Source organism: Danio aesculapii, chromosome 21, assembly GCF_903798145.1.
Source record: "Danio aesculapii chromosome 21, fDanAes4.1, whole genome shotgun sequence".
NCBI lineage: Eukaryota > Metazoa > Chordata > Actinopteri > Cypriniformes > Danionidae > Danio > Danio aesculapii.
The window spans coordinates 30,319,079-30,569,078 of NC_079455.1; the positions used below are offsets into that span (position 1 = coordinate 30,319,079).

The 250,000-nt window shown below is 35.2% G+C and overlaps 9 protein-coding genes across 12 annotated transcripts in view; all 9 read left to right on the forward strand.

Annotated features, from left to right (window-relative positions):
* mmp17a (matrix metallopeptidase 17a) overlaps nt 1-69,652 on the forward strand; it is a 166,074-nt gene extending 96,422 nt beyond the window's left edge. The window contains exons 4-10 of the mRNA XM_056446307.1: nt 14,188-14,474; nt 35,734-35,910; nt 45,265-45,367; nt 48,880-48,962; nt 51,404-51,556; nt 58,215-58,472; nt 66,332-69,652. Coding sequence (XP_056302282.1) covers nt 14,188-14,474; nt 35,734-35,910; nt 45,265-45,367; nt 48,880-48,962; nt 51,404-51,556; nt 58,215-58,472; nt 66,332-66,654 — 1,384 coding nt within the window. The 3' untranslated portion in view covers nt 66,655-69,652. The remainder of the gene's footprint in view (nt 1-14,187; nt 14,475-35,733; nt 35,911-45,264; nt 45,368-48,879; nt 48,963-51,403; nt 51,557-58,214; nt 58,473-66,331) is intronic.
* Nucleotides 69,653-82,310: 12,658 nt separating this feature from the next.
* On the forward strand, nt 82,311-124,478 carry ulk1b (unc-51 like autophagy activating kinase 1). Of its 2 annotated transcripts, none has more exons than XM_056445932.1 (28): nt 82,311-82,923; nt 83,346-83,438; nt 83,539-83,580; nt 89,969-90,001; nt 90,444-90,480; nt 97,047-97,220; nt 97,562-97,635; nt 99,048-99,149; nt 100,103-100,161; nt 100,261-100,343; nt 100,592-100,642; nt 101,698-101,786; nt 102,602-102,770; nt 102,901-102,961; nt 104,688-104,777; nt 106,520-106,654; nt 107,983-108,125; nt 108,228-108,305; nt 110,368-110,597; nt 113,184-113,326; nt 113,592-113,707; nt 116,638-116,760; nt 116,849-117,021; nt 117,142-117,320; nt 117,500-117,618; nt 118,325-118,482; nt 118,654-118,789; nt 122,996-124,478. In XM_056445932.1, exons 1-28 carry the CDS (start codon nt 82,834-82,836, stop codon nt 123,049-123,051), a joined length of 3,036 nt encoding a protein of 1,011 aa, XP_056301907.1. In that variant the 5' UTR covers nt 82,311-82,833; the 3' UTR covers nt 123,052-124,478. The 2 variants fall into 2 exon arrangements, with proteins under 2 accessions (XP_056301907.1, XP_056301908.1); XM_056445933.1 differs by having other exon boundaries at nt 106,523-106,654.
* A 6,960-nt stretch (nt 124,479-131,438) lies between these two features.
* Nucleotides 131,439-138,091, forward strand: pus1 (pseudouridine synthase 1). The gene is made up of 6 exons (XM_056446224.1): nt 131,439-131,678; nt 131,765-131,974; nt 133,467-133,604; nt 134,674-134,776; nt 135,492-136,177; nt 137,974-138,091. The coding sequence occupies exons 1-6, from the start codon at nt 131,607-131,609 to the stop codon at nt 138,004-138,006; spliced, it is 1,242 nt and encodes a 413-aa protein (XP_056302199.1). The 5' UTR covers nt 131,439-131,606; the 3' UTR covers nt 138,007-138,091.
* Nucleotides 138,092-138,587: 496 nt separating this feature from the next.
* On the forward strand, nt 138,588-150,382 carry noc4l (nucleolar complex associated 4 homolog). 2 transcript variants are annotated; one of them, XM_056446210.1, is made up of 15 exons: nt 138,588-138,759; nt 138,862-138,982; nt 139,383-139,489; nt 140,990-141,097; nt 141,861-142,010; nt 142,637-142,739; nt 142,825-142,859; nt 142,944-142,994; nt 143,084-143,195; nt 145,688-145,748; nt 145,867-145,977; nt 146,278-146,441; nt 147,607-147,689; nt 147,821-147,934; nt 150,183-150,382. In XM_056446210.1, the coding sequence occupies exons 1-15, from the start codon at nt 138,619-138,621 to the stop codon at nt 150,297-150,299; spliced, it is 1,578 nt and encodes a 525-aa protein (XP_056302185.1). In that variant the 5' UTR covers nt 138,588-138,618; the 3' UTR covers nt 150,300-150,382. The 2 variants fall into 2 exon arrangements, with proteins under 2 accessions (XP_056302185.1, XP_056302187.1); XM_056446212.1 differs by having other exon boundaries at nt 142,658-142,739.
* Nucleotides 150,383-151,754: 1,372 nt separating this feature from the next.
* phpt1 (phosphohistidine phosphatase 1) lies at nt 151,755-154,714 on the forward strand. The gene is made up of 3 exons (XM_056446229.1): nt 151,755-151,969; nt 153,690-153,817; nt 153,898-154,714. Exons 1-3 carry the CDS (start codon nt 151,825-151,827, stop codon nt 153,988-153,990), a joined length of 366 nt encoding a protein of 121 aa, XP_056302204.1. The 5' UTR covers nt 151,755-151,824; the 3' UTR covers nt 153,991-154,714.
* A 1,413-nt stretch (nt 154,715-156,127) lies between these two features.
* Nucleotides 156,128-184,317, forward strand: mamdc4 (MAM domain containing 4). 2 transcript variants are annotated; one of them, XM_056446227.1, is made up of 28 exons: nt 156,128-156,553; nt 160,653-160,751; nt 161,012-161,173; nt 162,388-162,513; nt 162,959-163,192; nt 164,876-165,001; nt 165,154-165,309; nt 165,839-165,939; nt 167,971-168,126; nt 168,218-168,308; nt 168,410-168,526; nt 171,000-171,095; nt 171,192-171,329; nt 171,410-171,549; nt 173,356-173,458; nt 173,569-173,673; nt 173,747-173,878; nt 174,189-174,316; nt 174,578-174,791; nt 175,288-175,425; nt 175,504-175,628; nt 177,967-178,057; nt 178,539-178,685; nt 178,809-178,934; nt 181,122-181,246; nt 181,331-181,430; nt 182,999-183,189; nt 183,658-184,317. In XM_056446227.1, the coding sequence occupies exons 1-28, from the start codon at nt 156,499-156,501 to the stop codon at nt 183,694-183,696; spliced, it is 3,561 nt and encodes a 1,186-aa protein (XP_056302202.1). In that variant the 5' UTR covers nt 156,128-156,498; the 3' UTR covers nt 183,697-184,317. The 2 variants fall into 2 exon arrangements, with proteins under 2 accessions (XP_056302202.1, XP_056302203.1); XM_056446228.1 differs by having other exon boundaries at nt 156,129-156,553; nt 160,656-160,751.
* A 9,927-nt stretch (nt 184,318-194,244) lies between these two features.
* LOC130215047 (glutamine synthetase-like) lies at nt 194,245-200,051 on the forward strand. Its single transcript, XM_056446937.1, has 6 exons — nt 194,245-194,536; nt 194,613-194,774; nt 196,919-197,065; nt 199,046-199,173; nt 199,245-199,444; nt 199,530-200,051. The coding sequence occupies exons 1-6, from the start codon at nt 194,368-194,370 to the stop codon at nt 199,825-199,827; spliced, it is 1,104 nt and encodes a 367-aa protein (XP_056302912.1). The 5' UTR covers nt 194,245-194,367; the 3' UTR covers nt 199,828-200,051.
* A 2,390-nt stretch (nt 200,052-202,441) lies between these two features.
* Nucleotides 202,442-208,764, forward strand: LOC130215049 (glutamine synthetase-like). Its single transcript, XM_056446938.1, has 6 exons — nt 202,442-202,701; nt 202,780-202,929; nt 203,100-203,246; nt 206,451-206,578; nt 206,650-206,849; nt 206,935-208,764. Exons 1-6 carry the CDS (start codon nt 202,533-202,535, stop codon nt 207,233-207,235), a joined length of 1,095 nt encoding a protein of 364 aa, XP_056302913.1. The 5' UTR covers nt 202,442-202,532; the 3' UTR covers nt 207,236-208,764.
* A 2,262-nt stretch (nt 208,765-211,026) lies between these two features.
* Nucleotides 211,027-250,000, forward strand: part of arrdc1b (arrestin domain containing 1b) — a 74,569-nt gene continuing 35,595 nt past the window's right edge. The window contains exon 1 of the mRNA XM_056446299.1: nt 211,027-211,250. Coding sequence (XP_056302274.1) covers nt 211,133-211,250 — 118 coding nt within the window. The 5' untranslated portion in view covers nt 211,027-211,132. The remainder of the gene's footprint in view (nt 211,251-250,000) is intronic.

The window sequence follows — 250,000 nt, forward strand, 5'->3', positions numbered from 1 at the left end:
TCCCATCAGTGACAATATACAGCAATATCGCACTGCTACTTGTGTAATATTCCTCATTTATATTTATATATATGTTTATATTTATATATATATATATATATATTTATATACATGTCACTCCGCTACTCACCCGTTTGCACTGGCTGCCAGTTGCTGCTCGCATCAAATTCAAAGCTCTGATGTTTGCTTACAAAGCGACCTCTGGCTTTGCTCCTTCGTATCTGCTCTCACTTCTGCAGATATATGTGCCCTCCAGAAACTTGCGTTCTGTGAATGAACGTCGCCTCGTTGTTCCATCCCTAAGAGGGGAGAAATCACTTTCCCGAACTCTCACATTCAATCTGCCCAGCTGGTGGAATGAATTCCCTAACTACATCAGAACAGCAGTCATTTGCTGTCTTCAAGAAACGACTAAAAACTCAACTGTTTAGTCTCCACTTTCCTTCCTAATCTTAACTGCCTCTCTGGCTATACCACTAACTGTACTCTCTCTCACAAAAAAAAAAAAAATAATAAAAAAATAAAATTTTTACTACTTTTTAGACTTTACACACCTGAAACTTGTCTAGAGCACTTGTTCACTGCTGCTCTTATAGTTGTGTAAACTGCTTCCTTGTCCTCATTTGTAAGTCACTTTGGATAAAAGCGTCTGCTAAATGACTAAATGTAAATGTAAATATATATATATATATTTAATAAAGAAAATATTGCTAATGCAAACTTAATATAAATAATTTTTTCTTGCTTTAAGAATGTTTGTGTTTATTTATAAATTTTTTTATAATAAAATAATTTTTAAAACAAAACTATTTAAGACTAATTACAGGGTTTATACAGTCATGGAAACCTGGAAATGTCATGGAATTTTGACAAGGCATTTACCAGGCCTGGAAAAGTTTTGGAAAAACAGAGAAACCCACAAAGTTTTGGAAAAGTCATGGAAATTAGTTTAACAAATATCTGAATAGTTGAATTAGGGCTGTGCGATATAGGAAAAATCTGACATCAACACGGCATAGTCTTCATTGTATATTATTTAATCTTTATTAAACTTACAAAAAATGTATTGTGGCCGAATGTTTTAAAATTTGAAAAATTGAAATGTTGAAATGTTTACACAGTCCTAGGCCTCAAAGGGACAGTTTATTCAAAGATTAAAATTTACTCACCATTTACTCACCCTTCACTTGTTTCAATACTATAGGAGTTATTAAATTATATTCTTTAAAAAAAATGAAAACTCATAATTTTTTGAAACAAGTGAAGGTTGTAATGAAAATGGTAAGTAATTTTTGGGTGAACTCTCGCTTTAAAAATGCATGCAGATGATAAACTTTTACTCCATTATGATTAAACTCTATATTAAACTATAATCTCAACATTGCACATCCTGCGATGTGACTATTTTGGATGCACACATTGCGATATCGATGCTGAAACGATATATTGTGCAGCCCTAACTTAAATATAGGTTAGTTGTCTTTACTTTTTTTCTGTCCTTGGCCAAAAACTTACATTGTTAGTGCTGTGTTAGCATTATTAAAATCCATTTTACATAGATGGAAAAACAAATTTAAACAAAATAGATTGTTGTGTGTTCTATGATATGCTGTAATAATATGAACGTCATTGTTTTTCTTATTATTTACCATGTATTTGTAGACATTACATGAAACATTACGTCATGAAAATGTACTTGAAAGTTCTGGAAAAGTCTTGGGGAAAAGTTATGGAATTTTAGTTGTAAAAATTTGTATAAACCCTGTAATTTAAAAAAAAAAAAACTTTGGGGGAGTAAAAAAGTAGTTCTTTCAAGAATATAGATGGAAAAATAGTTGCACACATTCATCTTGCCTATTGACAAACAAACAAATCGAAGACAAACAAGCAGAATCAATCAGAATCTTTCATCTCACTGACTGTGATCTGCTTACATGGTTTGCAGGGACTCAGTTCTGTTCTGTTTCTGGAAGGAACTTTATGATTTTTAGCCAATTTAATTTTGTAAAGAGTTTAATATTCGTTAGAACATCTCATTTTCCTTCTGCAGAAGAAAGCTTAAATGAGGGTGAGAAAAAAGGTTTGATATTTTTGTTATATATATATATATATATAAAAGTTTCTTATCACAAAGTGTTACTCTGTTTCTATTTTTCAGTCAGCTTACTGGTGAAGGCAGTTGGATGGCCTCTCAGTGGACGCTGATGAATAAATGATTGATCAGCCAGTAAGAACACAAGTTCAGAGGTTCAGCTGTATACATATTCCTATTCAGAACACACTGTCACAATGGAGATGATCCTGCATCAGGCCTCCATCACTCCACATTAGACCCACACCATACTCTAAGGGCTACTGCCTGCTCGTTAACACCCTCATTAATTACCCAAATAGATTAGGACTGATTGCTTTGAAGACAATGTGTTTTTCCCCCAGACTAGCATTGTGTGTCTTTGGGGTTGATTTCCCAAGCTGATTAGCAGGGAGCCGAGAGAAATGGCTTTATGATAAGCATCTCTCTCCTCACCACCCTCCATTACTCCCATCACATTTCTGTCTATCAAACCCCTCGACGCTCCTAATCCTTTCCACGCCGGCTGAAAATGGGTACATCTCTCACAATAGCTCAACGTGCTCCGGGCGATACCCAATGAGAAAGCGTAGGAGCTGTTGTGTGAGGTAAAGTTGAAGCTATCGTTGGGCATCTGTGCGCTCGCCCAGATGCTGGCACACAATGAGGATGGAGGATGTAAATCATTATGATGTCGTTTAGCCAGATAATCCCAGCCATGTCCAAATGACGATAATGACGATAATCCGTCAGGGTTGGATTTCTTTTCATCCCTCCTCATGGCTTGTGACTGTTTGATTGGAGACTGTAACTAAAAGAAGTATCACTCAATAGGCTGGTGGGATCGATCCAAAGAAGAAGAAAAAACTGTCATTTATACTAACCTAGGCTCCTTGGTGAATATGGGATTCTAAAGAAAGAAGATTAGAGATGTATTGATACTGGTTTCGGGCCTGTACCCATGAAAACACACCAATATCAAAGACAGATCAATACACACAATACACACAAAGGCTTCAGCAGCAGGAACACAATGTCAGGGTCAGCAGTGCGGAAATACTTCAGAATTAATAACAACAACTAGGAATTGGTGCAAAATTTAAGTGCCACTTAAATGCCTAAACACACATTATCGCTACACTGCAAAAATATCTAAATATGTCTAAATATCTAAAAATTCTTAAATCAAGGAGAATTTTCTTGACAAGTAAAAAATATTTTCTTGTTTTTGGAAATAATATGCTAAAATGTTCGTCTTGTTTCTAGTCAAAAAATCTCAAAAATTTTAACTCAAGAAGCATTTTCTAGACATGCAATGCAAATTGTCTTGTTTTAAGAAAAATAATGCCAAACTTAAGGTAGTTTTTGCTGAAAATAAGCCAATGGGGTAAACAAAATTATCTTTTGTCAGAAGGAACAAGATTATTTTGCTTGCCGCATTGGCAGATGTAGTTGCTGCGTTGATGGGCTGTCAGAATGATCGAGAACATTATTTTCTCACATGAAAGTTTAATTTATTTAAAATAATTTAATCAAAATAATTTATTTAACTGAGTTATTACTTGTAAATAATAACTCAGCTACAGTACTCAGCTTCGAGTGGCTAGTGTTTCTCGCTATGTTTACCAACCTTAAAAGTTTATTTTCTATTAAAAGCCAAAAATACATTTTTAAGGTTAGTAAACGTAATTATTGTGGAAGACTCTTCCCTTTACATGGTTCCTTTAAGTTACCTCTGTCTGGTAGATGGTATAAAGTCCCTTTAGCAAAAAAGGTTAAGTATGAGAAGACATTTATTCCCACTGCCATTGGTTTTTAAAATATGATTTTTTAAAAATAATTGTGTGTGTATTTATGTTTTGTTGTTGTGTGTGAACCTACTGTGTGTCTAAAGACAATTTTCTAACCCCTGTGCGAAAGACAGTAAAGTTTATTGAATTGAATTAAAACTGCCACATCCCCCAAAAAAAGTACTGACATCATATCAATGAGTACAAGAAAAAAAGTATCAGTACTTGTGTTTAGTCTTTAAAAAATAATATTGATTCATCTTCAAAATTAGCAGAAATATTTGCAGTGTTGTTTATAATTCCCTGCATTATTTAAGGCATAGTTTGTTCAAAAACTTATAAATTTACTCATTATTTATACTGACCCTCAATTGAAACTTGTAACCATTCACTTCCGCTGTAGGTAGGTTACAGGTCAATGGTTACAGGTTTCCAACATCATCTTTTGTGTTCAATGGAAGAAAGAGACTTAAACAGATTTTAACAAGTGGAGGGTAAATAAATGATGACACAATTTTCAGTTTTGGGTGAATTATGCATTTAAGTACTTTTACAGTGCAGTAGCTCTTAATCAGTTAGTTGGAAGAGCACTGTGAATGTGCTGACTAAATAAATATGAGACTCTTATACCGAGGTGTTCTCAGGTCCTAAAATCTGTACCTAACCCAAATCACTTCTTAGCTGAACATGACGTCAATAAATTTGTAAAAGAAAAAACAAATCTGTCACAGACTAGATAAAATTAGACCCAGAGTCTGACTCTGCGTTTATTGTCAAACCCTACTAGACCTGAAATTCCTGCTGACTGATTTGGCTACAACTCAATCACTTCCATTAATTAATTTATTAATGATTGTTTTTTATTATTGTCTGCCTAATGGATAGACGTTATATCTGATATGGGCTTTCAATTGTGATAGGTGGAGTTGAAAAATAAGCGTTCATTCACCTAATGAATCGTAGATTTGCTAGAGTTGTCTGCGACATTATTTACCTTATCTCCACCCGCAGGGGTTCCACTAAAAAAAGCTACAGGAACAAACAGCATTATGAAGCAATTTCCTGATGGATCTCATATCTGTATGATTGATTTCTGCATGCGAAATTTGAAACATTTCTTTTTCTGTACCCACATCACTGTAACCTACATCCTATTACTTTAATGCTTCATTTCCACTGAGCGGTACAATTTTACTTTGGTACAGTATGGTTCAGTATGGGTCAGCCGGAACAGGCTTGTGTTTGCACTGGCAGCAGTACTCTTAATGCTAGCCATGGTAGCTAGAAAGTGGCAACCAGCATCACGCTTGCTCAAAGAAGAAATCCAATATGAGTTGTAAACCATTTGAAATCTTCTGAAGTCTTTTAGAAACATGTGTGAGAAGCAAGGTCAAGTGCAAGTAGCTTTTCATTCATAATCTTGTCTTCCATCGAACTTAATTATGATCTATTATAGTAAAACATATTGTTAACATATTGTTCATAGCATTTAATATTTTATGTGGATGTTCCTACAATAAGAGCAAGTAAAATTTTTGGACATATACAAAGAGTTGATTCTGTAAACCCATACTCTCAAACATGGTGTTCATGACGAGAGCTTTCTTCTACAATTGGCATCAGCAATAGTTGACTATCAGATGATGAGCATGGGATGGTAATGTTTTTAGATGTTGTGGGGTCTCATTACAGGCTTTTGTGAATACATAAAAGAAAGATCTCTGTCCATAACAGTTTTTAAAAGCCGGTAATGGCAGACATCCATTTGTTGCAGATCTGGTGGAACGATCAGTCCTTGTGTTAAGTTTTGGTACCAAAGCACAAAGGGCTGGTGAAGTAGCACTATTTAAAGTTTGATAGTAGAGTTTAAGCCCTGTCTTCATAATGTAATTTTGAAATAGTAATTTCAATATTAATAGTTATTTTTCTTTTTCTTTTCATCAAAGGATCCTAAAAGTTTAATGATCACAGTTTACGCAAAAAATATATAGTTGGAGAAAAGTTTTTTTTTAATGTGATTATAATTATTAACGACACTGCAGATCAGCATATTATAATGGTTTCTGAAGGGTAATGTGAAAAGTGGAGTAATGAAACATTTTTATTTCATTATTTCACAATTTTACAGTTATACTCTGTTTAAAATCATATAAATGCAGCCTTGAGTTTCATCTTAAAAAAATCATACTCATTTCAAACTTGGGACCGGTAATGTACTTCTATAAAAAATACAATTATAAATCCTCCAAGGTGGATGTACAGATTTGCAGTGGATAAATGAAATGTCTGATTCAGAATTTGACAGAGACTAATTTGATGATTCATTCCTGTGAAAAGCTTGTCTGGCTGTGTGTCACGTTCAGCTCCTGGATGTGAGAGTGGAGGATTGATTTGATGTGCGATTAACAGCATACAGTAAATGTCCTGTCTGGACCGCTGATCTACAGAGGTCAGGCCCGCTGTGAGCATTACGCCAGAATAGAGGAAATGAGTTCTTTTGAACTTGTTCCCCCTGATTTCTATTTGCCATTTTCTCTCTTTTCATCCCTTCCCCTCTTGTCTGTCTAATCAGTCTTGTATCACATGGAGACAAAGAAGTGGGAATGTGACTGAAAATTAAACTTCAACATTTGAGCGTTTACATGCTGCTGGGATGGCCAATCTTCCCAGAGGCACTTTGTCAGCCTTTCAGGTTAGCTTGCGACTGCTTGTGCCTGTATAATAACCAGATGACATGGAGAAAGAAAAAAAAAAACACCCTTGATTATTCTCCAATTTATGTCGGCCGTCTATCGAAACCCCGCCAAGGGCACATTATGGCAAAAATGGATGGAAAATTGAACTTGAAATTCATACTCCTGTCCTCGGCTTCCGAAATTTTCATGTGACCACATGTTAGGTCATTGTGCTTTGAGTTGAGCAGGCTACACTTATTTCATGTAAGCCTGTTTTCACGAGGACATTTCAATGATAAAGAATGGATTGCATAAGAAAATCAAAGAACTGCGTCAACAGACTAATTGAGGGAAAACTGCAAGTAACCCAAACAAATCTGCTATTTCCTGCACTGTCCTATACTTATTTTACCTGTGAAAAGAATTATTTAAATAACTAAACGTGTGTGTGTGTGCGTGCGTGCGTGCGTGCGTGCGTGCGTGCATGTGTGTGTACATATATAATGTATATATATATATATATATATGTGCCAAAAAAATTTGATTATCGAAGGAAAGTCCATTTATTTCAATAATTTATTTTAAAAAGTGAAACTTGTGTGTTATATTAGTTCACTACACACAAAGTGAAATATTTCAAGGCTTCGTTTGTTTCAATCCTAATGATTATGGATTAAAGAAAAAACAATTAGAATATTTCTTGTGACCAATAAAAAAGGATCTTAAACTTTGGCCTTCTGAAAAGTGTGTTAATGTACTGTGTTATGTCCTCAGTACTTTGTTGGGTTACTTTTTGCTCTAATTACAGCATCAAGACGGTGTGGCATGGAGGCGATCAGCCTTTGACACAGTTGAGGCGTTATGGTAGCCCAAGTTGTTTGATATCAGACTTCAGCTTGTCTGCACTTCGGGGTCTCTGTTCCTTCATCTTCCTCTTGACAATAGCCCATAGATTTTCAATGGGGTCAGATGAGTATCCTGGCCAATTAAGAACCGGGATACCATGGTCCTTAAACCAGGTACTGGTAGCTTTGGCACTGTGTGAAGATCCCAAATGCTGCTGGAAAATAAAATCATCCTCTCCAAAAAGCTTGTCGGCAGCAGGAGGGATGAAATGCTCTAAAATGTCCTGGTAGAGAGCTAGAACTGCACGATTAATTATATTGTGATCACGATATAACATATTTGTGGATATTTTATGGATGGTACTGCATCACAAGCATGACTGCGTCTAGATTACAAGTGTTTTTTTCCTAAGGAATATAGTGTGGATCAGGTAGCCTTTGCCCCTGTTCAGTCTAAACTTCCCAAGGTAACACAACAAACCTCTTTTACCACCTTAAAAGCCATCCCAAAGTGGCTGCCATTAGTGGGTTAATGAGCTCAGGAGAATTCTGCTTTGCGTTTTTCTATGCATTACTAACATCACTAAACCAGATAACATTTGTTTTATAAGTTAACCAAATATTCGCAGAGATTCAGCAGTTTTTTTCTGACGCATTTGCCAGTCATGTAGGCCGAAGACACTGTATCCAATTGTTTCAATGAAAAAAAAGTCATTGTGGCCCTGTTCATGCAGGTATTCAGGTTCGTTTTCATCAAGAAAAGAAAATGTAATTAGGTTTCAGATCAATTAACTCAATTTATAAAAGGCTAGCCTATTTTATGCATTAAATATTGAAATAGATAACTAATTTCCTTTATTTTCGATTAGACCATGCACTTTATTCTGATTTACAGTTTTAATACATGCTTTTTTTTAAATAACATTCGTTTAACAAATATTTTAGCACATTGAATGTAATTAAATTGCCTGTCTTTTGATTAAAAACTTTATGCAAAGGATCAGGAATTGATTGCGCACACAAGAAAAAAACAATCATCCTACACATGCATTGCGCTCATGCCACGTTTTTGAGGATAAATTCGCGTCTGAGTGCTGCTTTGAATGGAATAAAATTATTTTAAAAACTCATTAAAGACTATACACATAAAATAAAGCAGTCACAAAGGTGTATCTTTTGGAAATGCTGCTTTCGGTTTTAAAAGAGTCAAGCAGATGTTAAAAAAATCTAAATTGCAGAAGAGACATGACAGAAATTTTGCAAAAAGAAAAGATTAAACATATTGGTACTGTTAAAAGAACATTCTACTTTAACATATTCTTTCGACTCCAATACAACAGCTAAGATTATGAATGACGGAGTGTAAAGCCGTCTCTCATGCGTGCTTCAGCAGCGCATCCACCTGTTTATGAATGAGGAGGCGGAGAGAATACGCTGTTTAGTTCCACCTCAAGGTATTAAAATAAAAACTAACATCGAACTGCTCATCACGCTCAAAAAGTTAAACTAAAATGCACAACTCTTGTTGGTTGCACCCGGGATGCCCACTGAACCTAACATGCCATTCTATTAATTAGATATCTGTGAAGTAGGCCTATGTGAACCAACCGCAGATGCTTTGTCATTTTGGTTGCGCCACTTTGCTTTACAACTTAATCGTTTATTACAATAATTACTTATTAATAATTACACATAATTAATAATTATACAATAATTAGGTTTGCCATCGTTCTTCACAACATGTAGCCACTCTTTTGAGCACATCTTGCGGTCCATCTCTAAAAATATTTAGATTATTATTGAGAGTGCTCTCCAGTGGCGAAGTTCCGTGGAGAGTAGCGAGTGAAAAAAATGTGCATGCAGAAATTGGATAAGAGGAATCAAAATTTAAACTATATAACAAGTATCGGATTCTTATCTTATTTTTGTGGCTGTGAAGTTTAATAATTTGTATGTTATCGTGCAGCCCTAAATAGAGCTGCGCTGACTGTGGACTTGATAAAAGACAATAGACCTACACCAGCAAATGACATGGCTCCCCAAACCATCACTGATTGTGAAAACTTCACACTGGACTTTAAGCAGCTTGACTTTTATCTCTCCCCCCTCTTCCTCCAGACTCTGGGATCTTGATTTCCAAATGAAATACAAAATTTGCATTCATCTGAAAAGAGGACTTGGGACCACTGAGCAACAGACCAGTACTTTTTTCTTTAGCCCAACACAGACACTTCTAACATTGTTTTTGGTTTAGGAGTGGCTTGACATATGGAATTCTACAGCTGTAGCCCATGTCATGCAGACGTCTATATGTCGTGGTTCTTGATGCTCTGATACCAGCCTCAGTCACCCTTGCTTGACAATCCTCTCAAGGCTTCGGTCATATTTGTGCACCTTTTCCAGCCACATTTTTCCTTTCCTTTTAACACTCTATTAATATACTTCGATATTGCACTCTGTGAGCATCCAGTTTCTTTTGCAATTGCCCTTTAAGGCTTTTTCTCGTTATAGAGTGTTCCAATGATGGTCTTCTGCACAACCGTCAAGTCAGAAGTCTTCCCCATGATTCTGAAGCCTACTAAGCAAGACTGAGACAATTTCAAGACTTTGCATTAATTAGCAGATTAGATTGAGACAGGGAGCCTACAGTGTTGAACTTTGGCATGATAATCAAATTTTGTGAAATACTGGATTGTTTTTTTTTTTCATCTTTATTCATTCAAATTGAATCAAATGAAGGCTTGAAATATTTCACTTTGTGTGTAGTGAACTAATATAACACACAAATTTCACTTATGAAACAACTTATTGAAACAAATGGACTTTGCCTTGATGTTCAAATTTTTTGGCAAATACCTGTATATAGTGGGTATGAAGTATTCAGGCATTTGCTAAAATCATTGAAGTTCTTTATTTTTCCTCAATGTGCACACATATCATCCCATATTGACAGAAAAACACAGTATTTTTGACTTTTTTGCAAATTTATTAAAAAAGAAAAACTGAAATATCACATGGTACTAAGTATTCAGATCATTTTCTCTGCATTTAGTAGAAGCACCCATTTCATCTAATACAGTCATGAGTCTTTTTAGGATAGATGCAGATGCAGAAGTTTTTTACTCCTGGATTTGGGGATCCTCTGCCATTACCCCTTGCAGATCCTCTCCAGTTTTGTCAGGTTGTATGGTTAATGTTGGTGGACAGCCATTTTAGGTTCCTCCAGAGATGCTTCGGGTTTAAGTCAGGACTCTGGCTGGGCCATTCAAGAACAGTCACAGTTGAAGCCACTCCTTTATTATTTTAGCTGTGTGCTTAGTGTTAATATATATATATATATATATATATATATATATATATATATATATATATATATATATATATATATATATATATATATATATATATATATATATATCAGCATATAAATGTATCTCAGCATACAAATAATGATATAATAATCAGTAAAAAAAACTGTGGTGTGTGAAAATGTACATTTTAGTGTCTATTCATCTATTCATCTATCATTTCTAAGAAGTAATATTTACAGAGAGATAGATGCTTACACAAAGTTTTCTACTCATTTTTCACATAAAATGCCTTTAATACACTTATTTCTGTCACTTCCTCCAGACTCCTTTGTGACTTTTGATCTGGACCACAATTATTTTGTGACCATCCTGTACTTTCTTTCTCAGTATTAATAGTGTACACTTGTAACCATTTCAGCTGGACTCCCTCTCAGCCTGCAGATTTATATCCTTCTTCTCTGTGTTAAAAGGCTGTTTACTGGAGAGAGTATATGCCAGAAGTCAAGCAGGAGAGCAATGGGGTGAGATGAATTAATGTACAAACTGTGTAGCACATCGCATAGAGAATGTTAGGTCATTGGCTCATTGTAAATGCAGCATTGGCCAGCGCTGACCTTGGCACGGACCAACAAATCCACTGTAAGCCCAGCATTATCAACAAAACCAACACAATGCAACTTGATTGAGTCTACTTTCTGACCTTCCTTCAGTAACCAGTGTAAATGCAGTACACCACCAGCAGCACCAAAAAATGACCTAATAACTCTACTGAGAGTCAATGTTGTGCAAATGTAATCGAGCGCTTGTGTGTGTTCTGTACAGAGGGCACACTTTTTAGTGGGCACTTACCAAAGCCAGCACTCAGAAATTAATTTCTCATCGATCTGTCTCTGTACTTGGAAAAGAGAGCTTAAATTGCCCTTGGAGGAAGTGATTAGCTTGATCGTGTAGAGTAGTGGACCTCCGAATAAGCGTTGCTTGTTTCGAAATTATCTTGAGTGAAACTGAAAAAGATGCTTTAACTGTTTTGCATCCTAAATGTATAGAGCAGCATTGGGTTTAATCTGTTGCAAAGTAAAGTTACTGTAATTAAATTACTTTTCTATTGAAAAAAAAATCTAAGTAAGGCATTGCTGTTAATTTTTAGGTCATTTAAAGGAGACCTATTATGCAAAAATCAAATCAATGTGTAGCAAGAGTCTGTGAATATAGCTTCTAGTAGTAAAAATGCATTAGTTTTATTTTCTATAATCACACTTTATAAAAACAGTCTGCTGAAACACTAATCTTTTGTATGTGTAATCAGATGGGGAAAGCCTTGCCCATAAGTGCCGATCTCTCCCTCATAAGCATAGGACATTATTCTTGTTTTTGAATCTGCCACTATACTGACACACAGGCATTTCAAGAGTTTGCAGATATTGCTTGACACTATTAGCAGGTTTGGTATGCGGCCCTGGGAAAGTACCCTGAGCTCTGAGATAATTGAGCCCAGGGCTCCCGCCTGGTCAATTAGCATGTAAGGGGGTCCAAGATCAGGTAGGTCTTGAGAGTTCCCCTTGGTAAAAAAATAGGAGGAGATGGGGTGAAAGGGAGGATTCTTCCAAAATGAAGATAATGCAGTATGGTGAAATAGGTCTATTTATTGTCTATTTATACTTGGATGAATCTGATTGGATTATTACTATTTACTAGGGATGTGACGAGATCTCGGGCTACGAGATCTCGCGATACTAAATCGTAACAAGATTTCTCGTCGAGGTGAAAAGTTGTCTGGTGAGTTGTAATGGTATGATGGAGCGTGGGGGTGAATTTAGCACTGAAGATTGGAGGAAGGATTGGATCAGAACCGCACATCAAGTGCTTTGCACACACCTGACAGGCTGGCCTCGGAGTTGCACGTCACTCATTTGGGGTGGGTGAGTGTGACGTAACCGATTTTTTTTTCTTCAAGAGTTGTGTAAGATTGGGTTTTAAAACCACAGCGGTTCGAACTGTAGTTCTGCCGAATGGGCAGTATTAATAGCTATAAATGTGGGAGAGCATTGATATTATGTGATTGTATTGTATTGCGATATGGAACAGTTAAGTGTTGATGTTAAATCAAAAGGAATTAACAAATACTTGAAAATGAGATGATTTAATGACAATAATTCTCTATGGTTACAACTGAATTAGTTACAAAATAACTGTATAAAATTATCAAATATGAAATGATAAAACATATGATATAAATTGTACCCAGCGTAAATGTAAAATTAAAGTGACCAGAGGTAGAAGGAGAGACACAGGTGGAGGGAGAGAGAGACAAAGAGAGCAGGCCCAGAAGTTAGCCTGATTGCAGTAGAGTCAGAGAAGATAGACTCCAGAGAAGGAGAGGAGAAAAGCAGACCAGGAAAAGACAGGTCAGGAAAAGAAAAGAGACAGAGCAGTGTTTTACCACCTATTTTGTATCTTTCTTGACCATGTGACTAAAGCCCAAATGTTGAGACATTCAAACTGACCAATCAACATGTGACCACATCGTAAAACCCCCAAAGTCCACATACCAGGCCCTGATCTTATCAGTATCTGCCTTTGGAGCCAGTATGGACCTTCTTGAGTCAAAAATACATGTTTTGTCATGTAAACAAACGCATATAATAATTTAGCCTCTTAAAGTTGCCACGTCCAAAAGTAGTCCCTTTATTTTTCAACTTAAAAAAAAACGTTTTTTTCAGCTTTTTCGGTTTTGCCTTATAGCAATTTTTATATAAAATTGTAATGTTATGTATATGTATTTATTTGATTTTTATTTTATATTACGCCTCCCTTGGATGGGTGTTGAGAATTTGCAAGCCTGCTAAAACACTTTAAACAAATGCATTTGGTTTGTCCGGTGTAATTGTGATGTCCATGTCATATAAACAATAAATAAAATATTAGTTATAAATAAAGTTTTGTGAAAAGTTTTATTGAGATGTATTGTTGGTGATTAGATGTGTGTTGGATGAATTGGGTAAAGGCAAATGAAGACCTGTTTACAATGATTTAAGACCTACAATACAATATTCAAAATTCTGTGAATTTAAGGCCTAAAATTTTGATTTTGAAATTTAAGACATTTTAAGACTTTTTAAGACCCTGCGGACACCCTGTTAGGAATTGTGTTGTTTCAACTCATTGTAAGTGAGTAGCTTGAACAAGCACCAAAAGTAATTTTTTAGTGTCTGACATGCTCATCTAGGATTATTAGGGCTTAAGTTACTTTTCAGACAAAGTAATTTGAACAGAATTTTAATTATGCGATTAGTAGTTAGTTATTTATTACTTTTTTGAAGTAACTTACCCAACGCTGCCCTAGAGTTATAAAGAGACCGTATTTGACAGCCTGCCGCATGCTTTGTCCTATTTATGTGTTCAAAGTGGTGCCGAATGTAGCTTCTAGCACAGTCGCCGGTCTTACAATGTGATTGATGTCTATTTCAAGCCACATGTTTCTGTTCTCACACACAGGGTGAGGACGTTTCCAAAGGAGTCGACTTCGCTGGGACGAGACACCGTGCGGGCTCTTATGTATTATGCCCTGAAAGTATGGAGTGACATCGCGCCTCTCAACTTTCATGAGGTGGCGGGGAATGAGGCAGACATTCAGATTGACTTCACCAAAGCAGACCATAATGACGGATACCCTTTTGATGGGCCCGGCGGCACAGTGGCACATGCCTTCTTTCCTGGAGAGAGATTCACAGCTGGAGACACACACTTTGATGATGATGAAGCCTGGACATTCAGAGCACCAGGTAAGACGGCAAGAGAATGGATGAATGATTGAGTCGGAGTTTTTTGCTTTTTTATTTTGTTTTCGTTATTTCTTTCTTTGTTTGCTTTATAAAAGTCAGTGGTCTCTTGTGTGTATACACTATGGGTGTGCATCTCAGAATTGAGACCAATGTGATATACATATCTCGATGCAGGGCCAACAATAAAATATATTAAAGATTCATATGCAACTACTTTGTTGAAATGATTCAAACCTATTATAATGTGGTACAATATTATTTAGATTCTGTTGAAACACTAGGGGCGACAAGGTGGCTCAGTGGTTAGCACCAGTTGGCATTTCTGTGTGGAGTATTCTCTCCGTGTTGGCGTGGGTGTCCTTCGGGTGGTCCGGTTTCAAAGACATGCGCTATAGGTGAATTGAATAAGCTAAATTGGTCGTAGTGTATGTGTGTGAATGCAGGAGTGTATGGGTGTTTCCCAGTAGTGGGTTGCAGCTGGAAGGGCATCCGCTGTATAAAACTGCTGGATAAGTTCATTCCACTTTGGCGATCCCTGATTAATAACGGAATAAGCCAAAGGAAAATGAATGAATGAATGAATCACATAGGCTACTATTATAGTCATGCAGATTTTCTGTTTGGTTTTATGACAGATTTACTTATTGTAATTTGCTAATCAAATAGCAGAACATGTAAACATTACAAACTAAAACTGCTCTTTAATACAATAAAAAAAGAAAAGGATTTAAAAAAAAGTGAAATAAAAGAAAAAAGTACAATATTTCAATTAATTTTACTATTTGCTGTTGTGGATCAATTGATTGATGGACTCAGGTCTTCGTAGTGTTGTGTTATGTGGTCACGCAGCATGACAGAACATGCCTGAGCTAACACTGGAGACACTAGAGAAAATAATCTACATACAAAATATTGGTCAGATTATTGGTCACTTCTAAAAAATAAAAGCATGGTGCATGAATCCTTTTTTACAGATGCAGATATGTTAGGCGGTGGCACAGTGGGTAGTAGTGATGGGTCATTTTTGAACGTTTCGTTTATTTTGAAATGAAATCTTTTGTATGGCTCGAGAACGATGAGTCGTCTCGGAGTGATTCACAATTGTGCAGGTGCAGCAGAAGATTAGTTCCTTCTTCGAGTCTTCTATCAGGTTTGAGTCGTTCATTCATCACGTGTAAGACAGAAGCCAGTCATATGCATTTAGAGATTTGATTTGTTCATTTCTCGAGTATTCGGGTTTGAGTCATACTAAAACATTACATACGGACAAAGCTGTAAATGTGCGTACGCAGTAAAAAATTCAGATGTATGAAACACTGCCCCTAATAAATATGGTAATGACTCTACTTTGGCAAAACCAAACGAAAAAGCAAGCAAGAAGAGAAACTTCACATAACCCTAACAAAAGAAAAAAAATAGAGTGGAAGAGCTTAGCTGACACTGTAAATGCAGTGGCGTCTGAACATCGCACTGTGAACAAATAAAAAAAAAGGAAATGGTTCCTTGTAAAGGTGCAGGTTAAGAGGAGAACAGCGGCGCACCGCCAAAGTGTGGACCGAATAGGCGGGGGAACGGGATGCTGAACTAACACCCTTTGAGGAGAGAGTTGCCTCAATTGTGGGCAACACTTTACTGTCTGTAGTAGTATTCGTGTCTGTGGGAGACACAGGTGTATTAGAGGAACATTTTGTTAGAGCAGTATAGCAGCACCCCTCCGCTCTTATCAAGGCAACGCCACCGGCATTTCAGCTGCCCAATCGCCCGCTGACCGAGTGCGAGAATGGGCATCATTGTATCTGTGCTCCTGGTCAGTTTGTGGGTTGTTAAGGGGGTTAATAGCCATGTCTTTAATGGATAACCGCAGTCTCTTGATATGCAGTTAAATAATTACGCTCAATAAAATAATATAAAAAAATAACTTGGCTGGAAAAATATCTTTAAATACATCACTCACCAATAAACCACCCATCGCTAACCCTGCCGCCTTGAGGCCTCCTCGCTGTCTCTCTTTCCAAAATTGTACCCAACTCAGCACAGAGCTGAGGAGTTTGCATATTCTCCCCGTGTTCGCGTAGGTTTCCCCCGAGTGCTCCGGTTTCCCCTACAAGTCCAAAGACATGCGCTATAGATGAATTGGGTAGGCTAAATTGGCCATAGTGTATGTGTGTGAATGAGTGTGCGTAGATGTTTCCCAGTAAAGGGTTGCAGCTGGAAGGGCATCCGCTGCGTAAAACATATGCTGGATAAGTTGTTGGTTCATTCCGCTGTAGCGACCCCTGGTTAATAAAGGAACTAAGCTGAAAAGAAAATGAATGAATGAATATGTTAGGCACGATGAATCATGATTTAAATGTAAACCGATGAAGAGTTTTTAATTTTATGCATTGCATTAACTTTTTTACAGATGCACCAAGCAAATCTGGGAATCTTCCCATCCTTAACATACAACCGCATAAAATATATATTTTTATGCTCATCAAGCCTGCGTTTATTTACAAAAGAATAATAAATGTGTAAATATTAGCAATTAAAATAATATTAGGAATTACACAATAAAAAAAGTTTGAACTATTTCAAAATGCAATTTATTATTTTTTTCCAATGACTCCAGTCATTAGTGGCGCTTTATTTGTTGGAAATCAAAATATTTTCGCCAAACATTGATTTCTTCAACTTAAAGCTCTTTATAAGATAAAAAATTGCCATTGAGTTGACTAAAAATGAACGTAAACGTGTGGAAACTATTTCATTCTAATAAAATTTCAGTATGCTACTGTAGTTATGTATTTGAGTCAAATATCATTTTTGTTTTATTCAGTAAAATACTGATGACTTCCCAATTTTTAAAAATATTATCATTTAAAACTTTTTTTTGTACAAAAAGGTACCATTTTCCATATTTATTATCATACAGCCCAATTCCATAAGCAAAACTACATCAATCTATAGGGATGCCAAATCACTGTAAAAAATCACTGACAGGCAGAGATTGTCTCTGATTGGCCAAGGGTCTGACAGGCTAAAAAGAAGAGCTGCTGTCTAGAACTGTCACAGAGGCAGGTGTGATTTCTCCTGACACTTTTTTTTTCCAATAACGCCTGTCAAGTAATAGAGACATTTTGTGTGCAGTATTCCAAAACAGCACCCGGAGCCCAATAACCAGTGTGAAATCAACAGATGCCGCTTCCTATCTCAGTTCCTCACTCTTCACTCATGGGCCCTAACCTGACTCAACCACCTCCAATGCGCTCCTCCTCAAAAACCAAAGGTGCACATGTTTGCCGAGAGCTACACTACCCACAGTGCTGATAATTAGCATTATCCCAACCTGCGCAGTGAGCGAACCCTGATGGGATTGGTTCAAACGACCCTTTGCATCCCTGTTTGGCCCTCTTGTGGCTGCAGGCCATATGCTCACGGACAGCCGTAGAGTCTGCCCCAATTAAACCCCCCGTCAGACGAGCAGCTGTTTGCTTGGGCCTTTTGGCAGGTGTGGATGTAATATGAAGGATTGAATGCAGAGAAATAGGGAGGGAAAAACCCTGCTCAAAAAATCACCAGCCTTTCAGCACCCACTTACACCGTCTCGCTTGCACACACAGCTGAGCGTCATCCTCCCCTGCTCCGTCTCTTAGCACCACTTCACCTCTTTGTGTGTGTCCAACTGACCCTTCACCGAAACACTGCCGTTTGCATGTTTTCGCTTCATTAGCCGTCCATCTAATGACCACCTGCACCTGGACCTCCCATATGGTCATCAATTATTCCTGACTCGTCATCAGCGGACATTATTCAGCACAGGCTGTTGTAGCAAACCCAAGATTTCTACTTTGGCCAAAAACTAGCTAATTTATAGTGTTATTTTTGGCTTTCCGTCTGGCCTTTGAGACTGAGAAATGAGGCTTTTTTTTTTTTAGAGATGCACCAATCAGCTGGCTAGAAATCAGGAGCCAGACAGTTTCTCCTTTATAGACCATTTCAATGTGACGTCATTGGCCCATGAACATTTCATGCTTGTTATCAAACTATTTCATAACTGTAACAAGAGGCAGTTCAGTCAGCTATAATAACATCCTAACAGCTATCATAACATTATTTATCAACATGTGGCTCTTTTTGGATTTTTGGAAGCTATAGAAATTAAATGTACAACAGGAAATACACTGAGACCGTTGTGTTTGTTTATATCCCTCAAAATGGTCTATAGGTTTTATTTCTACCAGACTATTTACTGGACTTGCACACAGAATCCATTCCAATTGTTTTACATTACAAAGTCTGTAATCACAGCATAGGCATTTCAGGTATGGCCTTACAAATTTAACAAACATTGACCTTCGCTCATTAAATAGTTCCGCAATTCTGAGATGTTTTCAGCGTCATATAAATACTGTACAGATAAGGCGTTTGGACAGTTTTCATAATCATTTGTTTTATAGAAGCAAATTTGATCGCATTAGCATCAGCACACAAACAATTAATGTAAGCCGGATCTTGCCGGATTCTGTTGCAGAAAATGTCAGTTATTCGTGTTTTGCGAAAATAAATAATGGCACAGTGGCCTACCTAAATAATATTTGTATTTTCAAAATGACAGTCAAGCATATTTACATTTTTTTTAAACGAAAAAACGTGTTGGGCAGTAGCGTCGCTACAAGTAGTGATGCTACTAGATTAACTACATTTCTCAATACCATCGCTACTTTCTAAATCAAATAGCTTTTCAGTAGCGAAGCAGTTTTTTTAGTCAAGTAGCACAGTAGTGTCCACACAAGCTACATTTACCGATCGCAAATCAATAAGTGACTGCACCGATATTCACGGAGTTGTGAAGCCGGTGTCTGGCCGAGTGAGGTAAATCCATATGATGGTGAGAATGACGATTTCTTCTTCTTCCTGTATTACTGTGGTCGACAACAAACGTTTTGGTGTTTTACTGCCAGGTTTTGCTTTGGTCGGTGATGTCGCCAACCAATTAGGCTAACATGAGAAATTTGCTTAATGGAAAGATGACTGAGGGAGAGGAGCTTATATATATAAATAGTTCACTGAAGTAAAGGCCAAAATATACTTTGGTAATTACTATTAGTTCACGATAGTTACTAATGTAGCATTATGTAGTGTAATTCATTAATGAAGAATTGTAATATATATACAATATAATGCGTATTCCTAAATATTTTCCTTTACGATAAATTACTATAGTATTTTAAATGTGTAACACCTGTTTTTGTTGGATTTTTTGCTCTTGCTGTTATTTACTATAATTTGTTTCTGTTTAGTACAGCATATTTTTCGCAGTAAATAATTGAACTGAACAATCATGCCTGATATGTTTCATTGACAGTTTTATTGATCCCCAAGAAATGATTGACTTGCATTTAAGTTGCTTTGATTTAAAAATGAAAATGGCAAAAATAGCTTAGATGCATCTAAACTTGCAGCACGGTGGCGCAGTTAGGGAGTGCTGTCGCCTTACAACAAGCAGTGTTGCCAGATTGGGCTGTTTTGAATTTATTTTTGCGGGTAAAAAAATAACATAGGCAGGTAGTGAAAATTTGGGCGGTTTTGCAACGGCGTGCCCGCCAGCCCCGGTCTGCCCTCATACACCTGTTTTGATCTTTAAAGAGATGACATAGCCCCCGTTCTTTGCATACATATGCTTAGAACTGTGTAGAAGCGCTTGTGGTCTCCCTCACCGACACGACACCCCCCCCCCCCCCCCTTATAGTCTATAGATTGTTGGGCATCACTTTTTGATTTACAGCGGATTTTCCAACAGCTTTTGGGCTGGAATCAGTCAGCAACATCTGGCAACACTGACAACAAGAAGGTCGCTGGTTTGAGCCCCGGCTGGGTCAGTTAGCATTTCTGTGTGAAGTTTGCTTGTTCTCCCCGTGTTGGCGTGGGTTTTCCCCGGGTGCTACAGTTTCCCCCACAGTCCAAAGACATGTGGTATAGGTGAATTGAATAAGCTAAATTGGCCATAGTGTATGTATGTGTGGTTGTGAATGCTTGAGTTTATGGGTGTTTCCCAGTGCTGGGTTGTGACTGGAATGGCATTCGCTGCGTAAAACAAATGCTGGATAAGTTGGTGGGTCATTGCGCTGTGGCAACCCCTGGTAAATAAAGGGATTAAGATGAAAAGAAAATGAATGAATGAATGAATATAGCTAAGCTACTTTTGCCAATGAGCTTTTATCTTAGCTTGCAACATTTCCCAGAGGGTAGCTTGTAGTGTAGTTAAGCTACATTTTAAGTAAAGTAGCTAATAGCTTAGCTCACTACATTTTTCAAGTACCTTGCCCAACACTGTTTAAAGCCATAAGTAAACCTGACAATAAGCCTAATCAAAAGAGATCTTGAGAAGATGAAACTGCATCTCTGGATCAGGATAGAGGAGACAAAAGCAAGCAAGACAACCAGAAAACATGACGGAAGAGGGAACTGGGCTCTTCTTGAATATTCGACAGAGTGAGTCATTTATTTATTTATTTTTTCACTTGGAAGTGAACTAAATAGTGATGTTTCATAAGATTTATGTTTGTAGCTACTTGTTTTTATCCATGAATGACCCATAAGGTTATATGGCACAAATTAATTAAAGATTGCATTATATATATTAGTTAAAGTTAGTTAATGCCTTTACTAACATGAACAAACAATGAACTATGCATTCTTACATAGTACACAATAATCCAATGACAGGTAATGAAAATAAAGCTGTTCATTGTTAGTTCGTGTTAACTTACAGTGCATTAACTAATGTTGGCATGCAATAATTTGTATTTTAATAATGTATTACTAAGTGTTGAACTATGATTAATAAATGCTGTAGAAGTATTGTTCATAATTAGTTTCTGTAAGTAAATGCATTAAGTAATGAATCCCTATTGTAAAGTGTGACTATTTTTTGTATTTATTATTACATATTACATTTTAAAAATCTTATTTTAATATAATTTACTTTAAACTGTTTTCTGTGAACACAATCACTCCTTAATATTTTGCTAATTTAACTATTTCTGTATTTTCAATAAGTTTTGAAAGAATTATGGATATGCACAAACCTGCAAAAACAGCTAAATCTTTTAAAATCACAGACTAGAAGACAAACAGTGTGAAGGCTATTTATTCGGTTACATGTATGAATTTGTATGCATTGATAGCTTGAGTAAATCTTTGGATAGAGAAATTGCGTAAGAATTCTTTCTTTTTAATCTTCCAACGGGCAAACTCCTTAGCATCCCTTTGTCCATTCCTGAGGAAAATATTCAGCCCTAAAAAAATGACGAAACATGGAGTAATGCTAAAGTAAAGAACTGGATGTTTTGTTGCTGAGGAAGAAACTGAGTTTAGTAGTTTACAGCAGGGTGCCGCTAAGGAGTGTAAATAATTGATATGATCCCGATAGACTGCGGACGGAACTTCCACGTACATCTGTAGACTGCAGAAGAAAAAAACTTTCAGTTTTCTAGTTAAAATAAAGTGCTATTTGTTAAAAGAATAAACTACCTGTAATTAGACACTTTATTATATTTACAGATTTTTTTTAAACCATATCGCAATATAGATAGACTTACAGTGCATCTGGAAAGTATTGATAGTGCTTCACTTTTTCCACATTTGTTACAGCCTTATTCCAAAATGGATTAAATTAATTTATTTCCTCAAAATTTTTTTAAATTGTTGCAAATTCATTTAAAATAAAAAAAACTGAAAAATCACATGTAAATAAGTATTCACAGCCTTTGTTCAATACTTTGTTGATGGACCTTTGGCAGCACAGCACAACCTTTGGGAATTTTTGCCCATTCCTCTTTGCAGTACCTCTCAAGCTCTATCAGGTTGGATGGGAAGCGACGGTGTACAGCCATTTTCAGATCTCTCCAGAGATGTTCAATAGGATTTCGGTCTGAGCTCTGGCTGGGCCACTCAAGGACATTCACCGAGTTGTTGTGAAGACTTTCCATTGATATTTTGGCGGTGTGCTTTGAGTCATTGTCCTGCTGGAAGATGAACCGTTGCCTCAGTCTGAAGTCAAGAGCACTCTGAAACAGGTTTTCATTCAGGACATCTCTGTACATTGCTGCATTCATCTTTCCCTCTATCCTGACTAGTCTTCCAGTTCCTACTGCTGAAAAACATCCCCACAGCATGATGATGCCACCACCATGCTTCACTGTAGGGATGGTATTAGCCTGGGGATGAGCGGTGCCTGGTTTTCTCCAAACATAACGCCTGGCATTCCCTCCAAAGAGTTTAATTTTAGTCTCATCAGAGCAGAGAATATGATTGAGGGATTGCTGCACAAATGTCCTTCTGTAAGGTTCTCCTCTCTCCACAGAAGAATGCTGTAGCTCAGACAGGGTGATCATCGGGTTATTGATCACCTCCCTGACTAAGGCCCTTCTCCCCCGATCACTCAGCTTAGATGGCCAGCCGAGTCTTGGTGGTTCCAAACATCTTCCGCTTATGGATGATGGAGGCCACTGTGTTCATTGGAACTTTCAGAGCAGCAGAAATTTTTCTGTGACCTTTCCCAACCTCGAGACAATCCTGTCTTGGAGGTCTACAGACAATTCCTTTGTCTTCATGTTTGGTTTATGCTTTGACATGCACTTTCAACCCTGGGACCTTATATAGACAGGTGTATGCCTTTTCAAATCATGTCCAACTAACTGAACTTGCCACAGGTGAACTTCAAATAAGCTGCTGAAACATCTCAAGAATGATCTGTGGAAACAGAATGTACCTTAGCTCAATTTAGAGCTTCACTGTAAAGTGAATACTTATGTGGTGATTTTTTTTTTTTATTTTTTTTTTTTTTTTTAGGTTTTTTATTTTTAATAAATTTGCAACACTTTCAAAAAATCTTTTTTCACATTGTCCTTATGGGGTATTGTGTGTAGAATTTTGAGAAATAAATGAATTTAATCCATTTTGGAATAAGGCTGTAACATAAACAGGAAAAAGTGAAGCGCTATGAATACTTTCCGGATGCACTGTATAAACACACAATATAAAAATATTGCGACAAAGTCAAGACAACGGATATGTTTATGTTGCTTTAACTTCTTTTAATAAGTTAATAAGGTTTCCAATTATTTTCTTAGCTATATAAATTCTTAATATTTTTAGTTGGTTTGATTGATGCAAGTTGAGATGACTGGAAAAGTTGATTCACATTTGTTTCAACTAAAACAGTTGAAGCCAGCAAGAATATAAACAAACAAATGAATATTTTTAATTACAAGCTTTAAAGGGTTCGTTCACTCTATATGCAATCATATAGACAAAAGCTATAGCATGCTTGCTTGATGCGTGAGAACCATCGAGAACCAGCTCATTTTTGTGAGCAAATACAATTGAGCTTCTGATTATCTTTGCTAATCAATGTTTAAATGTGAACAAAAGGCTAAATTAAATATGTTTATCAATTAAAATGATCATGTCTCCGAAGACTTGGATTAAACCACAGTCTAGAGTGAACATCCTTTCAATTGAGGTACAGAAATTTGATTAAAAATACATTAATTTGTGTTCTGAAAATGAACAAAAGTCTCATAGCTTTGCATTAGCGTAAGAGTGAGTCAATGATGACAGAATGTTCGTATTTTAGCCAACTAAGCCTTTAAAGCTCAGCTAATTAAAACAAAAAGAGAGTGAATAAACGCACGTCCCATTTCTGTGTTTCTCTCTCCCTCCAGCGCAGTCTGGAGAACTGTAACCATATTGTTTCTGACAGAACAAGAGCTCTCTCTTTGAGCGAACAGTGGATTGAAAAAGGAAAGAGGAAGTTCTGCTGTGTGTAGCATGTAATTAACTCTTAATGGAGACTAGACAGAATCTGAAATGCTGTTTGAGATTTGGGTTATCCTCCTAGATGCTACACAGCAGCAGGGGCCGTCCCATGTTCATACTAGAATCAGAGGAGCGTCTCTGTTATGACAGCGGGCAGATTGCTTTTATTAATTATGCCTTCATTCATCGCTCACTAATGCAGACTGATTGTTATGGCCAAAACAAAAGGCTCATTAAGCAGGTGCTTTTTTGATCAACTTTTTGCATTTTGGCCCAAGCCGGTGATGCACTATTGTTTTTAAAGTCTGTGTGTGTCCACGATTTTTGTGTGTGGATGACAAAATGAGGCAGAAGACCCTAGTCCATTATCGTCCATTTTACCGAGCCACCAGTCATTAGCAGTGACTATTGTTGATTTATTTTTTGCTAGAGAGAGAGAGCGAGAGAGAGAGAGCACTCTTTACCTTCACGAGCAAGGTTATTTTAAGTAATCCACAACTTTCTGCCTGTGCTTCACTGACTAAAGAGTTAGTTCAACTGAGAATAAAAAACCTGACATTATTTATGCACTTTCATGTCCTTCAAAACCCATTCGAAGCTTTCACAAAAGGAGAATTTTTGATTAATTGTACTGGCAATTATTTGACATGCAGTTGCAATAAATAGAAAAGGTTTCCAATATCTTCTGCCGTATTGAAACTCTTCTGAAACCATATAGACACATTAGTGAGTCAGTCAGTGTGTTTTCTGAACTGGATTAACCAAATTTAATGGAAAGATGTTGAAAAGTGAGGGATAGTTCACACAAAAATAAAAAAGTCACTATTTTCTCTCCCTTCATGTGTTATAAACTAGGGATCCAACAATACAGTTAGCCTACGGTTCAATACATACCTCGGTTTTTAACATGCTTTTTTCTTCTTTTTTTCCATAATATTTTTATTTTCGTTTTCAGTTTGTACACATTGAAATATAACATTTTACAAAAAAAATTTCACAACAATAACCTTGTTGCATTTACAAATTATACAAAATATATATATATTAAAAACAAAACAACAAACAAACAAAACAAAAAAATAAAAGTAAAACTGCTCTTTTTGTCGTTAATTGTAATGTATTTAAACATGATAATTATAATCATACTGTGTACTAGGTACAGTAAGTATATTTTGAAGAATGTATCAATACAGAACTGTAAGACTGGAACTGCATTGTCCACCAAAAATAATTCATCAACTTCTTCAGTTAATTCCACTTCTTTGATATAACTAATCAAAGGACGCCATATGTTTTCAAATACACACTGTTTAGCTTTTAATATATGTTATTTTTTTCTAATGGCAGGCTTGACAACATTTGTCTTATCCATTGGGTAGCGTTTGGTCTTTGCATCTTTTGGCATAAAGCAAGCTGAGGTCTATAAATACTTGTTCACTTCTACTATAATTTGAGTGCCCTGGGTATAAGCCCAGCAAAAAAAGCTTTGGGTCGAGGAGGATTTGTTTTGAAATGATCTTTTCACTTATGACTCTTACCTCTTCCCAAAATAATTTAATCTTTGTGCACTGCCAAATACAGTGAAACAAGGTTCCTCTAGCTTCCAAACATTTTGTACAAATATCTGGTATGTTTTAACTGATGTTACATGTGTCCGCATTATCATTATCCATTTATATTGTATAAGTTTAAGACATGAATTTATAGACATAGTGTGAGCCGTAGAGCAGGCTTCTTCCCAATCTTCATCCAAAACTCCAGACTGTAAATCTTCCTTCCATGCATTACAATATGAATTTTCGGGTGAGTTCATTGTCAGCAAACCATAAAACTCTGATATGATAGCTTTTCTCAGATTATCTTTTATCATCATGTTTTCTAAAAATAAATATGGGGGTCTATTAAGAACATAATCTTGATTTGCTTTAACAAAACTTCTTAATTGAAGATATTTGAAGAAAAATCATGCTAAAACGTTTTTGTTGTTTTTTTTGGTTCAGTTCAGTTCTGATGGCTTGACACATGTGTTTTGTTTTGTTTTTTCTATGCTTAGGCAATAGGAACAGTAATGGCTTAAGGAGAAACATTTTTTTTAAACGATTTATTGCAATACTCCTTTATTTAACACTGAAATCTCACAGCTACTGGTAGCCTATGTACAAACTGGGGAACATAAATTCCTACATTTTGTAAATAAACATACATGTGAAGTTAATAAACATAAATTGACCATTTCAAATAAACAGATTTGTCCTACAGTAAACATAAGTAAACCATTTTAATTATCTCTGTGCTGAAAAAAGTGCGAGACGGTAGTCGATAACACGGATCGAGTGCTTTTATAAGATGACAAAAGCTTGCATCTCCAGTCACTGAAAACAGCTGCAAATCTTTAGCAATGAACACCCTCACTGCCTTTGTTATTTTTATGAGTCTCTCGGAACCAGTTGCATCTGTTTGCTGGAAGGATTCAGCGAGGGATTTTTGTTTTTTGGAGGACTTTACTACCTTCTCTGCTATCCTGCCTTCAGACAGTGATATTGCTGGGTGATGGCACCGCAGATGTTGGAAGTGTTTCCGTTTGAGTAGGCTTTACGTGTAAAACAATGCTTGCACACAGTCATTTTTTGTTTACCGTTTTTTTCTTTCATTGGCATTATACTCCACAGCAAAACCAAAATGTCCTCACACCGCAGATTTGAAAGATGCCGGCGCTTCCTCGTACTGTTGCCTTACTTCACCGCCGCTTGCCATGTTAAAGTGTGGAATGATGGTTAAGCGCCCCCTAACTTTAGAGCATAGTGATTGAATATTTACTCGTGGGGAGGAGTTTCCTCATCTCAGCTCGTAGACTTAAAAGCACACACAAACAGTCAATTCGGAGAGAAATAAAACGCACATACATTATTTAAACGTAAAACCGAAAAAAAAAACACAATTCACAAGTGCATGTTGAACTGGGGATGCAGTACCAAACGGTTCAATAATATATTGAGAATTGTGGCAATCCTATTCCAAACCTTTATGAGTTGAACAGAAAAGAAGATATTTTGAAACAAGCTGATAACCTATAACCATTTACTTCCTCAATAATTGTTTTTCCTATATTGTTGTGTTTTATACATCACCTCTCATCAGGTTAACAACAGGATCAAGTTGGCTTGACTTCAGCATTTAGAATTGACATTGGCCGTCAGCTGGAACTGAAAAGAGTACACTGATTGGTTATTTAGCAACAAATCAGAGTGCTGGAACAAAAACTGAAGTGATGTACCAAAGTAAACAAACATTCTCAAATATTTGCAAACAGTATGAATTATTAGATTATTACATACATTTGCATGAGCGAATCCATCTGTGGTCAGTGACAAGTACAAGTGACAAGTGTGGAATGAGAACACAGACTACTTCCCCCTGCACCCCTCTCACCCATTTGCTGTGTTCACATGCAGCGTTTTAATCCAGACGAGACCAGACGCAATGTGGCAACAGTTGGTTGGGTGTCAGCTTGGTGTGTCCCAGCCTCAAGTAATATACGAATTAAATGTTTTTAAATAAAGTCAGTTTCCCTCAGAGATTCATTCATATAAACTTGCCCCAATTGCATCGCAAATTGTTTGGTATCTTAAACTATTTGAATAATCACGTATTTGGCTGAGTGGATCAGTAGATATAAAGCTGATGTATTATGCACGACAACAAGCCGACTGGCTTCTCTCTTAGACTCGCACAAGAAGGACCTTAAAAATCGCAGACATGTATACAACATAAATACGCATGAGAAAATGGTAACATATTTGAGATTGATCAAAAATGTACATGGCACCCTCTAGTGAATTTGTGAAAACAAAAACTGCAACCAGACATGGTCCAGGGTACATATTTTTAGGTTCTCAAAAATGTAGTCCTGGGCACATATTTCCAATGACCCTGGGTTGATTTTAAACCGACTCACGGTTCACTGTTACCTCCCTTTTTGGGAGTTTTGAAATATTCATATGGGTTATTTGGTAGTGCTTTTAGTGTACTTTTCCATATTTTTTAAGCTTGGATACCACCATAATTCATTGTAATCACATGAAAATGACAAAAACACTAAACTCTAAAAAAGGCAGAAGTGCATGCAGGTTTTGGAGAGTCTGAGGGTGAATAATTGATGACAGATTTTTATCTTCAGTTGAACTGTTCCACTAAAGCCATTCTGATCTGATAATCCAAAACACATGTATTTGTTTACTGAACAGAAGGTACTTTAATACCGTAACCTTCACCAAACAAGCCTTTGCAATCCAGGGCCAAACTGTTAACAAGCATGGGCTAAATCTGGCTTTTGAAATAGTTTACACTCGTTTCTTTGAGTCATCTGTGAGAGACACCTTCGGCTCGCTGCTTTGGGCTGCCATGCAGCAGATGTTTCCAGTGCGCAAGGTCTTAATCACATTGCTTCATATCCATCTGTCATGCTCTACATCTCCTCCTTTGGACCCAGAGTTCATCTGGATGAATCACTAGCTTGTACTAAACTAATCAGCCTCTAGCAATTAGATACAGTGGATGATAACTATGCACCAAGTACTGTAAAACTCGCCAGTCACGAGAGTGTGTTGGTTTAAAGGGACAGTACAGCTAAAATAGGATGTGCGTTTTTTTTTTTCTTCTCACCCTCATTTTGTATGACAACTGAATAACTTTCTACCACATATTTGCATACATATATTGTAGACAGATGTACATTATTTTATTATCTCAACCAAAGCCTTGAAAAATATGCAATTAATGATTTTGTTTTTGATCACATTTGTATTATATTATATTGTATATATTATTTATATATATATATATATATATATATATATATATATATATATATATATATATATATATATATATATATATGTAAAAAAATGTATATGTGTATATATTTATATATATATATATATATATATATATATATATATATATATATATATATATATATATATATATATATATATATCTATATATATATATATATATATATATATATAATATATTTATTTATTTATTTTTATTATTTTTTTATATTATATTATATTATATTATATTATATTATATTATATATTATATTATATTATATATTATATTATATTATATTATATTATATTATATTATATTATATTATATTATATTATATTATATTATATTATATTATATTATATTATATTATATTAAAGCCAGTGTGTGTGTGCAGAGAGAATTAGAGTCCATGAAAAAGAAAGAGTGTTTTTCATAGATAATGAAAGGTATTTTAGTAGGAAATTGTTTGTCATTTTCTTTTTGTCATTTTTCTTTGTTCTTTGTGGGTTTTAGTTCTTTTGCTTTCAGGTTGTAAAGACCTTTGAAAAGAAGTTTAATAATTGGGAGAATTGATATGAGACTATAAAGCAGACCTGGAACTACTGAACTTCACAGACATGCACTTACTGGAAATAACAGCTTCAACCAATCAGAATCAAGCCTTGTTATTTAAATAAAGTACAGTGTGAAAAGTATTTCTCCATTTGAGATGCACAAAAGAAGTCATAAAACAGTATTATTGAGTAAATGATGACAAAATGGTCAAGCCATGTCATGTCACTTTCATTCTTATTGAGCTTTATGCAATGTAGATTGTGTCAAGCATTACAAGGATCAACAGGCAAATAAGAAAAACTAGATAATATAAGTTATTTACTTCAATTCACATTTATGTGTATAGTGCTTTTATAGATACAAATCACTTCAAAGCAGCTAAACAGAAAAAAGCATGATTCTACTTTAGAAATAAAGTGGTTATTATGGGCTCTATTTTAACGATCTAGAGGTAAAGTCTAAAGTGCATGCACAAAAGCATTAAAGGTATGTCCGAATCCATTTTTTGCTATTTTAATGATGGAAAAATGGTGCATGGTCTAACAGGGTTGCGCTTATTCTCTTAATGATTTATAGGTGTGTTTTGAGCATAACATGCATCAAACCAACCAGAGTCTCATCTCCCATTCCCTTTAGGAGTCAATTGTGTCACGCCATGTCGTATTCGCCATTTAAATGGCGGACTTTATAAGTGGAAAAATTGAACGCTACACTAGCAAGAAAACAGTTAAACAGACCATCTGTGATCGAGACTCCTCAATTGGGCCTCTTTACTTTCTCTTTACTTTACTTTTACTCTTTACTTTACTCCTTTACTTTTGTGGAGTAAGGAAATGGTGTTGTACGCTCTCCACTGAAGACATCCATTAGCCTACATATTTAATTTCATTTGTTAAGCGCAAAGATTTGTTTCAAAACTATTTCTAAATTCAGTTCTAATTTCCAGCAAATGAATAAATGAACAAAAATAATGAAGTGTGGTCAAAAAACTCATATCCAAACAGACGTCCTATTCTTATGCTCCATTTGGTGACGTCTCCAAAAACCCAACAGGTGGACAAATCTAAACTTGTTTTTATTAAAACAAATATGAATATGCATTTAATAAATAATACTGCTAATAATATTACACAAATGCAAATTGTCATGAATAAACTGAAAAAGCCCCCCTAGATGAGGCATGGAGGCAGTGTTTTTGATATTTATGTAGAAAATAATAGTTTTTATAACATTTTAATTGTTTATTTTTCTTCATATGTGAAGATATTTGTGTATTGCTGTACATCCTGTGTGTGTTAAACAATGTGTAAGTGTTTGGACCTGCATAGGTGCATAACTAACCGCTCTGCGCTGGACTTTAGACCAGCTTTTAGTTGGTCAGTGGTGCGATCAATTTCAGTTCCTCAAAATAGCAACGCGCCAACAATGTGCCTTAACATACCTCCTTTTCAGACTGGCACACTCATGAGTCCGCAACATGGCACAAATGGATTTGCTATTTCAACAACATGTCACAAAACGTGAAAATTATAGTCTGAAAATAGCAACAAATTGCGCCCAACACATCTTGTACCTTATTTCACCAAGTGTATGATAGGGCCCTAGAAGTTACTATGGCAAATTAATGTCCATATTGCAGAAATTCTGTGATAACACTGTCATGTAATACTGCAGGTAATAATGGCATTCAAACTATCAACATCCAAAAATTTGGATCCAAAACTGGAGCTGGCATGATCTCCAGTTACCCCAGGGTGGGTATCCCAAGGTAGAAGCAGAAAATGTGACTGCTGTTCATAACATTTCAATCAAAGATAAGCTGTTTTTGCTTTGATATGGCTGCAGTTTGAAGTCAACAAATACATGATGTGAACGTTTAAAAAGAAATACGTCTTTATTTTAATTTGGACTGTGTGTTTGAACATTTTAAGAAAGACTTTTCCAGATTATAGTGTGATAAAAGATTAGGTTCACAGAAGCCATCATAAGCCTTTGTAAGTAAGTAGTGGTATTTTAGCATCAATAGGGAACGTAATAGGTAGGCTAGTCAGTATAGAGAAGATTAAATTGAGGTGATACGATCATGTCTCCTTGACCTGGCAACAACTTTTCAGCTGCGTTCTGGATGAACTATAACTTGTTTATTGAAGATGCTGAACAACCAGCTAATAGAGCATTACAATAATTGAGTCATAAGGTCATGAATGCAGGAACTGAGCTATTCAGCATCAGAAACCGACAACATGTTCTGTAGCTTGGAAATGTTTCTAAAGTGGAAGGTGGCTGTTTTTGTAGCATGCAATATGATTTTCAGGAGTCAAGTTGCTGTCAGATAAATCACCCAGGTCTCTAGCTGCGGCCCAAATGGCACACTATACACTATGCACTTATGCACTATGTACTTATGCACTTACACACTCAACAGCATAGTATATGTATGTAGTGTCGTCCCAAATGGAACACTAATGTTTTTTGCTTAGCGGAAATTCCAAACCGTTTCCCTGATGACGTTTGACGGTTGCCAAATTAGTGAAATAAATGACTTAAGTACCAAATAATACCTGCCATGAGTACAACCGCATTTACCATTGGGAGGCGCTATACTCACTTTCGTAGGAGAATACTGCTGTCACAATCCAAAATAAATAACGTTATCCAACATGTGCGCCCGATAGCTCCACCCTTTCCGCTACGTGAGCAAAGCAGCGGTCGTTGAGTGCGTGAAGTGTCCATCACTACACACTTCATTTTACCGGTCGAATGAGTGCATTATCCAGGTAATTAAAGTGCTCTTACTATTTTTAGAGTTTTCAGTGTGAACGCACTACTATTTATACTACAAAATGGCATAGAATAGTGCATAAGTATTCGATTTGGGATGCACCTAAAGAAACAGTATATCTAACTACATACAAATGATATCCCAAAAGCTTTTATTTACAGGTTTTCAGTCCAAAGAGTAATATCGATAACACTTTACATTAACAGTACATGAATAATGATGTGTTCATATGTAAACTAAACATTACTTTATTATGAATTAATGATGGGTTCATGCATGCGCTAATCATGAATTAACTTTAACTACAACATGAGTCACATGTGTTCATCTGTGAATAACGGCTACATTAAATACATGTTAGTACATGCTTGTTTGTTAATTTATGTATTATTAATGATGTATGTTTGTTATTAAAATGTATTATTTGTTAGTTTATGCTTAATTTATTCATCATGAACTCATGTTAATGTATAATTATATCATGACTTTACTTGGAGGGGCACACCATCATTAACCCATTATTAACTACTCATCAACTCTCAATGCCCGTCCGTCTAGTGCGTTTACACTGAATAACAACAGAAAAGTGTTCAGTCAGCATCAACATGTACAGTTTCAACACAGGAGTTCATGAGTAGTTAAGGTTGAGTTCATAGCGATGTGCCCCTCCAAGTAAAGTCTTGACTAGGCCCACACGGAATCTGTGCGTGCAGAATTTCGCAGATTTTCCGCAGAATTCTGCAGATTTTTAGCCCATCATTAATTCTGTTTATTTACTTGAGGAAATATGTGTAAATCTATATTTATTCAGTTTATAAATTAATTACAGTAATATTATTGACTAATATGAAAATGTTTATCTGATTTATGTACAATGCGGTTTGTACAGTAATATTTTCTGTCTTTTAGTAGATATATTATATGAGAGACTTGCTTTGTTTACCAAATAAAGTGAATCTAATTGGATTTGCATTTTAAACATTAAATAAAAGTTAAAAATATATTATTTTTAATTTCACATATTAAGGTTTTAGTTATGATACTCCCAAAATAATTCCGCAGAAATCCACAGATTTTTACCAAAATTCTCAGCAGAAATAGCAAAAAAACATCCGCAGATTCCGTCTGGCCCTAGTCATGACATAATTATACATTAACAGCTCATGAGTTCATGTTGATTAGCTTAAGCTTAAATGTTAATTAACACATTAATTAACAAAATGTACTAACAAGTCATTAAGGTAACAGTTATTCACACATGAACTCATATGACTCACGTTGTAGTTAAAGTTCATGATTAGCGCACAGCTTAACTCAACATTAATTCATAATAAAGTAATATTTAATTTATATATTAAAACTTCATTATTCATGTACTGTTATTTATCTTACAAAATGATATTTAAAAGAAGAAAAAAAAGACTTTTATGGCTGTAACGCACTCTATTAACTTAGATAATTTAGAAATTCTTCCTGGTATATAGCTATTCAAATATATAGCTATTACCAAGGGGCAGCGTTTAAATTGAAAACAGCAGGGGGGCTAAGACAGATCCTTGTGGCACTCCGTACTTTAATGCTGTTAATTTCGAACTCCCCAGTTTAAATAAACATTATTTACTCCTTATTTTTCTCTCAGAGGAGCTTGACTATCTTCGTTCTGCTTATACAGTCCCGCGGCGTGAGGAAACTGTGACACATTTTGGCATTTTCACGGTTTGTAAGCTCACCTTTCTCTCATTGCCTGTCTATCTATAGATCTCCTCCTGTCTATTTGTCTCTCTTTCTCAATTCCAACAAAATCCTGTGCCATATTTCTGGCTCCGGCTGCATTTTTTTGTTGTTGTTGCCATCTCTAGGGGCCATTTAACAGAAAAGTGTGAATGTTTTTATGGCTGGCTGCATCTGTGTACTAAAGCGAGATAATGAAAAAGGTGAGTAGCGTTTAATGGTGCGGTTCTCCCTGTCAATCACCAGCTCATTGTGTTGAAAATGACAATGTGGGTGGACATCCTGAACTATTCCCAATTTAATCACTGTGATTTCCAGGACGTAATTGCTCTGGATGTCTTCATACTCACGGAACAAGGTATTCAATGTTCAGTAGGACAGAAATATCACAAAAGAGATCTGTGTTCGGTTTCAATTCTTTCCCCTACGTTACATGCAGTGCAAATTGATGAAGTTCTACACATTATACATTTCTCAAAAATGCTTTAATCTGTTCTCATATTTGCCAATTCAAAAATCTTAAAGAATTATCTGATTTGTTAATCACATGGGATTATACAGTATATATTTTATAATGTAATGATTGATTACTTGAAAGTACATGGGCTTACATACATTTATATATTACATGTAAATTAATAGATTTATTTGTAGAAATTATCATCCAGAATTATCACTTTTTTAAATTGACAGTCTTTTATTGTACTATTTTTGAGCATTCGGTTTACCACGAGATAATGTATAGAATTATGAATAAAACATATATTTTATGTATAATTTATAATCTAAAAAAATAATGTTTGTTTTTATCGGCACTGTATTTTTTTAACTCGCATGTGTGTTTTGATTGTAATATTTCTGAGTAGACTGTAAACACATGGGTTAGTACATACGTATATTTTTAATGTATACAATTATGAATAAAATATATTTCTATGAATAATTTATTATTTAACATAGGAAAAAAACATTATTTATGAAATTGCCACTGTCTTTTTCATATATGTGAAATAAGTAAATGCGCAAACCTGGAGATAAATATAAAATAATGCCACCAATATATTTTTTTAAAATAATAATTTCTTATTTACTTCATAATTATAGTTATGGTATTATTCTGTTGATTTCTTTTATTTATTTATTTATTGCTTACTTGGATTTCTCCTCCTGAATATACCATTAACCACATGGGTTATACATATTTATACATATATTTATAATGTATGAAATTCTGAATAAAGTATATGTCCATGTATAAATTGTTATCAGAAAACTATGACTTTATTAAATTGGCACTATGTATTAAATATGCACTATTAAATTGGCACAGTGTGGAGTACTTTAAAATGCATGAACCTGAAGAGAAATGTAAAATCTTCGTCAAAAAAAATATTCATATGTCCAATTTAATAAATATGATGATGTCAAAATTATTTTATTTTATTTTATTTTATTTTATTTTATTTTATTTTATTTTATTTTATTTTATTTTATACCCCTAAATATTTCCTTGGTTTGTCATTACTAAGCAAAGTCTGCTCTTCTTATCAGATTCTCATGGGATGGACCTGTTTGCAGTGGCGGTGCATGAGTTTGGCCATGCCATTGGGCTCGCACACACCTCTGCCATTGAGTCCATCATGCGCCCTTATTACCAGGGTCCAGTGGGTGACCCACTCAAGTACAACCTTGCATATGAAGACAAGGTCCGCGTCTGGCAGCTGTACGGTGAGCAAATCTGCCCCATTCCTCCTGTTTCTCACAGTTTGCTGAACTCGAGCTTTGCACAAATGCTCAAATATTTGTTCTGCAAGCACATAAAAAATAAAAACCCTAAAACTAAAATATTCTATACTATACTTTTATGACTAATAAATGCAATTTATATTTTGCTACATCACTTTTGTCCAATAAAATGACATTTCAATTTTGCTACATCTTTTTTTATGTCTGATAAATACAATTTATATTTTGTTACTTCACTTTTATGTCCGATATAATGTCATTTTAATTTTCCTACATCACTTTTATGTCTGATAATTACAATTTATATTTTGCTGTCACTTATGTCTAATAAAATGACATTTTAATTTTGCTACGTCATGTTTTTAGCTAATAAATACAATTCTAAATTTGCTACATTAGTTTTATGTCTGATAAAATGACATTTTAATTTTGCTACATCACTTTTATGTCCAAAAAATACAATTTATATTTTGCTACTGTATGTTACTTTTATGTCCGATAAAATGACATTTTATATTTTGCTACTTCACTTTGATGTCCAATAAATACAATTTATATTTTGCTACGTCACTTTTATGTCCAATACAATGTCATTTTAATTTTCCTACATCCCTTTTATGTCTGATAAATACAATTTATATTTTGCTACATCACCTTTATGTCCAATATAACGTATTTTAATTTTCCTACATCCCTTTTATGTCTGATAATTACCATTTATATTTTGCTACTATACATCATTTATGTCCAATAAAATTACATTTAAATTTTTCTACGTCACTTTTATGTCCAGTAAATACTATTTATATTTTGCTATGTCGCTTTTATGTCTGATAAAATGACATTTTAATTTTACTACGTCACTTTTATGTCCAAGAAATAAAATGTGAATTTTTCTAAGGTGGAAAGTGAGCAGTTAATACGTTTTTAATTGTTATTTATTGTTTATTTACTATCTTTTATTTATTTTAATTGATTGGCACAGTGAAGTCACAGTGATAATTTTACCAAACCTTGTCGGGTTAAAGCAAGTTTACAATAGCACCATCGCAGTAAGGAATTATATCAAATCCAAACATCAAAACATCATTACTGACCAGCTGAATGAAGAAAGAATTTTGAGCATATTCAGAGAAAACTTTACCTTAAATAAACACAAGCAATTGTAGTGTCCATTGTCCAAACTCAAAAACAGATCAGGTGTTTTCTTAAACCGGCCTTTCTGCAAACAGAATAAGGAGACAACTACTATCTCAATTATGTTAATGTTTCTATTTTTTTCATAAAGAGCATCTTAAACAACATAAAAATTGTGCACAAATGCCAACTCGAGTGTATTTATACGATTTGTTTAGTAATTTTTAATAAATTACTTATAAATAAATATAAATATTTTTTTATCAGTTAATTTTTCTCTCTGTATTAATGCTTTGTTATGTACTTCGTCACATTTTTTTATGTTCTTAACTAAACAGGATATAACACATACACTTTGTTGTAAATATAGTTTAATAAACGTATTCTGAAATATTGTCACAAATAACGTTGGTTTAAAAAAATCACACCCTTCTCAATACATGTCGTTTAAATAAACTAATATTTGAATATTCCTTTTGAATTTTCTGAAATATTGGACTGGAATATTTGTGAAAGTGCTGAGCGCAGGGAGTCTGTCTGAGCTTCTGTTCTCTGTTGATTTGGAATTGCCGGAGAAGTGAAAAGTGACAAGTAGAGACAACTTGACGCCACAGTGTTTCTGTAAGACGTACAGACAGAGAGGAGCTGTAATCTGTCAGCAGTAAACACACAAGGATAATATGAAGATTGAGTGGTGTCTGCTTGTAGCACTGCCATGCTATGCTTGTTGTGGTGCCGTTCACTTTTTAAAAACTTGTAAAACCAAAAATATGCTTGCCAATTTTACTTTCATAGAACTTCCTTGCAATTCATAATTTGTGATTTGCTGGCGTGTTCTGAGTGCTCAGATATGAATTATGCAGGCAGGGTTTGTTGTCAATGCAATGCTTTTTAGATTTTATAACATATTCAGTAAATATTTAATCATGTCATATTAATATTTAGAATAGAATTATAATCGAATTTCATTTGGAGGCAAATGTATTATAGTGGATGAAACAATCATTTGCTTTAACTGTTGAATCAAATTAATGTCAAAATCAAGCTAAACACGTTGTCATGACTAGGCCCACACGAAATCTGCACGTGCAAAATTCCGCAGATTTTTAGCCCATCATTGATTCTGTTACTAGGTCGCTAGTGATCGTAACATTACCATTAATACATCCATTATTCATTCATTCATTTTCTTTTCGGCTTAGTCCCTTTATTAACCAAAGGTCGTTACAGCGGAATGAACCGCCAACTTATCCAGCACATGTTCTACACAGCGGATGCCCTTCCAACTGCAACCCATCACTGGGAAAAATCCATATACTCTCATTCACACTACAGACAATTTAGTTTACCCATTCACCTATACCTATACATGTCTTTGGACCTGCGGGGGAAACCGGAGCACCCAGATGAAACCCACGTGAACGCGGAGAGAATATGCAAACTCCACACAGAAATGCCAACTGACCCAGCCGAGGCTCGAACCAGCGACCCTCTTGCTGTGAGGCGAGAGCACTAACCACTGCGCCACCCCTATATTATTATATTATATTATATTATATTATATTATATTATATTATATTATATTCACTATATTTAGTATGAATTATTTAATAATTAAATAATATAATTAATATATAATTATTATATAGTTATATATTATATTTAATATTAATATAACGATAATAATTAATAATTTAGTCTAAATAAATTATTATTATTATTAATGTGTTTTCCTAAACATTATTAATATTGTCATATATTTTAATATATTATCAAAAACAGTAAAAGGATGTAGATCCAGTGGGTGAAAAGTATGTAGGTGCTCCAACAAATTCATAATATATATTTTAATCATAATAAAGACGATATTATACATTCTTATAATATATTCAGCTTTTGATTTCTTTATTTGATTTCATTTATTTATCTGGCTGTATCTATAGTAAAAAGGTTCATTTGCTGCCTTAAACATAGAAATATAATTCAACTGATCGACATGATTCACTGAATGAATCATTTAAATGTTATATTAAACTGACTGCAAAAGTTCAATCTTGACTTCACTTTAAAAATAGACTTGAAATTGTATGAAATATTATGACTTAACTCTACTTAAATCAAGGTGGGAAAAGTGTGATTTTGTCCTGTGTTGTTTCAGAAAGGGCACATGCATTGCTTTAGCATTGTGACTGGCATGTGAAAGTGCTTCAGCAGTTCTCCGCTCATACTAACATTACCTAGTTTTTAGCTGAAGTGCTCATTGTAATTGTCAGTGATTGGCACTGCATGCCCCCTCCGCCGACTGCCCTTTTGTGTGATCCCAGCAGGCAAATAACAGGCCCAAATGAGGGGAGCAGAGAGGAGAAGTGATTGGGTTTGTATAGGGGCACTATTGATTTAATTACATGGCTGTGTTGAGCCAGGCTGGGAGCACCGGGATTAATTGGTCGTCTCCATGATTTGGACCCCCGCTAATCAACATGCAGAATGACGCACGCCGATGCAAACACACATGGTGGGAAGGAAAGAGACTGAGAGATGGTTAGGGGAAGAAGAATCAAAATGTGCTTCAAAACGAGGCATAAATCCAGCAGCTCTGGAGTAGATGAACACTGGAAAGACACAGCAGGGGAATAGGGTAAAAAAAAGGTCTCACTTTATATTACGTGGCTTGGAAGTGAAGCAGTCAGTCATGTTTACATTATTTTGTAAATTGATTTCCACTTTAATGAAAATATATTAAACAGACTCGATTGATGTAACTATTTAAAAGATAAGGGCATGTATTACTATCAATTTTAGAGCTACGGCGCCGCCATCTTGGAATGTCGTTGTGTCTGACATCCCGGGGTTTGTTCCGCTACCACAGCTAAACAGATACAGTGGAAGTAAAGCACTGAACATGGAGACTAAACAGCCTAATTTAACACGATGTGTGGAGCTGGTGCAAATACAAGCTTCAGATGTGTGTCTAATATATACAAATATATTTATTCTATTTTTCCTTTTTTCCCTTTTAATTACGGATTGTACTGTAGCTTATAGTCTAGTTAAAGTTGAATTAATCACTGCGGTACGTCTGTTCAAAACGCAATAAATGTGTTTAGTGTCTAACATGGGTTCATTTCCATTAGTATGAGCAGACATATGGGTGTTGGGGTGTGTGTGTGGTTCTACAAACAAGTAGAAACAAAGAATAAGTAATCAACATTCACTCACATTATACTAATACAATAAACAATAGTTGAAATGAACAGTAACAATAGTTAGAAAGACATTAGATAATATTTAGAAGTACTATTCTTCACTTTATAAAGCTTATTCATCAGTTTCTCAACTTTGGTCTGACCAGGGATCGAACCCGCGGTTTAATAATGACGTCACACTGTATAGCATGTGCGTTAGCATGACTATGCATTTCTAATGTGAATTTTCAAACCAAAAACCTTTTTTTTATATTTTGCTTACTGAAATGCAGTATTACTTTGAAATTAATTCTAACTCTTAAAAAAAGGCTTTAAAAACAACTGAAATTTGTAAATTATATAATCTTTTTCTTTAGTGTTGTATATAGCCCTTCTGTTTGTTTTTGTTTTTTCAAAATGTTTTCTTTTTGTCTTTCCATTTTCTTTATAATGTACTGTAATTGTATATTTTTACTTTCCGCATAATAAAAAAAATGACTATGCATTTCTTAGCCTACACGGCAACCTTGTTCAATAGTTTAATAACATTTATTTAACTTTATGAAAGGCGAATATACTTCCGCTTGATGCAAACAATAAGAATAAACTATATACAGATGTTAATCCTGCAATTAGGTAGTGTAAAACTAGCTGTTAGGATGACTGTACAGCACAAAGTAATTAAATAATTAAACTAAACATCTTATGGTGATAATTCTTAAACAACATGATAAATGCACACACACAACTAAATAACACAACTATAGAGGAGGACGTCTCTCATGTGCTCCATGCGCTACAGACTATCACCAAAGACTATCAACAACTGACAAAATATATGCGAAATATACGGTCTGTCCACAAGAGGGCAGTAACAGTCGACAGTTCTTAAGTAGTGTCTGAATAAAGAGCCCTTTGCAACACTAGCTTTGTTTCCATCCAAAAATGCAAATGAACTTTATGCGCAAAACAGAATTATCGCATTAAAGATGTGCGAATAAAGCAGCGTTTCAATCTAAATGAATGACTTGCACCTCAGAAGGCAATCCTGACCCGCAGTGAACGCACGGTAGCGTTTGAAGGTGTCAGACACGGAGAACAGACGCTCTTGATTCTGGAGGTCATTAATAGTATAATAACACTGATACTTAAATGGTAAGGCGTTTTAGAATGACCAAAACAACAGTTCAGATGGTTTACAGTGTGCTCAGCCTGCTGGTTTCTCCATTTACGCACATTTTCATCATCACATGATCTCTTAAAACAGAATCACATGACCTTTTTTAATGCGCATACTGAAATTTGTGTGGTAAAAGTGTTTCCATCGTAGTTTATGTGCATCTTTTCTTATCGAATAAAAAATTATCCTACTCAGTTATGCGAAGCGTTTTTTTTTAAGCGCATTTTCAAAATTTATGCGCATCATGGCGTTTCCATCAACATTTTGCATATGCGTATAAAAATAGGTGGATGGAAACATAGCTACTGATGCGCTTTGGTCCACTCTCTGTATTACGCTGCCTGACTGCCTGTCTGGGATACAATCATGGTTTCCACAAGGTCCGATGCTACTTTCACTTTCACTACGACAGCTGCTCACCTTTTTTCGGTGCAGTTTTTCACTTGGCAGGTTTTTAAGCCCTTCATGCATGTTGAAAGATTGAGTTTATTGTCTTGAAAAGTGAATATGTCTTGACATAATCCACAAAGACGTGACTTAGTAAAGCATGATGTCATGTGCTTTATTCGTTGCATTAGTCTGAATGTAAATCCCCTCGTCAGGCAGTGGTGGAGCAGCGTGAGAGAGTGGACCAAAGCGCATCAAACGAAAGGTATTAACAAAAGAAAAATAGAAAACGTACAAAATATTTTTGTATATATTGGACACAACTGTGATGCTTGTATTTGCACCAGCTCCACATCCACATCTTCACGCATAAATTGTTAAATTATGCTTCGCAATCTCCGTGTTCAGTCCATTACTTCCACTGTATCTGTTTAGCTGAGGGAATGGATGATGTCAGACACAGCAATATTCCAAGATGGCGGTGCCCTTGCACTAAAAGCTGTAGTAAAACATGTCTTTTTCATCTAAATGGTTAATCAAGTTTGTGTATTATATTTACATAAAAGTGGAAACGAATGTACAAAATAATGTAAACTTGACTGACTGCTTCACCTCCACTTTAACTACTACATTATATGATAGTTCAGAATGACCACTACTGCTGCATGTGCGGTCGTGGCGAGACAAAGGACTTACCAAAATTTGTTTTAGGTGTTACAACCGTTGGCGACACTGCCACCAGAGGGTGCAAAGTGATTGTATGCAAACAGACAGAAATACAGCCCTAAATAGCATGCTACTGGTAAATGAAAATTAAATAATTCTTTCATAAATCATTAGAAGCTTGTTAAGATGATAAAAATAAGAACTAAAATCATGAAAGTACAATCATAAAAAAGCAAGCTTGCAATGTTTTAGCCAAAATGTAGAGAAATGTATACTGTACATTATTTGTTCTTTTAAAGTGATAGGACTAAGACAGGCAATAAATAAGCTTTATTTTCATTTACATTGTCTTTGTTGATTATATGAGCTCACAGAATTGGTAATAGGTGCATTTATTTAGGCCTATTAATGAATGTGAGCTCAACAGAATGGACATGTACATGGACATTCTATTTTTCGAAGGGGATAAGTTTTTACTTTACTAATTTATGATACATAAATAATAAACAAATAATTAAATAGGCCTAAATAATTATTTATTTAAATATAATACTGTGCGAGTTTACCATATAGCCGACATAGAATGACACTTTCGGTTTAGAAAAGAGTTATTGGGGATAAATACTTTTTTGTTTTCTTTTTATGTCTTGATTATTCTACATAAATAATGAATGAATAATTTAATAACCCTAAATAACTTTTTATTTAAAGACTACCAGAGAAACACGTAGAAATGGGGAAAATGACCATAAAAAAAGTTTCATGTATGGCCTAATTTTTAGATATTGTGACAGACAACACACAACAATAATTGTATATTACCATAAAACAACAACAAGGCTCATTCAATTCATGCTGCAATACATTTGTAAGGGCATGTTTTATTGAAATGTACAGATCTCATTATTAGCAAACCATTAACTAAGGTGTTTAGCTCAATAAAGTCTTAAATTGCTGCTTAGTAATAGTTAATAAGGTATTTGGTTTAGATATTGGGTAGGATTAGGGATGTGGAATAAGATCACACTTTAGAAGTACTAATAAACACCCAATATATTAATAATGAGCAGGTAATAAGCTTACTAGTGAATTAGTACTTAAACTAATGTGTTAGCATTTTTTTGATAATTTTATGAACAGTGCACATAACAGGAGCAAACCTGTCAACACTGGGTTGTGAAAATAAGGGATAACCCACCCCAACAAAAAGCAAACAAATTACTAAATATGTTAATCTGGAGCCGTTTCATTGTAAATTAACAGTTGAAACAATCAGTAATATGTTTTATTATTTCATTATCTAGAAAGGATAGAATAAATAGTATACATTAGAAAAAGCTGCAAATAAATTAGCAAACCGTTTAGCCTATTAAAATGATTAGCTATTATAAAGAAATTGAATCAAGTTATTAAATCTCATGAACCTTTTCTTCACTGTATAACTTAAACATTCTGATTATAGAGCAGCAAATTAATCTCTCATTTAGATTTTCCATTTGATCACATTAAATAACAGAGGTGCACTTTAAAAATGCACAGATCTATAATGAAAGCATTCAATTGCTTTCTTACTGTTTATGCTTATTTAAGACAAAATTTGTTGTGTTTAAAAGAAAACCAACCAAGATAGACATATTTAGATTATTATTATTATTATTATTATTATTATTATTATTATTATTATTATTATTATTATTATTATTATTATTATTATTACTATGTGTATATGTCTGTTCAAACACGCACCCAAAACCCAGAGTGTCCTTTTTTGTTTTGCTTCAGATCGCATGTACAGAATCCGTTTGGGAAACAGCGTCTATTTAGCAATAATGAGCACGTCTCACAGTCACACACCGGTACATGAACTGACTGTTTTAAGGGTTGCATAGGAGGGGTAACGGCACCTGTAATGGAAAGGAGGGGAATCCCGGCATTTTTATATCTATTTCAAAGTGTTTTCATGCCTAAATAAAAAGAAAGCACAGAACAGATTCACATTTAACAGCAGAAAGCGTGCCCTGGTGGTTTGGCAGTAGGGTTTGCGTATAGGGAGGATCGATCCTGTTATGTTTATTGCCACCCTTCATAGAAAGATTTAAAGTTTGGAAGAAATACGGGAAAATGCCTTTATGGGATGATACCGGGATAGAATTGTAAAATACAGGAGAATCCCCAGAAAAACGGGAGGGTTAAGTATGAACAGGAGAAATATACGATTATTTTTGTTCAATCAATTGGTTCTCTGATTTGATTGTTAACTGCTTAACCTCTGATAACTGCTTATTTATAGTTAATAAGGTACTAGAGTTTAGTTATTGGGAAAGATTAGGGATGTGGATTAGGATCACATTTTATAAGTACTAATAAACAGCCAATATCTTATTAATAAGCAGGTAATAAGCTAATAGTTACTAGTGAATTAGTACCTAAACTAAGGTGTTAGCATTTTCTTTAGACTTTTATGAACAATGAACATAACAGGGGTTAATACTATTTTTTTGTACAATTAATAGATGCTCTGATTTGTCTTTATTTTTGGTTGTGCTCATGAAAATATGTCCTCATAAAAACACTCTAACATAAAAGAAAAGTCTTTCATATTCTAGAAAATACAATACTCAAAACGTTATGTGGCAAAGCAGAGTTCAGCAAAACTCATTTTCGGAGGCCGTTATCTCTGTGCAATATTTGTCAATAAGTCAAGAATGCACTTAGTGTGCGTTCCTTTCAAATGTGTGTGGTGTGTTATGCATTCCCACAAGTCATGCTGTGTTTTATCAGGTGTTCGGGACTCCGTTTCACACACACTGAAGCCAGATGACCCTTCACAAACAGCCGAGCCACCCGTCCTGCTCGACCTCCCCGAAAACAGATCCACAATACCGTAAGTCAACAAATCTGGCATCCACAAACCTCACATTCCCCTATCAGCACACCTTCAATATTTTAAATCACACCATCATTTTGGAGGAGAGTTTGCACAGACTTCATAATTCACTCCACATTCAGCAAACGCTCGAAAGACACAAATTACAGACTCAATTCCTGACTCCTGGTAAGCAAGCGTTCAGCTGCCCGTACCTCTCTATTTTTCCTCTCTCTCTCTCCATCTTCGAGAGAGACAGGTAGATTTAGTTTGACAAAGGTCAGTAATATATTCCTCGCAGAGAGCTCAGCTAATAAGCTGTGAATGAAGATCTTTGTTAATAAAGTGTCAGGCGAGTTCCAGCTCACAAAAGCAGCTCTGTCACCATAATTGCTCCATCATTAGCATCCCGGCCACGTCAGAGTGCTAAGTCAGTCATTAGGCGAGGGGATAAAACGCTGAACAGATTCTGTTGCAAGCAGGTGATAACATCTCCCTTCATTTGGTCCAACGTAAACCAAGCATGTAATAGGGACATTCAGGACTGGTTGCACGTAGCTATCGGTTGGCAAAATTATTTATATACTGTACAGACTTGTGATAAAACTTGTATGGGGCAGTGGCTATAAAGTAGAGCAGTTGCTTTCTGCTGATGCTAAATTATATATTAAAAAAGTAGCAGATGTTTAGGAAAGCTATTTATTTCTGAGATAAATAAAGGTGTTATTTGTAACTAGGTGCAGTCTAGTCTAGTTTAGTTCAGTTCAGTTCAGTTCAATTCAGTTCAGTTCAGTTCAGTTCAGTCTAGTTCAGTTCAGTTCAGTCTAGTTCAGTTCAGTTCAGTCTAGTTCAGTTCAGTTCAGTCTAGTTCAGTTCCGTTCCGTTCAGTTCAGTTCAGTTCAGTTCAGTTCAGTTCAGTTTAGTTTAGTTTAGTTTAGTCCAGTCCAGTCCAGTCCAGTCCAGTCCAGTTTAGTTCAGATAGTATAGGTAAGAAATCTAATTATGTGACATTAGCTATGTTTTCATCCACCTTTTTTATGCGTGTTTTGGATATGGGCATTACATTTTTTTTGATGGAAATGCCCAGATAAGCATAAATTATGAAAATGCGCATAAAAACATATGCGCATAATGAAGTACTAGGAATAAACCTTTAATTCGCTAAGACAAAATGCATATAAACTACGATGGAAACACTTTTACCAAACAAATTCCAGTATGTGCTTTAAAAAAGTAATTAGAAGAGATTATGTGATGATAAAAATGTGTATGAATGGACACACTAAGCGGCTAAGCACATTGTAGAACATCTGAAGTTTGTTTTGGTCATTCTAAAATGCCTTAACCATTTCAGTATTAGTGTTAAATTTTTTATTTCCTCTAGAATTTGTTTAAGTGTCTGTGCTCTGCATCTCATGCCATTGTCACGTGTTCATTGTGTATCGGCATTGTCTTCTAATGCGCAAGTCTTTTATTAAAAAAAGAAAAGATTGACACAGCTTCTCCGACTGCAGCAAATTTCGTTTTTACTGTTGATATTTGGCGCCAGTTTATCAGGAAGTGTCGATTTTTGACTCATTGGATGAATATGTTGCTTTATTCGCACATATTTCATGCGATGTTCCAGTTTTGTGCATAAATTTAATTAGCATTTTTGGATTTAAACTAATGCTAACTAAAAGGCTTGACGTATGAGGCCAATTCACACTGCATAGACAAATGCCAACCAACAAATCTTTTGGAGTTTGTTGGATCAGTGTGGTTTACTCCTGTCAGCATCTGTTGCCATTGGCCATCCGTTTGTTGGATTGTGAAACGTCTGAGCAGTATGATATGATTTTCCAACAAACAGCAACAAACTCAGACTTAATCTGATCAGGAACCAGATGTAGATTCGATTTTAGCCCTGAGATGGATCATTTAAATAAATATTTAATTAATTATTATTGTTTGTAGCAATTGTTGGAGAATTGTAAACATTTAAGTAATTTATAAATAACATTTTTAAATATAATGACCAACTTGTTTGTTGGTGTTTTCTTGTGTGGTGTGAATTAGCCTTTAGGGTGCATGTCCACTTAAACTTTTTTTACAATAGCTTAGTATTTTTTTCTGTTGTTAATGGAAGTGCCACGTTTTTGTTTTTGTTTTTTGTCACAAGGTGCTGAGAGCTGTTTTTAAAAGCTCCTCTAGAAGCACTCAGAGCATTTTTAAAAGATCACTGTATTTCTAGTTGAACTAAAAAACTCTTTGGTGGACACGCACCGTTTGGTATAAGCTACAATTTGTTCTGTTTTGACATTTCAGGTATAAGCAAAATAACTTGCTGTGTCCCAATTCTCAACTACTTATACTTAGTCCTAAACTTTACTTTTTTCTTCACAAAAAAAGTTCATACTTTTGAGTGTACAACAGTAGAGTATCCAAGCTTTGCGACATACAACTTCCACATTAATGGATCGCTCTGTTGCCTAATTAAGTGCCCTGTCAGTCATCTTGTCATATCTATCCCCATTTCTTTCACATTTAATTTTCTAGCGTAACGGAGGTGTAGCAGCATGTTAATCTGCCATTTGTGTGTGTTTCATGCAGGGAAATCTCCTAAGGTGTTTGCATAATTATGCATTCACAAGTTAATGAACAAACTCAAAAGTTGCAGATGAAATATAATGTGTAAAATGTGAAATAAATGATACATTTCCGTTAGGTTTCCCAGCGATGTGTTACAGCTAGGAAGGGCATCCGCTGTGTAAAACGTATGCTGGATAATTTGGCTGTTCATTCCGCCGTGGCGACCCCAGATTAATAAAGGGACTAAGCCGAAAATGTATGAATAAATGAACGAATTTCCGTTAGGTATAAACTAATCAATCAAACATCATTACCAAAACCTCTCCACTTAACCCCTCTGCCTACTATGTTCGCCATGTTTGTAGTTTGAAACTAATTTTTACCTTCTAATCAAATTCACATGCAACGTGCAATGTATTGTTGGCAATATTAGGATGAGGTGGATAAGTTGGCGGTTTATTCCACTATGGTGACCCCTAATGAATAAAGAGACTAAGCGGAAGGAAAATGAAATGAAATGAATATCGGACAGATAGTATGTGAATCGAGACGCAGAAACTGACTCTGGAACATGTAGTTATTCAAAATTATGCATTCATTCATTTTCTTTTGGCTTAGTCCCTTATTTATCAGGGGTCGCCACAGCGGAATGAACCGCCAACTATTCCGCCATATGTTTTACACAGCGTGTGACCTTCTCACAACCCAGTACTAGGAAATATTCAAAATTATGCAGTTCTGAAATTCTGCATTACGCCGAAGATGTATGACCACCTCAGGGTTTGCATAAATCTTAAATAATTCAATGGTCTGTCATCAAATATTCCTTCCATAATCAATGATTCAGTCATGTAGAAACACAAACACTTCTACTTGTGAAAGGCTTGTCCTCTTCCCTCACATGCCAAATGAAAACATTGATTATTTCTTCTTCTTTTTTTTTCTTTTTTTATACAAAGACCTGCCCGTGATGCCCCTGACCGATGCACAAGCCATTTTGATGCTGTAGCCCAAATTCGAGGAGAGGCCTTCTTTTTTAAAGGTAAGGAAAGTGGATCAAATTGTTTTTCAAAACTGTCCTGAGCTCAGTTTTAGTGATTTATTGATGATCCACTTCAAATGTTGACTACTATATATCTTTTTGTGTGCACTGTCAATATTTTAAAGCAGCTTCAACTAATTTTTAGCAACAACTTTATTACTGAATAGCTAGATTTAAAAAATTATAACTCTTGAATCATTTAGTTGATCTCTATTTTAACAGACTTCTTGTAATTTAATAATAATAGAATATGTTCAACAATTTTAAGATGTTTTTAGTAATTGGCATTAGAGTGTGTACAACCTGCAAAATATCTGTAATAAAACATCTTTTGATTTTTTCAGTTATATTTTATATTAATAGTTTGACTTTTTAGAGCTTTTCATATTTTCATTTTACAGAGGCGCTGTAATGAAAGCTAAAATGCCGTCCAAACTCTGCTATTTCCAAGGAGCTTCTTCTGTTTCTGTATTTAGGCTTCCAAAGCACACAACACAAAGAGAGAAGTGCTTACAATTTAATTTTAATTATGTTCCAGTGAATTATGAAATTAATATAGCTAGCATTTGACAAAGGACAGCTTCCAGAATCTCTGTTCAGTGCTGGATTTGGCTAAAAACTCCTCAGGAGGAGGATCTCCAACAATAATAGACGAAGCTGTGGATTGTGAGCCACAACCTGTATTTTTATTTGTTAAAATTTATCTATTACATGCATAGTGTCTAGCGTTAATGGTATGTTGTAGCGAGGGCGTAAACAAGAATGTAAACAACGGGAAATGCTGTTTGGCACTGCTAACAATTCAGCAACAAATTCATATTTATCAGTCAAACCGCTGTAAACACCCACAAGCTTCACCAGCGCTGCAGTGTCTCTCTTTGCAGCCATTTTCTGTGCTTTCTACATCTCAACTAATGAACTCACAAAAGATATGTGGACGCTTCATATTACTGACACATGCTTATTCCAAATATATGTGAAAGACACTTGTCAGATTTAATTTTATAGTGCAGGCGTGAGGTTCAGCTGTGTCCTTTTCATTTTCTGTCTGATTCAGGCTCAAACTGATACTGCCAACATCTACTCTGACTGACAGTATTCATACAGTGTAAAAGCATGTGCTATTAGAGGCATGATGCTTTTCCTGGTGACGTGGAGCCAATCCACGAATCCCAGCACATTATGTTAGCTGACCAATCAGAGCCTCTTGAGGGCGGGTCTTTCGAAGGAACTGTGTAGCAGTGTAGCTCTGTAGCATCATATGAAGTAAGATATATGAAAAAATAACGTCTTTTTTTTACAAATGAAGCATGAGCACACACTGCTTTGCATCTTATAAACACAGCCAAGCCTTAAAAATACACTCTGGACCACCCCTTTAAATATTCAGTAATGTTATTGTGTCCTGTCATATATATTTTTATAGCATTATACTTGTGCATTGAAGCATTTCACATACACATATATATAAATAAAGGTATTTGTGTATGTGCGTGTATGTAATGTTTTTAAGTATAATGCTACAAATGGACAATTTGAAAAATGAGAAAAAATAGAACTATTGGCAATACATATTTTTATGCTAAAAATAAATTGAACATTAACTCACATGTCTATTGGTATAAGTCTTTTAGATAGTTTTAATTTACAAATCAAAATACTGATGACATTAAAGGTCCTGTAAAGCACTTGGAAATGTGCAATTTTATTAAATGTTTTACGATGCTCAACCAAAACTCAAAGAAAGGATGGGACATAGTGTAGCTCCTCCCCTTTAAAGAAAGAGCCAATAGCATTTTGTTTTATAACCGCTCTGCCAGTGAAAGTGGTTGAACTCCAGTGCATTAAATGTGAAGCATCTTGAAGGGGGTGGGGCATGTCAGATACTAGAGAGCATTTGATTGGTTATAATTTGATGAGAAACTGAAGTGAGGTGACTTGATCCATCCAAAACTGGTGATCCATTTTAGGAGGAAGTGATAAACTATAAGCTTTGCATGTTTATATCAGTTTTATATTTTCTAAACGCGAATTTTGTCACTGTTTTGCAGCACACTAGCTTATAGATATTTTAAAAACTAATACTGATACTAACATCTTAAAAAAACGTAATTTTAATTTCATGGGACTTTAAAAAAACGTATTATTAAAATCAGAATGCAAAGACGCTGAATTCCTCAAACATGGACTGCTGTAAAGTGGTTTAGTCATTAATGCGCTGATGCACACTAGCGCTGTCTGTGTTTTGATATATTATTATTTGTGCACTGTATTTGCATGGCTGGTTCTGGCAGCTGGGCACCTCCTATCCACTGCCTCCGGGGCACACACGCATTCCTCGGTTTATTACCTCTTATACATCATACGATAGCGCATAATTACACCATAAGCTTACATAAACACAAATAATCACACATTGTTACTGTCAAACGTCTCATCAGGGAAGTATTTCTGGCGTCTGACACGTGAGAAGCACCTGGTGTCATTACGGCCTGCGCAGATCCATCGCTTCTGGAGGGGTCTACCTGCCAACCTGGACAGTGTGGATGCTGTATACGAGAGGCCTGGAGACCACAAGATCGTGTTCTTTAAAGGTAAATGCCTTGATATAACACTATTGTATCTATATTTTTTGCCTAATGTGTCTCAAATTAGTTTCAAGTCCATTCAGAAGGAGTAGAACAAATCAATTTTTGACTGACGGTCTGCTAAAATTCTTTAGTTCTTTGCCTCTGTGTCATTTAAAACCCTTTAACGTACAGCAATACGTTAACTATCCTTAATTACATAATATAGCTGCACACTATACAAATAATTCATATCCATACTGATATCATATCTAAAATTGAGTGAAAGGTATGTTTGGATTTGTGTTTTATCTTTACCCACCATGAAAATGACATTACACTTTTATTTTAACATGGCATTAGAATCACAAGCATATGTCACCAAAGCTCTTTTAAGTTCACTGTGTTTTGGTTCTCCAGGTTAATTTCTCTTTGTATTGCCTACAGTATAGAAGTCATCACTATATGTTGCTGTGGAAAAACTGATTTCCGCACTGATTTCAGATTCCCGCAGATTTTTAGCCTATCATTTAGTCTATGTAGTTGCTTGTGTAAAAGTGTGTGAATTTATATTTATTCAGTTTTCAAATTAATTTCACTAATATTATTGTGATGATATAATAGTAATATTAAAATATTCATAGGATTTATTTACAATACAGTTTATAAAGTAATATTAGATTAGATTAGATTAGATTCAACTTTATTGTCATTACACATGTACAAGTACAAGGCAACGAAATGCAGTTTCGGTCTAACCAGCAGTGCAATAGCAGCAAGTGCAAGATACAGGTATAAGTTATAAAGTGCAGTTATAGAAAAACTATGGTGATATTTACAGATGGATGTACTATCAACATTATATACAGGTTGTATTAGCTATGAACAGATATTTTCTGTCTTTAGTAGATATATTATATGAGAGACTTGCTTTGTTTACAAAATATGTGGATCTGATTGGATTTGCATTTTAAACATTAAATAAAAGTTTAAATTTTGGTATTATTTTTTATTTGATATATTAAGTTTTTAGTTATGATACTTCTAAAATTATTCTGCATAAATCCACAGATTTTTTACAATATTCTGTCTGGCCCTACTCATGGTCTGTTAAAAGTAACTTGCTAATTCTAATAAGTAGGAAAGCACCAAATTTTCGGCCACCTAAAATTATTGCCCGAACATGTCATTTTTGGTTTTAGACTGAATGAGAAAAACGACCAAAAACATGAACCAAACAGAAAAGGCACTGCCCAGAACATTAGTTCACTGGTTATTTTATTACTTAGTGTTCTTAACAATTTAAGTTCAATTTAAAAAGTCTTCCAAAATGATTTTGCATTATGTAATAAAATAATAAATAATTATTACAAAGCATTTTCAGTTTCAGTTTTTCGACTGAGTGTATCCAGATGTTTCAGTCCAGAATTTTCATTTCTGTGCATCCCTTCTAATAAGTTGCCTTTTGATATTAAACGGATAAACTGTGGAGAAAAATATCATATTATATCGTATGCAAATAATCAGATGCTGTTTTTTACAGCTTAAATGAAGTTACTACCATAATTCACAGAAAGCATTATGAGACCTAGGGAAAAATGAAGTATTTGAAGGAATAGTTCACCCCCAAAATTTAAATTCTTCATGTTGAACACTTTGTTTCTTTGTTGAACACAAAAGAAGATATTTTGAAGAATGTTGGAAACTGCTACAGACTCCATAATATATATTTTTTAAATCCTACCATGGATGTCAATGGCTACAAGTTTCCAACATTTTTCAAAATGTCTTTTGTCTTCTGTCTTTTCGAACCAGCAACCATCTTGCTGTGAGGAGATCTTGCTAACCGTGATTCCCTATTCCTTTAATTTTAAACTTATCTTTTTTTTATGAACAATTATAATTGTTTTTCCTGAATTTCCTGAATCTCTCTCTCTCTCTCTCTCTCTCTCTCTCTCTCTCTCTCTCTCTCTCTCTCTCTCTCTCTCTCTCTCTCTCTCTCTCTCTCTCTCTCTCTCTATATATATATATATAAATTCAGGAAATATATATTTATAGCTTCAATAAGGTAATAAGGTACTTAAAATTGTTCAGCTTGTATTGAGTGGAAAAATAAATCTTAAATGCTAGAGGTGTGAACCTACACTGGTCTCACGGTTCGGTTCGGTTCGGTTTGCGATTACGATTATCATGCCATTGATTCGGTTCAATTCGATATCTTGGTGCATCACGGTGCATTGATGATGCTTATACACAGTTTTAGATTTTTTCAAAGCACAGCAATATTAATACAATATAATATTAATATAATTATTATAATATAATATTACAATTTTGTCCTTTAATACAAAGTCAAATAAATAAAATGTACCTTTAAACAACACGAGCATTTATAGATATGCAAATAAACAAATATAAATATCCCGCTCGCTTTCTGAGTCTTGTCTAGCAAGTTCTTTCTTACACCCCTTTGATTGGTCACACAGTCAACAGAAAGGGCTGCTATTGGCTCTTACGCGCTGGCGCGCTTCACCGACGTGTGACACTAAAAAACGGCAGCGGCCATCACAGCTGATCCATTTAATACACGGTGGAGAAAACTCTGCAGACACACGCTCGTGTCTGTATCCAGAGAGGAGAGGAAAAGTCACGCCAGCAGGTCAAATGGACCACAGTGAGAGAGAGAGAGAAATGGAGTTTACTTTCATTCTCTCAATTGCAGTGAAATAGGGGCTTCTGCTGTGAGTGAAAGACTGTCCAGCAAACACACATGCAGTGAATTTGTGCACAATTTCTGCATTTTTAAGTAGTTGGAGTGTTGTAAATACTCGCGCTCGCCTCCCTCGCCATAGTAAGCTACGGCTACGTAGCGCATTTGAGATGAAAGACGTCAGTACATAATAACCGGTTATGATTATTACTGAACCGAAACTGACTTGTCCGTGTCTGCATTGCGGTGCACCAAAGAAACAATTAATTTTGACACCCCTATAAAATACACTATCTTCTTATTAAGTCATGACTTATGAATTACTGTTTTCATGCCCAAGCCGCTTCACATTTGAATTGAGAAAATACTTGTTTATGACCACTTTTAGTCATATCACACATTAAATTGAATTTGATATAAAATCTTCGTGTACACAACAGTCTCTGGACTTGCTGCATCACAGACATCAATATTTAAACAATTTCTAAAAAATGAATCACTTTCTGGGCCTCGGATATTAAGCATGGATATATATATTGTGATCGTGATTTTCAAAAGTATTACATGGCTTTGTAAACGTTTATTATTACCATTTGTTGAGTCTCCCCATACAGTTTGATAGAGCGCTTGGACCCTTAAGTTGCTTTGTGTGACGTCACACCTAACAAGCGGATAAAAGAAATTGATGAGACCTGCAGCTATGGAAAAACTCAGAATCTTTGCACTATTCTGTTCACTGTCTGCATTTTCTTGCATCTCTCAGTGTGGTTTGAATTGGGCTTTAGAGTTGGGGTGTTGAGTTTTGCACAACTTATTTGGTGCAGAAAATATCCAGTTTAATACAGTTTTTTTGTTGCTTTTGGCAGTCAGTAATCTAAAAAAAGTTCACAGTTAAAGAAATCAAAACATCTATCAAAAGCTCTTTCAAATGATTTTGCACAAAAAAAGACTTTCTTATTATGTACTTAATTCCAGACATTTTAGATAAAATGCTCCCTGCAGCATAAACACACACACACACGCTCAGCTAAATTCTCTGAGTGACTGAAACGTAACGCTGTTGAGTTATGTAAATGTCATTTGTAATAAGAATTGGACTATAAGCAAACAATGTCCTTTAAATATATAATGCAAGAGTGTTTTAGAGATGTGCCTCAAATCCAAATTCAGCTCAAAAGCACAGAGGTAAAAGGAACATGTGTTATATTCTTAGAGCATTCAAATATATTTCACTGCAGGGGTGTGTGTGTGTGTGTAGTTTATTATGTGGTTTACAAGGACACAATGTAGACAGAAACTTGTGAGACGACATGCATTATAAATAAGCAATTAGTTACTTAAAAAAATAGAGTAAACCTTTTGACTTCAGTTAAAAAAGTGAGTAACCTCATTTTAACTTCGAACTATTAACATCATTTACTTAATTTTGAGGCATTGGGCTCACTTACTTTAAGTAAAGTCAACTAATCAATTTAAAAGCATGTTATTTACTCACTTTTTTCAAGTAGTCAACAAACTACATTTACAGTGTGTGTATGACCTATAGGTGTTACTTTAAGGTAGTTTACCAGGATGTATCTTGTGTCCTCATAATTCGAAATGCTTAAAATCATACTTTTTTATTGTTTTTGGTCTTTTGACATACAAATTTGGCTAATGTTTTCCTGTGAGGGTAGGAGTAGTGTGAGGCCATATAATAAGCGTTTTTAACAGTATGAGCAGGGTGTGGTGGGGTCTTAATATGTCTTAAATTTCAAGAACTTAAATTCACAGAAATTGTGTCTTAAATAATTGTAAATGGGTCCTAATTTTAATATGCCCATGTAAAGATATCAATCAGGCCAACACGCATCCAATCACCAACAATCCATTTCAATAGAACTTTTAACAAACTTTATTTACCATGGTTTAAATATTATTTCTACAATAATATTTGTTTAAAGATTCTATGTGTATTTATAGTCTATATATGGTGAGGACACTGACCTGGACAAACTGCTGTACATACGTTTAGTTTATTATAACTTTTAAAGATTTATTTTTTAAATATGTTGAAAAATGTGTATGCATACAACTAAGGTTTGCTTGTTTTGACAATTTATTTACATTTGTAGCTCAGAAACAACTACTTAAAATATGATATAAAAAAGTCCTGCATAAGTCATCTGAAGTTTTATTCATAATGGTCTTAAAAAGGTCTTTGTGACTTTGTAAAACTTGCAGAAACCCAGTATAAGAGACGGTATGCCTATAGAGAGTCCTCGTAACCCACATAAACAAGTGTGAGTGTGTGTTTGTTTTGGTCATTCATTTACACAACAACAGTCTTTTTTTTGGCATAAAAATGCAGGTTTTTAAAAACAGGTTTCAACATGCAACTCAGCAGGCACAGGATGTGAACATTACGCCAGATTGACGTTTTACCCCAACGTTGTGGGACGTTGCATTTTGACAGGAAACTAAAATTGAGTTGATGTCAGAACCCAATGTCAGGCCGACATCAATGTCCAACATTGGACAGAAATTGCATTTTGGTTACTTTCCAACGCAACCTAAAAACAACAAAATATCAACGTCTAATGATATTAAGGCTTGACGTTGTGTGGACGTTACCAGTATGACGTCTTTCAGACGTTGGATTTTGTTGGACAAATAAATGTCAGTACTGTATTTGACGTCAATATGATGTTGCTTTAGGATGTTGGCTTGACGTTGGATTTTCACAACCTAAAATCAACATTATATTAACGTCATTTCACATCGTTATTGGACGTCAAAATAACATTGTCCTTAGATGCTGATGACCTAAAACTTAATATTAAGATCTTAGGACTTTGTATCTGCTGGAAATTTATGAAAATAAAGTATCTGTGTAAACAGCAAAAACTTAACAAAAGCTATTCAATTTCCATTTTCAAGTATGACCATTGTGCGAAAATATTCTAGAATATGTTCAATTCAAAAGTGTATGTACAGCTGTGAAAAAAAAAACTGAGACCACTTGAAATTTCTCAGCTTTTTTGAATTTGTATTCTAAATGTACAGATTTAAGCAGCATTTCTGAAATTCAATTTCAGCTCAAAAGCACGATTGTAAAAATGTGTAGTATATATGTACAGCATTGAAATATATTTTACTGCAGGGGTGTGTGTGTGTGTGTGTGTGTGTGTGTGTGTGTGTGTGTGTGTGTGTGCGTGTGTGTGTGCGTGCGTGCGTGCATGCGTGTATGCGTGTGTGTGTGTGTGCGTGTGCGCGTGTGTGTGTGTGTGTGTGTTTACTTATGTGGTTTGTGAGGACAAAAAATTGACTAATGACACTGACTTGGTGTTGCATTGTTGTTTACAAGTATCTGCCTTGTGTCCTCATAATTTGAAACACTTAAAATCGCCTTTAGTCAACACTCAAATTTCGTCTTTCATGTGAGGGTTGGGTTAGGAGTAGGGTAAAGCCATATAGTAAGAGTTTTTACAGTAAAAGATACATTATGCCTATGGAGAGTCCTCGTAACCCACATATACATGTGCATGTGTGTGTGTGTGTGTTTTGACAATTCATTTACACAACAACAGTCTTTCTAAAGCCTAAAATGCCTAAAAATGCAGACTTTTTAAAACTTAATTTTAGAAAATAATGTTTCTATATTAACTGCAAAAACTAAACAAAAACCACTTAATTTCCATTTTAAGTATGATTATTGTGCGAAAATATCCTAAAATATGTTCAATTCAAAGTGTATATACAGCTGTGATAATAAAAAAAAAAACCACTTGAAAATTCTCAGCTTTTCTGAATTTGGATTTAAGATTTAAGTGGCACAAATCCAATTTCAGCTCAAAAGCAGCAAGGTTAAAGGAACGTGTGTTATGTATTTACAGCATTTAAATGTATTTCACAGCAGGACTGTTTTCTCTAATCTGCTTTGCTGCTAAAGAAACCTATTTCCCACCTGACAGCAAGTTGTTCTTGCTTCTTCAGGAGGAAAGTATTGGGTGTTCAAGGATAATAATGTAGAAGAGGGCTACCCGCGATCAGTCAGTGACTTCGGCCTGCCGGTGGAGGGAGTGGATGCGGTGTTTGTTTGGCAGCACAATGAGAAGACCTACTTCTTCAAGGACAACCAATACTGGCGCTACGATGACCATCTGCGGCGCATGGACCTCGGATACCCAAAAGACATGGCATTGTGGAAAGGGATCCCGGCTCAACTGGATGATGCCATGCGGTGGTCTGACAGTAAGTATAGCGAGTCATGCTATGCCTCTTGAATTTTAAGCAGCTCTCCTGGATGTTATTTTGTTGAGCCACCAGAAATGAATTGTTTACCTTTCCTGCTGAAAAAAGAGTGACATTGAATTTCTCGACTAGTATATAGTGGTTTAGCTATAGTTAAAGGACAGTGTGGCCATACAGAATGAAGCTGCTGAAAGTGCTTCACCAAGGAAGTTGCTCATTAAAGACACCATTATATCAAATTTGCAGCATGTCTGGTGGCTTTAAGGCTGTTGATATGCTAATGAAATCCTAATACGAGTGTTTATGACATGTAAACATTCAATTAGTCTCTTTTGGGAAATGGACCAAAATTGTTGCTTTTCTTTGCTTGAAAATAAGTTCACGGAATAGTGTTCAAGAATGTTTATTGTGTAAATGTAGCCCAAAACCAGTAAAATGCTAAATAGTTAGATATTTGTCAAGGTAACATTTAAACTTCATTTATGTACTAAAACACGTCCAAAAGAATGAAATACTAAAATGGCAAAATATAAAATAGTCTTCATTTTTTTCTGTGTTCATTTACATTAGGGTTATAGGGTGTGTGTGTGCGTGCGTGCGTGCGTGTGTGTGTATGTATATGTGTATATATATATATATATATATATATATATATATATATATATATATATATATATATATATATATATATATATATATATATATATATATATATATATAATGCCTTGATTTTTAATTATTTAATTAGGACAGTAAGGTCTGACTTTACTTTGACAAAAGTCTTGTCACTTATCAGAAATAATATACAGTACAAGATATAAAGTCATGGTGCAGTGGAACAGAATTAATATTGTGTATGACTTCCATGAGCTTGAAGAACTGCATCCATACATCTCTGCAATGACCCAAATAACTTATTAATAAAGTCATCTGGAATGGCAAAGAAAGCGTTCTTACAGGACTCCCAGAGCTCATCAAGATTCTTTGGATTCATCTTCAGTGCCTCCTCCATCTTAGTCAAGGCATACTCAATAATGTTCATATCTGGTGACTGGGTTGGCCAATCCTGGGGCACCTCGACCATCTTTGCTTTCAGTAATTTTGATGTGAAGGCTGAAGTATGAGAAGAAGCTCTGTAATGGGCAGCTTAAATGTCTTGATACCTCAGGCTGTTGATGTTGCCATCCACTATGGAGAGCTCTCGCACGCCCCCATACTGATTGTAACCCCAAACCATGATTTTTCCTTTACCAAACTTGACTGATTTCTATGGGAATCTTGGGTCCATGTGGGTTCCAATAGGTGCAGTTCAACAGATGATTCATCAGAAAGATCGACCTTCTGCCACTTCTCCAAATGATCAACTAAAAGTCAAGTTATTATTTGTTGCTCTTACAACTGTGATTTACTTGATTTACTTACTGTGATTAAGACAAAAAGTACAAAAGTAGCCACCAAGTAGTTGTTCTAAAAGCATATTAATTAATCTAAAACGTAACTCGGGTTACATTTTTTTAACTCAAACATTATTACAAAATTTTTCTTTACTCGTTACTTAGAAAATAGCATTATTACGTAACTCGCGTTACTTGTAATGCATTACCCCAACACTGTTTATGTGTGAATTATCCCTTTAAAGTATTGGTATGCACTCTTTAGCTACAAACATGTACTAAAGGGTACAGCCCCAGTGACCACTTTTATACATTTATTTCTAAGGGTGTATGCAATACGCATTTACCACCATCTCCATGTTAAAATAACTCCAGCGCTTTATTCCTGGTATAAAGGGATTGTAGGCAGCTGTACGACCCCTGATCCGCTTTGAAGAAATGATTTTATTTGGTTTGGAGAGGATGTTTGGTGTTTTGATTGTGTGGTTGTCATAGCAGCAGTTTTGATGTCTATGTGAGCTGAATGGAGAAACAGACATAATGTTCTGTCATGTCTAATGCACACCATTGTGTCTAGTGCAGGGCGAGCTCCTCATGGTGTCTTCAAAGATGAAAAACCAGCATTTGATATGTGGCTATGGAAAGGAATTGAGCTAAACTTTGATAGCTAAGCACTTTCTTATGAAAACACGCACAGCCTGTTTTATCCTTCTTTCCATGTTTATCTTTCGCAGTGCTCTCAAAATTGAGTGTATGGAATAATTCATGTGTTTAACGCATTTATTCAGTTTGACCAACCCGGAGTCAGCAAATCCAAAAATCCAAAATGATTTAGCTAGAAAGCCTATTTCTGATGGAGAAAAGACTGCAGGCCAAATCATGCAGGTTTGTTTGAAAATCAGGACTGTTAGAGAATATTGTCCTTTTTATGTTTTTGTTTGCCTCAAACTGAAAAGTTTGCTAGCAGGCTTCAACAACACATTCTTAAATGTTTAGGAATTATCTCAGTAGACAGAAGCAGTTAGTCTTTTGTGGGTGTTTGAATGTCCATTCAATGCATTTTCAACTAACTCTGGAAATGGATGGAAGCCCTAAATACTTTTGAATGTTTGTTTACAGCTGTTTTTCAGATTCTGGAGCACATTCAAGTTCTAAAGAAAAATATAAATGATACATTATCTTAAATAAAACAAATACATTTATAGATATGGTGTATAAGTATATAAGAATTTCACTCACCTGGGAAATGGAGGCCACTTGAATGATTTGTGAGCACAATTAAGTGCACACAGCATGCCATATTAACTTTTAATTGTGAGAAAAAATTACAAAAAGCAACTGACTGCATAAGGCCACATAAGTTCAGCGGCTAATAAGCCGGAATCAGCTGAGGTGATGTGACTGCGACCAGCGAGACCTAGCTGTCACTCAAGTGGCCATGTCCTTAATTGTGCAGACTTAATATAACATAATATAAATTAAATGGATGAGTTATTTAAAAAAAAAAATCACCCCCCCTCACAGTTGTCATGAAGGGTAATATTAGCTATATGAACCAAAATTGTTCTTTGTACCAGCCTGTAAACAGTTGTAAAACGGGGCATTTAAACATTGGGCTCAACAGAAATAAAAGTGCGTGAGCCACTGGGGTGGTACCTTTAGGTACACATTTGTACCTAAAAGGTCCATATTAATACCTCACGGGTACATATTAGTACCTTAAAAGGACAAAAGTGTTCCTCTTAAAATTTTTAGGGTACTAATATATACTTTCAAGATACCAATATGGACCCTTTAAGTACAAATGTGTACCTTTTGAAAAGGTACCACACCTGTGACAGCTCACGTACCTTTATTTCTGAGAGTGTATTTGGAGACTCAACAAATGGTAATAAACATTTACAAAGCAAAAATCTTTCGAAACTTTTCGAAAATATTGCTCGTAATATTTATTATATATACTAATATTTTAACAATTTATAAAAATTACATTTTGGCCATCTGACATTAGGCATGGATATATATATTTCAAAAGTTCACACTTAGCTCATGATTTATACATAGCTTGTTTGGCGTGCTGTCCTGGGAGAGAGCCCTGGGCTCAAGGGATCCTCGAGCCCAGGGCTCCCTCCTTTCACAGAGCGAGGGGAGATTGAGCTCAGGTCGATCTCAAACTCCCAAGGCCAAGGTGAACTTCCTGAGAGTAAGACATTAGAAAAAAGATTTTGGCTTATTTTATCTATAATATAGAGCACATTTGGATGGTGGGAGGAAACCGGGGAACCCGGGGGAAACCCACGCGGACACGGGGAAAACATACAAACTTCGCACAGAAATACCAGATGACCCAGTGAAGACCCAATGCCATTGGTATTCTTGCTGTGAGGCAACAGTGCTAGTCACTAGGCCACCGTGCCGCCCATTCTGGATAAAGGTGGAATAAGGGGAGGAGGGGGGTTTCTTCCAGACGAAGATAGTTGTAGAGAGGAAATGAGGATATATATAGTGACTTGGGATCCTTTGATTGGAGGATCATGATTAGCTAATGTGGACCAGCTGGGTCAATCATGAGCACATGCTCCTCTCGAAATTAGTTTAAAATTAAACTTCACATATCCATGCCTAATGTCAGATGGCCAGAAAGTAATTTTTATAAATTGTTAAAATATTAGTGTTTGTGATGCAGCAAGTCTAGAGACTGTTGTGTACACAATGATTTTATATCAAATTCACTTTAATGTGTGATATGACTAAAAGTGGTCATAAATTAATATTTTCTCAATTCAAATGAGTAGCGGCTTGGACCCAGAAACAGTATTTCATACGTCACGACTTAACAAGTAGATACAATTTATAATGATACATATTTCAGAGTCCTTTAAGGACATTTTCATATGCACTATTATAAAAAATTGCCTTTGACACCTATAAATTTGTCACATGCAGATTTTTTAAATGTCACTTTAGAGTAGAGGCCATTTGATAAACTGTAATGCCATTTAATTCAGCATCCAGTTTTACACATTGCCGATTCCCTCACAAGCATAGTTTTAGGATCGAGTTGCCTCACCAGATGATCTCCCCCACAGTGGCAGCTCTGTAGGCAGAATGAAGGCCAGAGAAGTCGTCTCATCAGGTGTTTTCCTCTGAGGCTCTGCCAACCCCACAGGACGAGCGCTGAGAACAGGCCACACTCTAAAGTGTCAGTCCCCATGCTCCACAGGAGCCGACAGTCTCCTGTTCAGATAGACCGCAATGAAGGCCAATTTCACCTGCAGAGAGAGATGGAGAGAGAGATACTAAAGCTCTCGTTCATGTGCTACAAATGCAAGTCTCAGGCTGAAGGAGAGGAAGAGCTTTTCATCAAGTGGTAAAATGTGGGACTCTCCATTTGGGATTTTACACTATATCTGTTTTTTCTCATCCACTGAAACACAATTGCTCGGCTGTCAGCAGGAGTAGAAGCAGTTTATAGATAGATTATAAAATTGAATTCTGGGATTTACTCAATGCTGAACAAGTTGAAATATTTAGTTTTGGTTATTTTTTCAGGTAATACTTCAAGTAATAAATATATATAAAGTGTTCAGCATAATTGAGTACACTCCATTTTGAAAATTAATATTTTTATCCGTTTCTCAGTGAATATAGGCAATGTATTCTGGTGCATTTAAACAAAACAGAGTTATTAAACAGATATATTGATTAAAATAAAATTTTAGTCACCAAACATATTTAGAAATTGAAAGATACAATTAAATTCAAGCAAATTGTTGCGAAATAAAATTACAACCTACAAAATTTCAATTAAATTTTTAAATTTTTTTGCTTCTCTATATTTCTTCCTCTTTTTTCAAATTTGTATTTAATATTTTTCTCTAACATATAAATTTGGATGTACTAGTTTTTGGACCGTTATCGTAAGTTATTTTGTTAAATAAGCTCCAGATTTGGCTTCTGTACTGACTAATCTAATGTATATGCACAAATATAATATTGTACAGCTTCCTATTAAAATATGAATTTAAAAGATAGAGGGGTGTACTTATATATGCTGAGCACTAAATATAGTCTTAAGGATATCTATAAGCTAGCATACTCCAAAACAAAATTTAAAGAAGATATAAACATCCAAAGCTTGTATTTTGTCAATGAATGTTTTTTTTTTAAACTATTGTCATTTCATTCTGTAGTTTCTCATCAAATCTTCTGGCCAATCAAATGCTTTCTAATTCCTGACATGTCCCGCCCTCTTCAAGACACTATTGTTATATGTGCTTGAGCTCAACTACACTCACTAGCTATGTTTCCATTCAAAGATGCAAATTAAATTAATGCACAAAACTGGAATATCGCATTTAAGACATGCGAATAAAGCAATGTTTCTATTCAAGTAGTCAAAGAGAACAAAATCATCAGTTCCTGATTAACTGGCGGCAAAAATCAAAGGTAAAATCTGTGTAAAAGGAGAAAAGGTAAAAGGAGAATCTGCATCAATCTGCATCAAATTCAGATGTTTTACTTTGTGGTCAACCTGCTGGTATGTCCGTTCACACACATTTTTATCATCACATGATCTCTTAAACCAAAATCACATGACTTTTTTAATGCGCGTACTGGAATTTGTTTAGTAAAAGTGTTTCCATCACAGTTTATACGCATTTTTTCTTAATGAATAAAAAGTTTATCCTACTCAGTTATGCGCATTTGTTTTTATGTGCATTTTCAAAACTTATGCGCATCATGGTGTTTCCATCAAACGTTTTTTATCAGGGTATATACAGGAATTAAAGATTGAAATTCTATACCTTTTAAGACCTTTTTTAGGACTCTGTGCATTTAAGACCTCATCACCACTTCAGATTTCAACCAGTAACATTGCCGACATTTTAACTTGCAGTATATTTACTAAATACTTATTGCAAGAAACAAATCCTAAACTAAAACTGTGTTTATTTACTGAATAAAAATGTTAATCCAGCAGGGGGCGCCTTTACAGCAGCAGGAATAACAGCGTTTCCCTGGTTACTTCAGTAAACAGAGCAGCTTGATGTCAAATCTAGCAGGATTTGTATGATTTCATAAACTAAACAGCATCCCAATATTCAAAGATTAAATTCAGGCAAACTTAAATGTAATACCTTGTAAAATAGCATTTAATACTTTTTAAGGGCCTTAAGTTTCTCTAAATTAATTAATTCATTCATTTCTTTTCAGCTTAGTCCCTTTATTAATCCGGGGTCACCACAGCGGAAGTTTCTCTAAATTTAGTTATTAATTTTTAATACTTTTTAAGACCCCACAAACACCCTATTTATGCACATATCCAAAATGCGCATAAAAAATAGGTGGATGGAGACGTAGTTAATGGCAGATCTGTGATAAAAACAAAATGCTATTGGCCGTTTTCATAAAAGGGGGAGGAGTTACTGTATTTCCCTCCCATTGTTTGTTTCAGTTCAAATTACCTCAGACATTGAACAAAAACACACATTTTAAAACACTTCACTGGACCTTTATTTGTGCCATAAAATAAAATAAAAAAATAGATGTTAGTTTCAGTCTGTTAGTTTTAAGGAATCTTTATGTTGGTGTGCTTCACAACAGTGACAAAACTTGCATGTAGGAGATATAAAACCAATATAAACATGTAAAGCTTGCAGTTTGTCAATTCTGTCTAAATGGCTCATACTTCAGTTTCTCAAAGCTTGACCAATCAAATACTCTCTAGTGTCTGACATGTTCCGCCCCCTTCAAGATGCTTTTCTTTTCATTTGATGCGCTTGAGCTCAACCACTCTCACTGGCAGCGCTGTGATAAAAACACGACACTATTGGCTACTTTTTAAAAAAAGCAGGGGCTACGTGACGTCCCACCCTCTCTTAATTTTTCAGTTGAGATCACATCAAATATCAAATAAAAATGTACATTTTAAAGCTCTTCCCAGGACCTTTAAACTACTATAATAACCATGACGTACAAGTTAACAAATGAAATATGCAATCATTATTTTCATCTGTAATTTTATTATATATGTTGTATGATTTAAATTATTTATTTTTCTTCAACTTACAAACTTTTATATTACTTGGATAATAAATCATTTAATTAAATATGTATGCCTTATTTCATTATAATTATATTTATATAACTGTTTTTATCAGCCAGTCAGCTCTCAGACTACAAAGAATCTAACACTGACCACTCATGTGACTACACTGTGAAAGCACATCTCAGCATCCTCCGGTGTTATTATTATTATTATTATTATAATCAAGGGTCAAACTCCCCAAGGCTCAATCCTAGAATCCCTCCTGGTGGTTTCGAAACAGTAATGGAATTGGAAAAAAAAATGCAGAAGATAAAGTGAAATCATAATTGTGTGTGTGTGCCAGATGAAAGCAGGTCTGGAAAACCCTTTCTGAGCATCAACCTGTATTTCATTCCTTTGTATTTTCTGTCCAGGTGCATCATATTTCTTCAAGGGAAAGGAGTACTGGCGTGTGGCGGGCAGCGATATGGAGGTAGAAGTGGGTTATCCACGTCCCATCGGCAAGGATTGGCTGGTGTGCACAGAAATGCAGTCGGACTCCCCAGAGATGCAGAACAACTCAAACACAAGACTTCACGGCCAGCATCACGCGGACCATGCTGAAAATGGCTATGAGGTTTGTTCCTGCACTTCAGACTCTGCCTCCCCGCTTGGGACGCGACTGACCCTGTCGCCCGCATGGGTGTTTGTGCCACTCTTGACGCTTGCTCTCGCTCTTTCCTCTGCACCGCTCTGATAAGGGCAGAGCCACAGGCCTGTGCTCAAACAAACTCCAGTAGCCTGTGGGTGAAGAGAGAGTTATGAGAGCTCTGGAAAAGCCTTTCGCCAGCGCTGGACTGATGGAAGAGCCTCAGCACTTCAATCAAGAGAGGGATTGGATCACTTTTTAGTCTTTGGTTGATGCTTTTTGTTGTCTTTATTTTATAAAGTGGAAATTATATTAATATTATTATTATTAGTGGTGGTGGTGCTTGCTGTTGCGATATAAACAAACACAATCATAAACCCAAGCATTAAAGTTCGGCACATAATTTATCTCACACCATTTGTGCTACTACAGAGCCCCTAAGGGGGACACTGAGATGGAAAAAGATGAAATGCAGGGAAATAATCTATTGCGTTCCAGGACTAAACTTTTGCGTTGCCCCAAGAACGTTTGGGTTCATTCACAAAAACGTTGTGATCGAAATAAGCAGTGGAAGGAAGGATGTTTCATGAAGGAAAGCAATAGACTTCCAAGCAAACACAAAATGTTTTCTTAGTACAAAAAAAGTTTCTCAGGGGAACGCAATACTGACACGAGGAACGGGTTTTTTCTTGAGGCAATGGTTTTGGTGAACAGCAGTTCATTTCAGGACAACCTCACAGTACTTTTGACAGAACACAAAGGTTTCAAGTGATCACAAATGTTTTGTGAGTGAATCATGTTTAATTTGAGAATATTTTTTTCAGTTTCTTAGGGGAACACAATAGTTTTGTAAAAGAACGCAAAAGGTTTCCAAGAGATCGCAATACTTTGTGAGTGAAAACAAAACTTTGCTACAGAAAGCAAAAGTTTTCCAAAGAAAATGTTTCATGGAGGAACAAAAATGTTTGTGAGAATGCAAAATTATGCATGAGAAGATATTGGGGAAAATACAGTTCATTTTTATCATTGGGATGGTCCGTATTTACCCATTTTTGGGTTTTAATAACCCAGCATTTTAGTGTACTTTTGTAAGAGAGTAAATGTTTTGTAGGAAATCATCAAAAAGGTATGTGAGAACACAGAAACTTTTGCAAAAGATATTTTATGAACGATATTTAAAACCTTGAACAATATTTTTGTGACAGCATGCAAAATTGTTTAAAGAAATCTTCTCCATCTCATTTTGTCCTTAGGCGCACTATACAGCAGGGAAAATAAGTATTGAACATGTAATTATTTTTCTGGGAATAATATTTCTAAAGGAGCTGTTCACATGGAATTGAACCCGATTTTGGTAAAAACTCAAACAATACAAACATCAAAATAAAACAAAACAAAAAAATCTGAAAAAAGAGTATTTAATACTTTATATACAAGGCCTTTTTAATGATGACAGCTTAAAGACGCCGCTCATATGGAGTATGAAGTCACATGCTTCACAGACTTCAACAGAGTGTATAAATCTTGATGGTTCTGTGGGTCTCGTTAATCAAATTTGAGCTTTATTTTGTATTTTTTATTGGATTCAAGTCAAGTGATTGGATGTGGCCTTTCTAGAGGTTTATTTTCTTTCTCTGAAAGCATTTAAGAGTAGGCATGGGGCGATAACTGGTTTCAAGGTTTTCTGCGGTTTGTAAAAGTTTTTATTTTATTGTGGTCAAATAAGCGTAATCTAGAGGCCTTTACCTTTCATATAAGCCACTTGAATTAAACTTGGATAGGCAACAAAATTTTTGTCAGGTAGTGTATAATTTTCCTTTTTAGACCAAAATATCTAAGAGAAATTAACAAGTGTGTCAGTTCAGAAAAAATATGATTAAAATAAATTTACGTCTCTCCCATATAATCTTCAAAATTAAATTGTGGCGTACTGTGATCCTGGATAAATGGTGGAAGTGCAGAAATTGTATTTAAATGATTTACATTATTTTTAATCTAATAATAATATCTTCAAAATCAACATAATTTAAAGAGAAATGTTAATAGCCACACTTGTGTATATTAAAATAAAAATGTGAAGCGCAAAGACCACTGGCACATCTTCTGTTTATATTTAAAAGGTTTTAAAACCGTCAAAGCCGTCATACCTGTTATACACTGTAAAACCCAACAATCAACTTTATCAAATGAAATGAGTGGAGTTAACTCAAAATTTACTGAAAGTTATTTCTACTCATTTGAAAAGAGTTTTGAACTCTCTGTTGAAGGTAATGAGTTCATTAAATACCTCATTACTTCAACTTAAATGGTGCAAGTTCACAGTACTCATATAGATTAGTTTTTAACTCAAATGGTTTGTTGCAATCAGTGTCCTCAAACGGTTTGAGTTGACATAACCTAATGAGTTATACAGTACTCAGTTCTTCATTTATTAGATTCTACTTTGCTCAATTTTTTTCTTTTACTCAAATTGATTAAGTTCACAGCTCTCATTAGGATTAGTTTTTGAACCTAAATGGTTTGTTGCAATCGGTTACCTTGATGTTTTGGGTTTTACAGTGTACTGTTTTTAACAACTATTTTATTTTGTTTTCTTAGTATCTCCAGCAGAAAAGAAACCTTTACATCAAAAGCTACTGGTCCAAAATATTTTAAATGTTTCGTAAATTAAAATATTTTGCGTTTAATGGGGGGGAAAGTTGTTGTTTTTTTACCCAGACATTTAAAAAGAACCTATTTTGGAGCTATAATCACAATACTGTGAAACTGTCATAGTTTTATCCAAGGTTTTCATAATGTCAGAATCTTATACCAGCCCATGCCTATTTGAGAGTTTCCCTGGCTGTGTTTTGGATCATTTTCTTGCTGAAATGTCCACCCTGGTTTCATCTTCATCATCCTGCTAATGTAGATGTTGACATGTTCAATACTTATTTTCCCCTGCTTTATATCCTACAGGCATGAATGTTATCTTCATGATTGATATAAACATGCCGGTTGTTGAGGTGTGCTGTTAATTAATCAGACCTGCAACTTCACCTGGCAAACAGTAAAACAACCCCAAAAATACAGCAGGTGGGATATGAGCCATATTAAAGACCCAAAAGAGACTATGAATACACCCATGAACAACTCTAGCGAGAGCACATGTTAGAAATTAGTCAAAACAGCCATCATGGCAGCGTGTTTTTTGCGCAGACAAGCATCACTGGCATTTTCATTTGAAAAAGTAAAAACAAGGTATTATTCTTCTTCATGTAATCATTTTTTACATTTCAAAATATATTGATTTCAAGAGATTACAGTAACCAGCTTTCTGAGGCACATCCAGAGCCAGTAATAGTAAGGATCATGATGATAATGATAGGTTGTAATATTGCAGATACTGAAAGGTGGCATAAATCTCAAGAATAGGGCTACCTGCTGGCTGCAGTTCAGAGGCATCATGGGATACCATGAGTCACAACCTTAACCTTCCCTCACTCCAAGTGCTTTAAAAATCCTGTCACTCATCTTTATTGGCACCTTTTTCGGCTCTCTTTCTTACTAAAAGCATAATCCTTTACTTAATCTACGGGTTCCTTATCGTAACCGTCTCCTCCTTGTCCTCTCTGACCCACCATTTCGCAGTGTCTTAGCATTTTGTTCCTATATTTCCACCTTCGTATTTGCACTCATCTCCAATGATGACTGTTTTAGTAATAAACACCATCAAAACCATAACTCTAAAGCAATGGCATTCACTTATGATTGGACAACTGTATTTTTTGTAGTTTCTGTAGTTCTTCAAGGTCAAGCATGATGCTGCATTCACAATGCCTGGATCACCACAGCCAGATTTGTTTATACGATTATTACTATTATTATTATTTTTGTCTTGTTACAGTTTTCCCAGTCAGAGAGAGCGGAGGATATAATGATGAATACTTAAACAGACCAGGAGGATGCTTGAATCATCCTGGGCTGCTGCTGAGAGTGCACTCTGATCATTTATGGAAAGAAATGCTTATATACTATATATAAATATACATATATATTTAAGATAAAACTTCTATGGCAGTTGCAAAAAAAAACTATGTACATTCTGAGCTGTCTTTTATAAGGTGAAATATTTTTGTAGGAAAATAAAGAAGAATGAGTAAACTGGTGGGATGAGTGCTCTAATTTCATGTCTTACTGAGGCTCTACATGGCTTTTTCCCCCACAGACATGACAGCTGCTTTCACACGGCACCTGGAATGCGCCACATTCACCTGGAGACTGCAGAATAACAACACGCCACACGTCAGAATTGTCTTATAGCAAACAGATTGCCGCCTTGGTACTATATTCCTGTTTTGTTTACGGGTCTTGCATGAAATCGATGGTTTGCGTAGCTAAGAAATATTCTGATATAGATTTGCAAGCAAACATTCAAAACATAACAATACTATGCATTTTTTCATCAGTATTACATCAAATTAAAGTCATTTAAATTTAATGCTAATAGTTAAAACTGGATTTATGTTAATAAGGGTAAGGGCCTGTCCCATGCTATCATTTTTATTTTTCAGCAGGACTTTTAATTTGCTAATTAAAGGTAAAATGATACGATAATTATATTTGCAAATACACCCTTACTCTTAGGCAATGATTTTGGCATGATTATGTTTATAAAATAACAATAATGTTATCAGTGTCTGCTAACTGAACGTCAGCTCTGTTACCCTCACCAAAATTCATTCATTCATTTTCCTTTGGCTTAGTCCCTTTATACATCAGGGATCTCCACATTGGAATGAATCGCCAAACTTATCCAGCATAAATTTTACACAGTGGATGCTCTTCCAGCTGCAACCCAGTACTGGGAAACATCCATACACACTCATTCACACACATTCATACACTAGGGACAATTTAGTTTTTTCAATTCACCTATAGTGCATGTCTTTGGACTGATGCCTACACAGGGAGAACATGCAAATTCCACACAGAAATACCAGCTGACCCAGCTGGGACTTGAACCAGTGACCTTCTTGCTGTGAGGCGACAGTGCTAACCACAATGTCACCACCCTCACCAAAATGTAAAAGTAAAATAGAGGTACGTTCCAGTGACATAACTTTTAGTAAGTTGCATCATCATCTCAGTCTCAACCATCTAACAGTTAAAACTACTGATCTATATAGACCATTTTGAGGAATGTAAACAATAATAATGGTCCTAATGTGTTTCCTGTTTTACATTTTTAATTTCCATACCTTCAGAGAATCCAAAAAGGTCCACATATTGATAAATAATGTTATGATAGCTGTTTTAATGTGAAAATATGATTGAATTACCTTTTGTTACAGTCATGATAAAGTATGTTACATGCAGGAAATGTTCAAGGACCAATTAGATTACCACATTGAAGTGGTCTATAGAGAACATATATCATTCTATAGATCAGTAGTTAAAACTCTCTATAATATTTTATTTAGATGATTTATATATAACCTAAGGTTTGAAGATATCTTGCAGTGTCAATAATGTTACTATTTATACAATTTATATTATTTAACAGGTGTCACGGTGGTTCAGTGGGTAGCATGATCACCTCACAGCAAGAAGGTCTGTGGTTCGAGAATCAGCAGGGTCAGTTGGCATTTCTGTGTGGAGTCTGCATGTTCTTCCTGTGTTCGTGTGGGTTTCCTCCCGGTGCTCCGGTTTCCCCCACAAGTCCAAAAACGTGGTATAGGTGAATTGGGTAAGCTAAATTGTCCGTAGTGTGTGTGTATGAATGGCTGTGTATGGATGTTTCCCAGTGATGGGTTGCAGCTGGAAGGACATCCGCTGTGTTGAACATATGCTGGATAAGTTGGCGGTTCATTGTGGAAACCCCATATAATAAAGGGACTAAGTCGAAAAGAAAATGAATGAATGAATATTATGTAATCAATAATTGTGCATCAGTGGTGTAGTCCTAAAAAAATAGGTGGTGTACTATTACTCACCCAATCCAAATTTTAAAAGTAGGCAAAGAAACGACGAAAGTCAATGTATCTTTGAATTATTTGATTGATATATACATATATTGATATATATATATATACATACACAATGTGATTTGCTGACTAACTAAAAAACGAATTCAGGAGCGGGATTCTGCCGCCGTTTTTATATCAAATTTAAAGGGGACTGAGGCGATCATTTAGTAGTGTACAGGTAATCGCAAAGGTGTTAGGGGGGCTGAATGAAAATATAGGAGGGCTAAAGCGACGCCCATGCGGTTTTATAATTTTACTTGAACGTTTCAGCGAGACTTCATTCAGCTGATTTGTTGTGATCTTCGAAAAACTCAAATACTCAATAGTCAAAAATTAGGGAAGTCTAATCACCAAAACAAGTGAGTATACCGAGAGTATGATCCTCAGAAGTCGTAATACCCAAACAGCTCGTGGAAAAAAGTAGGCATACTGAGTATACGTGCGTATAGCAAGGACTACACCACTGTTGTGCATGGTTTTGTGGTCTAGTATTAGCAAGCAGCAAATTAGAAAATTGAAATCGGCAAACCTGTTACTGTCAGCCCTGTTACTTCACAAGCCATTGTCTTTGGTTTTTTTACAGTTTGTAAAGACGACAGATTTCGTTATGATGTCCTTACTGTTATTCTGGTCAAAGTTTTGGTCAATGTCACTGTGTTCAAAACAATTGTAAAATATATTTCAAACGGGCCTTCCAGTGTTATGCATAGCCTACGTTAGTTTAACTGTAGTCTCTGCCTTTTGTAAGAAAAAAATTATTTTAATTCTCTAGTAAACAAATAAAATTCTTCTACCTGACGTGAATCGTGATCACCCTCCAAAATTAGACCGTTATTTGTCACATGAATGCTTGTTGCTGCAGCTGGGATAATTAAAACGTTATTTAATTATAACGTTTTAATTAATGTTTTTATTAGCACGTAACGTTAGATTTCTTTTTTAATAAAAAAAGCCTTGGTTGGCATAGCACAGTGTCTTTCTTGACATTAAGCTGTCTTCGTTATAACGTTATATAAACTTATTCAAACTAGATTTCGTGGAATAACCCGTGTTCTTTCGTTATTTTGTGCCGGTCTTTTACTGTAAAATCAACAATATGGAAACAAACTGTCGCCTTGGTAACGTGCCCACTCCCGCAAAGAATGGAAAAAGCGCTTGAGGTTGTATTCTTGTGCGTGAGATATGTTTAAAAGTGTTGAAAGCTAAACCAGTAACGTTAACTGTACATTACATGTCAAAAAAGTTAGCTGGTGATAACAGAAAAAAGTTTGAGCGGCAAAATGTTCCATTAAAGGTTCCAGCTGCTAATTAGTGGCTGCTGCTCAGAGAGCTCCAGTGCCCGCCAGTGACAGCAGGTAAGCAGAGTGGTCATGTAGGCTACTTTAGTAGTGGCTGAAACTGCATTTATTCAGCCCCGGGGACTGAATGTGCTGTAATTCTGTGAAATACTGCCTTAAATTTCAGAGGGGTTTAGCTTTTATGCTTCCTTTGAAGGTAAAAACATGTTCAGGCCATGCTTGAGTGCACTCAAGTGGTGTCCAACGGGCAGATGTACTTTAGTAGCCTGTAGCCAACAAACTAAAAAAATCATGTAGCTGGATTATGACGAATTGTCAAAGTTCAATCTATTTTAGTGAGCCAAATGTAATTCAAAGAAATTACGCTAAATGCATTCTGAGAAATAGCTAGTGTTTTTTTTAGAAGGTTAATTAATTTACGTTACTGACCTTACCTTATCTGTCTGTCAATACTAAAAATGTTGGGTTTTTGCAATCCAATGTTGGGTCAAGTATGGACAAACCCAACATTTAAAATGTTAAAAAAGTGTAATTTTAAGTTTAATTTTTTTTTTTTATCCCAACATTTATTTACATTTGTATTTACTGCTTTTAAATATGGCATCAATATTGATATCTATCTAAAATAAACACATATTTCAATTTTAGTTCTTGCTCTAAATTTAAAAAAGCAACAGCGTTTACCACTTTGTAATGTTGTCATTCCTTTTCACAACACTTAAAAGACGTTTAGGGACTGAAGACACCAAGTGATGAAGTATTTTAGGTGTAATTTTGACCCATTCTTCCTGCAAACAAGTCTTAATGTGGGCAACAGTACAGGGTCTTCGTGGTCTCATTTTGCGCTTCAAAATGCGCCACACATTTTCTATTAGAGACAGGTCGGGACTGCAGACAGGCCAGTCAATTACTTGTATCCTCTTCCTCCCCAGCCTCCCCAATCTCTATGTACTTTTCAGCATTAATGGTGCCATCACAGAAGGGCAATTTACCTTTGCCAAGTGCACTGACACAACCCCAGACCATGACAGACCCTGGGTTTTGAACTTGTTGCTGGTAACAGCCTGGATGATTCTTTCCGTCTTTGGTCTGGAGCAAACGCCGTCCATTTCTCCCAAAAAATATCTAAAAATTCTGATTCATCTGACTACAGTACACGTTTGTACACGTGGGATGGTCCATCCCAGATGCCTCCAAGCCCAAAGAAGTTGACTGGACTTTGCACACTGTTAACATAGGGCTTCCTTTTGGCACAGTACAGTTTTAACTGGCATTTATAGATACACATATTGTGGTACTTAACAAAGGTTTGCTAAAGTAGTCGTGAGCTCATGTGGTGATATCGCTTATAGATGAATAACGATTCTTGATGCAGCGCCGCCTGAGGGATCGGAGATCATGATAGTACAGCTTAGGCTTGCTCCCTTGTTCTTTATACACTGAAATTCCTCCAGATTCCTTCAATCTTTTAATTGTGTAATGCACTTTGGTATGTGAAATACCCAAATGTCTTCCTATCTTCCTTTGAGGAGCATTGTTTTAAAGAGCCCTTATTTTGCATTAAAAAAGGTCATATTTTGGTTTTAGGGGTCTCCAACAACATGCTGATATGCGTGCAAGAACAAAAAAACACTTTCTTTGTCTTATAATATGCGTTTATTTTTTACCTAATTATCTCAACGACTCCCATATGAATCGTTCAGCTATTCATTTGTTCCCAAACTCCTCCTTTGCGCAAAGTTAATCTGCGGTGATTGGTCCGATGACCCAGTCTGTTGCAATTGGTCGACTGCTTTCAGCACGAGACAGAGAGAAAAGCCCACCACAGTTATGAAATAGCAGCCAGAGAGTATGTAAGAGCCCAATGCAGGAATGCAATAAATCAATGCATTTAAACACCAGCATATTGCTCTACTCTTAAACCTAACCCCAAGTAATAACAACGACACACATTCAGTATTAATTCACAGAGTGGCAAAAGTTGAACTATTGTGAAAATTGACTACGCCACATGTGTGTAGGAACGGCTGATGGTGGCCATAGCGAAGGCAAACAGCAGAGGATCGCCAGTTCAGAAACGCACTTAAAATTGTTAAAGGAAGAAGCACGCGTCACGTTTTTAAAGTGGTTTTGGACGCGATATGTGAACAGCCCCATACAGATTTAACCTGAGAAATACAGTACAAGCACTGATCTATAATAAATAGGTGATTACAAGCCGCGCGGGGTGATTACAACTTATAACACACAATTAGACACATAATTTGCAAACTACACAAAACGAGGCAACAATTTTAATGACACTTACATGTTATGATCCGAAGGAAGAAGAAACTGGTCCATATGAACTGTAAAAGTTACTGACAAAGCCCCATAGTCTCTGCTGCTTCTTCAATAGCAAACGGCCGACGAATCCCATGTTGTAGCGTAGGTTATTGTATCAAAAATCTGAGAAATTACAGGAACAAACACAGCACTAGGTTGACTACACTGTATTATTGTTGTTAAAATGAACTTTAACCCTTTATTCCCCGCAGCCGAATCTCCATCTGTCAGTGATCGTCATCTTCGCGTCATGATCAATCCCATGATCCCCCGCACCTCCGCTAGCATGTGCACATTTTAACGGAACTTGAAGTACATATTTGGTGATGTACCGTATCGACATCGATGCGATCAAACGAAAGATCCGAACCAACTCGATTTGTTTATTCGACACTGAGTCAAATATTTCACTAAAGAATCTATAGTTTTAAACACGCTGCACTTTTAGAATTAAACCTCAGCTGGATGTTGTCATTCACTTAGAGCTGTGTTACACATTGCATGGAAGATCATTTTCAAAAACCCATAATAGGGGATCTTTAAACATTTCAATAATTTTCTCACATATTTATTGACAAACTGGAAATCCTCTGCCCATCTTTGCTCCTAAAGGACTAGACCTTTCTAAGATGTTGCTTTTGTACCAAATCATAATTACAATCACCTGTTGACATCACCTGTTTCAAAACACATAATTATTTAATCAATTTACCTGATTACTAGCCCTAAATTGCTCCTGTCGCAACTATTTTGGAATGTGTTGCAGGTCTTGAAAGGATGTATATTTACAAATGAAATTAAGTTAACCACACAAAACATAAAATATATTTGTGTATGTTTTGTAAATATATAGCATATAGCAAATATATTCATTCATATATCGCTTTGAGGTATCTGATTATCTATTTATCTAACTATCTATTTAGATGGCATTCATCCATCAAACAAAAATCCATTTTGTTAATTGTTTGCATATCAGTTTATTTGAATTCTACTTGAACTTATCATGTTTTTAAAACCATGCCTCATCATGTTTTTACACAGTAAAAAATCAAATAAAACAAATAACCATCTCTGCCAAGGCTGAACCGCCCCCTCCAAACCATTCCTCTAGTGGTTGTAGGCACATACTTTGAGTGTTTTGAACACATTGTATGACAGTCGTGAGCGGTACGAGTGTCACTCTTCCCTCACTGGAGCTGTAGGGTTTTGGATGGAACAAGAGCAGGGGAATCCACCAGATGCTTCAAGCAGAACCAATCCATTTCCTCCTGGGCCTTTGCAATTCACAAAGCTGCCGTACGCCAAGCCAAATGCGCACAGAGCCCGGGGGTCTGCGCTGGTATTGATAGTAATGATAGACCCTTTCATAAGGCGATCATGAACAGTCACCCACCTGCAAGTCTCAGTCTCCAACTGACAGTTTCTGATAACCCTTTGTCTTCGACACATACAAGGAGCAGTTGGTTGATGGTTTATTTGTCATAAGTTTAACTCCTCTGCACTTCCATTTGATGAGCTGGCAGGTGACTCATGTGAACACTATAGATTTACTGCTCGCAGGTCTTTCAGGTTGAAACGGTAGCTCTTTGATCTCCATCATGCACCTGCGACATGGCTTGCTTACAGCAGACAAGCAGCTCTGCCTGCTGGCCTCATTAACTCTAGAGAGATCTGACGTCTGTGGCGTCACAATTTACATCCAACCTTAATTTCCATCATCGTGTTCAGCAGAAGCAGTTTTTTCCCTCTAGTGCAAATCATGAAAGACTTTGACGAAACAAATTTGACTGGACTGGATCTCTAAATGAGAGCTGTTTTTCGAGTTCAGAAAGCAACAAGAGTGAACAGAACCAACATGAAAGAGCAATTTGATGGCTTTCACCGTCATCTGTACTGCCGGCACCTTCCGTTCCACTTCATACTTCATAGAGCAAGGGGTGCGCTCAGTTTTTCAAGCCATTTTGACGAAATGGGTCACAACACAGAATGCTAAACGCTCTCAGCTGGATCTTCTAAATGATTCATCCTCACACTAATTCCAGCTGCCTCTGCATAGGTTGTCTTTAAAGGGATAGTTTACCCAAAACTAAAACGAAAACTCTGTCATCATTTACTCTCTCTTTAATTGTTTCAGACCTTCTGTTGAACATAAAATGTTGAAAAACCTGTAATCATTGACTTCCATTGTTTTGTTTTTCTGGAGCCAATGGTTATAGATAGTTAGCTTTCTTGAAAAAAAAAAAAAAAAAAAAAAAAAAAAAATATATATATATATATATATATTTGTTCAACAAGAAAGAAAATTCTAAAGGTTTGGAAGCGCTCGAGGGAGAGTAGATAATGAGTACATTTTCATTTGTGGGTGAACTGTCCCTTTAAGGCTCAGTGTCTTTTGTAAGTCTGCAGCGCCATCTCGGGGCACAATTTAAAACATTTTAACCCCAGACCTTGGTAATGTGAAATAATTTTTAGTTATTTTATAATTCTGCTAATTTATAATTTTATAATTTAGTATTTCACATAGATGTGATTATTGTTTTCCTAACAAAAAAGGCTTTAAAAAAACATTCCATTTGTTTAAAACTATGCTAAGTATTATTAATTATTGGGTTTGTCCTAATTAAATAAAAAATAGGGGAACAAGCATTAATAAACACAAAAATACCAGGTCTGATTTTAGGAATTCATAAGTGCCACTACACACAGGGTATAGTGTTTTACAGTTTAATTTTTTATTATTTATTTATTTATTTATTTATTTATTTATTTATTTATTTATTTATTTATTTATTTATTTATTTATTTTATACTATTTATTTATTATTCGCCAATTTAATTTTTTTTTTATTATTCATATTTTTCCCAAATGATGTTTAACAGAGCAAGGAAATTTTCACAGCATGTCTGATAATTTTTTTTTCTGGAGAAAGTCTTAAAGTCTTATTTGTTTTATTTCAGCTAGAATATAAGCCGTGTTACATTTAAAAAAAAAAAAAAAACATTTTAAGGTCAAAATTATTGACTAGTCCCTTTTATTTTTTTCAATAGTCTATGGAACAAACCATCGTTATACAATAATTTGCCTAATTACCCAAACCTTCCTAGTAAACCTAATTAACCCAGTTAAGACTTTAAATGTCACTTTAAGCTGTATAGAAGTGTCTTGAAAAATATCTAGCAAAATAATACGTAGGGTCATCATGGCAAAGATAAAATAAATCAGTTTTTAGAATAATATTACGAAATGTGTTGAAAACAATTTCTCTCCGTTGAACAGAAATTATGGGAAAAATAAACAGGGGGCTAATAATTCTGACTTCAACTATATATGTATATATATATAAAAATCTTAAAAGTTCAGTCTGTGGACTCAAATGTGAATGAAGATGATGATTTTTTTTTTATCTTGTTTTTGAGAATGGGTTTTTAACAAGAAAGTTATGTTTTTAACCAGGTAAAAATTATATAATCTGCTTTTTTTAGGGTCTCGGCTTGATTAATGCATCAATTATATATGCATTAATGTTTAGCATCTTTGACTTGAATATAAAGTTTACACAAATATATATATATATATATATATATATATATATATATATATATATATATATATATATATATATATATATATATATATATATATATATATATATATATATATATATATATGAGAAATATAAATAGGTTTTAGAAACTGCAACTGCAAAATAAATCACCTGTCTGATTTTTTGTGTTTTATTTGTGAGTTATTTCGCCTGCAGAGGTTCGGACAGTTCTAATGCTATTCCAAACTACTCCACGTGGTGGCATCTGAATACTACAAAATAGTATAATACAATACTACAAAAATTTCTACCTGCTGTTTGGAATTTTTTTAAATAAATTTTAATAGTTTCAAACTAATTTATTCACAGATGTCGAACTCATATAAAGTTTTTTTTTTAAATATATGTTGCCTACTTTACACTATATTTCTATTTTTTGTTTGTTTTATCTTTGTACCTTTCTGTATTGGAAATCTTTACAAAACTTCCGATTTAAATTGTCATTCCCAGTTGTATTATTTTAATATGTCTGTGTCACATATCTGTGGTTTTATTTTATTTTAATGCACATCACGCGTAACTGTGAAAAATAAAAAAGATTTGGTTAACCCTGACTGAATAAAGTTCAATAAAATTATTGCATCCCAACCCTGAAGTAAAAAAAAAAAAATAGTATATATTGTTTACATAAAAATATAGAGGCTAACATATTGAGTTACCTAATTTGATATGAGATTTATAATGTTCTTTTTTTTTATTTGCAAAAAAAGTTGACATGTTTGTATCCATATTGTATACAGTACAGAATATGAATTACATTGTCAATGAACAAAGATACAAAAGAGAGAAAGAACACGAAGTAAACTTGAGGGTATATAAGACCTTCAAGAATCATTTACAGTACATACATTAAAGTCATTACAAAATGAAATAGTTCTGTTTGCGTTCTTATTTTAAAGAAATTGTATTTAATTAATGACTAACTTCTTGCAAAAAAAACAGGAAAATATAGTTTGGTATTAGTAAATTTGCATTTGTGGATATGGAATTTACAAAGAAAATAAATTAAATTTATAACAAAAGAAGCATTTGTTTTTGTAGAGACAGATTCATAATAATCAGAAATAATATTTTTAAAAGTAACAGAAACACCTTGTTGTATATTATCATTAATAAATTATCCAATATGATCTAACATAAATACAATCCCAAAATAAAAGAAGAACAGTTTCTGTATGAAATTGTCAAAATTAACATTTTACATCAATATTAGATTTAAACTCTTTCATAAACTGTTTAATTGGATAAAGTCATTGATTTAAAAGATACTTCTTTGACCATATTTTTTCCCATTTCAAATCTCTCTCTTTATTATTCCAATAAGAGATTAAAGGAGGTTCTGTAACAAGCTATTCAATGAAAAGAGATCTTGATTTGTAATTTCTATCTTTTTTAAAAGAAAAACTAATTTTACCTGCAAACGTTTCTGTTGGATCAGAAAAACAACCTTTTTTTAGGAGGGGGATGAATGCTATTTTGAAGAGCATAGCAAGGATGTGCAATAATACATTGAAATGCATTTTCAAATAAAATACCAAATACATCGATTTCAAAAGTATCAAAATAAACTACAAAATACAGCAGCCACAAATGTATAAAAATAAAATACTGCATTATGTATTTTTGAAAATACTACAAATTATTTTGCAAGGGAGCATGAGATTTTTTCGCAAACCTTCAATCAATAGTCATATTGGATCAATCCCTTCCCCATTAAACTGATTTAGTAAACAATGTTTGATAACAACAAATCTTCTTTACCACTTCGTTCAACCGTAGGGGAGTTGTGGCCTAATGGTTAGTGAGTTGAACTTTTAACCCAAAGCTAATAAATTTAGCATTTTTTGTTCACATAATTTGCAAGATTTTTTAGCTCTTCTTTAACTGGAAGAGTCTCAGTTTACCCTCTTGAAGACACCATAAGTGTTTTATATTTCTAAAGTTTCTCTGCATTTCCTCTTGCAGCACTGAGACTGATGATGTGCTGAAGGCTCCTCATCCTGTTCTTAAGGAATGATATTTTCCATCTCATTTCTTAAGCAAAGATGCTGAATTGTACACTATAGCTATTATATATTTCTGATCTTAGCATTGCTCAGTTGCTATTTTCTATGATTGTTGTCTGAATATACCCACACCATTTGTCTGTTACTTTCTTTAAGCATAATTTTCACCCATACTCCAATCATTCACCACCTTCTTAAAAATAAATCAATTTTCTGTTCTCAATCTCAAGCTTAGGTAAATAACTGAGAACCATTCTTAGGTATACGTAATTAAAAATACGTATTTGAAATACATGTATCATAAATACTGCCCATCCGAGCATAGTAATTCCTGATGTTATAGCTCCTATAACAATGGCGATTTTTTTGGACTTGCTGGTATGTTATATTCTGAAATAAATTCAAAGTAATTGATTAAAAAACAATGTTTTTTATTATTTTCCTATTTGTTTTAATTTGTGTCACTGTGACGCGAACGTGACAGCGCTTCCCTGACGTCAACAATGAGCCTGGGTGAAATGTTTGCGCGCATGCGCAACACTGCAGCCCTCGACTAAATTGAGGTCTTTGTTGAGACCAATAGACAAATCTTGCTCGAGCTTTACTGATACCTCAGGGATATTTAGTGAAAAGACAACCGTGTTATGTACAGTCGTATACCAGTGGGCTTGATGTTATCACGAACGCGAGGATTTTAGCAGAGCTGACAACATCGGATGTACACAAACAAACCCATCGCTGTCGTTTTAAGGTGGTATTTTTAGCGTGACGATTTTATTTATTGAACATTTGAGACAATCGCTTTCGCCGACATGGGGATCTGTCATATTTAAAAGGAGTAGATCTCCTCTTCACATCCAGGATATCATGAAAGAGGAGAGCATTTGTATGGAAAGGCTGCCCATGGCACGCAGAAGTGGGGTTCAACTTTCCAGCTGCCTCGTCCAGACAGAGGAGAAGAGGGACGCAGAAAGACGATATTTGTGGGCCAGCTTTATTTCACATAAATAGTCCAACTGCAATATTTTGGATCAGGTCGGAGATGGAGACTGTCGGGAAATTCGAGTTCAGCAGGAAGGACCTCATAGGACACGGCGCCTTCGCAGTGGTTTTCAAAGGCAGACACCGAGAGGTGAGATACGTTAATAGTATCTGAAAAATAAATAAATAAATGTATTAAATTATTTTAATTTGCGTGTAGTGGTGCTATTGTGCGTTTTTAAGAAATTGGGTTTGTTTACAAACTGGTTGCAGAACTGACATTACCACCTTAAAGGCCTCAAGCACAACAGATGGAGGCGAGAACGAGAGATTAAAGCCCAGTAATATATAATAGAGATGTGGAAAGCTTTAAAAGCACATTATATAAATGTATCCAAGCCTTAAATGTGTCATTTCCGATTTATACATGAAAGTTAATGTGTAAAACTGTGAAACAATAGATTCGTGCACTCTGGCTGACCATAGACATGAACGGGCATGTCATTGTACATGCTTTATACAATATAAGCTACAAGGTGGTTATTTATAATCTCTTTATTTACATTTTTCCAGAAGCATGATTGGGAGGTTGCAGTCAAATGCATAAACAAGAAGAATTTGGCCAAATCTCAGACTCTTCTGGGCAAAGAGATCAAGATACTGAAGGTTAGTTTGGGTTTTAATGACCATGCATTGCATATTCAAAGCATGAAATTAAGTGTGTGCGCTTATAAATGTGCAAACAATTCTTATTTGTTATTTCTAGGAACTGAAACATGAAAACATCGTTGCATTGCACGACTTTCAGGTAGGTTGATTTGAATATAAAATTGTTTAGATGTTTGGATTAATATAAGTTGATATAGAACATATATTTTAATAGTAGTAATTATTTTTCTGATTATCAAGCATTAAAAAGGCTTCTGAGTATTGTTATGACTTTCTTTGCAGTGATTGGTTAAAAGCAGTCACATGTTCCTCTGTTGACATGACATGTGCACTTGTTTTTAATGGGTGTGCTGCAAAGCATTATGGGCATTGGAGTCTGGGTTAAACAATTGTGTCTTTTTACAACAGAGATGGAGATCGGTTTCATTTTGTTTTCTCACTTGATCCAGCATATAAGGTTCATTGCCACACAGTAAATGTTTTATTGCAATGGTGCGAGTGAAAGCTGTGAAGCTAGACTGTTAAATGGTGCCATTAAAGTCTTGACACGTTTTACAAACACCTGGGTTCTCGGTATTTGCTCTGTCCTTGGGGTCACCATGAGGTCAATATGTCAGGCGTGTTTTATTGGTTTAGGTTAAAGCCAGTTGGACTTCAGAAGGCATGTTGTATCTCCAACCATTAGTAAATCTAATTTAAAGCAGTGTTTGTTTTTGAATCAAACATGTAACCATATTAATTAGTTAAATTCCTTTTATAATTGGCACTCATTTATATTTCTAGATAGCAGCATCAACAACATTAGTCTTTAAACACCAGTTAATCCGGTTACAAAAAAAAACATTGTTCTTGCATGTGAGGGTGTGAAATGTAATTTGACTTTGGTCTATTTACTATACCACACCACTAAATGATTTCAATGCAATGTAATGCCGTTTTTTTTTTAGTTTGTATTCCCAGTTTGCACTGAGGTTGATTGATGTTGCTTTTGTCTCCTATCCGTTCATGGCAGTTTTGTGAAAGAAGGCTCACACTGTGGTGTTGCTTTCAGAAGGTACAGCTCAAGTGTCTCGGTTCACATACTTCTCTGATCTGACCTCCACTCACATCATTTGGATAGTCACACCACTTTCTGCTGTGGTGTTGACTGTCTGTGAATTGAATGGCGTTAAAGTTTGAGGAGTTATTCTTGCACTACCCTGAAGGGAACAGTCACAGTGAGCTTCTTGGCTCTTTGCCACATGTGACAAACTTGTGCTTGTTTGTGCAGGATAAACCTGGCAAGAGTTAATCTGGTCATCTCTCCCTTGAGAACAGAGAAACAAGCTTTCAGGCAGAGCTTATTTTTAGTGCTTCAGAGCTATTTGGTTATTAATATTAAAGATAAACATTGATATTCACTTCTTTATTCTTTCAATTAAAGTTTATTTTTATTATCATTATTTTTTCATTAATTGGATCTTTTCTCTTCTTAATTTGATTATTTTAGCATTCGTAGAACAATTCAATTTAAGCCCTGGTCAGATCACACAAATTTTAATGTCGATTACGTAAGTCACTATGTCAGATCTTGACTTGTCAAGGGTAACAAATGTGCCAGACTACAGGTTATTTCACGATCAGTCATCCCATGACGTCTACGATAATCATTATTTCCCAATACAGTCACAAGTGTTGCTATAACAATATTTCTTATCTCAGTTTAAATTTTTTTTTATCTTTTTGCAATCTCAGTAAACACTAATGCTTGCAGACAGCTAATACCTACATTAGTAAAGGGGATTCCTTACGACATGGATGGGATCAGACTTATGATTTCTTTTAATATTAAGATATTTTCTTTGTAATCTAAATGTAAATTTTCCTGCCATGGAAATTTGAATTTGCAGCGAGTGAGACAGAGAAAATAAAAGCACATCAGCACCAAGGAAAAATCAGATGCTCTAGACATATTCTTTAATATAATGACGTATTAAAAATGAGCAAATATATAACTGAGATTTGTGATATGATCACAGTGAAGCATTCATTAAAACCTTATTTTCCTCAGAGCAAACACATCATCCACCCATATATTTGAGTAGTGGAGAGGCACAAACAAAAAGATATTTGGTATATTTTTCTTGGAAAAAATATCTTTTTGAAACTAGTTTCATTTGCTATCATTTGTAACTTAGTTTTAATGTATCTTTTGTTGGTCAGTTATCTATAAACAAGAACAAGAAATAACATTTGAGGTCATGCACTTCAAAACAAGTCCGTTACAGGCGCCAAAACACGAATTGCCATGAGATTGTGTTGGTTTGTTAAATAAAATAATTTAATGTGAAATATGTACAGTTTCAGAGAAGCCTATATTAAACTGTTTTCACTATTAATGACAAATTTGAATAAGCAGGAAATGCTTTTGTGGTGTGTTCGCAGCACTGAAAATGTTCCCAGATTACCTCGGAAGAACAAACTCTGTTGGAAGGATGAGAGAACTCAGAAACCAGTTGTGATAATGAATAAGATAAAATTGCTTAAAACACTATTTTAAAAAAGGAAGTTAGTTTGCAAAAGCATAACCAATGATTGATCTGATCCACCCGTGACCCACCCATAAGTAAATATGCAGCCTATTTTTTGATTACCTGACCGGTGCATTAACGGCAGCACCCGCTGATATAATAGAGAAATGATGTGCTCCTATTGCACAGTGTCACCCACGTGATGTAACTCGATGTGAAGAACGAGAAAAAATGTAAACATGCTAGACTTTCTGCGATGGTGTTGTGAGGTGTCACAGGCTTGGTATCAGTTGTCATAAACTATGCCATATTACACGAGAAAAAACTTTTGAATCTTGTGACACGACATTCGTTTACGAATCACCACGACACCCTACGTCAAGGAAACTGTGACAAAATCGTGACAGACTCATGTAATCTGACTGGGTCTTTACAAAGGGTTCTTTAGTGAAAAAATATTTACTCTTAATAAAAGGGAACTTTAATGGCATTTAGAAATTTTATAATCATCTTTGGGTGCTTTATTTTAAGATTATAAAAGCTTTTCATGTCACAAAAGTTTTTTTATAGTGGGAAATAGTTTTTTAGATTATTTTAAATGTTCTTTACTCTAGGAAAAAGCCATTTGACTACATTCTTAAGACTATATAAACTCTTGTTTGGCATTTGATGTTCAAACATTCTTCAAACATTCACACATTCTTTCTTTTTCACAAGATTGATCTTTAACGTGCAAAATATTCTCTTTTTTTTCACACTTGGTGTTCTTTTAAGAAGCGTTCGCTGAAACGTCCTTGGCTAAACAAAAATTGGTCATTCTATGACTTCCGAACATTTATTTTTTATAAGTATAATGGCATAGCTGTGAAACTCCAGTTAAATGTGTGAATATACAGTACTTGATCTGAATAAGTACTTGAGCTCAATATTAGTGTGCAAACGATTACAGTTGCATTTGAAACGGAATGAGTAACAAGGTAAAATTGCATAAAACTCCTCTCCAGATCCAGTTTAGCAGGATCCCTGCTGTGTCTGTGGTTAAATTCAACATTAGCCGCTCTCACGGGCCTGCTGTGTTCATAAGCAAAGCTCACTTTATCACCCACATGAACATCAGTCATCTAGGCACCTTGCTGTCTGTGACCGTATGTTGGATTTTGGAAGTTCATTCGAGCGCTAGTTGTCATTAAACAGCGATGTTTGGTCTAGTTTCAGTATGACTACTGAGAGCAAAGCCAACTGAGGTCTATCTTCAGTGGCAGAAAGTAAAACTTCAGCAACGCTGACTCAGCAGCATTTGCCACTCACAGATCAGCCGATTCGCCTGATTGGTTGAAGCAGACACCAGAAGGGGGGAGGTCATCTGTTGCTTGGTGATAACGTCGTTCTAAGTGGGCTACTCTGTATTTTTTTCCAGAGGCCTTAGCTGTGAGCTTGAGAAATAACAGGATTATGGTGTTGTAAAAGCTGACCTGACAGCAAACACCAAACCTGTCCTGTGGGTCTGATAACTGTTGATAGGGTGGTTGCATGTTTAGTGCTTTTTGGAGAAGCCCATCTGGCATGGATTCAACAAGATATCATGCATTTGTTTTGTTTAGTCTGTCCTTATTTACTGAAGCCAGGTTTTTTATAGTCTTTGTGTGTGCATATGTGTTAATCATTGCCCTGTTGCCTACTGACATTACTGATTTATTGCTGTCTGGATGAGGAGCAGCAGGTTCAAAACCGTTTATAAAACAACATTTTTTATAGCTGCAAGCATCATTAGTATTATTGCTTATATTTAACCCTTGTTTATCCTTATAGACATCTTCATCTTTTTTATTTCTTGATAATTTTGTTTGAGTTAGTTTGTGAATTAAACTTGATGATAAAAATAGCTTGTATGCATGCAATGTGTTTGCCTTTATGATCATTGTTCATTAATCTTGAGCATTCACTAATGCAGCATTAGCCAATTTAGACAAATTAACAATTGAAACAATGAGCAATATGGACCAATAATTGGCAATATTGGAAGTTTTTGTGTATGAAAAAGTTACATGCATACAGACGACAGAAAAATCAAAGAAAATGATGGACATAATCACTCAAACTTAAAGGCATTGCTGCCTGCAAATATACTTTTAATGTAATTGTTTTAGGATAACATTGGTACAGTGATTATTGATGTCAAGCAAGTATAATTTCTGATGTTTTCTTTGAGTTGGTTAACACAAAACTGTTAAATTACAATATACAACCTTACCTTGTTCATCACAATATGTCTCAGGGTGTTTTTTTTGTTCTTACGATGCTATATACTACACTCTGGAAATCAGCCACAGTATCGTGGCTAGCAGCACTCCGATTTCACACCATCAGCAGTATCAGTGCTCTCTTGTGTTGAGTAAGCTTCAATGGTGTGTGCGCTGCTTTCAATAGAAATCTGTCACACCAGTGCACGGTTCACATGTTGAACTGTGAAAATGCCCAGTGAAGCCTGTAACCTTTGCTCTCCACCTGGCCTTTATTAGCCCATTATTACCAGTGCAGAAAAAACGCCATATGCTGATTAGAATCAGTTCACTGCATGTACAGTACAGACACACACACACGCGTATGCTGTTAATACAAGCTTCAATGCCCGCTGTAAACTCTACAAATATACACTTGTTATCAAAAATGTTTTTTTTAACAAGTTAAAAAGTCATGTCATAAACCGGGGATCCTCAACCTTTTTATCACTGTGGACCAGTCAACTAGGCATGGAACGATAAGTGTTTTCAAGGTGTAATGCGGTTTGGAAAAGTCAAGGTTTTAAAACTTAAAAAAATTTCTGCAATGCCGTACCTAAGGTATATGTACGTTTTTTTTTTTTTTTTTTTTTTTTTTTTTACGTTTTTTTAGGACAACAGTATGTCCAGCAGAAAATATTTACAAAAATGGTATTTCAAATTGTAAATGTGTGTTTTAGAAACAAATAAAGATGGCAGAAGTCATTATTGATTTGAATTAAATAGCCTGACATGTTTACTGCTCCAAAATATTTTAAATGTTTCTCAAAATAAAATACATAGTGTTCAAAGAGGAAAACATTTTTGTTTTTTACCCAGACATTTAAAAAGAACATAATTTAGAGACGTAATCACAATATCGTAAAACCGTGATGTTTTTTATCCAAGGTTATCATACCATCAGAAGTTTTATACCGACCCATGCCTACAGTCAACGCTTCAAAATTTTACCATGGCCTGTGTGGGTTGGGGGGCTGGGGGTTGTGGTTCTACATAGATTTCTAGGCGACCATCAACATTTTCTCAGAGGATGTCAAGTTGAAAAAACATTGCTATAACTCTAATACAAGTTTTATTTATGGAGAAAATAAAAAATATATATGTTTGTGTGAAGTAATTAGTCTATTAAAATGTGTATATTTCTTTAGTGCAGAGGGGGGTTTTAGGTGCTTGAGCACATGCTCTTTTTTTTTTTTTTTCTCTCTCTCTCTTGTAGAGAGAAATCCCTCATCCTCACCCGCATGCTGGATTCTCTTGATTTGTTGACAAATGCGTTGCGCATTCATTCCTTAGGAGTTTGTGGGTCCTTCATTGGGCCTTTTTCCCTATGCAAAGAAACTTTCCAAAGACGTCTGTTTTTTTTACTAGTTTTGTTGCTTGTGGGTTCAATTTTGGCTCTCAAGTGTCCGAGATGTAGCCGAGAAAATACGGTCATTTTTCAAAATAAAAGATTTTTCAAAATAAAAGATCGCTCAGACTCGGATAATAAATAAAACAGAAATAAATAATGATTTCTTGTTCAATTGATCCAAGGACCGATACCGGTTTGCGGCCTGAGGGTTGGGGACCACTGATATAAACAAATAAAAAACTATTTTGTTTTAACTGTAATAATAAATTACAAAATTAATACATTGAAAATAAATGCATTATTGTAAGCAGAAGAGACTTCTTTCAGAAACATTTAAAGCACATGTCTGTTCCAGTGTTAAATCTCATTACTCGTCTCTCTTTCTAGGAAACGGCTAGCTCCGTGTACCTTGTAATGGAGGTAAGTGGGCCTGTTTTTTCATTATTATTCAGACTTGTACCTGGTAATGCGTTCAATTAGCCATACCATGGAGTCAATGGAAAACATCAGCAGCCATTAATAACACAACAACCTTAGAAAGATATCAACTTAAATTTGGTTTGTTTCAACACGGTGAAGATTGCTTAAGTTGTTCCCGATTGTTCTGAAACTCTGCATGCTATACAGGCCACACCACCAGCTGTCAAAAAAACTCAAAGAAAGGCAGTGGGGCTGCTAGGAAGCTCCTCATGGGTGTACAAAGGGACATAATGGCCCTTCTTTTCTGAGTGGCTTGTTTTAATATGCATCTGAATGAAGCTTAGTTCACTGCAGATGATTCAGATGCGAATTGTCATGCGGCATTGTTTTGTGGTGCTCTTATTCAAAGTAAAAAAAATCTCTGTTCTTTCTTTAACTGCAGTACTGCAACGGGGGAGACCTGGCTGACTACTTGCACTGTAAGTGGGTTATCTCATCTATCATGCTTTGACCTCGTTTTTGGGTTGAGGTCATTTTTTTATGTGCTCTGTGAATTCTCACTGGTACATCTGGTTCTTTTAGTAAATTATATTTAGTTTTCTTTTAACTAACGGCTCATGAGTAATTAATGTATCATTATTTTGTGGTTTTGATTGAATTTGGTGACTTAAGAGCTTGTTTTTTGGCAAAGAATTAAAATGTTTAAAAGGTTGTTGCAACTTTTATCACAAAATTGCTAGCTTATATCTCTAACTTTAAAGGGGTTTTTCTCGTATGTGCCATGTCGCGGTAGCTTACTATGGCGAGGGAGGCGAGCACGAGTATTTACAGCTCTGTGCACATTCACTGTGTTTGCTGGATCAGTCTTTCACTGACACTTACAGCAGAATCCCCTATTTCATTGCGATTGAAAGAATGAAAGTAAACTCCATCTCTCTCTCTCTCTCTCTCTCTCTCTCTCTCTCTCTCTCTCTCTCTCTCTCTCTCTCTCTCTCTCTCACACTCTCTCTCTCTCTCTCTCTCTCTCTCTCTCTCTCTCACACTGTGGCTTATTTCACCTGCTGGCGTGACTTTTCCTCTCCTTTCGGCTGTTTTACAGCGATACTTCTGGATACAGACACGAGCGCGTGCCTGCAGAGTTTTCTCCACCGTGTCTATCATGGATTAGCTGTAATCGTCGCTGCCGTTTATCAGTGTCACTCATTTGTAAAGAGAGCAGCGTGCAAGAGCCAATCGCAGCCCTTTTTGTTGAGCTTGTGAGCAATCAAAGGGGTGTAAGAGAACTTGGTAGACAAGGATCACAAAGCGCGTGGGATATTTATATTTGTTTATATTATTTGCTATTAATGCTTGTGTTGTTTAAAGGTACAGTTTATATATCTGTCTGTTTGTATTAAATGACAAAATTGTATTACAAATAGTATATAAATATAAATATACATATACAGAATTGCTGCTGTGAAGAATATCTAAAACTGTATGGAAAGCATCGTCAATGCGCCGTGATGCACCGAGATATTGAATTGAACCGAATCGATGGCATGATAATCGTAATCGAACCGTGACACCAGTGTAGGTTCACAGCTCTAATGGAAGTCAGTGGCTGTTTTTCCAGCATTCTTCAGTATATCTTGCTTTGTGTTCAACAGAAGAAAGGAGCTCAAAGGTTTTGGGTGAACTATCCTTCTAAATTATAATCTCACAATTGTGAGGATTCTGTTTTATACTTTTATAAATTCCAACTTTTAACAATTCTAACTTTATTTCCTGCACTTTTTCCTCATAATTGAGATGTTTTATTACTCAAAATGGTTGGAGTGAGAACCTACACTGCTCTCACGGTTTGGTACAGTTATGATTATCATATCATCGATTCAGTTCAGTTATACGTCACAGTGCATTGATGATGCTTTCCATCCACAATTATACATTTTTTTTCACAACACAAGAATTCTTGAATTAAATTTTTTTTATATATTTATATTTGTACAATATATTATTTGTAATACAGTTTGGTCCCTTACAAGCAGTCAAATAAATGAACTCTACCTTTCATTTTAACTGCTCAAAGAAAACACTCTTTAAATGTTTCAAACAAAATTCAAATACAATCACAGAAGACAACATGAGCGTTTATAGCAAATAAACTAATGTAAATATTATTCCGTTTGCTTTTTGAGTGTTGTTGAGCGTGTTCTTATATCCTTATGATTGGTCGTTGTGTTCACACGCTTAAACGAAAGGGCTGCGATTGGCTCTAAAACTGTCAGCGATGTTTTCCGATGAGTGACACGGACACTGAAGAATGCGTGGTAACAGTCTATATGCGTGTAATAAAGTGCACATTGCGCAGCCATCACAGATGATACGTGATAGACACCGTGGAGAAAACTCACTCTACAGACACACTCATGTCAGGATCCAAAAGTATCGCTTTAAAAGTGTTAGGGGAGAGGAAACAATTACCTTACAAACCTGCCAGCTGTTTAAAGGTCCAAAGTGAGAGAGAGAGAAAAACTGAGACAAAGAGGCAGACTGAGAGAGAACAGTGAAATAATGTCTCCTGGTTCTGCCGTATCTCAGTGTCAGTGAAAAATTGTCCAGCAATCTCACATGCAGTGTCTGATTTTTAAGTCGAATAGTACCACGACGGAGCACATATGAGATAAATGATGTCAGTATGTAATAACTGGTGGTGATCTATTAATGAACCGATACCGAATTGTCCACGTCTCCATTGCAGTGCATCGAAGAAACTTTAATATTGACACCCCTACAAAATGGTGTAAACCTTTAATTCTGAGCCCAAAATTAAAATAAAAATCTGAATTTCAAGATAGTATTAATTGCTGCAAAAATAATTTACATTTAGTCATTTAGCAGACGCTTTTATCAAAGCGACTTACAAATGAGGACAAGAAAGCAGTTTACACAACTATAAGAGCAGCAGTGAACAAGTGCTATAGACAAGTTTCAGGTGTGTAAAGTCTAAGAAGCTGAGCATTAGTAATTTTTTTTTTTTTTTTTTTTGAGAGAGAGAGAGAGGGCACAGTTAGTGGTATAGCCAGAGAGGCAGTTAAGATTAGGAAGGAAAGTGGAGACTAAACAGTTGCGTTTTTAGTCGTTTCTTGAAGACAGCAAGTGACTCGGCTGTTCTGATGTAGTTAGGGAGTTCATTCCACCAACTGGGCAGATTGAATGTGAGAGTTCGGGAAAGTGATTTCTTCCCTCTGAGGGATGGAACAACGACGCGACGTTCATTCACAGAACGCAAGTTTCTGGAGGGTACATATCTGCAGAAGTGAGAGCAGATACGAAGGAGCAAAGCCAGAGGTCGCTTTGTAAGCAAACATCAGAGCTTTGAATTTGATGCGAGCAGCAACTGGCAGCCAGTGCAAACGGGTGAGTAGCGGAGTGACATGTGCTCTTTTGGGTTCATCAAAGACCACTCGTGCTGCTGCGTTCTGAAGCAGCTGAAGAGCTTTGATAGAATTAGCTGGAAGCCCGGCTAGTAGAGAGTTGCAATAGTCCAGTTTGGAGAGAACAAGAGCTTGAACAATGAGTTGAGCTGTATGTTCAGATAGGAAGGGTCGGACCTTTCTGATATTATAGAGTGCGAATCTGCAAGATCGAGCAGTTCTAGAAATGTGGTCAGAGAAGTTCAGTTGGTCATCAATCGTTACTCCAAGGCTTTTTACCATTTTGGATGCAGTAATGGTTGCCCCATCCATCTGGATTGAAAAGTTATGGTGTAGAGTCGGGATGGCAGAAACTTCAAGCATTTCCGTTTTCGCGAGGTTAAGCTGAAGATGATGATCTTTCATCCAGTGTGAAATGTCTGACAGGCAGGCTGAAATGCGAGCTGGAACCGAGGGATCATCAGGGTGAAAAGAGAGGTATAGCTGGGTATCATCAGCATAGCAGTGGTAGGAAAATCCATGTTTCTGGATGACTGTTCCTAAAGATGCCGTGTAGATAGAGAAGAGAAGTGGCCCAAGAACAGAGCCCTGAGGTACCCCAGTGTTTAAATGCTGAAGGTTGGACACCTCTCCCCTCCACGACACCCTGAATGACCTGTCCGAGAGGTAAGAACTGAACCATTGAATAACAGTGCCTGCGACGCCCAGTGACTCAAGCGTAGATAGCAGGATCTGGTGGTTTACAGTGTCAAAAGCAGCTGATAAATCCAGCAAGATGAGGACAGATGATTTAGAGTCTGCTTTAGCCAGTCTGAGATCCTCCACGACCGAGAGCAGGGCAGTCTCAGTTGAGTGGCCTTTCTTAAAGCCAGATTGCTTGTTGTCCATGAGGTTGTTTTGAGTAAGAAAGCCCAGGACCTGATTGAACACTACTTTCTCCAAAATCTTGGCCATGAATGGAAGCAGGGATACCGGTCGGTAGTTTTCAAGTAGCGTTTGATCCAGGTTGGGTTTCTTTAGCAGTGGGGTTACCCTAGCCTGCTTAAATGAAGTAGGGAATAGACCAGAGTCAAGAGATGTGTTAATTATGTGAGTCAGTGTTGGTATGACTGCAGGAGAAATGGCTTGCAAGAGATGAGAGGGAATGGGATCAAGCGGACAGGTGGTTGCATGGCTTGATAGCACGAGATTGGACACCTCAGACTCAGAGAGCTGGGAAAAAGAGGTGAGTGTGTGTGGTGTTGGTGGTTTCTTGTGTGTTTGTTGTAGGTGCAGCAAATTGAGCACTGATTTTTGCAGTTTGGTGCAAAAGAATGTAGCAAAGTCATCAGGAGTGAGTGTGGAGCATGCGGGTGGAGGAGGAGGATAGAGGAGGGAGGAAAATGTTTTAAAAAGCAAGCGAGGATTGGTGGCACTGTTGACTTTCTGACGGAAGTATGTCTGCTTTGCAGAAGTAACCTCAGCCGCGAAAGAAGACAGAAGAGTTTGGTATGTTATGAGCTGTTCAGGATTTTAGTTTTTCGCCAGATTCTCTCAGCAGCCCGAAGTTTTGAGCGATGCTCACGGAGAACATCAGAGAGCCAGGGTGCAGGAGGACTGGCCGGGCTGGCCTGGAAGTAAGAGGACATAGTCTGTCTAGACATGATGCTAGCGTGGAGCAGAGTGTATCAGTGGCACTGTTCGTGTCGAGTGCAGAGAGTTTGCAAGATGGAGGCAGAGAGTTTGAAACAATGGTGGATAGTCTATTGGGTGAGAGAGAGCGTAGGTTTCTGCGAAAGGCAACTAGAGTTGGAGTGTGTGGCGGCTCAGGAGTAATGTGGATGTTGAGAGAGAGAAGGAAATGATCCGATGTTTGTAGGGAGTTACTAGTGTTTGATCAGCGAGGCAATGTCGAGTGTAAATAAGGTCTAGTTGCAGTTCTGAGGAAAAAAAGTCTAAGTTGCAATATATAACCTTTAAATTAAAGATCATAAGACATGATATTAGAAGTGTGTTAAAGGATATAAACTCAAAATTGCAAATAATAAACTTGCAATTCTGAGAAAAATAATTGCAATATAAACTCGGAAGTCCATTCTTTTCCTCTCTATTTTGATTTAACGTCTTGCAATTCTTACTTTTTCCCTTAGAATTGGACATTTTTTCTCATAATTTCATGTTATAAATGCACAATTCTATGCCATCTTGCAATTCGGATGTTATCTTCAGAGCTGTGACTTTATTTGTCACATTTTTGATTATGAATATGATTATTCTCATCCAGTTCTGAGTGTAGTAGTGAGTTTCCATATACTTTCACAAAAATTTTTTTATTCTCATAGTTTATTTCCCTCAGTTCTAACATTTTTATTTCTTCTTAATTCATATGCATTTTGCTTGCTTGCAAGATGAAACGTGTGATATGAGTTTATATCAAAATCTTGCAAAGCAACACTCAGGAAGTTAGACCAGAACAGTTTTGGGTGTGTGTTTGTGTATGTATGTTTTGTTTGAAGTTTGAAGGAAGCTGCAACTGTTGACTGTAGGGTGTGAACTTGTGTTCAGAGGAAGTAATGGTTCTGGAATGTCTAGACACTTATGGAATCTTGACTTTTCAGGTCAAATCAGAAAGAAAAGTTGAATCAGTACAGCACAATGCTTATATGTACAATGTGTTAGTAACTCATTTAAATGTATAGACAACAACGATGCTGTGCTGTCTTGCACTGTGGTCTGGCTGTATGTTAAATTTGCATTCGCTTTGCCTGTGAACATTTGGGTCAGGTGATATAATAGATAGCATTTGATAATATGCTGCTATTTTTGTATTTATTCTGAAATGGCATAAATGGTGATGCATTTTTGAGTTTAAAACTATTAATATTGATCGTTTAACCTAATCATATAAATTAATTTCTACATTGTTTTACTTTCAAATTATTAAAAAAGTTTTTTAATGCATGAAATATATTTTCTTAAGAATGCTTTTTAATTTATAATAACACCATACATTTTGTGTACATATTATAAATTTGTTTTATTAAACATTTTTTCAATCATCAATGCTATTACAACATATTACAATATTCTCTTAAGCAGATTAAAAACAAAATTTAAAATGGTCATTTACTCGTTACTCAAAGGGTGTTTTCTTTTATTGAACACAAGGTAAGATATGCTGAGGAATGCTGAAAAAACAGCTATTAACTCCATAGTAATTTCTGTTCCTGCTATGGATGGCAATTGCTTTTTTCCCCGCACAATTTTTTAGGACCATTAAATGTTAGCAAATGGTGAGGAAAATGTTAATTTGAGATGTCAAATGTTCTCCTCCAAATTTTTCAGAACTGTATGTTGTCAAAAAAGCACACAAAAAAACACAATATTGTTTTATTGTTTTAAGAACCATTGTATAAATGAAAAAAATCACACTTTCTGTAAAAGATTTTCAACACATTTCTAAAGAATAGTTTTAATAACTAAATTCAGAATATTCAAATGAATTTTTATTACCACTATTTTTGCAATATACTATAATATCTAACTAGAATATCCCAAGAAAGAAATTTAATTTAGTTTAGAACCATTAAGTGTGGGTAAATAGTGAGGAAAATGTTCATTTTCAACTCTTTATGAACTCCTTTCAGCAAAGGGCACTTTAAGTGAAGACACCATCCGAGTATTCCTGCAGCAGATCACGGGGGCCATGAGAGTCCTGCAGGCCAAAGGGATCATCCACAGAGACCTAAAACCCCAAAACATCCTCTTGTCCCATCCTGCAGGCCGAAAGTCCCACTTCAACAACACCTGCATCAAGATAGGTGTGTTTGTGTGTGTCTATGTTTAAGCGTCAGGTAAATCATTTATACATTCTCAGCTTTCAAAGCGTCAGAAACTCAAGAGACCACATCCACTTGAGGGCATCTGGCTTTTGCTGATTAAACATTGTTTTGGATGTTTTGTTCAAACTGAATTGCTGTAAGCCAGTGATAGAATTACATTTAGTTATAGGGGAATGCATTACTATTGTAAGTAAAACTAAATATTGACTTCAAAAGTCACTTTGTCATGTCTGCTAGGGATTTAGCAACATGTTTTGTTTTGTGTAAACCTGATTTGTTTCACAAGACTAGTTTCTAAGATCTTATTTGGTTTCTTTTAGCTGACTTTGGCTTTGCGAGGTATCTCCAGAACAACATGATGGCTGCCACACTCTGTGGGTCTCCAATGTACATGGTATAAATGGTTATTTTCTTTTTACACTTTGCATTAGGGCTGTCTGACATAGGCAATTCTCATTTTTGGGAGGGATTTTATTATAGATTTTGTAAATTACTATTGCTATTTTTACTAATGATAATTAAGTAGTATTTTACTGAGTGTGTTTTTGATATAACAAATTAATATGACACTAAGACCACCAGTCGATTCATTGGAAATGAAGCAAGTGTCTTCATGAATTTATTTGAATAATAATTGAATAATTGCCTCACTCAGTTTATCAGTAAGGCCAATAATTCAGGAATGAAATGCAGTAGCATTACTCCGAGATATCAAATGTTCTGCTCCAAATTTTTCAGAACACACACTATTGTTTCTAAAAAGAACGTTGTGTAAGTTTTAATCACATTTTCTGTGAAAGATATTTAACACATTTTTGAACAATAGTTTTAATAACTAATTTAATAATATTTTCTTAGTTATTTTACAAGATGCTAGAGTTTAGCTTAGGGTTCAGTTTAAACGTTTTACCCGGTTAATGAGGTTCTATCCGCTTGTTAAGTGTGATGTCATGCGAAGCGGCTTCCAGGTCCAAGCACTCTATCAAACTGTATGGGGAGACTCAACAAATGGTAATAATAAACGTTTACAAAGTGATGTAAAACTTTCGAAAACCACGATCGCAATATAATATACTGTATATCCATGCCTAATATTCAATTACCAGAAAGTGATAAAATTTTTATAAATTGTTAAAATATTGATGTCTGTGATGCACCAAGTCTAGAGACTGTCATTTACTCCATGATTTTATATAAACTTCACCTTTTTATGTATGATATGACTAAAAGTGGCCATAAACTAATATTTTCTCAATTCAAATGAGTAGTGGCTTGGACCCAGAAACAGTATTTCATACGTCGCGACTTAACAAGAGGATAGGCACGTTAGGTTAATTAGGCAAGTTGTTTGTTCTGTTGCCAATCAAAAATAATAGGTTCCGAAGGGGGCTTGTAATATTTATCTTAGCAGCTTAAAAGATCAAATGATTCCATCCAAGCTAAAAGAAATTAGACTTTCTCCAGAATAAATATAGGAAATACTGTGGAAAAGCTTTCTTGCTCTGTTAGACCTCACATGGGAAATATTTGAAAAAGAGTACACATTTCACAGGAGGGCTAATAATTTTTTCTTCAACTGTAAAACCCATATAGGGATTAAAAACAAAAACCAATATAGGGATTTGCGTAATTGTATTTGATTAGGCTTCATCAAACATTTAATGCTTTCAGACTCTGAAGACAAGTTTCTTTTTTGTGTGTTATTTATTCATTTATTATTATGCAAATCAGTAAAACAACATTTACACCCCTCCTTTGCATATATGAGAATAACTGTGATTGTACTTGTAAAATGCTGTTCACCAGGCTCCTGAAGTTATCATGTCACAAAACTATGATGCCAAGGCTGACCTGTGGAGTATAGGGACCATTGTGTTTCAGTGTCTGACTGGGAAGGCTCCATTTCAGGTATGTTCAATATTGTGAGCAAATGCACTTTGAGTTAACTATATAGTTGTCATTTTAACTCTTGTGTGCTGTTGGGGATGTTTTCATCCACACTGGAGGGATTTTGAGTCTTAATTAGGCCACAGCTTTCTCCGTGTTTCAGCAAATAGATGTAATTTTGGTAACAAATCTTATTTTAACACATATTTTGGGAAAATGCTTTGGAAAAAAAAAAAAAAAAACTGAACGATACACTCATGGCAAATTTACTACCTTTTCATTATGTTTGTGGCTGTTTTTGCTCCCTCCATTGACTTCCATTATAATGACATTTTTTGATTGCAAAGCCATGACACCTTATAATCATGCATTTTTGATTGTTGGTGGTTTTCCCTTTTGGGAAGGGGACAGTTTGTAATTGTTACTGTTGATCATCAGTTGCAGTGCAAGAAAAGCATAGTTTCTGGCTTTTATATGAAGTACTGTGTGTGAGAGAGACCTTTGTGCACTTACCTTGATATGTCTGAGAAAATTAAAACAAGCACTTCAGCTTTCAGAACATAGTAAGTGTATTTATGCACACACACTATTATTTGCTGTTATACACCATAGAACTCCACATAAAAGCCAGAAACTTTTTTTGCACGGGCCTATCTAAAGGGTTAATCCTATCAACTGATTATCAGCAGTAAAAATTATTACAAATTGGACCTCTTGCCAACAGGGAAAACCACCAACACTCAAGAATGCATGATTATATGGTATCAAGGCTTTGCGATCAAAAAAGGTCATTATAATGGAAGTCAATGGGACAAAAACAGCCACAAACATAACTAAAGGGTTGTCAATTTGAACAATACACAAGGGTAGAGCATGATAAATGATGCATGCTTGACAGTAGGAGAATGAAAAATAGATTGAGTTAGAAAATTATTTTCATTGCATTAAGTTAGATTTGATTGTTTTCCCTTCAGGCCAGCAGTCCCCAGGATCTCCGCTTGTTTTATGAGAAAAATAAAACTCTTAGCCCGAAGTAAGTGCATCTCTTATTGACCTTGATGGTTCTGATCGAATTAATGTTCAGACTTATTTAAAATTCTTTGTCTTTGCATTTCTGTCTCTCTCTTTATAGCATTCCCAGAGAAACTTCCAGCCATCTCAGACACCTGCTGCTCGGCCTCTTGCAGAGGAACCATAAGGACCGAATGGACTTCGGTGAGTATCCTTGAGTTGTCCACATTTGAAGTGGATCAAAACATTTCATCAGAGTTGTCCTAAAACGATTGAACAACACTCGTTCTTGTCTTAGGACAATTCTGAAATGATCCACTTCAAATGTTAACCACTGCATGTACACTAGTTGGTGTTTTTATTGGTTAAAATGATAGTTTTGGCTATGATTCTGTCTTTTTCTATTGTGCAGCCATCTTCAGCTGATTGTCAGGCCTTTTCTGTTTTTATAGATGAATTCTTCAGACATTCGTTTTTGGAAGCAAGCTCATCTATGAAGAAGTGTGAGTTATACACAGCTGTTTTAAACAATGCTTTTTGTCAATTTTGAACGGTCAGACAAAGCAAATGCTTGACCTTACCTTCAAAGTCAAGAGGAATATTATTTTAATTTTATTTTCTATGAGCTATGTAGGGTTTTTCTGGTTTGTAAAATCTTAAAAGGTCTTAAAACAGATCAGCAAGTCTTACATTCATATGATCATGGCATTATTTCTCATGATGAATTGTGTCCTTGTGTGTTTTCATTTTAAAATAAAGCACAAGAGCAGTGTAACTTTAGCATTGAATTTCATCATCGTCATCTTTGGTGCCTTCTGTGTTTGTGCCATCGTGCTTGTGAATGAGCTGTATCATTCTGCATCATTCAAGCCATCATTCAGGAATGTGATTGTAGTTTATAATAGCAGATTTGCCTATTTTCTTAGGTCTGTGGGATACAATGTGTAAATAATACAATGATAATGCATGGGTAGTCCTCTAATGTGTGCTTGTCAGGAAGCCAATAGGGAAAAAGATGACTTGTACTTTTGAATTCTGCAACACATGTTGAGTGTGTTGTATCCAAGCATCACATATCTACATCAAGAAAATAGGAAAGTAATAATTATTTCCACACTTAACTGGTTATCATATTTTTGGTCAAATTAATTTAAAAGTAAGTCAGATAATTTTGTTTGTATCTTAAAATATTTTTGTCCAACCATCCATCCATCCATCCATCGCATCTGGCAGTTAATTGTAATTATAACAACACTACAGTCTTTGTAAATTAATATAGAGGGTAGCAAAATTAGCATCATATGTTCTCACAAATTAAAAAAAACATTCTTATCCTATTACCATGCTGTACAAAGGGTCTAAATCAGGATTTGACCACATTTCACTAGTTTAGTAGTTATGACTGAGAGTTATTTTATTGCAATTATTTGTTGGATAGAGTTGAAAAGGTTGAGATGACCTCTAAACTGAGACGCATAGTCATCGCACACCATGGAAAGTGCCATTCGTCTTCCAGCATAATCATTGAATGTGTGTGTGTCTGTATGTATCTTCACAGCTACACCAGTGACCGTAACTTGCTTTCCCAGTTCAGCTTCTGCAAGCTCATGCAGCAGTTCATCTACTTCTCACCTGGCCTCTCCTCCTGTAAGTGTGTCTGTATGTGCGTGAGTGTGTGCGTGTACTTATGTGGTTTATGAGACACAGAAATGTATAATGCCCCCTAGCTGTACTCTATTAAGGTGGTTTACAAGGACACGCCTTGAGTCCTTTTAATTCAATTGCTTAAATCATACTTAACAGTGTTTTGACATGCAAAATTGGGCACTGGTTTCCTGTGAAGGGTGGGTTTGGGGAAGAGGTGGTGTGAGCCCATTTAATAAGCGTTTTTACAGTATAAAATACATTACACATACGGAGAGTCCTTGTAAACTATGTACAGTATACAAGTGTGTGTCTGAGCAATTTATTGGTAAAATCTGTGTCAAATGGTAAATGTCAGGAGTTTGTCGCAGACATAAAGATAAATAAGCAGAGCAGGCAGCTGTCTCATCCAACAAAGACACACTTTCTTAACTTTTTATGGTGGCTTGTAACACTAATCCGTGATAGGAGACACATGTTTATCAGCCATGTAGATTGTGGTATTTTTTGGGTCTCGTGGTATCAGAATGCTGTACAGAGGTCAGGGTTTCAAAAGCAACGATATTATACTGTAATAATCTGTAGTTTGAGTTCTATAAATAGCTATTTATTTAAAGATACTATTTATGGAAAGAAGTTTATTTGCAAGACTGTTTAAGAGTTGGGTTTGGTTGGTTGCATAAATGATAAATGACTATAGATCATGTCAAATAGCTTCATCAGGGCTGTAAACATGTTATGTATACAAGAAATTCAGGAATCAACAGCATACTCTTTATTATGCAACATTTTTTAACTCTGTTTTATGTATTTTTTAGCAATCGCTTGCTGAGATCCAGCAGGTCCGTGCAAAGGCGTTAGCTTCCCCTACCCAGGATTCTCCAGGATATCTGCTGAAAGACTCAGGAGGAGGTGGAGGAGACAGCAGTAGCAAAAACTCATCCTGTGACACTGATGATTTCGTCATGGTTCCAGCTCATTTTCCCAGTAAGCCTGCAAGAAAATTCTCCTTCAAGCTATTTGAATTTTTTTTACACCGCAGAAAATCTGTGATGGTCTTGTTATTGTGGTAATACTGAATATTCATCTTTTTTCCTCTTTCTGTTTGTCTTTATAGGTGAGCTAACCTGTGACATGCCAACTGGAAAGGTTCTCCAGGACAGTTTGATGTATAGCGGGTAAGAGCACGATTTTAATGGTTTACAAATCCCATAAAGACAACCTGTGTCCTGCTTGGTTATACTATTGAATATGACATTTACAAAAAACTCAAAACCATTATAAACACATGGATAGTAAATATGGTTATTATCAAACCATTTACAACACTGTTGTAGTGCGCCAATAAAATAAATCCCACTACACAAACAATTTCTATAGACCGTTGGGTATATATTAGTATTATAGAACTAATATTGTTGATGCAGATTTTAAACTGGCTTGCAACATTATCCTATCATTCTGATAGGATGTTTTAGGGGTCAATAAACATTTCTTAGCACCTGTTTACACCTGGTATTCAGATGTTTTTGTGAATCACAAGCAGCAGCACTAAATAACAGGTGTAAATGGGGTCTAAATTGTTTTGAGTTTGTCTACTTTTGACTACTTCCACAGGTATATGCAAACACATTTGATTATATTGCTTACCCCTGTGAACACTTTTTGTCGAGCAGCCACAAAAGACAGTCTAATCTCCGCCTAAGGCAAATTGTGAAAAAGTGCATCAAAACAAGTTATTCATACTTCACTGAATTGTAAAAAAAAAGCACAGATTATGATGATGATAAATCATTGCTGCTGTGTAACATGACTTGAGTTTGTTTTTTGTTCGATCATAATTTGCGCATTATACTCAGCCCTCCTGTGAAAACGAAATCACAACAAATGTGCTCACAATAATGTATGGTAACACCAGGTGAGAAATTGCCAGGTGCCTGGTGATTATCATTTTTGAAAATGGTTGTGCTGCTTAATATTTTAGGAAATGTTATAATTTTCCCCCTCAGAGAGGAAAATCTTTCAACAAATAGTTCATTTGGAAAAAACGTGTTTATTTGAATTTTTATTTAAAATTATACAGCTTTTATTAGAATTATTAGAGATTTTTTGATATATTTAGTGCATACTTGCTATATATATATATATATATATATATATATATATATATATATATATATATATATATATATATATATATATATATATATATATATATATATATATATATATATATATATATATTTTTATATATATATATATATATATATATATATATATATATAATATAATATAATATAATATAATATAACATAAAATATAATATAACATAAAATTTTATGTAATAATGTAAATAATTTCTTTTAAAAGACAACGGCTTACTGACCCCAAACTTTTTGGTAAAGTCTAGAACGGATACAACTGTGGATACACACATCCATATAGCATATTTTTTGTAAATCTGTACAACAATAATTACTTATTTTAAATGTACTTTGAGGGTCAGGTTTAGGGTTTGGATAGGTGTTAATAAAATACAATTAATGTATAATTTAATAAATAAAATGAATAATAATCAATATAATTACTGTGTTTACATTACTGTAAAGGTTGGGTTTAGGGTTGGGAGGGGGGTAGACGTTAATAAAATACAATTAATATGTAAATATGCAGGTGTATCCCTTCTAGCCACAACAAAACTTTTTTTTTGTGCTGTGATATATGTGATGTATAATAAGGAGCTGTTAAGAGCCTTCACATTGTGTACGCTTTGCACAATTGAAATTTCAGTTTGCTACAATTAAATGGAGTAGATTCCTTGACTAACTAATCACCCTAACATATTTCAGAGTAATGTTTGTCATGAATCCACTGTTAATATTCCCCGTCTGTATCTTGCTGTAGGAGTTCTCTTCTGGCGTCTGGAGGTCAGTGCAGTCAAGGAAAGACTCCGCCACGCTCTCCATCCTTCAGCAGCTCTCCAGGACCCAGCGGGTACGATCTGCCCTTTGAAACAAAAAAGAAAGAAATTAACTACCAAAATAGCTCTCATTTTTTGCAAACAAGTTGGGATGGGCCACAATAGTTGACTAGTCATACAGTAATTTATTTATATTTGTGTTGTTATTTATTTTATTTGTTATTTATTGTTATTTATTTTATTATATTACCTATTATGCTGCATTTTTAAAGATGTAAAATAAGTATCTGCTGTCCCTAGAGTGTGTATGTAAAGTTTCAGCTCAAAATACCCCACAAATAATGTTTTAGAACTTTTAGGCTTTGATCCAAATTGTGCCGTTTTCGGTGACTGTTGCTTTAAATTCAAATGAGATTGTGCTTCTAGCCCGCTTTTCAAAAGGGGGCGGAGCTACAAACACAGATGCATCAGCATAGTGGCAGATTCAAAACAGAACTAACGTTATCTCTGTGAAAAACTGAAAAAGTCAAATGTGGTTTAAAACATTGGTCCCCAACCCTCAGACCAGTACCCCAACCCATTTGTCAATAAATCACCTGAATCCAGCGTGCAAAAAATCAACTGCTGGAGATAACAAATAATGGCAGCCGTTCACATATTGCATCTTTTCCACGTGCAAGTCCGTATTTCACATGGAGGCATGTGCATATTGGGAGCGACACGCACAGCGCCTTCCAGGCCCACTCAGTTAAAACATATTGAGAATGCCGCGAGCGCACCAAATCACATGACAAGAACTGACCGAACAGCTTCTTATTTTGTATTGAATATATACATTTTGGTAGACTAATCATCTCAGACGAACACTGCAGTGCTTTTTAATTTTCTCAATAAATAAAACTTGGAAAAAAAAGGTTGCAGCAACATTTTGTTTGTCTGCGGTGATAAAAAAGTGAGGACCACTGGTTTAGAAGAAGGAAATCTATGGAGACTGCAGTGTTCATTTGTGCATCCTAAACCTCTTAGTCGCTGACATTATCTTCAGCTGGTATGATGCTAAAATGCTCAGCTGCTTCTCACTCAGGGCTGTCTATGCTAATGAGGCAGAGATCGTTACTGATGGGTGGGTTTTCCACCATCTGATGACAAAGGGACAATGTCAACCAAAGTGTTTCTGCAGTTTTTATCAAGTGTGATTATAAAAAAGTATAATAAAGTAATTTGTATCATTTAAAGGCTGGCTGTATTCACACAGTTACCACACAACTGTGTTTAAACCCCTTATAAAGGGTGATGTTTTGCCTTTAAATTCACACATTAAGATTCACACAACCCACCAGTGCATTTTCTTAATATATTATTTTTCTCACTTTTTTGTTGTTATGATAAGAAACAATAAGCAGTTTTTGGCGGCATATTTTTACATCCAAGACTTCCTCTACTGTCTAGCTAATATTTTCAGTGTTTGGTTTCTGGGTCATTGAAGATCGGGGCCTTCGCCTCAAGGGAAATGAGTCCCAGATTGGCTTGAGAATTGCATCTTTGATGGGCACAGCTCGTCCTGTTCTCCTCCATTATTAAACACGGCCCATGAAAGCCACAGCCACACACAATAGACAGCAACTCCCAGCATCTGCGTCTTACTGTTTAGCTTTTTTTTTTTTAAATGTGATTTGATACTTGAAATGTTTTTATCGATCAGGAGCTGGAAGGTATATTGATGGCTGCTCTTTTATGCCTTCCCTGTCCTTATTTCTGTTTAATCACTCCATTTCTTTGGCTTTGCCTTTACTTTTGATTTCCGGCTCATTCTCAGCAGGCCGAGTGAGTTTTCTGGGAGTAACTATGGCAACTATGGGCAGTCTGTACCCATTCCAGTGCCCACACAGATTCACAACTACCAGCGCATGGAGCAAAACTTCCAGTTCCCAGGTCAAGAGGGTTCTCCAAGGTGAGTGAAGGCACATCTCATCAAGCAACATCAAACATTTCCCTAGAAATTCAGAAGTAATTGTTTGAATTGAATTGGCCATGCAGTACAGGGAGGAAAATTAATTTACTGAATTTTAAGGTAATGGCAATCTCAGTTATGCATCAGACTTTTTATTTTTATCCAACATGTTTTGCAGCAAATCGAATAATAACATCATAAATTATTCTCTTGTATGTAATTATAATAATGCTTTTCTCAGCTAATGAAATGTATTTATTTACCTCTCTGAAATTCTGTGTTGTAGCCCTCAATACTTTAGTATACTCTTTTATTTTTGCCTAAACCAGACCACAATATGTAGGGATGTCCAGATCGGATCATGTGATTGTAAATCGGTCATATGGTTTCAGAATCGGATGTTACATCCCGATCAGGACTCATATATATATATTTATTTCTCATTATTTTTTTTAAACATCTATAATTTTGCAGTGGCACAGAGTTAGACCTGTTTCTTGACTTCACGCAGAAACAGCAATGCATGCGGCATGACATCACTTTGTTGCAGAGACGCTATTGGTTTGGTTAAATACCAACAAAGTAGAACACGGAAGCAACTTGAAATGGAAAGCATGAGTATGTCTGTGGTCTAGAGGTATTTTAAAGTTGATGACGACAACATTGCCATTGCAAGCAACATTGTGAGAAATGTAATTTTGGCATTGCAAGAGGTGGAAAGGAAAAGGCTACATTTAACACAACAAAGTGGCCGTCTTGCCACTATTTCACAGAGAAAGCTCTGCCAGCCCTTAATAAGAAGCTTTCTGACGAACTTCTTGTCCTGTTATAAAATGTACCCCATGTTTTGTTCACCACAGACATTTGGAGTTTGTCCTTAGCTCCCATGTCTCTACCAAGCCTTACCACACATTGGATTGACTCCATCTTGGATCTGTTTCTTCACTCTTCTTTATTCTTTTTTGATGTATTGTAAAAGTATTGAATCTGGTTTCAGTATTGGTAGATACGGGTAGAGTCGGATTTGGACTCGAGGGCAAAAAAACCTGATCAGGACATCTCTAACAATACGTCTAACGCATTGTTTTGACTCTATAAAACAAATATTCAAACTTAATTCTAAGTGTTTTCATTTTCTGTTGTTGTTCTTAAAATAAAGGTTAATTTATTCTATATAATAAACATTCTGGAAACACCCACAAAGTTTTTTTTATGTAATATAATTATATATAAATGTCATATTTCCTTATTATTCCAAACGTGCAGATTTTCAATCAACTTTGTTTCAGGTGATTTGGAGTTTAAATATCTTTTTCTTTCCGGCACAGATCTGGCATGGCTCAGAGATGCAGTAGCGGGAGTTCTTTGGTCTGCGGAAGGACAGGGCCTTCTCCTCCACGGTCTGGTTCTGCTGTCATGTCCCGCAGGCTTTCCACAGGAGGCAGCAAACCCTTCCAGCTCTCTCCACAAGGTGAGTGCTGCTTTATTTTGCCTAAACTATTGCTAAAGACTATCCATGTGGGGTTTTTTTTAACAAACTCTCTACCTCTCTGCTCTCCTTTTGTCTTAAAAGTGGGCACCATTCCTGAATTGCCAGGCCAAGTTTGCCCAGTGAGTGCAGAAGTGGGTCACAGGGGCTCTCGTGGTGGAGGTAAAATACTTCCTACGTTTAATAGACTTCTGTTGTTGTTGTACTTGTTTTAAATGGACATTTGGACATTGTTTCATATCCCTATATACAGTTGAGGGCAAAGTTATTCACACTTATGTGTCAAGTAATATTTAACGGAGCAAGGACATTTTCACAGTATTTCCTATAAAAAAAAGATTTATTCTAGATAAAGTCTTATTTGTTTTATTTTTCCTGAAATAAAAACAGATTAATTTTTTTTAAACCATTTAAGGTCAATATTATTAGCCCACTTAAGCAATATATATATTTTTTCAATTGTCTAGACTAGAGAACAAACCATTGTTAAACAATGACTTTGCTAATTACCCTAACTTGCCTAGTTAACCTAATTAACCTAGTTGAGCCTTTAAATAGCACTTTAAAAGCCCATTTCTACTGAGTGGTACGGTACGGGTCACCTTTATCAAATCTTCACCAGCACACGTTGAAGCTGGTGTTGTGACGTTAACCTCTTGTTCCGTCATTTCTGAGTTCATAATAGTCCAAAAGGAGATGATAATAGTTAAACATGGCAGTTTGTTCATGTTTTAGGTTGCTGAAAGGATCATTTGTTTTTTCGCACTTCACTCTCACGTTTGTCTGATTCTGAATAAATCGGATGTCAGAAGCACTTCAATAATCATGTGCACGTTATTATCATCAGCGCAAGAAGTTCCTTATTTCTAATATAAAGACATGTAGCAAGCTCTCTGGAGAAAGTGAAACCACTCGCGCTGTTAGACGGGCTCGTAAAACAACAGGTCACAGCAGATTTTGTTCTTCTTGGCTTTGTGGCTGTTCATCAAGACTGTGACAAGGTTTGTTTAAACTCTCGTTGACCATGGCTCGTTATTATATATATATATATATTATTACGGTGTAATGTCTCGCCTGTGTTTTTAAAAATGGCCCTACCTTTGTTTTCATTCTCCTGCTTGTCCACGAGTGAATGACATATCTCTGTAAACCAATAGCATTCAGCTACACGTCTAGGTCCGCCATTTGGTACCCTTTTGTCATGCTAGGTGCCCTTTGCAAATGGTACTCAAAAAGTGGTATGCTTTGCTTTATGTTACCTTTTGACAGTGGAAACGACCATAAAATCATACGGAACCGAGCCGTACCATACCACTCAGTGGAAACGGGCCATAAACTGAATACTCGTATCTTGAAAAAGATCTAGTAAAAACGATGTACTGTCATCATAGTAAAGATTAAAAAAAATCAGTTATTAGAAATTAGTTATCAATTATGTTTAGATAAGATCTTCTCTCCTTTAAACAGAAATTGTGGAAAAAAATATAAAAGAATTCTTCCAATAATCCTGACTTCAACTGTATATCCCCATATCTCTATAGAAAACCCCATTCCTTTCATACATTCATTTCATCCATAGGGAAATTGATTTTAAGTAGTAACTGATGAACCTTTGAAGAAAGGCATGTTGTGAGCCCTGAGGTTAAAAGATTGAATATGCCTTTGCTAATTTCGCATTAATCCGTTTGTGTTTGTAAAACAGTGTAATAATTTAATTAGTGGTACAGAAACTCCATTATTAGCTTCGCCTACTCCCATAAAGCATAGCAAATGACATTATCAAGTCTGTCTCGCTATACTCTCAGAATACTTAAGTATTTGAATATGTTGGTGCCGATAGCCTGCTGGGAAGCATGCCAAAACATAGTGCATCTGTAACCCGGGGTGTCCCGAGTTAAATCACGGCCCTTCCTCTCTCCAACTTTGCTTCTTATATATACACTGTCTATTTATAATCAAAGCAAAAAGGGCCAAAAATGTGTGTATATATTTATTTTTTTAAAGTTTAAATCAATGTTGCCAATGCCATGATTACCATTTTAGCTGTGGGTTTGATTCATGGGTTAAAATGTTTTAACCGACCCAAAAGGAAAATGGTTTCAGAACCAGTGCTACTGAAAAAGCACAAAAAGTACACCGTTCTGCATATCCTGTACTTCTATAACAAAAAATTATGTTTTTTCGAATGGCTTATCTTGCACTCTTTATGTCTGTATGTGTTCAGAAAGCAAGACTTGGCCTCAGCAGCAGGGTCTGGGCACGCGGCTCAACAGCGCCCCCTGTTTGCTGGAGGCGGCTGGTGGCTGCAGGCAGAAGATCAGAAAGCAGCACTCAGATCCAGTGGTAGCCCCTCAGGCAAACGTGATGCCCTTCAGGACCCTGCACTCCTCACCCAGGCTCAGTGAACTTATGCAACGCAACCCCCTACCAACCATCCTGGGTTCTCCTTCAAGAGTAAGATTTAATTCTCTCTGTACATGTCCATGATCTTGTCGTATATACATTACACAAGAGAAGTCAGGGGTCAGGTTTCCCAGTGATGGGTTACAGAAAGGCATCTGCTGCATGAAACATATGCTGGACAATTTGGTGGTTCATTCTACTGTGGCGACCCCTGATTAATAAAGGGATTAAGCAGAAAATAAAATGAATGAATGAATGAATGAATGAAGGGGTCAGTCATTTTTCTTTTTATATCAGGTCTTAAAAACTACTAAAAATTGATAAATCAATTTAGAAATTTAAGGCCCTGAAAAAGTATTAAAAAGTATGTAATGCTATTTTATAAGGTATTAAATTCGGTGCAAAAGTTTATCTGAATTTAAGAAATATTTAAAATAAAATATATTTAAAGAAATATTTAAAATAATGAAAAAAATGTAATAAAGTTGCAAGTAAAAAAAGAAAAGAAAAGAAAGTATCAAACAAATATTAGTTCAACTCGGGGGTAAGGGGATGATAGTGAAGCCAAACAAAAGAAAGAATTATAACAAAACAATTCTAACTCATGAATAACCCCGTTACCTCGCTAGAAAGTATATGCAAATAAAAGAAAAGTCTTCAGTGCAGTGCGCCGTATTCTTCCCTATTCTCAACAGTAGATTAAATAAAAAAAGATGGCATTCACCTTTTACTTTGTGTATCTAACAATAAATTTCCTCAATTCAATTCACCTTTATTTGTATAGCGCTTATACAATGTAGATTGTGTCAAAGCAGCTTCACATAAAAGGTCACAGTAAATAGGAACAGTGTAGTTCAGTTTTTAGTGTTTAAGTTCAGTTCAGTTTAGCTCAGTTCAGTGTGGTTTAATAATCACTACTGAGAGTCCAAATACTGAAGAGCAAATCCATCGATGCGCAGCTCTACAGATCCTGAACCATGCAAGCCAGTGGCGACAGCGGAGAGGGAAAAAAAAACTTCACTAAAGGCGGAAGTGAAGAAAAAAAACCTTGAGAGAAACCAGACTCAGTTGGGCACGACCATTTTAATTTCTCCGCTGGCCAAACGTCTTGTGCAGAGCTGCAGTCTCAGTGGCGGAGGCTGGAAGCTGGCCTCAGCGAAGACTCGTCTGTCTCTGGAGCGTCATAGGAAACAGTCTCATGTTCTCCACTCTTCCATGACCATCGCAGTAGTTGTTCTGGATTCGGCCAGGTCCAGGATATGGAAACCTTGGGATCATCTCGTCGTTGGTCTTGGATCGAATCAGTGACTCTGCATAGTCTGGGGGCCTCGGGAAGAGTATCCCCAGGTGGAAATGGAGAATAAAGAAAATAATTAGCGTAGCTGATGTTCATAGTGTATATCAGCAAGATGCATAACCTGTGTGGAAGCCCCCTAAGTGGTGCACTAAGTGTATGCTTTACTGAACAGATAGGTCTTTAATCTAGTTTTGAATTGGGAGAGTGTGTCTGAGCCTCGGACGTTATCAGGAAGGCTATTCCAGAGTTTAGGAGCTATAAATGAGAAGGCTCGACCTCCTTTACTCGACTTTGCTATTCTAGGTACTACCAGAAGCCTATTCCTACGTGTTTGCATGGTGGAAGTCGTACGACATCTTCCCTATCCACCTTACTCTAAAGAAAAGAGTGAATTTGATGAGAGATTAAGCTCAGTATGACTGGAAAGAGCTGGGCCAACAAAGTAACAAACAGATCAAACCAAATAACAATGTACAAAAATCACAGAACTCTCAAAGTGGGCAAAAGTGGTGCAAAATATTTTTACCCACATGACAGTTAAGCAAAAACAACTAAAATCAAAATCATGTCAGCAAAAACACACAAAAACGAGAGCAAAGGAAAATTGCACTTCCTCTCAGTTCTTCCTGGCGTCCTTTTTCTATGACCATGCCACATCGGTCTCCTGACCAATCAGCTGTCGCGATGGGAGACCAAACAGAAATAACAGGCACAGAGAAGGAGAGAGAGTCAGGAAGAATACAACCAATATACGGCTATGGCTATATTTCCTTACTATTATTATTATTATTATTTCCTAAAAGAAAGAATTGACTTGGAATTTTCACAGTATTTCCGATAATATTTTTTCTTCTGGAGAAAGTTTTATTTCGGCTAAAATAAAAGCGGTTTAAAATTTTTTTTAAGGTCAGTATTATTAGCTCCCTTAAGCAATATATATTTTTTGATTTTCTACAGAACAAACCATTGTTTTACAGTGACTTGCCTAATCACCCGAAGTTCCCTAGATAACCTAATTAAGTCTTTAAATTGCACTTTAAGCTGAATACTAGCATCCTGAAAAATATCTTATAAAATATTATGTACTGTCATCACGGCAAAGATAAATGAAATCAGTTATTAGAAATTATTTATAAAAAATTTTATGTTTAGAAATGTGTTGGAAAAAATATTGTCTCCTTTAAACAGAAATTGGAGAAAAAAATATAAAAGAATTACAATTGAACTGCAGGGCTTATAATTCTGACTCCAACTGTATGTACTGTCTGTGCATTGCAAAATGCATAAATATCAAAGAATAACAAATAATGTAAAAATATCCTCTCCTTTCTCCCTCTCAGGCCATGCCCCCGTTTGAGTTTCCCAAGCCTCCGAGTTCCCCAAACATGGTCACATTTTTGACCCAGCAAGGCCTCAGAACAGCTCAGGGAGAGCCTAGTTTGTCACCTGCCTACCAGCCCGAGGAGAGGAAAGGATTTGGGAGGTAAGAGAAGAAGAGTTGGGTGGATTTTTCACCACTACAAACCTTGTAAAAAAAATTGTAAACTTCTTTGCTGTTTGCATAGGCAGAGTTGTAAACTAATTGTAACCTCTTAAATTACTTGTAAGCTCTTTGAAAAAGTTAGTCTGCTTATCTCATTTTGGAACAGTACTATTAATTATATTGTAAAATGTCTGTATTTCAAATGTTTTCATATTTCCTTGTCTTGTGTTCTGTCTTTTGACATAATTTTTTCTTCCTGTGACAGGTCTCAAAGCGCTGGCCGCCTGTCTGATGTGCTGCTGATGGCAGCATTTGGAGGACCGAGAGGAGAACGAGGCAGCATGGAGAATCTCAACACTGACAGAGCCATCGACATCACAGGTCCGCTATTTAAAATAACTTGTTATATATTATTATTATATATTGTTAATGTTAGCCCTGGCTGGGTCAGTTGGCAGTTTGTATGTTCTCCCTGTGTTTGCGTGGGTTTCCTCCGGGTGCTCCGGTTTCCTCCGGGTGCTCCGGTTTCCCCCACAGTTCAAAGACAGGCACTATAGGTGAATTGAATAAACTAAATTGGCCGTAGTGTATGTGTGTGAAAGAGTGTATATGTCTGTTTCCCAGTGCTGGGTTGTGTCTGGAAGGGCAACCGGCATCAATAAATTGGTAGTTCATTCCGCTGTGGCAATACCTGATTAATAAAAGGACTAAGGCGAAAAGAAAATGAATGAATAGCATAGATGTTAATCCAGGAACATTGTCCTACTTGGTGAAATTAGGTTGGCGTAGCAACAATTAAAAGGAAATTTCATAGCACGTCGCTTCCTGCTTCTGTTCTGAAAGCCACTGCCGCTGAAGAGAGGGTAAAACGTCTGGTACACAAGCGGCTCTCCCTCGGGAAGCCAATACGGAAGCAACTGAAACTGCAATTCATGAAAATTCCGCTAGTCCTGGCTCCATAATAGACCAAATTTCAATTGAGCCCACTGTTAGAATGGCCAACATTACATCAGAAAAAAGGTGTTTACAGCCTGGTACAAAGAACGATTTTGGTTTATATAGCTAATATTACCCTTCATGATAACTGTGAGGGGTGAATTTTTTTGTAATTCATCCGTTTCCTTTATATTAGGTTATATTATGTTTGCATAATTAAGGGCGTGGCCACTTGAGTTACAGCTAGGTCTTGCTGTTCGCCGTCACTTCACCTCAGCTGACTCCGGCAGATTAGCCATATTCATCATATTTTTGTGTTGTTTTATGTGGCTTTACACAGTCAGCTGCCTTTTGGACTTATTTCTTACAATTACCAGATAATATGGCATGCTCTGTGCACTTAATTGTGCTCACAAACCATTCATGTGGCCTCGTTTCCCATGTGAGTAAAGTTATATACTTATATACCATCTCTATAAATGTATTTGTTATATTTAAGATTATTTATCATTTATAATGTTCTTTAGACCTGTAATGCACCCCAGAATGTGACAGATTGATTAGCTGTAGGATCTAGATCAGTCATCTGAAGCATTATCATACAGTGTTATGTCTGGATTTCATCAATAGCCTTGCATTTACTAACACAATACTTTATATCTGAAGTATTTGGATGTAATTCGCGTTTTCCTCCGGTAGAAAAACGTCATAAGAACAATGTTTAGTGGCTCAATGTGTTACAACATTGTTTTTAAAAGTCTAAACACTTAATAAGTCTAAACTTGTGGTCAGAATAAAAACAAGTCACGGCCAATAAAGTATTAAGCGTTTTCCCAAAGTAAAGTCCGTCTAAGCCAGGTTCAAGCAAAATGCCAGCAGGTGTCTGTAGCTACGCTCACTCTCCGCCTCTTTGATCTTGTTTGGTATCCCGCCATGGGTGCGATGACACGCGAACAAAATGGCAACGGTTGGCTGCGCCTACTTGTAGCTTCTTTTGCAGTGTTCAGAAACCTATGGGTGACGTCACGGATACTACGTCCATATATTTTACAGTCTATGGTGCTACAGCATAGCCCTATTTTTCACCCGCTTTTCTCTTTCAATTAAAAAAAGCAGTTTTGACCTGTGATCTCAGAGATGCATTTATATCAGAGGTTTTGGCATTTTTAAAAATGGTCATTTATCTATGTCAGGAGTTCTCTGGGTGCTTTCACACCTAGACTTTTGTTTCGGAACCTGGCGCGTTACCCCAGTTAGCGTGGTTCCGTTTAGAAACTTTGCCGTGTGAAAGCGAACCGTACAAAGTGCAACATTGTAACAATTTTAATTACTCTTTCGGAAGAAAACAGGTGTGAAAGCACCCTCAATTTCCTGGATGTCCAGTGTCCTGCAGATTTCAGCTCCAACTTCCCTCAACACACCTACTACAAGGGTGTTTCTAGAAAGCCTAGTAAGAGCTTGATTAGCTAGCCCAGGTGTGTCTGATTGGGGTTAGAACTAAATTATGCAGGACCGAGATTGAGAACCCTCGATCTATATGCTTTTTAAAAAAAATCCTTTTATTTTATCACATTAGGTTAAACTAAATGGAAGTGTTTCCCCGACAACGAGCAAATCTGAAATAAGTACAGACCGGTACACAGTGCTGTCGATGAAAGGGAACTGCTGTTCAAGCTGTTTTCATATTGTAATATAATGCATTTTTTTGTCACTTTAAAGTAAGGATGCATGATATTGGGAAAAAAACAGACATTACGATATTTTGTTTGTCTGTGATGTATGTATATATATATATGTATATATATATATATATATATATATATATATATATATATATATATATATATATATATATATTGAAATATGAAAATAATTTCACAACATTGGAAAGAATTCATAGTTTTAGATCAATTTGGATCAGTTTGTAGGGAAATTAATCATGCATAAACATAAAACAAAACTAATTACAAGCATAGATGGATACAACAGAATAAAGATGCAAATGAAATAAACCATGTTTTAGGGTTTTCTGTGGAATCTGACAGTATTTAGGTACAAAAAATCAATAATCATACATAAAATAAGACTGTATAGTCTTCATTGTATAGATAATAAAATACAAATAATCGTTGTGAAAGCTTCAAACTTCCTGCACAGTCACAGGTCTTAAAAACACATCTAAATAAAAATCTCTTTACTCTGCAATTATATTTATACACAATTAATTACACTCCACAATTATAATCCCAACTCAACATTGCAGCTCCTGCGATGTGACTATTGCAGAATCATACATTGCCATATCGATTCTAAAAAGATATTTTGTGCAGCGCTAATTGAAATGCAGATTCTTATTCTTGTTTTTCTTCTCTCAGCGCCACCTGGTGGTGGGGGCATCGTGGTGGGCTCAGGTAGCCCTGCTCGAGTGGTGTTCACCATTGGTTCTCCACCCAGTGGAGGGACACCTCCGCAGAATTCTCGCTCAAGAAAGCTCTCTGGTTAGTTCATTTATTCCTCTCCAGTTCTGATTCATTTAGATTCCTCAGAGTAGCTCTGACCCTGAACCCTTTCGGTGCTCCACCACAGCAGGCTCTTCAAGCTCCGTTAGTCCAGTAGGCTCTCTCACCAGCCGCTACACACAAGTAGGCAATTACATGGATGGCTATGAGGGATCTTCGAGTCCCCGCTACGGTTTCTCTGACCCCATCTCAGCCGTGACTTTTGAAGCCCCTGAACTACCAGAGGAGACCCTGATGGAAGTAAGCACCAAATTAGCTGCGTAATAATAATAATACAGTAATGCATTTTTCTTTTATTGCCAGACGCATTATTGCAAAGTGATTTATGAGTGTAACACCACACTTCTCTCTCGTCTGCAGCAGGAACACACAGAGACTCTTTGCAGGCTTCGCTTCATGCTGGACTTTGCTCGCTGTATGGTGGAGGTAGCAGGAACTCGGAGTGGAGAGATGGCCCAGACTGAGCTCTCCTCCACCAGCCTGCTCCAACAACAGAGCCTGATGGCCGACCAGATCAGCTCTCTGAGTCGAGAGTGGAGGTGAGCAGATCTTTCTAGGAATGGATGGTACTGGATATTTATTCTAGACTTTTTGACTGCAGAAGTGTATGCAAACTGTGTGTCATTATTGTTTTGTAACTGTTTATTAAAACATCAATTAGGACTGACTAAAGATCTGTCTTCTGGAGTGTTGTTAAATTAAAAGTGTAATGTTGCAGTTATGCTGAGCAGTTGGTGCTTTACATGAAGACTGCAGAGCTTCTGTCATCTTCACTACAAACAGCCATGGAAGGAATCAAGCAGGGAAAATTGTACCCCTCAAGCACCGTTAAACAAGGTCAGCAGTTCCGACACGCCATCTTCTCTTCATCATAGTAAAGCACAACTGTGGCCATGTTCTTTGAAGAACTGTTTCCATACATTTTCTTAATAGACATTCATCTTTCTCAACAGGTTCATATATATGAACAAAATTGTTGGTATGCTTCCATTGAAGACAGTAAAACCCACAGGTCACTGAAATAACTTGAAACTGATAACGATTAATTAAAAATGACTGAAAATAAACTAATAAAATCAGATATTGCTTTCGAATTGTGTTTCCACAAATACAAACTTATGAAACTGGCCTGGACAAAAAATGAAGGGTACCAACAATCGTGTCCACATCTATGTAAGTTTAAATCTACCTGACAAAAAGGGATGAAAGCCACTTTGTTTAACAACTTAAAAAAAAAAAGAAAAATTATCATTGTTTTTATATGTTAATTTAATATAATGCCATTTGGGCACATCATGTTTGCTTAAAATGATTGTGTTTTTCGTATATGTTACTTAATAATAATAATAATAATAATAATTATACCACATAGAATATTCAACTTCAACTAATCGTGACCAACTGTAGTTCTCCCATTAAGCAGATCAGCTTGTACATACATATTGCTTATTACATATTGTACGTACATGCATGCATATTCATTGATAATGTACATACAGTTAAACTAAGGCGGTGTTTACACTATGACGTTTGTTTTTCTCAGTGGTCAGGAGGCTGAATGACCTGTACAAGTCCAGCGTGATGTCCTGTCGATCTCTGAGCAATCAGCTGGAGCGATTCTTCTCCCGAAAACATAAACTCATGGACCACATCAACAGCATCACTGCAGAAAGGCTCCTCTTCGGCCACACTGTGCAGATGGTGAGACCATATAGCCTAGACATGACAAAGAATGTCTTGGAAATTCATGAAGATGTTAAATGTGTATCTTGTATTATATCTATGTTGTAAGTGTTTTTGCTGATGCCTTGAGAATTTCAGCTTCTATCTACTGTACATCAGGTGTATTTAAGTGGTGTTCTGGTCTTACAGGTGCAGGCTGCAGCTCTGGATGAGATGTTTCATCAGGGGGAAGCATCAATTCAGCGCTACCATAAGGCCTTGCTGCTCATGGAGGGTCTGTCGCTCCTCCTCACAGAACAGGCTGACATCCTTAGCATTAGCAAGTGTGAGTATAAGCACACATTCAAGCTACTGACAGACCTTAGTTTTCATGTTAGCTTTCAAGTTCAGGTTAAATATATATATATATATATATATATATATATATATATATATATATATATATATATATATATATATATATATATATATATATATATATATATATATATATAATATATATATAATAATATTATTATTATTATTATTATATATTTTTTTTATTATTATTATTTTTGTAACATGTTTATTTAAGGTTATCAAAATGATGGTACGATGTGCTTTTACAGACATAGTCAAAGGCAAGTTTTACAAAAAATTTGCAATGGGTTGTAGAAATTATAGTAATCCTTAAAAATAAGCCAACAGATAGATGGAGGTAAGGGGAAAAAGGAAAAAAGGGAAACATCACACCATCTATAAGTACTAATGTTGGTGACCAATTGGTCACATAGTCTCTGGAAAGGCACATATAACTAAATATAAAATTTCCTCATCACAGCACATTCAAATAATATAGACATGAGAAAAGAACATTAGAACAGAACAAAAGAAAATCTAAAAATCAAGTTATATTTTTAAAGTGCTCTTTTTAAGATTCTACAGTTCATGAAATGTATAATTTTGCAGTTACACTTTACAATAAGCTTTCTGTAGTTAATGTTAGTTAATTTATTTATTAACATAAACTAATAATGGGAATTACTTGTAAAACATTTATTAATCTTAGTTCAACATTTACTAATGCAATATTAACATCCAAATTCATGCGTGTTAACATTAACTAACAATGAAGAACTTTATTTCTATTAACTAACATTAAATAAGATAAATAAACACAGTAATACATGTATTCTTAATTGTTTGTTCATGCTAGTAAATACATTAACTAATACAACCTTATTGTAAAGTGTTAATGTAAAGTCAAACAAATCACCAAGGCTTCAAAAATGAAACCGTAAGATAAATGAAGATATTATCTCTCCAAAGGAAGAGCCGATTCTGATTGAAATAAATGGGTAATTCTAAGACTTCCTGCACAAACCTGCATAAGTTTGTATAGACTTTTTTCTTGGCTGCTGCATGGAGGGCGCCATAGCGACCAGCGTCTTCCGGTGGAATGCTAAGAACTTCCGTTTACAGCGTTTACAACCGATAATTTGCGCTCCGAAAATGGGTTTCAATAGCGTCTTGAGTGGATTACGGAGTGTTTTTGTGATGCACAACTTCGAAAGGTGTGTGTTAAAGCTGTTATAATCTGTCAAATGTGGTTCAGGCGCGCGAAAAAAACGTTCTCCTAGTTCACGTGTCTGCCGTCAGAAATACAGTGTGTGTGCGTGTGTGTGTGTTTCCCCGGCCTGTCAGCTAGCGGCCAATCAATACACACACACACGCCACACGCACACATGCAATACTTCACTGCAAACCAGATTACTGGCATGAAACTTAACAGGTATGCATGTCATGCAATTTACAAAAATGACCAATAAAAGTCCGTAAGTGATACTCTGCTGGCTGATTTGCATGTTCATTTTAATCGTGAGCTGTTTATGTTTTATTTAGTGTGTTGTATTTACCACGGTGTGTTTTTCATTTCAAAATGTCTGTTTATTTTCACTTTGTCTCAGTTATTAAATTTGTGTGCTAGTGGGACAGCACAGGTGACTTTAGCGATGACGAGGCTTCATTTACAGCAGAAGATGTCGCCTGTCAACGAGGGAAAAATGCCTCACAGCAGTTGTTTTTCATCCTATTTGATCACATTTTTTAAAATGATCAGTCCAGGAGGTGGCGCTGATCGACCACAGTATCAGTTTAGATGATAAAAACAGGTAAAATAGATTAAAACAATTGTTTCAAAGCTGTCCAAATGTGACTTTTTACACACATCAGCTGCAGACCGGAAGTTCTTAGCATTCTTCTCGCGCATACATGCAAAGCATTATGGGTAATTTTGCGTTCCAAGAAAAAGGTCTATAATGCCAGATTGTGGTTTTCATTGGCTGACTGCAAAAGTCTACTTGGATCCACAAACTCTGTAGTTGTTGCTGAGGTCTGAAAGTTTAGTTCTTGCTGTCAACAGGATGAGGCTATGCAAATAAAATGGACTTTAAATGCACTTCTAAGTCAGTGAAACAAGCGCTGATTTTAAAGTTTATAAAACTGCATTTACAAGTGCTGAGAAAACATCAGGAGCTAGAAATAAGATATTGCAGTGGTTGTTTGGTTTCCAACATGCACATTAAGTGGCAGACCAGTCACAACAGACTGGATCGTTTGACCAATCAGAGCAGGTGGGTTTAGATAGGCCAGATCTTTGAATTAACCATCTTAGACAATTTTTAAAAATAGCAGATGATGCAGTGTGTATTATGAGAAAATTAAACTGATTTTGACCTTGGAAGATGCAAACCTATACAAATTTAGGAACATACAAATACATAAAAGGGGCACTATAAAAGAACACAAGTCACCTAGAGTTAAAGAGTTAAGTTCTACCATTTTAATCCATTCATCCGATGTCCAGGTCTGTCGGGAGCACAGTTAGCTTAGCTTAGCATTAATCATTGAATCGGATTAGACCATTAGCATCTTACTTAAATCAAAAAAGAATTTGATAATTTTCTTATTTAAACTTGGCTATTCTGTATTTGCATCAGGTACTAAGACCACAAAAAATGAAATGTTGCTATTTTCTAAGTCAATAAGGATAGGAACTATATTGTCTGTTTGGCGTAATAATCAAGGAACTTAGCTTCCATACCATGCCTGCAGCAGGCGCAATGATATTATGCAGCGCTCTTACCTGCTGGGGAAAAACCAATGAATAGCTGAGAACTCTTTTAAGCTATTTTGTAATATCATTGCGCTGGCCTTGGTACACAATATAACTACAGAAGAGTCAAGCTTTAAATACACTCACCAGCCACTTTATTAGGTAAATCTGTCTAACTGCTTGTTAACGCAAATTTTTAATCAGCCAATCACTTGGCAGCAGCTCAATGCATTTAGGCAAGTAGACATGGTCAAGACTATCTACTGCAGTTCAAACTGAGCATCAGAATGGAGAAGAAAGGGGATTTAAGTGACTCTGAAAGAGGCATAGTTGTTGGTGCCAGACGGGCTGGTCTGAGTATTTCAGAAACTGCTGATCTACTTGGATTTTCATGCACAACCATCTCTACGGTTTACAGAGAATGGTCTAGAAAAGAGAAAATATCCAGTGAGCGGCAGTTCTGTGGGCACAAATGCCTTGTTGATGCCAGAAGTCAGAGGAGAATGGCCAGACTGGTTCGAGCTGATAAAAGGACATCAGTAACTCAAATAACCACTCGTTACAACCGAGGTATGCAGAAGATCATCTCTGAATGCACAACACGTCCAACCTTGAGTCAGATGGGCTACAGCAGCAGAAGACCACACCTGTAGCCATTCCTGTCAGCTAAGAACAGGAACCTGAGGCTACAATTCACACAGGCTCACCAAAATTGGACAATAGAAGATAGGAAAAATGTTGCCTGGTCTGATGAGTCTCAATTTCTGCTGTGACATTTGGATGGTAGGGTCAGAATTTAGTGTCAATAACATGAACAACATATTTTTGGCGCACTTTTGGCCTATTAGTACCCATTGAGCATCGTATCAATGCCACAGCCTACCTGAGTATTGTTGCTGACCATGTCCCATCTCTTTATGACCACAGTGTATCCATCTTCTGATGGCTACTTCCAGCAGGATAACGCGCCATGTCAGAAAGCGCAAATCATCTCAGACTGGTTTCTTGTCACCAGATTAGAATTCAATGACCAGATCTCAATCCAGTAGAGCATCAAACTCATCGTGGCTGTGCAGCTGACAAACCTGCAGCGACTGCGTGATGCTATCATGTCAACATGGATCAAAATCTCTGAGGAATATTGAATCTATACCACGAAAGATTAAGGCAGTTTTGAAAGCCAAAGAGGTCCAACCTGGCACTAGTAAGGTGTACCTAATAAAGTGGCCGATGAGTGTAAGAAAATAATATTTTGAGAGAGCTAATAGCCTAATCTGATTCAATGATTTATGCTAAGCTAAAAGAGCTGAACGGATTCAAAAAATGGTAAAAGTCAACTGCTTAAACTCTTAAGGAGCCTATTTCCCTATTTCCAAAACAAAAAGTGGAGAGTTCCTTTAAGAGCAGTTGTATAACCATTGTAATGTTTCCTTACAGGTAAGCAATGCATTGAACGCCGTCTCACCGCCTTGCAGTCGGGTCTCTGTGTGTAAAGTCTCTTCGCCACACTGATGTTTCACCCGTAAGATTCCCGTTTTCGCAACATCCTCCAGCAGCTTTTCCCATTTCCACCTATCAGAGCTCTCTATGGGAGGGAACGGGCCTCTTGATTGGACCAAGTTCGTCTGATGTCGAAACAGCGCAGATACAAAATTCTGCCACTTTGCATCATCTCAGACACAGAAGGACAGAGTAAATCCTGTGTCTGGAGTCCACATCAAACCTAATTCCACCATTCTAAAGAGTAGTTCCTCGGTGCACTTGTTGGCTTAAATAGGATGCGTGTTATAAATGGGTTGTGCAATCTTAGTTGATCTGAGATCAGATTTACCCACAAAACATCAGTTTCTTTAGGTTTTCGATTTAGTTATCACTACATTGACTTGCAGACTGACGCTGAAAGATTTTTAAGATGATTATTAGTGATTTATTAGTTGAGTTTGAGCTGTTTTGTGTGGTTGAAGTTGGTTGATTGGTTAGTTGGTTTCATTCCAAGTGTCTAGTTTGAAGAGTATATAATCCCTGGATGGATGTTTCGGAATTTGTGCACCATTTGAATGTTATAAAAGGCCCAAATTCTCCCATTAGAGGAGATCAATCAGACATTCACTCACCAAATTATGAGCCATTTATTTAAAGGAAGAAAATATTTAATTTAGCCAATTATTTAAAATACATTCTCATCGTTTCACAGAAGGAAACTGTACAAAGCCAGCAAAACCTTTTGTAGCACTTTAGTGAATGTTTACCAAGAGCATGTCAAATCCCTGTTTCCTAATATCGTGTGCAGTGTTCGGACATCTCTTATGACCTGTTAAGTCCCCCAATTTTTTAGAGATAGCTATTATTGTGTTTTATTTTGTGTTTGGCAATCACTTGTCTGAATGTAGTTCGGCTTTGTTTTAATTTTTAGGGCCTTCAGCTGTTATTTAGGCAGAAATATCAAGCCAAAAAAAATCTGTAGTGTTTTTGCAGCATTAAAAAAAAAACTATTTAAAAGGAACTGATTTATATCAGTTTTGCTATCCATTCCTGATTTATACTAGGACTTTAATACTCATTTTAGTGTTTGTTTGAAGACAGAATGTACGTCCTTTTTGGGTCGTGCATGCCTAGATGATCCTGTTGTTGATGTGAGCTGTGTTTGATCTGAAGCAGGTATATTAAATACAGGTCTTAAGATGAGTTTGTCTGCACTGTTCGAGGGCTCTTTTGAATAAGTCAGCTGAAGACATTCAAACACGAGCGGACTATTTAGTGTGAGCAGCACATGTTCTGTGTAAAGTAATAGAGTTAGTGCTTTTTAGCCTTTATTTCAATTGTGTTGTGTATGAATTTATGGAAGCCTGTTTTTGCAACTGGATTAAAAACTTGGGAACACTTTATAATAACTACACACTTAGTTTATTTATTAATCATTAGCAAATAGTGAATTCATTATTTAAGCGTTAAGTCTACATTAACAGACGTTAGTAAGCTGTTTATATATGCTCTATTCTTTATTTAAAATGTGCTTAATAATTGTACTTTAATATTTTGTTACTGTGAATTTTTCATGACTAAATTAAATATTGCATTATTTATAAATCATTTGTATTTAAGAGTAGTTGGTGGCTTTTAGAATCATTCAGAATGAGTTGGTAAATGATTAATAAACTATTCAAATCAATATTTATATATTATTATTCAGGCATATACTAATAGTTCATTGTTTCTGTTAATAAATGCTTTATTAACTCAAATTCATCTGGTTTTATGACCTAATCTAAAATGAGGACTATTTATGCTTTGTAGATCCCTTATAAATGACAATTAAAGGCTCAGTATTAAATGAACAATACATCTTTGCAATCCTATCTAAAAAGTAAAGTTACTGTAAAGTTTAAACATTGCTGAGTAACATGAGTGTCAAAATACAACATCATTTGATAAAACAACAAGCATAATAATAATATAATAATTTAACAATATAATACGATACAACAATGTTATTTAGTGATGTTTAAACTGTGCACTCATTTTATTTTAGATAAGGTTGCACAGATTTGTTTTGTTTTTTTGAGACAGTTTCAGATGAATAGAAATGAATAAAGTTGTTGTTTTTTCTTTTTTCATGTTAAGAAAAACTCTGAAACTGAGCCTTTAATTGTTATTTATAGGGGATTTAAAAAGCATAAATAGTCCTCACTTTAGATCAGGTCACAAAACTGGATGAAGTTGAGTTACTAAAGCATTTATCAACATACAAATGAACTATTAGTTAGTATATGCCTGAATAATGAGAAATATAAATGTTAATTTGAATAGTTTATTAATCATTTACTTGCGCATCCTGAATAATCTTTGAAAACCAACAGCTACTCTCAAAAAAACGATTTGTAAATGATGAAATACTTAACTTAGTAATGAAAAAGTATGAAAATACAATCATTAAGTACATTATATGTGTGTTTATAAGGCAAGAATAGAGTATTTGTATCTGCACTTATAAACTGCTTACTAACATCTGTTAATGTAGAGTTAATGCTTAGCAAATAATGAATTCACTATTTGCTAATGATTAATAAATGATTTATTTCTCACAATTTCACTTCTTTTCCAGCAGTTCTGAGAGATTAGATTTTTAAATTTGCTTTTTTTCCAAGCATTTCCATGTATAATCTTATATTTATTGTGTGTTTATGTTTTTGCAGTATCGTATTATGACTTTATTAGTCACATTTGCAGGTTTAAATGACACCTTCACACTTTCTGAGGTGTATCTTGCTATTATTTACTACTTTCTCTTTTTTTCGCAATTCTGAAGGTACACATCACAATCCTGACGACTTATTTGGATATATAAACTTATAATTTATAAATTCTCAATTAAACTCACAATTCTATTAAGCAAAGGTCTGCACTGTGATATATAAACGTAACAATTGACATTTTATTTCTTCCCCAGCGGAAACAAGCTTCCATACATTATTATGTTTGTGTTCAAATATTTAAAACCTTTTTAAAATGTGCCTTTAAAGGAGAAAAAAAAGCAAAAACTGAAACACTGAAAAATATTTTGTTGTTCTATTTAGTTTTTCATTTGATTTCGTACGTTGTCAGTATGGAGTGAGTTGAGTTGTGTTGAGTTGAATTCGACAGCAGTGAGAAGGATTTCCTATAGTTTTGCTTCACTTTTATGTGTGTGAATGTATTTGGTGTGTTTAGAGATCATGCTAATTAGTTTTCTTTGAATAAACTGAAGCGTGTGTGTGTGTTGATGGTGAGATATAAGCTATTATGTCTGTTTCGAGCTCTGAAGGCCAGTTGCCATTCATAATAACATGCATTTCCTCCTTTTAATACCAGTAAAACAACTTCTTTTTTCCTCATTTTCAGTTTCTGATCAGTTTGGATTATTCTGCATTGAGAAGCAGTGCATTTGTGCTTTTAAATCTGCATAAAATAAACCCCCATCAAATGTTAATCGTCGCCTAAATGGACATTGGATATATTGTGTCATTTTAAATCGCTGTGTACAGCATGAAGTGTTTGTTTCAGTAGGTTTCTCTGATTTGAACATCACACAACACTAATGTCTCGCTCTCATTCTGTTCTTGGGTAATAATAACGGACGTCTGTTTTACCTTGATCTCTCAATGTCACGTGTAAATATGGATTGTAAATTATCGCTTGAAACCTGTACATTGAATAATAAACGCATGGAGATTTGCTTTTCATTACCCTCTCTCCCCACCAAAGATATGAGCGTTTCCAGTTGTGACTGTTGATGGGATATTTACAGTCGTTTGTTCTGTAAAAAGACCTGTACACACACTTTCGTGTCTATATAAGATGTACCTTTTTGCTTTAAACAGTACAGCACCAATAAACGAGGAAAATCGATATGTTGTCTGACGGCGTCATTGTTTGTGTCCCATTGCATTGACTAATAGTTTGAGTAATCTGTGGTGATATTTCATATAATTCATAAATTATTTACAAACTGAAAGGTTTATGGATGTATTTTACGAATAGTTTTATTTATATTTACCACATGATATATTTTATTTATTATTATTTTATTAAATGTTTTCCTTTTAAGCAACGGAAAACAGTGAGCATATGGTAAATTGTATTGTATTTTAAGTAACTAAAAAATACAGTTATTTAAAAGTTTTATTGTTATAATTAGGACAGCACTTTAAAGCTTTCAGATTGTCTGGATTATGATTTATAATGTGCTTTTCTTGATTTATTTCTGGGGCCGTGAGGTTCTGTTAACTACTAGTGACATTTCTTTTAAATAAAAAAAATGTATTTATTTCGAAATCGTTTAAAAATGTCATGTTTTTGAACATTTTAAAATAAATGTTTAGACCAAACATCGACATGGTGGCTCAGTGGTTAGCACTGTCGCCTCACAGCAAGAAGGTCGCTGGGTTGAGCCTCGGCTGGGTCAGTTGGTATTTCTGTGTGAAGTTTGCATGTTCTCCCCGTGTTAGCATGGGTTTCCTCCGGGTGCTCCGGTTTCCCCCACAGTCCAAAAGAACTGTGGTACAGGTGAATTGGGTAGGCTAAAATGTTCATATGTATGTGTGTGAATGAGTGTGTATAGATGTTTCCCACTGATGATTTGCTGCTGGAAGTAAAACATATGCTCGTTACGTTGGCGGTTCATTCCGCTGTGGCTACCGCTGATGAATAAAGGAACTAAGCCGAAAATTAATTAATTAATTAAAATATTTTTATTTGATATTAGGATCAGATGTTATCAGACTGGCATCACGGTGGCGACCAGCACGATCGCCTCACAGCAAGAAGGTCGTTGGTTTGAGTCCCGGCTGGGTCAGTTTGCATTTCTGGAGTTTGCATGTTCTCCCCGTGTTTGCGTGGGTTTCCTCTGGGTGCTCCGGTTTCCCCCTTAAGTCCAAAGACATGCAGTACAGGTGAATTGGGTAAGCTAAATTGTCTGTAGTCAGGCCCGTAGCCAGCCAGGTGAGAGGGGTGGTTCTTTTTTTTTTTTTTTTTTTTCAAAAAGTGGACCTTTTTGCAGTTAAACGCCTCAGTTTCTATTTAACTACGAGATTTAAATACTGTGTTTTAGTGACATTTTAAGCAGTACTTTTTTTTGCTGGATTAACTAGTCAGATGTCATCATAACCACACTTTTTGATGTACTAAAAATATTTTATAAAAAATTGCAATAAAGAAACATTAAAACAAATTTATTACATCATATCATTAGGAAAAAATAGAAATCTGTTAAAGTTTTAAAGTAAAAAAAAAACTGTAGCCTACTGTCATTTATTAGACAAAAAACAAACTGGCCAGCACATGCAACTGTCCTCAGTCACAATTTGGCCATTTCAATAAAAATAATAATTAAATAATAATAATAATTAATTCTGCAGAATTTTTCTAGCCTCTTTGGTTAAAAAAAAAGTAATTTTTTAAATTCCCGGATATCAACAATAACCTAAATATATTCATATCATTTTAATATGGTCCACTTCTGGTGCTTCACACCTTTTTATTGCTCATTTTTATTTCAGAAATAAGGTCCAAGATTTAGAATAAAAGTTACCTGTAAAATGTTTTCTCTGTTTAAAAACAATACAGTAGTGAAAGACTTCTCTTACATCAGATTATAGTCCCACCGAAGCAATAGCCGACAAATGATTCCGTTTGGTCTTAAAGCCTTGATTATTTTCATTATATAAGATGGCAGCAGTCAAAATAGGACAAATGAGCTCATTGTATGGGACAAATTCTGGTCCTTTGTCAGTGAGGGGTGGGTCTTCCGAACCCCCCTGGCTACAGACCTGAAAAGTTAGAACATGTTTTATGCTTAAAGTAAACATGTTTTAATAGAATTTTGGCTGTAAAAGCGTACCTACAGGTGTTTCAGGCGCAGGTCAGACTTTCTCCAGGTAATAATTTATTTTATTTATATTAATTTATGAATGATTATACCTGTCTAGTTTCATCTTTAATGCATCCCAGATCATTCTGAAGTGGTTTGAGCGATCGGATATCTGATCAGAATAAATGAAGTGACCAAACAGCCGCATAAACACAGACGTGACAGGAATATATATATTGAATATAAATATATTATATAATATTATTATATAATATTAAATTACATAAAATAATTAAAAGGAAAAATGCTGGACCTTTTGGCCGTGGGGGTGGTTAGTAGCAAGTAACATGCTATTAGGTTATGTGACCGCTAGACAGCGTCCTTGGATAATAAGAAGTTTACCACCACTAGGAGTTTAACAGGGTCGTAGGCCCACACGGACTCTGCGCGCGCAGAATTCCAGAGATTTTCGCAGAATTCCGCAGATTTTTAGCCCATGATTTATTCTGTTTATTTACTTAAGTAAATGTGTGTAAATCTATATTTATTCAGTTTTTAATTAATTACAGTAATATTATTGACTAATATGAAAATGTTCATCTGATTTATGTAATAAAGTAATACAGTAGTTTGTACAGTAATATTTTCTGTCTTTTAGTAGATATATTATATGAGAGACTTGCTTTGTTTACCAAATAAAGTGAATCTAATTGGATTTGCATTTTAAACATGAAATAAAAGCTAAAAAGATATTATTTTTTTATTTCACATATTAAGGTTTTAGTTATGACACTCCCAAAATAATTCCGCAGAAATGCGCAGATTTCTACCAAAATTCTCCGCAGAAATAGCAAAAAACGCCCGCAGATTCCGTCTGGCCCTCATTGGTCAGAGCAGTGTGTCCTAGCCAGGCTCACTTTCTGTTCTAATGTCCCTGCATCTGTCTTTAATTATATTCATCTGTCTCCATATTCTACTGCATCCCAGAATATTACACAGCACCAAAAATGTAAAAGTATAAATTCAATATATTTTATATGTTTTTGGCCATAGCCGACCCGCAACTTCATCTGCATTCCTATAAAGCTCGTCGGTTCTCTCTCAGTGTTGTCAGTTCTCTCGGTGTTGCTGGCTGTACTTGACCAAGGTGAGTTCAATACCGACGGTACGAGTGGAGCCACGCCAATCTCACGAAGTCCGCTTCGTGAAGCTTCACTCGGGCCCGTCTGTGCTGTAGTTCCTTGCGGTTTGCGTACATAAACGCAATATCGCGAAGAATATTACGTGTTTGTTGCTCGAAATGTGCCGCCGAGCAACATTCCAGTGAACACTGGCACGGACTGGCGCCCGGTTAGCTCGTGGCGAGGCGAGGCGGCTTGTGAACCCTAGGCAGGGAGCAATACAAGGCCTCTCAAGGACCCTCAGGAAAACACGGGAGGCCGGTAGTGGGACCCCGCTGCGAGGGTTATGGTGGGTGGGAGCAGCGAGGCCCACTCATCGTCTATTTTAAACTATAGTTTCAAACTTTAGTTTACTATAGTTTAAAATAGAAACCATGATAACTGTAATGTTTTAACTCTATGTCTGGCTGTTGTAATGTTTTGCTTTGTTTTTCAGCAGAGTTGTTGAGCAAAGAAGGACTATTGAAGACAACCGCGGGTTGGGTTATATTCATGAGCGCGCGCATTATATTTTCTGTGCTGTTTTCTGAAAGTTTATCTTGTTTAGAAAAGTTTGCAAGTCAAACAAAATAAACTATACTATTTCTTAACACCTGTCTCGTGTTTTATTGATACTCTACAGCAATACACTGTCATATAAGTCTGTTGAATGCATTTGTATGCAACATGGTTTGACAATAAAGTAGTCTAACAAATAAATAGTTGTTATAAATGTACCTTCATTAGTCAACATTTGGTGTAGGTAATAAAAAAGTTAATCAAAGATGTCCTATTATTGTGGCTTTGAGGCTCCATGGGAATCGAATTACTGGGCATAGTTGTTTAAAATTACACTTTACTACAATATATTATTAATATAAATATATTATATTAGTTATATAATAATATATTAAATATATTAAATTACATAAAATAATTGAAAGTACAAATTCTGGACCTTTGGGCCGTGGGGGGTGCCATGGCTACGGGCATGGTAGAGTTTGTGTGTGAATGCAAGAGTATATGGGTATTTCCCAGTGTTGGGTTGTGGCTGGAAGGGCGTCTGCTGCGTAAAACACAACACATGCTGGATAAGTTGGCAGTAAATTCAACTGTAGCGACCCCTGATTAATAAAGGGACCAACCCAAAAAGAAAATGAATTACTGTTATCAGACCTTTACAAAATAAAACCTAATAAATCTTGTTTAATATAAAAATCTTGTTATTGTTTTGGTTTTGATACGTGCTGACATCTAAAATTTACAAAGAAAAAGGAGTGTGGATAATGCTGTGGAATTGGCGTTCCTTTTGGCATATATTCACAAAACCTGGCAACCCATTTTAGGTCACGCGATATTTTGCGAGATGTGAAAGTTCAGCGGCTCCACGTGGGTGTATGCATGTTACAGGGGAAGTAAATAAGTTGTAGCGGTTAAAACAGATAATACAGCTGTCAAAATACATATAAAATCAGTTTTATAGAAATAATTCCGCTATTAAAAATTCACATCAGAGAGAATCTCCCTGAGACTCTGTAATGACATGCTGAGGAGCTCCTGTCGGATCATTAACAATATATTATCACGACATTTACTACAGTCCTCAAAATTAAAGGTGAGGTTTTTAAACACTTCATTCTGGTCTGAAGTAAATAATGTTTGTTCGTTTAAATGTTCGCCTTTAACTCGGCTTTTCTCCAGGGTGACCAGACTCGTGTGTTTTGCACGTTTTTCAACATGACTGAGGATTCAGTCAAAGCTGTGAAAAGAGCAGCAGATGATGATGATCCGCACGCCGAAACCGAGCATGAAGACAAGAAGCTGAAAACAGACCCGGAGGAGAGGAAGTACCCCAAGAAAAAAGTGGCCCTGCTGATGGCGTATTCGGGGAAAGGGTATTATGGGATGCAGGTGAGTTATGATGGAGCAGGACCGTGATTTATGGGGATGTCGAACTCAAATTACGCTGACAAAAGTGATTTTGTATACTTGAGAATCATTAGGTGTTTATTTAGTAATGAATTAAAGATTAAATATCAAAATATGTGTGACATAATATTCCATTTTTATTCTACATAAGTTACATTTAAGTAAGAATGAAACAACATACTTTTTGACCCATACTGTTGAAATATATAAAATAATAAATTATAATAATGCATTTTTTTACATATCTATTTGCCCAAATACTTGCTGACACATTAGTAAAACCTAATCTATTGAAAGATACACTCACCGGCCACTTTATTGGGTACACTATAGTAGTACTGGGTTGAACCACCTTTTACCTTCAGAACTGCCTGAATCCTTTGTGGCATAGGTTCATCAAGGTACTGGAAATATTCCTCAGAAATTTTGGTCCATATTGACATGATAGCATCACCCACAAGGTTTATACGGTCATGGAAAACCTGTAAAGGTTTTGTAAAGACTGAAAAAAAAGTTTTGGAAAAGTCAATTCAATTCACCTTTATTTGTATAGCGATTTTACAATGTAGATTGTGTCAAAGCAGCTTCACATTAAAGATCATAGTAAATTAAAACAACGTAGTTCAGTTTTCAGTGTTTAAGTTCAGTTCAGTTTAGCTCAGTTCAGTGTGGTTTAATAATCACTACAGAGAGTCCAAACACTGAAGACCAAATCCATCAATGAGCAGCTTTACAGATCCCGAACCATGCAAGCTAGTGACGACAGCGGCGAGGAAAAAACTTCACCAATTGGCGAAAGTGAAGAAATAAAAAACCTTGAGAGAAACCAGGCTCAGTTGGGCACGACCATTTCTCCACTGACCAAACACAGGTCTTGTGCAGAGCTGCAGTCTAGGCGCTGGAAGCTGGGCCTCAGCGAATACTCGTCTGTCCCTGGAGCGTCGCAGTCTCATGCTCTCCACTTCTCCATGACCACCACAGTAGCTGCTCAGGATACGGCCTGGTCCAGGATATGGAAACCTTGGGATCATCTCGTCGCTGGTCTTGGATCAAGTCAGTGGCGCTGCGTAGTCTGAGGGCCTCAGGATGAGTATCCCCAGGTGGAAATAGAGAATAAAGAGAATAATTAGCATAGCTGCTGTTCATAGTGTATATAAACGAGATGCAGAAACCTGTGTAGAGCACATTCATGTATCATACCACTAAGTGATGCACTGAGTGTATGCTATAATAAAAAGATAGGTCTTTAATCTAGTTTTGAACTGTGAGAGTGTGTCTGAGCCTCGGACGTTATCAGGAAGGCTATTCCAGAGTTTGGGAGCCATAAATGAAAAGATTTGACCTCCTTTACTCGACTTTGCTATTCTAGGTACTACCAGAAGCCCTGTTGTAAATCAGATAAACACTTTTATTGTTAATTCCAATTCTCTTTTCATCTTTCATCCTTTTAATAATAGCTGTCCTTTTCATTCAGAGAAATGCAAGAAACTCACAGTTCAAAACGATTGAGGATGAACTGGTCACTGCTCTTGTTGGAGCTGGATGTATCCCAGAAGGCCATGCAGAAGAGATGAAGAAGATGTCTTTCCAGAGGAGTGCACGAACTGATAAGGTGAAGAATTACATTTTTTAAAGAAGATTTAAATCCATTTATTTTAGTGAACAGTATTTTATTTTATCGTACAGTAGTTTAATATCTTAAATAGTCTTGAAACCCACAATTTGTACATTAAGGAAACATGGCAAAGGGAATGGGACAACATCATAAATAACAAATTACATGAAATTAACCCGAAAATAAATGAAAGACACTTAGCAAATTATAATTTTGAGACCAGGCATGAACTATACTATAGGTCTATACTAGATGTTGAATTGGACATTCTAGGTTGACTCATTTGTATTTACTGAATAACGAAGCACCACCTAAATGTAATTACTGCCAAGCTGCTTTTACCATGAAACATATTTAGTTGGAATGTGGAAGTTAGAATACAATTAGACTACATTTTTATAAGGAGATTACTTTGTACATTTTTACAAAGGTACCCTCTTAAATTATTTATCAAAAATTGAACTGAAATGTCACATTTAACTTTAAATATTTTTGTGTGAATTTTATTTATTTATATTGTATATATTTGTCTAAGTAACTTTGTATTGTAATACGAATTTGTTTTTATCATGTAATATTTTTATGTATATCCATTTTGCCACGAAATAGCCGTAAGTTGCTGATGCAGCAATAAATAAATATCTTAAATAAAATAGTTGCATTATCATTTACTTTATATAATTATATAGCAAAAATTGGTTGAAATAAAACTATGGAAAATAAAAATTACTTTGTCTAAAATCAAAATAGAAATGGTAAATAAAAACCTATTAAAATGTATTAGTAAATAATATAATAGTATCCCAATGACACCAAAATGGCACTGGTTATATTTCTTTATACATTTAGAAATGTATTATTCTGTATGACTACAGTTAATAATGTAATCACATCCAGCAAAGAAAATTTGGAAATTAAATAAAATACTAAAATAAAAATATAAGAATTTTATTAAAAAAAAAAAAAAAAAAGCAATTAGCAAATAAATACTAATAATTTATCGATTTTAATATATTAACCAAAATGGTACACCACAATAACTCATGTCCTCTGGTTGCATTGACAGGGTGTTTCCGCTGTTGGTCAAGTTGTTTCCCTGAAGGTGTGGATGATTGAGAACATCCTGGAGAAAATCAATGCTCATCTGCCACCTCAGATCAGAGTTTTAGGTTGAGATTCTTTTTGCATATTTACTGTGAAATTACATTTATTTTTTGTTATTCTATTACTCCGTTCATTTTCGTAGCTTTTATTTGATAATTTTCAGTTTAATTTGTTCAATGAATACAATTAAACATAAAATGTCATCTAAAAATATACATAAAATGTAGTCTAAAGAATAAAAAATAAAGAATAAAAATTTGTAAACAATACAAAACAATTTGTATACAATACTAATATTCATCAGGAGTTTCCACAGCAGAATAAACTGCAAACTTATCCAGCACATGTTTTGCCCTTCCTGCTGCAAGCCAGACATCCATACACGCTCATTCACAGGCATACACTACGGCCAATTTAGTTTATTCAATTCACCTGTAGCGCATGTCTTTTGACTGTGGGGGAAACCAGAGCACCCGGAGGAAACCCACGCGAACATGGGGAGAACATGAAAACTCCACACAGAAATGCCAACTGACCCAGCCGGGACCCGAACCAGTGACCATCTTGCTGTGAGGTGACAGTGCTAACCACTGAGCCATCGTGTTTCCTTTTGTTTTATGTTCAGTTCACTTAACTGGTTTGTGATGGGACAACAGGAATTAATTGTGTGGAACCCTGCATTTTTTTACAGTGATCATTCTTTTTAACTGTTTATCTAGCAATAACAAAAGCTGACCATCATCTCCACATCACATTTTTTAACTTTTCTCAAACTTGCAGGTTGCAAAAGAGTCACCGGTGGCTTCAATTCCAAAAACAACTGCTACGCCCGCACCTATTCCTACATGCTCCCGACTGTGGCCTTCTCCCCAAAAGACTATAACCAGGAGGACACGTCTTTTCGTCTGACCCCAGAAACTCTTCAGACGGTCAACCGGCTATTCGGCCTGTACAAAGGCACCCACAACTTCCACAATTTCACCTCACAGAAAGGTCACCGGGACCCCAGTGCCATGCGTTACATCACCCACATGTCCTGCGGAGAGCCGTTCATCAGAAAAGACGCTGAATTTGCCGTCATCACAGTGCGAGGCCAGAGCTTTATGATGCACCAGATCCGCAAGATGATCGGCCTCGTGATCGCTGTGGTTAAAGGATACGTGGATGAAGGGGTGATGGAGAAGAGCTGGGGAGAGGAGAAAGTTGGTGTTCCCAAAGCTCCAGGGCTCGGGTTGGTGCTGGAGCGTGTGCATTTTGATGGCTACAACAAACGTTTCGGTGGAGACGGCATTCACGAGACTCTGGAATGGACCAAGGAGGAAGAAACCATCGCGGATTTTAAGGAAAAGCACATTTATCCGACTATCGTGGAGACCGAGCTCAATGAGAAGTCAATGGTGAATTGGATGACGTCGCTGTGCATTCATGATTTCGAAGAGACGGCCACAGGAAATCAAGACCGCAAAGTGGGTATTTTATTACAGTTGTAGTGTATATTTTTAGTCATGCAGTATCAATTTGTGACTTTTTACCTTGCAGTTTTGACTATTTTTAAGACAAATTCAAGTTTTTTTTATTCTGTCTTTTTTTGCTGGCAGTTGTAAGTTTATGGCTCTATTTTAATGATCTAGGCGCAAAGTCTAAAGCGCATGGTGCAAAAGCATTAAGGGCATGTCTGAATCCACTTTTGCTATTTTAAGAATGGAGAAATACGCTCTGCGCCTCGGCACATGGTCTAACAGGGTTTGCTTATTCTCTTAATGAGTTATGAGTGTGTTTTGAGCACAAAGTGCATTAAACTAATCAGAGTCTCATCTCCCATTCACTTTAAGAGTCAGTTGTGTCGCGCCATGGCACATTTGCTTTTTACATGGAGGACTTTGTAAATAGAAAAACCGAACACTTCACTAACGAGAAAACCGTTAAACAGACAATCTGCAGCAGGAGGATAAACAATGAGTGTCCTCCATTCGGCCTCTTTACTTTCTCTTTACTTTACTTTTACTCTTCACTGTGTTGTATGCACTTCACTGAAGACATCCATTAGCCTACACAATTAATTTCATTTGTTAAGCGCAAAGATTTGTTTCAAAACTATTTCTAAATTCAGTTTAATTTTCAGCAAACGAAAAAATTAACAATAATAATGAAATGAGTTATATCCAAACACACTTCCTGTTCTTATGCTCCATATGGTGATGCATACGTCTCCAAAACCAGACAGGTGGACAAATCTAAACTTGTGTTTATTAAAACAAATATAAAGATGCATATAATAAATAATATTGCTAATGATAATAACATTATTATTACAGAGTGGTGCAAATGGATTTGCTATTTAAAAATCGTGGTGCAAAACGTGAAAATTACTGTTGCGCTGGACTGAAAATAGCAACAAATTGCGCCTTATTGTGCTGGGTGTTTGATAGGGCCCGTTATCTTGAAATAACTTTTTTTTTTTTTTTTTTTTTTTTTTTTTTGAGTTTATATTTCTGCCTTTTTTTCTTTTTTTTTTTTTTAGAATTCTCATTTGCATTTCTCTATTAATTTAGTTCTATTTAAATTTTTTTCTCAGAATTAAGACTTTATTTCTCGCAATTTTGACTTAAAAAAAATAGGAATTGTGATATATTTACTCGTAATTGTGTGAAAGTTCCAGCTCAAAGAAAACATTTTAAATTGTGAGCTGGTAACTTGAAATTTTGAGATTTAAAATCAATCAATCTCAGAATAAAACTCATCTGTGTGATTAAAAAAGTTTAAAGTACATTTTATTTGAGTTAGAATCAAGTTTCAGTATTATTATTTTTTTTCAAATCATAGAAGTACTTTTTTATTATTTTTATATAAACACTAATGTGCAAACAATATAGGTAAAATAACATTTTGAAAGGATTTGGAAACGTCAAATGAAAATGGTACATTAAATCTTTATGCCATTAGGTGATGATAAGTGACTGTTAAAAATGACTTTAGGATTATTTGTTCTAGAATCTAGAGATTTGATCCAGGAATGAAACAAGTCTTCATTTAATCAAAGTTAAGTTTTATAATTCAGACGAGTTAGGTCAATGTTTTTTAATAGACTGCAGCATTTTTTCTTTTTGATTATTGTCTTTAGAATTGTGGAATAATCTTGGTCTCATCATTATAAACAAAAGATAATTATTCTCAGCTTATCCAGAATCATTGTACCCTACAGACTGAATATGATTATGAATTATTCGCAATACATTTATCAGTTGCCTTTTTTTGTTCCCAGGATGATGACGAAGATGGAAATGCATCTGACTGAACCAAAGGAAACAGATCTCCTTATTTTGTTTTACTTTTGTGAGAATTCAGTTCCTATGTTTGCATTATTATAATTCTGAAATTAAAAAAAATGCTTTTATTAAGTCTCCTTTGTTTGATTTTGTGTTAAACGATGGCCATTTGCTGAGGTTTTAACAGTTAGAAAGTTTCATAAGGGTTCATAAAAACAAAGCTAAATCATTTACTGTAGTCACATTCATGTATGTTTGTATGCATGTATGAATGTTGTTGTTTTTCTAGTTTACAACTGGAAATATGACCCTACATTGGTACCGAAGAAAATAATTCACTGCTATATAACCACAAACAATTCTGATTGGTCCAACGTCATGGGCGCCGTAAAAAGTAACGGGTGTCACATAAGAACAGACTGTAGGGGCGTGCTCAATGATAATTTACACTTTAAAAAAACATTTTATAGGCTTTAATTTATTTGAATATACCCCGTCCTTCAAAACGGATTTGTTTTAATTAAAATAAGTCGTAACTTGCTCTAACAGCTTAATTCATTTCAATGGCAAATCAGTAGCTGACCGCTAGAGGCGACATCACCTTTAGACATGAAGGCACACGAGAAACACGTGAAACCATCATGGCGCCGTCCGGGGACAGCAACGTGAAAGAGCATAACAACCAGGTTTCATATAAGAAAACTATAAATACTAAAACAGATCTTATACTTAAAAACAGGAAACATGCCAACGACGTATTCGACGTCATTGAATATTTGCAGGTGTGTGTGTGTGTTTTTTTTTTTTTTTTTGAAGAATTCGACACATCTGAAGTTCTGTGAATTAACGCAACTTGTTAAATACACATATTTTTCTTATTGCAGTCCGAAAAGGAAAAAGAAATAATTTTCGCCACTCACGCGTGCAGTAAGATCTTCTGTGAGCTGATAGAGAGAGGAGATCTGTATGTTGGTGAACTGCCCAAAGAAGAAGATCTCGCGCAAGGTAAATAACTAAGTTACTCGTTTTAGTTTTACCTCAGATGATGTATACTAAGTTAATATGACTGTCCTGTGAACTGTTTACCAAAGGCAAAGATTACATATAGCTCACTGCATTGGATGTCAGACTTTGCTCCTTCATCAAATGAATGTTGCAAATGATGTATTGTAGACAAAACATTAAAAGCAAGTAAAGTTATTTAATTGTTTCACATGACTGTTAATATAATACAGTGTTATATCATAACACAATTGTTTTGGTATTACTGTAGACCTGAATGTCACTTTAGGTGGTCTCTGTGAACCATAATAAAAATTTACCAAATTTACTCATACAAAACAACAACTAAATATTATAGTATGTGCATATGATTGGTATTAATATTGATTGATTTTAATTTCAGGTGATCGCAGTGCTGAAGAGAAATACCATATGTTTATGAGACACCGTTACAACAGCTGTGTGGAACTTATGCTGGAGAATATAAGCCATGAATCTTTCCAAGTCAAGGTGAGTAAATTGTTTGTGTATTCTTTATATTTATGATGATAATTGTTCTTGTTATCAGTATTTAGATGTAGATCTAATTCCAGGGTGTCCGCGGGGTCTTAAAATGTCTTAAATTTCAAAAACTAACATTTAGGTCTTAAATTCGTTGAAATGTTAACTTGTAGGTCCTAAATCATTTTAAACAGGTCTCAGTTTTCCAATATCCATGTAAAGCTGCCCAATCAGGCCAGCACTTGTATATAGTATACAGTCACCAACAACACATCTCAATAAAACTTTTAACAAAACTCTGTTTTTTTTTTTTTTTTTTTTTTTTTTTTTTTTTTTTTTTTTTTTAGATTAGATTACGTTCAGCTTTATTGTCATTACACATGTACAGGGCAACGAAATGCAGTTTGGGTTTAACCAGGAGTGCAATAGCAGCAAGTGCAGGATATAGGTATAAGTTATAAAGTGCAGTTATAGAAAAACAATGGGTAATATTTACAGATGGATGTACTGTGAAGATTATATACAGGTTGTATTAGCTATGAACAGAGATTAACAATAGATTAATAGGTTGCTATTAATAATCAGAAGTGTGTAGATAGATATGACCATAGTTACAAATGTATATGTGCAGTGGGTCTGTACAATTCAAAATGAATTGAATGAATAAGTGCAATGTAGTGCGATGAATATGTGCAATTTTTAAATGTGCAAATATTACATAGTGCAGTGATTATGGAGAGTGTGAGGGTGTATGAGGGAGCAAAAGAGTCAGTGGGGGGGAGAGTTCAAAAGGGAGACAGTTCTGGGGAAACAAAAGACAGTCTGCTGGTTGTTGTCTGGGTGAGCCTAAAGCGCCTGCCAGAAGGCGAAACTCTATATGGTTACTCACAATAACATTTTCAAGTTCTCAATACATTTATAGACCATATGTGGTGAGAACACTGACCTGGAAAGATCTGTACATTTAGTTTATTATAGTTTTTAAAGCTCGTCAAAGAAAAATATGTAGGGTTTGCATGTTTTGACACATTATTCAAGTAATTAGATTTTTTTTTAATGGGGCAGGTAAAAATTCTTACAGTTTAGCCCTGTATATATCTAAAAATTCATTCATAATAGTCCTAAAAAGGTCTTAAAAAGTTCTACATTTGACTTGGTGAAATCTGCAGAAATCCTGAATTCATTTTGATTTTAATAATCTAATATTTTTTTAAATAATAAAGGTCTTAAAAAGTCTTAAATTTGACTTGGTGAAACTTGCAGAATCCCTGAATTCAGTTTGGTTTTAATTATCTATTGTTTTTTTTTATTTTGTATATATCTCATTATTTTCTGTTTGTTTTCTGACACACACACACGTACATATACATACAAATATATATCTCACAAATAGGAACTGTCTCTTTGCCATATGTATATAATAAGTTTCTTTCATGTTTGTTTGTTTCAGGCTTAGTTCAATTAACATGTTTTCTTTGTGTTTATCTACGTTATTTTCATATTTTAAAGGAGACATCGCTCTGTGCAGTGATGAAGTTTGTTGAGGCAGAAGGCAAACACCCCCTCCAGAATCTGGACTGGAGTGAACACTACAACTTTCCTAGGGAGCTCATACAGGCAGGTTTTCTTTATAGCAACATGTATCAATGTAGACTTGTTCTTCCTCTCACAGACTCTGTACAGATATAACATGTTATACAAACTGCTTTGCTCCTGGTTGTTGAAATCCTGATACTAGCAAAAGCTGCTTTCAAATGATCAGCATTTATCAATCTGTATGTGTCTACTGTTTTTGATGCTGTTACATAGATCGTTTATTAATAATTCATAAATTACCATTTTTGGGTGAACTATCCCTCTAACCACCAAATCCTCCCTTCGACCCTCTTTACAAATGGCATCCCAGAAATTAAAAATTCTAATCTTACCTCTTATGTGGATCCTAAAAAGGTCTTAAAAAGTTCTACATTTGACTTCAGCAGAAACCCTGAATTCAGTTTGGTTTTAATTATCTATTGTTTTATTATTTATTATATATCTCACTATTTGTTTTCTGACACACACACATACATATACATACAAATATATATCTCACAAATAAGAAATGTCTCTTTGCCATATGTATATAATAAGTTTCACCAAATCCTCCCTTCGAACCTCTTTACAAATGGCATCCCAGAAATAATGTGGATCCTTCAGGGTCTGTTGTATGGTAAAAAGTCCAAGTTGCAGCATCTTGCTTCAGAGGTGCCTCAGGACTCAGTGCTTGGACCGCTTCACTTCTTGGTCTGCATGGCATCACTAGGATCTGTCATTCAGATTCTTATGAAGGCTTTAGGTAAAAGCACAATGTAAAGGTGTCATGCTTCCATGTGCACAGGCCCTGGTGGAGCATCTTCTATCAGAGAAAGAGGACATGTCACTGCTCATTTCCAGGTTTCAGGAGTTCATGGAGAAGGATGACGTGCGCTACTACGTCATGAGTTCAGTGCGATACAGCACAGCTACTGTCATGGAAAGGAACAAAAAAGTGGGTGCAGTTTATCCTATCTATCTATCTCTCTGTCTGTCTGTCTGTCTATCTATCTATCAGTCTATCTATCTTTGTCTATCTATCTTTCTGTCTATCTGTCTGTCTGTTTTTCTTTCTATCTGTCATTCTTTCTATAGTTCTATCTATCATCCTATTTATCATTCTTTCTTTTGCTCTATCTCTGTCTATCTAGCTATCTAGCTCTCAATCTAGCTATTGACATTGACATTACAATTACACTGGATAACCAAATGCATTTGTTTAAGCAGTCTTGCTAATTCTTAACTCCTGTCCATGGGAGGCTTGACATGAAATGAAAATAAAATAGATACATAATATACACATTATAATTCTTTAGATAACATGACATACATAACAGTTTAGTTTACGCTGTCTTTTTTTCCCAATATTATTTTGTTATTGATTATTAACATAATAATGGTTATGATAATAGATATGATAACAATTAATATTATTCACTTTATTATTATTATTATAATTATTATTACGAAAATTATTTTATTTAAAAAATATTAGTTTTTTTTGTTCATGTTTAGTTTCTCATGTTTTTTCTATTATTAGTTAAACTGGCAAATTCTTGGCTTATCTCATTTGTTTTGTAGGCTGTGATTCCTGTATTTCAGAATAATGTGTTCAATCTCCTCACAACCATCAACATTCCCAACCAAGCATCAGAAATGACTAATTTCCTTGTTCACCAACAAAGTAAGTTTGTTTTATTACTTGTGCATTGTGCATACAAATCTGCATCACTCATTAACATATCAGTTTTTCTACACAATTTCAACAGGCAAACACGATGACTGGAAAGCAGCCAAATTAAAGGTAATACAGACTGCACACTTTCTTTCGTTACGTTTTTGCATTTGTATGTTTCTGCATTTGAATTGGTCTATTTTATTTTTAAAGGAGCATAAAAGAGCATTCGAACAAATGTGGCTGCTGTTTCTCAAATACAAGGTAAACACTGTACTTCAGCATCAGATTATGTACTGTTTTAAACTAAAACTGTACTGTTATAAAGTAAACTGTGGTTTGGGTTTCATTAGTTGCCTGGCAGCATGTACAAGAAGATCCTGGTCATCCTTCATGAATCCATACTGCCACAGATGAGTGATCCCAAGCTGATGATGGACTTTCTGAGTGCTGCCTACGACATTGGTGAGTTTGCTTCAGGATTTTGTTATCAAAATCTACATTACTTGAAGCCACTTTCAATTTTTGGTCTCGATTTCATTTTTGCTGCATAAAGTCGATATTGGAAAATCTGATATGCAATTTTTATGCAATTTAATTTTTCTGCTATAAATATTGCATTATGAATACAGTTTCACAAGATAGTTTGAATAGCATTTTTTGAGGGTTTTCTGGGTAGTCTAAAACCTGGTTTATACTCTGTGACTGGAAATTGCAACAGCAGTGGGAATGGAAGAAGGTTTTTTTAAAAAGTTTAGAAAAACTTGAGGGATGAGTTTGTTTAAAAAAAAAAAAGAAAGAGAGAGGCCCTGGCAAAAGTGGAGACCCAGGTGGTTTTTATAACAATTGAAAATTTAAAACAATTTAATAGTTACAAAACTAAAGTCACAAATTATTTCTTTGATAACTGGAGAAGAATATTTAAACATATCAGTTTACAATATACTGATGCCCTATTTTTCTAGGTTTTATTGGTGATAATGGTCAGAAATGTTGGACCATTATTGCCTTTTTAGCATATCAGTAGAGGACAAACTAGCCAGACGGTGATGTGTGAATTGTGGAGTGGGCTAAATCAAAAACCATCAATATTTTTTAGTAAGTGTTCTTTTATTGGCTTTAATTCTTGCCATAGTAAAATATATATTTGTAATGCCACCCATGTTCTGTTGCCATTAATATTTTAATAAACTTTAATAGATAGAACTGGCCAAGATATGAACAAAAGCAAGTGATGCATTTGAAAAAATCTTGAATGGTTATGAAAATCTTGATAATCATTCAAATAAATAATAAAAGTAAATAGTTTAAAAATCTTTAATAATATTAATGATATGACATAGTTCCGGAAACTTCCTACTTCTTTGTTTATCCGTCTGACTTTATGGTCAGTTTCTTTGACTGGCCCCATCGTTTTGAAGAATATCACAATGGCGAACGCGTCAAGTATAAAAGCCTTGTCTGTTTCGTGAGGTGAGTCAGCGGAGGTCTGCGACGTGGTGCCAGGCGAAAGTATAAATCAGCCTTAACAGCATCCAGGTACATAAATTAAGTAATCACAATGCAAAAATAATAAATTTCAATAAAAAAAATTTTTTGTTGTCAACTTTCAAGTTTTTCCCTTAAAACAAGTAAAATTATACACCAGTTAGGTAGACATTTGGACCAGAAACAAGACAAAATATGAGAGAAAGTGAGAGCACTTTTTTTGTGTAAATCATTTAAATTCCATATACAAACAGTAATTAAATACAATTCTGTAGCTCCTGGTCAACTATAATTCAGACTCAAAATTGCATATCTTGCGGTGTCACTATTGCAAATGTGCACATTGCGATATCGTTGCTGAAACAATATATTGTGCAGCCCTTGAATTAATCCATATTCCATAAATCAAATAGATTAATCAGGATATGTTTGAGTGTTGTGTTGCCACATGTTATTATATCTAGAACTGTGGCCAAAATCTTGAGAAATTGATTCTGCATTTTGTTATTCTTGAATCCATTTTGAGCATAGTTTTCATCGCTGTTAAACATGCTTTACAAATAGCTGTACACTGCTTGCAGAAAATGATTCACAATTGAACATAAATGATCATTAATAAAGTTATTAAAGAATTAAGTAAATTACAAGAGTGTTCATAATGAGCTGTGTTTATATAAGTCTCATGACATGAAAGCCAATTTACAACCAACTCGGCTGCAGAATTTGAGTGTATTGTTAAAACTAAAATTCTGCTGTAAATTAAGAATGGATTGACAGGACTAGAGTTCCAGTCCAGAACAAAGGCACTTACATAAGCTTTAAAAAAAAAAGGAAAGAACATCTGACATGATGCTCCCTTGAGTATCTGGGTAAAATGTTATACTCCAAATCTGTCATTCCTGATTTTAACTCTTCTGTTGTCTTTTCAGCTGTTGTTTTTAAAAGGTTAGAAAAAGCAAGTTGTTCAGTGCCTTTAAGTATATGGGATGAAGTGAATATTAAAATACTTTATGCAATATTAAATAGTGTGAGTGTGTATATTTTAACATGTACTAGATCCCCATGCTGCCTGATTTCACCAGTAGATTCCATGTAAAGTACATTATTTTACCGGATATGCATTATCCATACACTAATGGATCCTATCAGCTTTATATTTATAAAAACATCTAGTTTTAAAAGTGAATCATTATTTTATTTGATTGCTATTTAATATTTTTATTATTTCACTTTTATTACTTTTTATTTACATGTTTTCACATTTGATTATTATTTAACAATCTAAAAGTCATCAAAAGCTATGATTTTTCTAACATATTTTCATAAATTAAAATTATATAAATTATAAGCAGCATTGACCGTCCCACCAGCATTTTGTCACACTTGAGTATATTTAAGTGTTCACAGTTCATTGTCATTGATATTTCTGACATATCTTTTTGTATTATTTCTGTCTGCGTGGTATTCAGGTGGAGCAATCAGTTTGTTGGCTCTGAATGGCTTGTTCGTCCTCATCCATGAGCATAATTTGTAAGTATTAAACTATTAAAAAAAAAGGCAGTTCTCTGATCTAAATGTAAAAACCTTAATGTTTTTAGATTTAATATTAAAAATGAAACCAAACAGAAATCTAAATTTTTGTGTGTAGGGATTACCCAGATTTTTATAAGAAGCTGTACAATCTGCTGGATCCTTCTATCTTCCATGTCAAGTACAGAGCACGTTTTTTCCACCTGGCAAATATTTTCCTGTCCTCAACGTAAGTATGCTCCAGAAAAGTGCTCCTCAACAACGTTCCTGGAGGACCACCGGCTCTGCACATTTTACATTTCTCCTTAATCAAACACACCTGCTTCAGATAATCATCAGCTCATTAGCACAGACTGAAAAACCAGTAATAGATGTGAGAAAGGAGACATGCAAAACATGCAGTGTTGGTGGTCGCACAGGAACGTGGTTGAGAAACACTGCTCTAGAATGACTGAATATCATTATCAGCATTAAATCAGTGTGATGTTTAATGAAGTGTAATGTGTGTGTGATGCGAACTCTTCGACAGGCATCTTCCAGTGTATCTTGTGGCGGCGTTTGTGAAGCGTCTCGCTCGTCTGTCTCTCACAGCGCCACCTACAGCTCTCCTAATTCTACTGCCGTTCATCTGTAATCTCATTCGCAGACACCCCTCGTGTAGAGTCCTCATTCACAGACCCAGTGCTGCTGACGGTATATCACTCACACAATGGTTTTTGTTTGTTTGTTTATTGCTGTATTTTTAAATGTCATTTTAAATCTTGTATTTACTTGTGCATTGTTATTATTATTTTTTATTAGTATATATTTAATTTATTTATTATTTTAGTTAAATTACTATTTAGTAATGGTATGTATTTAATTTACATGATTGAAATTATATAAATTAGTGTATTTTTTTGTCAACTTGTTTATAAGATGTTTGTGGATTTGTTATATTTATTAATTTTAATTGTATTTTTTATATTTAATACTATTTATAAATATATACATAATGTATTCTGTTATTTATAATTATAAAAATATATTTTTAAATATTAGTGTTTTGATTAGTATTTATTTTTATGTTTGTTTTATTATACTTTTCCATTATAACAGTTTAATATGTTGATTCAAATTGTATTTTTAAACATTTTATTTTAAAAAAAAAGTATTGGTAACATTTTAGTTTAGGTCACAATTCATGATATTTACTACTGGCTTATTACCTGCCTATTATTAAGATATTAACTTATAGTAGTTATAAAGTATGAGCTTATTCAGCAACCCCAATCCTACCCAAAACCTAAACCCCATTTCTACCTTACTAAAATATTAATAAACGGCTAATTAGTAGTTTATTAAGCTATCAGTGTTAGTTGATGCTTTGTTAATACCGGATTGTGACCTAAACTAAAGTGTTGCCTAAGTGTTTATTATTTTGTTTGTGTTTTTTTTTTCTAGTGTATGAATATTTTATTTATTGGTCACACTTTTATTTTGATGGTCCATTTGTTGAATTTAAGTTACATTTGATCTACATGCCAACTAATTATCAAAAAATTATAAGTAGACTGTTAGGTTGGGGTAAGGGTTACTGTAATGTGACATGTACTTAAAAACTTCTTATAGTCAGTTAAATGTCTGTTGAAGGAGCAGTATCAACAGATATTAAGCAGGCAGTCTACTAATACTCAAATGGACCATCAAAATAAAGTGTTTTGTATTTATTTATGTAGTTAGTTATGGATCGTTATCCATACTTGCAATACAATTAGTTTTTACTAGAATGCAGTTGGTAGAATTCATAAAAAACTGCCCCTTTTTATTTCCATATTTATTTCTGTACGTAATTGTTCTTATGAATGTGTTAAATCAGAGCCTTGTGATGACCCGTATGTGATGGAGGAGGAAGATCCAGCTCAATGTCATGCTCTGGAAAGCAGCCTATGGGAGATCAAGGTAACACCAAACATGCAAACGTTCTTTTCTACTGACTCACCCTCCGCTAACTTGGGCATCGGTGAATTAATCTTTGAATATCTACAAAGATTTTCAAGGTAAACTCTTTTATTTTATTTTATTTTTTTTAGACGTTGCAGAATCATTACCATCCAGATGTGTCCAAAGCTGCCATGATGATCAACGAACCACTTCCTGCACAAGAGGAAGACATCAGTGAACTGCTGGAGCTGTCAACGTTTGAGGTGATTAGCAACATTCTCATTATAAACTACTGCAGTTAATAACATTTAATCACAGTCAAATGTCAAAATCAATTTTAGACTTAGTTTTTCACCTATTAATAAACCATTAACCTTGACATTTGCTTCAAATATTCCAAAATATTTAATTTAGCACTTTTTGTGGACAGATTTTTAATGAACGAAGGCAGGGAAAACTACCCGTGTACTTGTACACATAGCCTTGTACTAATTAATTGTTCCTCTTAAGCAATGGTCTCAAACTCAATTCCTGGAGGGCCGCAGCTCCGCATAGTTTAGCTCCAACCACCTCCAACTCACGCCTGCTTAATAGTCTTCAGTAATCTTGAAAACCTTGATTAGTTGGATTAGCTATGCTTGATTAGGGTTTGAGCAAAACTGTGCAGAGCTGCGGCCCTCCAGGAATTGAGTTTGAGACCTATGCTCTTAAGGCTAGCAATGTGAAATAGGGTCTGTCTGCAGACAGCAAGAATGGGGCATACCATGAAGGGGCGTAACTTGAAGATATCGAGACCCACTTTTCAAAACAATCTTGTCGGCAAGATGGCGCTATACCTATCACAGTTATTAACGTCTACACCTACCCCAATCCTAAGCCTAACCATCACAGTTATTAACGTCTACACCTTCCTCAGCCATCACAGTTATTAACGTACAGCCATGAGTTGTGGAGGCTTTCATAATTGACGTCCTCAATGTTGGTACTGTTTGCAACCACAGGGGGCGACCCCGAGTAGGCTAACTGTCATGACAAAACAGACGAAGAAATCAGTGAGTGGAGTGCATGAATGAATTTAATAATATATCAAATGAATTGGTTCTGGATAGATTTGGAGAAAACGCATGAAAACATTTGCTGAAAATGTTCTCTGGCAAGTATTTCTATCATCTTACCAACAACATCTCGGGATATCTTGCATGGTTTAATAGGATCTCGATAACTGCAAGTTACACCTCTCTAACTTACTACAAGTTACACCCTCTCATGTTACGCTCCTCTCCTGCAGTCCAGAAACAGACTTGGCAGTGTGTGCAAGAAAAATAAACATGCATAAATGTACATTTTGATTTCATGCATACTAGGCTTGGGTGATATCCAAATTTTAATACCGTCAAACCTCCTCCCTATTTTACCTCAGTGTACGGTATTACCGTGAGTAAAAAAAAAATTATGATGTAAGGCTCAGACAGCGTCACCAAACTGTTGGCTTGTGCTAAACCATTTCGAATCTGAATACCGAATATGTGACCTTAGGTTCGCGGTCACCTATTTGTTGCACAATTTGCAAATTGTCTTGTTTGTATTAGAGATCTACGCGGGACTAAATTTTAGGGGAGGGGGGAGATGATGTGTTCAAGAACAGAAGAGCAAAACCAAAAACAACCCAGCTAGATGATACAGAGTCCAGACAGCCTATAACGAGCTGTCTGTTAAACACACACACACGCATAGACACACAGCAACACGCTCTGTCTCATTCACTTACACACACACACACACACACACATAAACGGCATCCATGCAGATGCGCGTGTGCTCGTTCACTTGGGAGCAAAATTGTTAGACCGCCTGCTCCCGTTCAAATTACTCCAGAGTTACCGACCGCTCCCGCACTTTATTCGGAAATGCACCACAAGAAATCTGGTCAGGTCCCGCGGTACAGCAGCGGGAATGCAGACCTCTAGTTCGTATTTACCTTGTCTCCCTTCTCGTTCGGTCGTAACCCGAAATACTGCCAAACTGCAGAGGTTGTTTTTTTTTTTTTTTTCAAGATCAGGTTACTTGGTGCGCGACTCGCCATCTTACCTCACCTCTCTCTCTCTTTCTCTCCTCCACACTGTCCCGTGATGACAATCACGCATACGTATTTTTAGGCATTAAATAAATGATATTTACTATTTAATACTTGTCTCCTTTATAAGTGCATTTTTTTATGATGGTATTGAAACTGATACCGTTGCTATTTTTAGATCCTGCCCCAAGCCTAATGCATACTTTAATATTCAAGCCATACTTGAGGTTTTAACTCAAATGAAGAAATTAAGGCTTGCATTATTTTTATTTTTATTATTGCTGATGCAGTGTATCCATGCTATAGAAAACATATTGATCTATTTCATTGTATTGAAGTTATGAATTACATTCTCGTGACAACACTAGTATATGTCACATGTGGAAAGTATAAAATGTTGTACCTCATCACTTTCCTCTCTCCATTGTGAACATCAGCTAATGGAGCGAGAACTGAAGGGTGAGAAGAAGACGGTCCCTCTGGAGTTTGACATGGCCACAGATCTCCTGAAGAGCTCCAGAGAAGTGCTCGGAGTACACTTTACTTTAGAGTAACACCCCTGTTTTTTTTCTCATATAGTCATGTTCTTGGCCGAATGTTTTCTTTTTATAATAAAGTATGTGTGCGTTCACTCTAACAGTGTTTTTCTCTATACTGAAATGCTTGGTATTCACTTTCACAATTTGAAGATTTCATAGACTTTAGAAATGTAGGTTAACACTTTAGTATGGAAAACAAGTGTACAGTATAAAAAGACTCTAGAATACACAAGACATGTCACTAATTTTGAATGGGGAAAAGTGTAACCCCGCCTACTAGGACAGGAGCCAATCATCGATCGCTATATGGTGAAAAAAAAAAGCCCGCCTTCTAGCACAGGAGCCAATCATCGATCGCTATAGACTGACGACACTCTGGGGAAGGGACTTGGACCAGACGTGAGTTTCTGCAGATTTTGTGTAATGTGGACGTTTAGTATTGAAACTAAAGAAACAGCTGTTGTTTAATTTTATTGGTGATTCCTAATATAAAATTCAATCGTAAGCTTGGCTAGCAATTTCGTCTGAATTTTCATTCAGACCGAATGCCCGAGAGGCGTTTCAAAGATGGCTGCCGAGTTAAATGACTTGCCTTAAAAGGACTTTGGTATAAATACAGTATATATGCTTCTTTATAGTTTAAAAAACTAGGCTGTTGTTGTAGTAGAATAGGAAATGAGTAAGTGATCTACAATATGGTTATGAATAATAAAGCATTAAAATTGCTTTATAGATCCTGACAAACAGCCAGTTTGTTAAAACTGTGAATTGGTCCCAGTATTAAAGTGTTAATTAATTTTAAGAGTAATTAAAGTAATCACACGTATGCTATTGAAATTACATCTTGCTATAAAAAAAACTGTTTAATAGTAAAGTGTTGCCTTAATATGTACAGTAAAGAAAGTCAGAACAATGTCATTTAAGTTATACTATTGCACAAACATGGTATTGTCATTGTACTCTTTTGAGATTTTATAATATTTTTCTTTGTTTTTTTGCGATGTTTTTTTTTTTACTAATTTGCGTATACTATTTTTTAAACAGATTTTAATAATTAAAATACATAAACTTATGATAAACAAACTACAATGCTTAACATACAAACTAAAACTAAAGTAAAATTACATACTGTAGTAAGTGATAATTTTTCAGGGGAAGTTTCTGAAAATAAAATGACTTCATGACAAAATAGTTACAAACATCAGGGTTTCTGCAGGTCTTGTTTTAACTCACCTTTCACAATTTAAGGTTTTAAAAAGTACCTAAATCAAAGCAGAACGTCTATAAAGGCGCATCATAAATGTTGCTTAAAGCGCATAGATAACTATTTTCATAAAAATAGTTTAGCAAACAAAAATAAACGTATCAGTTCGGTGTTCAAAGGTAGTTTCGCGACAACTGTACTTGCTCCAAACCGGAGGATGTCGCTAATGTGAACACGTGGATTCAAATCAACAGCGGTAAATGAAGCTCTTTTCTTCTGGCGCTGTATTGAACTTAGCGGTTGTACTTGGGTGTTTTCAGTGTCGCTTTTGCAACAATGTCAGCTGAACGTCTTGCTAAAGTCCCAGAGGTGGATTTAGACCCCAACGGGGTCTTTAAATACGTCCTCATTCGCGTTCACAGCAAAGACGACGATTCATATGTTGATATAGTGAGAGGATACGCGTGGGCCGAATATCACGGTAGGATTCATTGATGTGTTTGAACCACGAATGACAGCTGGTAGATGACAGTGAGAACTTTAATAAACCTGCGGTAGGATTTGAATATGTCAGAAAATGTTTTTAAAAGTATTAAGGCTGTATCTTAATGACAGCTGTCATTTATTTCGGCTGCATGGCGTCTCATGAAAATTAACGACCGTTTGACTACAAAAAATCTAAATAAAACTCATGACCACACAATTATTATGTTCTGTAGTAAACTAAACTATAATAAATTATATAATTAAATTTTTATATAATACTATAATAAACAATTATATAATACATTTTATAATGATGTTAATAACTATAATAATATAATTTAATAACACTAAAAACGTGTTTACTTCTGTTTTACTGCCATAAAAACATTAATTATAAGGGTTATGTGTGTATTTTATTGTTTTTTTTTTTTCTTTTGCCTTTCAAAAGCATAACAGTTTAGGCAAAAGTTCCATTCCAATCTTTCACAAAATGACTGAGAAATGTCAGATAAACAATGAATCAAATATAAAACCATAAAGTAAAAAAACACATAAAATAACTTTAAAATAATCAACATAAAGTGCAGACGTCAAACAGAAGGCTTGTAAGGTGTTAAATAAAACCATATTCCTGAAAAAAAAATATATTTTAGCCCTCTCACCCTTCATTATTTTTAAAGCCTCTTCATAGGTGGCAAACTCATTTTAAAGACAATCAAATGAGTGACTGTTTTCAAAAATTTGCATTTAGGAATAAAGAATTTAAATAAAGTAAGTAAACCATTTGCAGTTAAGTCTTTAAGTATTTGTGTTATTCAGATGTACTCAAAATTTCACAATGTCCCAACAAATAAACCGCCAACTTATCCAGCATGTGTTTTACACAGCGGATGCCCATCCAGCCGCAACCCAGCACTGGGAAAAGTTTCAATATCATCAGTTTTAATATCACTATTGCAGAATTGGCAAACGTTCCAACTCACATTAAATATTTTTCTCAGAAACTCCTTTGCAGGGTAAACATCGCACATCGTTTTAAAATGTACTTCTTTATATTTTGGAGGAGGAGGAAATGTAAAATATTTGCATTCAATTTTCTTAACTAAATACTTATGAAAAGGTTGGAAAATATAAATTATTTTAATAGGACCAGGATAGCATTCCTGCAAGACACTTTTTAATAAACGTATTTGTACATTTCTTGTCCACAAAACTCAGATTACTTGAAAACACGTAAGGTTAAAAAGCAATATGCATAGTTTCTTGGATAAAAGTCCTGTTATACTGTGGGGAGAAAATTTGTTAAAAGCAAGTCAAAAATATTACTTGGAATAATTAGAAATTGTTTAATTTACATAAGATTATATCATATTTTTTTCTATGTGTATTTTTATGCATTTCATTTATTTATTTAGCATTTTCAAGCATCTTTTTAGATAAATTGCAATTGATCTTCCTTTTTTATCATTTGATTTCTGTTCTTTTGTCTTCTGCCTTAAATCAATTTATTTTTAATAAATTTTCTATTATGAATATTAACAATTTAAACATGTAATTTACATATTTATATTATTTATTTATTCTAGCTGCTGTTCTTATGGTTTTTTTTTTTATTTGCATATTTTAGGCACTTTTTTCTTTACTGTGCACTTTAAAACAAAAGTGACTTTGTTTGTCCAACGACAAAATGTTTGATGAGATTTTATGTTCTGCAGCCGATATCTATGACCGTGTTTCTGGTGAACTGGAGAGAGCTGGAGGAGTGGACTGTGAGTGTCTCGGAGGAGGACGAATCAAACATGACCAGGACGCAAAGAAGATCCACGTCTACGGTTATTCCATGGTGCGTCCAATAATCCAGTGTTGGTATATACCTTGAATAATTCAAAATATGAATCATTTATATTTGTTTGTGTGTTTCAGGGATTTGGCAGAGCAAAGCATTCGGTTTCCACAGAGAAGATAAAAACTCATTATCCAGATTATGAAGTGACCTGGGCGGATGAAGGGTATTGAGTGGGTTTACATGGGGTACATATGACAGCCCAATATGAGGACAGTGTACTGCGTTGGACTCCTAATGTGCCAAGACTGAGAAAGAACAGAACTTTAATGTGTTTCAGATCTGGTTGGATAAAATGTTTACTTAAAAGCTTGAGGAGAGGTCATCCTCATTTTGTTTGGTTTTTAACTTAATGTGTAGATTAACACATGACAACAAAGAGAGAAAAAGCACCGGTTATTAATTCATCTTTGAATGGCAAAATATAGGAAATGGTGAAATAAAAGGGTATTGCGGTTTATTGAAGTTTAAGGGCTTAAACACTGAAAGAAAATGCAGCGATGACATCCTGAAAAAAAAAAAAAACGTCTAGATATCCAAATGTTTGCATACAGTCAGAAAGTATTTGGAGATTCAAAGCTTTTAAACAATTGATTCCAAATGATTCACTGAATTGAAGCGTTCAAAACACCCAATTCTAGCGACATCTGCTGGACAAAACCATGTAATTGCAACCAAAAAACTCAGAATAAATATGGATTAAGTTTGGCTTTTTCAAACACACTGAAATTAAACCCTATCAAATGAACTTAGCTTAGCATCCTGTATCATTAAATATTAAGCGTCTGTATAATATGCGTTCTTTTATCAATTCTGTTTTATGGCTTGATCCATTGTGGGTTCTTATGAACAGGACAATGTAAACAGAGAGTATTAACTAATGTTTTCTTTTTTTTTTTAAATAACAAATAGCTTATTAAAATGTCTTCAAACTCGTTAAACTGATCTGAGATCAGGCAAAAATGCAACCTGTTCAGTTATACATCACTAGGTGGATGATCTTGGGGGGGCTCAAATGGAGAACCAAACAATTTTCGGAATTTTTCAAAACAGTAATGGATACTGAAACAATAACCAAGCCTGTTTACTGATGTGGGTTATTATGACTCATGTGGCATTGCCAAGTTTTAAGAAGCAGCCATCACTAGCATACAGACTATACACCAATAAGACAGCTTGTTGTTAAAGGAATTGTCGTCGTCCCCAGGTGTGATGTGCTCCAATTTTTTTATAGTTCTGCAACTGTCTAACTGTCTTTTTGGGAAGGCCAATGAGGAGTCCATTACAGTAATCCACCCTGCTGCTGATAAAAGCATGAAGCAGTTGACTTTCATTTCATGAATCGCCAAGAACCACTATTTCAACTGAAAACTTCTTAAATGTTCTACTGGGTGGAAAAAATTAGCTACATTTTGGATGACCCGAGTGTAAATAAATTAAGAGCAAATAAAAACTTTGGGGAGAACTATAAATCACATATTTTAAAGGCATAATTCACTCAAAACATCATAATTTACTCAACCTTCGCTGTTTTCAAACCTTTATGAGAGTCTTTTGCTGAACACAAAAGAAGACATTTTGAAGAAAGCTGGAAACCGATAACTATTGACTTCCATAGTATTTGCTTTTGGTACTATTAAAATAAAGAAAATCATAAGGGTTTGTATTTACTTTACTATGAGCAAAAAGCGTGTAAATGTTTAGTTTTGGGTGAACTAACCATTTATAACATAAATATAGATACACTGACTCGATGATTTCTAAAGCGACACAATAAATGCACTGCAAAGTCAAAAAAAGTCAAGACAACAAATAGTTTTATGTTGATTTAACAAGTTAATCAGATTTCTACTACATTTTTCAAAGTTATACAATGTTTAACTTCATGTTTTTAGTGTGTTTGATTGATTTAAGTTGAGATGGCTAGAAATGTTAATTTGATTCAACTCAAAAAAATTAAGGCAGCAATACTTTTTTATATAATGTACTCTCAGACCTGTTCCAGAGGTTGTAAATGTTGCCTGATAAACTTGCTGATCCACTTCACATCCGTTTGTCAGCATTTTAAATAGAAGATGCAATTAAGATTTGCAGCGACATTAAAAAAAATGATTAGAAATATTAGTCTAACAACATCCAGAGAATTGACAACAAAGTCAGCACATTCTTTTATCATTGCAATATCAGTTGCAATCCAGTTGTTTCCTAAAACTGATATTATTTTCATAATACGTTTAATAAATTAATGCATTTTTTGCACCTAGCATCTGCTGTCTCTTTAATTGTATCATTCATTTCTTATTTCTTTGCTTATCTGTCAAGGTTTACTTGTGAGCCAAACCTTCGCAATGGTTTACAAAGTACTGCTTTCTGTAAGACCAGAATGTGCGGAGATTTGGCTAAATAGTAACATTTGTCAAGTGAAGTATTTAATGTTGAGTTTCAAATAAACTGAGCTGTCTGTGCTGCATATTTTCAATAGGGCCGAGCAGGATTAAAGAATCTGGATCTGGTGCTCGTCTAGGGGTTAAAATGTAAAGTCCAGGTATTATCTGCATGTGGAATCAGGAAGGAGGGACGCAGGTAAAGTTAATAACCTCGTATGTGGCAGAACTGGGCTTTTGTGCACTGTACGCTGAGGAAGAGATTGTATTGTGGTGTGAAAAGTGAAGACCGGATTCATGGCTGCCTGCTTCTGGATTCTTGTGTGTCTCCTGCTGAATGTCTGTCAGAGGGGTGAGATCTGCTGATTTTATGCTTTTGTTTATTGTAAAGGTTGTTAATGTGTCAAATGCCAATATACAAATGACTATGAAAAACATGAGAGCACTTGAAGGTTTACAGGATATCTGGATTTATAAAGTAGGTGTTTGAGTAAAATGTTAAAGGGATAGTTCACCAACAAATATATAAAATTATATATATATATATATATATATATATATATATATATATATATATATATATATATATATATATATATATATATATATATATATATATATGTATATATATATATGTGTGTGTGTAACACAAAAGTAGATGCTTTGAAGTAATACCATGGAAGTCAATGGTTTCTGGTTTTCAGCCTTTTTAAATTATCTTTTGTGAAAAAAGAAACTTGAATCAGGTAAATGGTGACAATTTTCATTTTTGGAAGAACTATGCCTTAAAGTCTTGTTTTATTTATGTGATAAATTATTTTGGCAAATTACAAATAAAAACAATGATATTTAGAGCTTTTATTTCACAGAAAGTGAGTAATTTCATCACTGTGAAAATCGATTAGTTATTTATTTATTTATTTTTAAGTGATCAAAGCGTTGCCTTAACTTTACTGTAATCTGTTACATATATATGTTAAGTTGGCTTAACTTTTTTATGTGTGCATTTAGTTCATTTAAATTTTCAAATGTTAAAAAAAAATTGTGATGCCTTAATTTTAAGCTGAATCAAATTAACTTTAAGTGCTGATATTATGTTAAACTGACTTAAAACAGCTTCCACAACTGATAAAATTAAGTTAGAACATGATTAACTTTATAAGTTACAATGAACTAAAAATGCTGTCATAACTAATTGGTAACAAAACATTTTACAGTGTTGATTTGATACCTCTGAAGTTAAAACATTGGTATTGTATTATGTAAAACTGAATATAAATGCACTGTTTTGTTATGATTATACCAAAAAAAACTCTTAATGACATAATTTTTATTTGAAATTAAAAGAAAAAATCTCATCAACATTGATTACAAATGTGTGATCAGATTTACACAAAAAGAAAGAGAATTTACGAGTGGGCTTAGTTTTATATATATATATATATATATATATATATATATATATATATATATATATATATATACACACACACACACACACACAGTTGAAGTCAGAATTATTAGCCTCCCTTTGAATTTTTTTCTTTTTAAAATATTTCCCAAATGATGTTTAACAGAGCAAGGAAATTATCACGGTGTGTCTAATAATATTTTTTCTTCTGGAGAAAGACTTATTGTTTTATTTCAACTAGAATAAAAGCAGTATTTAATTTTTTAAAAGCTATTTTAAGGTTTTAAAATTATTAGCATTTATAACTATAGTTATACAATAACTTGCCTAATTACCCTAACCTAGTTAACCTAATTAACCTAGTTAAGCCTTTAAGTGTCACTTTAAGCTGTATAGAAGTGTCTTGAAAAATGTCTAGTCAAATATTATTTACTGTCATCATGGCAAAGATTAAATAAATCAGTTATTAGAAATGAGTCATTAAAACTATTATGTTTAAAAAAGTGTTGTAAAAAGCTTCTCTCTTAACAGAAAGTAGGGAAAAAATAAACGTTGACTATTAATTCAGGGGGTTTAATAATTCTGGCTTCAACTGTAGATGTTTAGGATTGAACATTTAGTGCTTCTGATTTTGTTGTAATAATGTGCAGTATTTCTAATTAATTAAACATCAATAATATTTCTAAGACTAAAATGTTACTTTAGTTAATTTGAAACATTTATTACTGTAAACTAATGGAATGTAAATCCATTTTCTCAGCTGCAGAAACATGACTGAACCCCAAAATTATACCTCATTGCTTTGCTGCATTGTACAATTAATTAGATCCTTGTATGCAGGAATGCAATCTCATAACTGACACTTATTTATCAGAGACCTTTGACTGCGTGTGATTACTAAATAGACAGACCTTTGTGACGACTTGAACAGATTTATAAATTCATGCGGTTTTAATTTCTTAACCCACAAGAACTCTGGTCTCAGATTAAAGATGACTTCCACACTTGTAGAGTCATTTAAACTGTTGTCGGTTTAAATGTGTGCTTGTTTAATATGCAGAAGTCAACATTTGAACTGGATCAAAAAAAAAGGTTTGTCACAAGACAAGAATGGGTGTTGCTGAATACTTTTAGGAGAGCTTTGATGAAAGATTTGATCCACTTCAAATGTGGACTAGATTTTCATGTTTAGAGGTTTGTGATTGGTATGATTTCTTTATTATTATTACTATTATTATTTTTATGATTTAATGAGGTATAAGAGGGTTGAATTCAGCTTTGCTATTAGAAATTTTCTTTAAAAAAGCATGAATTACATTTTACTACAGTAAATAATACCTGTATTTATTTATTTATTTATTTTTATTTATAAGCTTGAGAAATTCATTGAACATAATGAAAAACATTTAAAACACATCATTGATATTTGTTTATTCTTTCTAAAACAATTAAATAACATTACCTGCCACAAATGTTTCAATGGTAGCAAACGATTCTGTATTTTCAGATAGCTAACTTAGTTTTATTAGTACAGTAATACAATTTTACTGTAGAATCTGCTGGTAAATGTTACAAATAACATGTAAAAATTAGACTTGGAAATAGTATTTTAGTAAGTAAGTAATGTGTATTTATATAGTGCATTTATCATGTGTGGCCATACACCCAAAGCGCTTCACAATCATGAGGGGGGTGTCTCCACACCACCACCAGTGTGCAGCATGCACTTGAATGATGCGGCGGCAGATACAGGACAACGGCGCCGGTGCGCTCACCACACACCAGCTGTAGGTGGAGTGGAGAGACAGTGAGCCAATTCCATGCATGGGGATGATTGGGATGCCATGATGGGTAATGGCCAATGGAGGGAATTTGGCCAGGACACTGAGATTACATCCTTACTCTTTACAAGTAGTGCCATTTGGTGTTTTTTAATGACCACAGAGACTCAGGCCCCCTGCTGCCCTCACTAACACCACTTCCAACAGCAACCTTTGACAAATACTTGTATGACAAGTAGTTTACCATGTTTAAACCCTGTTTTATTTGTATTAATAATGTAATGTAAGCATTGGTTAGTTTTATTTGAATTCACAGTTGCTAAAAGCCATTAAAATGTATCTACGCTGCAAAAATGCATTTCTTACTTAGAGATTTTGTCTTGTTTCTAGTGCAAATATCTCAAAATTATTAAATCAAGACACATTTTCAAGACCAGGGGTGCCCAATCTTTTTCTGATAAAGGGCCAAAAACCAAACTCGATTGAGAGCTGTGGGCTGAAGTTAAACCAAACTGTATTACACTAAATTTGATCGTTTGTTTGCTTATTATTTAGAAATAACTAGAAAAAGTTGCTTTAAAACATATTTAATGATGATGCAGTATAATTTTTTACGGTTTTATAACTAACCTATTTTAGTAAAAACATAAACAATCCCATTTATAGCACAATAGAGCTCAATACTAAATACAGTTGAGCTGCTCCTGTCTTTGCCTTGATTTGTCTTGTGCATGGTCCTCTGTCTTTCAAGTAGCAGTATTTACATTTTAAAAGTCTGATTCATATGAAAAATTTAGTTTTAGTTAGCTTTTTTTGTTGCTTCTCTATTAAACAAAAAAACAAATGAGTATACATTCAATTCGAAATGATGATCTCTGTCATAGGCATTTGCCCCAACCAACTCTCCATCATTCTAGCTCTCTCTTCAGATGGGATGATGGGCCTAACCAAAGGTTATCATGGGCCAACGTTGGCCCACGAGCCCTACTTTGGAAGTATTAAGTTATTTATTTTTTTTATATAAGTAAAATAATCAGCTTTTTTGCGTTGAAGCAAGATTATTTTGCTTTTTTTAAGAAGAAACTTGCTGAATTTTGACAAGTAATTTCTGAAAACAAGACAATATTTGTTTGTTTGTCTAGAAAATGTTTCTTGAGTTAGGAATTATGAGATATTTGGACTTAGAAACAAGTAAACGCTGTAAACAAACACTGTGTGTGTGTGTGTGTGTGTGTGTGTTGTTCACTGCTCATACTCAGCAGCTGTGGCTCTGAATGAAAAGGACTGCAGCATTTCTCCTGAAAACAGATGCGACTTCATTTGTGACTGCAACGACTGTAGTGATGAGCAAGACTGTGGTAAGAGACTCACCTTTCATCTATTTTTACCTTTTATCGTCTGATATTATTAGCTGCTCAATTCTGGATATAAACAACAACAACAGAAAGCATAGAATTTGCAATGGTTTAAATGATTATAGTGTAAGTAGACTGCTTTTAGTGGAAACTATATTGTCTTTTGTTCTTTGAATCAAGACAATATTCCTGATGATATGTTCTGAGATATACTTGAATTTCCTGACTCTTTTCTCTGTTGTCATTTGTTGGTTGAATGGAAGGTTATCGTGGGCCGACATTTATGTGTGATTTTGAGCATGAGGGAAAGTGTGGATGGACTGAGAAGCCAGCTGAAGGGGCGTACATGTGGCAGAGACAGAGGAGAGGAAAAACACTGCCGGACAGTGGTCCGTCCTCAGACTATACCACTGGAACATCCACAGGTACACAACCATTCAACTTAATCCATTCACAGATTTACTGGTGCTAATAAATAGAACTGAAATTATACTGAAAGTTCTTTCAATTCAGCAGATTTAGCTGAATTAAATTGTCAGGATTTTTTTCTATTGTTGTGTACAATTATGAAGGCAAATCTACAGTATTGTTTATAAGTTTGTGATCAGTAAGATGTTTAATAAAGAAATTAATGCTTTAATTGAGCAAAGGTCCATTCAATTAATAAATTGTGACAGTAAAGACCAATGCAGTTTTACAAATATATCTTATAATTAAAACTGATTAAAGCAAAAACTGAATAAAAAAAATGTATTACAGTAAAAAAAACTTACAATATCAATGTATTTTTTTTTCATTGTTATCTTTTTTAAGCATTTTATTAAATTCAATCCAGTTAAAAACTTATACAATAATTAAACATACAATATAAGAAAATATAATTTATTAGGGGGCACTATTACTAGGGGGTGAAAGCCATGATGGGCTAGTGGCTGAACACATGTTTGGTGTGGACAAGGTTATAGCAGAGACTCTGGTACGAAACCCACCTTAGTGTGTGGATCACACCAAAAGAAGTGCTGAAAGAAAAATAATCGATGCGGAACCACAACTGAAAGGGGCTGCACGGTGGCGCAGTGGGTAACACTGTCGCCTCACGGCAAGAAGGACGCTGGTTTGAGCCTCGGCTGGGTCAGTTGGCTTTTCTGTGTGGGGTTTGCATGTTCTCCCAATTTTCTCTTGGGTTTCCTCCGAGTGCTCCGATTTCCCCCACAAGTCCAAAGATATGTGGTACAGGTGAATTGGGTAAGCTAAATTGTCCGTACTGTGTTTGTGTGAATGAGTGTGTATGGATGTTTCCCAGTGATGGATTGCAGCTTAAAGGGCATTCATTGCTTAAAACATGTGCTGAATAAGTTGGCGATTCATTCCGCTGTGGCGACCCTAAATTAATAAAGGGACTAAGCCGAAAAGAAATAAATATTACTAGAGGACGCTAGGGGATGTTTTGCTTTGCTTTGCTTTGTTTCAGGCATCAGTAGTAGTTCATTTTATAGTGATTTACAATGAGTATAAATGACAATGTTAAAAGTAATATTTTATGTAAAAAAACAAGTTCGCGATTATTAAATTGCTGTGAAAGTGTTATTAATTTCCTTAGAAAGTGTTTTGAAGTTATATTTTCTTTTGTGTTCTTCAGGCTGGTTTATGGCAGTGACAGCAGTGACTTCAGATGCTCCCCAAACTGCTATTCTTGAATCACCTACAATAAAACAATCCTCTCCGACCTGTCGCCTTCGCCTTAGATACTTCATCTGGGACTCAGGTACACACACATACTGTCTTGGCACATTTCTCACAGTTGTCAGGAAGGGTAATATTAGCTATATATACCAAAATCTTTCTTTGTACAAAGCTATAAACACTTTTTTGCTGTAAAATTTGCCATTTTAACATTAGAGTCAATAGAAATGTGCTCTATATTGGAGCCAGCACTAGCGACCTTTTGATGAATTGCAGTTTCCGTTACTTCCGTATTAGTTTCACAAAGGAGAGCGGAAGATCGATGCTTAATTTTTACAGGCGTAACAACTGAATGCTAGTGGGGTGACGTTTATGCTTGGGAGGCAATAGCTATGTACCTTATGTGACGTCACATGGCATATATAATTGTTAGAAATCATCCCTCAGACCAAGTTAGATGCCTTTTTGGGTCATATGTTTTACACCCCTGCAGTAGTTGCTTCAGCATTAGTGTGTGTGTGTTTCAGGGCACACGGGTCTGGGTAAGACTCCTCTGTGGGGCTCAGTAAGACAGACTGACGGTGAGCAGGCTGTGGTCTGGAGGCCCGAGAGCTCCAGCTTCAGAGGCTGGAGGGAGGACGTCATCTACCTGGGCAGAATCACAGGCCCTTTCCACATCCAGCTTCACTCCAGACGCAGTGAAGGGAAGCAGGGAGACGTGGCCATCGATCACATGGAGTTTCTGGATTGTGCTCTGCCAGGTAAAGGGAAATGGGGGAAAATATATTTTGTTTGTACATTTTCAGATAAGCCAAATGTATTATTCATCCATTGTGTTTTGACTTTTTAATTTTTGTTAAAGTTATTATTATTATTATTATTATTATTATTATTATTATTATTATTATTATTATTATTATTTAAATAAACATTCAAATAAATGAAATAAACATTCAAATAAACTAAACAAGCCCGGGCCTCCACCATTTTTGTGTGTGTTTTGTTTTATTTACCTTTTTTTATTTCTTTTTAATTTAATGTAATTATTTTTTTTTATTTCTTGTTTTGTTTTTTATTTCTTGTTTTTTTAATTTTAATTTTTTTATTTCTTGTTTAGTTTGTTTCAATTTATTTCTAGTTTTGTTTAGTTTTTATTTTTTGTTTTGTTTTATTTCTTGTTTTGTTTTGTTTTATTTCTTATTTTGTTTGGTTTTTATTTGATGTTTTGTTTTGTACCTTGTTTTATTTCTTTTTATTTCTTGTTTTTGTTTCAATTTATTTCTTGTTTTGTTTTATTTCTTGTTGTGTTTTGTTTGGTTTTTATTTCTTGTTTTGTTTTATATCCTGTTTTGTTTCTTTTTATTTCTTGTTTTTGTTTCATTTTATTTCTTGTTTTGTTTTATTTCTTGTTGTGTTTTGTTTGGTTTTTATTTCTTGTTTTGTTTTATATCCTGTTTTGTTTCTTTTTAGTTCTGGTTTTTGTTTCATTTTATTTCTTGTTTTGTTTTATTTCTTATTTTGTTTGGTTTCTATTTCTTGTTTTGTTTTATTTCTTGTTTTGTTTGGTTTCTATTTCTTGTTTTGTTTTATTTCTTGTTTTGTTTGGTTTCTATTTCTTGTTTTGTTTTATTTCTTGTTTTGTTTGGTTTCTATTTCTTGTTTTGTTTTATTTCTTGTTTTGTTTGGTTTCTATTTCTTGTTTTGTTTGGTTTCTATTTCTTGTTTTGTTTTATTTCTTGTTTTGTTTGGTTTCTATTTCTTGTTTTGTTTTATTTCTTGTTTTGTTTGGTTTCTATTTCTTGTTTTGTTTTATTTCTTGTTTTGTCTTGTTTTATTACTTGTTTTGTTTCATTTTATTTCTTGTTTTGTTCTATTTTGTTTTATGTTTTGTCTTGTCTCACTTCATTTTTTTTCCATTGCGCTTTGTTTTATTCCACTCTGTTCATTTTGTTTTTTTTTATTTGATTTTGTTGAGGGAAAACTTGTGGCAAACAGCATTCAATAAAAGGGGTTATTTTATTTTATTTTATTTTATTTACTGGACAACCACTGGTAAAATGAGTAATAATTATTTCTTATTCATGATTCTATTTGTGCCAGCTTATCCAGTGAAATATTTTTATTACATACATTAAATTAAATTAAATATTGTTTCATTTTAATTTAGTTTCTTTTTAATTATAGAGTATTATTACACAAGTGTTGGTCCAGACTCTTTCTTTCTTTCTTTCTTTCTTTCTTTCTTTCTTTCTTTCTTTCTTTCTTTCTTTCTTTCTTTCTTTCTTTCTTTCTTTCTTTCTTTGTAATAATATTAATGATGATTAATATTGGGTCCTCTTATTTATTTATTTATTTATTTCTGAAGCAGTCACTAGTGCCAGTTCTGCTCACACTGTAATTAATTAACCATGAGTGTGTTTGGATCTTGTCTCTCTCTCTTTCAGTTCCTCCTGAAAGCGGCAAATGTGCTGCTGGTTTTGTGCAGTGTAAACGGGACGGCTGTGTAGAGGAGTATAAAGTGTGTGACGGCACAGATGACTGCGGTGATGGGACAGATGAAGAAAACTGTGGTGAGAGACCACGAATCTAATGAGAGAAATAGTTATGTTTTGTCAATGAGGCATTTTATTCTATTAGCATTCAATCAATGTCTTTAAATTTTAGTTAGCTCATCCACTTCTGCTCTCTGAAGTCGTCATCAGTGTTATTATGTTATGTTCAGAGCAGAACAACAGCTGTAACTTTGAGGATGGTCTTTGTTGGTGGGATCTACATTCGGAAGCATCGTTGAAGTGGACATGGACCGATCAGATCAATATATCACTTTCTGAGCCTCTAAAAGGACCTGGTAGAGACCACTCTAGCAATATGGCATCAGGTGTGTTTTGCGTGTCAATCTGAACAGGTTTAATTTATTTATTTATTAGTTTTCTTTCTGTAATGTCTAGAAGTTTCCGGTTGTAAATGCTTTAAGCATTTTTTTTTGTTATTTATTGTTTTAACTCACATTATTTTGTTTATTGTTTATTCATTTATTACTGTCATTTTTCTCATTATTTTTTTGTACATAAGTTGGAAATTAATAAGAATAAATGACATTTTTAATATATTTTTGTATTATATTAGTGTATTTTTCATTCAAATTAATGCAGCCTAGTGTTTTAGTTTAAAAACCATTAAAAAGCAAACCATTCTTAAGTTTTCAAGTGCTAACATTTCTAAAATCATAATAAATTTTTCTCTATTTGTCATTTTATTAGGCTTTAGAGTTCTGAATGTGTGATTAAAGGTGCATTTTCTTCAATCTTTTCTAGTTATGCTAACTTTAGTTATTTCTGTTAATTATTTTTTTTTATTTAGTCTTTGTTTTAGTTTGTATCAACGACATGTATGTGCTTTCTCTTCAGGACGTTTCCTATACGTTACCAAGCCGAACTTCACTGCGAGTGATTGGACGACTTTTCAAAGCCCTCCTCTGGCACCAACCAATGAGACACATCCTTGTCGGGTAAGTAAATAGACCCTTTTCACAATAACAATCACTTCCCCTTTTCCACAACACAGTGTATTGTTAGTGCCTTTTACATTTCAATAGGATACCCCTCAGGAAAATTCACAACAAACCGAAAATATTAACATTGCACATTGTGATTTTAAAGAGCACCTATTTTACCCCTTTTCAAGATTTAAGATAAGGCTTTTGTGTTTCCAGAATGTGTCCGTAAAGTTTCAGCTCAAAACACTCATCATATTACTTATTATGCCTTTTTAAATCTGGGAAATGTGAGCTTTGTAGCTATTTTTGTTGCCTGTGCCTTTAATTCAAATGAGCTGCTTTTCCCCGCCCACCATTCCCACCTGCGTGTCAGAGCCATAGAGATCGCTCACTATTGTTTTTATGAGTGTAGCCTTCTCCTGCTGCGTCTCATGCATAAGCAGCAAAGTGACAGACAAGAATGAAGCAGATCTCCCTGACTACAGTAAGAATTTTCCCAATGGTTATTTGATGTATTTGTTGTAGAGTTAATTCAAGCCTTTCTGCAACGATGAGTCACACACAATGTTGTTGTAAAGTTCGCGCATGTACACACACTCTCAAACACTCAGACACACACATTTAGCTTTGCACTGTTTTTGCACACCAAATGTGAAAGGATACACGTTAATATCCACGGATGTTTGGATTTCTATTATGTTAATGTAAAATAAATATATATATGATTTAAATAATATATAATAAATATGATTTAATCACACAAACAGTGATTGAAGCATCTTCTTTGATAATTGTAGTGACACTATGCAGCTGTGGTGATGAATGACGTAGTGATTTTGCTGTCTTTATTACAAACATGCATTGTTTTAAAAACATTTTAAACTTGTAAAACTCATTCTTGAGTTGCAGATGATCGCAGAGAGCTGAACAGATCGTTTAATTCCACTTGCTTTGCGCACGTCCTGTCTTGTGGATATGATTATATGCGTTACTATGGAGACGTGTTAATATGTGGCTGTCAATCAATTTAGTGGCTGCACTCCTACTTCACATTGTTGTGGGCCTCAAAATTACTGGGATTTGAATCCTATTTTTACCCTCATGAAATTTAAAAAAGAGACTTATTGTGTTTATATCACCCCAGTATGACTGTGGACACACCATACCCACACACAGCTCTGTCCAAACAGCTTACAAAAGATGATTTTCATCATAGGTGCCCTTTAAGACTACTAAAATATTGTGATGGTGTCCAAAAGTTTCACTTTTAATACTGAACTGCTTTGAGTTTAAAAATGATTATGTTTCCTAAAGTTTTTAAGAATAGGAATAAGCTATTTTTTATTAAGGAAAGTATATATTTGCAACCTTTTCACTTATAAATTCAGTTTGATTTCCTCAATAATGAACCCCGCCCCTGCGCAGTATACCGTTTCATTCGCAGATATTCTACAAGCAGCTTCAGGTTCATGCAGGCTTTAAAATTGCTTGAAAAACCTTCCATAATGATCTTTTTTCCCCTCTTAAAGTGCCAGTGGCCATTGCCTTACATTTTATGAATGACCATGGACCATGACTTCAGCTAATACATCCTCTTTAAAGGATAGTTCACCCAAAAATGACAATCCTGTTATCATTTACTCACTCTTACTTGTTTGTCTTTCCTTCTTCTGTTGAACACAAAGACGATATTTTGAAGAAAGCTGGAAACCTTTAACCATTTACTTCCATAGTATTTTTTTTTCTACTATTGAAGGTCAATGATTACAGGTTTCCAGCTTTCTTCAAAATATCTTATTTTGAGTTCAACAGACGAAAGAAATTCAATAAGGTTTGGAAATATTTGAGGGTGAGTAAACATTGAGTAGATTTTCATATTTGGGTGAACTATCCCTTTAATGTTTTGCTGAAGAGCCTTCATGTTAGACTGATGGAGGATAGCTTGAGTGAATTAAAAGCAAATTGTCAGCTATGCCTTTATTTTCTATAGAATAGTGATTAGCCATTTGTTTTTATACCCAATGCTTTACACCTTGGTTGCAGATGGTCATGTACACACATCAGTTTGGCCGAGTGTCAGGTGGACTGTCTGTGTTGGTGGCAGAGAGGCAGTTTTATCCCGTATGGAGGCGTGGAGGTGCTCTTGGGGACTTGTGGGTAAAAGCTGAGGTGGAGTTTGTCGTCAACAGCACGTTTCAGGTTTGTGAACTCATTGCTCCTCTGACATCATCACTTCTTTTTATCACACCACTGTCATAAAACAGTCATTTATCGACCTTTCCCCTTTCAGATTCTGTTTGTCGCTGCCATTCGAGACCAACCGTATGGAGGGATTGCTGTTGATGATATTGTATTGTCCCCTGAGTGCATCTTATCTAATGGTATTATGTCAGTTATATACAATTGCCTGCGTATTGGCTGTGTTTTTATTAAACGTGCAAATGAGAAACTTTTTTTCTCATATCTATTTTCCTGTGTATAGAAACAATGCCTCAAGCAGGTTATCCAAAGCCTCCGGATCACCCATGCACAAAGGACAGTTCGAAAATCTGTGACTTTCATGAGGACTGTACTAATGGAGAAGACGAGGATCAGTGTGGTCAGTTCCACTTGAAGAAATACACGTGCATGTTTAGTGTGTTTGCATGGTAGTTTTGGTGTATTCAGGTGTATAGGGAGAACTACACAAAAACACATATACGGTGTGGGAAATCATGTTTTTTTCTGGGAAAAAGAGCTTTAGACATGGAACTGAACCAGATTTTGGTAAAAACACAAACATAAAAATGAAACAAAACAAAAAAGGCAGCTGTCTGGGCTTTCGCTGCCTTTTTACACCTTCCTTTCTTCATGTGTTCAATACTTTTTCCCTGTGTCATTTTATTTTATTACAAAAACTAAATTTTAGGCCTTAAAAAGTCTTAAATGCACTAAAATATAGTGTTGTAGGTCTTAAATCATTTTAAACAGATCCTAAATTTCCTGTGTCCAAGTAAAGCTACCCTATCAGGCTGATACCCAATCACCAATAATCTTAAAACGTTTTTTTATTGCAAAAAGATATAATTCACAACAGCAGTCAGACTTTTTTACAGCAAAATCTCAAAATTAAATTCCTAAATCAGAGAAAGAAAACTAAAGCAACACATCCCTTTACATGATCTTCCATTAATACAAAAACTATTTACAGAAGTAATTGGGCCATTAGAAAAAACCCTTAATGTTTAGCTCTGTTTAAGTCTAAAATTTCATTCATAATGGTCTCAAAAGGGTCTTAAAATCTCTTAAATTTGACTTGAAGAAACCTGTAGAAACTCTGTACACATAACTTCATTTATAAGCTAATTAGTTTTGTTTTCTTTGCATATTTGGATTTTTTTGGTTGTTACCAACATCTGGTGAAAATTTCAAGTCAACGGCACATTTAGAAATGTTTTTTGAGAAAAATGGTAATGTGTTCAATACTTATTTCCCCCACTGCATAGGTTTCACTATTTATGATTCAGTTTAGTTTCACCTTTAAGATATTTTGCACTGTTAAATGGAAGCTTGTTTCAGCCACAGACCAAAACAAAAAGAGCAGTTCTGACTTTACATTCATTCTGTAATTTTCCTTCAGCTAAGTCCCTTTATTAATCTGGGGTCACCACAATGGAATGAACCGCCAACTTATCCAGCACATGTTTTTAGCAGTGGATGCCCTTCCAGCTGCAACCCATCACTGGGAAACATCCATACACACTCAATCACACACACACACACACACACACACACACTACGGCCAATTTAGCTTACCCAATTCACCTAAAGTGCATGTCTTTGGACTTGTGGGGGAAACCGGAGCAAAAAAAAAAAAAACCCAGAGGAAACCCACGCAAATACCGGGAGAACATGCAAACTCCACACAGAATTGCCAACTGACCCAGCCCAGACTCAAACCAGCAACATTCTTGCTGTGAGGCGATTGTTCTACCCACTGCGCCACTGTGCTGCCCCCATTAACAGTCAGCAAACCTCAAAATGTTAAGATACTAATCCAGAGAATTATTTCCGACTTGTGTGACCTGATAAACTTGAAGTTGCAAAACAAAAGGTCATGCAATTGAGATTTTAACTCACAGTTGTGGAAAGTAATAATTCAGAGTGATAAAATTTTTTACTTTCATAATTGTGATGTTTGAAGGGTGTCAAGGTGGCGCAGTGGGTAGCACTACCGTCTCACAGCACGAAGGTTGCTGGTTCAGGCTACGGCTGAGTCCGTTGGCATTTCTGTGTGGAATTGCATGTTCTCCCCGTGTTGGCGTGGGTTTCCTCCGTGTGCTCCAGTTTCCCCCACAGTCCAAAGACATGCGCTGTAGGAGAATTGAATAAACTAAATTTGCTGTAGTGTATGTGTGTGAATGTAAGAGTGTATTAGTGTTTTCCATTTTTGGGTTGCGGCTGGAAGGGCATCCGCTGCGTAAAACATATGCTGGATAAGTTGGCGGTTCATTCTGCTGTGGCAACCCCTGGTTATTAGGGACTAAGCCAAAAAGAAAATGAATGAATGATGTTTGAATCATAAAAAAGATGTTTTTACTTTGTCTCACAATTCAGACTTTTTTTTTTTGTCAAGAATTTTAGCAGTTTTAAATTATGGAAATAAAATACATTAAATGTACTTTATTCTGGTAATGCTGTTCATGATTTACAGCTGCAACCCATCACTGGAAAACATCCATACACACTCATTCACACACATACACTACGGACAATTAAGCTTACCCAATTCACCTAAACCACATGTCTTTTGACTTGTGGGGAAAACCGGAGCACTGGGAGGTAACCCACTTGAACACAGGGAGAACATGCAAACTCCATACAGTAATGCCAGCTGACCTAGCCGGGGCTCCAACCAGCGACCCTCTTGCTGTGAGGCAATCGTGCTTACCCGCTGCGCCACCATAACGCCCAGAAATGTTTTTATGTCTGAAAATTATGAGTTTAGACTAATAGAGAAAAGTTGCATTTGTCGATACACGTGTCTTGTTGTATGTGTGTGTATATATGTTCCATGTTAATGCTGTGTTTAGGGGACTTCTCATATGCGAAGGGAAGCTCTGGCTGGACAGATACCAGTATAGGGAGCCAAGCCTGGGAGCTAAAAGTGGTGAAGAACATCAGTAAAGGTGACAAAACAATTTGGATTCTCATGGAAATATGGAAATGATTCATTAGGGTAATTTAATTATTTTTGTGTATTTTCCCTCTCTCTGTATCTTTAGAGGAATTCCTGTTCGTGACTGGTGCTCCTGGCCAGCAACTAAGTGAAGCCCAGACTCGAACCCCTCTCTTGGGTCCATCAGGTCCAGTGTGCACCCTGCAGTTCTCCTACAGCCTCACTGGCAGTAATCCACACATAGGTACAACATCAGCTGTAATACACCTTTAATATACCTGTCTTAGTCAGCATGATGTTAGATTGTAGATTGACATTTTGCAGGTGAACTGGAAGTGTGTGTAGTTGACAGTGTGATGGGGACTCAACCTGTGCTGTGGGACTTTGCTGGAAGGACAAATGAGACAGCAGGAACCTGGCAAAAAGAGGAGGTCTATGTTGGTGCAAGAGATCATCGCTTTCAGGTAGATTATCTGTTTATCCGTCCCACCGACCAAACTTAGAGAACAACTTACATCTTCCTTAAAGTGAATTTCCAAAAATGAGAATGCTGTGATAATTTACTTCATTTGTTTCAAAATGTTTGAGTTTCTTTCATCTGTTTAAATAAAAGATATGTTGAAGAAAAGAAACCTTGAAAACTGTAAACCTGTAACCATTGACTTTCATAGTATTTGTTTTAGCTACTATGGAGGTAAATGGTTACAGGTTTTCAGCTTTCTTCGGAATATCTCTCTTTGTGTTCAACAGAAGAAAGAAACTTATAAAATGTTATAATTAAGTAAGTAATAATTAAGTAAATTAAGTTTTATTGAGTAAATTGTGAGTAAATGTTTGGGTGAACTATCCCTTTAATTTCAAGGTTGCTGCATAGTCTTGAAGTCCATAACCATGACAAAAATTGCATTTTTTAAGCACAAATATAAATTTTTTAATTTAAAGAAAAAAAAATTATAATAATATGTATATTTAAACACAAACGCATTTTTAAGAGTTAAATATATTCTGAGGCACAGTTATAAAATCTTACATGAGATACTTGAAAAACAACAGTGATCAAAATTAAAAAGCACTTTCCGATCCTCTCAGTTATTGATTTTAATCTGACATCTAGTGACACATTTCTTAATTATCTGACAAACGCTTTTTCACTGGCATCCAAACCTTCTAGTTTTACTGACTTTGTAAGATAGTGAGCCATTGTGATGTGACTGAAACGCATAGACAGCAGGTTGTCCACATGGAAGCCAAAGGAATGAGCCTTTCAGGTGAATTTGAATACTTTAGTCACTGAACGTCTCATCAGGAGGAAAAAGTCAAAAATACAAGACCAATGTTTGCTGAGGAGATGGAAATTTTATGAAAGTGTGATCAAAACAATTTATTAATTTGGCTCTAGTGGAAAATATTATGATTGTCAAACTGGGTAAAGACGGAACCCAACGTTCTGCAAAAGTCAGCAAAAGGATGAAGCATCATGGTTTTGGATGCTTTCTGAAACAGGAGTTGAATCTTATAAAGCTACAAGCTCATTTGCCAACAAAAGGTTCTTTAAATAGGTTAAAAGGATTGTTCACCTATAAATTAAAATGTCCAGTTAATTTACTCACCCACAGGCCAACCAAGATGTAGGTGACTTTTTTTTCTCTCCAGTAGATCCTTAAAGAGGATTTTTAGCTGATTGGGGATTTATATAATGGTAGTGAATGGTGACAGGTTTTTTTAGTTTAACAATAACAAGCACAAACTAGTCCAAATCAAGAGCCATGTCTATTGATGACACACTGAGGTCTTGTAATGCAAAACGATCAGCATGTATAAGAAACTGAACATTATTGACAATGTTATTAGCTTTAATCTATAGCCTGGTCAAACAGTTCTCAGTGCAGATTCAGCTAAAAAAATCTTCTTTAATGATCTACTGATGAAAAAAAAAAATCGCCTATATCTTGGATGACCTGTAGGTCAGTAAATTAACAGAAAATCTTAATTCTTTGTGTGAACTATACCTTTAAGCAGTTTCTTGAATCTGAAAAAATTTAAGAAATACCATGGCCAGTCCAGAGTCCTGATCTAAACCTGAATGAAATTCTCTGGAAAATCAATCCTTTAAAAAATTATGGCATTTGAACAATAAAGATTACATCATTTCTAAAAAAAAAAAGTGTTTATAAGTTATGTTAATATTGATCTCCACTGTACCATTTTATCTAGCTGGCCATCTGTCTATAGTTCTATCATTCTTGTTTTGATCATTCTGTATTTCTCAGTTAGAGTTCAGGGCCCGTGCTAAAGATCTCTCCTCGAGCGCTCGGATTGCAGTGAAGGATGTGCACTTTGTTGACTGTTCTCCTCAGTTTATCCCCTCTGGTGGTGAGTCAAAACACCTAATCACATTATTTTGCATGCTTGATTTAGTTTTTTTTGTCTTGTCTTATTGTTTTGTTTTATTATTCTCTCTTCTGTTGTTTCCCCTTTTACAGATATATCATGTAATTTTGAGGTCAATATGTGTGGATGGTACCAGGACCAAACAGATAATTATAACTGGAGGCTTCATAGTGGAATGGACCACACTGTCCATGATGGTCAGGATACTTCTGATGATGAATGTCATTATGATTTATCATCATTATTATACAATTATCATTATTTTGTCAGGCAGGAGTCTGGTTGTGAATATGTGGGACCCTTCACTGCGAGGTCTTTCTGGACGTCTCCTCTCAATCAGACAGACAAGTAAAACTGAGCACTGTCTGTCCTTCTTCTACAAACTCTATGGGCCAAACACAGGTGAATCTCAGTACTCTATATTTCCAGATTTATTAAATATGAACAACCAGAAAGGGCAAGAGTAGCTATGTTTCCATCAAAAGATTCTTTCTTAAGATAAACTTAAGATAAACTTATGCACAAAACTGGACCTCCTACTCAGTTGTGTGCATAACTTTCAAAATGTACGCCTATCTTGGCATTTCCTTGAAGCATTTTTTCATGCAACATTACAAAATTTAGATAATAAATAAATAGATGGAAACATAGCAAGTGAATAGTTTGTGCTGTGAAACTGATTGAAACATTCTACGTGATGATTTGTTTCAAGGCGCTCTCAATGTGAAGCTGCTGTTTGCTGATGGTTCAGAAGAGCTGTTGTGGATGCGCAGCGGTGCCCATGGTAACGTCTGGCATGAGGGCCATTGCCCTGTGCCTCCTCAGCTCTCTGCCTTCCAGGTGCACACTGAAGTTGTTTACATGACTAAAGCTGTAATTGTCAGCAAAAGCTCCGGCAAAACACTTAATGACTCTATAAATGGCCATCATAAAGCAGCATTCAACACCCTTGTAGTATAATGGTGAATTAACTGTAATCACATTTTCAAAAATGTAAGGCTTGAAAAAGATTTGTTAATATTACTTAGATAATTAGATTAATAATAAATTAATTTGTTATCGTCTTTTTTTAATTAATCATTCATTTTGTTTCTTGTGTAGTTGGTGTTTGAAGCCATTCGTTCTGGTTTTGACGGTCAGTTGGCTTTAGATGATGTGGCGTTTGTTGAAGGACCGTGTTCTTTGCCCACTATGTGCTCGTTTGAGAGTCAGACCTGTGGCTACACCAGTTCTGGAAGAGCCAGGTGGGTCCACCAGAGCTGGGCATCATCCAAAAATGGACCCACGACTGACCACAGCCTGGAGACAGAAAATGGTGAGAGAAATCTGGAAATAAAAGAAATTTAACCTCAGCTTTGCCTAACCATCACCTCATCCATCCAGCTATCTGTTTATCTGTTCTTATATATTAACGTCCGTTTGTCCATCCATCTGTCTTTCTATCAATCCATCATCATCCATCTGTGTGTCTATCTATTGGTCTACCCTTCTGTCTGTATATCTATCTACCCTTCTATCCATCCATCCATCCATCCATTCTCCATCCATATATCCATCATCCGTCTATCTATCTATCTGTCTATCTGCCTATCAATCATTCTATCTATCGTTCTATTTATCTGTCTATCTATATTGTTCTGTCTCTATCTATCTATCTATCTATCTATCTATCTATCTATCTATCTATCTATCTATCTATCTATCTATCTATCTATCTATCTATCTATCTATCTATCTATCTATCTATCTATTTATTTTTAATTTAAACTGTGCTTTATTCAGATGAATGATATAGAGTGTGTTATGGCCAGGTTTCTACATGCTGGCCCACAGTGGTGTGGATGTCCTTCCCGAGGGCAGCGTGACCACCTTAACCTCCCCTGTGCGCAAAGGCTTGTCTCACACTGAATGCGTTCATTTCTGGTACCATACAGGAGGAGACAAAGCAGGTGACAGAAGATGATCTGGGAACAGTGCACACAGCTATTCATTCTCAAGTCAAATAACTTGCATGTATCCCAATTCAGGTACGCTGAACGTTTATGTGAAGCCTTCTAATGGAGACAGAATATTGTTATTCTCTAGTAGTGTCACCCAGGGACAAGCCTGGCGACATGGGCAAGGAAATGTAGAAAATCATGGAAACTGGCAGGTAAGTGATCTGCTACCTTGGTTCTGTAAATGAGTTGCTGTGGTAACACGACCATTTTGTTTGTTTGTTTGTTTTTTCAGAATTTTTTTTATATTTTGGATTTCTAATGTAATGAAAACATTCGAAAATACACCTTCAAGTGTTTCTTTTGTTGCACTTTTTCAATTTTGTTTGTAGATTTCACTTACATAATTTTTTCAAACATATTTTTTCTCCTTAACAGAGCCCTAATTCTTTATCAGTTTACAGTTTTTCTCAACTGCTTTGGCACATTTTTCAAAACAGTCTTAAGAGTCTCTAAACTGTGAGTGCAAAACTGTTTGCTGGGGCTTCAGAACTTAATTGCATGTCTGCAAAATGTAGTTACTCCCCCAAAACATTTAATTCATGCTTCAAATCCTAGTTACTGTGTCAGTAATTAGGCCAAGGCCACCAAAACCCAAAGTGTGTTTGCCATTGTGTGAGCCACACTGCTCAAAATGATTCGCTGTTTTTTTCACCATGACAGTCAACCATGGAAATTAAGCATTAAAAAATCTGATATGTGTTGAGAAGTGTCAGTAGTACATAGAAAAATAAATAAATGAACATTTGTATTTGTACAGTACATTTGTTTGTGTACAAAAGCATTACATGCAAAGTGCCATCTTGCTTGTTCAATTAATGTATTGTATATGTTACTATATATGTATATGTATATGTATATTGTTACTACAAATACACAAAAATTCTACAAAATATCCTCCATGATTAAACACTACTACTATACAACTAGAGGTCATTTATCAGTTTAGCAGACATTACAAACAATGTCAATATGATATATTTATGGTGTAAACGTGCATATACAAATATTTGATAATTGAATAAACAGTTTTAAGTATGATGGCTTACACGATTAAAAATGATGGTGGAGTTGTAAAGAGTTTGACAGTTTAAATGAGAATCGACTCATCAGTTTTAATCAACAAGCCATATACAATTAGTTTTTGTCCAAACTACTGACAATTACTGTTTGCACACCCATGCCAAAGCATTTGCAGTTTGCTCAAATCAACAAGAAATTCCACTCTGAAGTGAATAATAAGTTAACTGTTTAGAGATCTGAACTTGTTTTGAAAAAGAAAAATATTTCAATTGAGAATTGAGCCAAAGCAAATGGAAAAAAAACTGTAAAGGGTCATGAAACCCCCGTTTCAGTTCAAGTCTACCTCTGAATTTTGTCCATGCATCTTCACATACCCTTTATGGTACTTTGTAGAAAATGGTTGGTTGGACTTACCTAAGAAGAAAAATGCATATGCTTCTATTCACCGCTAGAATTGCCATCTTATATTTGTAACCTTTTATCATATTATACTAGTAGCTATAGTACACAAAATTCTTATAAATTACTTTTAATTGTTCCAAGAGTATGTACAGAGTTTGGTAAAACACCATTTCCTCCTTTGGCCCTACATTATGGCATGAAATGCAGAGTGATATCATGTTAGAAACTATTCCATCTCTAAATGTTTTTAAAAATCCTTTTGATGTCTTGACTGGAAGAGTCACGTTAGAGTTTTGTGTAAATTTTACTTTGTGATATTTTATGTATGTGTATTTTTGTATCTGAAACTTTTTGTTCTGCCATTTTGGCCAGAACCCCCTGGTAGAAGCGATGCATATCTCAGTGGGAAGTTTCTGGGAAAATAATACATAAAATAAATAGAAAATAATATTCTTGGACCGGCAGAGAGCGATACGTCACTGATTTTGATCCCGCCCCAATAATGATTTTAAACCCAGAAGATGAAATTAGCTGACAAAAACTCAAAATGATCCAGTTTTCCCCACAATTAAAGCTGACAGGTGTAACATTGTCTGAATTGATGCTCAACACACACAAATCTGTTAAAATCTCAAAAAAAGTACTCGAGGCTTTCTTAAACCATTAACTGCGCTCTGAAAATTGAACAGCGTTATTATATACAATATTTTATTCTAAATTGTGAGAATATTTATTTTCTCTCTGTTTGTATTATTTTATTATTGTGTGACAAAAAGAGATACCCAATCTACTCTGTAAAATCATGTAAAGTCAAAACATGTAGCAATCATTTTGAATATGACTTTATTCAGTGCTAGAAATGTGTGGAAATAAGTGGATATTTAATTAAATAATGCTTTATTTGCATATTTAAGTATAACATTAATTTAAAAAAACTGTTTATGTAATCAACTGGGATCCTGGGGAAGTATGGTGATTTTTATTATTTTTACCTTATTCACCTGCAGTCTCTTGCCTTAATATATGGTCTTGATGTGTCGAAATGCTTTATATATTTTTGTGATTCAGCTGCAGTTTGAGGTGAAAGGAGAAGGAGGCAGTTCAAGTTTTATTGCCATTGATGATGTCACCTACTCGACCCACAGCTGCCCTCCAAAAGGTTTGTAAAATTCATTCATTTTCCTTCAGCTTAGTCCCTTTATTTATCATATGGTATGAACCGCCAACTTGTCCAGCACATGTTCTACACAGCAGGTGCCCTTCCAGCTGTAACCCAGTACTGGAAAACACCCACACACGCTCACATTCAAACACATACACTTTGGCAGTTTATTCAATTTACCCGTACCACATGTCTTTGGACTGTGGGGGAAACTGGAGCACCCAGAGGAAACCCACATGAACACAGGGAGAACAAGCAAACTCCACACAAAAATGCCAGGTGACCCAGCCAGTAATCGAACCAGCAACCTGTGAGGCGACAGTGCTAACCACTGAGCCACCGTGCTTCCCCATTTGTAAAATTACAGTTTCAAAAACTTTCTTTTGACCGGAAATGCCTTTCTTTTCATGCATGACTTTTTGCTAATTTGTGTATGCGTGCGTGCGTGCGTGCGTGTGTGTGTGTATGTGTGTTTTAGACAGCGTTTGCGATTTTGAGAACGGTGTGTGTAGTTGGTCCAACACTCAAAATCCATCCCTAGACTGGTTAGATTGGGATGTGACCAGTGCGCAAACTGAGACTTTCTACAACACACCACCGCATGACCGAACATCCAACACAGAAGGTAATGAATCCACTTTCATTTAATTATACATGTTATTTGTAACTAAGTAGTATGGAATGTAAAACCTCACTGTTGTTTTGTGGATAATACTAAGTTATAATTAAGTAACTTTTATGATTCTAGGACACTTTCTGGTGCTTCCTAATTCCGATCGGGACACTGCTACCCAGAATGCTTTGTTGCTGAGCTCGCATCTGCCATCAACCAAAGGAACCTGCCTGAGCTTTTGGGTCTATCAGCCAACCATACGTATGACACATCTCTATCATCAAATTTACATTTTTTATTACTTAATTACTATATTTTAACTTAGTTTTTAAGAAGTCAAAGTTAACTTGCACTACTGTTAACAGATTTGGGTTCAGTACATTTTTTAAAAATATATTTTTAATAAAATGTCATTTATATATAAGGGTTAAAAGTCAATCCATCGATTCCTCATTATTCTTTTCTCTCTCTCTATATATATATAGAGAGAGATTTCCTAACATTATTTATAGAATTTTTGAAAAATGTACAAATATCACACCATTTAGAATATTACAGTACATTTTGACATGGAGAGAGAAGGAAAGTAAACAAGATTGTGACAATTATTGGCCCCTAATTATAGTTATACATATAAAAGGTCATATGTTTAATGACACTAGATATATTTAATAATTTCAGCTATGTTTAGCTTACTATATGTAAATATCTTAATGTAAAATATCTTACTCTTACAATACTAAATTAAAAAAATCATGCATTTTGTATGAGCTTCTTTATTTTGTTAGAATTATTCACATTTTAACAGATTATTACGGATAACAGACTATATATGGATTAGATTCATTAAATTGATTAAAATGACAATGAATGCATTTATAATGTTACACAATGTTTGTATTTCAGTTATTGCAAAATTCTGTTCTTTTGAACATTTCCTTTATTAAAGAATCTTGAGAAATTTTTGTCAGAAAAATGTATATGTATAATAATGTGTTTCCAGAGCACTTCACTGTTAGATAACCTATTAGATAGGCATGTTAATAGTATTTTAAAGTAATAATAGTGCTTTCTATGGGATATATACTATACAATGATATAATTGTGCAAATTGGGTTGACTAGTTTGAAATTATACAAGTCAGTAAAATATCCATTATTTTAAAGAGCCCCTATTATGCATTAAAAAAGGTCATATTTTGGTTTTGGGGTCTCCAACAACAGTCCAATGATATGCATGCAAGGTCAAAAAACGGCAGTAGATCGCGAGCTCACAAACGCGTATAAATCCGTAAACAAAGTGGCACATGTTTTCAACGTGGTTTTAGACGTAATATGAAAATACAAATAGTTAACCAGATACTGTACAGGTGGTTACAAGTACCAAAACACAATTAAATACATAATTTGCAAGCTAGAGAAAACAAGGAGGCAACCTTGTGAAAAGGAGGAAGTCCATGAACTGTGTACTGTAAAGTTCCTGTCAAGCTCCCATACATCAATATTCTTTTCTGATCCTTCCTTTAACAAACGGCCAACGAATGCCCCTTTGTAAGCCTGTAGATTGCTGAAGCACTCATTAGAAAAATGACGGGAACACGGCACAAGGCTGGGACTATAATGCTGAGGTATTTTTCAAAAATAAACTTCAACCACTGACTCTTCACAGCCTCATCTTTGGGTAGGGAAAATAACACTAACATTCCCTCACACTTCAGAGCACAGTGTCTTCAAGACATGATTCAACCGGGATCTGCTACAGTGTTTGTCGTCTTCTGTTTCTTTCTACAGTGTTTGTGGGCGGGGCCGGGTGTTTAAATTTTCCCAGGTCTGCACATGCAACAAATGGGCGGGGCTAGAATTCCGTACCAATGTCCCACTGGCACGGCTAAAGACTTGTTACCACGACGATTTATTTAAACCCCTCTGAGTCAACTCTTATAGATGAATCAATAGTTTTAAACATTGCGCACTTTCAGATTTAAACCTTTTTAAACCAGATTTAAAGCTGGATATTTCACTTCACTTAGAGCTGTGTTACACACTGCATGGAAGGTCATTTTCAAAAACCCATAATAGAGGCTCTTTAACAAAGTTTTAGATCATTGGTCAAAAACAAGTAATATATTATAATCATAAAACAAAATCAAATAGTAATCAACAGAAAAAACTTGCGCGAGACAATGTTCCATTTAGCTGAATTTGTTTTAAGTTGTAATAATTTTGGCAGTTTAAAGTGATATTTTTCTTAATATTTTTCACACAAAGATCTTTATTGACCACATGCTTTTGCTAATGAATAAACACAATTAATAAAGCTATTTTTGTAAAAATGCAGCAATATATACAGTAGATTGTCAATCTTCACTTAGAAATGGAAACAAATTTTCAAATTGAGTTTAATCACTTATGCACTTAAACTATTATTTATTTTTTATTTCTTCTAAAGATGACACCAAACTCACAGTTTGGAGGCGGTCTGAAGAGACCAAACAAGAGTTGCTAACACTGAATGAGGGCGATCGAAACTGGAAGTACTTTAGTGTCGATTTCACCTCAGAGAGCGAGTACCAGGTGACCAAACCTTATTTGGTATTTCTCTGCATGAGATTGAGAAGGTGTAATTATTCTAACTGTGTGTGTTTTATTGAGAGGCAGATTGTACTAGAAGGTTTTAAAGGAGAGAAGGGATTTCTTGCCTTGGATGACCTACGCTATACAGTAGGAGTGAACTGTGCTGGACAAAAGACTGACCAAAGTAAGCTATTTTGTTTTTTCATTAGTTTTTGTCTTTGTGTAATAGACATGACATCTTTACCATTCTACACTAAAAAAAATCAGTAATTTCAATGCAAAAAAAAAAAAAAAAACGGTAAAAGGCTATGATTAAAACCCTTAACTTATTTAACAGGAAGTTTCCTTAATATATATACGGTGAATAACCGTAAAAATCACTTTCCCAGAATTCCAGCCTGACTCTTCTATTTTTTTTTATATTTTTATTTTTACTTTTTTGTTGACATTACTATGGTTCTTTTTAGTTTTTTCTCTTGAGTTATGCACATTAGAGTTTTGTGGTACATGTAGTGATAAATATTGTTTGTTGTTTTGATTTTTATGTGTTACCATGATGGTGTTAGTTGGGTAAATGACTTCATTTGAAAGAAAGAAAAGTTGTTTTGTGATTAGCTTTGGTTTATCATATGACTTTCTCATCCACACCTGCTTATGGTGCTTCAAAACTGCTTAGTACTTTAAAACGTTTGTATATGATGTAAAAATATAAAAATACGATAATTTACTGTTGTGTATGACAGAAAAATATATAAAAACACGGTTATTTACTGTTGTGTATGAGAAAAAATATAAAAACATGGTAATTTACTATTGTGTATGACAAAAAATATAAAAACATGGTAATTTACTATTGTGTATGACGTAAAAATATAAAAACATAGTAATTTACTATTGTGTATGACAAAAAATATAAAAACACAGTACTTCACTGTTGTGTATGACAAAAAATATATAAACACGGTAATTTACTGTTGTATATGAAAAAATATAAAAACACAGTACTTCACTGTTGTGTATGACAAAAAATATATAAACACGGTAATTTACTGTTGTATATGAAAAAAATATAAAAACACAGTACTTCACTGTTGTGTATGACAAAAAATATAAAAACATGGTAATTTACTATTGTGTATGACAAAAAATATAAAAACACAGTACTTTACTGTTGTGTATGACAGAAAAAAAATTAAATACTGTAATTTACTGTTGTATATGAAAAAAATATAAAAATACGGTAATTTACTGTTGTGTATGACAAAAAAATAAACACGGTAATTTACTGTTGTGTGTGACAAAAATATACAAACATGGTAATTTACTGTTGTACGTGGCAAAAAAATATAAAAACATGGTAATTTACTGTTGTGTATGACAAAAAATATATAAAGATACAGTAATTCACAGTTGTGTATGACAAAAAAATATAAAAACATGGTAATTTACTATTGTGTATGATGATAAATATAAAAACACTGTAATTTACTGTTGTGTTTGACAAAAAATATAAAAACACTGTAATTTACTGTTGTGTATGACAAAAATATAAAAACACGTTATTTACTGTGAAATCTAGACATTTCTCTTACATTCCTACTGTTTTTATTTTACGGTTAAATTCCGGCCACTACAGCTGCCATTTTTTACCGTAAAATTTTACAGAATTGTTTTTTACAGTATATCTATAGTTTTTCCTGTGTGTGCATTTTTAAATGAATGAGTGATTGACCATGTAACTAATATTTTCAGGCTCGTCATCACCTGCCAACACGGGAACCATTGTGGCCTCAGTTGTGGTCGTCATTGTGCTTTTAGTGATTCTTGCTGTCTTGCTGGTGCTCTACTGGAAGAATAAACAAAGTTCCATAATGCAGACCTCAGGCGGATCTCATATAAGCTGCTCTGGCTTTGGAAATGACATGTATGATTCTGGAGATACCGTAAGTTACCTGATTGTATATGTTCTTATATTAGCTTAAAGTGGCTATATGTGGAATTCTGAAGCCCTTGCTGATATTAAGCTGTTAAGAGCTCTTTTTAAATAAATAGGCCATACATAAATACACTAGCAAAAACACATTACATTGTCATAGTACAAATTATAGATTTTTCTTTTTCACCCAAAATCATTAGAATATTAAGTAAAGATTACGTTCCATGAAGACATTTTATAAATTTCCTACTGTAAATGTTGAAATTTTTTATTAAATGTTTTATTAATTATTAAAAAGGCAATTTTTTAAAATTAAATTAATTAAAATAAACATTTGCACATATAAATTCTTACAAATAGCCACATTAAAGCAATATTCACACACATGAAAACTATTTACTTTTGACATATGTGTTTGCTTTGATCTCTAATATACTGTGCTATAATATTTAAATATCTTTTTGCATGTTTTCAGGCACCTCTGGAGGAGGTGGATCAGAATACAGCAGCATAGGAAAATATTTTGGTGACCTTTAAGCAAAACAGTGGACATCACAGCAGGAGAACTGATTGTAGAAGACTGTAGAAGATTTAGAATCTACATCAGGGGTGTCCAAACGCTGTCCTGGAGGGCCGGTATCCTGCTGAGCTTAGCTCCAACTTGCTTCAACACACCTGCCAGGACGTTGCTAGTATATCTAGTAAGAGCTTGATTAGTTGGTTCAGGTGTGTTTGGTTAGGGTTGGAGCTAAACTCTTCAGGACACTGGCCCTCCAGGACAGAGTTTGGACACCCCTAATCTACATCATTCCCTAACCCCAACCTCAACCTCAGAACCGTTCCAATACAGTGTTGGTAGTATAATCTGATGGGTAGGATAAACCGTTAGGACACCTTTCGTAACACAAGCAAACAAACAGCAACACTATTGCGAAGCAAAACAAAGTTTAATATATTAGTTTAAATATGATATAACTTATTTTACTTACTATAGTTTGATTATGGCCATTGGCTGTTCTATCAAAATGCACTTATTCAAGCAAGTAGTATAATCCAGTATGATGTCATTGAATATGTTTGTATACAATACATTTGGAGGTTTTTGTGGTTTATGGTCTTTGATTTCACTGATTTCATACATTAGTAAAATGCATAGTTTTTGTTATCAGAAAAGTATATTTAAAAAAAAAACTAAGTTCCAGTTTTTGATGATTAAGTGTTTTTAAAGTAAACACTTAAGTATTGTTCCATTAAATATGGGCTAGTTCTGTTCCTCTTCTCATAAAATGTCAATTAATTTGAGATTATTTTGTATAAAAAAGTGTTATGAACAATTTAAACATATAGAACTTGTGCACATTCTCTCTGATTTATAGATTATATAACACTAAAAAACAGTTTGAACTTTGAGATTTACACACAAAACTTGTGTTTTTTAAGTTTAAATCAGGCGTAACAATATAGGCCTTTAATATACCAGAAATGATTACTATAATAAAAACTTATTTTCAAAGTTTATGAAATGAACTTGTAATTCCTGAGTGATATTTATTTTTATACCAATTGTTCACTTTATTTAGCCAGATTGTTTTTTACAATGTGAAAAAATCATTAGCATTAGAATGTTTTAGCATTAAAATGTTCGTTGTTTACGTGTGGTCACATTTATATAAAGGCCTACAAAGCCACCGCTTAACTTTATGTAAATAGTATGTGTATGTATTTTTTTCATTTATTTTAAATGATGGTAAAGGTATGTGTTGATGCTGGTCTTACTTGTTTTAATCCTGGTCTTGTTTTAATAATGACCACCACTGAGACCAGCAGTGAAACCAGTAAGACCAGCATTGAAACCAGCAAGATCAGCATCAAAACATACCTTTACTAGCATATGCTGTTTTCAAATTTAATTTAGCTGTAACAATATAGGTAATATACCAAAATTACTAAAAAAGATATATTTTCAAACTGAGTGAAATTTATTTCTATACTAATTGTTCCGTTTATTTATTAGCCAGATTGTCTTCATACGTTATGAAAAATAATTAGCATTAGAATGTTTTAGCATTAGCATTCAAATGTGGTTATTGTTGTTTACGTGTGGTCACATTTATCTAAAGGGCTACAAAGTCACCTTTTAACTTTATGTAAATAATACGTGTATGTATTTTTCATATATTTCATCGACAGCCCATATTTTCTTCAAACTATGCACTACAGACAGACGTTAACCCAAAAAACAAATTACTGCGTCTCTTAGCAACGGCAATATCTCCACGGCAACATCATCCTGATCCGTCTGTCGAAAAGCTCAATAGGATCATTCAAGCCACAAAATCCTCACGCTGCGTCAACAGTGAAAAATGAGAAGCTTTTCTGTCCGAATTAAAGCTTGGATAACAGAACCACTGCAGTGGAGTAAAATATCGCAGTTTGTGATTCATTTCTGAGGCGTGAGACATGAGAAGTGACTCGTGGAGGGGTGACAGACACGCGCGGGAGTGAACTTCAGTACAGAGAGTAATGTAGCGACATCCATTAGCGCGTATCTCTGCACGCTGCATTACTGTGCTAAAAGCTGGCCAATAGCGAATGCTTGCGCTCACCACCAGGATGGACCCCGGTGTGCTCATATTTTTACTGTATGTCATGATCGCGCACGAGCTGGTGTGTGGACTGATGCAGTACAGGAGACAAGCAGCCAAGCCTCATAAACGCCTCATGTGGTGCTCCAGGTAACGTGTTTTGCTTTGTGTATGTAAGTTTGACAAAAATGACTCCCAAGTTAAGATTACTGAATCTTATCTCGTTGTAGTGAGACGATGCTTTATAAAACATCATAACTTAAATTTTAAATAAAACTATCTGATCAGTAACTTGTCATTAGGTAGTAAATATGAAAAACACTATTATTACATGCCATGTATGCCTATATGAACCACTAGAGGATGAAACCAAATTGGGAATGTGTTTAAGCAACCCTTAAGCTCCGTTAAATACAAAATAGGTGAATTAATATGTAAAGACACGCGCGCGCACACACACACACTCACACATATTTATATATACACACAGTTGAAGTCAGTATTATTACCCCCCCCCCCCCCCGCCTTTAATTTTCTTTTTAAAATATTTCCCAAATGATGTTTAACAGAGTAAAGAAATTTTCACAGTATGTCTGATAATATTTTTTCTTCTTGAGAAAGTCTTATTTGTTTTATTTCAGCTAGAATAAAAGCATATTTTAATTTTCAAAAAGCATTTTAAGGTAATTATTATTAGCCCCCTTAAGCTAAATATTTTTTCTGATTGTCTACAGAAACAAGCTATTATTATACAATAGCTTGCCTAATTAACCTAGTTAAGCCTTTAAATGTTACTTTAAGCTGAATACTGAAAAATATCTAGTGAAATATTATTTACTGTCATCATGGCAAAGATAAATGAAATTAGTTATTAGAAATTAGTTATTAAAACTTATATTTAGAAATGTGTTGAAAAAGTCTTCTCTCCGTTAAACAGAAATTGGGAGAAAAAATAAACAGGGGCTAATAATTCTGACTTCAACTATAGATTTTTTTGATATATATATTTTTTATTATTATTTTTTTTTTTTTTATTTTAAGCCATTATGTATCTCTTACAAGGTCAAAATAAACCAAAATATGAGTAAAGATGCACTGATCACAGATTATTCTGAGTAAAATCTCACAATATCAACAAGATTTTGGTTCTAACTTTTATACCTCCTTTCAACTGAATTTATTTAACTTGAACTTAATTACACATTTTTAAATGAAATGCAAATGAAAACTTTTTAAATTCATTTCAACAAACTGTTTCAGAATAACTATCACCCTCTTAAAGTGAAAACACAATACTCAGTTTATAAGGTTGCTTGTGGTAAACTCTAAATATACTGTATATATATATATATATATATATATATATATATATATATATATATATATATATATATATATATATATATATATTTGTGACTGAAGGAAATGTACTTATACCCTAATATTTACAGACTTGAACATTCTGCAAAATTAGTCTGTACATACCTCAATGAAAGAAAGAAAATTGTAAAAAAAAATTGCTAATAAAAAAAACATTTTATGTTATCTTGTTTTTTGCCAGTTCAACTTTTAAAAAAGGAGAGGGGTCTGAATGCAGACAGGTTGCAGTTGCAAACTGAGCTGCATGCAATGCTTTTAAAGCACTAAACACACCTATCCCTACCCCTCACAGTGCTGTCACTAGCCCCATTGAGTGCATTGTGTCTGGCAGGTTATTTTTACTCATCCTATTCTAATTCTATTATTGTTAAAATCCTGAGATCTTCGTTGATCTTCAGAGCACAATTTAAGCTATTTTAGAAGAAATCCGAGAGCTGTCTGATCGTCCATAGACTGCAGTGGTCCAAGGATGTGCATAGTACAGAAAAGGAACCAAAAACATTTAACGTAATCATACAAATACTTTCCTAAAGATTATTCACCTTTGTCTGCATCATTACTGTTGGCAATATGATGCTTGCGTGTTGTGCTGACTGTCTGTGGAGATTGAGAAAGCTCTCGGATTTCACCTAAAATACCTTAATGATTATTCTAAAAATGAATGAAGGTCTTTGGGTTTTGGAATGACATCCACGTGAGTAATTAATGACTAAATTAAATTGTTTGGGTGACCAAAATATTATGGGTGACTAACTAACCCCTTAATGACAGAATAAAAAAAAAATGTGTGAACTATCTGTTTCAGTCTGTATGTTTCTGTGTGCGGTGATGACGATAAGCTCTTTTGTATTACCCACAGTTCCCGTGTCTGTCGTGGAACGTGGAGAGTCAGTAGTCAGCCAGTGCGAACCGGAAGACAAGACTTGAAGAAAACTGGACGTATTGTCAGGAAAGCATGACACGAGAGCCACTGTGGACATAAAATCCATTCTCATCCATCCTGCACTGTGATCATTCACTGAAGCTATGCTGGACCACTCACTGCTCTTTTTCATTATATAGTGATCACAACTGTGAGGCTCAAAGTTTACAGGTTTCCTACACACTGTAATTTGAAGAAGTAGTTCACCTTGAATTTTACTCACCCTCGTTATGCCAAACATGCTTGAATAATATTTGTAGTGTGATTTCTTTTGCAGAACAGACTCAAAAAGCACCAAAAGAGTGACTTTCGAAAGCCATAAGATTTAGTTTCTTGCACAGACTGATCGTTTTGCTTCATAAGACCTCGTTGCATCATGAGGAGCCACAGGTATCAATTCTGTTTTATCTGTATATTGTTATGTATAGAGCTGTGGCAAAGAAACTGTTCAAGAAATAGATTTAGCGATTTTCTAAATGCATTGCTATTCTCTCTTGAATCGATTCTGAGTGTAGATTTTAACAGCAGATGGCGCTGTATGCTTTACAAACAGCTGCACTCTGCCTGTATACAATTCTTTACTGTGCATTCACACCGCCGCTCCATGGCGAAAGCGTCATTGGCTTTGGCCACCCTGCTGTTGGCACTCCGACAATTCAATATGTTTGTTTTCTAACAAAATAAACCAATTAAAAGCTGTTTGTGTAGTAAGGCTTTTGTGCTGTAGCAGTAACCGACCTCTGTGGGTTTTTCCGTTGTTGTTGTTGTTTATTTTAATCGCTGTCTTCATTCATTTTTAGAAACTTTTAACATGTACTAACGAACCAAAACATATAACATATAAAATTATATATGTAAAAAATCAAGTATATAAAAAAATGAGGGTCGACGCGGTAGTGCAATGGGTAGCACGTTCCCCCTTACAGCAAAAAGGTCGCTGGTTCGAGCTGGGTCAGTTGGCATTTCTGTGTGGAGTTTGCATGTTCTTCGTGTGTTCACGTGGGTTTCCTTCGGGTACTCCGGTTTCCCGCACAAGTCCAAAGACATGTGGTATAGGTGAATTTGGGTAGGCTAAACTGTCCGTAGTGTATGTGTGTGAATGAGTGTGAATGGATGTTTCCCAGTGATGGGTTGCTGCTGGAAGGGCATCCGCTGCATAAAACATATGCTGGATAAGTTGGCGGTTCAGATTAATGAAGAGGCATTGAGAGGAGCTGATGTAAGAACGTTTTACACTCCCCAGAGCAAATTTGACTCTGTAGTGGCATCTAAAACATGCCGTGCACTTTTACTAAGGCTCACGGCTGGTTCCCATTGAAAATGAATGACTTCTGGCTACTTCTTGCCAATGGCGGTGTGAGTGCACGATTACGAGTAGGTTAGGAAAAATGTAAGCAAATATAAGTGTTAATTGCGAGCTGGCTTCACATTAATCTTGTGACATAGAACCCAATATACATAACTTATCCAAACACACAAGCGATCTTCCATGGGAGCATTTAAGTGTATGGTTAAAAACCTGCCTAGAGCGCCATCTGCTGTTAAAAACTAAGCTCAGAATTGAGTCAATAGAGAATATAATGATGCATTTTGAAAATCTCAGAATCAATTTATTGAATTTTCACCACAGCTCTTGTTATTTGATCCTCATAAAGTGTCGGGAATCATCGACATGCATTTTATGAATCACAATTAGCCAACTAAAAATCTACTTAAATTATATTCATCTTGGATGGCCTGGGGGTGAGTAAATTAATGGCAGATTTACATTTTTGGGTGAACTGTCTCTTTAAGAATGTATGTTGACCTGCAATTGAGGCTGCAATTTTATTTGCTAAAATGAATATATGGTAGCTAAACGCAGAGCTCAGTCTGAGATCTCTGATCACATTTACAATATAACATCACTGTGCACATACATATGAATTTTAGTACCAGATTTTTTTTAGAAGATGATCAACTGCTAAATAAGTGTGTTTTGTGTGTCTTATAGTATGTGTCCATGCTACATTTTATAATTGAATTGCAATTTCTTGTTTTAGATATAATATGTCAAGTGTACATGGATTTCACACTAAATAAGTGTATTTATGTGTTGAGATTCAATAAATATGCATTTCACCATCCAATAAAACACAGTGTAGTGGTATTTTTGCATTTGAACAGTCAGTTTTAGAAGGTTTGGGATTCACAGAAATAGTTAGCGGGCACTTTTCGATGTTTAACCACTTTTTTGTCATTTTAAATGTGTTTAATGTATTTTGTTATGTATTTATTTAGTTTAATTCCTTTAGTTAACTAAAGCTAAAACCATAAAATAATAAACAATTTTATAGCTTCATCAATCAAATAAAATATATAGAAAACATAAAACATGTCTTTAAATATTTTATTTCAGCTCATTCATATTTTTAACTTAGGTAAACTTCAGATATACTAAAATTACAAAAATTAAAATACTAAAATGATATATACATATTTAAAAATGAAGACATACAATTGCAAATATACAACAAAATTGCTCAAGTTTTAAAATATAAATAAAATTAAAAAAATGAATAAATAAAAAAACAAAAATAAAAAACTAAATATATGATAATATAATAGTATCTCAAAAAAGCTAAAATAACATTGAAAGGATTATAAAGATTAAGCTTTTTATTTTATGTAATCATGTTATTTATACATCTGTCCATTTCAGCAGGACTGTATATGTCTGTATGTGCACATTATAGAGGCTGACTGGACTGTAAAATGCTCTGCTTCTCTGTGCATTTTGCTGATGTTTATTTGTAGTGAACAAAACCTCACATTAAGCATGTTATGCATCACCACTGAGGTGAGAAAACTGTTGAGTGGAATAATTTATCATTAAATCCACCAGTCACGCACGAATCTCTAATAATGTCTCAAGAGAAATCAGAGCGATGCATCAAAAATTATTCTAATTAATGAATCTTTTTTTTTTAATCCCTCATGACTACAAGTAAGCCGTAGTCTAAAAGTGCAGACCATTGCTGAAAAGGTCTTCTAAGTTTTGTAAATAAAGCAGGATGTAATGACCGGTATTGTTCTCATGTCAGGCTGGTTATCAGGTACACCACAGTAACTTACGTCACATATTTAAACAACTGCCTGCTTTAACCTGATTGTTTCATCCTTCAGTCTTCATATGGAGTGGAGCCAATTCTACATCTCTGAGTAAGTCATCTTTAATATTATACTTATTATATCATGAAAGGTATGGTAAACCTTTTGGGTTAACCTCCTTGTTACTTTATGTATCTTTTTGCTTTCATTTTGAGGAATGCATGACAATGGTACTTTTCAGATTTGTGGCATTCATATATGCAAATTAGTTAAAAATATATACTGATCATTTACACACACTCTAAGCTTTGATGAATTTCTTTCATATGTTGAACACAAAACAAGACATTCTGAAGAATGTTGGAAACCAGCAGCCATTGCCATTCATAATAGGAACAAATACATTTGGAATTTGTTTACATTTGGAGACTGATTCCTGTGACGCTCTAGAGACAGACGAGTCTTCGCTGAGGCCAGCTTCCAGCCTCCGCCGCTGAGACTGCAGCTCTGCACAAGACATTTTTCCCTCTCCACTGTCGCCACTGGCTTGCATGGTTCGGGATCTGTTGAGCTGCGCATCGTTGGATTTGCTCTTCAGTGTTTGGACTCTCAGTAGTGATTTTAAACCACAATGAACTGAGCTAAACTAAACTGAATTTAAACTCTAAAAACTGAACTACACTGTTCCAATTTACTGTGACCTTTTATGTGAAGCTGCTTTGACACAATCTACATTGTATAAGCGCTATACAAATAAAGGTGAATTGAATTGAATTGAATTGAATATAATTATGGAAGTCAGTGGCTGCTGCTTTATAACATTCTTCAAAATCTCTTCTTTTGGCCTCAAAAGAAAAAAAGAAACTCAGACAGGATTGGAGCAAATGGAAGGAAGGGAGAGCATAACAGAATTTCCATTTTTTTGGCTTGCACTACCCCTTTATTAATTTAATAGGTAAAAATATCAGCTCAGAAATGATCTTTCCATTGAGGCATACATTTTTGTATTACCTTAAGATATTACCTGCATCTGTGTTGTTGATGTTTTTGTGTGTGTGTGTTAAATACTTATTTATTTCAATCCGATATAATAAACTGTTCGTTAGCAACATAATGTTATCAAAAAAACTATAATTTGGACCATATAATATGCAGTTGAAGTCAGTAATATTAGCCCCCCTTTGATTTTTTTCTTTTTCTTTTTTAAATATTTCCCAAATGATGTTTAACAGAGCAAGGAAAATTTTCACAGTATGCCTGATAATAGTTTTTTCTTCTGGAGAAAGTCTTATTGGTTTTATTTCGGATAGAATAAAAGCCATTTTAAGGTCAAAATTATTAGCCCCTTTAAGCTATATATATTTTTGATAATCTACATAACAGACCATCATTGTACAATAACTAATAACCTAGTTAATAGTTAAGCCTTTAAATTGCCCTTTAAGATGTTTAGAAGTCTCTTGAAAAATATCTACTAAGATATTATATACTGTCATCATGGCAAAGATAAAATAAATTATTATTTGTTATTAGAAATGAGCTATCAAAACTATTATGTTTAGAAATGTGTTGAAAAAATCTTCTCTCCGTCTAACAGCAAATGGGAAAAAAATAGACAGGGGAGCTAATAATTCAGGGGGGGCTAAAAATTCTGACTTCAACTGTATATAATTTGTTTAAACTACCTGTTTAACATTGAGTTGAAACAACACAACCTATAAGTTTTTTGGGGGACAACTTAATTGTTTTATGTTCAATCCACTTAAATTTGTAAAAACGATTACAGTTTTTTACAGACACTAGGACACATTTCTCAATACTTAGGTCACTTTTGCAAAACTCTTCACACAATTCTCCTAACCGACTTTCAGCTTGGCAAAGCAGTTCATTTCACATTCAAAATGCACCACAACTACCAAAACACTTTATTCAGCTCTCAAATAAACTCATTCTTCCAGAACACTAGCAAAGGTTGACAGCCGTCTAACACACTTTGTCACTCACAAAACAATGAGCTAAAAAACACTAACAACATGTAGCATTACACAGTGTTTTCTTGTGTAAAACAAGGACACATCTCTGTTTATAACTATAATATATATTGTTTATAACTGCAATATATGTTACTGGAATGAATCAGACATGATGCAGAATTCCTCAATATTTTATGTTGTTTATTTATTTTTATTTTCTTGCACTAATTAATTCCAAAATACAAGAATTTGTATACACACCATTCACTGATACAGATACAATAGTAATGCTAATCTGACTGGTTAAACTGCTCTTTTAGATGTGAAATATGTTTTAATAAAATATTTCTGTTGAATTTTGCTGTCTTATTCAGTTTTGCATGATGTTATTGTTTTGAACAGAAGTTTAACAGTTTTGAAAACAGTATGGAAGCACGTGCAAAATGTCCTTTACGTAGGCCTACAAAGATTTTTGGCAGTTGTTGTGTCTGAGTGAGAAAAGAAATCATGAAATTTGAGAGATGTAGTGATTGAATGCATTTTGTTTGTTTGAAAAAATTTAGTTTGTTTTATCAAAACAATGATAATTGATCCTCAGTTTATCCCACACAGACTTCTGTTGTGCTCACGGTGTCAGCGACTGTGTGGAACCCAGTATTATTTACAGTATATATACAGTATATAGTGTGTTAAAAAGCAAAAAGAAATTTAATGCAAAATAAAAAGATCTATATGGGATACTGCAAATCACTCACTTTAATCATGACTGCCGTGACAGTTTGGTCCACAGGTCTTAAACTCAACTCCTGGAGGGCCGCAGCTCTGCACAGCTCTGCACAGCTCTGCACAGCTCTGCTCCAACCCTAATCAAACAGAGCTGATGCAACTAATCAAGGTGTTTAATACTCTTTTGAACACCTTGATTATTTGGATCAGCTGTGTTTGATCAAGGTTGAAGCAAAGCTGTGCAGAGATGCGGCCCTCCAGGAGTTGAGTTTGAGACCTGTGGTTTAGTCCACTGTCCTAATTATCAATTTATGGCATATTTTTGCTAACTTTGGTGGAAAATCTGCTACAAACACCTATTAATTTTCAATTTACTAACTTGCTCTTCAAAGAAATTTGTAATCCAAGATGCAAAAATAAAAGATTGAAGTACACTGTCACATTAACACCATATGTTGTGTCTCGTTGTATCTCTCCAGGTGCATTGCTTAGTTTAAATCTGATCCAGTATGTCTTACGTATCCGACAGCTCCAGCCTCAACAAGGCCCTGCGACAGCAGTACCTCAGTCTGCCTCAGGGACCCTTCTGTCAGGTCACTTATATCTGGATCGATGGCTCTGGAGAGGGTCTGCGCAACAAGACTCGAACCATGGATTTGGAGCCAAAGAGCGTGGCTGGTAGCAAAGTTTTAGTTTTATCTGAGCAGTTTCACTTTATTTGATCTCATTTTGAATTCCATTTTTATTTCAACAGATCTGCCAGAATGGATCTTTGATGGTTCCAGCACGGGTCAGTCTGAAGGACACAACAGTGACATGCTGCTGATTCCTGTGCGCATGTTTAGAGACCCTTTCCTCCTGGACCCAAACAAACTGGTGCTATGTGAGGTGCTCAAGCACACCCGAGAACCTGCAGGTACAGTTTATTGCTTCTTTAATTGTGCTTTTCTTCTTTGAAAAATTACATTAATATGAAAATTAACTCTTAATTAATGCATATTTGTGTTATGAAGCAATATACAAATACAATATAGTAAATAGTACTAGGTAAAACACCTATATTTGACCATCTCTACCTCTTATACATTCTACACCCCTTATACACCCCTATATACATTCATTTCTGGAGAGCGCAAATTATGCAGACAGAGCTACAGTACGTATGGCTGCATTTTGTCTTTAAAACAAAGGCTATGGGGTGGTATGACACCGCCGACAACTTCTGTTTCTTTTCGCGCAACCAGCTGACCGCTTACCTCTGTGTGGATGCTTTTCCGCTGTTACCAGTTTGCCCAGTAGCTCGCCATGTACGTCGGCAAACTTGAAACACAGAGAGGAGTTGACCGTGACAATGCATTCGAGTCCAGCAAAGAATGATTTAAAAAAACAGGTAAAACAAAACAATCAGCAAAAATATAAAATAAATAAGTAAATAACAGGTTAAGAATGTGGTAAGATCTGAAAATGTGGTAAAAATCAGGTGGCCACGAGGGCTTTTCTTTTTCTGGATTACTTTTAAAAACACTGTTGGTTGGGTTTAGAGAAAGGGGTGATCGGGTCAATTAGTGCTTTTGAAAACACTAGTGTATGGGTTTAGAGAAGGGGATAAGGGGATCTGTCAGTCAGTCAGCGTCAGCGGCCTCTGGTGGATCTTCGAGAGAAAAGCAGGCACAAATGGCCCCCGTGAGAAAAATTTGAGATCTGAAAAAGTGTAGTCCGTGGCATCTGGTGGATTCGCGAAAACAAAAACGGCAAAAAAAACGTGGCTCCTGGGACGTATTTCGCAATCCCCAGAAATGTATCTAAGGGTACGTATCAATAATGAGCCTGGGTTGGCTTCAGTTATCATGAAATAAATAAGTTTAATTTTTATATTTGTTGCATGTTTACTAAGTTAAATGAATATTTGCATCTACTTTCTGTGTTATTTGTAATCTCAGTTATTAAAAAAAGTAATTTGTGTCCCTCAACTCTGTTACATTGGATATAAAATGACATTACAATCTTTAATGCACTACATAGAAAAAAAACGTGTCACCTCCTCAGGCGGGAAACTCTTGAAAGCATTGAGGCGTGTCATTTATTCTTCTCTCATTCATTTTTAGAAAATGTTTAGTATACACCAATCGTAGATTAATTATATGTCAACTCTTATTGTGATATTTCAGTGAAATACACTTGAAGAAATTACATACAGTTATGTTTTAGATACACCATGTGGTATCTGGTTTGAGGTTAGCATCTTGAGCTAAAGCTAGAAATATTCTGTTTTAGATCTGCCATGTATCTGGTTTGAGGTTAGTATCTTAAGCTAAAGCTGCAAATATTCTGTTATAGACATGCCGTGTATCTAGTTTGAGCTTAGCATCTTGAGCTAAAGCTACAAATATTCTGTTTTAGACACGCTATGTATCTGGTTTGAGGTTAGCATCCTGAGCTAAAGCTACAAATATTCTGTTTTAGACATGCTATGTATCTGGTTTGAGGTTAGCATCTTGAGCTAAAGCTACAAATATTCTGTTATAGACCTGCCATGTATCTGGTTTGAGGTTAGCATCTTGAGCTAAAGCTACAAATATTCTGTTTTAGACCTGCCATGTATCTGGTTTGAGGTTAGCATCTTGAGCTAAAGCTACAAAAATTTCTGTTTTAGATACGCCATGTATCTGGTTTGAGGTTAGCATCTTGAGCTAAAGCTACAAATATTCTGTTTTAGACCTACAAATACTCTGTTTTAGACACGTCATGTGGTATCTGGTTTGAGTTTAGCATTTTTTTTCAGCTAAAAATGTTAGAAAATGTCAACTTTGTTATTGTCAACTGATTTTAAAAGTAAAGAAAAAGTCAAACGTTCCCTATCACGTCAGCATGTACCATTATTTCACATTGGATTCAGTTTACTCAGTTTACTGCAAATTATATATTCATTGTATCATTCCAAAAAAATAATGGAAAATGCATGAAATTTACAGCACAGTTTTAGAACCAGTCTACATTTTTTTCCATGACACAAATAAATAAAAAGCTTTAAACACTAACCTCATGCAGTTGTTCTCTTAGAGTCAAACCATCGTAACAGGTGCAACAAGGTCATGGAGAAGGTCAAAGGTCTTCAGCCTTGGTTTGGCATGGAGCAGGAATATACTCTTCTAGGAGTGGATGGACACCCTTATGGCTGGCCCAGACTTGGCTTCCCCAAACCACAAGGTTAATGAGGATGTAAATATTTCTAAAATTCCACACACGAATCTCTAACAGAATGTATGTCTTATCTGACAGATATCACTAAAATTTGTATTGTGAGAAATCTTGCCAGTTTTGCGGCAGCTATATAGACTCTGTAACACCTAAAAAAAGAAAACACTATGTCATGTTAATAATATCTGGATTGCTTGAACTGTTTGAATTTGGTGAGATGTGTGCATGAATGTCTTTTAAAGAGAGAAAAAACAATTACTTACCGCACTTGTTTATTTTACTTTATTTTACTATAGTTTAATGCAGTTTTTCTCAACCATCTTCCTGGAGGACCACCAGCTCTGCACATTTTCCAGGTCTCCTTAACCAAACACACCTGATTCAGATCATCAGCTCATTAGCAGAGACTGAAAGACCCTAATTGGTCTGACAGACAAAGGACACATCCAAAACATGCAGTGTTGGTGGTCCTCCAGGAACATGGTTGAGAAACACTGGTTTAATGTTCTCACAACTTGTGTGTTTTTTCTTTGTGATTCGCTGCACTTTAAGTCTCATGAATACACAGTGTAGGTCAGGAATTGTTTGTTAGTAAAATGTATCTGATTTTGTTTTTCATCAAATGCTATTTGCTGTAAAAATGCTGACCTCCAAACTAACAGTTTGTGTTGGGACAACATGAAGGAATTAAGTTAACTTATTAGTTTATACAAATTTAAGTGGATTGAACATTAAACAATTAAGTTGTCTTAAAAAATCCTCAGGAATTGTGTTGTTTTAGCTCATTTTCATTTTAAATTAGTTTGAACCAACAGCAAATGTTCTTTTTTGTATTTTACAGTTGGTGTATGTAGCATACCCTTATTCTGGGATAGTTATGATGTGCTTGTTTTTGGAGGGTTTTACTTCCTTGACCACAAAAGAAGATATTTTCAAAAATGTGATATATTCAGCCTTATAAAGTCATTCTAAAGACTTTAACAATTTCATTCATTCATTCATTCATTCATTCATTTTCCTTCAGCTTAGTCTCTATTTCAGAGGTCGCTACAGTGGAATGAACCGCCAATTATTCCAGCATATGTTTTTGCGCAGCACATTCCCTTCCAGCAGCAACCCAGAATTGGCAAACACCCATACACACTTATTCACATATGGACAATTTAGTTTAATCAATTCACCTATAGTGCATGTCTTTGGACTGTGGAGGAAACCGGAGCACCCAGAGGAAACCCACGCAAACACGGGGAGAACATGCAAACTCCACACAAAAATGCCAACTGGCCCAGCTGGGACTCGAATCAGCGACCTTCTTGCTGTGAGGTGACAGTGCTAACCACTGAGCCACCTTGCCACCCCACTTTAACAATTTGACATATCCAAATAGGTTTTATTCATTGTCAGTAATGAAGAGATGTTTACAGCGCTGTTGTCACTTTCAGGTGTATCTCACGGCAATTCGTAACTTTTTGATTTAGTGGCTATTTTGTATGAATTCGTGCAATTTAATTAGTATAATTTAATACGATTTGCTCATCACCTAATGACGGTTGGGTTTAGGGGCAGGGTTGGGTGCCATGCCTTCTTTTTAAAATCGTGCATTGTCGTTCAACTAAACTCGTATAAATTCATACGAATTAGCCACTAAACTGACAAAATCTAAAATTCTTACCTTTTCTCGTGAGATTAGGCTGATTAGTCAGTGTAAAAAAAACCATGCTAAACTGCTGATTATTCTGATTTCTATTGGATTTCAGTGAAACAGTGGTAAATACGATCACAGTTTTATTACTTTATTTTAACACAGAAATTGATGCTTTAATGAATTTTAAAAAATTTTCTTGAAAATCTGCAGTCAACATCTACTTCCATTTAATAGAAAAGAGCAACATTTTCACCTATTATAATTTACTTTTCAACATGTTCATATTTTACTTCATATTTTTCAATAAAATTATTATTATTATTTTTAATTTTTGATGTTTTCAGGTCTATATTACTGCAGTGTTGGTGCTGACAGAGCCTTTGGCAGAGACATTGTGGACTGCCATTACAAAGCCTGTTTATATGCTGGCATCAAAATCACTGGTACTAATGCAGAGGTCATGCCCTCTCAGGTAATTATGATTACATTGCTTATGCTGTATGTCCATGTGCTTTATACCCAGTCAGATTTCTCTTTCTGCAGTGGGAGTACCAGGTGGGTCCATGCGAGGGAATTGAGATAGCAGATCATCTGTGGATGTCACGCTTTCTGCTGCACCGAGTGTGTGAAGATTTTGGAGTGGTGGCCACACTGGATCCTAAACCCATGGCGGGAGACTGGAACGGAGCCGGCTGCCACATCAATGTGAGCACAGCATCCATGAGAGAGGAAGGAGGAATTGAGTATGTACTGAGTAATGCAAGAACATGTAACAGAGTTATCTTACTCATGTCATGTGACCTCTGTCATCTTTCTTCTCCACATCAGGCACATTGAGAAAGCCATTGAGAAACTGAGTAAGAGACATGAAGAGCATATTCGAGTCTACGACCCACATGGTGGAGAAGATAACAAGCGTCGCCTCACAGGTCATCATGAAACCTCCAGCATCCACGATTTCTCTGCAGGTGTTGCAAACCGTGGGGCCAGCATCCGCATCCCACGTCAGGTTGGTCAGGAGAAGTGTGGTTATTTTGAGGACCGTCGTCCTGCCGCCAACTGTGACCCATATGCCGTGACCTACGAAATGGCTGTGACATGCATGCTAGTAGATGTTCATGAATAACATACTTTAATAGATGCTCAGTGTTAGGTAGAGGGCTCATTATTCTGGTGTATTTGTTGTAAAATGTCCTCCATGCATATTATAATCATCATCTGAAGAGAATTTAATGCGTTTGCCGTATGTATCAAATGGTCATACACATGAGTTTACCTGTTTTTCTGAACAATAAATTCATTCTCACACAAGCAGAAATCAAAAGAAAACACTCCAAGTTTATTGTCATAGCAATGCAAATGAAGAAACAGGGTGTTCGTGATACTTCCAAGGGTCTGAATGTTTACATTTTATTAAAAGTAAGCAACAGTAATATGTAAAATATCAAGGGTTTTAGCAATCAGAATGAGAAACGAGTAAAACAAATTAAAACAAAGCACAAACTTCTCAGTATTTTCATTCAACTGATTCAATCATTCATCTATCTATCTATCTATCTATCTATCTATCTATCTATCTATCTATCTATCTATCTATCTATCTATCTATCTATCTATCTATCTATCTATCTATCTATCTATCTATCTATCTATCTATCTATTTGTCTGTCTGTCTGTCTGTCTGTTTGTCTGTCTGTCTGTCTGTCTGTCTGTCTGTCTGTCTGTCTATATCTATCTATCTATCTATCTATCTATCTATCTATCTATCTATCTATCTATCTATCTATCTATCTATCTATCTATCTATCTATCTATCTATCTATCTATCTGTCTGTCTGTCTGTCTGTCTGTCTGTCTGTCTGTCTGTCTGTCTGTCTGTCTGTCTGTCTGTCTGTTTATCTACCCTTCTATCTATCTATCTATCTATCTATCTATCTATCTATCTATCTATCTATCTATCTATCTGTCTGTCTGTCTGTCTGTCTGTCTGTCTGTCTGTCTGTCTGTCTGTCTGTCTGTCTGTCTATATCTATCTATCTATCTATCTGTCTGTCTGTCTGTCTGTCTGTCTGTCTGTCCGTCCGTCCGTCCGTCCGTCCGTCCGTCCGTCCGTCCGTCCGTCCGTCCGTCCGTCCGTCCGTCTACCCATCCATCCATCCATTTGCTTCTTTCTTGACCTAGTAAAATGGGCAGCTGGCCTAGAACATGCTATCAACATGTTAAATCATGCTTATGACATGGTAGAACATGATAACATGCAAAATCTAGCAATTTGTTAAATATTAAGTTATGTTAACTAATGCTAGTGACTTGATAGGTTCTTTAAGCCAGCACTAATACATTTATTCATTTAGTTAGCTTTTCTCAGTCACTTTGGTGCATTTCTCACAACACTATTTACATTTGCACAACAGTTAATGCATTTCTAGAAAAAAAAAATGAGTACAAACTGCAAAACCTATTTGATAACCTGCAAAAGCATATCACTTGCTCGAAATGGAAAGCTCATTCCTCAAAAGCAAGTATTCATGCCAAAGAAAGTGTCAGAGTCATCAAGATGAAAAGTCCTGACACCATTGTTTATGGACAAGATATTCAAATGGCTTTGTCATGTTTTCATTATGACAGTTTACTCTGTTCATTTTTTCCAATGCAAAAAAATCTGATTTTGGTGACACTTTCTGAAAATGCTCAAGACAGCACTGTATACTATTTGCACAGCCATTTGAAAACTACAGTAAAGTTGTCCGTTTCTGCATTTAGTGAGGTATCTGAGTACAAGACACTGAATATTTATGTTTCACATTTTACTGCAAATGTAATACTAATTTATTCACAGCATTGTGCAAAAGAATACACCCTTATCCACAAAAAACATATACTTCCTTTGGGTAGAGCTGTGCACAACTGTAAACAATATTGCAGTACATATTGGAACTGAACCTACAACATACACAGGTGTATAAATCATTTATGAAATTGTTCAATTTAAAAGACATTTTCAGGAAAAAAAAGATTTTAAGTTTTTTTTAAATAAAATTAGCTTTACAGGTTTTGACAACTAATTATTAGTGACAACTAGTTACTAGTTAGACTCAAGTAATGAGATGAGGACAATTAGTTTTAAATGTAATGACTATTCAGCATTCACAGGTTTAGTTAATTTTGACTGACATGACATAAGCAAATGATAATGTTATAAAACAGCAGAGAGTTGTATATGAAAGCAATTGATGCATGTCCAAAAGCATTTGCAATTTGAAACTGCTACTATGATGATGACTAATTGTTATGAGAAATGCATTAACTGTTGTGCAAATGTAAATAGTGTTGTGAGAAATGCACCAAAGCGACTGAGAAAAACTGAAATTTGTAGAAACAGTAAGAAAAATGTTTTTTTCTGGTGAGAACATGTTTTCTGCCACTTTTCATTAGTTAAATTTGTACAAATATTAATTTCATTAATAAAAAAATCAGTTGCTCCTTTTGAAGCATTTGAATAGAAATTAAGTAACTTGTCTTTTAACAACAGGGGTGCTCTTTAAATTCTTTAAACTGAGTAATTTCTTCTTTAAAACAATACAGTGTACTATGTTGTAAGCACAATCTTTTTTTAAAAAAGACACACAAAAAAACTTGGCAATAGCAGCCTTGTGTTTGTTAGTAAAATTTCACAACCACCCACAAGTGGCAGGACTTATGATCGATGTAGATCTGTTATCACAATAGTTTGTGCTGCGTGGGAAAAACGGGAGACACTGGAAAGCAATCAACAGGCACAACCCTATATTAATTTCTGGATCGCTTTTGTTGTGTTGTATCTGGTTCAGTATGTCTTGCGTATCTGAAAGCTCGCATCTCAACAAGTTCCTGCGCCATCGATACCTCAATCTTCCCCAAGGAGACTTCTGTCTGGTTACTTATGTCTGGATCGATAATTGTGGCGTGGACCTATATAGCAAGACTCGAACCATGGACTGTGAACCAAAAATCCTAGCTGGTACTTTACAGAAATATCCTCATAATATATGTTTTGGGTTTTTTACTTAATGCTGATTGTTTTTGCTTTCTGTGGTAGATGTACCAGAATGGGATGTTGGTCTTGAGACTGAAGAATCCAGCACTGAGATGCTACTTAATCCTGTCTGCATGTTCAGGGACCCCTTCTTTCTGGATCCAAACAAACTCATCCTTTGTGAGGTGCTCAAACACACACGGGAACCTGCAGGTATAATAAACTAAAATCATGTGTTGGAAAGTTTACAGGTGTTTTTAAGAAATTGTATCAAAATGGTTGCTCAACTCGTAGAGGATGATATGCATGTATGGTAATACATGTAAATGTTCAATATTTTTTCATATTTATTCAAATCTTTATACCCTGTTTTGCTCTTTCAGAGTGGAACCACCGTAACAGGTGTAACACGCTTATGGAGAAGGTCAAAGATCTTCACCCCTGGTTTGGCATGGAGCAGGAATATACTCTACTGGGAGTGAACGGACACCCTTATAGCTGGCCCAGACTTGGCTTTCCCAAACCACAAGGTCATCACACTGCTATGATTAGTTCTTATACCCACAGTCTATAGCAGGAGTGTCCAATACTGCTCCAGGTAGGCCAGCGTCCTACAGTGTTTAGCTAGAGATGGTCTGTGTAGGACAGTGGACTTCCAGGAACAGGTTTGGTGGAGGTTGAGGGTGCAACATTAAGTGGCTAACATGACTGTATATTATTATAAATACGACAATTCTTATAGAGGTAAGGCACCACGGTGGCTCAGTAGTTAGCACTGTCGCCTCACAGCAAGAAGGTTGCTGGTTTGAGTCTTGGCTGGGTCAGTTGGCATTTCTGTGTTGAGTTTGAATGTTCCCCCCCTGGTTCGGTTTCCTCTGGGTGCTCTGGTTTGCCCCACAGTCCAAAGATATGCACTAAAGACGAATTGGGTAAACAAAATCGGCCTTAGTGTATGAGTGTGTGTGTGAATGCGAGAGTGTATGGGTGTTTCCCAGTATTGGGTTGTGACTGGAAGGGCATCCGCTGCGTAAAACATATGCGGAATAGTTGGCAATTCATTCTGCTGTGGACAGCTGGTAAAAAAGGGACTAAGCCGAAGGAAAATTAATGAATGAGTTATAGAGTTAAGCAAAATATTAATAACCAATAAACGAAACTGCTGAATAACGTCATTGAGTCTCATTTACTAATTACGCGTACGCACAAATTTATGCATTCCAAATGTGCATTTAGAGGTTTTCACTAGTAAATCATGATTCATCAAAACTTACATACTAAAATAAATTTTTTAAAATGTTGAATAAATTCAAGAACAACTCATATCACACGTACTCATACAACACGTGTAGACCCGGGGCCTTATAAACAAGTATAAATAACCAACACAATCTCACAGTAATTCGTAACTTTCTGATTTAGTGGCAAATTGCTATGAAGTTGTATGATCTCATTCATACAATTTAGTACGATTTGCTCATGCCCAATGATGGTTGGGTGCCACACCTCCTTTTTAAAACCATAAATTTTCATACAACTGAACTCAAACAAATTTGTCACTAAACTGACAAAACATAAAATAGTTACGTTTCCTTATGAGATCAGGCTGAAATAAAACTATATTCAAATGTGTTTTTGCAGTGAGAGGTGCCATTTTAAAATAGTGTTTATAGACGAATTACTGGTTTGTAATTATTCAGGATGCGCACGCATCGAGGCTGCAGAAAAAAAACAGGAGCTCTGGCATTTACAGCAAAGGAATGATATCCGATTAGGTTCAGAGTTTGTTGTTGTATTAGAAATAAGTTATATATATATATACATATAAGTTTTATATATATATATATATATATATATATATATATATATATATATATATATATATATATATATATATATATATATATATATATATATATATATATATATATATATATATATATATATATATATATATATATATATATATATATATATATACATTATTTACATAATGCTTTCGGTGTACAACAGCTTGTTACCTAGTGATAAGCACAGTTATTCTGCAAAATTAACATTAAAGTGAGCGGCGTTCGTCTGACAGGTCCATTTGCGATAGCACCCTCCCAATGGATATTGGATAAGACGAAATGGCCAAGCATCCAGCCCCAAATATACAACTATCTCATTGAAACTCCAAGGGATTTCATAAGAGAAAAGTTAAAGGCCAAAAAGTCATTGGATGCCAACAATATTGTTCTGTGTGGTCATGTGCAAGGAATAATGCTCCATGATTAACAGATTAAAAACTATGTAGTGCTAAAAACTGAGGTTCTGCCTAGCCAAAAACAAGGAAAAAAAGAGAACTGTACAAGGCCTGGGTAATCATCAACAAGCAAAACTGCATTCTGACAGCAAACTGCACCTGTATAGCAGGGTATGTGAACTTACACTTTTACGTTTCATTCTTAGTATTCAGTGTCCACAATTTTTAACTGTTTTTGCTGAAATCCTTGCTGCAATCAAAAATGAGTAATGTGTATGATTCAGCATAGCATGAACTTACCTGATATAAAATGAGAACTGGAGAGTCGAGCATTTTTAGGTCCTGACTCCATTTAGCTCTTATGATAGCTGTTAGCCAAAGACATCTGCGGTTGCCATTAAAAGCAGTGTGGGATACGGAAAAATTTAAGTTTTCTATTTTTGGACTTTCGATTTTGGCATCCTACCACACAACAAGACATCTTTGCTATTGCAACTGTATGCGTGGTTGAATCCATGTGCTGTCATGTGTGACGTAGGTTGGTAATTCCCCTATTGGTATCAAATGTTTTGCATTGGGTTTATGTGCTCCACACACATCTCGCAGTTGCCTGCTGCACCTGGTGTTTTCACGGTGTGCTCAAATGCGCCTGGAGTTGGAAATAGTCAACTCTACAGAAAAAGCGCCTGAGCATCAAATCTATTGATACAGTGGTTGCCTAGCATCATGAAACGCACAGTGCTCTACTCTTTTAAAGAGTATTTTCTAAATTCAACAAAAAATCTGTGCATTTACTTCACAGTGTCAGAACTGAAAAACGTCCAATATCAAAACATTTATTACCGCTAAAGTTATTTTTCTTTTGCTTCATTGCCATAATTGTCTCTTCTTAATTCATAATTTGTCTTATAATTTTCTCTGCACAAGAGTTGCTTGGTGAAAAGCCCTTATATGGAGCTAGTTTGGGTGTGAATTATTTAAATTACTAACCTTGTGCATGTGGACGCTAATTTAGAACAGAGATGAACATTTCAATTTCACTAACACAAGAACAAGCATAAAAACAAACTCATGTCCTTATGCACGTTTTGTGAATTAGGCGGAAATATATGCAAGTTCTAATATGAATAATAAGAAAAATGTATGCAATAATTAGTGAAAGAGACCTATTGTTTTTGTATAATGTGTACACAAAAGGATTCTCGAAGCTTGATAATATTCTGATTGAACCACTGAAGGCATATGATCACTTTTGTTGTTTGATTTCTGAACTTTGAACATGTCAGGACTATTGCTGTCTATGGAGGATGAAGGAGCTCTCAAATTTCACCTTAAACATCTTATTTTTGTTTCAAAGATGAATGAAGGGATTCAAGACGTTGAAAACATAAAAGACAGTCCAAACAGAACTACAGATAGGGTGTTTTATGGCTTACTGTATGTTGTAAAGTACTGGGTATAATCACAGAATTTGGTGTCTTTCTTCTATCAGGTTTGTATAATTCCAGTGTTGGTGCTGACAGAGCCTTTGGCAGAGACATTGTGGACTGCCTTTATAAAGCCTGTTTATATGCTGGCATTAAAATCAGTGGCACAAAAGCAGAGCACATGCCCTCTCAGGTAAGTGTGATTACATTGCTTATGCTGTATGTCCATGTTCTCTATACCCAGTCAGATTTCTCTTTCTGCAGTGGGAGTACCAGGTGGGTCCATGTGAGGGAATTGAGATAGCAGATCATCTGTGGATGTCACGCTTTCTGCTGCACCGAGTGTGTGAAGATTTTGGGGTGGTGGCCACCCTGGATCCTAAACCCATGGCGGGAGACTGGAACGGGGCCGGCTGCCACATCAATGTGAGCACAGCATCCATGAGAGAGGAAGGAGGAATTGAGTATGTACTGAGTAATGCAAGAACATGTAACAGAGTTATCTTACTCATGTCATGTGACCTCTGTCATCTTTCTTCTCCACATCAGGCACATTGAGAAAGCCATTGAGAAACTGAGTAAGAGACATGAAGAGCATATTCGAGTCTACGACCCACATGGTGGAGAAGATAACAAGCGTCGTCTCACGGGTCGTCACGTGACCGCCGGCATCCATGAATTCTCAGCAGGTGTTGCAAAACGCAGGGTCAGCATTCGTATCCCCTGTCGGGTCGCTCTGAATAAATGTGGTTACTTTGAGGACCGTCGTCCCGCCGCCAACTGTGACCCATATGTTGTGACCTGTGCAATAGTTCGCACATGCATGATAGAAGAGAAGAAAGAGAAATAATCAAATGTTGAATTTTATTGGAATTAATGCAAATTTAAACTTACATAATTTAAATGATTAGCAACGTAATCAATCACTAGTGCTATTATTACACTGTAAAACCCAACAGTCAACTTTATCAAATGAAATGAGTGGAGTTAACTCAAAATTTACTGAAAGTAAATTCTACTTATTTGAAAGGAGTTTTGAGCTCAGTGTTGAAGGTAATGAGTTAATTAAACACCTCATTACTTCAACTTAAATGGAGTTCACAGTACTCCTATAGATTAGTTTTTTAACTCAAATGGTTTCTTGCAAATGGTTTAGTTACCTTAACTTTTTGGGGTTTACAGCATAGGCAGTAGCAAAATTGACTTTATTATTTTTGCTAGTTGCTCTTCTCGACTCCCACAGAAGATTTTGAGTGAACATTAGATTTGTGTAGGTGAGTAAATGCTATACTGTATATTGTGTTAAAGGGCTAGTTCACCCAAAAATGAAAATCTACTCACTATTTACTCTTTTACCCTCAAGTGGTTATAAACCTTTATTCAAGAGTTCATACTTAGCTGACGATAGATTATTAAGCTTGTTTGGCATGCTGTCCTGGGAGAGAACTCTGAGCTCATAAGATCCTCGAGCCCGGGGCTCCCTCCCGTTGCAGGGCAAGAGGGGAGTTTGAGCTCAGGTAGATCTTGAGAACTCCCCTGCTGTAGTCGCTAATGAACAGATAGTGATTGCTCTTTAGAGATGACTACTTACTAGGAGCATGTCTATGGTGCCGATTTGGATTAGTCAATTAACTTCAGTTGCATGCTTTTGGACGGTGGGAGGAAACCGGGGAACCCGGGGGGAAACCATGTAAGCAGTGCTAAGTAGGAGTAGGGGTGGAAGGGGGATTCTTCAAAACGAAGATGGCTGTGATATGGAGCTTAGGGTATTTATGTTTATTTATAGTTACTTAGGAATCGTCTGATTGGTGAATCATGAATTGGCTAATGAATGACCAGCTGTGTTCCATCATAAGCATGTGATAAATAAATAAATATTACTAGGATTGAGTGTATCTTTCTTCTGCTGAACACAAGATAAGATATTTTGAAGAAAGCTGAAAATGTATGGAACGCGTTTCGGCAGAGATCTGCCTTCATCAGGGTATACTGTTTACCCTGATGAAGGCAGATCTCTGCCGAAACGCGTAGGTTTCTTTTAAGATTAAGCCATGTGAATAAAGGCTGTTTAAATTTTCCACATATTCCAAGTGCCTTGGACTAATTTCTGTTGATGTTTTGATGAATCCCTCACCCAAAGAGCACCGATAAAATATTTGAGTTACCCCTGAGCGCTTTTTATTTGTTTTTCTGGATGTATGGAACTCTTTGGAAGTGGTTACAGGTTTTCAGCTTTCTTTAATATATTCCTTTTTTGTTCAACACTATAGAAAGAAACAGGTATGGAAACAAGTAAACGGTGAGTTAATGTGGACAGAATATTCATTTTGGGTTAAGTTCAAGTCTGTTTTTAAGCTCCATGAGATGAGGCATACACATCTGACATTCACTGTCAGGATCTTTTTATAGCAAAACTGTGCGGTAACTATTTTATAAAAGCAATGAGGTACTATTCTGCATTTTAAATATGGTTGAAGATGATTGCGTCCAGGTATGACTTTTTTTCTGACATATGTGACTATCATTGTTTATTAAAATAAAACTATTTCAAAAATGTTCACAAACGCCCAGTTGTTTGATTGCTATTCATTTGGCTGTCCATAAGGGGGCGTCATCCGCAAGCGTTGAAATGGTTCAGGAAGCAAGTTTTGTTAATCAGCAAATTGCTTTACAGTAAAATAGCTACACGTCTATTTAAACATATATAAACCTCAGAATAAACTGGGATATTCTAAGACTTGTGTGTTTTATGGAGAATATTTATTTTTGTTTCTCTTGTTTACAAAATTTTAACATATGTTTAATTTAAACACACCAATTTGACATAATTCTTTAAAACCCCATGCATGAATGACTTTTAATGAGAAGTTTTTCTCTATTAGGGCCAAACTGAATGTGAACCACATACAGCAGACCTTTCAGAACAAGAGGAAATCATGCACAGTTTCAGCAGATGAGGGATGTGTTCAGTTCCCATCATGAGGTGAATTTATTATTCTCAGAACAATTGCAGAAGGGATGTCTGTTCAGTTTTATCAATGCTTGTGTCGCCAGACAGATGGAGCTGTAGATTTCTAATGATTTTCCTGCTTGGTTATGAAGAAAATACAGTGTGGTGCAAAAAAATACAGTGCTCAGCATATATGAGTACACCCCATTTTGATGATGAATATTTTTCTCCATTTCTCAGTGAATATGGGTAATATGTATTGGTGCATTTAAACAGAACAGATTTATTAGACAGATATATTTAATAAAATAATGTTTTAGTCACAGAACATCTTTAGAAATGGAAAGATAATGCATTTAAATTTCTGTTAAATATTGCAAAAAAAAGTAAAATTACCTACAAAATTTAAAATATTTTATGCTTCTATAACATATAAATTTGGGCTACTAATTTTGAACCATTATTGTAAGTTATTTTGTTAGATAAGCTTCAGATTTGGCTTCAGTACTGACTAAACTAATGTATGCTCAAATACAATATCGTAAAGGATCCTATATAAAATATTTATTTAAATGAGAGATTTGTGAGGGGTGTACTTATAGCACTGTATATACAGTTGAAGTCAGAATTACTAGCCCCCTGAATTATTAGCCCCCCTGTTAATAATTCTGACTCAACTGTATGTGTGTGTGTGTGTGTATATATGTATATATATATATATATATATATATATATATATATATATATATATATATATATATATATATAGTTTTTAAACACTGTTTAAATAATTTCAAACACTGATAAAAAAGAAGCATATTAGTATAAAAGGAACTAACTAAAAAGTATTAAAATCATATAATAATCATAATGAGCTATACGTTTTAGTTGATGGTTTGTTAATAGTAATAATTCTACCTTAAAACAAAGTGTGACTAAACACCAAAATATGATTAAATGAAATACATACAAATTAGGTTGAAATAAGTAAATGTGTAAAAAAATAAATAAATGAACACAGTACTACAAATAATATTTTAAACACATTTATTAGAATAACACATTCATTTGGAATAAAAAAATGCTAATGCTATGTTTCCTGATCATGTGTTGTATATTAATTAATTCATTTTCTTTTCGGCTTAGTCCCTTTATTAATCTGGGGTCGCCACAGCAGAATGAACCACCAACTAATCCAGCATATGTTTACACAGCGGAAATATTAAATATTAGGAAATATGAAATCTTTTTACAATAAGATATTTAAAGCATGAGACAAAAACTTGATGCAAGGCGGAACATGTTTATCAGTAGTAGAAATTAAACATCTATTATAAACAAATTAACAAATACAGATTGTGAGATTATACTACGGTATAAATGTTAGTGTTTTTCCACATAACTCGATATGTTCATATGTTAATGTATTAGGCCTGTGTTAAATAAAATTACGCAGACATGTTCAGACACTTATGGTTTTAGAATATGTAAAACATAAAATAGTAATTCCTAGTAATGAACTATTATTGAATTACTAAAAATTAATCTATTTTATAATAAAGAGATAAACAGACAGACAGACAGACAGATTCAGAATATCAAAATCACCATGTCACGGTTATTTGAAACAACCGTAAAGAGCAGAGCGACTGACATCCCGATGACGTCAGCGCTCGCAGATGGGCGGAGTCTTGAGAGCCGCAGGTGGGACGTCAAACTGGCCGCTGCTTTCACCCGTAGTTTAGCCGTCGATTTTTTTCATCCTCCGCGAGTGCGTGAGAGGCGCTTCTGGAAGACATGGGGAAGCTTCAGGAATTCGAGATTACTTTCACTAATAACAAAGTGGTCTACAACCCCGGTGAATCCATATCAGGAACTGTGCGAATTAAAACAAGCCACTCCTTGCAGTTTAAAGGTAAGCGATGGCGTGGAGTCGGACGTCTTCAGCCTTTTTACAGTAGGAAAATGATTTGCATTAACTACACAGTTGGTAAACTCCAGGGTTTCCCCCGTTCATGTATGAAGGGTGTTGAAACAATGCATGTCAACATTGTCGTGTCGCTGGATGAACGTGTTGAATGTTTGCATGTTGCCATTCAGCATCCGTCGCTGCTGTTTCATGTACAGTGCTTGTTCTTGGATGTGTATTTTGGGGGAATAAGCGGTGTTATCGGAGGGCATCGACGTCTTCAGTCTTGTTTCTTATTAACCTGAGCGTACATCCTGTTTCTCATGTGCTGCTGCTGGTTTCGGTCCGATTGCACAATCACACCCGAGTCGTTTCTGGTTCATAACACGCTGTATATCATACGCGTTTCAACAAGTGTGTTTTGATGTGTCTTCACTTCGTTTTCTTCTTTAAACGTCCTCAAAATAGTGCACATTCAGAACTAACAGGCGAAAGTAGGCTTTCCAGGACGCGACGCTTGCGTTTAGAACCGCAACACTCATGAGGTCATTCGCCAAACGCAATTGAACCAAAACATTAGACACGATGTAGGGAAAGAAAGTGTATATATAATAGATCGTTAATTATCACAAAAATGTGCTTTCTAAACGTTATATAGCTTATTTCATAGTGAACAAAACCTGTCCAAGAAAATGAAATGTGTAATGTTAGGCTAAAATGTAAGAGCTTGTCTTAAATGTTCGACCAAGTTCACGATTTTCTGAGAGTCGAGTTTTAAAACAAATGTCTGTAAGTCCATAGTTTATTGTTGAGTTATTTGGTTATTTATCTGGGAACCAACAACTGAGAACATTCTCTTCAAGTTTTTATGTAACAGCTTAGAATATAAGAGAGAGAGAGAGAGAGAGAGAGAGAGAGAGAGAGAGAGAGAGAGAGAGAGAACTTCTTATTTAAAGGGAACATTTTATGTTTATGTTCTGTAAAACAAAAATGGCCAGATAAACATTTATTCTGAGCAATTCCAGCGTTATGAATGTGACATTTGCAGTAAAATCTCGAAACATCAATTCACAGAGAAAGTACCTAAACAATATATTGAAACATCAGTTTATATTTTCCAAAACAACTAACCAAAGAGTTATGGGAGCAGAAAAATATCCATCTGTTAACATGTTTTATATTTTAAATGATGAAAACAAACATGCGTTATGAAAAGTTAGCAAGTTCATACTTTGTAGAAATTCTGTGAATTAAACTGCTCAACCCAAAAGAATCAATGCTAATTAAAAGGATAACAGTTGGCTGACTATAGAACAAACATGATTTGTTTTATTTTCTCTACATTTTTGCATTTATGGATTTTAGGAAAAAGCTTTGTTATGGATGTGACCAATGGGAAATTGGCTCTTGTGTGATTTTGGTAAATCAAATATAATAGTTTGAAAACATTGACAGAGAATTTTGAGTATTTGTAAAGTACTGTAAAATACTTGCTTACTCAAAAAATGCAGAAACGGTTTTGATATTTTGGCAAAAAAAAAATTTCATGGCAAGGGTGTCATTTGCATGGAATTGCTCTTTACCATAAATGTCTTTTAAATGGAAGGTAGTGATCAATAAACTGATAATAAAATAATAATTACAGTTCTGTTATTGTTGAAATGGCCAAAATTGGCCAAATATATTTTTCATTAAGGGAACATGTCGCTTGGACAGAATATCCAGCCTGATCTTACGAGGAAACGTAACTCTTTTAGGTTTTGTCAGTTTAGTGGCTAATTCAAGTTTAGTCGTAGAAAAACGTACGATATACAAGGAAGCATGGCACCCAACCCTGCCCCTAAACCCCACCATCATTGGGGAATAAGCAAATCGCAATAAATTGTACGAAAGAGATCGTAAAAATTTATACGAATTAGCCACTCAATCAAAAAGTTACGAATTGCCATGAGATTGTTTTGGTTTGATAGGTTGTAAACAAATAAAATATTGTTTGGTTTGGTTAAGAGATGTTAATACGTAATAATAATAATAATAATAATAATAATAATATTAATAATAATAATTATAATAATAACAATAATAATCAACTTCTTTTTGATGTAATTTTATTTTTTCTTATTGATGAATTTATTGCTATTATTATAAACATTTCTTTTAACATCCTTGTATTTATTTATTCTTATGTAACGGTAGTTCTGTTGTTGTTGTTATTATTATTATTATTCGCAATTAAGTATTTTGATTATTAGATTTTTCATTATTATTATTATTATTATTATTATTATTATTATTATTATTATTATTATTATTATTATTATTATTAAATGCAGTTTAAATGCACCCCACCCCTAAACCCAACTGTCATTGGGGGATAAGCAAGTCATACTAAATTGTACAAATGAGATCCTACATATTCATACGAATTAACCACTCAATCAAAAAGTTACGAATTGCCATGAGATAGTATTGAAATATCGCAAAAGTCCTCATGAAACCACAATAATTGTCTTGACTTTGTACAATTATCCTGTACAAATTAATTTCCCGGTCATCTTTAAACAAAATCTGAACATTTCTTTTTGAATAATATTTGTAATATTTACAAAAATAGATTTTTAAGAATCTATGTAATAATATTTAATATTTTCATAAGTAAAAAATATTAGTTTCCAAAAAATAACACATTGCACAGCCTCCATTAGCAAAAACCAGGAAAATTTGAATCCCGAAAAACTGGCATAAACTTTCACAGGAGAAAACGTGTGTATTTGTGCTGTTATATGTCAAAGCAATATTACAGGTTTTTAAACTATGATGGATTTTATTGACATGCTGTCTAAGACCCTTATATTGTTGTATTATATGAGTTTATCATCATGTTGCAGATAAATATCAATGCAAGTTTGTAACTACGGTTACAGACACACACACAGTCTCTTTACTCTTGAGTGATTACCATGTCAGTTGCCAAAATGTCTAAAAGAAAAGCTATAATTGTGAAGAAATTTTAACTTCTGTCAGTCCCAAACCCTCCGCACCCTTCGCTAACCAGATTTTTGCATACCACTTGTCATTGGGGAAAGAGATAAGAAAGTAGGTTAGACAAGGTGCTTTTCACACAGTGTGAATATGCACAAAGAAGCCATTGTACGAGTTTTCACCGAACTGTTGGGTTTTAGTGTTTAGGCGAGACTTAATAGACAGACATAAGAGATATTCCAATGAAACAACTCTGTAAGCTCGTTTTCTTTTTGCCGATCCACTTATTGTTTGTGTTCACACTTGAGACTAATCTGTTGCATGAAATTGTTGTGCATTTCCACTTAACTCAAGAACCCCACCCTTATTTGTGACACATACTGTATGAAAAAACGATAGACGACCTCCTGTGGTCATGTTTCTGTTTCTCTCAGTTGTTCCTGTCAACAATGAGAAAGCACCTTTTATGTCTATCAATGTGGATTGGTGCATTGTTTATGTCCTCTGTAGTGTTTATCAGTTGCATGCGTGACCGATGACATCACCAGATGATGAAGTCATGTGACTGGTGTGATTAGTCATTGTCTGTTGGCACTTTAATTCATTAGGACTTCCTGCCTTTCCCATGTTGGTACTTTGGGAATTGGCTCGGAGCGCCTTCACCTTGAGTTGAGTGTGGGAAAACGGCATCCACTTTGGATTTGTGGCGTTCCCTCCAGCAGGCATTGTGCATTAGCATAACAAAACTGCTAGTTTGTTTGAATGGTGTTTTCTTTGCATCTAAATATGCTGCTTCCAATTGTTACCTTAGACCCCAAGAGCAGTTGTTAGTGTCAGTTTTTTAGATTTAAACTGAAACTCATAAACTGAAAATCATTCAAAAACTGAAAGCTAAGTAAATACGCTTTCCATTGATGTATGGCTTGTTAGGATAGAATAATGTTTAGCTGAGATACGACTATTTGAATAACCAGAATCTGACGTTCCAAAAATACTGAGAAAATCACCTCGAAGTGCTTAGTTAATGCACATTAATAATCAAAAATTGAAACTTCTCAAAATCTCGTCATGAAACATGATTTTTACCTAATATTCTAACAATTGTTTTTGGCATAAAAGAAAAATCAATCATTTTGACCCATACAATGTATTTTTGCATACCTACACTCAAAAATTACTTTTGCTGCTTGTTTAATCTACTTATTTCATGTGAGTTAAACCAACACAATACCACTTATCGGTTCGGTACTTTAACGGTTCTCTTATCGGTACTTTTTGTAGAAAAAAAACTAATTGAACAGAGTTAACAAATTGAATTGAGTTAACAGTGTTTTGAGAGTTAACTGTGTTTTTAATATAGTTTTGGAGCATCTTGCAATGTAAAAATAAGCAGTTTTTTTTACAATTTCCTAAGCTTAGTTTCTTATTAGGCTATTCATAGGCTTTATTTGTAAATACAGCTGATGTAAACGCATTTTTAATGTTTAAGATTTATTTAGGCTACTGCAGAAAATAAATTCAGTTTTCAATGTAACCCAATCTGTGTGTTTATTTAACTACTAATATTATGCTAGTTTAGGTGATTGACTGCTGGCATGTGGATGATGTAACGTTACCGTTAGTAGCTAGCCGTCAAAACCTTTTCATTTGTCTTTCTGCAGTTTTGAAAGATACTTTCACTTTGCCAGATTGCTTGCGTTTCCGCTTGTACAAGAAAAGAACTTGTTACGTTTGTTGCTACCAGCATTGTCGCTGTCCACTCGAGAAATATAACTCGTTTGGTTCACTCTGCAAGCTTACGAGCTGTGTCTTATGCGAGTCTGTGTCACGAGTGGGCAAGGGACGATAACTGTTTTCAAGGTATACTGCAGTTTGGAAAAGTCAACATTTTATACCACCAAAATTTACTGTAATACCGTTCCTAAGATATGTGTAAATTTTCAATTAACTAATAAATTTTTTTAAACAACAGCATCTCCAGCTGAAAAGATTTTTAAAAATGCTATTTTAAATTGTAAAGAAATCTGTGTTTTTGAAACTGATGAAGACAGCGGATGTCAATGATTCATTTGAAATATTTAGCCTGACATGTTTACTGCTCCAAAATATTTAAAAAGTTTCTCAAAATAGAATATATTGTGTTCAAAGGGGGCAAAACGTTTTGTATTTTACCCAGACATTAAATAAAAAAGAATATACTTTAGAGCAGTGAGCACAATACCGTGATATTGTGAAACCGTGATATTTTTATCCAAGATTATCATACTGTCAGAATCTTATACCGGCCCATGCCTACTCACAAGCTGTGTGTAGAGTGAGCCTCCACTAAGTCTGCGCACAGCCAAGAACTGTGAAGACTTTTATATTTGACACACTTGAGCAATGTGAGATTGCCAACTGTGCAGACGAATATCAAATATCACAAATTAAAAAGGTTGGCCAGTTAAATTTTGCTACTGTAAGTAACGCTTATTCAGCAATAAATCTCCATTACTGATAGCAATACCGTTAACTTCAGAGCTTATCTGTCTTTTATAATGTAGTACCGATACCGATAAAGTACAGAGTTTCAGTAACCATCTCTAGTTTTATGACACCTTAATTGTTTATGTACTAGATCCACACAATTTCTTGATGTTGTCACAACACAAATCTGTTGATTTAACTTAATTCTTTTTACAAATTTAAGTGGATTAAGTTGTGCAACTAATTTTAAATAAGTAGTCATTTTTGAAACTGATTCAAAGGGAAAGTTCACCTAAAAGTAAAAATGTATTTACTCTCCCTTAATTGGTTCCAAACCATTATGAGTTTCTTACTTCTACTTTAATAAGACAATGTTTTAATTTGAAGTGAACTGTCTCTTTAACAGTAAACTAACATATTTTATTAACCTATACAATGTTAATACACCAACATTTTGATATATTAACATCTACACAGTGTACCTTTGTAATACATTAACAAAAACACCACCAAAAGCAGGTGGTGTTGAGAAAGTCACCAAAGCTGATCTAAAACAGCTTTTCCACAAGCAGAGAAACATACTAACATGATGTCGTTCACAATTAACACCATCATGGTAACACACGTGACACTAAAGTAATATAAGAAATAGGGCTGTGCGATTAAGCTAAATCGAATTGCAATCATGATTTGAAACACTGTGATTAGCTATTAGACAAATTAATATCAAAGAAAAACAGCATGTCTGTAATATGGGAATATCTTGGTTTCAAAGTCACAGACACCAAACACAAACAGGTCATTTGTAAGAGCTGTCGCAGAATTGTTGCCACAGCATGAGGAAATACAACAACCAGCAGCTAAAAAAAGCACCACAGGCGGCTATATGAGGAGTGTCTTGCTAAAAAGCCAACTAAATGTATTGCCAGTGACAATCAATCTAGTAGCAAGCAAAGTACAATTTCAGAGTTGTTTGCTAATATTTGTTGATCTCTTTTCAGTTCCTTTTTTAACACTCGCTGCATTTTAGCAGTAAGAAGCAGCAATACAGAATATTGAGCTGAAGCTTGACAACAAAATTAAATCGCAAATCAAATCAAAATCACAACATCTGTCAAAAAAAATCGCAATTAGATATTAGCCCTCGTAAGAAACATTATTTACCAACATTATATGTAACATGAATCTATAATGCATTTAAAGAAGCATAGTAATGTTAATAAAATAAAAGTTAACTGTGAGCAGAGAATTCTTAAAGTCAATTTATGGTAATTCACCATAAGGAAACTTACTGTAAACTAGGTAACAGATTTGAACGTTTTTTACTGTTTTTTTTTATTTTTTTTATCCCTGCCGTTTGTACAGTACATATTTCAGTTAAACTGCATCAGTCTTTGTCTTTTCATTGGTCGTCATTGCAAGTTAAGATTATATACAAGTAACTTCAACTAAATCAAGTAAACATACTAAAAGCATCAAGTTGGGCAGCACTGGGCTCAGTCGTTAGCACTGTTGCAAGAAGGTCACTGGTTCGAGTCCCGGCTGGGCCAGTTGGCATTTCTGTGTCTAGTTTGCATGTTTCCCCCCGTGTTTGCGTGGGTTTCCTCTGGGTGCTCTGGTTTCCCCCACAGTCCAAAGACTTGCACTGTAGGTAAATTAAATGAACTAAATTAGCCGTAGTCTATGAGTGTGTGTGTGTGTGTGTGTGTGTGTGCGTGTGTGTGTGTGTGTGCGTGTGTGTGCGTGTGTGTGCGCGTGTGTGTGTGTGTATGAGTGTATGGGTGTTTCCCAGTACTGGGTTGCAGCTGGAAGGGCATCCGCTGCACAAAACATATGCCGGAAAGGTTTATAGGTCCATTCAACTGTGGTGAGCTCTAAAATAGAGACTAAGCTGAAGGAAAATGAATGAATGAATGAATGAAAGCATCAAGTTAAAATGTGCATAACGTTAAAAATAGTTGAAGCCCGATTAACCAAATAAAATAAGTTAAAGTACACCGTTAACGATTTTTGTAAATTACACAGTATTTGCCGGTAATATGAACTGAATTTTACTGTACTACTGTTATGCAGTATGCTACTGTATTTTAAAGTCATGAAAATTACTGTATATTCTGTACAATACTGTAAATGCATATACAGCAAGATAAATGGTACTGTAAATGTAAATACAGTATTTTAGCGGTAATTGATTTTACAGTAAATTACTGGCAAACTTCTGCCAGTAAATTACTGCTGATTTTACCGGAAATTGTTAATATAAAACAATTGTTATGACTTATTTTTAGTGTATAAACTCAATACATTTTTTTTTAGAAAATAGAGTAGAAATGAAATGACCAAATCCGGATGAACCATGCTTTTCCAATACATGTGAACATCTTTGTCATCATCATCATATTAAACTACTCCGCATGGACCCAGATGTTTCCTCAGAGTCTCACCGCAAAGTAGAGGACGTGATGTTGTTAACTCTGAGAACAGCTGCGCTTTTCACTCCACATTGCTCAGAATGTTTTATTAAAAAGCAGCTGACTCATGCTTTTGCCTTTCTTATCTGTCTTTCCTTACTCTGCCCTGTTTGATAAAGAGTCCTATCACGGACCTGATGAGTGTGTGAGACAGAGCCATTTTTCAGCCTTGCTCTGCATAACGTGCCTTATAAAAATGAAAAGCGTGACAGGAATATTAAAGTATATCAGTCTTTAGCAGTGCATAGACGCTCTTCTGTTGAGTCTTTTATTTACATCACACCCAGTGTCCAGTGCTTAGGGTTACCGGTCAACAGGCTGAACAGGCAAGACAGTATTAGCTTTGGCAGAAGACAAGTATAATCCTTCTTAACTATGAAAGAAGGGCTTTAGCCTGTTTTTAATCACTCAGTTACAGAAACTCCAAAGACGACGTGATTGCTTGAATCTCAAATGGATAGAAACACTCCAAAGTACTGTAGTATATAGAATTTTGTATCTTTTTAGCTTGACCCTTTGAGACCTTTGTGATTTTGTGAAGTGAAAATATCCTTAGTTTATTGTTTAGTATATAAACAGTGTCTTTTGTCCCATCTTGCTAGAAAATTGGCTAACAGTATGTGCTCTGAACACCGAAAGCCCCATGTAAACACATGTATGCTGTATGTTTGCTTAAAAGTTGACAAAACATACTTTTAGCTGACATAGATGCATTTAAGATAAGCACAGATCTGTTTATTCCAAGAATTTAGACTTAAAATAATGTTGATGACCTGTTGTTTTTAGGTCATATGCGTATGCAGTTGTTTTCCCCAATTAGCTTCTCAATAACCACAGTACACTGTAAACATTTGATACAACAAAAAGTCACGACAGCAAATGTTTAACAAGTGTTATGTCACTTTAACTGGGTTCATCAGGTTTTAACTACAGTTTAAACTACTTTTAACTTAAAGGGAGGGGGGAGGGGGGAGGGGGGGTTGCCAGGATGTGGCAAACTACTCGCTGTTAAAAAACTCAAGACCTTCACTATTCCCCCATCCAACTAGGTCTGGACAATTTAGGAAATAATCATTTATAATTCATTATTTTTTTTATTATAGCTCTGGGTTTGCCATTGTCATCATCATTCATTAATTCATTTTCTTTTCGGCTTAGTGCCTTTATTAATCTGGGGTCGCCACAGCGGAATGAACCGCCAACTTATCCGGCATATGTTTTACGCAGCGGATGCCCTTTCCAGCTGTCACCCATCACTGGGAAATATCCATACACTCTCAGCCGGAGGAAACCCACGCGAACACGGGGAGAATCGTTGTCATCATCAATAATAAAAAAAAAAAAATTATAATAATAAAATTATTATTCTTTTTTTATATTTATTGATTTTTTTCCTAAATAAATCTCCATCCAATAAAATTAAGCAATCTCTATATTAATTTTTCTATAAATTATAATAATAATAATAATTGAATCATTTATCTTACCTTAGAGCTGCAAACAAACAAAAAAAAAGTTAATATTTATGGCTATCTTCATTTTCAATGAAACCGCTGTCTTTATTTTGCCGGGAACAGACGGGATCCCTGTAAACAGACAGTTGATAAGAGCTTCTCATTACAAGTTTGAGCAGAGGCTTGGTGTACGTTGTGTTCCCAAATGATCATTAGTGGGTCCCAAACATTCAGAAATACTCTTTCTTTCTTTCTTTCTTTCTTTCTTTCTTTCTTTCTTTCTTTCTTTCTTTCTTTCTTTCTTTCTTTCTTTCTTTCTTTCTTTCTTTCTTTCTCCCTCCCTTTCTTTTTCTTTCTTTCTTTCTTTCTTTCTTTCTTTCTTTCTTTCTTCCTTTCTTTCTTTCTTCCTTCCTTCCTTCCTTCCTTTCCTTCCTTCCTTCCCTTCCTTCCTTCCTTCCTTCCTTCCTTCCTTCCTTCCTTTCCTTCCTTTCTTCCTTCCTTCCTTCCTTCCTTCCTTCCTTCCTTCCTTCCTTCCTTCCTTCCTTCCTTCCTTCCTTCCTTCCTTCCTTTCTTTCTTTCTTTCTTTCTTTCTTTCTTTCTTTCTTTCTTTCTTTCTTTCTTCCTTCCTTCCTTCCTTCCTTTCTTTCTTTCTTTTTTTCAACATTTACCTCAAAAGGAGCTGATTTAAAACAAAAACCATTATGCAAATGAACACAGTTTTGTGCCTCATTTAGAAACATACACTGGTTTAATTAAATTTCAGCCTCAGCATTTGTGACAAAGGCACTAAACCAAATGACATTTTCAGATTTATTTAGATTAATCATGCACCTCCACACCCGGCTCAACATATATGGAAATAAGTCATCTTAGATCAACACAAATGTTAATTTCGCGTGGTTTAATATAACCAGCCTTGTATCCAATGCATATTAATGATTGTGATAAGATTGACTGTAATGCTCCAGAGTCTTTTGTGTCTCTGTATCTCAAGAGACACTCATGCAGACAAACCCATCTATTCATTAGCAGTGTACCGACTGCCCTGTAAGGCAACACCACTGATATCAGCGTGATGCCACTCTGTCCCACGCTGCCTCTGTCTCTGTGTGAGTGTTTGTGTGGAGACTCACTCCCTATCCCTCATTAAATCAGAGCTGACGCCACATTAACGGGCGGTACAGTATCTGCACAGCTGTTTGTTCTTAAATATTTGGCACTCTGTTTTGTTAAGATGTGCCTGAGGCTGTTTGTCGCTTTCATTTTGGCCATAGCAAACCTCAAACGTCGTTATTTATTAATACAGCATGCTTTATTTTAGAGAAAAGAAGCAGTTCTTTTTGTTTTCACTCAAAGTAATACCTTATTAATGTTGCTACGTTTCAAGATTGGGGGTTTGGAGGTCAAAACGTTCACCTGAGAATAGGGCTGGGTGAAATGGTCTTTTAAATGGTTATAATTGTATTATATAAAAAATGCTAAAAAAATTGTCCTTTAAAGATGGAATTTCACAAGCTCCATTTATAATTGCATACAAGACTTGAATAATAATAATAATAATAATATAAATTACACCATTTTAAACAATTACAGTGAATGTAAACTCAAAATGATTGTTAAAAATGGTACCTTTTTCAAGATAAATTTTTTCTGGTGAACATGCATTTACAGGTTTATACATTTTTATTTTGTGTTATATCAGTTCATATAAATTACTATTATTGTTGCCAACTTATACGCTATATTTAGTGACTTTTCAGACCCTCTAGCGACAAATTTTCAAATAAGCGACTAGCAACAAATCTAGCGACTTTTTTATTTATTTATTTTTTTGGTGTTACTTGAGATTTTTGTTAGACTCTCATCTGTCTGTACTCTACCATTCCCACTCTTCTTAATGAACTGGGTATGCCGTCGGCCCCCCCCTACTCAGAGCAATCACAGGTGGCCCAATCCTTGTACTGGAATCTCTCCCACCTGAAGCCTGATTTATACTTTTGCCTGGCGCCGCGTCGCAGACCTCCGCTGACTGCGCGCGCACCTCACGAAACGGACGAGGCTTTTATACTTGGCACATTCGCTATTGTGATATTCTTTAAAATGACAGGGGGTGGTCAAAAGAAACCCACTGTTAAATCAGATAGATAACCATGGAAGTAGGAAGTTTCCGGAACTACGTCATATCATTACTATCGTTCAAGATTTTTAAACTAATTATTTTTTAATTATATTTATTATATAATTAAAAAATATAATTTATATTTTTTATGTGTTTTAAGTCTGGAATTAAATGTGCCTAATGTTGGAGCACATCTGATCATTTCTAGAAGCTGATTCTAGCAGCGGGAAGCGTAGTAGCTGATGGCGGATTCACCCTGCTTTGACTGAACTCTTGGAATTTTTTTAGTTTATGTGATCCTAAAGATCTGAGTGATCTGTTAGTTTTGTGTTCAGTGAGCATATCTTTAATGTATTGAGGTCCTATGCAATTTAGTGATTTTTAGACAAGTAATAATTCTTTCAAATCTATTCTGAATTGTAACTGGAGGCCAGTGTAAAGAATTGAGGACAAGTGTGATGTGCTCTGGTTTTCTGGTTCTGGTCAGAATCCTGGCAGCAGCATTCTGGATGAGCTGTAACTGTCTTTTTGGGCAGGCCAGTGAGGAGACCATTACAGTAATCCACTCTGCTGCTGATAAAACCATGGTCAAGTTTCTCTAAATCTTCATTGGAAACAAAGCATCTAATTGTTGCAATGTTTTTCAGATGATAGTATGCTGATTTACTGCTTTGACATGGCTACTGAAACTCATATCTGACTCCAGAATCACACCAAGATTCTTGACCTTATTTTTTTATTTGACACTTTGATATATATTAAACATTATTTAGCCGCTCCTTTTGTTGTCCTGCTATTCTGTTCTGACACCAAGGCCTTATAAGCATGACAATTTTAAAATTTGTATGAAAATCTGTGTGAAGCCAGTACAATTTTTACAATTTAGGTTTAATGTAAAAACAATATAGCATTTCGTTTGCTTTGATTACTTGTAGTTACATATGTAATTCACTTTGGATAAAAACATAAGGCAAATTATTATATGTAAATGTTTTCAAATCTTTCCCTATTTACTGAACATCTCACCAATCACAATAATGACCATCCCTGCTCCAATATTACTAATATGAAACCAATTATCCAGTGTACCATGGCTGACCTCAAACCTCGCCTGTAACTTCAAAGTATAAATCCACCCTGACCTCATAACATTCAGTTTTATGATAAGAACAAATGAACAAACCTGTCTGTGCAACTAAGCCTAGCTCTTGCTGACTCATTGCACTTTTGAGCTGGAGTTCCTGTGTTCATTCAGTTGGATGTTATACTGCGTGTCCCAGCAGGTACATGCAGGCTATCATAGAGCTAGCAAGAACTCCATCACTGGGTCTGCCAGCTGCAAATAGCAAATGCATCTAGTTTGATGATCCCAACAGCAAGTCACAGCGAGAGAATGCTGCGCTCGGGGGCATCCAGTGCCTTAATGTGTCTAGACTTAGGGCATGCTTTTTAAAATAGAACTACCTATTAATTAGCACATTTCACACTGCAGTCGTGGACGGGAATGAAGTGTCTTTGTGAAATCATTATAATTTCACATTTGTGAAGTACATCTCTTTAACATTTATAGTCACTTTTCTGATTTCTTTGCCTTATGTAGTGCTTTAAAGTATTATTTTAGGTTCAGCTGATTCAAATGTTTTGTTATCATTTTGAAAAAAATAAAACGATTTACATTAATAATAAAAAATTTTTTAAAACAGGCTGTTTGCTTTTTTTATGAAATCTAACATCTCTTTAAAACAAGCCCCATACGAGACTATTTGAGTTTAATATTAACACGTAAAGTGTCACCTGACAGCCATCATTTTATGTTTACTTAAAATTGAATGTCAGTTGTTTATTATTTTAAATATATAGCAAGTGATATTTAACAGAGCAAATAATTTTGTAAAGACATTATCCTATTATATTTTTCTCCTGGAGAATGTCGTCTTTCTTTTAGTTTGGCTGAAGAATATATATATATATATATATATATATATATATATATATATATATATATATATATATATATATATATATATATATATATATATATATATATATATATATATATATATATATATATTAGGGGTGTCAAAATTAATTGTTTCCTTGGTGCACCGCGATGCAGACAATTCGATATTGGTTCAGTAATTGATCATAACCGGTTATTATGTACTGATGTAATTATGTCCTTCATGTGATGTGGGAGAATACTATGATGAAGGAGGTGAGGGCGAGTAAGTAAAATCTTTCTACTATTTATTAAAAATCAGATAATTGTGCACAATTTACTGCTTGTAAGTTTGCTTGACAGTCTTTCACTGACACTCAAGAAGGTATACAGCAGGAGCTACTATTTCACGACTAGGGAGAAATGCTGTAAACATCTTTGCCTCTCTCTCTTTATATAGTTGAAGTCAGGATTGTTAGCCCCCCTTTGTTTTTGTTTTTTTCTTCTTTAAAAATATTTTATGTTTAACAGAGCAAGGACATTTTTACAGTATGTCTGATAATATTTTTTCTTCTGGAGAAAGTCATATTTGTTTTATTTTGGCTAGAATAAAAGCAGTTTTTAATTATTTAAAATCCATTTTAGGCTCAAAATTATTAGCCCCTTTAAGAATTTTTTTTTAGTCTACAGAACAAACTATCATTATACAATAACTTGCCTAATTACCCTAACCTGCCTAGTTAACCTAGTTAACCCTTTAAATGTCACTTTAAGCTGTATAGAAGTATCTTGAAAAATATCTAGTCAAATATTATTTACTGTCATCATGACAAAGATAAAACAAATCAGTTATTAGAAATGAGTTTTTAAAACTATTATGTTTAGAAATCTCCCTTAAAAAGAAAATGGGGAAAAAATAAATCGGGGTGGGCATGGGGGGCTAATAATTCTGACAAACCATTAACAAACCATTTACTAATTTCATGTCATTTTGCTCATGTGGATAATTGAACATTAATCAGATGATGTCATTACGCTGCTGTGTCATCAGCCAATTGTTGCATTGCTGATCATAATTTTGAGAATCGATAGATCTGTCCTTCGCAACACACAAAGCGATCTCACATCAGTTCATCCAGACATTTTAATCTGATTCACAAACTTTTTGAAGAACCAAATAAGCCAGAGACTAGTTATCAAGATTAAAAGATCCAGGATCTGCCAAATCATCTTAGATCATTTAGGCAAGGTACGAAGAACGAACCCCTGGTCTTATTCACTTCCATTTGATGTTTAACTATAAAACAAAACAGCTTTGTTATGCTAATTGTTGTTGCAAAGTTGTATTTAGTTATTACGTTGCTTTGATTTTTATGTATTGTCATAAACACAGTTGTTTGTAAAATAACCAGTTTGATTGGTTTTATTATTCCTAGTTAGAAGTTAACTTCCCTGTTGCTGAACAAGGCCAATAAACAATAAATGCCTGTTGACACTAGAAATGTTTCTTGTAAACGTTTAACCTCCAGGTTTGTTAGACTTTGTAGTGTTTGTTATAGTGAGATATGTAGATTGTTTTAGCTGTCTGGCCGATGCCAACGGCACCCATGTTGGTGCCCTCTTACCTTGCTTTTTCTGTTTTCGCCTTCCAGCAGCCCTGCCATGCCAGCTGCCCAGGATGAGACTCATTTTTTGTTTTTTTTTCTTTTGGTCAAAGCTTCACGTGCCTGGAGAAGTGCATTCTCTCATTCTCTTTAAATGTCTCTTCCTGTTTCTTTCTCTCTTTCTCCAGGCTGTCAGAGTAGGGAATGGTGAGCACGTCTATTTCTGGCTTTTAGATAAGACAGATTTGTCCACACTGTCTCGCTGAATGAGGGATGCAGCTGCAGCGCTTGAAACCGAGCTGAGGACGGGACACGTTTTCTTTCTTTTATGTTTGCGACTAATGATGCTCTCTCAACTCCTTTAATGACTGTTTTTAAGTGTACGCTTTCAGCTCATTCTCAAGCGGTAATGAGTAATGTAGGACACACAGTACATCTGGCCTCTGAATATATGTGCTGAAATATTAGAGCGCTCGCATTGTCTTATTAGTCTCAAAGGGAACCAACCAAACCTTCTGTTCCATTACGGGAATAATTCAAGAAGCTGATCACATGTGAAAAACAAAAGCCAAGCGATCTTTCAGTTTCCCTATTTTTGTCTTAGTTCCTGTTGGGTTTGTGTTTATATTTCAAGAGAAGATGTTTTTGACGGGCTACAATACTTTTAGACCTTAGTCATATATAGTAACTATATGTGTGAGAGTTTGTGTAGCCTTGCCTTATATATTTATAGGTAACACTTCATTATGATGGTCTATTTGAGTATTAGTAGACTGTCTGCTTAATATCTGTTGATACTGCTCCTTCAACAGACATTTAACTGACTATAAAAAAACTTTGCAAAGTCATGTCAACTTACCCCAACCTAACAGTCTAGCTATAGTCTAATGAGAATTAGTTGGCATGTAGATGCAATGTAACTTAAATTCAACAAATGGACCATCAAAATAAAGTGTGACCTATTTATATGTTCCAAATGTATTTCATATTAATTTTCAGCTTAAGTATTTAATTAAAGAGATTTTTTAAAGTTGTTTCTAAAGTGGCATAATTTATTCCTCCTAATGTTGTTTAAAAGGCTCGTATTTGATTGTTTATGGTGTCTCCAGAATGTGTCTGTAAAGTTTCAGCTAAAAATTCCCATCAGATCATTTTTTATACCCTCCTGAATGTGTGAATTTTGAGCTTGGAGGATATTGTAGCTGTTTTTTGTTGCCTGTGCCTTTAAATGCAAATGAGCTGGTTTTCTCCACCCACCGCTCTCACGTGCGTGTCTGTTTCTCATGCGTTATGTCAGATAAATGGCAGTCACTGACAGAAACAGACACGGTTGAAGCAGATTCAGTTTAAGTCAAAATGCCAAGCTAGTGTGTTTGTTGTGGATTTTATTCAAGCCTTTCTGCAACGATGAGTCACAAATGCCATTGCAACGTTCACAGTACACACACACACACTTGTTTAACTTTGCGCTGTTTTCCACGTCTACTTGCAGCAAATGTGGATATCCATTACTGTACAAAATAAACCAGATTTAATGTCCACAAACCGGGACTCCTATTGTGTGTTTGAAGCGTCCTCCTATATAATTGTACTATGGAAGTATGATGATTCCAGTGGTTATTAATGGGAGAGCTGCACAACATGGTGCCTGTGAGCTTTCCAGCCAAAGTGTGTGCGTGTTCACTTCCGATCGGATAGAACTATGAAGGAAGAGGTTAAGATTTCGCATTTTTGTAACCAAAAATGAGCATGTTTAAAATAAAAAACAGTATTTTATCAGCGACAGGAGAGGACTTCCTCACTACATTGCTGCATACCTCAGTGCACTAATTTGCTTTCATTCTTTCCCTGTTCATGCTGAAGCTCATGCTCAGTGGTTACTCAAATTCTATTGGGATCACTTCAGTCTACAGAATTACTAGTGTGCGCTGTACATCCTAAAGATAATTTTGTTTTGACACCTGGTGGACTGAGAAAACTTAAAGGAGTTGTTCCCTGTCTTTTCGCGTGGAACAACTGTACTCTTCCCACATCGAGAGCTTGGGATCATCATCCTAGATGATCCGTCCCAGCGACATCTCCGTCTGCTTATGAGATGAGCGAACACACAAGCGGCACCTGAACATGTTTATATGTCATGACTACATGTGCGTGTATATAAGTGTAAATATATATTTTGTAAACACACTAAAGACACATTGTATTTTATTAATAGAATGTACATTGCAGCATTGTGTTTTGTAGTTGAATATCTGTGAATTCAAACATCTTGTGGTTAACAGACAAAAGAGAGATTCAAGAAATATTGAGGATTTGTCTAATTGTGTGTTATGCAGGTATGTTGATTAATATTTAAGAAACACTAATGCTGTAGTGAATATTTATTATATTTTTATTTAAGGAAGATAATTTATTGTATTATTACTACTATGTTACTATTATTTCTATTTACAATCTGATTTATATATCTCATATGCATGTATGTTGTAGGGTGTGAGTGTATATTGAGAGCTTGTGCTCTTGACTGTTTGCTGACAGGAGACGCTATCTGATGTTGTGAGAAAATAAATTATAATTATAACAACACAGATAAACGACTGCTAGAAAAAACACACAATCACAACAGAATTTGACTAACCACTAAACAGAACTTCAGCATCAACAGGGAAAGATTGAAAGCAAATTAGTGCTCTGAGGTATGCAACAGTATAGTGAGGATGTCTTCTTCTGTGGTTATAAAATACTTTTTTTTTTTTTTTTTTAAGATCACCAGCGCAATCTTGTGCAGCTAGCTCATTAGATAGCGATTTTACTGTTTTTTATTTATTTATTACAAACATGCTCTGTTTTAAAAACATCTTAAACATAAAAGTCATTCTTGATGTGTAGCTGATCACGGATGATGGCGGAGTTGGAACAGATCTTTTAATTCCAGTTTCTTCGAAAATCCTGTACTGTGGACATGTTTATATGCGTTACTACGGAAACATGTTAATATGCTTCTGTCAATCAATTTGGTGGGCAGGGAAACCGCACTCCTATGCCACGTTGCGGTGGGCATCAAAATTTTATGCCTCCTATTTTATAATTGTATCTGTAATTATTCCAGTTGCATTATTTTTTGGTATTTATCATCAGGAAACCATTGAAGGTAACGATATCATGTTATCATAACGATATAATGAGGTAATAAGATCGTAACTGTACTGTGCATTTACACCGTGGCCATATTCATCTATGTAAGCACACAAACCAACATTAACATACCACTGTAAAAAGCTCATTCCCAGCCACTAGACTTTTCTGACAGGGTATTCGAGTGTCATCGAGTGACAGAATGTTGTGGGACTGCTGTACAGGAGTTATTGTTATGGATTATAGATAGCGATATTTACAGTTATTAATTTTAGCATTTTTTTTTAAAAGCATGACGGTAAAACACGAACGCGGTTATGAATGTATTAACTCATATGCTTGTTTATTGTAAAAGAATCATAATAATGACAAAGAATACTAATTTTGTATAACTAAAAATGTATTCTGGGAAATTTTCTTACCCCTCAGTTTCTAGAGTGTGGTCCTGAAAAATCTTAGATTCAAGGGCAGTCTAGCCCTTCCCCTTAGCTCCACACTTTCAAGCTAAAGAGAATTGGGACACCCTTACTACTCATTTTGCGCGTTCATGTGAAGGGGTAAGGGTGTCCCAATTCTCTTTAGCTTGAAAGTGTTGAGCTAAGGGGAAGGGCTAGACTGCTCTTGAACCTAAGATTTTTCAGGACCACAGGGAAGGGCTAAGGGGTAGAATTGGGATTGGGCCTTAAATTTATCCTATTTATTTTAAGATGATGATAAAATTTTTTAAAAGTGTTTGTTTACATTAGTCCAACATGACAGGGGACACACTATACCTACAATCAGTTCGGTCCAAACAGCTTCCAAAGATGACTTTGCATCATAGGGGCCCTTTAAATACTTGATATTATTTCTGCTTTGGAAGACAAAATAAAAAGTTTATAATAATGTATCAAATTTTTTTGTCCATTTAAAGAAAGTCCGAATAGCACTAGACACTACTGACTTTCCTGGTATGGAAATAGCATAGTTGTCTTTTGTGTTCCACAGAAAAAAGGAAGTCAGTGTATATTATGTCTCACTAGTACTCAAGGATGAAAGATGAAAAAGGTTTCACATCCTTTTACCCTAAACCCTCTCGGAAATTTTGTGATTAGCCTGCATAACCTTTCTTCGTTCTCTTCTGATTTTTCTGAATAGTCCTCAACTTGGATGACTGTAAGAAGAAAAGTGGCCACTTTGCACAAAATGATTCACAGTGGAATAATAGTCATGCGTGGAGGCTGGAATGTCACACATTCGGTTTAGAATCTTTAACATTCCAGAACAGCACCCAACCATCCAATCAGAGCCCTCGTTTACTTGCTATTCAAACGCATTTGTGGTGAGCTTTGGAATTTTAGAATTTCCTCAGTGGTTTGTTTGTTTGTTTGTTTGTGTATTGGACCAAGAGTGTTTTATTGAGACGGAGATTAGGTTAGTCTTCACCTGGCAGCAGGTTTATGCCCGTTTCTGTGGGTATGGTATCGGAATGTGGTTCCTAAGCCAGTGGCATTCAGAAGTGCTGGTCCCAGGAGGCGTATGGGGTTTCCCAGCCCTGATGTCCTTTGTGTGCAGGTGCCCTCTCTTCATTCATGCTCTCTCAGAGGACAAAGACGCCTTTACCTTTCTAACAGAGAGAGCCGGATTGATTGTGAGGGACTTTGAGAGGCTCATGCTCTCGAGAGTATCGCACATGTTTTAGTGCAGTTTAAATATTCAGGTTAATGATTAGAGCAGGTGGGTTTAGTAGCGTACAATCCTGCAGAGACGTCAAGTGTAAAGTGTGTTAAGTGTGTGTAACATGCCCTAAATATTATAAAACAAACCTAATCCTTTAAAATGAGCTCAGGTTTTTATCAGAGGAATAAGTTCTGGGTTGAATAATACAAACTATACCTTTATTATACAGGTATAGGTTTGCATTGTTGATCTGTGTTCAGGATATGGCTGCACAATATATCGCTTCAGCATCGATATCGCATTGTGCAAACCTGTGTTAGTCACATCGCATTAACTGCAATGTCAAAGTTGTATTATATTTAACCAGCAACAACAGTTAAAGAGCCCTATTATGCATTAAAAAGGTCATATTTCGGTTTTGAGGGTCTCTAACAACAGTCTGATATGCAATGAAGATCAAAAAACACTTTCATTGTCTTATATGCGTTTATTTTTACCTAATTATCCCAACGATGATTTGTTCAGCGATTCATTTGTTCCCAAACCACTCATTAGCAGGATGCTAATCTGCGCTGATTGGTCCGATGACCCAGTCTGTTGTGATTAGTCGACTGCATTCATCGTGAGACAGAGAGAAATGCCCAGCACGGCTTATCAACAAGTAGTCAGAGTGCAGAGTATATGTGTGGGCCCAATGCAGGAGTGCATTAAAGCAATGCAGTTATACACCAGCATGTTGCTCTATTCACACAGCGGCAAAAGCTGAACTATTTTGAAACTTGACCACTGCATGTGTGTAGGATCAGCTGATGGTGACCATGGCAACAACAAACAGCAGAGCTCACACATTTAAATCTATAAACAAAGCGGCATGCATCACGTTTTCAACGTGGTTTTAGACTCGATATGAGTATATAAAGAGTTAACCTGATACAATACAAGTCGCATAGAGCAGTTACAAGTAACAAATGAATGAATACCCCGCTGTAATTGTGTGTAGATTGCTGAAGCACTCGTCAGAAAAAATGACGGGAACACAGCACAAGGCTGGGGCTATAATACTGAGGTATTTTTTCCAAAATATATTTCAACCACTGACTCTACACAGCCTCATCTTTGGGTAGGGAAAATAACACTAAAGTTCCCTCACACTTCAGAGCACAGCGTCTTGGACACATGATTCAACCGGAATCTTCTGCAGTGTTTGTCTTTCTCTTTTTCTTTCTACAGTGTTTGTGGGCGGGACCAGGGGTTTAAATCTTCCCAGGTCTGCACGCGCAACAAATGGGCGGGGCTTGAGTTCCGTTTTAATGTCACGCTGGCATTGCTTAAGACTCGTTACCGCGCCGATTCATTCGAACCACTATGAGTCGACTCTTTTATAGATGAATCAATAGTTTTAAACACGGCACACCTTCAGATTTAAGCCTTAGCTGGATATTTCACTTCACTTAGAGCTACGCTACACACTGCATGGAAGCAGTGTGGAGTTTGTGGAGTCAATAGCCGCATTTCCACTATCGGGCCAGTGCGAGCCAGGGCTTTAATCGGGCCAGGCCGGGCCAATAGCCCGGGAGGTTGAGAAATGAGGCCGAAATCATGTCGCGTTTACACTGTCGGGCTAGTTGCTCGCAGCGCGTCACGCAAACACCGCCCCCAGAACGTCCCCCGAATCAAACGTCACACAACCCGTCACACAACCCGCCCACTTCAGCGGGAACAAAAAACTCAAATTATAACCACAAACACAACCTGGCATCACTACGAGAGCTGGAAGATGGAGAAAACCGAAGCGATTGCTTTTTTACTGTTTGTGGTCTGTTGGTGTAAGGCCAGACAGCGATCCCTGGATAAGGACATTCGAGTTCGGCGGCATTTACTTCGAACACAGACTTCTTAGTGAGTTGATCAAGCACGATAGCAAAACGAATGTAAGGGAAGAAAGCATCTTGTCTCCTCTTTACCTGACAGGAAAACTCCGCCTTTGTACGTAACCCCGCCCCGAAGCCCCAGTTGGCCCTCCTTGGCCCAAGGTATTCGGCGGGCCGAAAAAGGCCGGACGCTGGCCCCAAGGAAGCCCCGCTTTGGCCCGATTACGCCCCGGAAGTGATAGTGGAAACGTGACTGGCCTTGGCTCGCCCTGGCTCACTCGCTTTAGGCGCGATAGTGGAAACGTGGCTATTGTAATAGCGTGAAAGATTTTTTTTTATTTGGGTGTTTTTGAGGACTGTGACTGTGAGATTTCAAGCAAATTTAAACTATTTGTGTAACTATTTGTATGTAATCCAAACAAACATGTACAATAAAAATGTTAGTTCATCCCAAATTAAAATTCTGTCATCATCATCTGTAAGACATATTTTGATATTTGTGAACACAGGTGAAGATAACTATAATCAAATCAGAATTTCTGTCCCTCCACTGAAATTGAATTAAATGTATCATTAAAGTCTTCTCAACCATTGCTTTATATGATGAACATATTATTTAGGGATTTTGTTCACATATAGGTTTAAGTGCAAATTTGTTAATGGATTTCTTATGGGTTTGTAATAGCATAAGGGTGAGTATTTTAGAGTGAACTGACCCTTGAAATATCTTGTTGTACCAAAAGAAGTTTGATTGCTTATTAAACTAATAGACATCTTTTCTTGACTCTATGTGGGTAATGTTCTTCCAGCATATCTGAAAAACACATCTCAACTTACAGTATGCTCTAAAACACAATTAGTAATTCAATCAGGTATAGTAAAGAAATGCTACCTTTCCACCCAGCCCTGGCCTGAGGATATCATAAAGTAATTAAAGAGGCAGATTCGTCTGTGTCATTGAGAATTTAATTACAGATCCTCCATCCCGCTGCCCGCCCGGCAAGACTCTTTCTCCTTCTTTGAATGCAGGAGAACACTCGTGATTTTCATTTATATATTAAGCTCTTAAATGTGTCTTCATTATAAGGCCTTTTCAAGAGCAAAAATTTCTCCTACAAATCCATTTTCCATCAGACAACACACAATTTCACAGTTGTTTAACGTGCCAAAAATATCAAATGCGCCAGATATGTGAAATCACTGACATAGCTTGACACAATAGGCCTGCTTTTCTCGGTCTTCATTGCAGCTCATTAGAAGCTCATCACACTTCAAAGGAAGGAATGGACTTCCTGTCTTTTGTGTCCACTTGAACAGGCCATAGTGAGCGAGATTAATGTCTCAGTAAATCACTAGGCAGAATTTACCCTCCCAATGAATATCTGCTAGCTTTTTTCTTGTAAATACTTTGATGCTCTATATGAATTAGGGCTGCATGATACTGCATGTAATCTGACATTGCGATATTTTGATTTATCGCAAAATACAGTATATTGCGACATGAATATAATTTCACTAGATGATTTGAATAGTTATATTTGGAAAGATTTCAATAATTTAGATAAATTGGGATGATCAAGTCTTCTATGCAGTGCATCTGCATTCAGCACAATAAATTACAAGCAAAAAAATATAAATTAACCGTGCTTCTGGGGAGTCTAACAGTATTCAAGTACAGTAATGGAACAATCAAATGTAAAATAACATGGTCATCATTCTATTAATAATTAATAGTATATATATATATATATATATTTAGTAATATCTTTATCTTTTAATATTTAATAAATAATCTCATCTTGCGATGGGACGTTTGCAGATACACACATTGCGATACGGATGCTTCAATGATGTATTGTCCAGCTCTAATATGAATATGGTAATCTGTACTATTAAATGTATTTAATTGTTTGTTGTTATGGTAGTGCTATTATCAAAACTTGACCGTATATAACTATTACACATTGAAATATCTTAAAATCATGTTTTAAATCATGTTTTAGATTAATTCTGGTCATATTTCACAATAAGGCTCCATTAGTTTATCTTAGTTAATGCATTTAACGACATGAACAATGAACAATACATTTATTACCGTATTTATTCATCTTTTTTTAAAATCAATGAAAATAAAATCGTTCATTGTTAGTTCATGTTAACTCACTGTGCATTAATTAATGTTAACAAGCACACCTTTGGCTTTTAATAATAATGCACAAGTAAATGTTGAGCTATGATTAATAAATTCTGTACGTGTTGTGCACATTAGTAAAAACATTGAATTAACATTAGCTAATGAACCATTATTGTACTGTATGACAAATATTTCTGTTTAATAAAATATATAATAGTCTACGCCAGTGGTGTAGTGGTTAGTGCGTCAACACATGCAGTCTCGTGCTCACGGCGACCCGAGTTCGATTCCGCCTTGCGGACCTATGCCGATTCTTCCCCTCTCTGTGCTCCCCATGCTTTCCTGTCAATACTCTCTGCTGTCCTATCTAATAAAAGTGAAAACCCAGAAAAAAAAAATATTATAAAAAAAAAAATAATAATATAATATACACAAAGGATACTAAATAAACACCCACACATATAATATTATTAAATTTATTAGGATTTTTTGTATTTTATCATCTACATAATTGTACTACATATTACATTTTTTGTGTAGTGAATATTATATATGATATAGTAGAGTTTAATATTTGATATATGATATAATTCTAATTAGGACTGCACACTATATCATTTCAACATCAATATTGCAATGTGTACATCGGCAATAGCCACATCGTACGATGCGCAATGTTGAGTCTGTATCATAGTTGACCAGGAGGAGCTAAAGAATTGTATTTATTTACTTTATTTATACAGAATTTATATGATTTATGCAAATAAAAAGTTTTGTCTTGCTTCTAGTCCAAATATCTATGTTTAGTAGAAAAAGAACAAGATTATTTCACTCCACTGGCAGATAATTTAGCTTGTTTAAAGGAAAAACTCTGTTGTTGTTTTTTTCTCTTTTTTTTGTTCAGAAGTTGAAAACAAAACAAAACAATCTAAGAATTTTTCCAATATCGTGCAGCCCTAATTCTAATGAAAAATTCCCATACAGCAAAAGCTTTATACACTCAAAAAATGTTTGCTGTTTGTTTAAACGACTTATTTAAAATGAGCTGATTATTGAGAATTGATTATTTTTTCGCAACAACTTAATTGTTTTATGTTTAATCCACTTAAATTTGTAAAAATATATGTTAACTTAATTCCTTCATGTTGCCCCAACACAAATTGATTTTGTGGAACCAAGCATTATTTACAGTGCAGATTGTTTCTGTTTCTAATAGCTCGTTTTAGTGCCGTTAAGGATGCGTTGTCTAAAAATTTAATTTTTACTACACAAAACAGTCCATAAATACACCAGAAAAGATATTGTTCAAATCAAGGTGACCTGTGTGTGGAATTTCTCTGTTGTCTTGCTCTAATCTGCCTGTTCCCTATCAAAGCGGATGTGTTGTTAGCATCCCTATAGTAAATCTCTCTTTGGATGCGCGGCCGGCTCCCAGAGATTTACAGCCTACTCATAAATTCTTGCATTGAAGTTGAATTTTCATATATTTGGTATGCCACAAATCAGGTTTCTTGTCAGGAAAGGCCGTCCCATGGACAGACACTGCTGATGCATGACTCTGTATTTTCTGGTAATATCTGGTCAAATAGTATGTGAATTTGTATCATTATAATTCTGTGTTTAGTTGCCAGCAATAGTCTTGTGGAAAGTTCGCCAGCATGTAGCGGAATCACACATTAGGTTCCCTGAGTTTGAGTCTCGGCTCACGGATCTATAAAGAACCTCCCATCTCTATTTCCCCAACTTTGTTTCCTATCGAAATAAATGTTAAAATTGTCAAAAAAAAGAAGAAAAAAGTGTTTAATTTCACCTAAAAAAGACATTTGAATATTTAGTTTTTACATCAATGACTCGAACAGCTGTTTCACTGTAACTACAATAATATTTAACCTTTATTTAATTTAAACAGTCAAGTTTATATACAGTTTTCAATATTTATGAGAAGCAATAATAGTATTTTAAATTTTAGATCTAATATGTCATGCAATTTCTTCAAGCAATAGCATGAAGCTATTAAATGTACATTGTAATAATCATAATTAATAATCTCAATTTAAATGTAATAATCAACAATTATGGTTTTTGTCATAATCATACACATATAAATGCATGAAATAAAGGTACAAAATCTGTTAATGGGGGTGACACGGTGGGTTAGGTTAGCACTGTCACCTCACTGTCACCTCAGTTGTAGGGCTGGGCGATTTAACCTAAAATCAAAATCTCGATTATTTGAACATTTTACCTCGATTACAATTAATGAACGATTATTTTATTCTTATTTATTTATTTATTAACTTTATAGTTCATGGACAAGTTTTTTTTACATTAAATTTGTTCAGATATTACAATTCAGAGATTTTTGAATGAAGGGTGCATTACTGGATTTTAAAATAATTGAAGGAAACACACACTATCTACTTTCTATAATTATTTATTGAACATCAACATTGAACAACTGAAATTAAAAAACACACATTGTCTGAAACGAACAGTCAGTTTTTTCTTATAAAAAGTGAAGTGAACAGAGTGATCTTGGTATACTTCAGCGTGCTGTTTGTGTTGCTCTGCAATAACACTTCTGAAACACTAGCTTTCAGCGGGTTTTTATGTTCCTCTGTGTCGAGTTTCTTCACAGTGGTTTTGTTTTTTCTGAATGCTACCTTAATGTACAAAAAGTTAAAACTCGCTCATTTAGAGGCCGAGAACCAGCAGACGTGCAACATCTTTAATTTCAAGCTAAACACAAAACAAAAGTTTCCATCTGTAGCTCCTCTACGGGCCTTCACACTTGTAAACACTCGTTCCAACAAAGGGCTCTCTGCTATCACACGGCTCTCCATGCCGCCCAACGCGTGTCAACTCTACCAAACTGACCAATAACAGAGCTTACAATACGTGTCGTCAAAACGTGTAGGTAAATTTTTGAAAGGTACATTGGTATGCGACTGCATGAAGGCTACTCCGAAACATACGCGTGTTCTCAATGCAGAAGTATACCGTAAATCAGCCTCATCGGAGCGGGATCATGTGACTCCACACACAGTAGGGAAAATAATAGAAAAAATCGACCCTAGAAAATAAGATCGATTATATGTTCTAAAAGTCGATTTCGATTATTTTTCGATTTATTGCCCAGCCCTAGACAGTTGGCATTTCTGTGTGGAGTTTGCATGTGCTCCATATTTATTTTACCAAATTAACAAAAATGTATGTATTTATTTATTGTTAGATTAGTTACAGTTTGTGCTTTAGTACTGCCTATGCTAATGTATATGCACAGATGTATTATTGTAACGCATATTATAGAAAATATTTATTTAAAAGCAGAGATCTGTGAGGGGTGTATTCATATATACTGAGCACGGTGTAGTGCACAATATAACAAAATGTCGCAATGTTTGATTTTTATTTTTATTTTTTTTTCCCAATATCGTGCGGTCTTATAGTGCTCTTGTATTATTTGCACACCCAATATTTAGGTCTGAGTTGAAGCTGTAAACTTGTAGTGCCTTTACACTGGCAGCGAAGAACAGTTTCTCTTTCACATCGACATGGAGCCACATGATTTTTTTTATGCCAAGTCATAAAAATCAGGATCACAGATAGCTTTAGTGTTTATCTCTCTTTCTCTCTGTGTTTATTCAGCCTCATTAAACACGAGCAAATGCTTCATTGGAAAAAAAAAGTATAATCAAATCAAGTTGGTGTCCTTTTCCATAAACGACAATTCACTTTTATATGCCAGTTAGAGAGATATCTTGTGTTTTGGTGAGGTAAATAAAGGGAGATATGAGGCATGTGGTTGAGCGGAGGATCATGGGACAGGATGGTCTGGGCTGTAGTTGGTGGAATGTTTGAGGACGGTGAGATGAGGTCATGAGTGTGAGTAGAGCAGGGGCTGAATGACTGACTGCTGCATGTTGCGTAATGTGGCTTGGATAAGCTTCTTATACATAAACACAATAGATGGATGGGTTGCTTCATGCTTTATTGATTCATCAGTAATTGTTTAGTATTATTTAGTCAGTTAAAATAAAATATAAATGTGAAAGGAAATTTATTTAAGTACACTAAATAAAAATAATCATAAAATTTCATTAAAATAGAAATTATTTATGATCTGTGTTACACTTTTGTACATATCTTGCAAGAAAATGTATTCTTTTGCTGTGGTCCTCTCCTAACATTCCTTCTGTCAATATGTGGATAAATCAGGTTGCCATTTTCTTACCCTTAGAAAAACTGACTTATGACTTGCGTCAGAAATCTGATGATTTCTGGCATACCTGGAATCCTCTATGGGAGTTTTTGGAGAATGTATCTTGATTTTTATTTAATTTTTATTTTAATTTATTAATTTTTTGTTAATTTTACCCTTCTCAAAAGACTTGAATTATTAGCAGATGGACAATTTTATAATAGATTGCTATATTATTGTATATGATGACATGAGACACCTATACCACTGTTCTGTCATTGTAAATCTTTAAATAAAAAAAAAAATATTAAAAAAAAAAAATTTATTTATGAAATATAATGAATTAAAAATGAATTATTAAATGAAATATATAACATAAAATGAATATAACATAAAATAAAAATTCAAATAAGGTTGTTAAATTGTTAAAACAATAAATAAACAAAATAACAGGATTATTCAGTGAATTAAAATAAAATATAAAAATAGCAAAAATGTTAAAAGAAATGTAATTAAATACAATATAAATGATACAAGTAAATTAAATTAAAATAAATATAAGTGAGTAAAAATATTTATGAAATATAATTAAAATGAATTATGAAATGAAATATAACTTAACAAAAAAGCAGTATTAAACTTAAATAAAATAAAATGAATTCAAACTTCAAATAAGATCGACAAATTATTACAAAAATAAATAAATAATATAACAAAATAAAATATAAAGTTTCATTTAAATTGTTAAATAAAAAAAGAAATTACATTGTTTTAATTAAAAATGAATTCAAAATAAAGTAAAAATGCATCATGAAATTTACATGTACATTTAGTCATTTAGCAGACGCTTTTATCCAAAGCGACTTACAAATGAGGACAAGGAAGCAATTTACACAACTATAAGAGAAATAAAAAAAAATTATTTTGAAATTAACTATACACAATACACACAAATATACACAAACTTCAAATTAAATAAATGAAAATAATACAAAACAAACAAAATTTTTATCAAATTAAATTAATATAACATCACTTTTTTAAAAATACATATCAAATAAGATTTAAAGTATTTTTTAAAAAATCATAAATTAAATTAAATAATAAAGATAAGATATAATTTTTTTTATTAAATAGAAAATAAATTCCACAATGTAAATTAAAATGAAAATAAAGTTTAAATTAATAAATCATGATGGAATATAATAGCAATGAGGAGTTATGAAATTAAATATTTTTAAATAAAATGTACAATGAAACTTCAATTATATTAAATTAAAATAATACATATTAAAAATGAACAAAAGTGAATTTAATCAAAATTAAATTAAAATTAAGTTAAAATGTATCTAACCCTTAGGATTGCGTCCAGTCGGTGATGGAATTGTGAAAGCCATCAGAGAGAGTCTGACTCATTGACTCAGCAGCAGTTTAACAGTGAGTCAGCAGTTATGATTGGCCGCCTGCACTGGTTTACAGCTGGTTTTGGGAACAGATTAATACTTCCTTGTTTACTCTATCACTGGATGCAGTTCAGCTGCAGACACACAAGGGCTCCAGTGTGTTTGACTTAGGTCAGGTTTTTCTCCTCTCAATGGACACAGAAGAAGATAAACACACAATAGCGTGCTCTACAAAATCTGAGTCAAGAGTGTCATTAAAGTATGACGTTTTAATGGGTCAAATGAAGACACAATATAACCCTTCAGACATTGCTTTGAGATCAGGCTCAACTGGTTTAATTCACTGGGAAACATTGTGACGCCGACTGCATTACCACAGCAAAACACAATAGAGGATTTATTGGAAATCATCAGAAAGATTCACCACAGATGACTGAAACTTTCTGAATACCATTTATGAGCCTTGAATTGTGAAACACTCACAAGTCATTATAAAAGAAAGGATGGAGAAAGGGAGATTTCCAACTGCTGTTTGAGACATGAGTACTCTTTTGAATCATCTTTCTGGTGTTCATGTCTTATTTTATTTTGTTTTAATTTGTTTTTATATATAATAATCTATATGTAACTCTTACAATTAAATTAAAATAAATTATAGTAATTAAAATAAAATTTTATTTAATTTAATGATTGATAACAACTTATAATAACTAAATATAAAAATGAAATAAGGAATAGAATAAAAAAAGAAATGTACAATAACTGACAGTACATTATAATAATTTTTAAGAACAAATCTAACATATATTAAATAAAATTAAATAAAAAAATAGCTTGCAAGACATAATACACATTAGCACATAATTAAATTAAGATATAGAATAATTGAAAACACCTTATAAATACTAAATATAAAAAAGGAATATAATTAAATTAAAATATACAATAAGTGATAACACATCATAATTTTCAAGAACAAATCTAACAAATATTAAATTACATTTACAATAACAATTCATTCGCTGTGTATTCACTGCTGCTCTAACAATTCATGCGCTTGTTCACTGCTGCTCTTATAGTTGTGTAAATTGCTTCCTTGTCCTCATTTGTAAGTCGCTTTGGATAAAAGCGTCTGCTAAATGACTAAATGTAAATGTAAATGTAAAAGATGTGCCGGAATAGCTGGTGGTTCATTCCGCTGTGGTGGCCCCTGATAAATAAGGGACTAAACCGCAGGAAAATGAATGAATGAATGAATAAATAATAATTGACAATCTATTTAATTCAATTACAACTCTCATTGACATTTGTGATATAAATAAATGGTGCAGCCATGCGAGCAAGTGTTTATTAAAGTACAAACTATGCATCAAGTTTTATGGAGACCTACAGTACAAACGCCTATTTTACAAGAAACATATTTTGTAAACACATGCATCCATGCAAACACATGCAAACATGCATCCACAATAGTAGGAAGCATTATAGGGGTGCTCATATGTGTATTTACGTTATCTATTATTTAATTACTAATATTTATTTAAGGTACAGATCAGAGCAAACGATTTCTAAACAATTAAAGGGCAGACTTAACTATTCAGGGGGATCAAGCAATAATTAGGGAGTTCAGACCACACCAAATACCCCTGTAATTCGCACCCTGATTGTAAGGATATATTTACATGTTTGCATTGAGTAGTGAGATGTAATGTCATCGCACATGTATATAATGTACATTGTGTGACAATAACAAGCATTATATCCGATTCTATTGCAAATACAAAAGTAATTAGTTATTATAAAGTAGTTATTAAAAATATTGTTTAAAATGTGTTTAATAAATCATCATTTCAAAAGAATAATTGTATCAATAACTTTGACTTCAACCTTATATTAAACTCATTTCTGAAAACAAAATGCTTGCTGATCGCAACAATGAATCGTATTTTCTGTGCTGCTGCTTGGAATTAATGACATCTTCTGAAGCTGCTACACAAATGAGCTTGATCTGAATGTGAAAAGTAGCATTAAATGAAAAGCCTGTGGCGGTGTTCTTGACAGAGGAGCTCCATCATCTCTGTAACTCAACTCTGATGTCCTCATTAAAACTTCAAGAGCAATTAGCCGCTGCTGCTTTCCCTCTTCAGTCCTGACCCCGTCACCGCTCTCTTCATCAGCGTATTATTACAGCGTTTAATCCACTGACAGCTCACATCACATCAGCTATCAGTCAGTCATCTGCCATTCACACTCACAGCTCCAGCTCAAAGACAAAACAATGAGAGTCAGTCAGCTTTTACTACAAGCGAAAGTCCCACCGCACATCGCTCTGGATATGTGTACCAGACACATATATAGACACTCAGTTGTATGTTTTGTAACTTAGACTTATCATAGGATTTATATACTGCTGTTATATATTCTTTTATCCTCAATAAATGAGTAAATGTAAAATGTAGGTAATGTATATTTTCATTTTACTACATTTATTATTATTTTTCAGTTGTGACGATTTTGCTAGGGAAAGTGAAAATCTCAACATGGTGTCATTGGATATACACTTACCAGCCACTTTATTAGGTACACCTTACTAGTATCCGGTTGGACCCCATTTTGCCTTCAGAACTACCTTAATCCTTCGTTCCATCCATCCTGGCATAGATTCAACAAGGTACTGAAAATATTCATCAGAAATTTTGGTCCATATTGACATGATAGCATCACACAGTTGCTGCAGATTTGTCGGCTGCACGTCCATGATGCGAATCTCCCGTTCCACCACATGCCAAAGATGCTCTACTGGATTGAGCTCTGGTGACTGTGGAGGCCATTTGAGTACAGTCAACTCATTGTCATGTTCAAGAAACCAGTCTGAGATGATTTGCTCTTTCTGACATGGCACGGTATCATGCTGGAAGTAGCCATCAGAAGATGGGTACACTGTGGTCATAAAGGGATGGACATGGTCAGTAACAATACTCAGGTAGGCTGTGGCGTTGACACAATGTTCGTTTGGTACTAAGTGTGCCAAGAAAATATCCCCCACACCATCACCACCAGCCTAAACTGTTTAAACAAGACAGGATGGATCCATGATTTCATGTTGTTGAGGCCAAATTCGGACCCTACCATCCGGATGTCACAGCACAAATCAAGATTTATCAGACCAGGCAACGTTTTTCCAATCTTCTATTGTCCAATTTTGGTGAGCCTGTGTGAGTTGTAGCCTCAGTTTCCTGTTCTTAGCTGACAGGAGTGACACCCGGTGTGGTCTTGAGCTGCTGTAGCCCATCTGCCTCAAGGTTGGACGTGTTGTGCGTTCACAGATGCTCTTCGGCATACCTCGGTTGTAATGAGTGGTTATTTGAGTTACTGTTGCCTTTCTATCAGCTGCAACCAGTCTGGCCATTCTCCTCTGACCTCGACAAGGCATTTGTGCCCTCAGAACTGCTGCTCGCTGGATATTTTGGTCATTTTCAGACCACTTCATGTAAAACATAAAGGTGGTTGTGTGTGAAAATTCCAGTAGATCATCAGTTTCTGAAATACTCAGACCAGCCCGTCTGGCACCAACAACCATACCATGTCCAAGTCACTTAAATCCCCTTTCTTCCCCATTCTCATGCTCAGTTTGAACTGCAGCTGATCGTCTTGACCATGTCTACATGCCTTAATGCATTAAGTTGCTGCCATGTGATTGGCTGATTAGAAATTTGCATTAACGAGCAGTTGGACAGGTGTAGCTAATAAGGTGGGTGTACATGCCCATGGCTACATTTTTGGGAACTGTGAAATACGTGTCTTGGTATATGTCTAGCTGCATTTTGTGTGTAAAACGAATGCTATGTTGTGTTATGACACTGCCAACAACTTCTGTTCCATTTCGCACTACTACTGACTGCTTACCTTCATATAGACGGATTTTCTGTTATGATCAGTTTGCTCGGTAGATCGCCTTGTACGACATCGGACTAGAGCCTGTCAAAAGACAGTTTCAGACACCAGGGACTATTTTAAAAACAGCGTGAAATCGCAGTAAAAGCATGCAACCACAATGCACTTTTCTGTTCTAGTTTGTTTTTGAAAACACCATCGGTTGGCTTTGATAAGCTGATATATGCAGGACAAGCCAGTAAGCTTCTTACGGCACTGGTGAAAAACAACACGTAAATGGCATGATGAGCAAACGTGGCCCAGTAATGTATTTGATTTTGAGATTGTCAATGATGTACACAGTGGCCTCTGGTGGATTTATGAAAAAAGCAGACATCGCCTTAGCCAGGTATTTCAACGGTTCCCAAAAATGTAATCCTGGGCACATATAACAAATGAGCATGGGTTGGAAAATCAGGCCTGATTGTATAACACCTAACGAGAGCGAGAGCCTCAAAATTCACTACATTAAGCTGTTGCAGCATATCAGCAAATAAGTTACATTCCTGCATAAAGACATGCTTTCAAGCGTGAAAATGTTGCACGCTTTTTTTATCAAATTCATTTAAGTAAGTGAAGTTGTTGGGTGTGTTGTGGCTTTGCTCCATTTATCTAATATGTGTTCATTTGTATGAAATATTCGGAAGCAGCAATACTGTTTTGTACTGTCATTATAGTTACCATGAGATTCCTGCTTTAAGAAAAAAAATATATATATAACATTAATGCACATCAACTTGCCAGTAACTTTTTTGTATGTATGTCCCTTTAAAGAAACATTGGAAATAATTGGAAATCGCTGCTTATTGCCACCGGCTGCCAATGAAAATGAATGACTTTCGGCTACTTTGATGCTCTTGTCGCTTTCGGTGTAAATGCACAGTAAGACCACTGAAAGAAAATGCTTACTAATCAATAGGATCAGTAGTGCATTTTAATTTCTATACAGTATGAATGGAACTCGGACGTGCTACATCCACCATTTTGTCATGATCACGTGACCTACCCACGTCAGTTGCGTTGCTTTACTCCCATTTATGAATTCTCTCGCAGTGCTTCATGGGATAGCATAACCTACATTTGGATGCACACTTCAGAATCTTGCAGAAAGTAGTAGGTCATCTGGGTACTTCTCTCATACTGTTTTTCAAATTCTATGAATTCGGACTTACTACTCGGCTCGCATACTGTTTTTAGCGTACTATATATTATGGAAGTATGCGATTTTGGACGCAGCCTATATAAATCACAAGACATGTCACTCATGTAGTTTTGGACAGGGAAAGTTGTAACATGGTGAATGAAACCCCGCCTTCTAGTACAGGATCCAATCATTGATCACTATAGACTGTTGATTTTCCGGGGGAGGGGCTCAGACAAGACATGTGTTTTTTCGACAGTATCCGTTGTTAACAAACGCACTGGAATCTTAGCAAATACTTGCTTCACAGATATGAGAAATATATCAAGCCTGAAATCTGCACTTTTAAATGAACCAACTACACTTGAAAGAGTCGCTGTCATTTTGGGAGGAGATTTGCCATCAAGACCAAGTTGTGAATTACTTCTGAAGAGTAGCGCGATCGGACAAGGCATTGTTCAGAGGATGATAATGTCTAAAACAGTCATGAATGAGAGTGGTGTCGTGATCTCATTCCTTTCAAGTGCGCATACACATTATGTTTGATTCGAACGTTTAGAAACAACTTATGAGACGGTTGTTTGTTTACGTTTCAGTTGTTTATTGGTGATTCCAAATATGTAACGTAATTGTAAGCTTGGCAAACAGTTTTGGAGAACTTGATGTTTCCCCATTAAGACGGAATGCCTGAGCATACTTCCCAAGAGGTGTTTCAAAGATGGCCGCCGAGTGACATGACTCTCCTTAAAGTGACTTTGGTAACATTCAGCCATAGTTGAAGTTTGAACTCTGGCAAATGAATGAACTCTGGCATAAATATTGTATTTTTAATGAATGCCATTGCAATATTTCCTCATGGTACTGAAAATGGTGTCATTACATTTTAAGGTATACTATCAAATTTTCAGTGTCGCGATTTGGTATTTTTTGGATGTACACTCACTGGTAATGGATGGATGCACAGTTTCTGGCAGTCATCCGCGGTCTGGCATCAGTGTTGCTTGCACGGCGTGTGTTAGGAAACAGGTTCAGCCCACGCTGTCTGTCCATGTGGAAGACTGGTGGTAAACATAGGAGACGCTCCGGTCGCCCACCACCGGGTTTCTCTCAAGCGCAGGAGCTGCCAAGAGCCCTGGACCACCTCCAGAGGGTCCCCCTGTTGACTCTGAGTCACATCCCAAATCCCTTTCAGAAATCAAGCGTCTGTCATCATTTACTCGGCCTTATGTTCTTCCAAACCCAAAGTGTGTGTGAGCTTGAAACGCATCATAAAAGCAGTTCAAATGAAGTCAAAACTATTAGTCCTCGTTGATTTTTTTTTTCTTTTTCTTTTTTCAGTATTTCCCAAATGATGTTTAACAGAGCAAGGAAATTTTCACAGTATTTTCGATAATATTTTTTCTTCTGGAGAAAGTCTTATTTGTTTGTGGCTAGAAAATAAGCAGATTTAAATTTTTTTAAAAACCATTTTAAAGTCAAGATTATTAGCCATCTTAAGCAATATATATATTTTTTCCTGATTGTCTATAGAACAAACAATCATTATACAATAACTTCCCTAATTACCCTAACTTGCCCTATTAACCTAATTAGCCTAGTTAAGCCTTTAAATTGCATTTTAAGCTGAATACTTTATCTTGAAAAATATCTAGTCAAATATTATTTACTGTCATCATGGCAAAGATATAATAAGTCAGTTATTAGAAATGAGTTATTAAAACTATTATGTTTAGAAATGTGTTGAAAATAATCTCTCCGTTAAACAGAAATTGGGGACTAATAATTCAGGGGGGCTAATAATTCAATTCAATTCATTTGATTCAGACCAAGGGCAACAAATGATACATTGTAGCGTTTTTCTGCCTTCGTTTTCGGGTCCTTTTCTCACCACACTGATTGCTTTGGTCCGAACCAGTTGAAAAGAACCAAAATGCAGTCATCTGACAACATCCACATCACTCATTGGCCAGATGTTCATTCATTCATTCATTCATTCATTTTCCTTTCGGCTTAGTCCCTTTATTAAACTGGGCTCGCCACAGCGGATTGAACCACCAACTTATCCAGCATATGTTTTACGCAGTGGATGCCCTTCCAGCGGCAACCCACCACAGGGAAATGGCCAGATGTTATTGAACGTATTTCCTAAACTCCTTTTCAATTGGTCAGAATAAACATGTGGGAAAATGCCAATGGAACTCCCGCAAGAAAACAAACCGGCAGACACAAAATGGTTTTTTACTATGGATGGACGACTGCGCTGGCTGATTGCATCCCAGCTCATAGTATACTATATAGTTTGTATACATCACTTTAGACAAACTATACATTTCGAGAATGAAGCGGCTGCGGCTGGAAAACAATGTTTTAATGCATTGCAAACGGTGAAGGCGCATCGCAGGTCACTTCAGGAGGCGGCGTGAATTAATTTAGCTAAACTGCTACACTTTCCGGTTCTGCCGGAAATATTACCAACAATCCATCAGGTAATATTTTCCTCCCTCTCTGTTTAAAATTGTTGGTAAATCGCTGTCAACAAAAATTCTTTATATTCCATAATGCACAACGCATTGGACGACGGCAGCTGGATTAGTCCATAGGGGCACATTACTTTTTGCGGTTGGGTCTGTTTTAGTTCGGATCATGTTCTCACTACAACTGAACCACTCCAGGGTTCGTTTGAAAGCGTACCGAGACCACCTCTTTATGGAGGTCTCTCTACAATTTTTTTGGTCCGCTGTTGGTGTGCAATTGAGTACGGTTGCTACATTCACACCTTCCCAAACGAACCGCACCAAGAGGGAAAACGAATTCTAGTACAATTCAACCGAACTAAATAAAGCAGCTGTGAAAGCACCCTAATTTTTGTGTTTTAAATAGAGTATAATTTGTTCTGAATTTCCCTTTTGTGTTTAGAATATGGCTGAGACTTTCATTGGGATTTTCAAAACAAAAGTAGTCCTCGCTTTAGATGAGCTCACAAAATGTAATGTTAGTGAAGCATTTATTAACATAGAGTAACTATTATGCCTAAAAAATAAGATGTTTAAATGTTCATTTGAATAATTTATTAATCATTTACTTACAACAACTATACTGTGAATTAATTGGGTTGTAAATAATGCACTACTAATTAATTTAGTGGTGAAAAATAAATCATTAACAAAGTACTACCATTTTGATCTTTACAATACAAAAATATATTTAGAAATATCAATTATTGACTTACAGTATAAATGTGTATATATACATTTAAAGTCAGATTTATTAGCCCCCTTTAATTTTTTTTCTTTTTTAAATATTTCCCAAATGATGTTTAACAGAGCAAGGACATTTTCACAGTATTGCTGATAATATTTATTCTTCTGGAGAAAGTCTTATTTGTTTCATTTCGGCTAAAATAAAAGCAGTTTTTAATTTTTTAAAAACCATTTTAAGGTCATAATTATTAGCTCCTTTAAGCTAATTTTTTTTCAATAGTTTAAAGAACAAACCATCGTTGTCTTGCCTAATAACTCTAACCTGCCTAGTTAGCCTAATTAACCTAGTTAAGCCTTTAAATGTCACTTTAAGCTGTATAGAAGTGTCTTGAAAAATATCTAGTCAAATATTATTTACTGTCATCATGGCAAAGATAAAATAAATCAGTTATTAGAAATGAGTTATTAAAACTATTATGTTTAGTAATGTGTTGACAAAAATCTGCTCTCCCTTAAACAGAAATTGGGGAAAAAAATAAACAGGGGGCTAATAATTCTGACTTCAACTGTATGTATAAATGTATAAACAATTCAGCATTTGTAGCTGTGTTTATAACCTTTGAACTAATGTCTGGTAATGTAGAGTTACTGCTTAACAATGGATGAACTATTTGAACTAAATGCTTAATAAATTATTCATAGTGTGCAGTTATTATAAAGCATTGCCAAATAATTTGTTGTTTTAGTCTGTTTATTACAATTTAAAAATATGTCCATATAGTTTTTATTTCACATTTTTATTGAATTGTATCAGTCCAAAATAAACAAAAAAAAATATATATATATTTTATTTTTTTAACTTTTTGACATAACTTCCTTTTTTTGGTCTAAAAAAAAAAAGAAAGTCAAAAGAAGTCACTTAAGAAGAATAAATCACAATTGAATTCAATTTATATTTACCATTTATGTTAGACATTCTTCAAAACTTCCCCTTTTGTGTTTCACTGAAGATCGAAAGACACACATTTGAGTTTTGGAAGAGTC

Coding starts and splice junctions, on each gene's coding strand:
- pus1 (XM_056446224.1), top strand. CDS start 131,607: ATGCTGAGGAGCTCCTGTCGGATCATTAACAATATATTATCACGACAT. Junction 133,605..134,673: donor GGAGTGCACGAACTGATAAG/GTGAAGAATTAC, acceptor TTGCATTGACAG/GGTGTTTCCGCTGTTGGTCA. Junction 134,777..135,491: donor ACCTCAGATCAGAGTTTTAG/GTTGAGATTCTT, acceptor TCAAACTTGCAG/GTTGCAAAAGAGTCACCGGT.
- noc4l (XM_056446210.1), top strand. CDS start 138,619: ATGGCGCCGTCCGGGGACAGCAACGTGAAAGAGCATAACAACCAGGTT. Junction 139,490..140,989: donor ATGAATCTTTCCAAGTCAAG/GTGAGTAAATTG, acceptor CATATTTTAAAG/GAGACATCGCTCTGTGCAGT. Junction 142,740..142,824: donor TTTCCTTGTTCACCAACAAA/GTAAGTTTGTTT, acceptor CAATTTCAACAG/GCAAACACGATGACTGGAAA.
- LOC130215049 (XM_056446938.1), top strand. CDS start 202,533: ATGTCTTGCGTATCTGAAAGCTCGCATCTCAACAAGTTCCTGCGCCAT. Junction 202,930..203,099: donor ACACACACGGGAACCTGCAG/GTATAATAAACT, acceptor TTGCTCTTTCAG/AGTGGAACCACCGTAACAGG. Junction 203,247..206,450: donor TGGCTTTCCCAAACCACAAG/GTCATCACACTG, acceptor TTCTTCTATCAG/GTTTGTATAATTCCAGTGTT.
- mamdc4 (XM_056446227.1), top strand. CDS start 156,499: ATGGCTGCCTGCTTCTGGATTCTTGTGTGTCTCCTGCTGAATGTCTGT. Junction 171,330..171,409: donor TGGCAGTAATCCACACATAG/GTACAACATCAG, acceptor GACATTTTGCAG/GTGAACTGGAAGTGTGTGTA. Junction 174,317..174,577: donor CTCAGCTCTCTGCCTTCCAG/GTGCACACTGAA, acceptor TTTCTTGTGTAG/TTGGTGTTTGAAGCCATTCG.
- ulk1b (XM_056445932.1), top strand. CDS start 82,834: ATGGAGACTGTCGGGAAATTCGAGTTCAGCAGGAAGGACCTCATAGGA. Junction 83,439..83,538: donor AAGAGATCAAGATACTGAAG/GTTAGTTTGGGT, acceptor TGTTATTTCTAG/GAACTGAAACATGAAAACAT. Junction 100,344..100,591: donor TAAGGACCGAATGGACTTCG/GTGAGTATCCTT, acceptor CTGTTTTTATAG/ATGAATTCTTCAGACATTCG.
- LOC130215047 (XM_056446937.1), top strand. CDS start 194,368: ATGTCTTACGTATCCGACAGCTCCAGCCTCAACAAGGCCCTGCGACAG. Junction 197,066..199,045: donor TGGCTTCCCCAAACCACAAG/GTTAATGAGGAT, acceptor TGATGTTTTCAG/GTCTATATTACTGCAGTGTT. Junction 199,445..199,529: donor AGAGAGGAAGGAGGAATTGA/GTATGTACTGAG, acceptor TCTCCACATCAG/GCACATTGAGAAAGCCATTG.
- phpt1 (XM_056446229.1), top strand. CDS start 151,825: ATGTCAGCTGAACGTCTTGCTAAAGTCCCAGAGGTGGATTTAGACCCC. Junction 151,970..153,689: donor CGCGTGGGCCGAATATCACG/GTAGGATTCATT, acceptor TATGTTCTGCAG/CCGATATCTATGACCGTGTT. Junction 153,818..153,897: donor ACGTCTACGGTTATTCCATG/GTGCGTCCAATA, acceptor TGTGTGTTTCAG/GGATTTGGCAGAGCAAAGCA.